This window comes from Gouania willdenowi, chromosome 6 (genome assembly GCF_900634775.1).
Source record: "Gouania willdenowi chromosome 6, fGouWil2.1, whole genome shotgun sequence".
NCBI classification, from domain to species: Eukaryota; Metazoa; Chordata; class Actinopteri; order Blenniiformes; family Gobiesocidae; genus Gouania; species Gouania willdenowi.
In genome coordinates this window covers 30,020,239-30,308,596 of record NC_041049.1, presented here as the reverse complement: position 1 = coordinate 30,308,596, position 288,358 = coordinate 30,020,239, and the positions used below count along the sequence as shown (strand labels likewise).

Genomic DNA, 288,358 nt, shown 5'->3' with positions numbered 1-288,358 from the left:
TGCTAAGTTAGTCACACTGATGGACAAAGTGATGATGAGTCTGAACAATGTCACACTTTAAGATAAAACTTGTTTAATAAGTTAATAATGTTATCATTAGAATATTTGTGCTTAGGAAAACGCATAATTATGCATCCTGTTCATTTTATTTTCTTTTAAAGATGAGCTTTACAGAGTATGTGGCTGTGTTCAAAATGTCATACTAACGTACTACTCATACTAAGTCTGACATCAAAATGAGTATGTAGTGCATTCACATTAGATAGTATGGACATTTTTTAAGTTTGCACGGTGGGCACACTAGTCATACTCAACCGTACTATCATGCGAACGGAACGTAAAACCGTTCTGGGACCGGCTTCAAACTAAAAATCAAAAGAAAAGCATCTCTTCTTGCCTTCCATTAATTTCTTAACACTTTTGTAAATAGAACTCTTGTTTTGAAGTTAACCTGGAGTTTTGTCAGTAGCACAATGGCAGGTCTCAGAAAATCTCCGAAATGTTGGCATGAAATGTGTTTTCGTGAGTTTTATGGATCAAATGACCACATGTTGATATTCTACTTTGTCAATTTCTCACTTAAAATGTTTTCAGAACTTTCAAAAGTTGGAGAATCAATGGAGATATTTAGCCTCAGTGTGCTTCAGGTTTTTGTCGTAGGTTTGAAATGCATCTTGGGAAACTTGGAAGTATACTTCAGTCAGGGCCACGGGAAGTGCCTAGTGGCGAGTGGGAGATTTAAAAAAACATTTTTTTTTTTTTTTTTTAACTGGAATGTTTTATTATACAACATGAACTACTCATGAATTATGAGTAGTACATGATTCATGATTATTCATTAATCAGCGCTGCTGATTAATGAATAATTCTTTTTTCTTCTTCTGTTTTCCTTTACAGAAAAAATTCCATAGACCATAGACAATATTTACAAATCTTATACATTATAATACAGTAAGTGTGTGTGTGTGTGTGTGTGTGTGTGTGTGTGTGTGTGTGTGTGTGTGTGTGTGTGTGTGTGTGTGTGTGTGTGTGTGTGTGTGTGCGTTTAAATAGCACATTTGTCCGAAATTAAATTCTCTTCACTCTGTAGGGGGCGCTAACACACCAATGTCCGTTTTTCCACATTGAGCTGGTTTAGGGCCAAGAGCTTAACAACTGGGTCACATTTGACGCAAATCGGAGTTTGTATGTGCAAAATTTTATATTTTGGCCAAAATTCATGGCTCCGCCCTGCAAACACCATAAAAAGTTATCAAAAATCCATGAATACCTTTCGGTGTCCTACTTCTCTAGATGATCTCTGGCGATTTTGATCCCCGTCAGTGAAACGTCCTAGGAGAAATGCGTTAAAATACGTGAGTGAAAATAGCAATTTTGCAATTTTCAATTCAAGATTTTGGACTTCCTGTGTGTTTTTTGGCGTGGTCTTATTAATGTGTTTTTCTTGTCTTGTCATTGTCTACTTCTGTGTCAATGTTCCTGATTCTACGATGAATAAACGCATTTTTGGCGTACTTGGTGCTGCTGGCGCGTCAGAAATTACAGAGGCCTGCAACTGAATTTTGTTTGAACTTTTGTGATCCTTCGTAATGGTTTAGTGGGTGAAAAGTGGATGAGTTGGTTCCGACACCGGGAAACAACAAAGAAAGAAAATAATAATCCAACCCAATAACAATGTTTCCCCCTTTTTGAGTATCATGAACTATACATTTTGGGAAAGCGCGGAGGCATGCCTGATATGACAAGAATCCCTGGTCACTGACGGGCACGTGGCGTTCGCATAGGCTCCGCCCCTTCCCTCGTAGTGTGGCCACTACGAGAGCAAGAGGCCCTTCACCAGCTCGTGGAAAAGTAAAAAAAATTTAGCCAATTAAAAATTTTTTTGCACAATTCATAAATTCCTCAAGATTTTTTTGGGAAATGATTTTGACACATAGGCTATTACGTGTATTTTGGACTTTTTAAACTGTACCTGGCAAATGAAATCCTTTCTGATTTCTGATTAATTTTAGGCCTACCCAACACAGGTTCACGTTCACGGAAGTTACTTATCAACGTTAGGCAGGCTAGTGGTCAAGGAGTAAAGAGGTTTCCCTCTCTCTCCATGCAGCAACATACAGCCATGGCAGCAGCAGACTAGTACATTTACAGTCTAATGACAGAAACGAGGAGGAAATATGGCATATGGATCTGCACCACCAATAAAGCGTAACTTTTCCAAATATGGTGCCCTTTCCTGCGTACCAAGTCCTTCCCTGTATGCCTTTGCATCTATAATGCATTTTGAGGAGCTTTTCTGTGGTTTATCCATCGCAGTGCTTACCTCAGAGTGCCTCCAACATGTATTGTTTACCTCTGTTGCCGCCAGCATGGCCGCACATCCGGGTCACTGCCCAGATCGTGACGTCATTGAAAATCCTCTATAGAGTCTCGTGACATAATGTAGATGGTGCAGTGACTGAGGTTCATGTCAGCTGACCAAAACATTGTTATAGCGTTATTGTGAAATTTAACTAATAGAACACACTGTATATTCATCTGAGAACTGATGATGTCTCTGAGTTACAGACCCTAACTGTGTATGTGACAATACAGTGGTGAATCTCAATTTATTTAATTTTAAAATGTATTTTAAATACATAAATTTTTTGTCCAAAAAAACAACCAATTTTTTCACAGCACCCCCTGTTCAAAATTACTTCCAGCAGCCCTGACTTCAGTGGGAACAGTCATCATACTAATCCTCCTAACCATACTTATAGTATATAGTAGACATTCTGGGTTGGCGATGTGTCATATGACAGCAGATTATATCTTTGCAGTGAAGCCCCATTGAGTTTGCTTTGTTTACAATGGTAATAAGGAGTACAACTTTCCTGTAGTTTGCTGCCATTTAACATTGGTTCCAGTGTTTCCAACAGAAGCTTATTGTGACACTGCAGTTGTGTAAGAATCATCCAGGCGGCTGTGTGTGTGATCATTAGACTACCTCTTGGGAGCCTGAGCTCAATGTAGCTGAATTAGAAAAAAGCTAGGTAATCTTTTTGGGTGGAAGCGCTGTGAGCAGAGAGAAAATAGAAACACTGCCTCAGATGAATAATGCAATCTCAGGGTTTGAGTGTAAAACAAGCTTCACATTTTTCTGCACACATATTCAGGGGAGTTCATAAAGTTGGATGTGTGAGTTCTGAATATTTCAGAATGAAGATTTTAAAGCAGAAAGTGTGCAGAAGCTTACACCTTTGAGGTGAATAGTGCAGACATCAGCTTGGATATCCCATTTTTCCTTAGTCAGAAAAGACCAAGGAAAGCATTTATCTTTGTTTATCTTTCACCTTCTTTGTGAGAGTTTAGTGCCGGGAGAGTTTATGTTTGTTTAAACTCCCTTCCTGAGCATTTCCGAAAACTATAATGCAACATAAAAGGGCAGAGCATGATATTTCACTTCAGGCTGCATTTTTAATGGGTCTGTGCTTGTTGAAGACAAGCTGACCACTGGACAGATATTTAGAACTGGTGTTCAGGTTCGGTCACATAGTGTCGTTTGCGCTGCAGCATTCTTCCTTTCCTGCTGCGGCAACCACAGCAGGAAACAGCAGGAAACAGTAGTTTAGTCCACTGTGCCCATCTCCAAGCCGTCTTTTTCTCATTCTTTTTTATTTCGGAATTATTGGGACGGCTCTACAAGCCGTCATGAACACGCACCAGTGTCATTTGACGTCACCATCAGCGTCATTTGACTCCACGTCTTCAGTGTTCAGATCATAACAAACTGTACAAAATGTATCACAAAACATTTTCAAGGCAATAGGTAGACATGTGTGGATTCATTCTATTTGGTTTAGAGCACTTCATCACTCATTAGCACTAAAAAAAACTTGCGCAGAAACTTCTTCCTTCTCTGTTTGTTCTTTCACAACATTCACCAATGGAGCAGGAACAAGTTGCTGAGCTTTTGGTGGTTATAAAGCCAAGTTTTGCACCGTCACCGGCCCTTCCTGACCACCCACGATGCCGCATGCTCTACGTGCATACTTCCTGTGCTTGATTTGTTCTGAGATGTTTTCACGGCGCTCCTAATCACTCTAGGTTTTAATTGGAAACGCTATATGTAATCTTTCTTAGAGTATTGGACCAGAACCAGACCTTTCAACTCTTTGCATTTGTTGGAGATACAGGAGGTCACGGGTAAAGTCTCTGCAGCAACTTTCCAGTCAGGAAAAAACATGATGGTAATGGGCAGGTTTTTCCAAAAGCTTTATCACCAACAACTACCACGTAAATGCTTGTTGACTGCAGTACATGTGCTCACTTCCCTTTGTGTTTAAACAACTAATAAACAAAATAAGCCTCATTAGGAGTCGCTGCTAACGGGACAATCTGTAACTACAGCTAAAGATTTGTTGATTTGTGACTGAGGGATTACAGTGGCCTTAATGTGATGACAAACCCCCATAACAAACTGTTGATGAAACTCTTTCCATGGCTACAGGATGAAGTCAGACATCTATGAGTGTGAGACTAAAAACAAGCTTTTTTTACCCGTTGAAGACAATAAAAAACAAATGTGATGGCTTTCAGAGCATATTTGGAAATGTGTATCAATCAAAGGACTTATTTCTACATAGGTTTTCAAAACTTGTACTGTTTGCTTTTTGGTGCAATGCTAGTTTATCATCAGAGCTGCATGATGACGCCACAATTTGTGTTGAAGCAGGCCAACATCTAAAACCCGCAGGTCTGATAACCTCCAGGACCATATTTGATTGAGCGCCGCGTTTGACATTGACTTCTAGTGGAGTTGGGGCGAAGCACTGAGTTCACAATACAATATACTAACAATGAAATATGTTTGTAAAGGAAAAAAGACAAAAGAAAATGGCCCTGCCTTTATTTGACTTTAACTCTGGACATACTTACATACTCACTCTGGGTATGACCTTTTCGACTCAATATGAATATAAAACCATAACAATCTGGCGTGTAGTAGATTACGTGGATATTTTTAACTTTTTGAACTCACCTCTTGTGTCTGCGAAAAGAAATTGTAAAACGAAATTAGGGGAGACTTTTTGACTGGCTGTAAATGGGCTTCTTGTGTGTTTTTGATATTGGAATCATTATGCTGAAAATCTATTAAAGACTAGACAGTTTTGGGGCTAGTAAAAGTAGCATCTGGAAGTTTGTTCTGGAAACAAAAGCTATTTTTAGTTTTGTCCCCTTGATTTTCTGTATCTTTTGTATCTCCTGATGTTTTTACGTTTTATCCTGGTTGCCATCACAGAATACTCCACTAAAAACACAGTTTTAAGAGGAGAGAAAAGAAGGAAGTAATCCATAAAGTGTGTGGTCCTTCAGAGGAAGCAGGCAGATTTAGACCTCCTTTTACGAACCCTCTCTTGGCACTCTCCATCCTTCTTCTGTCAATAACATTTTATGGGAAACACCAACGTAGCCGATACCATAAACAGAGACTTTTAAGGCATTGTTTTTTATTTCTAAATTGAAAACGTAATCCTATCATCACAAGTCACTTCTCTGCCTTCGTTAGAAGAAGAGGAGAGACATTAGAGAGAGTGTGAGGACAGCCGTGCAGGCTTTAAAAAGCCCTACTTAGCCTTCGCAGTGGCTCTTTGACGTCATTTAATGGAAGAAAGTCAGTCCAAAGTAAACTGACAAATGTCACTAGCAGCTTATGGTTGTCGTTCCGTTAAGCCTGGTGCTGAAAACATTAGGGAAGTATTGTACTTCATACTGGTCTTCAGAAAGTGCAGCACTGGGTCATAGGGTTTCAAATGGGGTGTACTCTGTAGAACAGGAATGGAATTGTACAATATCAAATAAATATTAAAGTGGATAATGGGTAATTTAGCTGTAACTGGTAAATGAACCCCAAAGTAACCAAGGAACAAAAACTAAGCATAGACTATTTAGAACAATAAGGAGTCATTTACACCAGCCTGTAGCCAGCTTTAACAGCACCAGGGTTTGTTTTCTTGGAATGTCTGGCTCATTTGGCCAGGTGCGATCACAGACATCCGGTGCGGAGCAAAATAGCCAACTCTAATTCAATGAACTGCGGTTAAAACGCAGTTTTTGCGATGAGAGAATGTGGCTTTTATTTGCATTTTATACATGATTATGACAGTAAAGTATGCCCCAAACAGAGCAGGACTGGACAGGACCAAAAATCCAGGGGAGTCAGCTGCAGCCCTTTTCACTCCCCAGGTCCTGGACCAGGTTGCCGCACACAGACAGGATAGGACTGTAGGATTTATTTCAGCTGGTATCCCACGTCTTTACCGCTCCTGTTTTCATGCAGTCTTGTTGATCAGCTCGTAATAAGCCTGCTCACTTTTAAGTTTTTCTTTCTGATGTAATGGTCCAAATAGTATCCAAATAAACTGGTGACTGACTAAAATTTGTGATTAGAGATTTTCACAAAAATAATTACACAGCTTTTGAGGGCAGTAAAAAAAAATTACATTGTCCATGTTTTAACACCTAGCACTACCAACGGTAGACGTCATACACGGAAGTTGATCACAAAAAAATGAGGGGCACCAGTTGACACACCATAACACACCAACTCTGTTTCCATTAATCAGTTATGTTGTGTTTGTCATAATCAAAAATACCCCCAGCCTGTGAGCCAGATAGCAAAATAATAGGTGACATGTAGGAAGTAGCAGCGCACCTTTGGATGTGAGATCGTCCATGCTCATCGGAGCTCAGAGGGAGAAAGAAAGGCGTTTACGAGACAGAAAATGGCGCTACGTGCCAGGAGCGCACACTCCGACCAGAGCATGTGTGGAATTCATAAATGTGGCTATTGTGAGATAAAACCATAAAAAACGGGGTAAGCAGTGACCCTCTGCATGTCAGGGAGGAGGAGGAAGTTGGGTGTGTGCAGACTGACGGGAGAGAAAGTTGGAGGAACGCCAAAATACAGTAAGAAATCCATTCAACTCTGACCCAGATAGATAAGTATTAATAATTTTGCCATCAAAAGCCCGGTCTGTGTTTTTTTTTTTAGTTTTATATAAGGAAACGATGTTCAGATGTTAGAGTTGTCACTAAAGCAAAAAAAAAAAGCTTTAAAGTCACTGACAGGGTTTTTTTTTTTACAAAAAGGCTTTTTTCTCAGCTTTTTGCTCTGAAACTGAAGATTTGTGTAAAACTTGCTCTATTCAATTTTTTTTGATGAAAGTAGAGGCTTCAATCTTTCAGAATCTGGTGTCAGATTTCAGATAGTCGAAGCAGAAAATATTCTCTGGGTCTTTAAAAATCAGTCAAAATGCTCAAAAATGGCTGGCACTGAGGGGGGTAGAAAAATAATCCAAAAATATCATCATCATCATCAATAAATGAAACTTAACATACATTGAAATTACTTCAAAAGACACAGATCACATCACCAAACAACTTTCAGCTGCATGTGTTTGGGGATAAAGAGAGGAAGTCCTGCCTATCCAGGTCTGTATTTATTTGTGGAGTGGAGGGGAATTTGAACCTGTAGTCTTTGAAAAACAAACTTGTAGTTTCTAACAGAATCCATGCAGACCGTTCTACAGCGACTGTCAGCCAACCACTCACAGGAAGCAATGATCCAGCTATACGTAACCTTTTATTTCATTGCAATGGGAATCATAGATGGCAGGTGGCAGAAATGTAAAGTGCTTTAGGCTTGGAGTTTTTATGAAATGTACTAAAGAAATAAATTATGGTTGATTGATTGATTATTAATAATGCATTAGATTTTATATAGCGCTTTTCATGGACCTGGATCAATGCGCTTTACATTGATGTGCATTATTCTTTCACCCAACACACAGTGGGGGTAAGGTACTATTCTAGTCACAGCTGCCCTGGGGCAGACTGACAGAAGAAAGGCTGCCATAGTGCACCATTGGTCCGTCCGACCACCACCAACACTCATACATACACCATAATCATACTAGGCAATGTATGTCTTGCCTAAGGACACAATGACAGATACCACTGGAGCTACTACCCTCCCACTGTGGCACCTGAATTATCAGTGGCCTCCCATCCATCTACTAACCAGGCCCAGCCCTGCTTAGCTTCTTAGATCTGATGAGATCAGGCAATGACAGGCAGGTATGGCCACTTTTTGACTAATACATTAAGTTTCCTAGAGACCAGGAACTAGTTTGCTAAAAACGCTGTTAACACCAGTTTTTGAATTATCCTTTGCAGTGACAATAAGAGCCGACAATGAAGGATCAAATGCAACATTGCTATAAATGCTTAGATGGAGATTTCTCTCACTAACTCTGAACAGACATTTAGAGCTACAATCACTGCCAGAATGAGTGCTGGATCACAGACAACACCACCACACTCATTGCATATTAGGGCACAAAAAAGATAAATCCTTGGTCCACATGCAACATTATGATCTACTGTACTGAAAGTTTGTCAGCCTCTCCTTGGGTTAGCACCTGGGAAGATTTGCTTCTTGTTTCTGAACTCTTGTACCCATGGATACACTGAACATCACCCCATGTCAGGAGTGTTTATACAAGCCTGCTGCATGCCCAGACACTCTGTACCAACAGATCTACTTTAGCCTTTAAAGGCAAAGGCGCCAGTTATAACTAAAACAATGGATCAAGGTCGAGCTGCTTCAACATCAGTTACAATAAAGCAACAACAGGCTGAGCAAAGAGGAGTGTAGAGACAAGAACACATCACTGTTCCTTTTACATCCCTTTTTCATTTTGATATGAGTAAAGCTCATTTTTATAAAAATATGTCTGGACTTACTCTTGTGAATTGATCTGTTATTGTGACCATTCACTCAAGTGCAGTAAACGTGATGAGTAAATAATTAAACTTTAGGGTTGTTTTCTCAGATTTAAAGGTGTTTATGTTTCATATAATTTTTCTTATTTATTTTGAACTTCCTTACTTTCTGATTGCTTAATATTTTGTGTAATTTCACATTCAAAAGGGATTGTATTGAGCCAAATGTATTGAAATATACCAGAACATTTCTGTGGTTGTGCATTATGCACAACATATTCGCGGCTCACGATGAGTATTCAATAATTAAAGTGCTAAAATGGCACATGCTTAAAAATTTAGAGATAACCCCTTTGCCAGAGCGCTCTGCACTGTTCTTTCTGTCCTACCAGTGAGATGTTCATTGAAGTCATGTTTTATAGTCCTAAAAACCATTTCAACATTTTGGATGCACAGGAGAGCTGAAAAAAATAAATAAATACAAAAGCATGTTTTTTTTTAAAAAACACCTCATGATATACGCAACTTAATATCATCCACTTCCACATTTGATGAAGTCTTTCATTTTTATTAGAATTTCAACCTTCATAAACTTACATACACAACAATTTTATGAACTGACATCCTTGTGATATGTTGGGTATTAAAATATTTAACAACGATACACATTTAGGCCTTTAATAATTTATTTAAGTCATCCTCATATGTGAAAAACCTGAAAAAGCTTAATAACATTTCCCCAGCAGAGGTGCTTGGCGCTATGGGAGTTTTTCCTACGTCTGCAGTATCAGATTAACAGTTTAATGACTTCCAAAAAGGTCCCGGTTCCTTTCCTGTCTGGACTTCCATGGGCTCAGACTTGTGTTTGTTGGACCTGAAGTTTTCCCTGAGGGGGCTGGGCCTCCAAAGACTTCGAGCTCTGACAGAACAAACCATCAAGCCTGGCTCTGATCTAATCTATGCCAGGCAAAAAAAAAAAAAAAACAGCAGCGTCTGTTATTAGTCCTGTGCTGGAGGAAAGTGCTGCTTCCTTTAAACAAGCACTCTGACTTTGGCCTTCATGGCCAGATAAGCCCTCAGACTACCTAATCACTCCGGAAGCCTCAAATAAAGTACGCCAAAGAAACCTTCATTCACAGATGGATGTATGTATGAGCGTGTAACCAGGGCCAAGTGTGCATGATAAACAGGGACTGTTGCTATACTTGCATGATTATGTGAACATCTTATACATGTTTGGATGCACAGCCCATGCACAGCACGCTAGGCTGCGACAGCAGGCAGAACATCTGTGAACTAAGATTTTCACTTTTCCATAGCTTGATCTTTTTTTTAACAGTAATGAGAGATGCTGCAATGCATAAAGTCTGAGCAACGCCAATGTCATGTGACCAAGTTGACCTGAATTATGAAGTGGGGAAATAGAATAATTCATGATAACATTTTACATACATATTCGGGGTCTAAAGACATTAGCACTCCCTGGGAAAGTCCCATAATGCAACCCATCTACCTCAGAAATGAATAATAAAAATAATGATGTGATGAGTCATTGTAGCTCAAACAGTGCTCAGGTTAACAAGATCTGCATCAGGTTTTGGGGAGCCAGGACAACTGATGACAAATGGACTACTTAAACAAAACGTATATGGACAAGAGCACAAAACATTGGAATTTTACTATACTTACTAGTATAGCTACTATACCTCTAAATGTCAAAACCCACAAATGGAGTGAACTAAGAAATATCTAGTAGCACAGTGTTCCAACATCTGTAGTCTCCACCTGCTATCACAACTAGAGATCAATGAAATACAACAATGCTAAGGCAAGGGTAAACCAGGAAGCAAGGTCAGTTGAGGGGATATAATTATCCCCCCCATGACAAGAAAGAGGATAACCCCAGATACAAACATCCTCAATGAAAGAGCTGCTGACATGAGAATGGGAACATGGGAACAATGGAATCCTGGCATCCCTGTAATCTACCGAAGCTGAATTTTCAAGTACAATCAGAAGATCTTCAAGAAGATGAGAATGCTGCCCCAAGTACCATCTTGACAGGTACCATTACTGTACCATCAAGCCTATCCACAGTACAGCATGGATGGTGGGATTTAGGATGGGAACAGTGCATCAAAACCAGTATCCTCCAAAGCAGAGAGTTAGAGGCCAAGATAAAGGGTTCAGAGAGGTCATCCGGTTAGCAGAGCTATATACTGTAGGGGCAATGTGGTGATTACAGAAGCACCAAGGAAATAAAACAATCTCTCCTTTTCTCAGGCACTTGAAACTGCCAAAGACTAACGGCTCAATCCTTTTCCTGAAGAGGTACACCAGAGAAGTGGAGGCCAGGAGAATAAAGTCAAGGCTAATTCTTTTGTTTAGCACATTTCATACACAAGGCAATTTGATGTGCTTTACATGATTAAAAAGTGCAACAGAATCCATAAGAACATTAAAACATTTAACTGGGTTTTGCTAGCAGTTTGTTCCACTTCTTTGCAGCATAACATCTAAAAGCAGCATCACCATGTTTGCTGTGAACTCTGGGCTCCACTCTCTGACCTGTGTCCATAGATCTGAGAGACCTGCTGGGTTCATACCTGACTAACATGTCACAGATGTATTCTGGACCAAACCCATTCACAGATTTATACACCAGCAGCAGAACTTTAAAGTCTATTCTGAGGCTGACTGGGAGCCAGTGTAAAGACTTTAAAACTGGAGTAATGTGTTCTGGCCTCTTTGTTCTGGTTAAAGGTGCAGTCTGCGACTTAGGGATCCCTCTCTCCCCCTCCCTCCCTGCTGCTTTCTTGCCCTGCCTCCAAACTTTCCAAAGTCCCTCCCTCAGAAGAGTTAACAAGCTAACGTTAGACAGACAGCAACATCACAGTAATATGCAAGGACGTGCCGTCAGGGTAGGCAAGGTAGGCAGTGCCTACCCAAGGGTGAATTGATATTTTGATTATTTGTTTTAATTATAATATAATTATAAATTATTTATTTTTCCATTTCCAATAGCCTACAGTACCTATAAGTTTGAAAGTGTCTGCATTTTGTGCGTTTCATAGCCCAAATGATGAAACAGTGCTATTTCCTGGAACAGCTGCACAGTCTCATTCCGCTGTAAGGCAGAGGGAGGCCACGCCCCCTCCCAAAGGCATGTTGCTCCTCTGCTTCCCATTGCGTGTTTTTCCGTGTTTGCGCATGCACAGTCAGGTCCCCAAGATGACAACCAAAGGCAGCGTAGAGACCTGCCTTTGGCGGGAACCGCGCTATGCTAAATACTATACGTAAGTTCACAGTACATTAGTGAATTGATGCCATGTGACCGCTGCTGCTACGTTCTCTAGCTAGTGAGCGGGATAACACTACAGGCAGGATGACAGTGCTAGAGATGATAGAGAAACTTTTTTTTTGAGGAAAAACGACAGCTTTTAAAAGATGGGAGACAAACACCTGAGTTACCAGACCTTCAGCAACGGTAAGGTCAGAAAATGTTTCATATTTTCCACAGTGAATGATACTAAAGGAAGGATTGGATTTGTGGATACTCCTCACTGAGGCTGTTCTGAGTTGTTGTGGTTGTCATTTTCTCCATGTTTCTGTGTTTCCAACACAAACAACGGATGCGCTGTCGTGTCATTAGATATATCTTGTTGGGAGAGTATGGAGGCTATATTAAAGAATTGTTTATGTTTCTTTAATGGTGTTTATGATGTTTATTTTTCTTAGATGGCTAAATGCTTGTTCATGTGGATCTTGTTGAGTTTTTCTTTCTTATTATGAATTTTATATTTTGATAAGCGCATTGAGATGACTTTGTTGGAAATTGCTTTATACAAATACAATTGATTTGAATTGAATTAACACTTGCCAGCAGAAACATATGAAATTGTCATTGGTGGTCTCGATTTGCAACGTGCCTACCCAACCCTAGTGGTCACGGCACATCACTGGTAATATAACATGCTCTGTTAAAAGCATTATACTGGAGCACTTCTTTCTCTCTATGTGCACACACCTCAGCAACAGCAGCAACAACACAGTGTCACTTACAGCACCTTTCAAGCAGAAAAGTCACTAATTCCATGTTCAACTCCTCCAGACCATACACTGTAAAAAAGACGGCGCTACAGCCCAGAGAAAGGGGCGGGGCCTGTGAGATAGCCCATCAAACACAATCCTGGCTCTGATTGGTTCTTTTTGCTCGGTCGCGATGCATTCTGGCAATCTGCCAAAGGCTGCAGGAGCAGCAAGGGGGGCTCATTGAGCCTCTTACATAGCGACAGCTTTAGCAAATCTGACAAAAAGTCACTTTTTTAAGAGTTGCAGACTGTACCTTTAAGACCCGAGCTGCAGCGTTCTGAACAAGATCTAGCAGTTTGATGCTCTTTTGGGAGATTCCTGTCAGAAGACCATTACAAACAGGACGTTCTCCACAGAACCAGTCAAGGTGTTCTAGTGACAGGGGAATAACAGCAGGTCAAACACCATGAGCTAAGATGGAAATATACTGGACCGGCATATGGGAGAAAAAAGAATCACAAATGACAGATGCCTGATGGCTAGTGGACCAAAGAGCTGACCATAGCAACCTTCCTAAACCAGTAACCACTTCAATGGCAGATATCCAGAAATGAATCCCATTAATAATCTAATCCATTACATCCTTGTCTATCCAAGTCAGTTTGGAGTGATTGAGCATGTTTTCGATGGCTCACCTGATGGTCTCTCATGTTTTACATAACCATATGGGCCACTGTTCATTTTGAGGCTATTTAAGGTCAAACAAGTATATATTTTGACTTTTTTATGTTTTGGATTTTGTTGCACCATCAAGTTGTGCAGTATCATATTCAGTTGCCAGCAGTAAGCTGCTTCATGCCATAGCTTGGTAGTGATAGCAGCTGTATATGTATATGCAAAGCAGGAGTTGCCAGAGAAAAACGTCATTATAACAGTCATCTAGAATTGACTTTGACCCATTATTGTTTTTCTTGTAAAACTATATTGGAAAAAAATAAATATATTGAGTTTCAGTTGCCTATTGCAACTTTGAGGAAAAATAATGAGATATGAAGATTGGTCCAAATCACCCATGCCTATTGTAACCAAAGTAGTCACGTTTTATCTGGTGAAGGATATGATTGTCCCAACTGTGGGAAATTAGGGGTCCAAAACACGGCTTAAAGTAGCATTAACATGAGTGTGTTACCTCAAAAACAAATCACTAGACTGACATGCTGCCTTGTTAGGTAGCAAATGTTGCTATGCCACTTTTGTTAAACAAAGTTAAAAAGACTGTGTGACTAAAAGAACTTGAAGTTTGGCATGTCAGCCTTTTTGTGTTCAAGCAGTCTGTGGATATTTCATAACAAGATGCTGACGTTCAGCCGTCAACACACACAGAAGTTGGTCACAAGAAACAAGGAGCACCAGTAGAGTCATTACACCACAGAAAACCGCTGCTTGTCTGGTTTTTCAGTTTTCTGTATTTCTTTTTTGGTTTTACATTAGTAAAACAAAATTATATTAATTGGTGTTGTATGTGTTTGTCTATTCCGTCCTCTTCCTCTTCTTTTGCATTTTTGGAGGTGGTTTAGTTGGCAAAAAACGTGTCTTATTAATAAGTTACAAGTTATATAATGCATATGAGTTACAGTTATAAAAATATAAATATTAAAAAGTGTATTATGACATTTAGTCAAATATGGGTTTTTAGTCATTTATACTAGACTGACAAGTATATATACCTGTATAGTATTGACGTGAATGTGCTGCCACACAGTCGCACCCACAGATAACAGCAGCATATTAAGAAAACTGTACTTTCATATCAGAGTGGAAGTCAGCTCAACAGAGCTTTGTCCAGATTACCAGGTCTAATTAAGATCAATGACTGCATTTACTTGTCTTGGCTCAGTGTATAAATCAAATGTGACAGTGCTGTATTAAGTCTGCCTGCAGGGCAAGTGGCTGCTACAGCAGCAGGCTGTCATTACAACACAAAGCCTCAGAGGGCAGGCGCTTTTGACAGGCTTTCTTAGCAAACGCTCCACTCTGACACCTAGTGAACGCACACCGGACCTCTCAGACCCCCCTGGTCCTGTTTACCTTTCAGACCACACCAGACGTTCTGACAAGGAAGAATGTCAGACGCACAGTCCTGCTAACACTGCAGGACACCCACTGTGTGATCCAATAAGTGGAAAACAATGGTGTTAAGTTCCATGAAACGAAACATTTTGTCTTGTATTTTTGTTCTTTTAAGACTTGAACCGACAACTTTCAACAACCTCATCTAGTTTAAAAGGATTTCAAAATAAATGTTTGGCCTTTCAGTCTAGAGCAGGTATTGTTACTTATGATTACACTTCTTTGTGAATAAACAGGAATCTTGATAAATGAACTTGAATTTTATAGGGCTTTATCCCTACACTGAAGTTGTCCCAAAGTGCTTTACATATCAGCTCATTCACCTATTCACACACCAATGGGACTGGGTGGCCATGCAAGAAGCTAGTCAACCACTGGGAGCAACTTAGGGTTCAGTATCTTGCCCAAGGACACTTTGACAGGTATAGACTGGGATTGAACCCCCAATCTCTTGATCAGAAGATGACCACTCTACCGCCTGAGCCACAATAGGTTTTTCTGAGTATATTTCTAAATCAGTAATTTTACTTGTACTTAAGTACATTTTAAAATAAGCAATTAATTACAATTAATAAAAATGTCTACACCCAACCCTTACTAAGTAAATTATTATTATTTGTTTTAAAATTATCAACGGACATTGAGAAACTACCAGATAATCAAATGCATCACAGCCGACCAATCACATTAAATGTAATGCAAGACACCAAAACAGCACTGAATAGAGCTTATTTTCTCAGTTCATAAATGTATCTAGAGCCTGAGAGTTTTTTTTATTTTGAATTGAATTTATGGGTGTTATTTTATTTAAAAAAAAACACAGCTCAAAAAAAGCTGGAGAAACAGCTTCAAACATTAAGGTCAGATTTGTGCTTTTCTGGTAACTTTCAATCTAGTATCAGAGCATTCAAAGTGTGCGGCATTTACATCTGTGTGGAAATCAAGGAGGAGATGTCAGTAGTAACTCATCGTTCCATCGTTATCTTTAATGTGTTACAGTCGTTGCATTCACTGTTGCATCAGAGACCCTGGAAGAGGTGCCATCTCCATCGGCTAATTAGTGGCACCAGCTGCTGATCTCAGCGCTGCCATCGTGGTCTTCAAAGCAGAGGCCAAGGGTTTATGATCCATGTCAGCCTGATAATCTACAACATTTTCAATTAGGACACTTTGAAAAACAAACAACTTCAGCTGGACTGGGAGTTTTTCCACTCCAGTGCAACAAAGTACCTAATGACATAACCAGGACTTTTTTCAGTTCCCAGAAACATGCATGATTAAAAAGATATGATGGTGGATCTTGGAATTTTTTCTTAAGAGAAATGAGTGCTTAATGTGACAAAACAACATGTAAATTCATCTATTACTTTGTGTGTGACATAATTATTATTTTTGTGCTGCTTGTAATGCATTTCAAACTGATGTATTTCAATTGAATGTTAGTAGTTGACTAAAAAATCAAGAGTTGACAATAATCACTATATAAATATATAAATAAACACTATATCCATATCCATTAGTTTTCAGGAGAGAAAAGTGACAAAATTCTGACAGATGAGTATTGAAAAAAAGAAAGAAGTAAAGACCAATGTAATTGCCAATCTTAAGTTTTCACATTTGTAATTTATAAAAATCCATCAAACCTGCATTGATGCTCACTGTATATTTTCTGTAGAAAATATAATTATTATTCTTATTTTTTTTGTTTTATTTGCGGTGTTCTCATGGTAAAAAGAATAGCATGTAGAACAATTAGTTTTTTATTTGGAGAAAGCAGCAATTGCTCAACGAAGTGAATTATTTTACTTTGCACTAGCTTAGTGACTGAGGACGGCTCTACGCAGGGGCAAGAGGGGGCAACGACCCCTCAAATCAAAATTTTAAAAGTAACAGAAAAATCCACCGAAAAGGGGACACGAAGACGATATGGTATCAGCTTCCTCTCATCTCTCTTTCCCTTAGCTGTGAGCGCACACAGACACACCTCCTCCCAGCCCTCAGTAAACATCCAATCACTGTTAGTATGCAAAGGAGCCAAGACATAGCGTGTGGTGTGGTGTTAGGTTTCAGCGCGACCACGGAGCAATAAGACTTTGAAGAAGCAGCTGAGTTCTCTCAGTCATCCATTTTTCAGAGCTTTTAAAAAGTGTAGTGCTCCTGTGGAGTGGAGAGAAAGAAGATTTTTGAACTGTTCAGTTTCATCCATGTCCACGTACCTGCGTATTTATGTGAAACTTTGACCCCTCACCAGCCAAGCAGAGCCCTACGTTCTGCCCAACACCACCTGCTCGAGGTGCCCAGGTCACGTTACAAACAGTGGGGTGATCGTGCTATTGCTGTGTCAGGTCCAAAACTCTGGAACTCGTTGCCGCTTGAGTTACATGCCATCAAAAACCTGCCCCCTTTCAAAGCAAAACTAAAGTCTCACCTGTTTAGGAAGGCATTTGATACATAGTTCTGTGGAACTTGTTTTAGATGTGTTAATGGTCTGTTTTTAATGATATATTGTGCTGTTTTGAAGTGTTTGATTGCTAACAAAAAAGAAAAAAGAAAGAAAACAGAAAACATTTTGTTCTATATTTGTTGTGTTTAATAAATTCGTTTTTTATTATTATTTTTTTTATAAGAATACCTTTCAGTTTTGTAAATAATAATCATAGTGTGTGAAGTCTTACTGAGAATTAGGCTATCCAGTTAAGATATGTTATGTTGTTGGTTGATAAAATCTGAATAAAGGATACTTTATTTCATTTCTTTATTTCATTTGTGTCTTATTTTATTTTATTTTTTCTCTCCCTCACACACTTTACACTGCATTTTCTTATTCAGTGGTTGTTAACATTGACTATTATTTTATTTAAATTATTTTCTTATGCAAGAAACGTTAACTGGAGCAATTTTTTTCCATTTCCGCTGTGTTTATTCAGTGCAGCCATGATCTCTGTGTGTGTGTTTGCACCTGCTTCTGAGTTGTGCTATTTTCGGTGCAAAAAACAGTCATCGCAAACATTTCCTGGTTTGATGAATTGCTTTGCATCCCCTGCATTATTTATTTGCATTTCCTCCTTCCATTTTTTTGCTTCCCTTGTGAGCTCCGCCTACTTTACATATTCATCAGAGGGAAGCGCGGTCAATGGATTGATGCACAGCAGCTGCACACTCCTGATTCCCTGAGGTTTGTACCCTTTTTTAGCACATGGAGTGACGTTTGCACATGTTTTAATACCCCTAAACCTTTAGTGAATCCGCCCCTGAGTGCAATTCACTTCTCTAGGTTGGGGTCGGACACATACTGTAGCTGACAGCCCAATTCAATGAAGAAAACACTGTTACTATAAGCACAAAGGAAACAAAATGCTGGAGCATTACGTGTACATATGATGCTCCCTAACATTTGTGACTGCCCCCTCATATATGCCTGCCTACAACCGGCCCTGTTAGTGACCCTTACTGTAACTGTGATGCCCTGAAGGTGAAAAGTTACATAAAAACATTCATTGTATAATTCATTATACAATTTGCTATCTTCTGTTTCTCCCATTATAAAATAATATGCTGTAGTACCAAATAGGATGATTATTTATGATCAGGTTACGGATTGTGTCAAATCTCATACAACGTAACATGGCAGTGAGCATGTCTGAGTAGTGGGCATGTTTAATGAATTCTGGGTGCTCTACAAGGACTTTCAAAAGAAAAAAGAGTATTTTATATTTATATGAGGTTTAGAAAGAGCTCTCAAGTGAAATTCACTATCGGTACCCTTTAAAGGAAGGGTTCTTAGGACTTCTAACATTCTTTTTTAAATTGAAAACTATTTTGTATATATTATTTTACTTTTTAACTTGTCAAAATTAATATATATGTTTTTGCACAACTTGGTTTTATGTTTCAGTTGTAATCACTGCCATTGGTCAAGGACTTCACAGAATGTACATGCATGTTCCTTGTTCATAAATACATTTTCAAGTAATTCTTACCTTTAGTTTTCATCCTTGCATTATGGCTTTTATTGTTATGATAGTATGATGCAATGTTCTGTCCTGAAAATGTTACTGTACACATTGTGAATAATGCACTGAAGCTTTATTTGAAGAAAATCAAATTCACAATATCTACTGGAAAGATTGCAATTAGATATTTTTCGTAAAATTGTTCAGCCCTACTTCAAAGCGTCCAAAGATAACCATCGGCCACAAGTTCTTACCATGCACTGGTGTCTGTCTGTCTGTCTGTCTGTCTGTCTGTCTGTCTGTCTGTGTGTGTGTGTGTGTGTGTGTGTGTGTGTGTGTGTGTGTGTGTGTGTGTGTGAGAGAAATTCAGTGCATTTTTTTTCTGTTTTTGGAGTCATGTACTTTGGGAGGAACACAAAATGAAACTGAGGGCCGCATATCTGGTTTTAATCAATATGTGCTAAGTTAGAGCTGTGCAGCATTAAACAAGCAGTAAAAATGACTGTGGATCTTTGGAACATGTACTTTATCTCTTCATGTATAAAGAACACACAGCACAGTTCAAACACCAGAACACTCCCTCTGTGGTTCAACAATCCATCCTGCTTTGCAATCCACTTTCTGCATTTACAGCTCAGGCTGAAGCTGGAAAGATGGCAGACGACGACAGCAGCAGACATTCTTGGAGTTTAAATGTCATCACGATAGCCTGACCACAAGTCCACAAATTGACACACCATCATCTGTGTCTGGCCTCTTGGCACGCTCGTGGTTACATGTCTCCCTCTCTCTTAAAAACCGGGAGGACAGAGAAATGTGCAGTTGTTAAAAGCTTGTGCAACACAGTTTTTAGAGGTGATCTGTTTTTTACAGGGACTGTGGTGGTGGTGGTCACATCAGTGGTGCTTGTGGTTAGGGTGGAAAATCCTAATTATACACCGACTCGCTAAATATTTAGAAGTGAAGGAGCAGGATGGAAACAAAATGGCGTGTAAGAATGGCGTCTTGATAAAAGGCACAAACAGAATCTTTGAATGATTCCTTTACAAAGTGTTTCCTTTGTGATCTCATGCAGGAAACAAATCACTCTGGAGAGTATAAGACATGCATGCATGAACACAGACCCCCATGCACGCATACATTTGTACATGAATGCTATATAACTTTGCCTGGCAACCAAGGCTTCAAGGCAGAGCTTTGCATTTATTTTATTCATCTCTTTATTCATCATCAAGCCAGCTGTTCATCAATAAAACCCTTTGTTTTGCTACTATTCTGATGCATCATCCAAAGAATGAGTTGGTCAGCTACCCACTTTAACTGACTTTTACTGACTATTTAAAACCAAACTAATCTATGACATTTAGATCAAACAACTTCACCTGGACCAAACGTTTTCCACACAGAAGGATTATGTGTCGGAATGCAACAAAATTTCGGGGGCACGAAATTTCACAGAATAAAAAAACAACTTTATTAAAATGAAAGGTTCACAAAATAAAACCAAATAAAAAAGTTTTAAAAGAATGCAGCGGCGCAAAGACATTTGACTCTCCTCAGAGGCATTCAGCGCTTGATTGGAAATGGGCCACACCTGAGTGTTAAACAGCAGGGAGCTAATCACTCACACAACCCAACACACTCAGTTTAAGGTGGAGACATGAGCAGGAATAACTGGGAACACAAAAACACAAGAGTTAACAAAGCATGACACAATCAAAAACTGAAATACTAAACTAGAAATACTAAAATTGATTAACTGAAAGAGGACTACAAGCGCTTAATACAAATCCTGACATAAACCTCCTTAAGGAGTGGGTCCCAAACGCTCCAAAACAGTGGCTGGGGTCCTGGAGGAGGGACCAGGCAGTGTTCTTCTGGCAGTCTGCCATGTGGCAAGCCTGACAGGACTGGAAAGAGTTGGTTGGGCGGTCTGCTGTGTGGTGAAGCTGGCAACTTGGAGAACTCAGGCTGGACAGATGAGGACGACAATGAGAGCTTGGGCAGAGCTGCTGAAGATGACAAAAGAGCCTTTTCCACCAGACAGGAGCTGGAGCTAACTTGGAGCTCTTTCCGTTTCCACTAACAGAGCTCCAGCTCTCGAAGCCAAAAACGAGAGCTACGCTGGCCTCAAATAGCTTCTGGGAGACAACCCAGCTCTAAAGTTGGCTGGTGCTAGGCGGGGGGGGGGGGGGGGGGGGGGTTATCGACGGTCCTCCAAAAACAAAAAGCAGCCATTTTTAAGCTTGCGAGCGGCTGTTAGCGTTAGCGTACATCTGATAAAAAAAATAAAAAATACATTTAAAAGTGAGTCCAACAAGAAGACACAGCAGTGGTCAGAGGAAGGGAACACTGTTTCCTGGTACTGTGGGTGTCTGAAGAGATTCAGGAGAAAGTGGACGGACTGAGCCCCACAGACCGAACAGAACTACAAACATGACGGAGCTTGTCCTGTAGAACTGTTACTATTAATGGTACGTTTTAGTTCACCCTGTCATGAGCGTACTACCAATACACTTGCTACGATATTCCCTCATCAATATTATTAACCTTATGTCTAACGTGGTGCAGGCCAGCCAGTTAGCCACTGGTGAGCTCGGAAACCATGACAATGAAACCACTAATGGGGAACGTGAGCTGGGTTTAGACTGTCGTGAGACAGGTTAGTTTACCCTACTGATGATGTGTTGTTGCAATAGAAGTTCTGAATACCTGTATTCAGAACTTCCCTTGTTGTTACACAATGGCCATGTAATAATATTGCGGAACTATATGGTAACAACGTTTCTTGCTCATTTCAGAGTTGATGACGTAGATTTTGAGGCAATGTTTCATCTGCAGGTCAGCTCGTCTTCATCTCAGAACTAATGCAGTAAGAGTTATTCAGACTATACAAACATCAACATGAACAATATTATCTGTTGGTCCATCCTGAAATATCATTATACAACATTTACTTGAATTTACAATTGTTTATGAATAAATGAAACTAATACTATTTTTTAATGCTTCTATGCTGGAAAAACCGTGGAAGATGTTAACACAGATTTTCTTCCATGTAACAGTCAGGGACAGGGTTTATGGACCAGAACAAGCAGGACCAGGAACACGTCCATGGTCCACAACCTCCAGCTTATAATGAACTCCACAGCACTGGTTGGACTGGTGTTGTTTCCAGAGCAGGCAAAGAGGCAGGTTTTGGCCCTTTGCAATAGAAAACCCAGAATCCTCTTTTACATAAATGTTTATACATACATACTGTATATATACTGTATAGATGATTTGTAAATCTATTTCCACATTGTGTAAATACATACAAGGACTTTGTTCATTGTTTAATGCCTACTTGTAAGCACACACATTTATTTTTTTTAACTTAATTGCTCTTTATATCCACTCTTTCTGAGTTTCAAACATCAGCATGTTATTTTTTACCCCAAGAAGATAGAAACATAACCTGCCCTGCTGCAGCACATACTATTAGATTAGTATTTTTTATTTTGATACATTTATAGGACTATAAAGTTCATGCAATACTTAAGGAGTAGGACATTTTAATGAGAGAATGCAATTGAGATTTCCTCAAATCAAACAATTTATTGAAACAAATCAAACAGCAGCTGTGGGTATAAAACACCCGTAGGGAAGGGGCACTGCCACGCCCCACATATTCAAACTCGAGGGGGAGCAGGGCATTCTGCTGATGACACTTCTGAGCACTTTTAAAAACCGAATGGAGCAGCTCAGCAGCAGAATCAAAGCAAGGGCACTTCCACGCAGGTCACCCATGGTGCACAAAAACACCAACTACCAGCGTCTCGAGCGGACAAAATTTGGACTCTACCAGTGGATAACGCACGTATCCAAGCACTTTTGTAAAACTTTGGGAGAAACAGTATCAATGTGAGAGATCTCCCCTGCTTCCACACTCCTTTTCCCAAGCTTTTAACTTATGATTATGTATTTTCTGTATTTACCTTTATTGTTGTTAGTTTCTTTTTTTTTACTTAAAAAGTGTCTGAGTTTTTGAAAAGCGCTTATAGATCAAATTTATTATTATTATTGAAGGAACAACCGAGATTTCCGAGTGTGAAAAGGACAGTATGAGTTCTCACTTTGAAAAGGTAAATTTACGAGGTACACATTCACTTAGCAGGTCCATGATTATTTTCTATTAAGCTATTATTTTAATTCAATTTACAAATTTGAAGGAAGTGCACAAGATGGAAAAATAAACAGGCCGATAAGTGAAGTCGCACTGATTATCTGATTGTGTGAAAAGAATTTTCAGCTTGTGTGCAGCATTAGCTTTAGCAGCTAACATTTCTACCTTGGAGACCGATACCACGTTTCCACAAAAATCTTTCAAGAAATCAATCCTCCAATGGGAAAAATAATTTAAATCTCTGTCAGACTCACTGTCAGCCAAGGCAAGTTTATACCTCTTGACCTTTGACCTCATGCACGAGAACTGAACAAGAGAGACATTTCCGAGAGTGTGAAAAGGCTTATTGGAGGGTCACCGGTTCAAATCCAACTTGGGCCATCACTGTGGGATGTTGAGCAAGTCCCTTAACCCTAACCGCATGTGTCGGATGTTGCTTTGGATAAAAGCATCTGCTAAATTATATTGTAATCTTGTAAGTACACAGTATAGTAACTAATTTGCAAACTCACATAGCTTTGTGTGTGATCATACAAAGATCAACCCCGTGGGTCTTCTGCAGAAATCCACAGTGACAGCTGGCTTGGCTGAGCTGCTGCTCTTCAAGCTAAGAAGAGTTTGTTGAGATGGAAAAAGCCAGCATGGTCAGAGATGGCTTGGGTAAACCAGACTTTAACCTGTTAAATCACTTTGATGAAATACCCCCCCAGAAGGAACTTCAACACACATCCTTGTGTTGTCCATACTAATGAATAAACTATTTTAAAGAAAATCTAAAAAAAAAAAAAAGCACAACAAACACCTAAATAAAGAGGAAAATCAAAGAAATCAGGTGTGGCCTAATGTAAACACTGGACCAGAATCATTGTCAAAACATGGCTGCTTCAAATAGGCTGTATTTTACGGTAAAAAATATATATTTGTACTGCTGACCTCTCTCTCACTCCATCACAATCACCAATCAGTGCCTAGAATTAAGGGATGCATAAACCTGCAATCAAGGTTTTTGGCCCATGTATTGAATTTCCATCTGCATCATTGAATATGTGTCATCTTCACCATTGATGCTTCCACCAATGCTCCTCACCGAATTAGGTTCTAGTGGATTGTGAATTGAGAACAGCTCAAATCCACCATAGCCCAGCGTATAGCCAGAACCCGATAAGCCCTCCTGGATCACCTGGCCAATTTCCATCATCAGACACTCTTTGCAGAAGTGACCGGGCTGCCCACATCTTCAACATTCAGATCCGGGCGTCTAAACGACTGTCTGTGGTCTGGGAATGTTTGCCTGAGCAGATGGGACCTGTGGAGAGGGAAAGAAAGGTGACCCTACCAATGATGCCGAAATCTGCAGTCCATAAACTGCACCACAACGACAAACTAAATAATTCTCCCTTCTCCTGCCGTCTCTCCACGCTGCAGCCAACATGCCGTTGGCAGCTTCAACAAAGACTCACTTTTATTATTTTTTTGTTTTGGATTTTTTTTTTTTTTAATTTCCATTACACATTTAGTTGAGGCTTTCATACTGGGGGTTTCCACTGGATACGTCTCCGCTGCGCCACGGCACCATTCCGGTTTTGCTCCGCTGTCCACCGTCTGGTAATTCCCACTGGTTGCGTTTTGAGTGCGCCACAGTGCACTCTGGTTGGACGACTGTGATGTCATCTCCTTCCCAGATGAGGACTACCGCGTCTGGGAAGGAGCAGACACGCACCGCAGTGGACCCGGTGGAAATGAACACATAGACTAAAAATGAACACATAGACTAAAAATCAGCTCCGGTGACGTGGCGGAGACGTAACGCAGCGGAGCCGCATCCAGTGGAAATTGGGCATTAAAGACTATTACCTATTGTATTGTCTTTTTTTTTCTTGGAGACTCCAATAGGTGGTTATATTTCGGGATTCCTCTACTAAAATACAATTTCATTTAACAGATGCTTTTATCCAAAGCGATATACAACACAAGCAGTTAGGGTTAGGGTGATGGCCCAGGTTGTATTTGAATTGGTGACACTCTGATCACAAACCTGCTTCCTCAACCGTTACGCCACCATCTCTCCAGTCTGTTTCTGTGTGTCATTTCCTTTTACTTCTGTTATCTCTAAATGCCACCCTTTAAACAACAGCCTCATTGTCCGTTTCAGACACTTGGGATGAGTTTCCCACTTACCACATCAAATCAAAACTATCCACAGCAGTAAAATCCTGTGTGAGGTTCTGTGTCACCGGCAGTGCCTTCAGTGCAACATCAGCGGGACACACAACGCAACGTTCAGAGCAGCTGTGTGTCTCACAGACATGAGAAAATGCATCAAAGCAGAAAAACAGAGCCATTAGATAGAGCTGTCAGTGGATGGGGAAACAGGTACAAACGTAATACTGCAGGTCAGTGAACACTGCACTGTGGCCCTGAGAGTCAGATATCTCTTCTGGAGGACAAGCTCGTAAATCAGCTGAGTGGCTGTTTTTATGTTGGCCCTGCACTGTATGCTTTTATCTGCAGTATTTAACTACAGTGAACCTGACAGGTGCAGCAGTATAAAGGAAGAGCTCTGATAAACTGTGTTGAGGGCAATACCATCATCCATCTCAGTCGAACCTGGGTTTGACCTTCCACTGACAGGACCAGCAGTTTAACAACAGCATCAGTGTATACGTACAAGCTCAAGTATCAATCCAGACCAACAATAAAGATATTTTTGACATTGAGTTAGCAATTACAATACAGCAAACTATCCCCAACAATGATAAAAATAATTGGAGAAAATATCAGTACATGTATGAAGAGGAAAAGCAACAGGTCAGATGAATAAGTGTGGAAGTATTTCGAGGACTGAATTTAGACTAAAAACACAATATTCTGTCATCATTCAGATTAATTTCATGCTTTGTTCATTACTCCATTCATTGCCTGTAGCTGTAGCTGAATATAATCTCTTTAGTCTCTAAATAATTCATAAAAGTTAAAGTTTTAATTCTCAATTATAAACCAGTGGTTCTCTACTGGTCTGGCGTCATGACAAAGCTGCAAGAAAAATGTTAAAATAAAATAACAAAAACAATATAAGATCATTTTAAAAAATCATGTCCGGCTCCAAACAAAGAAAAGCCAAGTCAAATGCCTGCAACCAACAAAAAACAGGCCCGTGACCCACAAGTTGACAACTGCTGTTCTAGACAATATATAATGAATATTCTATGATCTTGATGGCCCAGTGTGTGGATGCTTGGACACACACCGGACTGTGCATCGTGTCTATGTAAGTTTAATCAGCAGATTGGAATCTTTGTGAATGCCTTGGTCAGCCAGCCAATGGGTAAGCTCGTGAGCAGCAGTGGGTCACAACAAAACAGGAAGCTCCACTGCCACTGTCACAACCACAATAACCAAACAACTATGCTATAATATTGTGACCAGGAGCCTCATTTATAAAACTGTGCATAGGTAAGATCGTGTCAGATGGCGTACGCTAAAACAGGAAACATATATATTTATAAACGAGGGCACACACACGTCCTACACCTGCTTCCATTTATAAGTCACGATCAACTCTAAAGTTGTTGCACGTGAGGAAACGTAATTACTCAGCCCACATGGTGCCTAGAAAAGGTCAGGGGAACACCTTTAATGAATATTCACAAATACAAACGTTTCGATGGCCCAAGAGGGAAAACATGCCAAAAAAGGAATTTCAGTCAATGTGAGGTGGAGGAACTGGTCAGTGAGGTGGAATCCAGAAAGAGAGCAGCAGTTGGTGAAGAAATAAAACATTAGCCTCTACCTCTGTGTGTTTCATAAGCTTCGCATCACTTCCAGCCACTGTCGTACAGCAGAGGCATTGACTTCGAACATGAGGGGATGGGGCTTGACATCAGGAAGAACATTAAAATCAGGTGGTGGCACTTTCTCCTTTTGTGCCATGCTGTGCAGCACAGCGTACACCCTCACTTTCTTACACACCTTTGCAGGTGTGTAAGAAAGGCTCCCTCCTGTGGCATTCCTTTCCCCCCCCCCCCCCCCCAAGTGTTGCATCATAGTCTGCATCACATAAACTCTGGATGACAAAGGAGCCTAAAAAACTACAGAAACTGAGGTTTCTTTTCTTTTTTCTCCATGAAGTGAGATTAACATTGAGCACTTATTGACTTATTTTAGTAAGATTATTCTCAAAGATGGAATTAACGGACATGGAGTCTGGTGGCGATATTTACCAGCACTCACTGTTGACAAGTTGCTTCATCTCTATTGCATTGTTTAAATGTGAAGAATGATCTGAAAATAAATAGTTGTTGCTAGAATAGCAGAAGCTCAACAGAGCGTGTCATCTAATGACCAGAGGGTTGGTGAGTTTAATTCCTCTTCACCCTTGCTATTGTCATGGCAACACCCTTTGTTTCAATGCCCTGTGTAAATTTCATTGTTTGAATGAATTTAGTATTGATTTGTGGGATGTAGGCACAAATTGGTAGTTCTTCATTTTCAGAATGACTGAGCTACAAACTGCAGCAGGTGAAGTAATTTGAAAATGTATTCATGGAAAGCCCCTTGAGATGCAACATCTCATTTTCGAGGGCGACCAAGAACACGTAACATTTCACATACAACAGATTAAAAATTGCAAAACAGCCAATTTTGACAAAAAGTTGTTGCTCGCAACCCACAACCTTCCCCACCACTCCACATTTCAGGGTACATATAGTGTATACAGATAAACATACATCATACAACCAAATGCAGCAGACATGTATAAACACATGCACACATAATATCTACATACAGTATATACATAGCTATATTTAGTTATATGACACACATCTATAGTTTTCTTTGACTGTGTTGAGGGAACAACAAAAAAAAAAAGCAAATTGTCATTAAAAAACACTGACAATCTGTTTTGAAGTATGTGAATAGAGTTGTTCTAAAGGAGCCTAAGGTGTTTAGTGACCTCAGTGATGGAGGCAGACGGTTCCAGTCTGAGGTAGCCTTAAAACAGAAGGGCCTCCGACCAACCTTTATACGAATGGTAGGAACAGTAAAAGTTAAATACTGAGAGTGTCACAATGAATAAGTTGAGGTAAATTGGACAAAAAAAACATTTAAAATTTGACAGTAAGGTAAAATGAAATGAAAACATTTTTTAAATGGAAACCAGTGATAGTTGAGTTTAAACTGTTTAATGTTGTTATTGCTGATTTTTAAGCTCTGTATTTTAAAAGTTCCCACATTTAAACAATGGTGTCTAATGGTGGGAGAATATATCCTGCAACAATCCCAATATCAAAATGTCACAAGTGGTATTGTGAGGGGGGAAAACAATTCCACACAATCTACTACACAGTAGTTGTACTCATATTGATTTGAAAATATCATGCCCAGAGTAAGTATATAAGTAAGTCCAGAGATAAAGTCAAGTAAAAACTACATTTTTCTTCGTCCTTTTACCTTTTCAAAAATATTGTATTGTATTGTATTGTATTGTATCGCAAGCCTTGTGTTGTTTATTGTATTGAATTGTGAATTGTGAATTGTCCAACCCCTTGTGTAGTGGGGAAAGGCCAGAACACCCCATGATTCATAGTTATACTACTGAAATTGTCTGAGATACAGCTCCAATGCCACTCTCAACATCGAGTCAAACCTTGTGTGAGTATCGTCCTTTGGCACACATCCTGTGTTTCACAAATGTTTTTTCATTAAATACACTTTTTTTATACACTTAATCTGAACAATTGTGTTTACAGTTAGGGTTACAGATTAAATCTAGCTGTTGGTGAAAAAATACTTCAAATTTGAACCATATATATCTCATTTCATTGCAGGTAAGACTTAAAACCATTGCCAGTGGCATTTTGTGTACATGCAGTGCACTGTGTTCCGGAACCCTGCATTGATGATGTTGAAAGGAGTACATGTGTTTGTGCGACACTGTATTATAACCTTGACAGCCCTGCGTCAGTGCAGCCAACAGAGGAGTGTGTGTCTGTGCCCATGTCCCTGTGCTGCAGGTCTGCAAAGCTTGGAATAACCTGATGACGTCACCTCAGGAGTCCTTTCTGCTATCACTCCCCAACAGCAGCGCTTTGCGTCAGTGCTCACATGCTGAGCCAGCCGACGAGGAGAGGGAGACTGTGAGGGAGGAGGCACAACAGGGTGAGGAGTTACAGGACTAAAGAGGGCAGAGAGGAGTCAAAGCGCCTGGAGGACGCGTCCTTGGATCATTTGATGGCTGCAAATGGGACCTGGGCCAAGATCACTCTGAAGAGGGAGAGGTTTTAATCAGACCAGGGAAGGGAGTGTGGAAAGGACTGTTTACACTAAGAGAGACGGACATATTTTTAAACTCTTTATTTAGCAAATTAAAAGTAGTCAAGCCAGTGGATGTAGAAGTATCTGTTTAAATAAAGATAACCATTTTTATTCCCACAATTTACAGTGTTTCAGCAGGAAGGATCGCAATAAAATCCAAGTGGACAGTATCCTTGTATTCAAGTTATATCCAAAAGTTCCAGGACATTTATCTGGGATTTGTTCCACCATGCAAATTGTTTTATATGGAATTTCCAGTGCGAGCTGGTGAGGTAGTTACCAATTCTGCTTCACTACAAGAAGGACACATGTTCAACAAGCATGTGATGTTCAATGAAGTCTCTGAAGTGGCTGTGATAGAATGGTGCTGCGTTTTACAGCTCTACCCTCTGGAGCTAATGCACCACATATACTTATACACACAAAGGTTGGCTCCCCACCCATCCCGTTTCTTTTAGTTGCACCTCATACATTTACTAAACACACACATTCACACAGAGGTTAGGGAAGAGCCTCTCCATTGGGGATTGAAGAGGTACTATAACAGGGTGGTAGGTGGGTTCACACATTTAGGCCTGTCAGGTGGGGGCCCGGCCCCCTCTGTTGATGGCTGGGCCACGGCATTGAGCACAAATACATCAGGGTGATGCGGTTGGGCGTGGCAGGGCAGTGGGCCTTTGGGGGCATTAGGTGGTGTTTTTGGGTGATCGCTTCGCAGGTTCCCCCTTGGCAGAGTCGGCCTTGCGGGGTGTGGGGGTGCCTCTCCCCTTCGGGTGTGGCTGGGTATGGCCTTGTATCCTGGTGGTGGCCCGGTGCACCAGTATCGGGGGTGGGCACGCTGCAGAGGTGCTAGCGTCTGTACCGGGGTTGGAGCGGGGTTACGTGGCCCTCCGCTCGCTGTTCTGGTGGTTGGGGGCACTGTTGATCGCCTGGTGGATCTGTCTTGCTGTCTGCGCACCCTTGGCTGGGGGCTGCTGCACCACACCATGTGTGTGCCGTTGGTGTGCCTCCCACTCACGGTGGCGGCAGTCGGCCGGTTGCATCGCCCCGTAGCTTGTGCTGTCCGGTGGGCAGTCCGGGGCTGTGCGGTTCGTGGGCTTGGTGTGAATCTTCCGGGGAGGGCAACGCGGACCGTGCTCTTGAATTCCTGCAGGTGCAGCGTGGAGTGGGGTCCGGTAATAATAAAAAACACACAGTAGTGGTCAGAGACAGCCAAGTGCACAACAGAGGACACACACGTGGACAGGCAATGGGTGATGACCAGGTCCAGAGTGTGTCTTCTGTTGTGAGTGGGCTGCATGACGTGCTGGGTAAAATCCATAAAACTAAGAAGATGTAAAAAGTCCCTCGCAAAAGAATCTCAAAAATTATCTACGTGTAGATAAAAATCCCAGATTAAAAGGATTCTATTATATTTGTTATAAATAATTGATTAAAAACTCTGAAAACTCACCAATAAAAACAGTGCACAGTTTTGGGGGTTTATAAACAGTGATACATAAAATTGGAGGATTGTTAAAAATAAAAGTGTGAAATTCAAAAGAAGAGTTAGAATCAAATAAAACAGGTTTGGTGGCAAAGCCGAGGGTGGTTATGGATGCTGTGCCACCTCCCCTCTTACCATCACATACAGTATGCTAAAAGAGAAGTTAAAATTTGGTGGTGAGGCCTCAGCAAGAATAATTGGTGCGTCTGTACCCAGCCAGGTTTCAGGTAAAAACAAACAATCAAGTTTGTGGTCTGAAATGAAATCATTTATATAAAAAGACCCATTTAAAAGAGAATGTACATTAGGAAGTGCCATTGTCAGTGTAATGGGTGTGTCAAAAAAAGGAGAGTGGGGTGATTTTCTGATTAAAAGAAAAGGCAGAGTCCGAAAACTATAAAAATTAGCACTGTTTTCACTTTGTTGTTGCTTGTATTGACTTCTGCTGGTGATTAAAATAGGGATGTGTGCAGGGAAGGATGGAAACCGTCAGGCATATGGATGAAAGCAGGACTGGACAGCGTACGTCATGTTGGAAACCAATACTCGGCTGCCCAGCCTGGCTGGGGTGGATCCCATCCCGTGCATAAAAAAAGGATCTATTCCAAAAGAGGTTAAAATTGTCAATTAAATCAATGCCATGGAATCTGCAGGAAGATTGAAGCCAGGTGTTAAGACTGAGGACCCTATTCCCACACTGGGCTCCACGGCCCAGTGTGGGAATAGGGTCACTGATGAGTAGAGTCTTCTGTTTTTTAAATGACTGAACAGGCTGTTAAAATCCTTCCTCGTTTCCTCAGACTGATGCTGCAATGTTGTGGGTGATGGAATCTCCAGTGATCAACGCCACTGGTGAAAAGAGTGGATGGATTAGGGGCCGTAGGCTGTGAGCTCCTCTGTACAGTTTACAGCCACTAGAGCAGGTGAAGGAACGGGGCAGGCTGACAGCTATAGATTCAGACAAGATAGCCACTCTCGGAGCGTTGGAGCACTGCTTCCTTCAGGAGCCTTCGCCGATGTTGCAGCCCTTCCTCTCGGCAACACACCACGACAAACCTTGGTCGTGAATGCACTGGCATGCCTTGGGCTGTGGGATAAGCTCGTACTGGGTTTAACCTTAGATACGTTGATCCCAAATATCAGTTTTTGGTATAACCACTCATTCCTTCGCTTTGTTCAAGTTGGGTGGGTGCTGTGTCACCCGCTTCAAATTCTCCACACTTGTCACCAGAATGGCTGAACTGATTACCCAACACAGTATGCACACAATGCACAACTGTAACATTACATTTCACTCTCACCTTAAAACAGTCAACCCCCCCCCCTGATTTTACTACCCTAACTTCCTCTTCCCTATTCTCTTCCCCCTCACTTAGGTGTAACACTGCCCTCTCTTTTTATATCCTCCCTTTACTAAAGTGTTTCTTACCCTTCCTTAGGGAGGGCTGGTGATGGTCACAATTATGCAATAAAATAAATTAATTTATTTAATTGCAATAACAAAAACATGCATTGCTGTCCTAAAGAGATTGCACTCCTTGTAGTGTTGACCTCCAACAGCATGTGCAGACAAAGTAAAAACACAAACTAAAATAAAAAAACAGTGTTGAGATGGATACGTTCAAAACACTTCACAGTAATCATAACAGATACTCATATATTCATCTGTTTTGAATGTAATGTGTGAAGTCTACTAGTCTATTCAACATACCGTGTTACAACATCATGGCCTACATTATTTCATTCTAGGGATGATGTTAACTGACCGTTTTTCTTGCAGACTAAACTGATGTTTCCTCATCGACTAGTCTATTACACAAGGTTTTTTCAATTCCATTTAAGTGCAAAATAATCTACAAGGGCAAAACATTGTTTTGAAATATATTGTGTACATTTAATAACTGTCTGAAAACATCCTGTGCACACCAAGTTATTAGTAGAAAACACAACTGAGAAATGTGCCCAGCGTGAGACACACAAGCAGATACATTTTGTTGAACATCAAGGTATCTCCTCAGTGATGAATCCCACTAAGCAAATCACACTCAAAATAAACTAATGAGCTCTGGAATCAATGTTTTGCATCTTTAAGTCATTTGGTTAAAGACAACAGAGATTTGGATATTAAGGGCATATACGACAAAGCTGGATTTCCTCTAATAGTGCTAACTTCCAGGATTCACTGTGTCCTGTACTACGACGCTGGCAAACTTCCTACTGGGGTAAATCACTATGGTAACTTAGACTGAACAGCTGACCTGGTCGCGACTAAATTAAGTGCTGGATAAGGTTCAAATCAGCATAAAGCCCGCCTCTAGGAAAATGGCCGGCCCTAGAATAAGTGGGTTTTTCTGTGGATACGCTGCTGCTTGGATCTGATGTGACGCTGACATGAGAGAGAGAATATTTAGGCTTTGATGCAATCCTTTCATTTAGGATTTTATCTGATAGACCAGGGGTCTGCAACCTGTGGCTCTGGAGCCTCATGTGGCTCTTTGACTCTTAAAAAAAAAAAAAAATGAAATAATGAATTGTTTTCTCTTACAGAGGGTGTTGATGATTAGTAACATGAACGTCAAATACAATTACGATAAAACAAATGGTTAACCTAAAAATAAATCACATTGTGCAATAACTCTGCCACCTTCCTACTTCAACTCCTACAACCTCTACAGACCATCAACTGTCCTTGCACCTGTAGCTAACCTTACGTTTTAAATACCTTGTAAGATAACTGAACTAACAAAAATACTATTTTAGAAGGATATAGAGATTGTATTTGTGTGGGGAAAGATGTATTTAATTGCCAACATGCCGCCTAAATATGCATGCTTTATGTTTTGCCAGAAATGAGCAATTAACGTGCTGACCAAGATGATTGTGTTCTCAAATTCAAGTTATTTTTTGTAGCTCATGAAATTATTTGATATTATTTTAACTGTGTAGAATTTTATATACTGTATTGTCTTCATTGAGAAGGTTTTTTTTCGGCTCCGGAAGGACTTTAATCCAGGCGAGATGAGGCAAAACGGCTCCTTTGAGAGTAAAGGTTGCAGACCCCTGTGATAGACTGACCTACATTACACTGTAAAGAATATACTGGGGATTTTACAGTAAACATCACATTGAAATACTATAAAAACAATAACAATATATTACTGTTTAACTTTTACATGTTTTTGTTGTATATGAATTACAAGAATTTATTGTATTTTTGCAGAAAAATGGTATTTTGTTGTATTCATGTTTAAAATTACAGAATTTACCTGGCAACTAAAATTACCAGTAAATAGCTGAAACTTCATTTTTACAGTTAATTCTATTTTTTACGTATTTCTTTACATCAGCAGCTTTTAAAGAATATGCATATTGTGAAGCATTCTGTATGCATTAGATTCCTTTCACCTGTTAAATAAAACCAGAGTCAGAGCTGTAAAAAACACACAATATAATACATTCAGTTTTACTGTAAACCTTCAGAACCTGAGGTGCTTTGCCTGAACAACTCCTAAAGTCCGAGCCCGAACACACACAGCTCAGCCTGGTAGGCTGTGAGCATCATGGAGACGTCTTTATGGGACACCGCAGACAACCACGGGAGCAGGTGTGCCGTGACGAGTGGTTCCACCGAGCAGAGGGGCTGGTGTGCTCTCTCCCGAGAAGCCACTGAGGCGGCAGGCAGTGCAGCCCGGGCCGGAGTGATGAAGGCGTCATCCTCCACTTCCTCTCCCGATACGTGGAGGTCAGAGGAGGCGTCGTCATCATCCCCGCTGTCCAACATGCGGGGGGATAGAGGCCGGTCGAGCTGGTAGCCCCAGCTGGAGCCATGTGCCATGAGGGAGGAAATATGGGTCTTGCTCAGACAGGCTAGCTTGGTGTGCTAGTTTTCTGCGAAGGCTTTAGACTGTGAACACCACACAGTGCTGAATGAGTGGATGAAATCTGTTCCCTCTTCAAATCGCCATGTGTGCATGAGGGTGGTCCCACACACTCTACAGGGAGAACACAGATTTCCTGTAGTTTTACAGTATCTCTCTGTAGAAAATTGATGCTAAATACTGTAATTCGTTTTTTTTACCCATGATGCTCTGCAGTACACAGTTTAACTTTGTAAAAGACAAAAACAAGAAGTTATTGTATATTTTTACTGTAGAAACTACAGCAATCGGTTACATTGTAGTTAGCTAATGAAGCCTGCGTGCATTTGGCGCTCTCTGGCCTAAATTCATTCGTACCCTATGGTGGCGCAGAGGGCCTCACTCCTGCAAGATAATACAGGCTGTATAACATATATATATATTGTCCACAAGGTCTGTTCCTTAATGAAGTGAAACTGATCAGAGTGTCTGTTTATTCTCCGATGAATTAACATTGTATAATATCACATATTTTACTATTGACAGGCATTAATTATCTGCTTTCATTCCTTCCTTCCTGTTATTCTGTAGCCACAGTGTTGTTTTTTACGGTGGCTGGGAAGTGTCTGGTGGCTGGTTTGCGTTCGTGTTGTGACCTGTTTGCATTTGTGTTCATTTCTTTAAATGCATTCACCTGACACTTCCCAGCCACCGGGTTTCCGCAACGGAAGTGTTTCCGACGGACCAGTATTACAGACGGACACGTTTCTAGCGGATGTTTTTAACCCACCAGAACAGAGAAGAACAAGAAGAAGACATCGAAACTCGTATGAAAATAAGTGAAAGTTGATTAGGATACTCTTATATTTTTCATATCAGGCTATCATATCATAATACCCGTCCGACTGTCCGACTGTAATACCGGTTCATCGGAAACACTTCCGTTGTGGCCGGTTTGCATTTGTGTTGTGACCTGTTTGCATTTGTGTTGTGACCTGTTTGCATTCGTGTTCGTTTCTGTAAATGCATTCACCTGACACTTCCCAGCCACCGTAGTTTTTGGTTTAAATTATGGTTTTTAAATCCTCATATTTTAAAACAATTATTTCTCAGTTGTGATGTAAGTTGCACTGCACAGTTTCTCCATGGTTGTGATAGGTCAGACACTGCAATCTCCACCCATTTTATGAGAGCATGCATGTAGCCAGGCTGAAATCGCCTGGATTAAGTGAACGTGTTGACAGCTTCATAGTACTGCTGCTCTGTGACAGAGAATGTCTGGGTAGGTGAAGTCCACTAAAGGAGAGATATCCTGGATATACTAAAATGAATTGTGCATTTACTTTGTGGGCTGCACAAAAATACACCGGTATGGACTTGGGCTGGAGAAAAGCTGATATGGCTACGGTGCGAGACAGGGCCGTAGCCATATCGGTTACTTGCTCACCCACAATACCATGCACTCGTCTTAATTTCCCATACTTGCTGTGTTTAGTCCAATCCGAGAATGGTTGTGTTCGCAACCTGAATCACTCTTAACTTGGATTAGAAATGCTTCGAGTTTGGAAGAAACAATTGCTCTAGAATTCGCCTGTTTGACCTGCTCTAGACTTCCTTAGAACAAAACATTTTCCTTTTTGGTCACTGGACCAAATCATTCGCACCCGTGTGTGTTTCAGGTGCTGGTTTAACCCTGCGCTGAACCAATGACAGTTGTCTGTTAATAAAAGCCGGATTACCACTAAAACAAACGTAAATATGTCATTTGTATGAGGAAAAAATAGGTTTTAATTGTGGGTTTCAGGTTGGGTTCTGTCTGATATAAATGCCTAATGTCGGTCGGACCTGTAGGTTTCACTTTTACTTTGTCGGGTTCTGGTCAAAGTTTGAAGGTTCATATCATAAATGGTCTGTGTTTAAAAGCAAATCGGCACCACAAAAAGCCAAAACAAAATCATTCATTCTCTGGCTCCACTGCACAAAAACTTTGACACAAACGTGATAATGCTCACGCAGGTCAGATTGGAGCCACAACCATTCACACTGGAGTCTGATACAGGTCACATTTTTAATAGTAATGTGAACGAACAAACAAAACATCGCTGTCATATTTTTAATTAGTCACAGCATTACCGCATACCGCAATAAAATAGGGAGGCGATATAATGGTCTTAAAATTTGGATACCGCCCAAGCCTAGCGCACATCACAGGAATGTGTTGGCTGTGAGGTGCCCTCAGTTTCCTCTCCTTAGCAGTGAGCTTATACTGGGTTGTGCATCATCATAACAGATCATACTATTTACAGTCAACCTCAGAGTATGTCAGTGTACAACCTGCATCCACAGATGGAGAATGCACTGATACAGGAGTCTGATTACTCCTTACTTCTTCTACCAATTTTTATTTTTTTTCTTCTGCATTTTCACAAAGAAGAGTTTTCAACATCTCCACATTTAGACCAAAAGGAGCAAGTATTTTAGGGACCCTGAAAGCATTTTCTAAAGATAATTCCAGAGTGGGTAAAGCTATAAATGCTGCTGAAGTCATCTTTAATCAGTGCGCTGTGGCACATTAGTGTGTCCTGTTTTAGTCCAAGCCCTGTGGTGAGCCAATCACGGAGCTTTTGCACGCTACTGTCGTAAAATTAAAGCAGATCTTCAGTCTTCAAAAGGCCAATGCCTGCTTTGTCCTGCAGGTAGAAATAAACTTGGTTAAGGAAATGGTACATTTCTACATTCATTTATTAATTGTTACAGGGAAGCTGAGCTAACTGAACCACCTGAAATTTTGCAGAAGAGCATTTGTGGAATTCCTCAGTTTTCAGATTTGTTTTGGTACTTTATTTTAAACTTTTGTGTTCTTTGGTCAAACAGTGGTCCACTGATCAAGCTTCACACAAAGAAAAGGCCACAGGTACAAACCTAAAAGTTAACTTTAACAGGTTTGGATATAGACAAAAGCCAGCAGACGCTGTTAAATGACTGAGATGCCAATATTAAAATAAGTTTGGACACAATCCACTATGTTTTTAATTCTTAGGGGAAGGTTTAGGGTGACCGACAAGGAATCAAAGAACAAGTGTAACATATTGTAAGACAGATAACTTCATGAAAGGTGATCACGATCTGATAAGGTGAAGCGTACCGCTCAGTGCGAAGAGGTTTTTTTTCCCTGAAAAATGGATTTTGGAAGCATATTGAGAGGAATGAAAGGGAAACGTAGGACTACAAAACTCGAAGACGCAGAGTGAGCGTCTCCTTTAAAACACATCTGGGAACTATTAGGGAGTGGGGAGGAAAACGCTGGGCTCAGCTGAAACTCTCCTCACCCCTCGCTCCACCACTCTTCTGCTTCGTATCCAACAAACACCTTCTGTCAAAGTAGAGGAGAGAGAGTGCAGTCTGTCAGAGAGTCCTTGAATCGGGGAGCTCTCACTCCCTCAAGGACCTCTGTATAAATAAATCCAGCTTCGTTGAGGAAAGACTTTTGTCTGGCATTAACAAAATGTACGTTAGCTACTAATGATTTTGAAACATTCATATACGATAGGGAATGTACATGCAAACTGGTATTTGACCTTTGTCAACATGCTAACAGCTTCTAGTAACAACAGACTGGCAGACACCCTGCCTTCTTTGCTGACCATGTGATATCCTCCACTGCAGAATAACCACTTGATGTACACATAAATTGGCTCCACGGGTAACACAGGTGAATTGGTATAAAATGGGGGAGAAAAACTACCCTGGCTGCACAGTGAACTGCTAGATAACCTAATTTAGAGATTATCAAAAGGAGCCCACAAAATGAGATTGTCTGATCTCTTGTCAGCATTTGGAATAACTAGTACAGTGCCCATCAGAAGTATGCATTTATGTGGGAGCATAAGTAGAGTTGTCAATTATGGCCAAATGAGTATGTGTTTGAAGGTTGGATGTAAAAGAGGTGTACATACTCTGTGCTCTGTCGTGTTATAAAGGGGTATATTTGCCGGTGCAAAATGTGGGTGCAATTTTCCTTGTTTAATATATGGGACATGTGTATGTGTTTGTTGTTTGTTTTTTGCTCACTTTTATATTTTTTTTTGTTTTGTGTATTTTTCTGTAATGTATGTTTTTTGGAGTCATTATGTGTATTTTTTTTCTTTCAGTTGTCTTTTTTTGCATTTTTTGTACAACTGTTTTTAGTTGCCATTGTAGTGTGATTCTGGAGTCATTTTGTGTACTTTTTGTAAGAATATTGTTTCGTTTTTTGTTTTATTTTACTCATTTAGTATATTTTTATTATAAATAAATACCGTGTGTGTGTTCCCGTGAAATGTTTGAGACGCTGATAACAAAACTCCATAGTGATTGTAGCGCCAATCAGAAAAACAACAAAACTGTGCAAAACAAAATGTAAAACTCCAAACTACATGAGTGAGTTAGTAAATTAAAGTATTATTTACAATTTGGCTGTCTTTTTTTAAAAACAAAAATCATTGTTGACCTTCAAACCGAGTGGTCAGAGCTTAACTTCCATGCGTGGCACCACCAAGATTCTGCAGTTTTCCAGATGGTGTATAGATTTTAGATTGTTATAGTACAAAATATTCTGTGGGTCTTTAACTCATTCAGTGCCAGCCATTTTCAAAATTTCTACCCACTCTGTTCCAGCTGCTTTAGAGCATTTTAACTAATTTTTAAAGACCCACAGAATATTTTGTACTATGACAATATAAATTTAATACCAGATTGAACTGTTAGTCTGTTTCCATTTTCTACCTCATCAAACCCCTTCCCTCTCTCTGACCTCTGTCCATCATGGCTAATCTCTCATCCAAAGGTGCACTGCTGCCACATACATGGCACCAGTTGGTCACTACAGCATAGTACAAGGCTGATATTCATGAGAGAACTCCGTCACACTGACTGGCAGCGAGCATTTGGATGTGAAATGACGTATATTTATGTCAATGGCAGTGAGTGAATTACTGGAGATAGAAATTTCTCCCATGCTTGGTGAATGGTGATATGACCAGGATCACTGATCCAGATAACAGTCAATATAATTTGCGCTCTTTGATGTTCTAATGCAGTAAGTACCCAATCACTGCAATTTGCTCATGCCCTGCAAACCAAACACTGCATTAGGTTATTGTACCAGGAACCAAATATGAATGTTTTTAAGTTCCTGCAGGCCTGCAGTTCTATTGGGGACAAACAGACAACACAATATGAAACGTAGCACACTGATTACCGTGAGGCCCTTCAGCATTTGTGGTCATCTGAGCTCAGCATTAGGATTTGCTGGACCCTTTAGCCTTTTGGATTTGATTTGATTTGGTGACACTGCCTCGAACCTCCTGTGGAAAATTGGATTTTTTTTCTGTCTTCTGCTCTCTTCACCCCATCCTCTGTTTCCTGTTTATGTTGTGTTCAGGGGTCTTCACTGTGCTTGTGGCAAAAAAAAAAAAAAGATTTAACTGAGGGCCCCAGGACAATCCACTAGCGGAATTAAAACCTAATACAATAATAAACTGTACCTATATGTCATCCAAAAATTGTCCCCATTTACTATTGATGCCAGTGACCCCAAAAAACTCTGCAAAAGTGATGTTTGTGGTGGTTTTTTTTAACAGATTGAAAACCAAAACAATGGCGGATGTTGATATTGTGGCTTAACAGAAGTAACCCGAATACACCTCAAACAAACCAGAAAAAAATTATGTGAATTGCTGTCTTGTCTGGAGAAGAAACAATAAGAAATTAAAGTAAGAATGAATTAAAACACTTCTTAAAGCAGTGGCTCCTAACCTGGGTTTTATTGAACCTCAGGGGTTGGTTAAGTCAATGGTTTGGCAGGGGCAAAGACACACAGTAAAAATGTGTTACACAAAATACATTTCCATGATTACAATTAGTTATTTAAAGATAAATTACAATAATAATGTTAAATTGTAATTCTTTACAAATTTTAATCAAAAGCTTTCTGAGCAAAGCAAAAATGGGCCCATGCTTACTTGTGTGTTTCAATAAAATATATACCAATGTTTTAAATATATCTCTAATTGATAAAGAAAAAAAAAAAAAAATATATATATATACATTTGTAATTACTAAGGGTTCTGTGAATGCACTGACATCTTTGCATTCTTCTACAGGACTCCAAATCCCACAATGCAATGTGCGAAACTTTTTCAAAATTCATGTCACAATGAACATAGAAAATAGTTAGACCAACTTAATTGAATTGTTTCATTTGGTTACACTTAAATAGTATAATTTGAAATGACTGAAATTTAGTTAATAACAATTGATTTGACTAACATTAATTTTGTAATTTAATTGTTTTATGTTTTGCATCAGTTCAACTTACTGTAAAATGAAGGCAAGTCAACTTAGTCAACATTTGCGTCAACCCATTTGACACAAATGAGAATAGCAAGTTGTAGACAGGAGAATTCTAAACTTTGAATTACTTCAACAACTGCTGAAATACAATTTTGCACATGACAATTTGCCAACAAATACAGTGTGGATTGGTAGAGCCATAAACAAACTTTCGAGCTGCAATTTTTTTCCTTCAACATTTGTTTGTGAATGAATCCCTAAAAAAGATTTATGTACACAACTTTAGTATCACATAAAGATAGGGTTATAAAAATGTGAGTTATGTGGTTAAGCAGGTGTAGTTAATTTCAATCATAGTTTTATTATCGTTTACATTTTGATAGAATTTTTAATTTATTATACCATATGATGTGCCAACCAATTTTGTACCTTCGTCTCCTCTGTCTAGGCCACTTATTGACCATTTCAGTGATTCAATGTTTGACGTATTAAAAGATTGGCAGTAGGTATTCACCACCACATTTACTCAATGACACAGACGTGGATTTTCCTGTGTGGTCACAGTGGTGTGAGTGCAGTGTGGCATCCGTCCATGTCTTCAACCAAATGGCACGGCTCATGTGATGGCATTAGCACAAATGTCAGTCACTCAGTCCCAGAGGTTGTGTAAAGGGCAAACTTTCTTTTCTCCATCGTAGCAGAGCAGCTTTCCACTAACAGATCAAATTCCCAGAGCATGTCTCCATTTCCTTTTCAATGGATGGAGCAGATGGATGGAGGAGAAGAGAACATAAGTTAAACACAGAGGTTCTCTTGTGAGGTTGGCAGTGCAGAGAAATGGTGCTTTTTTGGTACTAAGTGTTTATATTCTCATCACAGCAGCAGTGTGGGAATTCATGGGAGGGATAAAGACCAATGTATAAAGCAGACACGTCTATCTTTAGTTCCCTGTCAATCTGACCGTTGTTCTGTACATGCAGGAAACAGTGATTGAAGCTAAGTCCACATTGTCCTATTGACAAGAAATGAAAAAATAGGACTTCCCATAGATATTTGAAACATAGGGGTGGGAATCTGTAGGCACCTTACGATTCGATTCGATTACGATTCAAGGGGATTCGATTCGATTCTAAATCGATTATTAAAGTATTTTGATGCATGTTTTATTCACAAAATATCTGTTCTATTCACTGTGTCCACGCACTGTATAAAAATATATATTATTTGTAGTTAGAAAAAAAGAGATACATTACCATTCATTATCCTTTATTACTAATGGAAGAAGTGTGTGAAGTGAAAATGTACAAGTTTTTTAAACAAAGGTAGTAGCAGCCTTCCTTGTGATGTAACTTCAATTAAAAAAAAAGTATGACATAAGCTTCCAGTCATTAGAGATAAAGTGCGTGGTTATAAGATGTCTACGCATCACGTCACTGCTATCCTACCCGCTTTCTGCAGCGATGCTGTGACTTCTGTTTTGGTTGGTTGTAAAGCTTCGGGATGGCCGTATCAGTAAAATACCGTCAAGAAGGGATGGTATATCTCGGCTCCGAGTGTGCAGCAGCGAACGAAAGCCCTGGTTTTCCACGACCGAGGAAGGACGTAAATCCTTAACAATAAATGTTGCAATCGACTTGTTAATCCACTTTACCTTTTCCGAAGAGGGTGGAAGCTTTGTTGTGACTTGTTCAATTGTTCTCTGGTTAGCAGAAATACTTTTAGCCATAGCAGCAGCCGACTTTGACTCCTCCTCCGGATGAAAGCGTGCTATAAGGCTTCTCATGTTCGTTGTGTTCCCAAAGTACTTTTAAATGTATTTACTGCTGATTTTAAATGTTTTTGCTGCTGATTTTAATGTTTTTTATTGATTTTTAAGCTGTTGAATATTTTCTGTTGCACTTTCTAATCATGTAAAGCACATTGAGTTGCTTTGTATATGAAACACGCTATACAAATAAATGTGCCTTGCCTTGCCTTAGATTTTAGTTTATTTATTTATTTTAAGTATTTTTTAATAACTTGTATCAATCCTTAGGGGCTTGCTTACATGTTCCTACTGAGTTTACATGTTACAATTCAGAGGAGAAAATTCCGATCTCCAACTTCAAAGCGTTCCACATTGAAATATATCTCAAAAACATGGCTGACACGCAGAGTATTTACAACAAAGGTAATAATGTCGCTGTGTGAGTAGAACTAAAATTATTCAGAAAGAAAGTTTTTTTTATTGACACAATTAAAGCTGCAGTGTGTACTTTTTTTGCCGTTATTTGGCAAAAACTCCATAATCATTTTTGAACATATTGTAATCCAAATTGTTCTGAGTGGACAGTGAATCTATTCTCCTTCTCTTGGTTCTGCAAAAGACATTTAGAAATTCTGAAAAGTGATGCTGGATTTCAGCCAATTAGAGATATTTCTACAAACACTTGTGCTCCATGAGCGGTTTTGGGCATTTCTATTGGCTGATTGACTTAAGTCGATAGTAAAAGTGAAATGGCGGACGTTCTAGCAGAAGTCTCCATCGTGGCGTTAGGCACAACAGTTACACGGCAAATCAAGCGGAAAAAAAGGCAGACTGAGGTGAAGAAGCAACAGTCTAAAGGCACAAACATACTCAGGAAGAACGGACCGCTTTGTGTCCTCACTGATCCCCGTGATTGCAGAGGTTCCTCCACACACACTGGTTTCAGAGGGAGAGTCATAACAGATGGGATACATCATGTGTAAACCTAAGAGAAGCTTAGGTGGAGAGCTGAAAACACAGCCGCCTCTGTGAGCTTTCTGGCAGGGACGAGCTGACGGGAGCAGCCACTGTTCAGGACAGTAACTACAGTGATACAAGCTTTCATGTTGGAGTCTCTAAAATACCAGAAAATATTGAGAAAAAAATGTCACTAAGAGCGTTCACAAAGACACCTGTAAGGGAGGTTAAGTTTCGGTTTTGAAATGGAGCAGAAAGAGGATTCTGCATACTGCAAAGCAAACATCCATCCATTTTTGGACTCGCTTGTTCCTTTTTATCATGGTTGCGGGGGTCTGCTGGTGCCCATCTCCAGCTCTCATTGGGTGTTAGGCGGCAGTACACCCTGGACAGGGCAGTATGTAGAAAAAAATAAATATTGCACTCAAAATATTTTATTATTGTTCCAAATTATACAAATGTACATTTTATGTTGTTTATATGAGTTTTAAAGAGGAAGAGTCACAATTTGTACCTTTTTAAATAAAGGTAGAAATGTTTTAACCCATTTCAGCAACAAGACATTTAAAGGTATCCACGTGAGGCTTTAAAACACAAAAAAAATGTGATAAATAATTAACTAAAATAAAATAGAAGTATTTTAAATGTATTCTGAAATCGTGAAAACAGCTAGTTGATAATCAAAAGAAAATACCATAAATACAGCCAGCATTACTGTGTTCCTAAATAGCAGTAAGTGATCTGTAAGCATATTGACTATTATTATTTATTAGAGTTTTTGACATTAAATGTGCTTTTATTCAATGCTTTACCACTGATGGTGTGGTTCTGCACGTGCCCCACTATTGTTGTGTGATGTCAGACAACTGATTCTCAAAAAAGTCAGGTTTCCCAACTTTACCAAGTGGGAGCTCAGACATCTGGGGATGTTCTAATGCACTTTTTTATTGGTGACGCAGGAATATTGCTAAACAATAAATTAAGAACACAGCTACCTATGTGTCTCTCATCTCAGGGTGTTACAATGACAGCTTAGCATTACATCGAGAAGGGAGAAAATGCATTGCTCCTTGCAATCAAATCTGTAACAAGTCCAATTTATGTTGGTTATCCCTCTGTGATAGAATGCCTTGATATGTAAATTGTTGTCTCAGAAAGGCAGAGTGGTTATTAAAACATGAGGCAGAGTGAAAATGATTCAGGAATGACCTCAGTAATTTATTCATATCGTTGCACTCTGCTGTCTAAACATTTCCAATGTAGCGTAAATCATCGCTTCGATTATTCTGCTCATTACATTTATTTTATTATTTCTATTTTTTATTATTAATGGAGGAGCTAAAGAACATGAACTAAATAAAAGAAAGACATTTTTTAAATGCATTGTTTTCCTTCTTGTATCAAAGATGAATGAATTGATGGATTACCAAAACTGCAATTGCCTGCTCCTTCGTGCTGCCATGCTTTCCCCACATATACACACCACTTGAATAAAAATGTGAAAATGGATTTCTGAATGTGAGAATAAATAACAGCTGGGGCTTCCTTGAGGGCATTTTAAATTGGAGGACTGGAAATAGAGGAAACAGCTCAGTGACGCAAAATGTCAGATTAAAACACTGCACAGACAATGTAGAAACAATGCTGTCTTCACTCCAGTGTAAACTGTCAATGGCTGATTTTTAAAAAAACCTAAAGAGAGTCGCTGTGAAGCAGAAATCAGAGCAGAAACAGCTCTTATTGTTTCTTAAACCAGAGGTTTGGAAGAAGTTTGAAGAAAAATGTACAAGTTATTGCCATCGACTGAGTTTGAGATTCTTGCCGGGGGGCAAAAAAAAAAAAAGAATTTAATATATAGAACGTCTCAAGATTTGCACCAACCACAATGTGTGTAACATAAACAATAATGCAAAAATGATTAGTAACATAGACTTAGAATCAATCAAAGGACTAGTTGTTTCAGTCCCAGATGGTTCAGCTGTTTTGATGCTTCAACTGTTTTGATTCCAGGACCTTGCTTCTGACCACCTCAGAGGTGTTATTACCTTTGTAGCCCACCATCAGTTGTCTAACTCAACATCATTAGCCCCTTGACGCCGATTGTCGCAAATTCGCAAATTTGCATCAAACCGCTTCCACTCTAAATGTAGCCATAATAGTATCTGTATTCCTCCACTGCTGGTTGATGCATTACCAATACTTGCCTAAGAACCTTTTGCAAGCATTAGTATCTCATAGGACAGTCGGACAGAACACTATATCCTGTTCCGTTCGAAGAAGCTGTACTTGCGCTACACCCGAACTTCCAGTTTGGCAAGATGCTCTTCCTGATGCTGACTCAATAGGACTGCCCATTCAGTATTTCAGAGACTTATTTGATGCTGAACTTTTGGACTAGATTGCGGCACAAAGCAATCTGTATGCAGACAACAGAATTAGAATTAGATCGCACTGAATTGGAGCAGTTTCTTGTAACAGTAGTGTATACGAGCATTTTTCATTTACCTCGGTCAAGGATCATTTCAGTGACAACATGGCACCCAACAACAACAACAGGCTTTTCAAAATCAGGTGAGTTATTGACTCATTTTTCACTAAATTTCAGGCTCTCTATTTTTTTTTTTTTACCATAAATGTCTGTTGTTGCTAATTTGCATCATACCTAAATGTATATCTATTTCATGTGCTATGCTCAAATTAACACGCTCAACTAACTTTAGCATCTACTTGAAAGCAAAAATACAAATAACTTTTTTTTTAATAATTGGAAATAAATTCAGGCGTCAAGGGGTTTGGTGTTTTGGCCATTTATCACAAGACACCCTCTGCTAAGGCAGGCCCACCACATGTTGATCAGACCTGGGCATGTGCTGCATAGGACTGAGTGGTCATTTTACCCCCCATGCTCTCTTTCCTTCAAAGCCACAGCCAATTTCTGCAGCTGCTGGCGAGCTCTTTGACTATCTTCCTCTGCGCCTGCCCTCTGATACCCATTTCTTTCAGGAATCTAGTAGTGGAGTTTGCAACAAAACCTCTGCAGCCCACTTCCACATGCCGCACCATCGTCAACCAACCCCTCTCTTCAGCCTCAGCTGCCAGTTGTGAAAAACGCAGCTTTTTGCACTTGTATGCTTCATCGATACCATCCTCCCAGAGGACCGTGAGTTCAACAATGAAAGCTCGACGGCAGGAGTTGGACCAAAGCATCAGGTCTGGTCCTAGGTAGCTCTGATGACAAAACTTTGCCTGTTGGTTTCCAAATTCCACAGCTTGCTCCATGTGATTTTCTTTTTGGTAATTCTCTCCTTCCATCTCATCAAATGACCTTGCTGTCCTTGGCTGACTGCTTTAGCACACCTGGCAGCTTCTTCTTGTTGTCGGACCTCTTCCATCACCATTTGATGACGCTCTGCTGGAGAGGCTTTTTGCCACGTAGGAGCTGAAACTCCCGTTCCAAAGTCTCCTCGACCACGTTGGACATGTCCCACTATGTCGATGTCTAAGGGAAGCCGTTGTGTCGGCTACTGCTCCCTTTGGTAGCCACTTCCTTCTCATTCTCAAGGCTGGTGCAGCACCGTGTACTGATGGATCCCTGGACTCTGTGAGGGTGATCTCCTGTCGTGCCTTGAAACACTTGGATTCCTCTATCAAACTTCCCATTGGCAAGGTCAAGGCACCATTAGCATACAATCCAACACTGCTCATGCATCTTGGCAGCCCAAGCCATTTCCTTATTTGTGCATTCACCATTCTCTTCAGTCGACTATACCAGCAGGAACTTAGTCTTCAGGTGGGACACCCAAGTTGGATAGGTCTGAAGGTAGAGGCCTGACTAAGTCCAATCCACTTCTTTAGGTTGGGGTTGGACACATAGCTAATAACCCAATTCAATGAAGAAAACACTGTTACTATAAGCACAGGGGAAATAAAGTGCTGAAGCATGATGTGTATATATTCACTTCAATTCAACTTTGTTTGCATAGCGCAATTTACAACAAAGTCATCTCAATGCACTTATCAAAATATAAAATTAATAATAAGAAAGAAAAAACCCTACAAGATCCACATGAACAAGCATTTAGTGACAGTGGGAAGAAACAACTCCCTTTTAACAGGAAGAAATGTCCAGCAGAACCAGGTTCAGAGGTGGCAGCCATCTGCTGTGACTGGTTGGGGTTAGTGGCCAGAAAGACCAACAAAACAGGATAGAGAGATAGAACATCAGAGTGTCCCGACTAGTTGAGCCATGAACCACAGATCAGGAACTGCCATCATCAGCTTCACGACACCTGAAACAGAGAAGAGAGAGAAGGGCGTGGAGAAGGCACTGACTGCAGAAAAACATGATACATTATTATCAAGTCAGCCTGCCTTGGCATCGGGCTCTCACTCCCACTCATTATAAAGGTGACAAATCTCTTCCCGTTTATTAGGTAAGCTAACAGTGACTCCAAGGTCTGTATATGTGACCGTTCACGGATAAGCCCATGTCTCGCTCTAGCGATGAGGTTATGTTATGATTCAGTTCTGTTTATGCGGACTGTAAATCATAACTAACTACATCAGAATTTTAATCTCTTCTCATTTATATGAAATCTAACAGCGATTCCACGGACTGTAAATGAGACTGTTTACGGACGAGCCCATGTCCGCTCTAGCGGTTAAGTTAATACTATTATATGGTATGCGCCTCAGCATTTAAGTAGGTTTTGAGTTTAGCCTTAAATGTGGAGAGGGTAGCAGCCACCCGTACTAAGTGAGAGCTGATTCCAAAGGCGAGGGGCCTGTTCTACTTCTAGACACATTAGGAACTTCCAGTAGCCCAGCAAACTGAGAGCGTAGTGTTCTGCCCAGAATTATAGGGCACTTTTAGGATATACAGGTGCTTGATCATGCAGAGGTTTGTATGCTAACAGGGGGATTTTAAACTCTATTCTAGATTTTATAGGAAGCCAATGAAGGGAAGCCAATACTGGAGAAATATGCTCTCTCCTGTTTGTATACTAGCTGCAGCATTCTGGAGACTTTTTAGTGAGATACTAGGACGTCCTGACAGTAGGGAGTTACAATAATCTAATCAAGATGTAACAAATGCATGAATTAGTTTTTCAGCATCAGATAAGTCAGTATCAAAGATAATGCCTAAATTTTTTTGCTATGGTGCTGGGTGACAAAATACAGTAATGCCATCAGGAGACACTATTTGCTCTGATAATTTCTCTCTGAGGTGTTTTGGACCAAATAAAATCACTTCGGTTTTATCCTGGTTAAGAATGAGAAAGTTACAGCTCATCCAGGATGTGATGTCTTTCAGACAAGCCTGGAGTTTTAATAACTGATGAGTTTCACCTGATTTCCTTGACAAATAAAGCTGTGTATCATCCGCATAGCAATGACAATTCATATTATATTCTCTGATGTTACCAAGTGCAAGCATATGTAATGTAAAGAGTATTGGTCCCAAAGCTGAACCTTGTGAAACTCCATGATTAACTCTGGCATGTGCTAAGGAAAGATTATTAAATGAACAAAGTGGGTCTGTCTGATAGGTGGAATTTAGACCAACCCAGCGCTGTTTCTTTAATCCCAACAATGCTTTCCAGTCTCTGCAGCAATAAATGATGATCCACTGTATCAAAGGCTGCACTGAGATCTAAAAGCACCAGAACTAAAGCATCAACCCTCATATGATGCCCCCTCACATTTCTGACTGCTCCCTCATATATCCTGCCTACAACTGGCCCTGGCTGCTACCCTCTCCATCAGACTTGCTTGACAGCACTAAACTCATCTCTAATTTATTGCACAGAGTTCTGAGAGCCTGAAAAGATCTTTGTCCAGCAGTTCGACAAACTTAAGTTAAAACGTCAGGGTTCTTCTTCACGTTCATACATTAACAACCTACACTAAGAGGAAGTCTGACTGAGGTGAAGTTACAGCATGTTAATACATTCATATATTCATTACAAGCGACACAGAATAAGGTCCCAAGGCTCTCAACAGCAAACACTTGGAGGAAGCAATAGTTCATCAGTCTTTTATAAAACAAAGGTATTACATCAGATTGGTTGCTTATTTCAGACTTATTTCCTGAGTCTGCTTTTCCTGAACAGGGTGAATGCAAGTTTGCACAGAGCTCAGGATGTTAGTCCATCAAAGGGAGGCATTAAGTAAAAATTGACTGGCAATTTAACCACATCTTACATTATTCCTTGAGTAGTGAATTAGGTCTGAAACCAAGGCAGCTTGCAAAATAATAAAAAGTAAAAGTGTATCATTTTAGGGTCTAGATAAAGCAAGGCTAAATTATTTGTATTGCTCATTTCATACATAAGGCAATTCAACTATTAATAAGTTCACCTAGATTAGGAGAATCTATACTGATGAACCTATAGCTGCTTTAAATTATCTCATGAAATGGAATTGGATCAGTGTACAACAAAAGTGTTGATAAAGCAACTTTTATCACAGCAGGACCACAAAAATTATGATTGTATCTAATCTAGGGTTCTCATGTTATATTGTGTATGGTTTTTTTTTTCCCCTTTTTTGTGTGTTTGTTATTGTCATTAAGTATGTTTTTGGACAAAAACAGTGAACCCTCAGAGCCTGCATCAGTGACAGGTCCAGTGAAACCCTTTTTTGTCATCAGAATCTATAAGAATATCTTAATGCTGATGCTTGTGATGTGGCAACCTGAAGGCTTGTGAGGAGGCCAGAAAAAGAAAAAAAAAACTGAGTTAGCGATTACCTGTGTGCTAACACTGCTAATTCTGTCAATGGCCTGCAGCTGTTCTTGGAACAATAAAGAATACTAAGCAAGAGACCTTTGCCTGTCCAATACACACTTCTACTAGTGCTGCCACAGCTCCACTGTTTTCTTTCTGCACATGAAGCTCGTTCATTGTTCTAAGAAAACACAACAGATTAGAAATAGCCTCCACACCCAAGTCAGTCTCACATGCCTAATTTTTCTCAAACTACGAGGAAGAAATGTTGGACACTTCAGCACTGAGCAATGTGACCTGATAATGGTGAATGAATGACTAAACCCATGCAGGAGGCTGGAAGATGGAGGTGTTATTTGAATACTGGGAGTGGCAAAACATAAATATTATTTCAGAATCAGAAAAACGTTATTGTCGCTGTGACAAACACACAAGCAGGTAATATTGAAACACTTTTCTTGGACAGAGACTTTATAGCAGTGACCTGATGGTAGAAGCTGGAAGGATTTGTGCAGGGGGTGAGTGGAATCAGTTGTGTTGAAGTTGGCTTTTCTTTACGGTTAAGGAAGTGGGCTTTTAACTAGAGGGTCACCAGTGTCAGTATGGAGTTTACCTCTATTCTGAGATTATAACCCAAACCCTAACCTAATCCAATAAACAAATAAAACACGTGTCCATTCACTTTGAAAACAAAAATAAACAAAAATGATTATTATTATTTTAGCAAAAATTCACTTTCCGATAGTACACATGTGCATGCTTGCGCATATAGCATATACAATCTGAGTACGATGCACACTCAGTACATGACACTGGTTCAAATCCAACCTGGGCCTAATCACTGTGAGATGTTTTAATTTAACTTTAACTTCGAGCATTCTTACATACTTACTCTGGGTATGACCTGTTACACTCAATAGGAATATAATAAATAAAATAAACAATTACATGAAAAAGACCAATTTGTCCTATTTAAAGCTGCAGTATGTAAGTTTTTTGGCCTCATTTGGTCAAAAATCCATAATCACCTTTGAGCATATTGTAATTCCAAGTGTTCTGAGTGGACAGTGAACGTCTTCTCCTTGTCTTGGATTTATATTTAGGCTTTAGAAATCCAGGAGCATGAAGCAATCAGAAAGTGTTCTATGAGCTGGTTTGGGCATTACTATTGGCTGCTCAGCTGAAGTCAATGCGCGTTCACGTATCATCAGTAGTAAAAGTCCAATGGCTGACGTTCCAGCAAAAGTCTTCATTGCAGCGTAAAACATAATGGTTACACGGCAAAACAAGCAGAAAAAGGAAGACTGACGTGGAGAAGCAACAGAAATAAGACACAAACATACTCAGGAGGAACCGACTCACTGAAGTCGCTCTGACTCAGTATGTAGGGTGACAATGCGCGGTTCGCTGTGAGTCCGTGCACATTCTGAGTCAGAGAGAGAGTGACAACAGATGGGATAAATCACTTGTAAACCTCAGAGAGTCATATCCAAGGTGGAGAGAACAGATGCAATTCATTATCCAGAAAGGTTGGATTTTAACCTGAACTATCACTCGGTAGCCTGAGGTTGAGTGGGAAGTATCACATTTTGTTAAGTCACATTCACAAATTAGAAATACTAGTACAGTGCCCGTTGGAAGTATGCATTCATGTGGGAGCATAAGGGGTATATTTGCGGGTGCAAAATGTGGGTGCAATTTTCCTGGTTTAATTCTATGTCTATGTACATGACTTCATCACTTTTATATTTTTTTGTTTGGTGTATTTTTCTGTAAAGTATGTTTTTTGGAGTCATGTGTATTTGTGTATCTTTCTGTTGTCTTTTTGTCCATAAATGTTTGCTTTTTTTTATTTAAATTTTTTTGTAATGTATGTTCTTTTGGAGTCATGTATTTTTGTATAATTATTGTTTTTGTTGCTATTGTAGTGTGATTCAGGAGTAATTTTGTGTATTTTTTGTATAAATATTTAGTTTTGTGTATTTTGAGCCATTTTCATATTTTTGTTTTATTTTTCTGTAAATGTATGTTTTTTTTAAAGTCGAGTACAGTGCCCGTCGGAAGTACGTATGTATTCATATAGTGGGAGCTTAAGAAGAGTGATGAATTATGGGCATAATAATTACATACTCTGTAGCATTATAAAGGGGTATATTTGCAGGTGCAAAGTAAAATAGCGTGTGCAATTTCCCTGAGACATGCGCATGATAAATGTGTTTTTTTTTAAAGTCATTTTTATATTTTTTTTCGTTTGGTGTTTTTTTTCTGTAATGTACAGTGCCCGTCAGAAGTATGCATTCATGTGGGATTATAAGTATTTAGTTTAGCGTATTTTGGTCACTTTCATGATTTTGTCGTTTGGTGTATTTTTCTGTGTTGTCTTTTGTAATTTTTGTATAAATATTTAGTTTTGTGTATTTTGAGTCATTTTCATATTTTTTGTTGTCGTTTAGTGTGTGTGTGCCTGTCTAACTTTCACTAAACGTATCTATTTTCAGTAGTTAGGTGTAGTGGCAAGTGTGTCGTGAGTGAAGCTGCAGTAATCATCAGGCGGGCTTCACTATGTAGCACCGTTTACTGATCTGACTCAACACTACAATCACTACCAACCAATGGACGGGTGTCGTGACACAGACTGTAACTGGACTAAATGGTGGTCCGTTATACACACGTAGACGGTGATCGTTAGTGAAGCGCACCTGATCGGTGTGTGTGCGTGTGTGTGTGTGAGAGACTTTCTACCTTGGACACAAATCTCCTCCGTTGGTTCTCTCTCACACACATGCGCTGCTGATAAATGTGCAGCTTTCAACACAGCAGCCATTGCCGTCAATAACTTCCGGGTGATGTCTGTCCGGTCAAAATAGCGAACTGTCAAACTAACATGAAAATAAACGTTTCGAAATGTCTTCACCAAATAAAGAACAGTACAAAAGTATTTTTCCTCAAAAGAGAAAAGAGAAGTCCACGGGAGCTCATGCACGCACCGGAAGTGAGCTGTGCAGTGAAATAGATATAGATGTTGCTCTAGCGCCCCCTCACACCCTGAGGTCAAAAGTTGAATAGGTTTCATTTCAGGGCCGTCCAGAAGTGAAATAAAATTAAAATAAACATTTTGAATTGACCAAATTACTCCAAAATAACAGATACACACACTTGGGGTATTTGAAACCCGTTGACCAAGTTTCAGGTCAAACTCGCACCGCGTCAAGGAGATATTTGCTCCACACGCACGCACACACGCAGACACACAGACCTCCCTTGCTTTTATAGGTAGATGACTGTAAAAAAAAAGTGTATAAATCTCCAATCTAGAATCTTAAACCCTTTCAGAGATGACAGATTATAAAAAAAGACACAACACTTCCCTGAAAGAGCTGTGACAGAGATTACTTTTATTAGATATGCATCAATGCTTTTCTGACTGTGCAGGTTACATGCTGATGTAGAAAAGAGGCCATCAAACTCATTGGCTCTTAGCAGGACTGACGCACTCTGACTTTCATCCTCTCTGAGATCGAGTGTGGGGAGGAAATGCTGAAATAGAGCTGTAGCTGTAGTTGAGGCTAATGTGCAATATCATAAGGAGATAATGAAGAAGAGAGGATGGAGAGGGGTGAGTGATAGGAAGAGAAAGAGGGAGGGAAAGAAGAACCAGGGGGTTGCGAAGAAAAAGGAAGCCAATCACATTTGAAGGGCAGATGTATTTACTCGGGGGGGTGGAGACAGCCGGTAGCGCTGGTGTGCTCCAGTGATAGCAACCGTGACAACGAAAGTGATTTCACTGACGTGGCTGATGAGTCTAACAACTCTGGCAATGATTCTTGTATAACCTGATCTCCTGTGAGTAATTTCTCTTGACATTATATTACGAGCTTCATCGGAGTCACAGAAAAAGTCTTCTTAAGTCCGTCTGTGGTGGAAGAAGATCTCAAGCGATCCGACAGGAAGGAATTGTTTAAAAGCAGAGAAGAAGCATGACATTATTCCCACAGGGAGACCTCACTTACTCACAACCCAGTGAGACAAGCAGGAAGAAGGAGCGTGCTGACAGAGGGAGACTTCCTACGTCTCATACGTGAGGTTTGGTTACTGTGCCATCACTAATTGGCTCTCTTCTGGGCCTCAGATCTGCTTGGCGAACACACTGCACCATTTCTCCAGAAACATCCCAGTGCACCAATCAGCCCATCAACTGGAAAACTGAGACGTTAACCGATGAATATTATCATGCATACTGATATCTACCTCATGGGCACAACTTCCTGTCTGATAGACAAAGTAGCAAGGGATAAAACAAGGTTGATTTTGTTTGTAAATAATAATAATAATACATTTTATTTTCAGGCATCTTTCAAAACACTGAAATGTTGAATGTTATATTTCTGGATTATGTGGCCCAGGGGTAGGAGATAAATGATGAAGAGGATTGGACTGAGAACAGAACCCTGGGGGACACCGGGCGACATAAGCTTTCTTTGTTGTTTCTTCATCACATTTGGCTTTCGAACCGCTCTTGCTCTGACACGTCACTTGGGACCTGTTTGCCTTGGGAGACAACATAGCTCCCAGGATCATTTGAGTACTCAAACACCTCCACCATGTTAAGGTGGTGGTTCATGGAGGAACCCTAGACATAGTGTAAACCAAGAAATCATTAAATGGAAGATACTCTGCTCAAAAGAAAGATGTAAAAGGTTGAAGTTGACACTTGAAAGTTTCTTTTGATCTCCACTGTAAACACTCTTTCATCAACATTATTGGAAAAGTTTCGTGCATTACATTGTGAGATGTGGAGTCTTATAGACAGATGCATAGAAGTGTTTTACTTCATTCTTACTGTGATTTCCTGTGTTTGCCCCAAAAAACACGGGGTGAAGTGAGGTGATGTCACAAGGAATACCAGGAACAAACTAGAACAAAAATTGTTGTCAAGTAAATCACTGTCCTCTTCTGGGTGACTTGGCATGATGGCGCCTGTGTTCGGCTTGGCCTATGCCTGCTTACCTTGCTCTGTTCTACCTGTCCTCTGTTTACTGTTGTTTGTCCTTCTACTCGTCAACAACGGTCTTCCTGTTGTGTCTATAATCGTCAGACTCTCCTATGGGTTAGATTGTCCATGGTGGATCATAGCTATCCATTCCCATTCCCATGGGCTGACAGCCCAAAATATGGGTTACCTCTGTTCATGCAGGCGGCCAATGATCATGGTGATGGCCTCCACCAACAAAGCTCTTGCCGGCGGCACCGGAGAAAGCAAGAAATAAGGGCCGGGATTCCGGTGTAGTTGAGGCGGCTGTGGAAGCAAGGAGTTGTCGGAAAAGGGTGCTGTTTGTTTTTGATGAGTTTTTGCGGAATTACCTCCATCTGCCCATGGCTGGAAATATAAGACCGCCGTGTCTCCGTTCCATCCTTTCCGACTCTCCTGGGGCGATAGCCCCCCTCCGGTCCCCAGAGTTCACCTGTGTGGCGCAATGTTTTTCCGCCAGCTGCCTTACCCCGTGCTTCCTCGTCCGGCAATGGGATTACACTCAGGATGATGCTTGTAAATGCTTGTTCCATAACAAATAAAGTTAGATAATATGTTCCTCAGCTTGCCGAGGATGACAGGCCACTGTGGTGGACTGGCTGCGGTGTTTAAAAGCAGCTTTTCGTGTCGGCTGGTGAGCAATCATTGTCCGTGCCATATGGGGGCATTTGCGGGCCATGCTCCCCCTGCAGACCTACTATATATATATATGGACAGAAGTGGAAAATAAGTGTTGACAGTGTACATTTCAATAAGAGACTGGTGAAAGTCTTCAAAATGAGAAGAAATGGATATTAGAAAATGGCTGCGGTGGGCCAAGTTCTCATTCGGCTACATTAACCGAAGAGGGAGAAAACTTGTTCGGTGAAGCTGCTGGAGAGCAAGCTCTAGTTCCTGCGGCTGGCCAAGAGACACCTGCTATTAAAAAAACCCATCCCCCACCAAATGACATCGGAAGAGACCGCCCTAACCAAGTTATACTTCAACAGTGCCCTGTCCTCATTTTTGGAAGTAAAAAACGTGCATTTGTTTCCTCTTGGTATCACAAACGTCACTGGCTGGAGAACAGTGTAAATGCTGACGCAGTATTTTGTTTTTGCTGCCGGGAGTACAACTTCGGCCGGAGGCCGTCCCGGGCTTTCGTAATGGGAAAAATACTGTGGAAAGAGACCTAAATACGGATCGTCAAGGGTGCATATGTCTTGTTGTGCTATGTCAATAAAACAGCTACAAAAGAACAGGTATTACATTTCCTCTCTCATTGATGTTGTCTGATTTCTGGTGGAAAACCAGCTGCTTTTAGGTGGGAAAATAGAGGTATTTGAAAATATGTCGGATGGCGGTAGTGGTCTTTTCCTCTCCTTATTGGATTAAAGAATCAAAAAGGACCCTGAATTGGCAGAGGCTGTTAAAACGATCCCCCGCAACACCACATACACCTGTCATGACATGCAAAATTATATAATAAGCACTTTCAGCAGTGTTGTGACAGAGGCTAATGTCGAGGAGGTAGGGGACTTCTATTTCACGCTGAAAGTGAGCGCCTGCTCACCATAGCAAAAGCCAGCAAGGAGATGCACAGACATTAACAGACACTGTTTTGGCTGAGCTAAATGCAGCTGGACTGGACATGTAAAAAATATTAAGTCAGGTTTATGATGGTGCTGTGCTGATGTCTGGGAAGCATGGTGGTGTCCAAAAAATGCTGCTGCAAAAAAAAAAACTGGACCGTGAGATCCCTCACATCCACTGTCTGACCCACCAGCTACACTCGGTTGTTGTGCATGCCATGTCAGCTGAGACAGCTGTTGTGGATTTTTTTCAAGTGTGCAATGCCTTGTACAGATTTTGCAAGAAACTCACTGTGGCTGTACACTACAAAGGTGAGTACCTCAAATGCATCCTGAACAGGTGGACAGGGCATCTTGCAACTGTTTCAGTAATTCTGAAGTCTTTCAGTGACATCGCTGCCGTTTTGACTGAAATTGACTCTGTCCATGGTGCTGAGCTGCGGGTGGAGGCAGCGGGCCTGCTGTGCGAAATGAGCAAATCCAGTTTCTTATTCATAGCCCAGTTATCACACACCCTTCTTTCCCTGCTTGACCCACCCAACATAGTTCTACAGAGAGAGAACACTGACCCGATGACAGGTTTAAGTATCGTGGAGAGTGCGATAATTAATTTTGTTTGGTCAGTGTTTGTTTGGTCAGTGTTTGATCTGTGATTGTTTGGTCTGTGTTTGTTTTGTCAGTGTCTGTTGGTCAGTGTTTGTTTGGCCTGTGTTTGGTCAGTGTTTGTTTGGCCTGTGTTTGGTCAGTGTTTGTTTGGTCTGTGTTTGTTGGTCAGTTAGCTGTTGTGATAGTTAGCTGTTGTGATAGTTAGCTGCTGTGATAGTTAGCTGCTTTTATAGTTAGCTGCTGTTATACTTAGCTGCTATGATAGTTAGTTGCTGTTATAGTTAGCTGCTGTGACAGTTAGCTGCTGTTAAAGTTAGCTTCTGTGATCATTAGCTGCTGTTGTAGTTAGCTGCTGTGATTGTTGGCTGCTGTTGTAGTTGGCTGTTGTTGTATTTGGCTGCTGTTATAGCTAGCTGCTGTTATAGTTAGCTGTTGTTATAGTTAGATGCTGTGATTGTTAGCTGCTGTTGTAGTTAGCTGCTGTTACTGTAAGCTGCTGGGGACAATGGAGCCGCTTTCGTTCCGTGAGTACCACAAGATGCCCGCATCTACAAACGCATCTACAGACTGGAGACGCTGCTCCTCACCTGCCATCAGAGAAAGACATTTTGCTACTAAACGCCAACAAAGAAATTACCAAACTACGAGAAAAGATTCATTGCCGTTCTAACGAGGTAAAAAAGAAAGATGAATTACTCACCAAATATACAGGCACGGTTGTACAGCAGTCAGTAGCGCTGTCATCCTTCCTCCATAATATTCCATGTGACAACGGCACAGTTCCCTGGGAGAATTCGGGTCCAGGACTGTCCTGTTCTACACCACGCCTGCCATCGATGGCTGAGGTAGTTGTCCACGGACATATATGACAGAATAACTGCTTACTCTCAACAATGGTTTTGAAGATCTTTCATATGAAAACAAGGACAAACTCAGTCCAATTAAGTCGACCAAAACAACCGCCAAAAAAACGCCTCTACCACCGCCTGGATTAAATTCCCACCGGCCAAAAACTTCCTCTGTAGCCCGTCAAAACCTCCTCAAACCTGCAGTCCAGAGGCATGCTACTGCAGCACCACTTCATTGCCATCTGATAACGGAGGGTCACCCACAGACATCAGTGACTTTCTCACAGTTAGAAGCAGAGCCGCTTCAACACCAACAGGAGCCGATAACAGAGACTTTCCCGCAGCTTTCTGCAACCCGAGCACCACCAGATGTTCCCACACAGATGGACGGAAAGCCCTACCATAGCCAGCAGTGATCCACCCGCCGAATGTTCCCGGCAAGTATAACAGGCGCACACTCACTCCTAACACTCTCTTCCCACAAACTACAATCATTATTGGTGATTCAATAACAAGGAATATTAGATTATTTAATGCCATGACACACTGTATTCCAGGTGCTACAGTTCACACTATCTTAAACAAACTTAATCAAATGTTACCCACGCTGCCAGCAACTGTCGCTAAAATAGTGTTACATGTAGGGACGGACGGTACCACCCGACGTGAATTGATACAGAACGTGAACGAGTTTAACCTTCTCTTTAATGTTTTAAAGGCAAGTGGGAAATCAATATTGCTTTCTGGCCCTCTTCCTACATTAAATAGGGGTATTGAACAATTTAGTCGCCTATTACAGCAGTACAACTTCTTACAATCCTGCTGCAAACTCCATAATTTCACATTTATTGATAACTTTGACCTCTTTTGGAAATGTGCTGATCTATTCAAAAAAGAGGATGTCCACCCTAATTTACATGGAGCACAAATGCTAAAATTAAATTTACAGTCTGTGATTCACAACTCCACGAGCACTTGACGAGCTGAGAATAAACCGGCAGTTACAACAAACACTTTCATAGATAAGTCCCTTACTCAAAACATAGAGCAATTATACCCCATAAACACTGTGCTGAGCAGTACAGAACAACATGCAATACAAATTAAAGCCCACAAAAGAGGAGTTAACCATAAAAATCTCATCAAAATTAAAACTACAAACAACACAAAACAATGAAAAAACAATTAAATGTAGACTATTAAATATCAGATCACTTTCGTCTAAATCCCTCTTAGTGAATGAACTGACATCAATTGGGTGTATTATGCCTCACAGAGACTTGGCTCAAAAATGAAGATTGTATTGCTCTTAATGAAGCCAAGACCTCCCAATTATGGTAATCACCATATTCTCCGTGAGAGTGGTCGGGGAGGAGAAGTGGCAACAGTTTTTCACTCAAACATCAGTTACCCAAAAACCAAAATTAACCAAAATTCATTCGAAAGCCTCTCACTTGAAATTTGTAATCCCCAAAAAAACCCACTTTACTGGTTATAGTTTAGCGTCCTCCTGGTCCATATTCAGAGTTTCTCTCTGACTTCTCTGACTTTCTCACGATCTGGTGCTGAGCACTGATAAAGCTATCACAGTAGGTGACTTTAACATTCATGTTGATGATGAAATGATGAGTGTCTCTGGATGGCATTACTCTGTCACCCAGCACCACAGTAAAAAACTTAGGTGTTATCTTTGATACTGACTTATTTTTTAACTCTCATATTAAACAAATCACAAGGACAGCCTTCTCCCACCTCTGTAATATCTCTAAAATCAGGAATATCTTGGCCCAGAGTGATGCTGAAAAACTAATCCATGCATTTGATACATCTAGATTAGATTATTGTAACTCCCTACTTTCAGGATGCCCTAGTAACTCACTAAAAAGTCTCCAGTTAATTCAGAATGCTGCAGCTAGACTACTAACAGGTACCAACAGGAGAGAGAATATTTCTCCAGTGTTGGCTTCCCTTCATTGGCTTCCTGTAAAATCTAGAATAGAGTTTAAAATCTTCCTGTTAGTCTACAAAGCTCTACATAATCAAGACCTGTGTATCTTAAAGACCTGTTAGTGCCCTATTGTCTGGGCAGATCACTCCGCTCTCAGTCTGCTGGTCTTCTGGAAGTTCCTAAAGTGTCTACATGTAGAACAGGAGGCAGAGCATTCAGCTACCAGGCTCCTCGCCTTTGGAACCAGCTCCCAGGTTAGTAAAGGAGGCTGCTACTCTCTCCCCCTTTAAAAGTAAACTCAAAACCTACTTATATGCTAAAGCATATACCGTATAATAGCGCTAACCTAAGCACTAGGAACAAAGCTGTAAACCTAAAAATAGGAACTAAGAACTGAGATGAAATAGTAGAACGCCAACATTATATTCAAACACAATCCACCATCTACACATAGCTCTAATGGGCTACAATGGGATGATGTCCAGTCAGACACAGTTGTGCCGGGTTGTAGACAACCCCCCACTTCTGTCCATCGTCGCATAACCCATCATACTGCTCACACTGCTTCACACCATATATATATATATATATATATATTTTTTTTTTTTCTTTTTTTTTTCTGCAGTCTGTGCCTTCTCCTCACCCTCTGCTCTCTTTTCTGTTTCAGGTGTCTTGATGCTGGAGCTGGCCTGTCCAAATCGATGGCTCACGGCTCAACTAATCTGGGACAATCGGATGGACTCTGATCAATGGTTCGCAGCTCAACTAGTCTGGGACACCCAGATGCACTGACCAACGGTTTGCGGCTAAACTAGTCTGGGACACTCGGATGGACTATCCTGCTATCCTTTTATCCAATCCTATTTGCCCCTCTGTTCACTAAGCGGATGGCTGCCACCTCTGAACCTGGTTCCACTGGAGATTTCTTCCTATACAAAAGAGGGAGTTTTTTCTTCCCACTGTCGCTAAATGCTTGTTCATGTGGATCTTGTTGGGTTCTTTCTTTTTTACTATGGACTTTATATTTTGTTCAGCGGTTTGAGATGACTTTGTTGTATTTTGCGCTATATGAATAAAGTTCAATTGAATTGAATTGAATATTTGAATGAGCGTTTTGGTCCTTTAATGTGCAGACATCAGTGCGCACAAGCACTGACATTTGAGGAAGTTAAATTTGAGACAGATTGACTTTTCTGTCTGCTGCACAAACATTTAATAATGTTTAAAACAAAAACTTTAAAACCTAATGATATTTTTCCCCCTCATGTTTTGATTGGTGCTCTGTCCGGTCCTGTAACTTTGCTCTAATCAGTGCATGCAAAATAGGCAGATTAGGACAGAAACCATCCTATTGATCTACCATTGATCTGAGTTAATGCAGCAACAAAGTCTGTCAATCAGTCTGCATTCTTTGAAGATGATCCACTGACCATCATCCAGCGCAGGTTTGAGCAGCGCTGTGTCACGCACACTCTCATATGTCACCGTTTTGCCATCAGTAATGATGTGTAAATTTGCATCTCTCTCACACACACACACACAAACACACACTCACACAACTGGAGCCTTTTGTTAATCTCCGCTGTATTTTCTGTCCACATTAACTGCAGCGATGATCTCAGCGTGTGTGTTTGCACCTCCTTTTCAGTTGTACTATTTTTCCATACTCGAACTATCACCGCAAACAGTTCCAGATTTCATGAATCGCATTGCTCTCTCTGCATAACTTTAATTGCATTTCCCCTCCCATATTTTTAGTTCTCCTGGGAGATCCGCCTACTATGCATATTCATGAGAGGTAAACGCACTAAATTATCTGAGGGCGCCTTGGGAAGCGCAGCTCACGCCCACTCCTCATTCCCTTCCCTTTGTACTCCTTATTAGCGCATGGAGTGACGTTTGCACACGTATTAATACCACTAAACCTTTTGTGAATCTGTCCCTGAGGAAAGTCTTTTCAGACCACAGACGTGCGATGTTCCAGAAAAGAAAGGCCCAGCTGGTTCAGCTTGCTTTTGAAAGAGACTTGACCCGCAAATGTACTACAGAGTGGAAGGACACTGTTCTCAGGAGGTTCAGCACCAACACTCGCCGCCTCCAGCTGTTTTAAAGGTACAACCATCTTTAGATTAATGGAGAGAAATACCCCACAAACAGAGGCTACTTTTACTAAATGACACCTCCCATTTGAAATGAGGTATTATTGAATGTCGCCAAATTGTATCTGGTCTCACAGCTGGTAAAAAGATTATAGAGGTTCTCACTTTTCAGTGAAATGTCAAATTGACATATCTGTTGAGCAAATTTAACTTTTGATACATATGTAGATGCATGATTTGCTAATAATTACTGACTATGAATAGTTATATGTATTCTTAATGTAACAGTTTATTTAGTGCTTACATACAGTAAATATATGTATTAATTGCTATTTCTGTGGATGTCATTGACTGGGAAAATTAGCACATTCTGTTTTTGCGGTGTCTGTGTTCTTTGTACATTGTACTGTGTTGTTTCCTGTTTTCTTACTTTGTATCTTCCATATGATTTTTTTTCTTCTTTTATTTTTGTAAATGTTCCTGGACAGCGGGGAAGGGATGTGGTGGGTATATGTATGTGTATGTATTTATGTTTTCTTTTGTTTTTGTATTTTGTATAAATGTCATTTGCAATCTACAAAAATTATAAATATACTTACAGTATGACCCACTGAGGGGGACAATGTAAAATGGGGGGAAATGTGTGCAGCTTGTATATTGGATTCAAATGTTACCAAAAGTTTTCAAAATGTCTTGCACACCTCAATAAATACTTGATCACAAAAAATATCTTTAGATTACTGTTATTGTTTGGGTTTCATAGTTGTTTAATTGTTGAATAGTGTTTGATGTTTATTTTAAATGGCAAACATGTTGACATAGAATGACTCCTGGAATGAACAAAAGTCTGTAATTAATCTGACGCAGCATGTGCGGGGTCCTACGTATGTCAGAGGACATTCTCTGGACTTGGTTTTTACTCTTGGTATAAACGCTGATGCTGTTTTTAATGAGCACACTTTTATTTCTGATCATAAATGTGTTTCATTTAACCTTTCTTTTTATGTGGATGTGTTAACGAGTCGGCATGAGACTCACTCAAGCATTTTTAATAGTAACTCTGCAACTAACTTTTCTGATGCTTTAACTTCTGGCTCGTTTATGTTACCAGATGGTGATGTTGACTGTCAAGTGCAGTTTTTCAATGAATACTGTCTGTCTATCTTGGATAAAATTGCACCTGTAAAAACTAGAGCGGCTCCTTTAAAATCTTCTTGTCCATGGATGAATGACAGTATTTGCTCTTTAAAACATACATGTTGGAAAATGGAGCAATGGTGGAAAGTCACCCACTTGAAGGTCTTTTATGATTACTTAAAGGAGCTCCTAACTGATTTTCATAATATGGTCAAGGATGCCAGAGCTACATATTTTGCAAATCTAATCTCAAACAGTCGTCACAATCCGAAAGTCCTATTTGACACAATAAGTAATATCTCCTCCTGCACCTTCTGTCCCAAATTCCTCTGTTTATGAGTACAATGTTTCCCTTTCATTTTTTATTAGGAAAGTAAATGACATTATAACATATGACAAATATTATTTCCTCATTTTGTCCTCCACTACATTGTCCTTCTCGGCCACCAATTTTGGAGAACTTTTCCACGGTCTCTTTAAATGAACTGAAAAAAATAAGAGGTGGCATGACAACATCTTCGTGTTCCCTTGACATCATACCCACTCCTCTGCTTAAAAAAAAGTTATAGACTCAAGTCGACTGGCTCATATCTACTCACTATAATCAATAACTCATTAATATCTGGCTTGGTTTCATCCTCTTTTAAACATGTTGCTGTTAAATTGCTTTAAAAAAAATAAAATAAATCCTGCCTTCATTATTGTAATTCACTTTTTACATGTCTTAGTATCACTTCTGTGAATCGCCTACAAGTGGTCCAGAATGCTGCTGTCAAACTGTTGACTGGATCACCCAGACAGTGGCTCCCAATCTGTTTTTGTATTCAGTACAAAGTTCTTATTGTGTTTAGAGCCTTGCATGGTCAAGCTCCAGCTTATGTCAATGAGCTGCTGAGGCCTGATAATATCAGCAGGTCCCTGAGGTCCTCTGACCAGGGTCTGCTGGTTGTTCCTCCCACAAGGTTAAAAACCAAAGGTGACTGTGCCTTTGAGGTTGTGGCCCCTAAAACTTGGAGCAGTATTCCCCCAGAACTGAGAGCCCTGACCTCTGTGGACATTTTTAAAAAGCAGCTGAAGACCTGTTTGTTCAGACCTGCCTTTGTCTAATTGGTCTGCATTTTGCATTGTGACTGTTTTTGTATTAACTCTGTTTTATTTATCTGATCGTGAAGCACTGTGATCTTTCTGCTCTTGAAACGTTTAGATATACTTATTTCATGTAGATATTAGTTCTTATTTATTAGTTCACAAGAGTATTTTCAATTATTTTTCACTTTTTGTTGACAAAAAGTAATGTGAAATACATTTTGTCTTAGTTTTTGTTTTGCTGCCTGCTGTGTTTGCATTTAGTCTTTTTAGTCAGGTGAAAAAGTATACAGTTAATGAAAGCTATGTCAATAATGTGTCAAATGATGAGTGTTATCAGATTAAAACTGCAGTGTATTGTAAATGTGCTCCTGCTTTGCTTTGTGCTCTGGCTTCTATCGACCTGAGTGTCCTGATCATCCATTAACTTTGAAGTTACCATTGTCTAATCTGTTTGTATTTTGCATTGTGACCGTTTTTGTATTAACTCTGTTTTATTTATCTGAATGTGAAGCACTTTCTGACATTTCTTCTTTTGAAAGGTGCTATTTGAATAAACACAAGGAATCACAGTAAGAATGAAGTAATACTTCTTTGCATCCATCTACAGGACTCCACATCCCACAATGCAAGTAGTAAAACTTGTGAGTGGAGTTCAAAACAAACTTTTGAGAGGCTATTTCAACCTTTCACATCTTTTATCAACCAAAATATGTTTGATTTATTGATCTATGAGACCAACACTATAGCCCTATTCAAACAAGATTAGTTTTACCTAGGGACCACATGCAATTTGTAATAATTGCGGAGAATGTCTGTGATGGTAATCCTGTGCGAATCGGCCATGTCAGTAATTTGTAAAGTAAAAATTCCCTCGCAAATTACCTACTATATTTTGCTAAACTCCGAGATGCTGTGATAATATTAATCCAATGCGAATAGGCATCTCTGTGACTTGGACAGAAATGGGCGGGATCTGATGCATAATTACGCGTTGATTTGTTTCCGGTGTCACAGGTTAACTAGTACTGAGATCGATTATGAGCATATATGCGCGCATGCAACCCTAACCCAACCTAATCCAATAAACTAATAAAACATGTCCATTCACTTTGAAAACAAAAATAAACAAAAACTGAATTGTTATTATTTAGCAAAAACTTATTTTCCGGTAGTGCGCATGCGCATATATGCTCATAATCAATCTCAGTACGAGGTAAACACAGACAGTGACAACGGTACGCATGTTTATTTACTTTTGGCGAAGAATGGAAGCTGCATTTGAGTATTTAGAAAAGCTTTTGGGTCCCGGGCCAGCAAAACCTTATCGGCCCGTAACGTACGGCAACAAAAAGAGAGGGTTGAAGAGAAGGAGCAATATCAGAAGCAAATGATAGGTCACACCCTTACGGTGCCCCTTAAGGGGCCTAGTAGTACTAAAAAATAAAATGTGGAGGTAAAAATAAAATTAAAATCCTCAGAAAGTATCTCGAGATTCCGTGAAAGTATCTTGAGATCACGTGCAGGTCATTTGACAGAAGCTGCAGCCATGGAGGCAGACCTGTTGGTATTCCTGCGTTCACGGCAGATCCCAAATGCAGATCTAATGAAGATGGAAGCTGACAAGGTGGGTAGATAATGCATTTATTTAATGTGGTAAATTGCATTTAAACAGCTTGTTTTTATTTGATTTGAAACTTCTTTTGCCCTGCCAGTCTGACACATTTTCAACGTTTACGGACGCTTTTCGGCACAACGTTCGCGGTTTATGGCAAGACTCTGCTCATGATGAATCTGGATATTCAAAAATGATAACCACTAGGTCCTAGCTCCTACCCTCTACCTCCTTTACCTCCATAGAGTTCAATGGAGCCAAAGGAGGTAGTCTATGAGCTAGAGGCTATATTTTTTGACTATCCAGATTTAGCCACATCTTTCGTTTCTAGCATTGACTGTAGTATTGACTCCTTCTCAATGGTGTCTAGGCTAAAACCATGGATCTAAAAGACGTAATTACTGTACATTTAGATCAGATATAACTTTTTTAAACCCGAAGGAAAACGCATACAGCCGTTAACCCATTAGATCTGCCACTGGCGATTAGCGTCACTATGCTACGATACCCATGCTTGATTCTCAGTGTAACATCTGAGTGAATTGCTAATGCTAGTTAGCATTACAATTCGTGGACAAATATATTTAAAAGTGTTTGGAGGTACGTTAAACGTAGCCATAGTCCCCGGGACTATGGCTTCGTTTATGGAGCTACTTAAGATAAGGCCAATATATCTATGTGCCAGGATAGTCGAGTGGCGCCACACTTATCGCTAACCAGGATTTCGCTAACGTTGGTTTGAATACTACATTTGACAAATATTTTTTCTTTCATTTTAACATATTTAACACGGCAAATTCCACCTATAAAAATACATATCCGACAAAAATAAACATTTTAGGGTTAGGGATAGAGTTACAGTTAGGATGCTTTAGGATGCTTTGAAAAGCAGTAAAAGTGTTCATTTTGACTGAAAAAGCTGCTAAATGAGCCTAAATGATCATGAATTGCTCACCTCCAATAGAAGTCAATGAGCCGATATGTTCGAATAACATCATTTCAACATGGCGGTGCACAGGGTGAAGTACTCCTCATTAATAAAATGAATATGGTGCCAAATAATGGATTTTGTTAGACATAGATCTTCTAATAAGGACATTTAGAAGGTTTTAGCAAACATTTGCAAAAACTGAAGGATCAGCAGTGACTGTAAAATGTATTTTGTGGTATTTCAGGTCATTCAAATGTATCCACTAATGTTGGTTCAGTTCTTGCTTATTGTGCACAAATGTTATGTGCTGGTTCACAAAAAATCCATTATATTATTTTACCTGACAAAAGATAACTCACTGAGGAACAAACCTCTTTTTCAACAATCATCTTAGATAGCTGTTTTAAACATAGTTAAACTACAAACACAAACAACACATAATAAAAGGAAGAAACTGTGAAATCACAAACTAGGACAATGACAATCTGCTGCGCTTTCTATCTGACTACAAACAAAGCAGAAAACTTTAATCTGAACCAAGATTAAGGCTCTGTTTAGTTTTGTTTGTGTTTAGCCCTTGTGGTTCTTTTAGTTATTCCGAGTCTTAGTTTATTCTGATTATCGAGTATGATCTCCTGTGTTTACTCTTGTCTTTGTGTTTCCAGAGGAGTATTCCATAAAGGAGGGTTAACAAACTCTGAGTCTATCCATAAACTCTGGGTCAACATACCCCGCGATGGGAAACTCTGGGTATCTGATTCCGTTACAGCTGGTATGAAGTGGGTCAATCAACCCTGAACATACTCAGAGTTTGAACATAACCCGCTTTATGGAATACCCCTCAGGTATTCCTGCTCGTGTCTCCACCTCTTGATGATGTCAGTGTGTTTGGGTTCTGACTGATTAGCGGCCTCATGTTTTCCACCCAGGTGTGGCCCGTTCCCAATCAAGCTTCCCTCACTATTTAGCTGAGTGCTTGGACACAGTGTGATTGCTGGATCATTGTCAAATGTGTATTGTCGACCCTCTTGAGGGGTATTCCATAAAGCGGATTATGTTCAAACTCTGTGTATGTTGGGGCTAAAATGAGGGAAACTCTGAGTATCCCATTCCTAAACGCAAGGTATGATCTTCTCTGAGTCTGTTACCATGGTAACATTGTCCGTGAACTAAACCTGGTCGCTGGCAGGTTTTATCAAAGAAACCCTGGGTTTATATCTGGCTCCGCCCACCTGAACACCGTTTCTGAACACTTTAATGTACCTTAACATTCTTCTCTGAAACACATTAGTAACATCACACACCACAGACGTGCTCACATCATTACTTTTTTTTTTGTTTTTTTTTTGTGCAAACGGTAGTTTTCTTTCTAACATTGTAGATGTAGATCATTAAGTGAAAGTCACTGAGCGGTTCATCTGCATTAAAACATCTACTGACGTCTGTAGTAAAGTTCTCTGAATAAAAACCTGTGGATAATATTGTGACACCGCTCTTGGAAGCAATGGGTCGCGGGTTCGCGTCCCGCTTCAGTGTTTGACATTTTTTAGGACGTTGAGATGACTCTGGTGACAATATTACATTAAAAAAACAATATAAATGATGCGATATCAAGCGGCAGTCACTGTCTTTATATCCAGTGTATATCCTCTCTATCCAGCCATCTTATGCTGCTGACACGTCTCCTCAGACACATTTTATTCATATTATTCACCGCTCGTCACGTCACTGAAGAGATAAAGTGATGAAGTGACCAAAAAGTCTAATTACGGGTGATTTCAGCCACTATAGTCACAGAAGACTGAACGCAACTTTAGAACAGGCTCATATTCCTCAAACACCGACTTATTTCACCATTAGGGTGAATAAATCACTCTCCCGTTTGGTTGTCATGGCAGTTTGAGTATTCTCTAATCCATTGATGATGGCTTTTTATCGTGCACGTGCACGTCAGTAACCCAAGGTTTACATACTCAGGGTTGATTGACCCACTTCATACCAGCTGTAATGGAATCAGATACCCAGAGTTTCCCATCGCGGGGTATGTTGACCCAGAGTTTATGGATAGACTCAGAGTTTGTTAACCCTCCTTTATGGAATACCCCTCTGGTGTGCTGCTGCGTTACGTCTCCTGCTCCCTGTACCTGTTTGTGTCTTTTTGGATTTTGGTTAGTTTTGGATTAAACATGGACTGGTTCCAAGAATGATACGCCTGCATTTTGCCTCCATCGCTCTGCATTTGGGTCCACACCATCCTCTATCCGTGACACCAAGGTCATGATAGTTTTTGATTTTTCCATTAGTTTTAGTTTGTATTTCATTTTGACATTTGCTTTTTGAATTTAGTTCATTTTTATTAATTTTTAGAGCAGTATTGCAAGTTTTATTAGTTTTTATTTTATAAAAATATGCAGTTTTCGTTTGTTTTTTTACACTAAAAACCTTCAGAACAAGTATTTATAATAAAAACTCAACAAATTACGCTTTACAATTTAAAAATTAAAAAAACTGATGAACAGTGCCTCACAAATCAAATAAAACAGTTCTCAATATAACAGCCTGAAGTCAAAATGTGTGCAATACTGCTTCTGAGGTTAGTGTAGTGTGCAGGGTAAAGAATGACCTGCTTCCACTGCAAGGCATGCACCTTTGACACCGTCATATTAAAAAAAAATATCCCAAATAGGACTCTGCTTCCTCCCAGTGTTTTTTATAGCAAACATTGGCAGATTGTCAACATGAAGTTCCATACAGCTGCCATGAAAACAAAGGATGTTTTGCATCAAAGCCACTAGAAAATGCAGCGGTTTTGGAGCAATTTTAACCATTTCATACTGAAGCTGTATCCCAAAACCACCTAAAAACATTTAGACTGTTTATCTCATCATATAAAACCTTTCTATTATTATATTGTTTCATTTCAGTAGCTTTGATGTAAAGAACTTTTACCTTTGTAACTATAATTTAAATTGGTTTAAAGGGGCAGTATTATGAAAAATAATAATTTTATAATGGTTTTGCTTTAGTGATATGCATTCCTTTAGCCTCATTCAAAGGGCCGAATTTCCTGTAGAACATGTCGGTCTCTCCCGGCCATCGCCGGACTGTGCCGTGGTAGCGGGGAGACTGGGGCATGGAGAGCCCCAATCGTCCCGTTCTGAACTGCGGGCCCTGAGGAGCAGTTTGCGGGAATGCCTTCTGTTGCACGGGTGGAGATGTGGCCAGGGATTCCCGAGGAAGACAGAGGCGGGGGGGCCTTGTCGTCCTTTTTAGCCTCACATCGTCATTGCATGGAGGCCAGCGTAGAATCAAACATCCCCTCCAGGACTATGGGCATGTCCAGGATGTTTCCCCATTTGAAAGATTAGCGAGGTTGAGCCACCGCGCCCGTTCCTGGAGCACCGGCATGATAGGAATATCTCGCGACAATCTGTTGTATAACAGGCGGTTCAACATTTTCTATTCCATTAAGATGGCGTGACGTAACACGAGACGTGCCTCTCAAACTACCTCACGAGTAAAACAAACATGGCGAAGGCAGGTTGATATTACAGTTAATGTCACAGTTGATATTGTTGAGTTGTTCACAAGCAAATATGTTCAGTTTAAAGATAATTTAAAGAGTTGCGTGAGTAATCACAATCAGTTTCATTTTTAGCACCTGTTATAGCTGGAGCCCACGTGACCGTTGAACGTGCCTTCGACCAATCCCGCTGCGCACAATGGACACTGTATCTGTGACGTCATCCACAATCCACATTTGCTTGTTGAACGCTCGTTCAATAGCAAATAACTCTTTTTCTTTGAATGACCTTTACCTTAAAGAAGAGCTGGATATTATGTGCCTTTCTGAGACTTGGCAGAGAGAGGAAGAGTTAATTCACTTAAATGAACTTTGCTCAACTGGCTGCTCTGCTGTCGAGAATCCTCTTCCCTGCCACCGTGGGGGTGGTTTGGCTATTGTGTACAGAAACAACTACTCATGCAAAAATCCAGTCCCAAGACTTTGCGTCTTTTGAATCACAGATGGTCAAGGTGGATTCTTCAACTCCTTTCTACTGCGTGTTGATCCTCCAGGCCCTGATGCTGTCTTCTTAAAGGATTTTAGTAACTGTTTATCTTCTATGATAAAGTTGGAGTTTGTTTTAATCTTTGGGGATTTTAACCTTCACGTTGACGACAGCTTTTAATTTTGAGCAACAAGTTTCTGAGCCCACTCACCAAAACACATATACATAGACATACTTTAGACTTAGTTTTTACACTTGGCCTAGACATTTTAAACTTGTTTGCAAATGATGTCCATTTGAGTAATCATAGTCTTGTTTTATGTGATCTTCACTTAAGTCCTGAGCCCAAGCCTTCAGAAGTCAGGTCTCAGAGCGTGTTTCTGCTGCTGGAGTGCTTTGATGTGGACAATTTCATTCATTGTTTTAACAATCATTGTGTAACTATTTTGGATCAGGTGGCTCCCATCTATATCTGTCAACTGGTAACACTGAACAAGAAAAATCCCAAAGTGTTGTTTGACACGATCAATTCTCTCAGTTCACAAGCCTCGTGTTGAACCTTTACTGTGTCCTCACTCACTTCAGTCTTTGCAAAACACCAGCAGCCTCTTCTTTCTGACAAAACCACCGTATATGTCATTTAAAATTCATAATAATCTTTTATGCTTCACTTGCTTTTCTTTTAATATATATATATATATATATATATATATATATATTATTTTTTTTATCCGGGTTACATTTGTTTTCTTGTCTGAACAAGAAGGTGCTGTCTCGACTGCAATTAGTTCAAAACTCTGCAGCAAGAATTCTGAACCTTACAAATAGGAGGACTCTCGTATTCCCTATTTTAAAAGGACTCCGTTAACTGCCAATGTCTTTTAGGATACATTTTAAATTTCTGGTTCAAGCCTACAGAATCTTGCAGGGTCAGGCTCCTTCTTACATCAGTGATCTGATCCAGCTTTACACCCCTGCTCGGGCTCTGAGGTCTGCTGATCAGAATATGCTGATGGTTCCTCGCACTTGTTTTCGGACCAGAGGAGACCGATCCTTCCAGGCTTGTGCTCCTAGGCTTTGGAACGAGCTTCTGCTCTCTCTGCGTTCTATTGAATCTGTCGACACCTTAAAAAGCCAACTTAAGACCTATTTATTTGTTCAAGCTTTTAATTAGCTACTCTTGGTCTGCTATGATTTTATGTTGCCATGGCCTTTTATACTGTGTAATGTTTTTGATTTTAAACTGTGTTGTGAAGCACTTAATGGCTTTTTGTCTGTGAAATTAAAAAAAATGTTACTTACTGCCTCGTATCGCTTTTATGGGATGATCTGATGTGTTTATGAATGCGACGCAGCGGTAGGACAAAACAAGGAACTTTCATCTTAAATGGACTATTTCTGTGGTCAGGAGAGGTGAGGAGGAGAAGAAAGTGACTGTTAATGATTTACTCTCCTGCTGTGTTTTCGCCTACTCATGCATATGCATGAAGATCCAAATAAAGCCTCTTCTTAGGAACGGTCTGAAAATTACTATTCTGAGGGCTAAAACTCCAGAAAACAGGCGAGTTTGGGAAAATAAACCTCAAATACTATGTTGTTCGAGTTCTTAGAACAATTGTAGATGGGTGAAAAATACTGGACCTTTCAGTTAGTTTTGTAAACACAATTCAGTTTCAGGTTTTTTACACTCATTTTTCTTTTTATTTCAGTAAACAAAAAAGTAATTTTTGTTTTGTCGTTCGTTTTAGTAAAATATAATAACACTGATCTGAATGTGCATCAGAATCATGGCTCAAACAGGAACACACAAGCACCAAATAGCCTTCAAGCTGCTGTGGCCGTGTCCCATTAGGAGCATGTGAGGCTGTTACACACCAAATCTGATGAAATATGATCACCTATAAATAAAAGCTGTGTGCATTGTTGAGCTACAGTCATGAAAAAGAAAGGGGGATGCTGGATAAATGGCCAGAAGGCCTTTCGACACTAAAGAGTTGAATACTAAGGCAGCGATGGATGAATCTTACAGAGTATGACATTAAGTCGGTATTAAAAGCCCATGTCCAGGTCAGCTATAATTACCGCTTACATAAGTCACACACTTTGACTTCACTGCTTCTGTGGGTCGCACTCTGATATTTGCACGTCAGGCAGTTGGAGGTTTAAAAAAATGGATGGAAACACATTAACTGAAGTTCAATAAGATGACTCGTATCAAGAATACAGAGTAAAAACATTATATTCTAAAATATGTCAGCATTTCAGATTTACAGGAGCATCAAAGAATAAGACTCCATAGTGACACAACGGTCGTTATGCTGCATGCACAGACTACATACAAAGTCAATGGATAGATGCGTCCCAGATGCAAAATCTTTCCTGTGCGGTCTGATCCGCACATCAAGAACGTGCCGTGCGAGCACGCTCCCGATTTTGTGTCATGTTCGCACATTTGCAAGAGTTAAAAATATTGAACTCCTGCGACTGTTTCGTATGACGAAACCCAATCAGAGTCTTTGTTGACAATGATGTCAGGCCGTCAACACGGACACCGGTCTGTTCACCCATTCAACCATGGAGTAGAAGCTGTGTGTGACTACCTGGAGCTGTATGACACGGCCTTTAGAACCGGGACTAGACGAGGAAGGATTTGGCGTGGAGGAGAATCAGCGAGGAGGTGGTAGTAGCAGGTAAAAGTTCTCTCTGTAGTTTTCATCTTTGAAAGTCAGCACTGAGCTAGGATAGCATTAGCTAATCACACCGGCTTTTTTCACTGGTGGTTTATGTTTATGAGAGGAGAAAAAGGAGCGCAGCTCCTCGCTTCGGCAGGCAGTGAAACTCACCGAGTTGGATGTGTCGCTGGTGGGCGGTGCTTCGCTTCAAACGCGCATATAAGGCGAATGGGGACATTTTTTTGATCCTGTGAAACCTTCGGAACGTTTCATACAGCAGATGCGTCCGGTGCTGCTGAAGACTCATGTAGTGTGAACGCAGCATTAGTGTAACTGCAATCATCAGCCAAGTCGGCTGTCTGTCTTTTTCTTTAGGCTTTGGTGTCTGAGTGACAGATGATCTGGTGTGGATGAGGGAGCCTGGTCACTGTAGTGTGTGTGTGTGTCATCTGTCAACACCACTGTCTGTGTGCGTCTCCCTGTTGTTTCTTGTCTCCCGGCCTGTTTTTGGTCTATGTGCGTCTTCCTGTCCATCACTGCGTGTCTCCATGTGTGCAGTTATGTCTCCTGTCTGCTCCCTGCGTGTTTGGCTCTAGTGTGTGCGCCTGTGCGAACTGTGGCAGATCAGTGATTAGAGCCTTTAATCAGTCCATGACTGACAGGCGGAATTATTGGTTTGTTTTCAGTGTTTCTGACAGTTCTCATCAGTTAGTCAGCCTTTATTCAGCCTTTATGTTTAACCTGTGCTGTCTGTCTGCATCCACGGTTTGAGAAAGTTAAAGGTGTGATGTCAGAGAGATGCTGCCGGCTTTGCCTGGTCTAGACACTGATACTGTGACACAGTTATTTATTTACTCATTGTTCATGTGACTGTTTACTGCAAGATCTCCATGCATGCCTCCATGGAACTAATCAGTAGTTTGGTCCACCGTGCTTGTCTTCTTCCAGCCTCCAAGCCAACTTCTTCTTCTACTTCTTTATTTACGGCAGAGTGGACACCTCTCCAAGCATCAAGAACACGCATTCAGCGTCATTTGGCGTCATGTCCGCAGAACTACACAGGAAATTCGGGCTCGTAATTGCAGTACAAAATGCAGCGCAAAGTTTGTTCAAGTCAATAGGGTGAAATGTGTGTGGGCTCATTCTCTTTGGTTTTGAGTGCTTCATCAACCATTAGCATTAAAAGACCTAAAGTTAATGTTTATTTTTTCACAAATCCTGCCCAATGCTCCTTTACTACTTTTCACTCCATCCTCCGCCATGGCTGTTTTCTTTCCGCGCCGTTCCTCCTGGGATGCAGACTTGTGGCATTTATTGCATTTCAATGATGTAAAGGCCAGATAAATGTGACCTAACCATTCAGACAGCAGTCGCATCACAAAATATCTGATACATATCAAAGGTTATGTTGACACAGCAGGTGGAATTTTTAAAAGCTTTTTGTGTGCTTGTTCATATTACTCATTAAATGTAGCTTCTACCAGCTACCTGAATGCGACCCTGAAGTGTCGCATTCACTAATGAATGGCATTAAAAAGCATTACATTTGACTTGCTTCTGCCTGTATCAACCCTTTAATTCTGTGATTTATTTGTTGAAACATGAAATAAAAAGTAAAGAAATATAGTTTGTTTATTCATTATGCACTGTTGTGACAGAAGTTTGACTGAGTTCAGTAAGATTATTGCACCAATGTTTTTATCAAGATTTTTTCCTTGTTCATGAGACTAGAATGCACAAAATTGCATGCATTTTTGGGGGAGGACCCCCAGACCCTGCGGAGGGGATTAATTCTCGACCCCCCCAATCTTCAAGCAAACGTTACGTCCTTGGCTCCCACTGTCCAAAAACAGGAAATTTGGATTCTCAAAGGCCCCCGTAAGTAAATTGGAGTGAGTTGTTGTTTTTCTGCGGATGCACTGCTGCCAGCACCCGATGACACCCAGGATATACACAAGATTTACCTTTTATAATAAAGGTTACATTTCTGACCCATTCTTTTGAAATTTAGTACTGATAAAAGAAAATGGATAGTAGGTGTTTTATTTGGCCTAAAGAAGGCTTTGATACTATCAACCATAGGGGGAATGAAGCGGTTTGGTGCCAGAGGGAGAGCACTCAACTGGTTGCAAGGTTATATCCGCAATAGGACCTGAACCAAACTTAGTTCATAATATTTGACCCTAACACTATTTGCTTGTTTGAGAAAAAGATTTCCATTTGTGCATCACATCTGCATTATTTTTGTTTCGACTGGAAGTTTTTTCATGCAATTACATCATTCACGGTCTGGTTTAGGGCTAGGGTTATTGTTGAGGTGATAAATTCCATTAACATACAATTTTTGTATGTTTTTGTTTTGTGTTTAGTATGTTTGCAATTCCTTTATAATTCCCCATGTAACCGTGCTCAGTTGCTCTTCTTTGGCAGCTCAATGGTTCAATAAACCCCTTGACTCTGCGTTGTGTATTTATTGACGGACGGAAGACTTGTTTGTCTGTTTATTCTTCATAAAACAGGATAAATGCTGATAACAAACACGTTCAGCTCGTAATCGCAATCACACACAGCACCCTTGGGTACATCTCTCAGTGACTAGCCCAGTATACATTGATTTAGGGAAAATAACAGTATAAAACATGAAGGTATAAAACATAAATATATACCTGCATGTAGATAAAACAGGATAAATGCTGGTCACAAACACATTCGGCTCGTAATGGCGGTCACACACAGCACACTAAAAGTTACATTAACAAATTATACATAATGGTCTACAAATGATTTACACATACACAACATCAATATTATAAGTACAATACATAACTAAGTTCATACAACCATAAATACAACTAATAGTATGTGGTGCTGCACATCACCACTTACCTCAGGCACGTCTCTCAGTGACTGGCAGCAATTGCGGTGCCCACTGCCTATATAACAGAGGAAGAAGGGGCACCCATGAGCCATTTAAACATGCTAGAGGAATATAACAATATATTAATACTGTTACACCAGCAAAACTAAAAAAATATGAGGAAGTCAAATTGCCACACACAAAAAATTATATGAAGTAATTTTCATTAACAGTTTCACAATCTTCGTGAGACTGGGCTGGATGTGGAGATACTTTACTTGAGTTGAATTTCAAGTGGTCCAAAAAAATAAGCACAGAAAACAGGTTGCAGTTAAAGAGGTGGAATAAAGGTTTTAATTTGAATATTTGTTTTACTTGTTTTTAAATATCTAGGGCCTCTTGTTTTACAGAATTACTTTGAATGTACCAACCCTTGCAGACCCTTATGTTCTCTGGCATGGCTATCAAGGCAGCTTTCCCTTTCTATGTGTGACAACTTGTGTGATGGCTATTAAAATTACTTATTACATTAATAAAATATGCTTTTCAGTATGCTTCGAATACATTTGTTGACTCAAGCAAATGCTCAAGAGTCACTTGAAACTAGTTCACAACCACAGATTGCTAATTTCAATTGTGAGTTCATGCTTTAGTCTTCTTATGGTCACCACAGGGATGTACAGGAAGTACAGATCTTTAAGTGAAACCTTGTAAATATGCTCATTGTAGATAATTAATGATAGAAAAACCCATCATAGTAGGAGGAGTAAGATGAGCGAAAACACAGTCCTTACACAGCATCTTACAGAAAGGTGAGACGGAGTGGACGCTCAATAAAAAGGCCATTACAGCTTTGTTTTTGCTGCATGAGAATTAAAATCAGGATTAAAAACACATAAATAGATCTTGGAAAGAGGGAAGTTTGCAAGTGGTGTAATATTGATACACATCGTCCCTAATAAATCGACCTTGCACTTTATGAGCTATAAAGTTATCCCAGTACGTCAAACCTCCATGCTAGGCTTCTTTTATAAAGCTGGACGTTGTAGCTCAGATCACCTTCTACATTGAGTTACTCTCAAACAGCCTGGGTCAGAGAAACTATATGGCGATGATTGAAGAAATGTTTAAGGAAGACACTTCATCAGAGTTTCTACAGAAATTGTATGTTTTTTGCCCACCCCAGTGCTCCTCACCTGCACCAAACCACTTATTTGTTACAGTTGGTCCCTCCTGGCCTCTCAGCCGACCCTTCCTCCTTCCACTCTCACCTAAAACACCTGAATCAAATCAGCAATCAAGAGTAAAAAAGGGCTGAGAGGACTAGAAGTCAGAAGGCACATCATCCAGCAGCAGACTTAGGGAGAGGTTTTTCTTTACATCACCCTACTTGACATTTTGTCATTTTGTTATGTTAGTTTGAACTAGAGATTACTGGTAGCCCGGTTTTCATGGTTAATTTGATGAAGGTCAGACGGTGGACACTGTACACCGGCCCTATGTGGGTTTGGCCTATACTGTCCTCACTACTTTTGTTCAGCTTGGAAAGTCCCTTTTGTTCTTTGAGGTTCAGTTTTGGGATCAATACTCTTTACATTGCATATGCTTCCACTAGGTAGCATTATTAGAGAACATAATGTAAATTTCCATTGCTATGCGGATGATACACAGCTCTATTTGTCAATGAAATCAGATGATACTCGACAGTTATTAAAACTCCAGGCTTGTCCTAAAGACATCACATCCTGGATGAGCCGTAACTCTCTCCTTCTTAACCAGGATGAAATCGAAGTGATTTTATTTGGTCCAAAACACCTCAGAGAGAAATTATCAGAGCAAATAGTGTCTCTGGATGGCAATACTCTGTCGTCCAGCACCACAGTAAAAAACATTGGCGTTAGAGATGTAACGATTAATCACAAGGCAGTTAATAATTGATTCATAGGTATCACGGTTCACATCGATACTGTGAAAATTGAATCGCAGCACCTTTTTTAAACAGCAGAGGGCGCTATCCACAAGTGTTGGTGGCGGGCGGAAATGTAAATACAGTGCAATGACCGTTTTTTTTTTGTTTTTTTTAAAGTCCAATTGTTAAGGCACAAAATACATTTTCAGTTGCACTTTTAAAAAGAAAAGGAGTTTTGCATTGTTTACTATAGAACCAGAATTTAAATTAATAGTCTTCTTCTTCATTTGTATTATTCCTTTATTTATTTCATTCAAGATTTATCTTTAGGTAAATTGCATTGTTTTGAATAGTTTATCAAGTGATTCTTTTGACAATGAAAAATAAAAGGAAAATATTTTTTTTCAGAAGGAATATTTTTCAGTCATTCGTCTACAGTCCCATTTTGTAAAATAAATCGTGAGAGAATCGTATTGTGAACCCAGTATTGTGAATCGAATCGTATCAGGAGTTCAGTGAATCGTTACATCCCTAGTAGGCGTTCTCTTTGATACTGACTTATCCTTTAACTCTCATATTAAACAAATCTCAAGGACAGCCTTCTTCCACCTCTGTAATATCTTTAAAATCAGGAATATCTTAGCCCAGAGTGATGCTGAAAAACTAATCCATGCATTTGTTACATCTAGATTAGGTTATTGTAACTCTTTACTCTCAGGATGTCTCAATAACTCATTCTCCAGTATTGGCTTCCCTTCATTGGCTTCCTGTAAAATCTAGAATAGAGTTTAAAATCCTCCTGTTAGCCTACAGGGCTCTACATGATCAAGCTCCTGCATATCTCAAAGACCTGTTAGTGCCCTATCATCCGGGCAGATCACATCTGTAATGATCGCTTGGATCATAATGTGCGCCCAGTACAAGACAAAGTCTTGTGTGTCCTGGTAGCATTTCAGACAATGGCAGGCGCCGCAAGACGTTTGACATTAATCTAAGCACTAAAAACGAAGCCAAAAACCATGTGTATCATGTTTTTCTGCAGTCTGTTCCTTCTCCTCGCCCTTCTCTCTCTTTTCTGTTTCAGGTGTCTTTATGCTGGAGATAGCAGTTCCTGATCAATGATTCACGCCTCAACTAGTCTGGGACACTCTGATGGTCTATCCTTCTATCTATTCTGTTCACCTTTCGGTCCACTAACACCCAACCAGTCGAGGCAGATGGCTGCCACCTCTGAACCTGGTTCTGCTGGAGATTTCTTCCTATAAAAAAAGTTTTTTCTTTCCACATAATGGTCTCATTTGTGTTTGTTTGGTTGTCTGTTAGCAGGGTTGCATCAAAAATATGGATTTTGACAAAATGTTAACCAAAGATAGACATGGAAGATTATATTAAACTTTGGAGGTGATGTGGATAAATATATACTGATTCTGGATCAGTTTGAAAAACTGAAAAATCCCTATTATCCTTAGACAAGTCTAAAAAATCCATACCTTGGTGCAACCAATGGTCATGAAATTTGACTGTTATTGGGTTGGTTCCTCAACTACCCCTCAGTTTCATCTAGATCCAATCTGGATTAACACATTTCATGGCAAAAATTGGGTGCCTAAACATTTGAACCAACTGTATGGTTATGATGTGAGCATGATGTGCTGTACCAACAACAAATTCTATCAACTCTGTTGTGTGGCCATTAATAAATTACTCTGATTCTAATGAATAGGGATAGAAATATCTTACAAATATCAGGATCACTGGTGCAGATTATTGCCAATATTTGGCAAAAAGGATATTTAGCAAGAGGTAGAGGTTTGTGCTCTCTGTGTATATCTGTATAAGAATCAAGCTAATATTTTCTCTTTTCTAGCAACAATAATAGAGAACTACTAAATACATAAACTTTCCTTTTAAAAATCATATTTCTATTAAAATAATATGCAAAAGTATGCATTTAGGCCACTGTCATTCTAATAAGTAAAATCTGGTTAGACTATGATATGAATTTATGGTGTGGACAGTATTCCAAAATGAAATAAAAAACCATGAAGTTACAAGCACAAGTGTTGTTTAAAGTGTGAGCTCATCAATTAAGATGGACTTCTTTGAAGTGGTTGAACACTGTTCCAAACTGCAGCACAAATGGCTGAAAGTAATGGAGTACTGTAATTGAGTTGCTTTTATGGGTACTTGTACTTTTTTGATTATATTTTTAAATCAGTAATTTTACTTGTTCAACCCATACTGAGTAAATTAATATGATCAACGGATATTGTGAAACTACAAAAAATGAAATGACCAGACAATCAATCAATCAATCAATCAATCTTTATTTGTATAGCGCCAAATCATAACCAATGGTATCTCAAGGCACTTTACAGTAGAGCAGTCTTAAGGACGGACTCTTCATTTTATGGATACACACATATGCATATATACGTATATACACATACATATGTATCCCACACCCAACATGAATTCATCATGGCGGCAAGGAAAACCTTCTGTTAAGCAGCAGGAACCTTGTGTGGATCCCATTCCTATGATGAACAGCCATCCACGTTATGCTGTGTTGGGTGTGTGCAGAGAAAAGGGTGGAGACAGAGCCGCTGAGTCTCTGTAACTCCACACTGAGGATCCCACGGACCTGCAAGACAAAAGCCAGAAGGAGTACAGGAGCAAACACACAAGGGAGTAAGCAGACATAGAGGGAGTGTTTGAAAGAGGAATGGGACCCTCTCCGGTCCCTCTCTAACCTAAATGACCTCTCTCTTAACGCCCTCTCCAACCTCTCTCCAACCGAGCATGCCAGACCCCCCCCCCGGCAGTCTATGCCTATTGCATCTTAATTATGAGCTATGAGCTGGTTCCTAACTAAAAGCTTTATCAAAGAGGAATGTTTTGAGCCTAACCTTAAAGGTAGAGAGGGTGTCTGCCCCCCGAACCGTGGTTGGTAGATGGTTCCAGAGAAGTGGGGCCTGATAACTGAAAGCTCTTCCTCCTATACTACTTTTAGAGATGAATGGAACAACGAGTAGTCCAGCATTTTGAGAGCGTAGTGTTCTGGGGGGATTGTATGGCACTACAAGCTCCTTGAGATAGACTGGTGCCTGTCCATTTAGGGCTTTATAAGTGAGAAGAAGAATCTTGAATTCTATTCTATATTTTATGGGAAGCCAATGCAGAGAGGCTAATACAGGAGTAATGTGATCTCTTCTCCTAGTTTTAGTCAGTACACGTGCTGCAGCATTTTGAACCAGCTGAAGTGTCTTAAGCGACTTGCTCGGGCAGCCTGCTAAAAGAGAATTACAATAATCCAGTCTAGAGGTAACAAAAGCATGGACTAGTTTTTCGGCGTCGCCCTGAGACAGGATAGATCTGATTTTAGCAATGTTACGGAGATGAAAGAAGGCAGTTCTTGAAGTTTGTTTTATGTGAGAGTTGAAGGATAAGTCCTGATCAAATAGAACCCCAAGGTTTCTAACAGTTGTGCTTTGTGCCAGAGTAATGCCATCTAGGGCAGTTAGGCTAGCATAGGTTTCTCTAAGGTGTCGCGGGCCCAGTACAATGAGCTCAGTCTTGTCTGAGTTGAGAAGAAGAAAATTTTGGTCCATCCAGGCCCTAATGTCCTTTAGACAGGCCTCAAGTTTAGATAGCTGATTTGTCTCACCTGGCTTCATTGATACATACAGTTGGGTATCATCAGCATAGCAGTGGAAGTTAACAGAGTATTTTCTCATAACATTACCAAGGGGGATCATATAGATACAGAAGAGGATTGGACCTAGCACAGAGCCCTGAGGAACCCCGTAGCTTACTTTAGTGTACACAGAAGACTTATTATTCACGTGTACAAACTGGTACCTATCAGATAGGTAGGACTTAAACCAGTTTAGGGCAGTCCCTGTGATTCCAAGTAATTTCTCTAATCTCTCTAGTAGAATATAGTGATCTATAGTGTCAAAAGCTGCACTAAGATCTAATAAAACCAGCACTGAGAGTCGTCCTTCATCTGAAGCCCAGAGTAGATCATTAGTTACTTTAACTAAAGCAGTCTCTGTGCTGTGTTGAGCTCTAAAGCCTGACTGGAAGTCCTCGAACAGGCTGTTGTTTTGAAGAAATTCACAGAGCTGAGCTGCCACAACTTTCTCAAGAATCTTTGAAATAAAAGGAAGATTAGATATAGGCCTGTAGTTTGCTAAAGTGCTGGAATCAAGAGTAGGTTTTTTGAGAAGGGGTTTTGATTACAGCTACTTTAAAGGACTGTGGCACGTAGCCTATTGATAGGGATATATTTATTGTCTCCAACAAAGATGGGCAGACTAGGGGAACAACTTCTTTAAACAGCTTAGTTGGGATCGGATCTGAAAGGCAGGTCGATGGTTTGGAGGATGAAATAATAGAGTTAAGTTCCTGAAGTCCTATATGTGTGAAACAGTTTAGGTTAGGCCTATTTACATTTAATGGTACAGCAGGCCCAGGTGAAGGCAGGGAGTGGCTAATTTTATCTCTAATCTTGTGAATTTTATCGTTAAAAAATGTCATAAAGTCCTCACAGCTGAGGGCTAGAGGAATCATGGGCTCAATAGAGCTCTGACTTTGTGTTAGCCTGGCTACAGTGCTGAAAAGGTACCTCGGATTATTTTTATTTTCTTCAATTAGTGAGCAGTAGTATGTAGATCGACTATGTCGTAAGGCTGTCATGTATTTACTATGGCTTTCTTGCCAAAGTATTCGTGACTCCTCTGTTTTATTGGAGCGCCACATTCTCTCTAATTTACGGGTTGTCTGTTTGAGTGTGTGAGTTTCAGAGCTAAACCACGGAGCTTTCCTCTGACGTTTAATAGTTTTTTCCCTCAATGGGGCAATTGAGTCCAAGGTGGATTTTAGTAGACTAGCAGAGCTATCGACAAGCAGATCCAGTTGAGAGGGGTTATAATTAATATCATAGTTATTTATTGGATGGTGCACTGAGTTTAAGGCAGCAGGAATGGCCTCTTTAAATTTAGCCACAGCACTGTTGGATAGATTTCTACTTGTAACTATTTTATTGCACAGTGCGAGATCCTCTAGGATAATGTTAAAAGATATTAAAAAGTGATCTGATAGCAGAGGATTTTTCAGGGTAGACTTTTAGTTCATTAATATCAAGGCCATATGTTAGAACAAGATCAAGAGTATGATTTAAACGATGAGTAGCTTCATTAATAGTTTGAAAAAAGCCAACTGAGTCTATTAGGGACATAAAGGCTGAGCTCAGGCTATCACTATCTTTGTCCACATGGATATTAAAATCTCCTACTATCAGTATTTTATCAGAACTGAGGACTAAGTTTGATATAAACTCAGAGAATTCTGATAGAAATTCAGAATAAGGGCCTGGAGGACGGTAAATGATCGCAAATAAGACTGGCTGGCAGGTTTTTGATTCGATATGAGATAAATTTAGAACCAGGCTTTCAAAGGAAGTGTAACTGGCCTTTGGTTTAGGATAGATTAGGAGAGAGGAATGATAAATAGCTGCTACACCACCTCCACGGCCTATGTCTCGTGGCATATGAGTATTTAAATGACTGGGAGGAGTGGCTTCATTTAAACTAACATATTCATCTTGATACAGCCATGTTTCAGTTAAACAGAATAAATCAAAGTTATTTTCTGAGATAAGGTCATTTACTAGTAGAGATTTGGATCTCAGTGATCTAATATTTAATAGAGCACATCTAATGGTTTTATGTTTTGGTGTTTCTAGATTTGAGATTTTAATTTTTTTCAGATTTTTATAATTGATAGCTCTTTTATTTGATTTTATGTTAAAATCATTGTGAAATATGGGTCGGGGGACTGACACCGTCTCCATAAAATAATATTCATCACCATCACAACAGTTGTCATGGCGATGAACACAGCTATCCTGATAGCAATGGGAGGGAAACTGTCCTAAGGCAAGCGCAGAGGGGCGTGGAGGACTCCCCCTCTGTAACATGGTCTCATTCATGAGATGTCATAAATGTGCCATGTTTTCTGATAGTAGAGATGCTCCCTCCAAAGTAGGATGGATTCCATCTCTTCCTATCAGGTTCGGTTTTCCCCAGAAGGATCTCCAATTATCAATGAAGCCCACCTCGTTTTCTGGACACCACCTCGATAGCCAGCGGTTAAATGATGACATGCGGCTATACATGTCATCACTGGTCAGATTTGGTAAGGGACCAGAGAAAATTACGGAGTCCGACATTGTTTTAGCATAAGCACAAACTGATTCAATGTTCACTTTGGTTGCTTCCGACTGGCGACGTCGGGAGTCATTAGTGCCGACATGGAGGACTATCCTATCAAACTTACGATTACTCTTTGCCAGCAACTTTAGATTTGATTCTATGTCGCCCGCTCTGGCCCCTGGGATGCACCTCACAATGCCCGCTGACTTCGCTAGCTTCACGTTTCTCACTATGGAGTCGCCAATTATCAGAGTTTGTTCCCCGGTGAGTGTGTTGTCCTCACGGAGGGGGGAGAACCTGTTTGAGACGTGAACATGGTGGTGTCCCGAGCGGCTTTTTGACCTTCGACTATGCTTACCACGGACAGTAACCCACTCATTGCTGGCCGGGGGGGAGGCTAAGCTAGAGCTAGCACGGTCCGCACCGGCTAGGTCCTGCTTGCTAGCTTCGGTTTTGGTATCAGGGGTGCGGAAACGCTTCTCCAGATTGTTGATCCTCGCCTCCATATCTAACAGTACGCTACACTTTATGCAACTACCATTGTCCCTAAAGGAGGACGAGGAGTAACTAAACATCTGACACACCGGGCAGGAGAGCGGAGGGGAGGAGAGAGAAGCCATAGGTGCTAAATTTAAGCTAAGCTAAGCTAAGGACAAAGGAAGTTTAAAGGAGATTGTACTGCCTATAAGAGGCGAGATTGCTTTTTACTTAACCTTCGTACGTTTAACTGTACGGTAAAAAATTAAAACAAGTGTTTTCAAGGCTAAAATATCAATGACAACAAGTTTGATTAGAGTTAGCAGAACACAGTAGTAGAGCGCTGCAAACAGCGGTAGAGTGTAAACAGGAAATGATCGATACGTCACCACGTCAGCACGTCGTCAGCAAATTACTTGACATTTGTGTAAAGCACAACTCAGACAACAATCAAACGCATCAGATTAGACGTAATGCATTGTGCCAAAAAAAAAAAAGCATTGAATGGAAATTATTTTCTCAGTTTTAGAGTTCATTAATGTAGCTATACTTTGAGTCTGAAAAAAAAAAAAAAAAATAATATATATATATATATATATATATATATATATATATATATATATATATATATTGAATTGAATTATTGTTACCTTATTTTTGTTTTATTTTTTTTAAAGAATTGTACATTTTGACAAAACTTTTATTTTATACGGATGCCTTTGTGGAAAATAGATTAAGTTTCAATCGTGCAAGTACTGGTCTCTTCCTTTTTAAGTTTATACATGAGATGTTTACTGTATGCAAGGGAAACGTGGCAAGATTTATTACCAAAAATAAATGTGGGGGGGGTGAAAGTAACCATTAACTTTTACTTTGAGTACTATTTAATTGAGCTACATTTTACTTGAGTATTTTATGAATGATTTACTTGTACTCAATATATCAGTACTCTTTACCAGTGACGTGCTGTGACCACTAGGGTTGGGTAGGCACGTTGCAAATCGAGAGCACCAATGACAATTTCATATGTTTCTGCTGGCAAGTGTTAATTCAATTCAACTTTATTTGTATAAAGCAATTTACAACAATGTCAACTCAATGTGCTTATCAAAATGTAAAATTCATAATAACAAAGAAAAACCCAACAAGATCCACATGAACAAGTATTTAGCCATCTAACAAAATCAACATCATAAACACCATTAAAGTAACATAAACAATTATTCAATATAGCCTCCATACTCTCCCAACAAGATATACAGTATCTCATGACACGGCAGGGTATCCGTTGTTTGTGTTGCAAACACAGAAACACAGAGAATATGACAACAACTCAGAACAGCCTCAGTGAGTAGCATCCACAAAGCCAATCCTTCCTTTAGTACCATTCACTGTAGAAAGTATGAAACATGTTCTGACCTTACCTTTGCTGAAGCTCTGGTAACTCAGGTGTTGGTCTCCATCTTTTAAAAGCTGTCGTTTTTCCTCAGAAAAAAAAGTTTCTCTATCATCTCTAGCGCTGTTATCCTGTCTGTAGTGTTATCCCACCCACTAGCTAGAGAACGTAGCAGCAGCGGTCACATGGCATCTATTCACTAATGTACTGTGAACTTACGTATAGCATTTAGCATAGCACTGTTACGTCCAAACGTAAATAGTTGTCATCTTGGGGACCTGACTGCGCATGCGCAAACACGCCTTTGGGAGGGGGCGTGGCTTCTGTTAGGTCTAAATACGTTAAGACCGTTGCTAAAATGTGAATGTTGGGTCTAAATACGTTAAGACCGTTGCAATCACAACTCAGGGAGAAAAACACTATCTGACTTAAAAGGCGACCAGAGGCAGAGAGGTGCGAGCTGCAGCTCGGAGAAAAACCCAACAAAAAGAGACACAAAAGTCCGATATAAGTTGGATTGCTCTGATGGTGATGCCTCAGAACCAGGTATTTATTATAGAAAACATAGACCACACCCAGAGGGCTGTGCAACAGCGCTCTGGGTGCAGGGTTAATACCATATATGGTAACACGAAAACTTTGGGGGAGAAAAAGGCTCATATGTCCCTGCAGTGGGTCACATACCCCCACACTGGCCCAAACTAGTTTAAACCAGCTATGGTGGACAATGGATATGTTTTGCAAACACACACACACACACACACACACACACACACACACACACACACACGCACACACACAGTTAATCATGGATAATTTCATATTCTAACTATCGTTTAATCATTTAACTATAACTAATAAAGTAATAAAAACCACACAGACTATAACATATCTTACATATCCGCCCTGTTGTGGGTTTGAAAAACATCAAGCAGACGGGCGTCTTCACAGGTTTACCCGGTGCCATCATAGGACCAAAACAACAGGGATGACCACCGTGAGGTGGGGCGAAAACCCGACAGCTAGTACGGGAAAAATTCCCCACCGTCCCCCCCTGCTGGGGCGAACATCGATTCTGATCCACGGTGATCTGGAGACAGTTCAGGGTGTATGTACAACTGATGACCCAAAACCATGGTGTTGACAATAGGGCTTTAGGTCTCAGTGTGTGTTTGGAGTTGGTAAGGGAGGGTCAGAGGTTACCAGCACATAACCCTCCAGTAGCAGTGAACCTTTACCGCTCACTGTGATGATGGGAAGGTGTGGCAGGGTCTTAGTCCATCAATGGGGCAGATGGGGAGAGACCCATAACATGGAGTTGGTACTCTGGGGAGGCCTGAACCTGCATAGCACCGATGATCATGTTGTCTATGCCTTTCTTCACACAGGGGACGATGCAGCAGCAGGCAAGACCAACGACCAGCAGCACAGCCAGAAGAGGGAGACCCAGACGTAGCAGGAATTGGAACCAGGAGCCTTGGAACAGCCAGTCCCACCCGGATGAATGGACATTGGACTCGTCAGCTGACATGGCACCTTCCAGGTTGCGGAGTGTTTGCAGGGCGTCTTCGATGGACTCCGAGGAGTTATTAGGTATGTATGTACAGCAGGTAGCACCCACCATAGCACACACACCACCTGTGGAAGCTAAAATCGTATCTAAAGCCATACGGTTCTGAATAGCCATTTGCGCGGTGGCCGCTGTTCTAGCATTCATTTTGTTACTAACAGCTAAAGATGCATTAAGAAGCATGTGAAGGCGGTATTGGAGGGTCTCTACCATAAGGGAATTCTTACCCACGCCTATATTAGGGAAAAGAGCATGAACGACTTTTTGACTAGTTGACCAATATCTATGTTCGGGAGGGACATCTGAGCCCCATATTGCATCATGAGGTGTGAAGGTTATAATCTCACGACGAGAACGACTAGGCATTGTCATATGAACTATGAAAGACCCATCTGTGACTGCTACTGGTACACAAACGGCTGACATATTAATTGGAGGGGAAGGATAAACTTTATCACCGCACTTCAACCAAACACCGTCTCTAGCAAACATTGGGACAACCGTACGAACGTTCTGAACGGTAGCACAATGGTTTATGTCTACTGATGGTAGACCTTTGGTGTTAGTTGGTGGACCAATAAATCGTACGCATAACGGATAGCAGCGAGTATAATTACCACAGGGGACAGCATTCGTGTTTAGGTGTTTAGCAGCCTGACCTAGGGGTTCGAGGGTCTTTAGCACTGGTAGAACAGGAGGGCACGGGGTCGCGGACTTATTTTGTAAACATTCTAGTACTTTCTTTGAGTCAGGGACTGGAAGGGACGCAGACAACAAAGTTGGGGATTTTACAGCATGCGGCAGATGTGAGCAAACATAGCAACTATCATTAGTTACTGTTCGTGCAGATAGTTCTACCATACGGTACCAAGAATTAGCGCGCAGACGATGATGGACGTGATTATTCTGTTCAGACAGTAATGCGAGTAACGAGTCAGGTTCTTCTGTTGGCATAGGTTTTGCATTTATAACTCGTATATTCTGTCTAACCTCAGGTGATAACACTATGTCCATGCGTGGTTTAACTACAATGGGAGTGGCCGGAGGTGTAATACAAATATCCACCCAAAAGATGGGATCTGTCCCTTGTACGTCAGGGCCGAATCCCATAAGCAAACAAGACGGAGGTACCGCGGTGGTGTTAACGGTTAGGAGTAGGATTTTTTGTTTCTGAACAATTGTTTTTCGCAATGACAGATATGCCGCTGTAACGGTACGTGTAGATGGTGTGAGGGGCCAGGTAATAGGGGTGTAGCTTGTATGGAGGAGTACCTCAGACCAACCATGAGTAGACCATGATTGGTCTGCTCCCCGGACTTGCATGTACCATTCATAATTTACATAGTCCTTACCATGTTTCCATGGTGTGTAGCCTTTATTAGCCAGAGCCTCTAGTGGAATTGTAACGTCACTTAAAATGTCCGGTATTTGTGGTATGCACATAACGAGGTTAAAGCCCCCGGGGCATCTACCTATGTAATCATACCAAGGTGAGCTTAGAGCCCCTGCTAGCACTTCCTGGGATCCCACGAGGAGGAGGAGGAACAACAGATCCATCTCTGTGTTACTAGGGTGTATCACCTGCTGTGGTGGGTTTCTGTACCTTTTTCCCGTGTGATTGGTGTATCCACGTCTGTCTTTCAGCTATCTTAAATGCAGTTGGTGTGGTTAGCAGAACTGTGTAAGGGCCGTCCCACCGTGGAGTACACCAGTGTTTTCTCTTAATCACCTTGATGAGGACCTAATCACCAGGACGAAGGGGATCTGAAACAGGTAAAGAGAGACTAGGCAGTGTATTAGCTTTAACAATTTCAGCATCTGTGAATAATTTAACCATCCATTTTGTTATTGGATCCAACTCTCCCTCCTGATCCTGCACCCACTTAGAACTGGTGAGGGGTAGGTGAAAAGGTCGTCCTGTGACAACCTCAAAGGGGGTCAAACCCTGTGTGTTTGGTGTTATGCGCATGTACATTTCTACCAGGTTAACACACTCTGGCCAGGGCCTGTTTGTTTGTTCTACAGCTTTTTTTAATCTGTTTTAATGGTACCATTGTTGCGTTCTACCAATCCAGCACTAGCCGGGTGGTAGGAGCAGTGATGTTTTAATTCAATGCCCATGGCCTCTGTCAGCAGGAGTATTACTCTGTTAACAAAATGGGGTCCATTGTCGCTCCAAATCTGTCGTGGGATGCCATGTTGAGGTATTATTCGTGTCAAAAGGGCCTTTGCCACTGTCATTGCATCATTTGTTTTAGCGGGCACTATGGTGACCCATTTTGAGAATGAGTCCACCAGAACCAAACAATACGTATACCTCTGAATAGTGTGCAGTGTTATGAAATCCATCATAATGACCTCAAAAGGATATGTACCAGCTGGCGTCTTACCCCGAGGGGGCCTAACATTACCCTGAGGGTTATGACGACAACAGATGATACACTGACGACAAAAGTTTTTAAAATGGGTTTGGAGTCCTAGTGGTATATGAAATGACTGTTTGACTATATCTACCATCCCTCCTGTTGAGACATGGGCCAACCCATGGCTCATTCTAGCAACGACGTCAAACATACATCTAGGCAAACACGGCTTGTCATTTAACATAAATACTCCAGAGTCATTTTTAACAGCACCTTCAGTCACCCATTTTGTTTTATGTGAATCCAAACCATCCCTGCGCTGTACTATGAAGAGGAATGGAGAAAAATGCATTACTTAAATCAATTACAGTGAACCATTTTTGATGAGGTTGTAATTCATTTAACAATGTGTGTGGGCCTGGTACATTTGGAGCTCGTGATTTAACAGCCTGATTTACTGCTCTTAAATCATGTACCATCCTCCAGCCCCCCTGTGGCTTTTTTACAGGGAAGATGGGGGTGCTGCATTCAGCTGAGTCATGTTCCTGTAACACGCCTGCAGTCAGTAAATCATTAATTACAGGCTTTATTCCTCATCAGGCGTTCTAGTACGATATGGCTTTTTTCCCTGTCTTTTAAACCCTGAGCGTTCGCTCATTAGAGCTGCAGCCATGGCCTCAGCCAATACATTAACATTAGCTGATTCAGTTTTTGCTTTCTTTTTCTCAGTGACTTCATAAGCATGTTCGGCCCATTCCATTAGCTCTGGAACAGTGAGGGTACGGTGTGTGACACAGTTTGCTTTTATGAAATCTGACACGTTTGGCAACAAACCACTAATTAACCACATTTTTAGCTGTATTTGGTATGGATTATCCACCAGCGGAGAATGAGGAAGCCCGCTATTAGTCCTAAAAACCGTTTCTAAACGGGCACGATATTCCATTGGCGTCTCGTCTGATTTCTGACGACACGCACTTATTTCTTCGTGGCTTGGGGGTTTTGTGTAAGTCGCCCTAGTCACAGGTCCCTTTGTTTCTTGTCCTGCAACTGCTCCCCCCTCTTGTAAACCCCCTGCGGCCCCATTCTGTTGCTGATTTGTCTCCTCAACTCTACGCGGTACACACACGGTCTCATCAAAAGGCTGTATTTTAGCTGCTGCTAACTTCCCTGCAAACCCACAATTTTTGTACCAATCTTCTAAATAGCAACAACTACCGGGATACTTTCTCTGCATGAATTTCACATCATTATTTTCCATCAATGCTTTACGCTGCGCGTTACCCATGTTCTCAGCACGGGATTTACAGACACCGTTACAACAAAGAAACACCACAAAGAAACAACACACAAAGAAACAACACACAACAACTCCCGTCTGCCCTCTGTCCCTTTACCACGCCGTGTGAGTTTTACGTCACCCACCACGGTCTCCACTCCCCGTTGTACGTCACGGGTACTATGGTGAAAAGAAACAAAGAAACAACACACAAAGAAACAACACACAAAGAAACAACACACAACAACTCCCGTCTGCCCTCTGTCCCTTTACCACGCCGTGTGAGTTTTACGTCACCCACCACGGTCTTCACTCCCCGTTGTACGTCACGGGTACTATGGTGAAAAGAAACAGCTTCTCACCTCGTCAGTGTTCTCCCTGGTTCGTGGGACCCGTCACTCCCCGTCCGGGTCGGTGCTGGAACAAGCTGTGACCACCCCTGCAAAGGAGGGGGGTGCCGGCAGTTTTACTAATGGTCCGGTTGCGCCCGCACCGATCCAGACGAAAAGATGTAAGGTCCCGGGTTGCGGCACCAGTGTATGTTAGGTCTAAATACGTTAAGACCGTTGCTAAAATGTGAATGTTGGGTCTAAATACGTTAAGACCGTTGCAATCACAACTCAGGGAGAAAAACACTATCTGACTTAAAAGGCGACCAGAGGCAGAGAGGTGCGAGCTGCAGCTCGGAGAAAAACCCAACAAAAAGAGACACAAAAGTCCGATATAAGTTGGATTGCTCTGATGGTGATGCCTCAGAACCAGGTATTTATTATAGAAAACATAGACCACACCCAGAGGGCTGTGCAACAGCGCTCTGGGTGCAGGGTTAATACCATATATGGTAACACGAAAACTTTGGGGGAGAAAAAGGCTCATATGTCCCTGCAGTGGGTCACATACCCCCACACTGGCCCAAACTAGTTTAAACCAGCTATGGTGGACAATGGATATGTTTTGCAAACACACACACACACACACACACACACACACACACACACACACACACGCACACACACAGTTAATCATGGATAATTTCATATTCTAACTATCGTTTAATCATTTAACTATAACTAATAAAGTAATAAAAACCACACAGACTATAACATATCTTACAGCTTCCCTCTGCCTTACAGCGGAGATACTGTGCAGCTGTTCCAGGAAATAGCACTGTTTAGTAATTTGGGCAATGAAACGCACAATTCGGACACTTTCACTACTGCACTATTATCTTATTATTATTATTATATTTTATTTTATTATTATTATCATATCTTGTTATTGTTATCTAGTTATTTTATTTAGTTTTGCACATATTAGTCTAACTACTGTTTATATTTGTTTATATTTTCATTTATTTATTTTTTTCTAGTTGATTGTTATTATTTAATGTTTACACTATTAGAGAGAGCACAGTTCACCAAGTCAAATTCCTCGTGTGTATAACATACATTACTTGGTCAATAAAGTTGATTCTGATTCTGATTCTTTAGGCTATTGGAAATGGAAAAATAAATAATTTATAACTATATTATAATTAAAACAAATAATCAAAATATCAATTCACCCTTGGGTATGCACTGCCTACTTTGCCTTACGACACATCACTGCTCTACACATCTGCCCAGTGGTCATCTAGCCGGCAAACGCACAAGGCAAACGCACAAAATTACAGAAAAATACATAAACAGCAAAAATAGGCAAAATGACTGCAAAAACACACAAAAAGACAACAAATCTGTACAAAAATAACAGAAAAAGACAGAATGGGACAAAAACACTTATTCTAAACACTGACATGTATGTTGATAATGTGGTCCTCAGATTAGATACAATGACAGTTTTTTGATCGATTGTCACATGCAGGTCACTATACGTCTATGATTCCATCTTAAGTTGACAGGACGTCACTAATAGTGACACACAAAACAGCGAGCCAACAACATGCACAAATGAAACCAACACCAGTGATCATATTCAAAGTCTATCATCCTCTATCAATGTTAACATCCAGTTTGAAACCACAACACTGCAAAGCAGGCTGGGAGAGCTTCAGGTGGGATAACACAATATGATGTAGATGATAACTAGCTTGCGATACTGATACAATATTTTAGTAAAGAAAAACGAGAGTTGGAAAAATGCCCATGCTTTTATTTGACTTTAACTCAGGCCATTCTTACATACTCACTATGAGTATGACCTTTTCAACTCAATAGGAATATAAAAAAAAGTAACAGTAACAATTTGGTGTGTAGTATATCTTTTGGATTCTTTCCCCACCTCCTTGCGACACCACTCGTACCCTCGACAAAACATCTTAAGACATTGTTATATCTTGTCACGCAATATATCATCTCACTTTAATTATTTCCCTCGATGCAAAGTAATATGCTTTTAATGTGTTTGACCCATGTTTTTGGTAAAAAATGTACTCAACTATTGTGTAGAGAAGGTAGATTTTGCTTGATAATCAAGACATGATTAAAAATCAATTATTATTTTTAATACAAAATCCTCTTCTACAGTGTACATGCAGTTCAGATAACACTAATAAATACTTTGGGAAACATGCAACACACAAATCAAACAAACATTTGGGTGATCAGTAATTACTGATTTGTTCAAACAAGCTTGGCTTTATTATTTTATTACAAATACAATGTTTCATGTCCAAAAGTAATAACAGAGAGTAGAAAAACCATATGAACAGTAGTTTTAGGTGGTTGAATATTATCAAATCTGATGTAAAAAGGTCATGTGACTTAAAGCAGGTGCTGGGATATGTCGGGTATACAGTACGTTTAAAGTGTTTTCTTCATTAAATACACACACTGGCACACTTCTTTGTGTCGGACACATTTAACAATACTGCATTGATTTGCGATAAATAGGATCACTTGGAAAGACTTGTATGACATACGACATAGATACAGCTAGTATGTCTCTAATAATGACATAACATCAACAAACATGAGCGCAATTACTGTAGAAAAATAAGTTACAAATCTGGATGAATATTTTACACACATCAGGTAGAAAAGATGAATCGTTACCTGCCAGGGATACATACGTAAATCAAATTTTTACACCACTGAGGGATCATTTCCATTTCAGTGTGATGAGCACCAGCCTGGTATTTATTTATTTTCTATAAATATTGAGTCCCAGTCCGGCTGCAACAGTCATGTTAGAAATGTACATTTGAAGAGAGTCAGTGCAGCAGGATAAGTTTAACTTCCTGTTTTTGGCACTTGCAGCAGAGGTGGATGAAGAGCGTCTCATTCCACAATAATTAACCTCCCAAGAACTTTGTTTTTCCCTTCCAGTCCATGGATGTGTCCTCACAGGCTGAACAGGAAGAGAGAGTCAGAAACTGGTTTGAATCTGCATGCTAACATACAGAGATGCCTTTTACCTAGATTGCGGAAAATGCATGAAACAAAAAGGTTTCAAACGGAGAAGGCAACATGAAATGTTTTAGGACCGTTTGGGCCACAACATGAATAGTTTGCATGTTTTGGGATGGATTTACATCATCCATATTTTTCCCTCATCCTGGTACTGAAAGTGAATGCAGAGCTTCATCTGAAGTGTGTTTTTAATGTATTGTGATGAACAAGGAGTTCTACAGTGGCACTGGTACAAAGAAACATTTAGCCAATGGTGTATTAGTTGAATTGGTGATCATTTTACTTGGTGACATGTCGCAGCAGAATCATGACCAGTCACATGCCTGCGCAGGATATCATTTAAAACGTGAGGACGTAAGGTTAAAGCCGACATAAAAAAAAGCAAATGTGCTAATTTCTTTATTAGGATCCAGGACATATCTACATCAACCAGCCGGGAACACTAATCCTAGCAAACCCACACCGGGGTCGGATCATCTCTAACTGCAGCCGTGCTGGGCTTTTCACTGATCACAGGTGGATAATGCACCTTTTACTGAGCCCAAAGACAATGAGGCCAAATGTTTACGTTACTGTTTACTCAGTCACATGCAAAGGATGTATTGAACTTTGAAGTGGAATGTACCACTTTGTGAAGAATTTGTCGGTGGGTTCAGAATCATTGAGAGAAAGATTACTTTAAGATTAAAAGGAAGGTATAATATTTTAAAACCAACCAGTGTGAAAAAGGTACATCCCACAGGTAGGTGGTAACTCACAGCATTACGCACAGAGATGCGGCTGTGTAAGTTATTTTTAGCGTCATTTGGTCAAAAATCCATAATCATCTTTGAGCATTTTGAAATTAGTGCTGTCAAGAGATTAAAAAAATTGTGCAATTAATTAATTATGCTTTGTGGCAGATCAAAACATTGATATATAACAAAGTGGCTTTATAAAGTAATTTATTGTTTGTTTTTAACAAACCAGAACAGATGCATACGTAGACATTTACATTCCTCTGTATTTGAGGCTAGTCTCGAGGGCTGCCTGTCATGTACTTTTGTCAATCTCCAAATAATAGAAAATACAAATGAAATAAAACGTCATATGTAGTGCTATAAGGTAGCACATCATTAACAGTAAGAACACTTTTCTGACACCGAACTTGTTGTTTTCTCTCTCCTTCAGATAACAATATTTATCCAGTGAGTTTGTTCATTTGTCAGTCATGGCATGCAGCATGTAGCGGTTAGCAGTGTCCGTGTATCCGCACTAGCTGTCCTTCACTACCGCTACATTCAGGTGGTAGCGGGGGCTGCAAAGCTCCGCTGATAAGGCAAACTCTTTCTTGCACAATTCAAACTTGTGTTTTTCAACCGGTGTTTTTATAAAACCAAAATTAACACAAACAAAGCCGAGCAGCTCAGCAGTCACCCGTCTTATACTGTAGTCTGTGCATCAGTATTATGGGTATACTAGGAACTCTTAAAATAAGAAAGGTTCCACGCTGTTTGGAGTGCTAAAAAAATGTGATTAACAACGTTATTTTCTTTTGCGTGTAACTTTTTCCTGTAATTAATTAATCGCAATTAATGCGTTAACATTACAGCCCTAACTGTAATCCAAAGTGTTCTGAGTGGACAGTGAATCTCTTCATGGCCTTGTAAATGACCTCTAGACATCCAGGAATGTGATGATTTCAGTCAATCGGAGCTCTTTCTACTAACACAGTGCTCCATGAGCTGTTTTGGGCGTTACTATTGGCTGCTCGAGCAGCTCGTTAAAAGTTAATCTGAAAGTACAATGGCGGATATTCTAGTAGAAGTCTTCATTGTGGTGTAAGGCACAGCAGTTACACGGCAAAGCAAGAGGAAAAAGGAACACCGACGTGGAGAAGCAATAGTGTAAAGGCAAAGGATATGATCCCGACACAACATCAAAAGACTGACTAAACTAGGATTTTATTACCATGAGTGTGCTACCTCAAAAACACATTGAAGTCATTAGACCGATATGCTGCCTTGTTATGTGGCAAGTGTGCATCTTACTTTAAAGGGATCCTAGAGCTGTTATTATAAATGTGGCCTAAAACCTTTGAAATATAACAAAATGTATTATTTTGCACAATGTTAGTTTTAATAACTTCTAAAAATGGGACTACTTTACTGTTTTGGGCCCTGTATTCCACCGTCTTGAAATTGCGTGATTGAAGATGTCACAAATTGTTTTCTATTTGAGTGAAGCAGTCAACCTGCTTTTTAGATCATTTAGCAGCTTTTTTGGTCAAAATGCAAATTTGTGCTACGTTTTAGATGTTGATGTAATTCTCTTTTGCACACAGAAAGAGGATAAAAACAGTTGTAATCTATGACCGCAGGAGGCGACATTTACCACCCTGTGGTTTGGTAGTAGACAATGAAGCAGAGCAGAATAGCTCTCCTCAGGGACCTTTACTCTCCCTTAAACACTACGCAGCTGAGTTAGCGAGTAAATGTAGGAATGTTGAAGACACACAAATGCAGAAGATGGAAGTCCTTTTGGATGGGAGTCTTCAACATTTAATATTCTGAATTGGCATATTTTGTTGTAAAATGTCAGAGTGACTGCCCTCTAAGGGTTGAACGCCAGCTATGACAATTGAATTTTGCTAACGACTGAGAATGAGATTCTGTGACATCATTGAAGCATCGTGCATCACAAACGTGCACTGTGGGCTCCCTCCATCCTATAAGAACTATCACCTGTGGACTCTGTAATCTGTGGGAGTAGGTTTGACTGAGATAATTGTGAATAGAGGTACCTTGAGTATTAAGTAGCTAGTTAGCATAGCATAGATTGTTCTCTTTAGATTTTATAGTATAAACTGGGCATGTCTTTACTACTCCAGGAGCCCCGCCCATAATCAAGGCATTTTTTGCATCAATTGCATTAATGGCAGGTCAGCAGAAACCTGGGGGTTTAGGTACTTTTTAAAGAATTACAGCTATACTCATCATGCATCATCATGCATAGTAAACAATCAAAGCTTACCTGCATTTCAGCCTTTTTTGAGGAAGTGCTCTGAAAAGACAGAAAACGATTGTGAACTTGGGATTGAGATAATTTCAAACAAATATGAAACAGATCTCGTCCTCAGGTGCTTTCTGTCAGCACATTTACACTTGGACAACCTTGCCATGAACTGGCCGAATGCCGACATTTGTAACTGAGGATGAAACTGGAGGCTGAGCCAGCCTTCCGTTCTGATTTAAATCCTTCAGCCCGTCTGTTGATTAGCGAGCTCAGGGGTCATTCATCTTCACTAGGACTACCACTGCTGTTGTATCCCACACCTTGTTCCTCTTTCAGGATTTGTTGCCAGCCCTTTATGATGCACCATAAAGTTTACTTTGTTTTCTCAGTGAAATGCTGGGCATCCAACTCCTGGCAGAGCTGCCCATGAATCAAAGACTATCAAAAATGAGTAGGAGGATAACATCAAAGGGTGGAGGAACTTCATGTACGACACAAGTTCTAATTGGATGGACACACATGCACATGGTTGGACAAAGTTACAAGGCAACTAATTCCTTCAAAATTGAAAAGTTTGATCTAAATTCAGCTCAAAGGAAATTCAGGCACCATGTAACTATATATACACCCTATATATGTTCATTTTATTTCCTGTTCTCCTCCTAAATGTTGTGTTTTTTCATTAAAACAACTTTATATTTTGTGATGAGTGCCATGAGATGATCTGTTGTATTTGGAGCGATACCAAAACATAATGTTGAAGTTTATAACAAATCCAGTCAAATTGGGTTTTAAAACTTATCTCCAGCTCTCATTGGGCAACAACATAGTATTTGAGGTTTATTTTCCCAATTTTCCTATAACTTTCCTATTTTCTGGAGTTTCAGCCCTACGAAAAGTGACTTTCTGACCATTTCTGACCGGACTGTGTGAGTGGGCGTGTCCATAGACGCAAACTCCACATGACTCCAAACAACACAACTTTCTTTTGCTATTCACACTCTTGATGTTGTTTTCAGCCCAAAAAAAAAAACTGCACATTACAGTAAAACACGTGGCTATTTAAGCGGATATTGTGATTGTGAGTCAGCAAAACACTGTTTGATGAAGTGTATGCACCGTGCAGCAACAGCAGCTTCAAACACTTACCAGAGCTGCTACGTTGCTTTAATGTTATCATCTCATGTAGACATTACAGGAATAGTCCATTCAAGGTGATAGTCCGCTGATTTGTCCGAACCGCTGCGTCACATTGCGTCATAAACAGTGTTGCCAGATTCGTGGTTTGTGTTTAGGCTGTTCTAAGATGTGATTGGGCTGGAAATTGTCCATCTGATCTGGCAACACTGACTCCTGATTTCACGTGCAACGTCACAAATGTAGAAAATTTGAAACAAAGCATTTTTCTCTGTGTTATAAGACTTACACAGACCACAAACAAACAACAAATTGGTTTTATTTCACATTTTGTGTGCTGGTAGACAAAAAAAAATAAAAACATTAGATTTAAAAAATAAATACATTTTTTTTTTTTTTTAAAAAATGCTCTCCCATATCAACCACGGGCCGGATGTGATATACAATCGTGCCGGGTCCAGCCCGCGGGCCGTAATCATGGCATCCCTGATTTAGAGAATATTCACTACAGTAAAGTTTATAATGACCTATTTTACTGTCATTAGGAGTGAATATTGTAGAACAGCTGCCTGTGAATGCTGTGAAACAGGCAGTTCTCACAGCAGCCCCCTCAGCTCATTAAAAACATTCAATCTATGTTTACTTTTCTAAAGTCTCCAATAACACCTGAAAAAGTATAGCCTAATCTATCCCTAGTCACTTCCCATGATAAAGAGTGGCTGGAGGAGTCTGAGAAATACAGAAACAAACTCGGTAAATTGGCAATACCACATATCTCTCCCTCACTTCTGGAAGATTTAGCATGATTTACAGGCATCAAGCAGACACTAATAATATGCAAGGAAACTCCCACAACTTGAGATGTTTGCATCAACACACTTCACACAAGTTGTGCTCTCACATAGTTGAAAAACACTCCCCACTCAAACAATGTCCCGAGTCACTGCGTTCCCTCGCTCTGCAACATAAAACACACTAGGGATGGGGCGATAGACTACTTCATGATACGATACCATAGGCAATTAGCTACAATACAATATTTTGAAAAGGGAAAACAAAACACTGTTAGAAAAATATTCATGCTTTTATTTGACTTTAACTCTGGACATACTGACAAACTGACTCTGGACATGACCTTTTCAACTCAAACAAATATGACAATATAAAATTTAATCAATAAGAACCCTTTTTCCTTTTTAATATGCAAAAAGTGCCACTCAGAAAATTAAACTCAAAAACAGAGACCGACAAATCATGCCAGTCTAAAATTAAAACCACATGTCATCATGACATCCTTAAAAACAGAATTGTTTTTTGTGCATCAACTTTGGGACAAACCCCGCCCCTCACGATACTAGCAGCACCTTCAATGAAACCAGCACCAAATCGTGGTAAGATTTGGTGCTTTCACAAATTTCAGGGGATTTTCCGATTTTTTTCATTATTTCATTTGTTTCTGAAAGTAATATAGTTTAGGAAAGTTTACAGCCAAGACCGTCCAGCTCTCCAGTCTTTTTCTGCTCCCCATCACATCTGATGCTGGAGTTTAGAGTTGGTGCCCCCTGTTGGATGGAAGTGAGTGAGTGAACACAATACCTCTTCTCATACACATTTAAGTGTGAATCGTTAAATGCTCTACATGGTTCCTCCTGGGATGCTGTATGTCTTTGGTGGCTGCACTTACCGATAGATGTTTGGGTCTAACAACATGGCTGTGTCCTGTGGTAACTGTGACAAATGCACCACTTTGGTCTTCAGCTGCAATTGATCGGTCTCGTTCACCCAAACATCAGGTAATCTGCAAGACAATGCAAGCAGAGAGAGGACACGTGGTCATTGCATCAGGTTTAGCTGAGGACATGACAGAGCAAGGTAGGTGTTGACAGAACCTGTGAGGACAGGTGACCAGATGTCAGTCACACAGAGGATAAAGCTGCAGTCCTTTGTTATACATGATTAGGCAGTTTGAACACTGCTTTCTGTACCCAGTGTGTCAAAGTGTGTGTCCATTAAAGAAAAAACTAAGACAATCATGTCAGAGCTTCATTATCTAATTCCGCTTAAAATGGCTTTCTGTGAAAGGTACAGATGATAGATGCCACCTTTAAATGAGGACAAAATGCTACTGGATGTGGAGGACAGTAAGGTGACGTCTCCAGCACGACATGTGATGCACGATGCGGCTCAGAGGCTTCTTACTGTGGAAGTTGGGACTGTACGAACACGGTGTGGAAAGTCGCCAAACAAAGAGCTTAGTAAGTCGCCCCCCCACCCCCCTCACCACCATTCTCCGTCACTGTGTGCGTCATCACAGGAGCCCCAAGAGAGAGAGAGACACACACGCACACACGCACACACGCACACACGCACACACGCACACACACACACACACACACACACACACACACACACACACACACACACACACACACACACACACACACACACACACACACACACACACACACACACAGAGCAGGCAGCAGCCAGCCAAATCACTTTCTCACACGCCTAGTCAGCCCATTCGGAGGGATAGTATGGAGGTAGTGCTGAAAGTATAGCGCAGTGAAGGTGAAGGTGAAAAGCAGCTGAACAAAGGACAAAAAAAGACAAACTGTGTTCATTTTCAACAACTTAAGCACACTGCACACAGAGTGGACCGGGGCAAATTTTTTGGCCCGGACATAAAACATCCATCCTGGTCTACTTTATTGGTCCAGAATCAAGTTTCGAAGCAATTCTAACCACATTAATATTTCATTTATATTTTAGGACTGATCTTAAATGGTCACCGAATGATGCTGCATGTTAGAGATTATAACTAACACTTGAACATATCTGATTTAAGAAACTAGAGTTAAAGTTATGTACTGTATCTACTGGTGATCCTCGTTTCTTGTGATCAACTTCTGTTTTCACACTGGCCGATGGTAGCACTAGGTAATTTTCAACCACACTCTCCCCTCCCCTTCCTGTTTTGAATTCACCGGTATCCTTGTGAATGCGCACAACTGTAGAGCACTTCACAATGTTTTCTCAATAGACTAGTGACAAATGTAGGGACTTTTTCTTGTCATTAGAGAGTTTTCATAACATCAATGCACGTATTACTGTCCTCAAAGGCAGCAGCTGGCGACTGCTGCTGTGAGCCCCTCAGCCACCTGCAGTGATCCCAGCTGCAGGTCAAAGCAGACCCACACCACTCTGCATCCAGACTGTAAATTAATTGTACATCTTAGGTTTACACACAATCACGCTCCCTCTGACACCAGTGCGTGGGACAGACAGCCCTCAGTCACGAAAGTCCGCGAGGACCTCTACAGTGCGTCTGCGTACGCACGGAGTACCTCAGGACCTCTTTTGTGCATGTGAGCCACTTCAGGGTCGCATTCAGTTCATACTGGTAACTAAATTGTGTATTATATTAAAACCTGCAGTGTGAATGTAGCCTAAGAGACTGTGGCTGTATTCAAAATGGTATACTCCGTACTATGCACTACAATCTCAATGAGTATTTACTGTCTACTAAATACTAAAAGTATGGTTCGGAGGATTATGATGCTGACCGTTTCCACTCAAGTATACTTCAAAGTTCCCCAAGATGCATTTCGAACCTACAACGACAAAAACCTGAAGCACACTGAGGCTAAATATCTATGCTGAATCTCTACCTTTGAAAGTTCAGAAATCATTTTAAGTGAGAAAGTGACAAAGTAGAACATCAACATGTGGTCGTTTGATCCATAAAACTCACGGAAAATTCATTTCATGACTTTTAGTTTGAAGCCGATCCCAAGACGATTTTACGTTCCGCTCGCAATCATGGGGCAGTTGAGTATGAGTGTGCCCACTGTGAAAATGTCCTGATACAGTATACATCCGGGTATTTCTTGCATACTCAATCTTTCCATACTATTTAATGTGGACCCACTACATACTGATTTTGACATCAGACTTAGTATGAGTACTACGTTAGTATGACATTTCGAACAGAGCCTGGGTGACTGACAAGAGTTTGGTTCGTTCATTCTGCTATGGAGGCGCTATCAAAATATAAAATTTGTAAGAAAAAATAATAAACCCAACAAATCCGCATGAACAAGCATCAGAGACAGTGAGAAGAAACAACTCCCTTTTAACAGGAAGAGATCTCCAGCAGAATCAGGTTCAGAGGTGACAGCCATCTGCTTCGACTGGTTGGGGTGATAGATAGATAGATAGATAGATAGATAGATAGATAGATAGATAGATAGATAGATAGATAGATAGATAGATAGATAGATAGATAGATAGATAGATAGATAGGGCTAGAGATACAGTACTGGAGACACTGATGTTTCTATTAGGAGTGACCATGATGGAAAAAGATTAAGGAGAACATGAGTGGAACAGCTTTGGTGGAGCATTTGGAGATAATATGAGAGAGGCTAAAATGTATGGAGGAGAGATAGTGGATATATTGGACATATGATGGTGCAGATGGAGCTGCCAGGCAGGAGGAAGATAAGATCACTACAAAGACGCTTTATGGATGTAGTGAAGGATGAAATAAAGATGGTTAGCGTTTGCAGTAATGATGCAAAAAAAAATTTTTTTTGTTAAAATAGAAAACAACGGAAATTATTTTCTTGTAATTCAAATTTAAAATACAAACAATCAAGTTTGCTGAAAAAGCCTAAATCAGATGAAGCAATGGCCATTTATCATGGAGTCTTGTCTAGATGCTATTGAGAAACCCTAAATCCCTTAATCCCCTTTGATGGTGGAGATGATGGAGGTAACCAAGAAAGAACAGGGAGCAGACAAGCAGCAGCATCCTTTTAAAGCAGCTTTAACATTTAGGATAGTATTGTGTTAGTGTTCTGTTTGTAGGAAGGCCAAAGAGGAAGACTGTGGGGAGTGTAATGAGTGTGTGTGTGTGTGTGTGTGTGTGTGTGTGCATGTTGCACTGTAAACAATTCATCATGAGCACTGTTGGGTCAGCGTGTCAAATCAAGTGTCCATATCACTGGTGTTACACGCCATGTTCTCACAGACTTACAACATATTTAAACACACAACAGCCATTCAATCACACAGACCAAATACAGACAAATGGCTTGTTTTACTTTCCACATCACACCAGCATTTGGCTGCTGACTTCTTTATGAGCCAGATGTGCATGTGGAGTGGACTTAGACGGTAGGCTGCACAACTTAAAGCTCCCTGTGACGACAGGAGCAGTAAGCGAATGTAAATATGACCTGACTTTCTAAGGCACGCCAAGAGTCCTGACAACCTGCAGGATGGAAGGCTCCAACACTGCTTTATGTCTAGAAACCAAACTATACAATAAAACACAGATGTATTCACTGCCTTAGATTGTTTTGGTATATGTTTGACCTGTGTTGGACTGATGACTGGACTTCCTAAAGCATGAGTAGAAGACTCAGTCTGGATGAAGCAGGAACAGATAGTCCACATCACTGGCATGCTGAATTTCTTGTCGCATTTCATCTTTGGTCACTGTCGGATACATCATTCAGCAGAGAGTGGACATCACTTGTTAGAAGCTGGACAAATACTTTTTTAAATATCTCTGCCAAGGACGTCCTATTTTCACCAGTGTTTATCTACTTGTATCTTTGTTTGTCTGTTAGCAGTTATGTCAAAAATATGGATTTAGATTCCATTATATCATGGAGGGAATCCAAATCAATATGATTCTGGATCAGTTCTTTAAAATACGTTGAAAAATCCCTTTCTCTCACCGTTGGCACAAAATCCCAAAATTCATATGTTGGTTTGTGATTGACCAATCTTTATGATCGATTTAACTCAGTTACTGTATGTCGAGAAATTGGTTTTTCAATTACCCCACAGAGTTTCATTTGGAGTGTCTGAACGTTTGGGGTTTTTCACATCAAATTTAAATATTTCAAATGTATTGTTCAACTCAAAAGATATTTCTGAAATTTTTTGAGTCAATTTTTGAACTTTTATTAAATTATATTCATATGACATTTGACTCAGATAGAATGTTTCAAAATAATTGAAATGGAGGATTGTTACATTAATTTGTTTAAACTCTATCTTTAGGTTGGGGTTGTGATGTGTATTGGATAAATCCCTTGTGACTATTCAGGTCAAACTACACTCCTTAATGTTGATCTGTGATTTCATGCATCAGTTGTTTTGTACACGGTTGCTCTAAGTGAAGTTGTGATTTACAGTATTTATTTTTTTACAAAAATGTGAGATGGATAAACTGTAAATAGTGTGTTATTGTAACTTGTTTTTTTTAGTTAATTTATTCTTTTGTATAAAAAAACAGTTCCATATTAAAACTGAATGAGAAAAAAGAAATCAGGACAGCAGATACTCAGCACAATATCATGGTGAAATGTTCAATTTCTTTGTACATACCACCACACGTGCTAGGGACGACTTTCCAGCGCATGTCATTCACTGATCATGATAATATTTTCTGTGATGCAGCATCACAGAAATATTTTTAATGAAAATAAAAAATACATACTGTAAACTGTATTCTTAATAAAGAGTAATCCTAATGCTTCAGCACCCCAAGACCAATTGGATAATGTTATACTTCCAACTTTGTGGGAACAGTTTGAGGAAGGCCTTTTCATTTTTCAGCTTTCCTTCCAGGAAGTGCAAACATTCCATATTAAAGTATATTGATATAAAACGTGGTCCGAATACTTTTGTAGTCTGTAGTCATAGTAGCTGTATAAATATAGACAAAACAGTCAAAGAAAATGTGTCTAGTTTAAAATAAGATTTGGCTCAGTGGTGCTCGTTATTGTGTAGCAATCAACATACATGGAAATTAATCCATTCAGTCATCCATCAAAGATAACACGGCAATCACAGTTCCCCTTCTCCCTCCCTGATGTCACACACATGACTCACGGCACTAGTTAATCAGTCACTCATTAAGCCAAATGGAGTTAATGTGTGTCGGTGAAAATGTGAATGGTTTGCAGAAGACTCCCCATTTTCACCTGCATAACCACAGACTCATGCACATAATACTTCAGGCTAGAAAGACCAGATATTTGATGGCTGAATAAATGCTGTGTATATAAACTGTTTGATAGGACATAGAGTTCAGCTCGATGTGAAAGAACAACTACCGGTACTCCAAACTGTCAGATTTCAGGCTAAACAGCAGGAAGCAGAAACAATCCCAAATGATCAGCCTCTTAAAACATCCTTTTTACCACAAAAACATGAAATGCATCACCAATAATTCAAGTATCGCAAAGTATAAAGATATTTATTCTAACTTGCATCGAAAAGTTGTTTGATTTAGATATTTTACATTTCCCATTTAAAAATAATAATCACAATAGTTACATCACTGTCTAATGGGACCGGCTTTGTCAGTGAACACATGAAATATTATAAAAATAGTGACGTTAGTTTACTGCTAACATTTATTTCACACGATGTGTGACATGTTAGCTTTTTTCCTTCCATGCAAGTTTTACATCTTTGTGTAAATCAGTGGCTATTTGTGGTTTGATGACAGTAAGCCATGTACTTTTTAGTTGGTCTTTAATCCTTTAATGAAGTTGTTAGCGCTTAGCCCAGTCTTATGTTTCTGTGGGTTAGCTTAGCAAGCTAACCCACAGCTTTCTCGGTCAAAGTGTTTCTGGAAAATTTTGGTGGATCTGATGAAGGAACTTAGACTGGTTCACTTTGTTGGGTGGGTGTCTGGTCTTAACCAAGTAGCGGTTCGTGATGTATCGCAACAGCACGGAGCTCCTGGTAACGTCACTACAGAGAGAAATAATGTAAGTTGTTGACAAAAGACTTGGAGGCATTTTTGGCCCGTGGAACAAGGTTCTTAGGGGCATTTTTGGCTAAATTGATGCCAAATGGCCAGTGGCCCTCTTTAATTTCCCACATGGGAATTTATCATTTCTATCGTGAGATGACATATTCATACCTGTGGGATGTTTCTGACGATATATCTCCCGCTAATCACGTTCGTAACATGCATACAGCTCTGAGCAAAGATACGTAAGAGGTGAGATGAGCCACTCCTCATGAAAACCAATGTTCAGCTCCGTCCACAGCTTGAAAAAGACGGTGATGACTGATGACGTAACAGACAATTGTCGACAATTACATTAGTCGTTGGCTAATTCTGTTATTGATTTTTGTCGACAATGTCTACTACGAATGTTGCACCCTTAGAAGAAAATAAGAAATTTTCCCCTGTGGGTGACCATGGTCTAAATCCGGAGGCTTGAAATGTAGCTCTCTCCATGTGTTCTTGGGCAACAGACTGAACCCTAAACTGCGTCCAATGCATGACTAGTGCCTTGGGTGACAGCTCTAGCGTTCGGTGTGTTAATGGATGGAATAATGGTGTGAATATGGTTTTGAAACTACTAGAGCAGTGATAAAAAAAAAAGCTCAAATGAATCAAGTCCATTTACCAAGCCTTTGGGCCAATTTCCTATAGAACGGGAATTGGATTTCTCCTAAATAGAGTCAGTATGGTCAAACTCCAAATCTTTCAACATTAAATCCATCCATCCATCTTTCCTACTTTTATCAAATCACATCATTTAACGTCCTCTTCACATTTATCTCTCCTAGAACCATTTTTAGATATTTCTCACTTTCCCATCACTTATAATCCATATCCCTTCTACCTCCTAAATGTCGTCAAGTCTTAGAATCAATTTTAATCTTTGTCAGCCTTTCTAAAATTATTCCATTCTGTCTTCCTGGATGACACTACTTATTTTTCTTCCTTTCCCCCTCTAACATAATTTTCCTCTGCAAATGACTCAATTCCTATGAGTAGGGTAAAGAGAAGATGAGAGAGATGGATTGGAAATGTGACCCATTTCAGTCTTTTTGTCCGACCACTTCTTGCTTTTCGCTGTTCTTCTTGCCCTTTCTTCTTCAATCTTTACTCAGCTGTGTCCCTTCTTTACTTCCTCCTCCTCACTTCTTAACCTCCATCTTTCTTGTCCCCATGTCTTTCACCTTTCCTCACAGTGTGCCCTAATCATTCTCAGAGGCTGTGAATCATTCTCAGATCCAAAGCCTTTGATGGGTGTGTGGGTGCGTTAGTGGAGCATCAAGAGAGCATCATCCCCTGAGCAGGAGTCCTGCTCAAAGCAATCCCAGAAGCTTTTTTTCTCTGAAACCTCTTTTAATAACACTCTCCGTGGAGGGAACACTTCAGAAGTTATTTAGATGGATTAAGAATGGAACAAAAATGTAAACAGATCCAGCTACTTTGGCAATTTTAAAGCACTTTGTGCTAATGATCATGATCAAATGTACACATTCAAATCCATTACTCGTCCTCATGAAAAGCTATTAAAGGATAGTGTTGCTGTTGTGAGCCACTTTACCACTTGCAGAAGTTAAAAACTTGGCCCACAAACATCTACGCACAGTTGTGTTGAAGCACAGGTTTGATGGAACATTATCAGTGGATAGACTGAGACTGATATCTTTACTGATAGTATACTCTAAGGTGCAGCAGTGCTCACTGGTGTCAATCACAGTAATGAGACATCAAATGGATCACAAGCTGGGGACCTGTGAATGCATAAGGTACATTTAAAGCTGCTAAGAACAATGATTATTCTATTTTTTTTAATTTATTTTATTTATTCAGTTTATTTCTGACATGGTTACATTCACTTTTCTTTTTTTTTTTTTGTACATGCCGAAAAAGCAGATAAGGAAGTAGTGTAGGCCTAATAGATCAAAAAGTAAAAGATAATTTGCTTGAAAAAAAGATATAAAGGTATGAATCTGCCGATAAAGTCTGTTTTGATTTCAACTGTAAACTTTGACATTGTCATAAAAATTTGCACTTTGCAATGTGAAATGTAGAGTCTCATAGACGGATGCATTGAAGTGTTTTCTTGTGTTTCTTTGCCAGACAAGGAGGACAGTGATTGGCTTGACCCCATTTTTGTTCTAGTTTATTTACAGTATTTCCCGTGATATCACCTCACTTTAAGTCACTCATTGAGAATGAAAAATGTGAGGAAACTGATTCCTATTGCTTATGTTGAATCTGGTTCCAAATCCCAACCCTACTTGTGAAAAGCCTCTTTTTTGTTGTGCTTTTTAAGAGGCTGAAGAGAAGTTGCATAAAGTGATGCATAGAGAGATACTAGTAGAGATTAGAAGCAAAATGTGCATGTTTTTTGTTAGATTTGCTGCTCATAAGGAATACAATAAATCCACTGCCCCTAGTACCATACTGAATTGCGGCTACTTATTTACTATTTAAATTTTTGGTATAATTTATTTGCATCATGTTGAATTAAATCATATCGCATTGTGTGGTACTGAATCGCCATCAAATCAATATCAAATCGTGAACAGGGGCGAATCGTATTGCCAGGGGATTCAATGTATCGCTTGTCAGTGATGGAGATTTACGTGCCTAGTGCTGACTGATTGACAGACTCTGTTGCTACATCAACTCAGATCAATGGCATCAACAGATCAATAGGACGGTTTCTGTCCAAACCTGCCTGTTTTTCATGGACTGATAAGAGCAAAGTTACAGGATGTGGCAGAGCACCCAAAATATATTACGGGGAAAAATATCATTAGGTTTTAAAGTTGTTTTTTTTTTTAAAAAAAAAAAAAAAAAAAACATTTTTATTTGTTTATTTTGTTTTATACATTATTAAATGTTTGTGCAGCAAACAGAGTCAGAAACAAAGTCCACCTGCCTCTAATTTAAATTCTTCAAATGTCATTTTGTGTTTCTGTGCACTCACCTCTCCACATTGAACAAGCAATATGTTCATTAAAATAGGGCGGTATCAACCATGTCTATACGCACATCTATTAGTGCCGCAATTTTAGTAAATTCCCTACAGCAGGTGAGCAACAGCGCCACCAAAGGATTTAGGGAAGCACCTGGTTTACCACCCTTCATTTCAGATCTTAGTGAATCCGCCCCTATGTTGCAAGCTACAGACGCAATACTGATTGCATGGGGTTGCACTATTTATCATGGCATGTAGGGACTTTTGTGCACGTTTTTACAGCTGCATACCTTTAACAAATCTGCCCTATCTCTCTATCTGGAAAAAATGATCGTCCCCAGCAGCTTTACCAAGTTATGAGATGATAATATTACAATAAAGTATAAAAGTTATAAATGAGGAGTGGGTTTCCTCTGAACCTAAATACTGCACATGTCCACTTGCAGTTATTCTTGGTAAACTCAATCTCCATTAGCTTGCCATTTGCTTGCAACACAGCAGCTGTGAGGACATGTTCAAAACAAAACCATTCCTTGTATACTGCATCATGGAGAAAAACTTTTCACATACATGTCTTCAGGGGTCCAGTGTAGAAGAACCTTCACCTTTCCAGAACCCTCCTTCCTTTTTGCAAGCACCTGAACAGCAAAAGAAAAGGCAAACCACAGATTAAATTAACTCCAACAGGGAAGAATGACCAGAGGTAACCACACAGGATTACGGTTTCGTTCCATTTTGAATTTCAAGCCAATTAGTGATTCTACATGTCTTCTTCCTACACAGGTGTCATTATGTGCTCTCGCTTCTCAGTAGAGAACCGGCTTCAAAGACCTGTCCTCCTCTTGGTACGGCCTCAATAATGAATAAGAAAGCCTCAAACCTCTTAACAAATTATACAGCAGCTGAATATTAGGCTATTGGTCAATGTGATGCTCTATATAAGAACTGTAGGGAAATTTCTGGACGCAACATTTAGAAATACAAGGAGTCAGGGAACACGTGTGAACACTGAGCTTATATTACAAACCAATCAATGTTCTTCGTACAAATCATAAAAGCCAGACGCTTCATCTTGTTAAACATGAACGTCCCTCAGCTGTACTAACCTGCCCCTGTTTACTCAAATACATAACCCCTGTATCTCTGCAGCCATTTATCCTGTAAAATTACAGCTGAGGCCACATGAAGAGTCCTGTACAGTTGGCCCTCATATTGCCAAACAGCTCATACATCATGCTGTGCCGGTTTACAATAAAACTGCTCAGGAATTCACACATACCGTCTGTAAGGGGAAGAAAAGGTAGAAAAATAACCAGTAGCTTCAAAAATAGCCACAGCTACAAGCACTTGCGTCAATCGTCTCCTTTTTTTAAGAGTCTGTTTTTAGCAGAATGAATGAGCTCACATGTGAAAAATTCTCTTACGCACATGAATATCTGAAATTATTTCTGGTGCTCAAGAGACTCACCATAGCACTGATTGGAAACAGTTTGAAGGGCAGGAGGAAGGAGAATCCAAAGAGACAGAGACCTAGAATCACTTTCCTTCATCTGCAATTTCACAATCATCCCCCATCTTTCAGTTTAAAACATTTTAATATGTTTGTTTAAAAGAGCCTTGATCCATTTGGTTCATCTAATAACTCATTGATCTGACGTGTGCTTTCTTTAGCTGGCTGCTTGAGCTTTTTCAGAAACGGAAACGGGACACAAACATGTCACGCTACAGACTAAATAGTGTTAATTAGACAACTTTGGCATTTGATGATAGTTTACATGAATGTTGTAACATTTGTCTGCTAAAAGATTTACAAAAAACAAGTTGGATAAGTTTGAGTCGGGAACCTTTCGGGAAATAATAAACACAATGTTGTTTATCATCCAGACCAATTGGTAGCAGTAAGAATTCTTTGAATTTTTCTTTAACGACATACCAGCAAGGGGAGATTTTATAATCCGTGCCAGACACAATGTCCAAATTTAGAGTAACGATATGTAGCTATGGCAGCTTTTGATGTTTACTTAACACACTCAAAGCCTGTGTGAGTTCACTGCCACACAAAGAAAGAAAAGAGAGAAAAATACTGAACTGTACATAACAATTGAATTATAGCAGCTTCTCCAATGACTACACCTGTTTTTGAATAGCAAGTCATCTGCTTTCAGTGATTTGGGTAGGAATTCATTCATCCCTGTGAGGATGGTCACAGCTATTATAGCAGCTTCAAAGAATATAACATTGTAAATGCAATCCGAGTGCAAACATGGGGAAAAAAGCTATAAAAGAAAAAATAACCATCGGTAACAAATTACTTACTTAAAAAATGACTATTTGACTGGCACATCAACTATAAAATTATCATAATTTTAATGTTCAAAGTGGAAAAAGAAGACTGATTAAATGCCTACATTATTAGAACATGTAAAAAGCTCAGTTGTGTTGGAGCAGGAATGTCTAAACCAGGGGTCACCAACACAGTGTCTAAGGGCACCAGGGAGCCCACATGGACCATGTGAGATGCCCTCAGGAACTCTAGTCGCCAATGAGCTCCATTTCAAATCTGATTCACTTTCCAGAATAAATTTATATGAGAGATGTAGTTAGTAAAGTTTAATAGTGCTGATAAAAATTTAGTATTAAATTAACCATCTTTAAATGTTTATTTTCACAAAAAAATGTTGCAGATCTGGTATATGATCAGTTATAGATAATGACATTTATATGAGATGTAGTTCCAAAAACGCAAGGTGGATTATCTATGAAATTTTATGAAAATGAAATAATTGGAGAAATTGGGAGAAATAAAGAATTTAATGTTGAAACCTAAACATGTCCAACCTTTTTAAGTTACTGCTTGCCTTCCTTATTATTCCTTATATGATTCAGGACTGAATCATAACATAATCTAATCGCTAGAGCGGACATGGCCTCGTCTGGAGTCGCTGCTACCCCCAATTTCCACTGGCTCCGGCTCCGCTGCTTTATGTCACTGCCGCGTCACCAGAGCTGATAGGTTTCCACTTTAGTCTATGTGTTAATTTCCACCGGGTCCGCTGTGGTGCATGTCTGCTCCTTCTCAGATGCGGTAGTCCGGTGCCTTCCACCAGATTTACGCAGGGCTTCTATTTCTGGCAGACACTGGAGCACGACGCATCAATCAGCATAGAGCAAATGAAGCTAAACAGGAAATTAAGCACGTATTCCGCAATAAAATATCGGGTTACTTTTCAAAATAAAACACTTCAGATTATATTTCAAGTACCAACATCACCAAAACATCATAATGTGTAAAAACAAAATCACATTCACTATATTGATTCCTCTCATACTGTAACTACACTGTAAACTGCAGCTACTTTGATTTAGTTCATGTTTTACTGGTGCAGTTTTATGTCTTCTCTGTTGGCTGTTGATAAAAAATGTGTCTATGACAAATCCAGAGTCCACCCTTCTTGAACTCCTTTGCTAGGAACAGTGACCTGTTTATTGTTGCATTTATAACACATACATTTAACTGCGTTCTCATGCGATTATGTAAATATCGTGAAAACTGCTCTGTCTCATGACGTCACTGTCGTCCAACCGGGGTGTACCGAGGCGCACTCAAAACGCAACCGGTGGGGATTACCAGACGGCGGACAGCGGGGAAAAACCAGATCGGTGCGATGGCGCAGCGGAGACGTATCCAGTGGAAACCCCCAGTAAGCTTATCAATAAACGGGAAGAGATTCGTCACCTTTATAATAAGTGTTGACTAAGAGTGAGGCCAAGGCAGGCTGACTTCATAATAGTGTATCATGTTTTTCTGCAGTCAGTGTCTTCTCCTCACCCTTCTCTCTCTGATCTGTTTCAGGTGTTGTGAAGCTGATGATGGCAGTTCCTGATCAGTGGTTCACGGCTCAACTAGTCTGGGACACTCCCAACCAGTCGAGGCAGATGGCTGCCACCTCTGAACCTGGTTCTGTTAAAAGGGAGTTGTTTCTTCCCACTCTCACTAAATGCTTGTTCATGACAGAGAACGCATCTTACCTCCTAAATGATCAGTGTTTGATGTAATCTTAGATAGGCTTTCTAGCTCTGTAAATCCTCAAAAGGTAGAATTGCACATTTCTAACCAGCAGCAGGCCAAAGCAACACCGTATCCAGCTCTTTACGCACAAATGTTCAGAAGCAGTTTCAACAATGCCACCACCTTGCTGCATTGTGGTCATTTTTAGTAAAAAATGCACGCACGCACACACACACCAGGTAAAGAGCCACAAGAACAAGGCTACTGTGGAAGAACCATGACCAAACAAAGACTTGTGCTTGGGCAGCATGTGATTTGTCAGCTGAGTGGTTTGATGGTGGCAGTGTGTGCTTACAAAGAGAGATCTTAATCCTCCATAAACCCCATCAGAAGGAGGTGGAACTGAGAAAAAAAAAGGAGGAATTTATAGACGCTTCATAACAAGATTGTGGAGGATGAACCTGGGTGTCTGTCTGGGTGGGGGGTGGAGGGGCAGATGAGCTCTGGATGACGCAGATTGTAGCAATAACAAAAATATCTCATTGTAAACATGGCTGAGCCGCTCCAGCCGGTTGGACTCCACAGGACCCCCACAGCTCTGCTGAGTCCTCAGGCCTGCTGGGGGGTCCAGGTCCACCCTACATTCTAGTTCTCTGCCACAATCCTCCAGAGGTCTGCAAGAAAAGGGACGTCTGCCAGATGTCCCTGTGACTTCATGACCCTGACCTTCTCCTCATCCTTTCTGTGTCCCATTACCTCTCCTAACCTCTTCCCAGGCTCGTCTGCAGTCTGCACGCCTCTTTAGGCATTAGACTTCTGGCTGCACCGCTGAGGTTTGGAGAAGCAAAGCGGAGCAGAAAAGAGCCGAATAGGTTCATTTCTAAAAGTACTGACGTCAAGGCTCTAATCTTTACCATTAAGCAAAGCAGCAGCGAGCCAGTTTTTAACCGCATCTACTCCATGAGCTATAAACAAAAAACAGGTACAATTCTCATCGATCTAGAAATTGATTAAAAGAACATTAAATAAAAGGTGAATTTGAAATATAATAGCATACTCTTGACTTCTAAAAGCACCATGCATACACTATAGGGAAAAAGATATTTAGCCACACCAGTCTCTGTTGGTTTGGGCTGGGCCCCTTACTGTCAGTGAGGGATTATTTTAATGATTCAGCATACAAAGGCGTTTTGGACAATGCTATGCTTTCAAATTTGTGGAAACAGTTTGGGGAAGGCCCTCTTTATTCTAATCCAAATGGACTAAATCATCTCAGTCAAACTCAAGACCCAGGGGTCAGTGCTTTTATCGGTAAAAACCACATTTCTTAGGTACTACCGGGTACTGATTCACAAAAAAAATGAAAGGGTACCATGTTTCGGTACCTAAACACATCCTAGAGTAGCTGATTTTCCGTGCTTAACATGAACACAGCATTGCACGCACAAGATTACTATTACAATTTCATTTATCAGACACATTTATCCAAAGCAATGTGCAACACAAGCAGTTAGGGTTAAGAGACTTGCTCAACATCCCAGTGATGGCTCAGTTTGGATTCAAACTGTAATTGTAATACTTGAATTTGTAAAATATTATACCATTTTTTAAATGTATTTCACTCCATCCTCTTTTTACTCATTTGTTTTAAATTATTTGGCATCCATGGACCCACGTTACACAATTTTCCAGAAGGGGAAAGGAATAGGAGTGCATAGAGCTGGGTTAAAAATCAAGAAAAGTAAAGATGCAGCATTGAATGACATCTGTCATTTCTTGCTTAGATAGTGTGGAAGCCTTAAATACTGTATATATAATTTATAAGTGGAAGTACAAATTAGGGCTTAATAATGTTAAAATAGTTCCCCCCACCCTTCCCCAACAAAAATCTGTGGAACACTTTTGATCTAACGTATTTGGCCCCTGAATGAAAAGGAATTCGACACCCCAGGAATAAATGAATCGGAATAATCGAAATGAATGTGAATAATACTGCATTCAAATTAAATCAAACACAAAGACAGCTTCTTTTTTTTTTTTTTTTTACTAACTAAGGCTATCTCCAGAGTGAAAGGTTAATGACTTAGAGAGATCTGGAGAAGCTGGACTATCATTATGTTCTTCTTAGAGGAGCTACAGCTGTTTGTTTTTTGTTTTCTTCTAAATGCTGCACTTTTAGTCATTTAAAGTGTATAAAATGAACTATACAAATAAATGTGTTTTGCCAGCACTGTTGCAAAACACCAACACCCTTTGATGTACAGCGTAGTCTATGTTAGCTGTGGCCTCCTTCACAATAATACAATAATGGGAATTGGGAACATTATTTTTACCTTGTGTAAAAAAACTATAGATTTGTTAGAAACGTGTTTGAAAAACAGAAACTATTTAATTTATACACCTTAATAGGCAGGTTTACATTTAGTTTGCTCATTGTTCCATTTGCTCCACAGCACTGTTAGTATTATTTTGTAAACTAGAAGTGCCCATGATGGCCTCCCAGGATTCCCTGCATGCCTTTTCATGACCAACATCATTGTTGTTGCATTTGGTATCAGTTGAGTTACTCTGTGAGGTCTATTCAGTCATTTGTTCACTCATTCATCGTCCCTACTCCATTTTGTTTTATTTACTATATGTTGATTTTACATATTTTGTTTACATTTACTTAAATTCACTCTTTATCTCTTTCCATATACAATGGACAGGGATTACTTGTGGATGGGGTATTAATGACATTTTATCCAAAAACAAACAGTAAATAAATATTTTTATTAGAAATATGAATGCAATTGGTTCTAGAAGACCAACTGCTCCTACATGTATCTTAATTTAATTACTAATAAACATGTTATTGTTCAAAACAATGTTGACATTATTATGTAATTTCCAAGTCATATCCCTCACATTCCTGTTTGAAGGCTATAGAACCCTAAACATTATTTTCTAAAAATCCTCTGAAATCAGAAGAAATACTTATCAGTTAGATATGAAATATGGCTGCAATACAAATTTTAAACTATGTTCTTATTAGTCCAGGCTTTAAAAGTCTGATATGAAACATTGAGCACCAAATAGGATCTCTTTGGTTTTACCTGGAGGATGAAAGTGCTCATGGTTATTTTCCTCTGTTTCTGCATGGTTGACCAGAAGTGGGATACCACAGTTGCATGATACAAATAATCTATAATTTATAAAACTGTTTTCTCACGGGGGGGAAATGCATTAAATGAACAATTTTCTCAACATGGAGTGTGAGCAGACAACGCAAGTTACATTTGCACACAGTAAGCAGGAGCTATGACGCTGTCAGAAGAAAAGTAAAGCGAGCTGACAGATATGTGGCCACGTTTGGATTTGCTTTGGAATAAACACTGAGATGAAGCATGAGATGAGAGTTGTTCAGTGTTTTCATCTTTCATGGGTCTGAGAGCTCTGAGCAGGGCACGCAGCGCTCCCTAGTGGAATTATACAAGACAGGCAGCCATTCAAAAAATGCTCCCATTCACACGCAAAACACCTTTACGGTCAACCTGTGGATGAATAATTTAGTCCTGGACTCGTCAGGTAACATCAAAAAAAAAAAAAAAAAACATTTCAGTGAGAGGCTTTGTTTCTTCTGAGTGCTCAGACATGTCTTCTGTGTGAAGGTGAAAAGACACTTTACAGCTCATCCATAATGTATCCAGCTCACACATATGCAGAAATTCAATTGTCTTTGATGTGAACTCCAATTCCGAGAAACACAACATCAGGCCTCAAGGCCTTTCCAGGTTCAATGCAAGTGCAAAGAAGGAAAAAAATCACATTGCTCAGAGATCTGTTTTTCACCCCCTTTGTTGTTCAAAAGGAAAATAAGAATTAATTAAAAAGAAAAACAACAACAGTGAACTCAAGCGTATCAAAAAATACTTATTAATGGTGTACAATGTGGAAGTATTAAAATGAAAAGACAATATGGGGTATTGTTACTTTTTTTATTACAAAATGTCCCAATATTTCTGGTTCAGAGTTAAACTAAAATAGAAGATAAATCAGGGATGGCCAAACTTGGTCCTTGAGGGCCGTAAACCTGCAGGTTTCAACTGTGTCCCTGAATGTGATAAAGATGTTATCATTGAATCATAACAAGAAGTGCAGCTATCGAAGTGTTTCAAAGAAAGCAGCCAATCCTGTGAGTGTCCAGAGCATCAGAAGGCCAATGTGCTATTGTAGCTCAGATTGTAGAAGCTGGTAAATGTAGTTATGATGTCAGAGCACACAGCGGCTCAGTTTACTGCATAGCTACACACTCCTGTTCACACAGTTGTTGGAAGGTTCTACAGTCCCATCTACAGGGTTCCCACACTTTTTTCAAAATTATTTTTCAAAACTTTTCCAAAATATTTTACCAAATTTCCATTACTTAGTTTTGAAATGCAAAGATATTTTCAAGACCATTAGCGTGCAAAAATGAGCGGGCCTTTCCAGTGCACCAGTGTAACAGAGGTCTGACAGTGTGCCATGTAGGGGTGGGAACCTCTGGGTACCTCACGATACGATATGCGATACAAAGCTCACGATAACGATTGTCTCACGATGCGACGATACTGCGATTATGGATATATTGGTCAGAAATCATTCTACGATAATCTGACATAACAAGAAAAAAAAATTAAGTGAAAAAATACAATTTTTATTTTATATCTCTGAAAGACAATAAATAGAAAAAGTGTCTATGAACAGTGACACTATTTTAGTGCAACATTTCTGTAAATAAGTGTCAACATATCAATGTAAATAAGTATCTCCAATAGTGCTTTCTGTAAACAAAAAATAGGGTCTTTCTTACCAGTGACACCATTATAATGCAATATTCTAGTAAACAATATATTGGTTCCTTCAACAGTGACAAAATGTCTGTGAAGACCTACCTGCACATTTGAGTGAAAAATCAGAAAAGGAAAAAATCGATACTTAGCGGGAGCATATCGATGATCGATCATGCGGAGGAATATCGCTGTATCGAGATATTGTCACACTCCTAGTGCCATGGTTAGTAGCAAAAATGTGGCCCAGGGAATACAAGTTATGTCAAAGCATCGTACAAAGGAGCAAATGCCCGGCATAGACATCCAGTTTGGAAATATATATTTTTTAAATACTGTAAAGTTACATTAAATAGCTGATACATTATTAAACATAGTTTCATTATAAGATTATAATTTCAATTTGCAGACATTTATTAAAAGCGATGTACTACACAAATAACCTAATTGTGATTTTTCTGACAGATATTGTGATTGCGATTCAATTTACGATTTTTAAAAATATTTTATACATTTAAATGCATATGCATATACTAATAAAAAAGACAATTGTAATTAAACAGAAATGTATGTCAAAATTTAATTTAAAATAAGTAAAATACAATTAAAAGGTATATATATAAATTATACTGACATGGATTATTCTGACTGCTCCTTTTTAATTATTTATGTCATATAAAGATGTATGAGAAAAGCATTGATGTGACACAATTTCCCCTCAGGGAACAATGGTTTACTGAATCTGATCAGCTTTATTGATTACGTTTTGATCAACTTCATTTAAATTAACCTTCATTCATATTAGGTTAATTCATTTAAATAAACCTAATTTAAATTATCCTAATGACATCATTCCAGACCGTAATGATTAAATAAAAAGAAAAGGACGCAAGGATCATGCATCAGTTATTTCGCCACTAGAAGCTAGACTATTTTACAGTATTATCAATAATCTACGATGTTTCAGACTCTACAATCCCTGGCATCGATGGTCTCGCCCACAACAACAGAACAACTTTATCCACGGATCTTCTGTAGCTCTGATGAGATGTTTAAACACTGCGCAGGTGAAGCTGATTAAAGCTGATTAAAGTCCAGGGAGCACAGCAGCGCTACACGAGAAACGGACAGAGTTTCACAGACACGTTAAAGTTAAGCGGGCACTGGTTGGCTCTGATTTAGGAGTCAGTGATGATTTGCATAGTTTTTTGGCAGTTTAGACGGTGTTTAGTGCCGTTTATACTGTGTTTGAAGAGGCCAGGAAGGGAGGGTGGTGGGTGGTGCACAAAAGAAGCGGTCCCCGAAACATTAAAAAAAACGTCCTTTTCCTCACGGTGATGGCGTTTCAACCCGATTCTATCCATTTCTGCGTTCAACGGTAAATTCCATTATCATTAGTCAATTCCGTGATTCCGTTTGATTTTATAGGGCTCTAGTGTAGTTGTTTTTAGCGCACTCAACTGAGGGGTAACTGAGACTCGCTGTAGCGCATACAAGCTTGCGTCCTGTAACCATCTCTGATTGGCCAGCAGCCCAGGAAGGCGGTTCTCACTCAAATGATGGAGACGAGAAAAAAAAACCTCTAGCATCTGAGGTTACGTTATCGCAGTAGTGAAAACCTTAATATCGATGTGATTAAGGTTAATCGTTCAGCATTACTACACAAGGTGTTAGGGTTATGGGACTTGCCTAGCATCTCATAGTAACAGCAAAGGTAGGATTTTAAACATTAAAATAAAATAGGCTATATTTCCAAACAGTTAAATTATTCCATGACTTTTCAACAATGGAAAATTGTTCCTAAACTTTTCCAGGAATTTCATGAGCATGGGGACCCTGTATCTAATAGATGGCTGCTAACCAGCATTTCAAACTATCAGTAGAAGATGCAGCTTATCCTCAAGTTGCAGTACTGGTAAAATATTAACCCTGAACATTTTAGGTTTTTTTTGCAATTATTGCAGCTAATTACAGGGTTTGACATGAACGCTTGCCTACTTGCCACAGACAAGATAAAGTAAAAGTTCAACCAAACCGGTGTCTGTTTACTGTTTACCAAAGCAGTGATCCTCAGCCTTGTGTGTTTATAATGCTCAACGTTTCCACGGACCAAAGGGAGGGTCTGAGTGAAGAGCAGAATGAGGTGTGCTCTGATATACTTTCTCTTTTATAATGGATATTTCTGCTCATAGAAGCCTGGGGTTATTTCCAATTACTGGACTGAAGCTTGCTATTATATCTGGCATTTTATTTTGGTGTGCACCGAGAGTTTGGGCGTTTGCCTGGTACTGATCCATCAAATGCACGGAGCCGTTTAGGCAGCAAAAACCCAAAGAGATGAGGATTAAAGAAGCTGTTTCAGGTTTAAAACATTAGAATGAGGTTGAATATAAAGTAAAATACTAAATTATAAGTTTACCCTAATAATTAGTCTGTATTGGATTTTTACTGCATTTAAAGGACACATGACCGTCTTATTCTATATGAACAATATCTTGCTGATATCTGATAATAATGGTGTATTAATTATTGTCATTTTCACTGCTGAAATCCCAGCAGTGTGACAGTGAGCAGCTCTCTGTGTATGCTCAAGCTGTAGAAGGCAGTAGACTGAAAGACATTCATCTGTTAAAATGTAATTGTAGTTTATATCAAAGTTATTTAAGACTCCGGCTTCAGCTCGAGCTGACTTTGGTGGTGCTCGAAACTGTCGGGACCATCAATTGATGAGGCCACAGAATTCTTCACATCCTTCCTATGGTTTTGGATGTAGGTGTTGAGACAAATTCTGTGCCTACGTACTTATGGCTCAGAGACAAATTTACAAATGTACGTAAATTAGGAAAGTCTGTTTGCAGAAGTCTTCTTACAATGAGCCTCTACATAGTGTCGAGGCTTCTGTAGTTTGTGTAATAATAATAATTATGATGCTACCTAACTTCTTAGGTGTGGTCAGTGTGAGCTTTCGGCACTGCGTTGTATCTGAGAAAACCTGACAAGATCTGCCACAACCCAAATACGGTCATTCTCTGAAAAAGCAGCCCAGAAATGCGTGAAAAGAAACATTCAAATACTAAATTTTACCTTAAGATAAACATAATAATGTGGACACACTGTTTAAGGTGTGTTCTTGCATTTAGCATCAACATGAAAAAATGGCGTTATTATAAGCACAAAAAAGAAAAACCTTGCACAAAAGCAAAGCACTTCAAGTTCTGATTTCTGTTGAAATGCTATGCAGAACTTACCGTACTGTGAAAGACAACGCTGTGACCATTGCCGACACTTTCAATGTGCGTGGTGAGGTTAAGGCAGATGGCCCGGTGGCGGATAGCGTCCATAGTCTGGGCGTCAAAGAAGTCATGGGGCCTTGCTGCTGAGGTAAAGAAGGAGATACCAAGAATAAAGCGTCACTGAACACAAAGCAGGAGGAGTGCCAGGACTCAACTAGCAAACTGACATTTGTAACGATTTAAGAAAAAGTGAGAATCTAAGACAGGTGACAATTTTTTTTAATTTATTTACCAAACGACGACAAAATCTCTAACTGCAGCTATCATCTCTGGCAGGTACGCTAAGAATCAGGTTATGTTATACATATGTAGGGTGACGGAGAGTGAAAGAAAACAGTAACGTCTGGATACATTTGAATGTTACAGTTCCATCGCTGAGTGTAGAAGACTGAGCGTTCCGAACATTTCATTACACACAGGCTCCACAAACACATGAGAGCAGTCTGTCCATCACTGACACTAACTGGACCTTCGGCCTGATTTTAATGAAAGTGAAAAGCTAAATAATAATTAATCGGACCTCTTGAATTTTCCTATAAATAAATTAAAACAGCTGATCACAGGCTAAATCAGATCAATATGATGGTTGTCGTGGTTAAATCCAATGTGTTATTTCCTTATCTCAATACAATCGATTGATTGTCTTTTAAAACAATGTTAGATCGATATGTGTTATCCATAAGGCCAACTTGCCGATGTAGTTGGATCATAGGACAATAAATTGATCCATTGATGTAATAGATGAATAGTTACATCCTTAATGTGGAGGGATTGGATCAAGTGTGAATGATCCAATCCCTACTGGAGCTGTGGTTCTACTGGTGGTCATTGCAATGACTGTTGGTTGCATCTAGAAGAACATTTAGATCTGCTTTTAAACAGCATTGCTCCACAGGTTTAAACATCATGAGGTCCTACCAACAGCCTGGAATACATACATCAGATCACCAGGTAACCTGATCACCAGTTAAACTGTAACAAATACAATATTTTAAATTGAAATACTGTGCTAATAAAAATATTCTTGTTTTTTTTGGAGCTATGAGTGTTCAAGGGAAAGATGGAAACTAAGACTATATATGTTTAGGGAGGGTCTCCTACCCTCATCAGGATAAACAATACATGTACCTGTCAAAAAATTGTGAATATCATTAAAAAAATTCAAATTTTGGTCACTCATTTAAATAAGTGAAACCCATATTATATGATATAGACTCATGTCACAGAGTGAAATATTTTAAGCCTTTGTTTCTTTGATTAAGGCTTACAGATAATGAAAACCCAAAATTCAGTGTCTCAGAAAATTAGAATATTACATACGATCAATAATATATTATTATTGTTATTATTATTATGTATTATTTGATATTATTATCAAATTTCCATTTTCCAGCAGGACTTGGAAGCTGCCAAAAGCTACCAAAAGCTGGTTCAATGACCGTGGTGTTACTGTGCTGAATTGACCAGCAAACTCACCTGACCTGAACCTCATAGAGAATCAATGGCTATTATTAGTAGGAAGATGGAAGACACCAGACCCAACAACGCTATCAAATCAACCTGGGCTTTCATTATATCTGAGCAGTGCCACAGGTTGATCACCTACATTTCACGCAAATCATTGCAAAAAGAGGCCCAACTAAGTACTGAGTGCATTCAATTGAACACACTTCTCAGAAGTTAAAACATATATTTGTTTTTATTGATATTAAAAAATTCTGAGACACTGAATTTTGGGCTTTCACTAACTGTAAGCCTTTATCATTACAATTTCAAGAAATATTCGCTTGAAATATTTGACTATTGTTGTCGTGAGTTGTCATTTTTTAGCTGTACCTGTTCAGGGCAAGCAGACAATGAAGTAACGGAGAGAAAGATGAAACCACAGTTAAAACGGTTTAAATGAGGACTTGTCTGCGTGTCTTGCAGGTACGTACGTAGGGAGCACCTGCGTTTGTTCTTGAGCTTCTTCCTCTTGTTGAGTCCAGCCTTGGATGGCGACTCCTCCTTGAGTTTGGCCTGGCTGGCCATTTTAGAGGAGCTCTGCTGGCTGAAGTGACTGGGCACGTGGCGGGCCAGTCCTCCCTGAGAGGCAAAGCTGGCAGTGCAGCCGCCGACCACACACTGCAGCAGAGGAGTAAAAAACATGCATGCTCAGGCTGGACGTGAAATGCCATGTATTGGTCCAGCTATTCACTGGACTATTCACTGGACTTGCATGACTTGAACAGCAATAAATAACAAAAAAAAATGAGGGTGTTCTAAAACTTTTGACCGGTTGTGTATATGTAGCCCTCGGCCTCGATGCCTGTCTGCGCCTCTAACAAATCCTAACTACGGATCGGAAGAATAAATTAGGTGAGTGGTTCTCAAACTTGTTTCACCAAGTATCACCTCAGAAAATACTTGGCTCTCCAAGTACCACCATGATGACCAACATTAAAATACAGTAGTGTAGTAGGTCTAAGTATCTATTCAAAACAAGGCGGAGGTTTTATTTAACAAGTATATTTAATATCGTTGTTGACCGTAACATTACACACAGTTTGAACAGTAACACTGTGTTTAAATATAGGAAAATAAAACACTGTACTTAAATAATGAATCAAATAAGCATACCACGAGATGGAGCCCGCGTACCACTGTTTGAGAATCAGTGAATTAGACTTTAGGGCAGAGGTAGGCAAATTTTATCACAGCGGGGCCACAAAAATGTGTTTGTTTGATCGGAGGGCCACATGATCAACATTGATGTCAGCATTTAGAATAATGAGCGATCTGAACATTAATACAGGAAAGAACTATGAGTTTTTATAGTAATTTTGTGTGTTTTTCTCTCGTTCTGCGTGCGTGTGTGTTGTTGTTGTTGTTGTTGTCTTGCTCGTTGTGAGGCACTTTGTGCATTTCTGTTGTCCTTTTGTTTATTTTTTCCTGTATAATAAATGTTTTTTGGAGTCATATTGTGTATTTGTGCTGTCATTTTGTGTTTTTGGGAGGAATGTTAGTGTGTTTTTGTTGTCGTTTTGCTTGTTTGCAAGTACTGTAGGTTTGTAGAGTCATTTTTCTGTAATTTTGTATTTTCTGTGTTTTCCTCTTGGCTTTTACTGTATTTTTTGCAATGTTGTCATTTTTAATATTTACTTATGTATTCTTGCTCTTGTTTTGTGTATTTTTCTGTCATTTTGTACATTTACTTAGGGACCCCCGTGCCACCAGTTGCCTATGTCTGCTTTAGAGTCTGTCAGCACACGTTCCACAGAGATCTACTGGGATCCTCAGCACTTCATCGCGACTGTACTTGATCTGTGTCAGGCCCGGTTGAGTTCAGTCTTAATTCAGGATGTTCTAAAACTCATAGTGTGTTTAATTCTTACACGATATACCCAATATTTACCATGGGAGAGGTGAATAATGTTAGTGAATAGTATCCTAAAAAATGTCTAATCATACTAGTAGTTCAGATTTCCTAGATTTAATGTATAGCAGAGGCCTTTATCCAACCATTACCAGGCCTAGCCGAATAACCTCCAGTTGTGCCACAATAATTGATAACATTTTTGTTAATATTTTTGAAAAAAGGGTCAAAAGTGGTCTTCTGATAAATGATACAACTGATCATTTACCTATATTTGTAACTAATTTTTGTAAAGTAAAAACAGACAAAGAAAAGTGCAGTAAAGTTCTTTGGTCAAGAACTGAAGAAAGACTAAATACATTTAGGGATGATCTTATGAAAGAACACTGGGAAAATGTTTATAGTACAAATAATGTAAATAAGGCCTATGAATCATTTTTTTAAAAGTATCTATGGTTATATAATAAAAATTGCCCAACAAAAATATTGAATGATATAGCAAAAAAAAAACAACAAGCCTTGGGTAACAAAGGGTATATTGAAATCTTGCAAAAAGAAGAATAAGCTTTATTGTGACTTTGTAAAATATCGGACAGTAAATGCAGAAAAAAAATATAAAGCCTATAAAAATAAGTTGACTACCGTAATGAGACGTGCAAAGAAAGATTATTATACAAATTTGTTGATGGAAAACAAAAGTAATATCAAAGGAATGTGGAAAGTTTTAAGGGAGGTTATGGGCAGTAAAATGAATTGTAGTCTGCCATTATAAAAATGAACCAACAGAATACAGAGGTAAGTGGTGTACAAATGGCTGTTGAATTTTATTCATTTTTCGTCAATGTTGGTCCAAATCTTGCTAAATCTATACCACTGCATAACAAAAATAAAAGCTGGATAGGTGAAAGTAGAGTTATGCAATCCCTATTTCTTGGTGAAGTTAGTGAGAGTGAAATTATTTCTACTGTCTCAAATTGAAATGTAAATATTCATGTGATAGTGATGGTTTAGATATGTATATTGTCAAAGAAACTATACATTGTATTATTAGACCATTAAAATATATAATCAATTTGTCTTTTAATACAGGTTTCTTTCCAGATAAAATGAAGGTGGCTAAGATTGTTCCACTTTTTAAATCGGGTGATAGGCATAGTCTCACAAATTATAGGCCTATATCTTTGCTTTCTCAATTTTCCAAAATTCTGGAGAAACTCTTTGTTGAAAAATTTGATTATTTTCTTGAAAAACATTCCTTGATACATGATAATCAGTTTGGGTTTCGAAACACCCGCTCAACAGCTATGGCTTTGATGAAAATCACAGAGGACATTACTACAGAACTGGAAAATAAAAATCACACAGTTGGAGTTTTTATTGACCTTAAAAAGGCCTTTGACACTCTCGATCATGGTACTGTATATTGATATCTAAATTACAGACATATGGCATTAGAGGTGTAGTTTTAAACTGGATTAGTAGTTACTTGGAAAATAGACAACAATATGTAGAGTATATAGGTCATGAATCTAAGTTAGAAACAATACAGTGTGGAGTCCCTCAAGGCTCTGTGCTGGGGCCGAAACTTTTTACTTTATATATTAATGACCTCTGTGAGGAATCAAAGATTTTACGATTTGTTCTTTTTGCGGATGATACTAATTTTTTTGTATCGGGGAAGAACTTAGGAACATTCATGGAAACTGCTGAACAAGAAATGGTCCAACTTCAGAAATGGTTTAATAAAAATAAATTGTCGTATTTAATGTATTCTTTGGAGATATGGGGTGATTCTTATATTACTAATTTAACGCCCTTATTTCTTTTGCAAAAAAGGGCTATAAGAATAATTAATGGAGTCGCTCCAAGAGAGAGCATACCACAGGACTGTTTCTGAGGTCAGGACTACTCAAACTGATGGACTTGGTTTCTTTACAAACTTTATTAGTTGTTCATAAAGCAAAACACTGTCTGTTACCGCATGGACTTCAAACCCTTTTTACTGTAAACAGTGAGACAAGCAGAATTAATAATGACTTAAAACAACCTTTTGCAGGAAATACCCTCAAAAAAATGTGTCTCTCAGTATCTGGTGTGATACAATGGAACTCTCTAGAAAATGATCTAAAATGTTGTTCAAATATTCTTCAATTCAAATATAAGTATAAACAGCACATACTTAACTTGTATAAAGATGAATGTGAAAATTGTTAAATTTACAACAACTGTTGTTTTAGCAAAATCATTTATAATAATTGAGAAATAAAATTAAAAAAAATAATAAAAAAAGTGAAAATTGTTAAAATCAAAAGTTGATTACATCTGTTCTGGGCTATTGTTATCTTCTGGCATCGTTGAGTCCATTTAATTTGTAACGTTTTTGTTAAGAATGCGGTAGGAGTTTATAAGATTTTTTCTTCATTCTACTCCTGTTCTTCTTTTCATGGAATGTTTTATTGTTGTGTTTGCTGGATTGTTGTACCAATTTATGTTGCATTAAAATGAAAAAAGAATAAATAAAATGAAATGAAATGAAAAAATGAGGTAAGGACACCCCATATGATTCTCCATATAGGCTGCATACAAGCAGCTATATTTGGAACTGTTCACAGAGAAGATGAGGACAAAGGAAGGCCTCAGTGTGGTTTACCTTAAAGGGTTTGTCTCCGCTGTGGGTCAGCATGTGTCTCTGTAACCAACTGTGACTGGTGGACGGAGTGTTGTACACCTTACAGCCCTTCCACAGACACACAAACACCTGAGGGACACAAAGCCAGGGAGTTACAAGCACAGTTTAAAAGATGCATTTGTTAGGGGCTGACAGTAAGAGATGCTACTGTTACTCAATTTAAACTGTACTCAAGTACAAGTAAGTCATACATAAAATACAAATAAAAAGTAGCTATATTAACTAGTATTCAAAGTAAAAGTTACTAGTTATTTTCACTCTTCAAGTTCCTTTCTGGTAATAAATCTTGCCATGGTTCCCCTGCATACAGTAAACATCTTATATATAAACTTAAAAAGGAAGAGACCAAATCTTCCACAAGCGGAACTTAAATTATTTTCCACAAAGGCATCTGTATAAAACAAAAGGTTTGTCAAAATGTGCAATTCTTTTTTTCAAATAAAATAACACCAAAGAATTCAATTCAAAATAATTAAAAAAAAATGCTCAGGCTCTAAGTATAGCTACATTTATGAACTCTATAACAGTGCCATGTCAAATTTGCCATGTGGGTAACAACAAAATATGTAGAAACTCCAACCGGGGCTTTGATCAGAAATTGCATGACTAAAAACATATGGATTATGTTCAATGTGCCTTGAAATGGCCATGAAATGGAAATTTAAAAAAATAATCACAAAAATATATAATTTTCAACATACTTAAATACAAAATGACTGATTCAGAAATACACTCAAAAAAGTACAAGTACCCATAAAAAGCTACTAAATTACAGTAACGTGAGTACTTGTAATCTGTTACTTTCACCTCTGAGTACTACCAGCAAAAAGTGATTGTTTGATATTAATTAAAAACCTCCCTGGTTTCAACACAAAGTCAACTCTGTGAATCACAGCTCTATATAAACTCTGTGAGGACAAAGTCTTCCGCTGCAACTGCAAACTAACGGAGGCTCATTTTTAAAATCAAAACCAATTCACACAGTAGTTCACATTATCAATAAACATCAATCAAGTGAAATCAACTTTTTTCGTGAAGTTTACCTTTCAGTTTAAAAATTAAAGAAGCAAATGTTTGTGCAAGGTGGTTTAAATGTGCTGACCAACATGTGTGAAACTTGTACCTTTTAATTTTCATTACGTTTCTTAGAAAAAACTACTTTTAACTAATCTTATAACTTGTAACAATTGTCAAATGTAACAATTACGGTATGTCATATTTTACGGAAAATTAATCACGCTTTTTTAAAAATGTTTCATCATATTATACATATAACAAACCACCATACACCAGATCTGCAACACCTAAAACATTTGTCACAATGTTTTAGTGAAAATAAACATTGAAAGATGGTAATTTAATGCTAAAACATTATCACATGCAGCAGTATCTAACTCTACTAAATACATCTCATACTGTATTTGTGAGTTTTAGATGGAGCTCATTGGTGACGAGAGCTCCTGAGGGCCCCTCACATGGTCCATGCGGGCTACCTGGTACCCGCGGGCACCGTGTTGGTGACCCCGTCTCAACCACATCCACTATTACTCAGTGTAAAAGTTCAAGGTTTCACTTTAATATAAGGGTTGCATTAAAGCTGATATCCAGAGTTTCTGAAAAGACACCTCAACAGCTCCACTTCCTCCCCCTGCCTCTATAATCTACCAGAAGCCACGCCTCTACGTTTGTGCACGCGCTTCGCGGAACACACGGTCGCATCGGGACGCATTGATATAGGTCTATGAGTCATCGTGGTGATGGACATTTCTGAGGTAAGAGCTTCAGAGCTGCTGACTCAGAAAATTGTTTCCTGTGTGGAGTGATTGCCTGTATGTATGTATGTATGTATGTATGTATGTATATAAGTTGTAAATATTGTTTGTACACTGTAAATATTTCTGTAAATAAAAAAAATAAAATAAAAATAAAAGAGCTTCGGCGCGCTCCTCCATGACTCTATGCTGCTCAGTGATACCCGTTTGCTGTTGTGATGCGCGTCGTCGTTTCCGTGCACAGTTTACGCACGCGCATTCCCTTTGATTGGCAGAGTCCGCTCCAGGAAGTCAAAGCCTATTGGCTGGGGGAACTCGGCGCTCGTTTCCATTTATCGGGGTTTTATATGGGTCTATAGGACGAAGGAGGGACTTATATACATTGGTGTAAATGAATGACCACCTACAGTAGACCATAGTAAACGACTAGTTAGGTATTTTTTTCAAATTTCAAAAAAATGATACATAAACATAGATTTCTCTGAAACTTCGGATATCAGCTTTAAACCTTCTATTGAGCATGCAGAACTCTTATTAAAAACAATATCTGTGTTCTAGGCGCTCTGTTCTTTAACAACATGCTGCATTCATTGTGTGTGTTCTGAGAGATTATTATACAGAGTTGTGTCTAATGTCAGCTGTGTGGACACTGGTGATTTAGGCTTCCTCTACTAACCCCTCCTCTCTGTCTGTCCACATGGATCCCCCTGATGTGCTCTGCCAGGTCAGGGCTGGAGTTGAAGCACTGTGGACACAGGTCCCAGCAGCAGGGATAGGCCAGTATCTTAGACACTGATGAGCCGGCGCTGCTCTGTCCGTTCATCATGGCTGGAGTGGAGCGGCCACTGGACACCGTGCTCTCCATCTCCATCAGAGTGCTGCTGATGCTGAGAGACAGAGGACACACGATCACAAGAAGATTAACATATGATTATTATTTCACATATATATATATTCACTGCTAATAGAGAAAGGTGATGGTATTTCCGTCTGTGGGAGAGCACACATTTGAGTTTATGGCAACGATTAACACTAAAAGGTTGTAGCTACAGTTACAGGTGTAACTGTAGTGAATGTAGGTATAATAAAATAAAAGTAATTAAAAAAAATGTAATGATCCATTTTCAAATCACATTATTTGTTTTGTGTTAGAAGAGAGACATTATTTACATATTGATTTAGACTTGCATGATTACAATAAATCAGATAGTCATCTACACATCCCATTAGTAAGAATATTCAGACATTTTTCCTCCAGGAGTCTGTATATTTTCTCCACCCACTGTATTACAGTGATTACTGTATTACTCCCACCTGTCCTCTGAGTCCATGCGACTCGGCGGTTCTCCATCCGAGGAGGAAATCTCCACACTCGGTCGCCTCTTGTCACCCAGCTCGCCGGCTTTCTCCCCGGCCTCACAGACACCCTTGGCCGGCTCGCAGCCCATCCCCGCACACTGGGTCTCCTCTCCGGGACTGTCGGTTCTTTCTTCCCGGCTCTGCTGGGACTCCGGACGGTCTTCCTGTCCTTCTAGAACGCCTGTTACCTCCCGGTCAACCGACGACTCGGCAGCGTCTGTCACTGACTGATTCGCGGCCTTTTCTGCAGCAGGCTTCTCCTCGCTCACCTCCGTCTCCACCTCTTCCGTTTTCGGCTCTACGTTGCAGCCCTGCACGGTGAGCTCCGGTCCTTCCTCTGCCCTCCTCTCCACGGTGTCCACCGGTGGTGGGTCGCTCTCTACCTTTGGAGCAAGAGATTCGTCCGGATCCGCGGGAGCCATTTCTACACTGTGACCAATATTAACGGTGGAACTGGGCGGAGTCCGACAACAGCATCAGCCTCACTGGGCACACTGTGTGTGAGCTTCCATGAGTGCAGTGGAAGGGATGGGGTTCGATTCCCCGTCAGACGCATTCCAGATAAATGATGACCAACGATTCAGAAACAAGCATTTATGCTCAAATCCTCGTCACATCGTTTTTTAATTTTTATTTATTTTGTGTGTGTTTTTCATCCTATTTTAGTGATGATGTGCTTTTAATAACAGGAATTTGTACACGGAAATAAAGATGCACTTAAAAAAAAACCTTTAATGTAAGCAAAAGTTAGCATTGCTCACAGATTTATGACACTTCCTGTCTTTTACAGATCCTTAGACATGTAGAAGATTGGCCACCAGATGTCGCTACACATTAGCAGTGTGTGTGTGTGTGTGTGTGTGTGTGTGTGTGTGTGTGTGTGTGTGTGTGTGTGTGTGTGTGTGTGTGTGTGTGTGTGCGTGTGCGTGTGCGTGTGTGTGTGAACAAAATAAATATATTGTACAACCGTGATATGTTACAAAAATGATCTTGTATTATTGTATAGTAAACTGTACTTATTTTGTTCGTACAATATAATGATATTGTTAGTACAATATAATATACTTTTGTATAATATAATATGGGGTACTGATTGTAAAGTTGCACACTTTTTGCAACATTTAGTAACAAACCAAATTTAAAAAACTTATCTGAACTTTTAAATGTTGTTTTTAATAATAATAATGGATTGGATTTTATATAGCGCTTTATCATTGACACTCAAAGCTCTTTACTGAATTAAAGCATTATTCTTTCACTCCACACTTAGTGGTGGTAAGCTACTATTGTAGCCACAGCTGCCCTGGGGCAGACTGATGGAGGCGAGGCTGCCATAGTACGCCACCACCAACACTCACTCACACACTACATTCATCAGCAATATTTGTGAAATTTGTGTTAAATCTAAATGTAAATGTTAAATACTAAATCTAAATGTTAAATGTTTGTTGACATAAAGGATTTTTCAAACTTTATAGAGGATAACATCTTACTTATCTACAATCTTGTATTATGTTACAAGGCATATTTAAAGTAAATATTGAGAACTTTTTGAGTATGCCAAGTTCGAAATAAGTGTCCTATTTTTTGTTGTATAATATGGGTGCCCTAGTGGGGTTTTTCAACCTTCGGGTCGTGGCCCCATGTGGTGTCACCTGGAACTAAAATGGGGGTCGTTGAAATTTCTAACAATAGCACAATTAAAAAAAAAATACTGATTAAAATGACATACTTTTATTTTTATAATTTTATTTATTTATTTATTCATTTATCTATTTTTCACAATAATAATTAAAAAAAAACCCTATACATATATCAACCTAACCTAAATAACCATTCATCATTTTCAATTAAAAACACCACACACACAATCTCAAACAACTGTAATCTATAATTTCACTTCCTCAAATGTAAATTGATATTTTATCATTATTTGTAACGTTTTATAACAAATATGATCAAAAAACAAATTTTAGAGGGAAAAAAAGCCTCTGTGGTCGCCAGTAATTTGTATTATAAAAATGGCAAAGAGGTGCCATGACCTCAGGCCATTTTAAACTGAAAGCGTGAACCGGAAACAGTGAGGTCAGAGCGGCGCTTGACGCTGGTGGTCACGGTGAGCGGCACAGCCACAGCGGGGCAGGGCGAGCAGGGGCCGGTCAGCGGGCACAGGTGGCGGCGGATTGACAGACGGACGGACGACGGCCTTCAACATGCTCGTTGGTTAGTCCAGGACAGTCCAGAGCGTTTGGACCTCCAAGCAGAGATTTGCTCCTGCCGGACCAGGACGCTGGCCGACCACTGCAGCAAACATGTAGGTCCACCCAACATTTGTCTCCTCTCCTCTCCTGTCCTGTCCTCACTCACTTTGTGTGACTGCGGCCGTGCAGACCCGGCCCAGCCCCAGCCCCAGCTGCTCCCTCAGCTGACCCGGGCTTTCCTCAGCTCCTGTCCGTGTCTACTTGGTTTAAAGCTCGTTTATGTTCGGGCTCCATCACTCTGTGAACCTGTAGGCTTTACTGTTCTCCTCTGTCTAGCACTGCATCTCTGATATTCTCTCTGTCTCAGCGGTTCTCAAAAGGTGTCTCTGAATGTAGTTAAACCACATTTATCTTTTTTATCTGAATAATATCCACTGTTATCCAGGGAGTTTATCATTATCTGCTCCAAAGTGTATAGTCGTCTTAAAGATGTATCCTTGTTTTAATCAGGAACAAAATCGGTTGAAAGTGACCAGAAATTGTGAAAAAGGTGGTGAAATGAGATTTTTAAAACCTCAGAAATTAGTTAAAATTTGCAAAGTAGAGTGGGCAAAAATGGACAAAAAAGTGGTAAGGAGTTCAATGTGTCAATATTAGTTTAAAAGTGGCAGAAAAAAGTAGGAATAATTACTTTCAACTGATTTTTTATGGGCATAAAAAATCATGAATGTGGTTAAATTGGGGGAAAAAGTAATAAGCCTGAAATATGGTGTAAATATGGGGTCAACATATGCAACATAAGGTGGGAAAAGTGGTGGTAAAGGTTTATAAGTGCCCAACATGTCTTGAAAGTGGAAAAAAATGTGCAGAAATGGCATTTAAATTTGATGGAGGAGTTGCAGAAATGGGAGTAGCAAAAATTATTTAAAAGGAGCAAAAATATGACTAGAAAAAGTGATAAAAATAGGTTAAAATATGACAAGTTTGGTGTAGTTGAAGAAAAATTATGTAAAAAAAAAAAAGAAGCAAAATTGGGCTCAAATAAATAAATAAATAAATAATATATATTTATTGAAGGCATCTAGCGACCCCCTCCCAGTGTCTCGTGACCCAGAGGTTGAGAACATCTGCTCCAAGTGTCCATAAAGTTGTATAAACTAGGTTTTGGTGTTAAAGAGTGTGTTGTCTGTTAGGGAAGATGTGCTGTGGATATAAATATTATAAAATCATTAATGGGGAAGTGAAATAAACTGACAGGATAACGAGTTACTCTTTACAACCAGCTGTGGTGGAACCAAGGGGGCAACATATGGCCTCTCCATGACTGAAATATGTGTATGATAACACAACTTCATGGACAAACTTTGTTTGCATATACAGTTTAGTATTCACTATTTGCACAAGGGTAGGTCAGGTCTTCACTTTATTATCCCCTGCCACAAAGTGTGAAGGGGATATAGGTTTGAGCTCTGTCTGTCCGTCCGTTCGAGTTAAATTTATTTATTTAATTTATTTATTTATTTGATAGGGACAATGCACCTTAATAAACATCTGCATTGAAACAAACAGACGTAAACATGCCAGATTATAGCCACAGGGCTAATTTACATCTGTAGTCAGATGACAGAAATACAGAAAATACAACAAACAATGTAACAGAAATGAATAAGTACAAGTAAAGTAAAAGAAGAGTCACTTAATGCTCACAAGACTGGTTTGCTTTAAGCCACACATTTGAGTTTGGTTTTAAATATAGGAAAATGTGGGACATTTCCTATTAGCTTTTCTCTGAAACTGAAGTCGGTGTGTGGCCTCAGGGTATCAATACCTTGATGGAGTTCGCAAATGAGAAGCGCACAATTATTTATTTATTTTTTTTTTTTTTTTAACTCTGTTCGAGGTATCTTCAAAGGGGACAGCTTTTCTTAGAAACCATTTAAGATAGTTAGTAATTTTATATTCTGATGTATCATTTTCTTATGTATACCTCTAAGTTCTTAGATCTAGGACATTTAGAAAAAGGTTGTGAGCTATAATGACAACCAGTCTGGTGGGGGATGTCGATGACTGTCTTCTTGTTACTACATGATTCTAACTTTAGAAACGACTAATGCAGTGGCTCGTGACCCCATTTTGATATTAACAATTTCTGGTGACCCTAAATAAATCATTTTCTAAAATTACAGTAGCCAGGGCCCAGGATTAGTGACAGTTGTGGCAGCTCAGATGTTTTTTAACTACATTTTATTTGAAGTAGATTTATATTTGTGAAAGTATAGAATACAGTTTTTTAAGATTGAGTGTTTTAGTTTTAAAATTAATTATTAATTAAAAAGATGATCAGTATTTTTTATTTTAATTTTATTTTTTTTATCAATTACTAGACATTTCAGGTGACCCAGTTTGATATTTGGGCACCCCACATGGGGTCACGACCCCAAGGTTGAAAAAACCTGGCCTAATGGGTAGAAAGTAACACCTAACAAATACTGCTGAAAAACTTTGTTTTAAAAAATAGATTAATATGATGTAATAATGTAACGGGGAGATGTATAAAATGCTCTAAGATTTTGATAGAGAGACTGTTGGGACTGTGTGCGGTACTTTTTTCAAGTTTGGCATTTCTTCAAACCTAGACTTCCTCACTTTTTTGCACAAAGCCAGATCTTACCTGTGCAGAATGACTTAAACATTGACCATTTGGGAGACTCCAGTAAACTTAACATGCACGATGCTTGACCATCTGACAAAGCACACGCCTTCTCAGGGGTTACTAAGCAAAATAAGTTGGATAAAAGCCAGCATGGTCTTGTTTCATTTTCCCAACCATTTAAGCCAAAGTTGGTTTTCCTCATTGTTATTCTAGTCATTTGATGAATAATCGATGATGGAAAGTAGACTTCTTCACCAAACATCTCTGTACTGCCTGTCTGTAAACCATTCCTGGAATATTTCTGAAGTCTAGTACACAACATTCCAAAGGTCTGCCTGCCTTAGCACATGCAAAGTATTTAAAGAGAAAGCTTTCACTTTTCAACGCAATCACCATCAATGACTCATTATACTTATAGCTGGCTATGGAAATACTCTATACTCCAAATATACAGTATCGCTCTTTTTCTTTGTTGCATTGTTGCTGTGTCATGACTCATGAGATGTATGACATCATACAGTTTATTTCATTTAAAATAGTTTATTTTTCCATAGTCATGTTTTATGTATAAATATGAATAATGAGCTTAAGAAATGTACTGTGGTCTGTCAATAAGATCAGTCGGTAGTGAATGTTTATATGCAGCTTAAGAAAACAATAGAAATGGCTTAGTCCAAAAATAACAGATTTTTTAAATGTAAATTTAAAGAGCTTAGCTCGGCTAATGTTTTCAAATTTTAATAAAGGCCATGACATACTGTAAATTTGTACTTGCCAATTATATTGGTGCTGGTTATATAATTAGAATATCATGAAAAAGTTCATTTATTTCAGTAATTCCATTCAAAAAATTAAACTTGAATAATGTAGCCTAGGTGGCCTAGTGGTTAAGGACGCTGTAATCGGCTTGTAATCGGAGGGTTGCCGGTTCAAACCTCACCTGGGCCATCACTGATGATGAATTCATGTTGGGTGTGGGATACATATGTATGTGTATATACGTATATATGCATATGTGTGTATCCATAAAATGAAGAGTCCGTCCTTAAGACTGCTCTACTGTAAAGTGCCTTGAGATACCATTGGTTATGATTTGGCGCTATACAAATAAAGATTGATTGATTGATTGATTGATTGATTGATTGATCACTGTGGGATGTTGAGCAAGCAGAGGACAAATTCCATGTATGTAATAACATTACATGGCCAATTAAAGGCGAAAGCCCTGATTTAATTAATTTTTTTTTTTTTTTTTTGTTTCGTGCACCATCTACCAAGACAAATTCCTTGTACTGTCCTTAAAACTGTACTTGGCCATTAAACATTTCTGATTTTGATTCTGATATGCTCCCGCTATCGTTTTTTTTTTTTCCTCAAAATCATTTTCTGCTTTTTCACTAAAATGTGCAGGTACGACTGCACAGAAATTTTGTCACTGTTTTTTGAAGGAACCAATATTTTGTTTACTAGAATATTGCACTATAATGGTGTCACTGGTAAGAAAGACCCTATTTTTTGTTTACAGAAAGCACTATTGGAGATACTTATTCCTTTACATTGGTATGTTGACACTTTGTTACAGAAATGTTGCACTAGAATAGTGTCACTGTTTATAGGACACTTTTTCTATTTATTGTCTTTTAGAGATGTAAAATAAAAATTGTATTTTTTCACTTAATCTTTTTTTTCTTATTATGTCATAGATTATCGTAGATTGATTTCTGACCAATATATTGATAATCGTAGTATCGTGAGATAATCGTTATCGTGAGCTTTGTATCGCGTATCGTGAGGTACCCTGAGGTTCCCACCCCTACTGTACATGCTCATACTTTTCATCTTAATTTTTTTTATATCATCCTAAGTAATATTCTAATTTTCTGAGATACTGAAATTTGGATTTTCATTAGTTGTCAGTTATAATCATCAAAATTAAAAGAAATAAACATTTGAACTATATAAGTCTGTGTGTAATGAATGTATACATTTGAACGGAATTACTGAAATAAATCAACTTTTTCATGATGTTCTGATTATATAACCACTCCAGCACCTGTTAATGCAACTAAATTGAATTCAATGAAAATACTTTAATGAAAAAGTCTTCATTGCAATAATACAAATAACTCCAACAATAATTTATTTATCCTTTGGCGTGTTTGTGTGACTTCTCCCACCGCTGTGACATTGTGACAGTGTCAGTTTGGGCACATTCTCTCTGGGAGTCTCTTCTGCAATATTATGAGTCTGTATGGCTTCAATTGTAACTGAATCCATACCTCTAGTGTAATATAATGTTTCACCTTATCGGGGTGCTGCACTTATTCCAGGTTCAGAAGAACGTAAGAGGAAAAGAACTTAAGCAGACGGGAGAATTTGCGCATGGCCAGATTTGAATGGAAACACCCACATTTCAGGGCCGCTCCACCCAGGGTGCGTAACTGGGATGAGAATAGTGGGAGAATAGCACACAGCCAAAAACAGCGCTGCCGCATGGTTTTTCTGACTTACGCCAATGGTAGAATAGAGCCCATAAGAACAATGTTGAATTTGTTTCCTTTTGTTTAGTGAGCTGCCATGGTTTAATGTAATAATGTGGTAAATACATTGATCATTAAAACTGCCTGTTCTGTCTGTGGACATGTAGAACTGTTTATTGTACAGATGTTTGTGATTGGTATCTTTTCAATGTGATAAGCTTACTTTAATTCACCACTGAGGAGATACTCTAATTGATTTCCAATAATCAGAACAGCCTCCTGTTTAGCATTTCAAAATTTCCCCATTTTAATTTCAGAGTTTACACACGTCTGTGTCACTTTACACTTTTAAGCTTTGTTTCTGTTTTTATCAGCTTTTCCTAATCAATTGTCATTACAGGCTATCAAACTTAACAAAATCATGGCAAACACGCTTATTACGGTTATTGTGTCTAACTTTTTTACTTAATGTCAGATTTATACACAGAATAATTTCAACAAAACATGCTGAATTTTGAGTTTTAAACCAACTCATGTTAACAAGGGGGTGTTTGGGAACCAGGACAACCTGATGGCAAGTGGGCTATTGAAACAAGACCTATATGGATGAGGACGGAAAACACTCAATTGATGGAATGCTACTTATACCAGCCATCTTGGAGAAAGATGATATATGCAGAAAATGTGGGACCTTTTAAAAACTCAAAAAAGCCATGTAGAGAGCCAAACATGTAGATAAAGGAACAGTTTATATAGATCAATATATCTACTTTTCGGTATTTGGCAATAGAGGAAATTACACTATCTTCTAAATCAGTATAATTTCATTCTGAAGATTATATTGCGTTTTGTATGGTTGTCTGCTGGTCACACACTGCTGTGGAAGGTCAACATGGTTGTGTTTGTCACTGACACAAACCACATTGAAAGCTAATCCCACAAGTATAGTTTGTGCAATGACACAATAACAAGCTCCTGAGGCCTAAAGGGAGAAGAAAAATGTTGACTTATCTGAACTTTTTATGGACCTGCAGTACCGGTTCCAAATTTTCATGAGCTCACAGTTTCCTCATCCTCATTGATTATCATTGCTTGAGTATGTGTCTGTTTTTAGAGAGATATAAAGGGCGTAACGTGTGAAACAGCCGAGATAATTGTTATACCACAAATTGTGGGGTTGACCTGGGTTACAGGGTTGTGATGAAGTGGATCAGGTCCAGCTGAAAGCTACAAATTTGTATGTAAACAGGAACTCTGTCTAAGTATCAAGTTTTCCATCTGTCCAGTGTCTGCCACACATTTTAGTATATCGTCTGTGGGTAAAGTGTGATCTGTGGCTGTGGGAGAATAGTTATTTTCTTTGTTTTTCAATGTGATTTTCAAAGGCTGCACTTTTTTTTTTTTTGTCCTGTTTTGTACTTTCCTGTTCAGTTCAAGTGTTTAAGAAGTGCAGTCCACATGTTTACATGTTTCATGAAACATGAAGTTAGTTAGATGTGTTGAAGAGGTAAAGCCACAGATTTGTTTGCTTTATTGTTGTAATCTGTGCTTTAAAATGTACATTATATTTATTTAAAGTTTAAAAAAAAATCTGAAATTGTTCATTATGATACAGATTTTTTGCTTGTGTTCATTGAAAAATACATGACAAGAGGCCCTTGAAAAAAGAATTGCATATGAAATCGCAATATTGAGGAAAAAAATCGCAATTAGATTATTTTCCAAAATCATTCAACACTAATTGAAACATTACTTTTCTGTCTTGAGCAATTTTATCGCTCAATGATGATTTTAGTATGAACAATGTCAAAAATGATCAGAGGAAAGGAGGCGTTTGTGGTTAGCGAAGCTAAACCAGGATCTACGAGGCAAAAATCTGGACAACATCCGAATGTGTTAGTAGGGGTGTCCCGATCAGATATCGATATCGGATATTGGTCAGATGTCAGCCTGAAAACGAATATCGGATATCGGATTCAAATTTCTGAATATCTGGTATTTTTTTCCCCAATTATTTTTTTATGTATTTTATTCAGTTATAGAATACTGTAGATATTATGTTGAAGGTTAAAATGTAACCAATAGGTTAATAATAAATGGGTCAGTTTTTCTCATACCTACTGTTGCTGATTATTGTTCTCTGTTTGAGTGACATCACATGATCAAGTCTTTTCTAACATTCCACAGTAAAAAAATAAGTAATTATTATTTTTTATTAAAAAAAAAAAAAAAAAGTATGTATGATTCATGCTGATATCGGTATCATATCGGAAATGAAGAAGTTGTATCGGGACATCTCTAGTTTTTAGGTAATTGTGTGATTGACAATCAATTACAATTGATTTAATATTGTAATTGAGTTCAAACAATTGACTTTGTAATTGTAATTGCCATGAGAATTGTATACAAATAGTAAATTATAATTTAACGCAAAACTGGGGAACCATGCCACAGTTCTAGTATAGTTCTACACATGTATTGCACAATTATGACACAATTATGACACAAAACTAATAGACTAGCAAGAAAATAGATAATAAATATTTGTTTTTTGTGTATTTTACAGCTGATTTAGGACCCGTTATTATAAGAGATGCTAACACAAGAGGAAGGACAATTGTGTCAGTAATTGTGATTAATTCTAATTTACTTTCTGAGGATAAAAAATGATTGTAATTGGGGAAAAATAAATAAATTGTAATTGTAAATTTAATTGCAATTGAACATAAGTAATTGAAAATTGAATTGTAACTGAAAAGTGTGATTGTATCCAACCCTGGTTTTAACACAGAATCTTTGGTTACCATAGGACAGATGATAATGTTGAGTGTATGTGTACGACTGGTCGTGTAATAGACCGTCTACAACCTAATTAGCTGGTTGCACTCAGTGACAGTTAAGCTGCTTAATGGCCAGCTGGAGATTAACCAGAAAAAGTCCTCACTTTACAGGGACACACACACACACACTCACGTGATCATTTAGTGCTCAGTAATGTTTGTAGAGTCGGTCAGCAAACGTCTTAGTTTTTCTTTCTTTACTCCTTGGCTGTACCTGACTCAGACATAAGTATCTGCTGTTTTCTGAATGCATTCCAAAATGTTGTGTGATAGCACTACATAAACACACACAACTCAGCTGATAGAGGACAGTATACAGGAGAAATGTAGCAGACTGTTAAACAGCTGCTTACCAAAATTGAAATCAGGAATGTTCAAGATTAGCTTTTGGATGATATCCGATATGCTGATATCATTCTACATTTATTTTTACAATAACAATATATACACAGACCCCAACCCCCAACTTAATTCTGGATCACATTTCAGGTCCACGTTTTACCCTTTTCCGTTTTGTTTCCGTTTCATCGTCTTCCCCTATTTAGATGACTTTACTAGCTATTACATAATCATGGTTCTCACCAGCACTGTTGAGCATAGGGCCCCCCTACAGTGTGATGTTGCCCCCTGTGGTGTGTTTCAACCAGCGTAGGGGGGCTTTTCTGTTGTTGTTTTTTTTTTTTCCTTTTTTAATCGGTATGTCGTAATAATCGTTACTCACATGCACACAAAAGGGATCTACAGGTGTGCTCGTAATGTTGAAACTCTCTTTTTAATCTGCATAACTGAGGCACACATACATCAGCCATTTAATACTGGCGATTTGCTCGGATGCTCCCATCTTTACCCGAGGATCACTGATGTTGCCTGTGTGCATTCGCCGCTTTGTAACCGTAATCACGTCCAATATAAACAGTGTAGCTTCAACCAGAGACGTAGTGTTTATCAGCACATGAAGCTGCTCGTCATGTTTGTAACTTGCACCGGATCATTCTACATGCGCACGCACGGATGTGAAAACTGTGGTTGATACAGGTTCAGGCTTAAAGAGACATTGCTTCATTTGGGTCAGACCAGTTCAGGCTTTGTTCTGTTGGGCTCAGGCTGGGTAAGGTCTTCATTTTAGGCCTGATTAAAGCTCTACTGTCTATATCCTCTGCCTCATAACTATAGTTGCACGATACCCACAATATCCACGGTACCCCGCGGTGCCAAATTGTAACGGTTCTACTATACTAGAAATTCTACACGACGGTACTACCGTGGATTACGATACTACCGGTGCCAGTTTCCGCTACATAGCGGCTGCCTCTACTCTCCTTCCGGCTTCTCACTGCACAGTCTAAGCTCACTGCACGCTACTCACTTGAAAACAAACCAACATGGCAATCGAACTCCACAGCTGCTGAATAATTGGCTTTTTGCCTGTTACTGGTGACGTCCGGAGATATAATAGGCTGTTTCTGCACGCTGGGTCTGTTAGCTGATTGGCTGTTCGTGTGTTTCTGCCGGCAGAACAAACTCCATGAAGACAGCTCCGCTTCAACAGAAACTCGCTTCAAAACAAATGACTCATGCCAGGATGCTTCTTGGGACTGATGTTACTTCTGTGATGTCCTCACCTCCTCCCCCACCCCCTGCTTGGAAAGTGGCTTGTGACATAGACTTTGACCCAGGGGGCGCCACTTCACAGACTGATTCTGATGCTCGGATGCTGGCTGTGAAGAGCATATGGGAGAGAAATTGTGATGAACTGTCTGACATTGAGCAGGACCTGCTTTTTAGACTTCTCACGGACTTTTAAAAATGTTTCTCGTTGTCAGAGGATGATGTTGGTCACACAGATTTAATCCAACATGACATCGATACAGGAGATGCCCCACCAATTTGGATGAGACCTCGTCGGCTCCCTTTGGCAAAGCAGGCTGCTGCTGATAAAGCACTGGGGGAAATGCAGAGGGCGGGAATAATTGAACCTTCGAACAGCCCCTGGGCTTCTCCTGTTGTGATGGTCCCAAAGAAACAAAAAGGGGCATGGCGTTTCTGTGTGGATTCAGGCCGCTCAACAATGTGACCAGAAAAGATCCCTATCCTCTGCCCCGCATTGACGAGGCCCTGGATACTGTATCTGGCTCTTCTTGGTTCTGCTCATTGGATCTCCGCAGTGGATACTGGCAGGTCCCGCTTGCCCCCCAAAGCAGACCAAAGACTACGTTCATCACAAACGGGGGCCTCTGGCAATTTAAGGTCCTGCCATTTGGGCTGTGTAATGCGCCTGCTATAATTGAGAGACTGATGGACAGAGTGCTGGCGGATTTTCCAAAGAGTGAGTGTGTGGTGTATCTAGACAACATCTTGGTGCATGGAACATCATTTAAGGCTACGCTGGATGTACTTAGAAGGGTGCTTGGGAGAATAGGTCAGGCAGGTTTGAAGTTACACCCCCTCAAATGTTGCTTTATGAGACATGAATTCTCATTTCTGGGTCACTTAGCTTGGTGAGGGGGGCGTGGGCACCTTGGATGAAAAAGTAAATACAGTGAAAGACTGGCCCACTCCGGTTTCTGTGTCAGAATTAAAGAGTTTCTTGGGACTGGCATCTTACTACAGGAGATTTGCAAATGGATTTTCCTGCATAGCAGCCTCACTGTTTTGCCTACTACAGAAAGGAGAGGTTTTTGAGTGGACAGAGGAGTGTGAGACAGCGTTCACTAAACTTCAGAATTCTTTAGTAGAGGCCCCTATCCTTGTTACCCCTGATGCCAACTTACCATTTATTGTAGACACAGATGCCAGCGGGGTGGGGTCGGGCACAGTGTTAACCCAGGTGACCCAGAGTGGAGAGAAGGTAGTAGCTTACTACAGTAGAACATTTAACAAAGCAGAGCGCCACTACTGTGTCACAAGACGGGAGTTACTGGCTGTTGTTTCTGCCATTAGACACTTCAAGTATTACCTTGGGGGTCTCCATTTCACAGTCAGGACTGATCACTCAGCATTACAGTGGCGGACGAGTCACGAGGTGGTGGTAGATGTTTGGCTACTAACCTGAGAGATCAGCCAGACCCCTGTGATTTAGTCTAAGTGAGCACCACAGAGTGGATAGATGAACAAAGACAGGATGCAGAAATCTCACCAGTGGTCACGTGGGTTAGCACACAACAGAAACCACAGTGGGATGACATAGCCATGCATTCACGTGCAACAAAGGGACTCTGGTCCATGTTTGAAACTCTGCGTCTCTGTGATGGGATTCTCAAAGGGGTTGGAAAGAACCAGCGACAGGCGAGATCTAGTGGCAGGTTGTGGTACCACATTCTCTACATGATGCTGTCCTGAGGTCGATGCACGGAGCGCCAGGATCAGGACACTTTGGTGTCACAAAAACACCTTGCCGCTTGCGTCAGGGGTTCTACTGGGGGCAGCAGAGGAGAGATGTGGAGGATTTCTGTCGCCTATGTGACAGCTGCACTGCCCGGAAAGGCCCCACTGGGAGGTCACATGCTCTGCTCCAACAGTTTCACACCAATGGAAAGAGTAGGGATTGATGTTTTGGGACCATTTCCATGTACAGAGAAAAGAAACCGCTACATCCTTGTTGCAGTCTCCCTGATCAAGAGTCAGAGACTGTGGTGGACGCTCTGATTGGCAGAATGTTTAGCAGGTTCGGGGTTCCAGAGACGATCCACACAGACCAAGGCAGGAACTTTGAATCTCGTGTATTTGCCATCATGTGTAAGAGATTTGTGCCCGGAAAACCCGCACTACTCCACTCCATCCACAGAGTGATGGATTAGTCGAAAGGTTTAATCGCACATTGGCTCAGCAGTTGGGAATCGTGACAGCCAGTCATCAACAGGATTGGGACAACCACGTCCCACTGGTGCTGATGGCCTACCGTTCCGCTGCCCAGGATTCCACTTCATGTTCCCTGGCTCTCCTGATGCTGGACAGGGACATCCAAACCCCAGCTGAGATGTTGGTGGGGACCCCCCGGGGCCGAACTATGCTCGGAAACTGCAGGACAGTCTGGAATCTGCCCACAGTTTTGCCAGACATCAGATGGAGACTGCAGGCGTGAGGCAGAAGAGGATCTAAACGTCAGTTTGCAGCCGGGGAATTGGTTTGGGTATATAACCCGCGGAGAAGAAAGGGAAGGTGCCCTAAGTTGGATAGTAACTGGGTGGGGCCGTGCAGAACCCTTGAAAGGCTTGGAGAGGTAGTTTACCGGGTCCAACTGCCACCAAGAGGGAGGAGAGTTGCATTACATCAGGACCGGCTGGCACCATACTGGGGTTCAGCCGTCCCACAATGGTTGAGTCCTGAGACTGGTGCTTGCTTACCTGCTCTGTGTTCCTCGCCCCAACTGGCACCATCTCCACCAGAAACGCCTGGATGTGCCTGGCTTGTTCCTGAACCCCCTCAAGGGTCTTACACTGACTTTAATCAAGAGCTAGCACGCTTTTCCTGGGCTCCATCTGATCCGGGTTTCAACGTGCTTCATTAAAGACTACAAAACTTGGATTACGGCTAGAGGCTCGTCATTACAATACTAATAAATTTAAAAAATAATAATTATACAAAAATGTATGTCAAATAAAGTAAAATACAATTAAAAGGTAGATATAAGTTGTTTTGACATGGATTATTCTGACTGCTCCTTTTTAATTATTTATATGTCATATAAAGATGTATGAGAACAGCATTAATGTCACCTGATTTACCCTCAGGGATCAATGTTTTACTTATTCTGAGCAGGTTTATTGATTACATTTTGATCAACTTAATTTAAATCAACCTAATGTAAATGATCCTAATGACAACTTTCCAGACCGTAATGATAAATGGACACAAGGAAACATCAGTTATTTCACCACTATGGGTCAGAATATTTGACAGTATCAGTTATCATTACCTACGATGTTTCAGACTCTATCCCTGGCATCGATGGTCTCGTCCACAACAACAGAACAACTTTATTCACGGATCTTCTGTAGCTCTGATGAGATGTTTAAACACAGCTGAAGCTGATTAAAGCTGATCATGTTTTCACAGAGTGCCGCTGCACTACACGAGAAACGGACGGAGCTTCACAGAAACAGCAAAGTTAAACGGGCACTGGTGGCTCTGTCGTTAGGAGTGAGTGATGATTTACATAATTTTTGGCTGTTTAGACGGTGTTCTGGGTGGTTTAAGTGGTGTTTAATGCGGCCAGGGTGGTGCACCTAATAAGCAGTCCTCGCTCCAACTGAGAAAAAATGTTGCCATTTGCTCATAGGTTTTCACCTTTGTGCACAAATGTGAGTGAAATAAAGCTGTGTCACGTAAAGCAAACAACTCTTCAGTGTAAATGAGATGATAAAACAATGCAATGGGAGCATCTACAGAAATCACATTAATTGTAGAAAATGCTAAATATTGGTGTACAGCCTACTAAATATAAAGCAGAGAAAAACAAATAAAACACGTATACATATACAGTATATATGTATACACTACTCAATTAAAATGTCAACATATACAGTATATATGTATACACTACTCAATTAAAATGTTTACATTCGTTATTGATATAAAACATATACCGGTAATGTTTTTTTTTTATTTTTTTTTTTGTATTTATTGGGCAGTACTTTGGTGTAGTTTTTAGCCCAGCTGCCTCACAGCAAAAAGGTCCTAGACTTGTCATTTGGGGTGGTAAAAAAATTGATAATCGATTAACTGCCATTTTATTATTGATGATTATTAATCGATTCTCAAATTTTCAAAGACTGATTATTTACATTTTTCAAATTGTAATAGAAACTAGGCAAGTTCCTCTAATTTGAATATTTCCCTTACACTATACAATAATAAAGTTGCTGTGAGGTGTTAGATAATTTAGCAGTTGACTGATGTTAAATGGAAGATCAATAATAGGCAAAGATCTAATTGATAATTGAAAAACTGTTTGCAATCCTATTGAGACTTCAATAATCAGAATCAAATGGGGAAATTGGGCGAATTAACCATCCTTGGTTTTCATTTTTGGGCGACCGTGGATCAGGTGATTGTCGTTTTCTGAGAGGTTGGGGGTTGGATCTCAAGACTACGCCTGTCCAGTTGTTGAAGTGTCTTTGGGCAAGACGGTCAACACTAGGAAGCTTCCAATGGTAAAATAGCGTCTTGCATGGCAGATCTGTCACCATTGGTGTGTGAATAAGGGAACGTGTTGATATTGTAAAGTGCTTAGGGAATACTTAGGTGATAAATTAAGTGTATTTTACCAGCAGGTTGTTGTTGCAGATTAAACCATTAGTTTAGCAGCTGCTTTGTTTATGTATTTTACCTCTTTGCGACAGCTTAACCTCAGGGTTCACCATGAAGGGTTGCTCTGATGGCACTAATTCTGTGGGCTCTGTGTTAGTGTGCCTAGCCTTATTCTCCAATACATGAGGAACCTTCCATTTAACATTATTGTCAGTCAGATTGGCAATGGGTAGGGATCCAAATTTACCTCAGATATTTAAGAATGATAGAGAGGCTTGAAATACTGAAACATGTCAAGTTGGATTGATTGCCAATACAACTTACCAATTGAACATTCTACACATCAATGACAGATATGAGTGCTAGCATATGCCCCAACTGTGAATTAAGGATAGAATCTGGCAAAAAAGAAAAAAAATGGTGTGTTTATAGCTGTAGGCTTGGCAATGTAATTCCATTTCCATGTAAAACCGTATTACACAGGTACCCTCATTACCCGTGTAGTACGGGCAAAATTATACCACATGTAGAACCTACAGTAGCAGTCTATGTTATAAGATGGTGTTGCAGAATATCTTGAAATGTCAGATGTCAACACTGACCTTCGTAGAGTCACCAGGTGATGAGGTGATGCAGTCACCCTGCATCAGTTCACGTCTAAGACAGTGAGACGGTATATCTTTATGTATCAATATAAGCAGAGGTGGAAAGAGTTTTAAAATATTCTACTGAAGCAAAAATACCTCTTCTTGCATTTGTTTAAGTAAAAGTATTGGTCTACAAATGTACTCAAGGAAAAGTAAAAAGTAGCTAGTTTAAAATGTACACATTTTTGAACAGTTTTGGGGTTCTATCTTCTGTCGTCTAAAACGTGCAACGGAGTATTTACTTAGTAACTGATACAAATTACAAATTAAAACATAGCAGGGTACTATACAAATACTGCTTTTAAAAAGGACACAAAATCTCTACTCAATTACAGTAATGAGAGTAAATGTTATTTGTCACTTTCCACCTCTGGAATGGATATAAATACTCCAATTTGTTCAGCATGATGCTATTAACAGCAAATGTTTCTCTTTAGGTGGAATCTATTTTTATTCACTTGTTTTTGTTGAATTGTCATTCCTAAATTAATAATGCTACACTGTTATCAACCCTTTTAACACTAGTTAATAAAGAAGCCAAGATGGGAAATAACCAGTGAGGTCAGCAGGAAAGAAGCAAAGGGAGCACCGCCTTGCTTTTTCCTGTTTCCTCTTCGCCTCCCCCTCCTCTTAGTACTGTGGCCAAGAAGAAGAGGATCAGTAAGAGAGCAGTCCAAGGATTAACAACAGACTGTGGAAATGGGGTGTAATGAAAAGTGAACAACATTGGGATTAAGGAAATCACCGGAATACAATTTCCCTAAAATTAAGCTCTTTGTGAAGGGGAGAAGACTGTTGGACTGGAAAAGAAAGAAAAGCAAGCAATAACCCACTCATCTCATCAACTTCTGCTTAAAGTGCTTTTTGGTTTTTTTTATCTGAAAGTGGGATCATTGTGAGGAAGTCTTATCATCATCAACAAGCTACCATGTACAGTGGATACAATGGAGGTATGGGTGTATCACCTATCAGCATTAATCATTAACTCTGTGTTTGTCTGAAATATCTACTAGTTGTTGGTTAACCTGTTTGCAACTTATTAGGATGTGAGTGCTCACTCTATACCCTGAAAATATGTTCTCTATCTAAAATGAGTTCAAATACTTGTAAACATACCTCAGGTCCTTTTAAGCATTAATTTTTGAGGTACATCAGAAACCGCAGCACTACAACGTATAAAATATCTCACAATTTCTGCTTAACCTAGTCAACCATTAGAGTATTTAGAATAGAATATGATCCTCGGAGGTGAAATTCAGTTGTTGCAGCAACTTGAAAAAGAGCAGACTGTAAGAAAAAGAACTAAAAAAACACACACATAATAGTACAACAAATATAAAAACTGTAAGACAGACAATTCAAAAATAATAAAAAATGAAATCAGCAAATGATAACTGAAGGAACAGAGATCAAACAATATAGTCACAATTTTGTATATGCACATTAGTCAGTGACGTTAAGACTGGCAGGATTATGTCCTTTTAATGCAATTCATATTGATGAAACACACTGCATGCCTCAAGTTATTGACAAGTGTTAAAACGCACAAACGCAAGTATTTATACTGCTTAAACTTTATCACATGGTTTCCACAATTATACCAGACATGACTGTGTCCACATAAGCCACATGTGTCAAACCCGGGGGCCAAAGCCAGACTGTTAAAGCATCTGATTCAGTCCATCAGAGAAAACGTGAATCATTAGATAAATTACCGACTGTTTCAGTTCTAGACATCTCACTCCTTCCAAATAAACTAATTCAATGAGACTCCACAATATTTGCATGGGCTTGCAATTTTCCCATGCTTATATCACATGACTGCAGTCATCTTCAACAGCGAATGGTTGAAAGCATTGAATCTTTTTCAAAATCCTGTATTTTCTCACACTCAATTTCAAATTCCTCTACATTACACAACAATTAATCACAAAATCAAGCATGTTCAAGAAAATGTGCTGCAAGGACTAGTACCTGTCATTTAGTCCTTGGATATTGTTGGTGCATTACATACTGTATATTTGGAAGTGGCCATTACGGCACAATAAGGTTGAATATGTTTTGTTTTCTCGCCTAAAATTTGGGGACCACTCGAGTTCAAACTGCTCAGTTATTACCCCTGAACTAAAATGATTTTGACAGGCCTGATCTAAAATAACAGTTGGGGCAAATTGATCAGTCTCCTCCCCATGAGTGATGTCTTAAGATGTCTTGGTGGATGGTGTTAAAATGGCTTTTTAGATGTTTGAAGTCTGCTGACGCCTCCCTGAGATCTCAGTCTTTACTGCACTTTCAGTACAACTGATCCATTGGCAAATCCCTCATCTGATTTTTTTAGCCTACTGCTGTTCAGCTCTACCTCAGCAGACATGTTTCCTCCTCCACTTTACCTCCTGGCATTTTGTTGGCATGTATTTCTAAAGACGTCAATCAAACCTTGAACTATGCTACCATGATTCTCTGTGCTTCAAAGTCTGGGAAATGACTTGGGCTGGCTGTACCGGGAAGTAGTTTGGTCATACTTGTGACTCATTTAGCTTCAAACTGCTATATGTTCCTGTCCCGGCCCCGTGTTTCAGGAAGTCACTCCTTGCCTTTTCTTTGCCTAAAAAGGTTTTTAAAACCTATTTTATTAAACTAACTTTATTATTAACTGCATTTGGAGAATTTAACAACTCAGTAATCTGGAATTGTGGTGCATCAAACAGGTGTTGTGATGGAAGGCCAAAAACACATTTTTTTTGTTGACTGTCTTTGCACGTGTCTTTGTATTCATCTGTTTATTAATCCAGTGATAAACTGTTGACCTGTCTAGGGTTACCCTGCTTGTCCCCTCGGTAATCTGGGATAGGCTGCAGATCAGTTGAATGGTATAAGATGGTAGTTAGTTACTATATGTCCTTGTAGGTTTTGTAAAGCATAGAAAGGTTACACACCTGATTTAAGCTTGAAACTTCTGTTTTCACATCAGCCTTTAGCAAAGGTTGCGTAACAGCAAATATTACGCTAAAGTGATTCATAGAAAAGTGTTACTAGAACCTGCAATGTAAAAAACACAAACAAATAATCTCTATAAGTGCAGATCAGTTGTGTATCTCACATTCTTTGGATGTCAGCTTTCAACAGCCATGTGAGCTCGTTCCACTTCACTCCTAATGGAATTTAGTTTGTTCTCTTTGTGTTAAATTTCCTGCTGGATTATAGCTAGAACTTGTAACAACTGTTGTGTACCCTGATAAATATGTTATAAGTCAAACACTTCTGGCCCTGGGCCAGCAAAGAGGCTCCACATCCTTTAGTTATTTTGGTTTTCATCTCGAGGATGTTGATGATGATGAATGCGGCTTGTCTGTGCTGGAGAATTCAGCTGATGCTTCCTCGGGCAACAGAAACTAATACTCACTAAGTTTTTGTGTCAATGTGCTCCTTTGCAAACCCACAGGAAAACAGTATTGGGCTAATCATAGTTAATGCTGCTCGGAATTATAATTTTTAATCAGATAAAGACGGAGTGTAGGCCTCGAAAATCAATTAATCTAAAATAATTTGCATGAAAAAATATGTAAAAGGTTTACATTGCCATTCAAGTCAATAATATTCCTTTAATCTTTCATGCATAAAGGATCATAGTCTAAAGGGGCTTTTTTTTTTTTAACTAACACTAAAAAAGTCAGAAGCAGTGATGAAAAATGCAGCAATGGATACATTTTAGTCACCAATGAACAAAATGCTGTAAAGAAGAGAGAATAACTGGTGGGACAACTGTCTGCTGTTCATCAGATCCTCTGAGTACACTTTGATGGTTTTAGAAGAAACTAAGTTGCAGTTTTATCCGCTCATCTTGGGGAGCTAACACTTTCTCTGTGGCTGTTTGTTTATGTAATCTTTAAGGGCCTCACTTCACTTCATGGACTGCTTATAGTCCCAGACATCCCATCCCTGACTAGCTGTACGTTTAGGCTCAGTGACATGCATGTCTGCTGTCAGATGTACACATTTATGAACCCAATAGATGCTTTTTTAAATACCATTAGTACATCTGTAGGGATTAGTTATTTTCTTGTACTTTTGAAGTACTTTTTTATTCTATTTTTGTTCTACTGTTGCAGTAAGATATTATACTGTATATGTGACATGCCATGAGAAGACCAGGAACATGTGTGCCAGGGGGCATTATTTATAGATTCTGAAAGTGTGGATTCTAACCTTTGGTAAACCAGGTGCGTCCCTAAATCCTTTGCGGCGCTGTTTATTCACCTGCTGTGAGGAATTCACTAAGATTGCGGCACTAATGGGTGGGCGTATAGACATGGTTGAGACCACCCTATTTAAATGAACATTTTGCTTGTTTAACGTGGAGAGGTGAGTGCACAGAAACACAAAATTACATTTGAAGAAGTTAAATTGGAGGCAGATGGACTTCTCTGTCTGCTGCACAAACATTTAATAATGTAGAAAACAAAGTAAACAAATAAAAATACTGTTTACTAAACTTTCAAAACGTAATGTTTTTTCCCCCATAATCTAATGTGTGTGCTCCATCTGTTCCTTCTGAGCTCCTGCAGCGCTATGTCACACACACTCTCAGATGTGAACATTGTTCCATCGCTGCGTAAATGATGTTCTGCCATTAACGTGACACAAGAGTTTGACGGTTAAAACATGTAGAGGAAGACACTGGAGCGATGTATCGGGAGCGTCATTCACGGAGCCACACGCATTTCTGTCCCTCACACACTGCATTTTCTTTCAGTGGCTGTTAATATTTACAATTGTATTATTTAAAGGGGGTATATGAAAAATCAACTTTTGCAGTTTTTGATCACATATGAAGTAATTTGTGTCCACCAGCACACAAAATGTGAAATAAAACCATCCAGTCGTTTGTTTCTGGTTTAAGTCTTATAATCCAGAGAAAATTGCTCCGTTTCAAATTTTCTACATTTGTGACGTCACAAGTAAAATTGGGAATCAGTGTTGCCAGATCAGATTGAGAATTTCCAGCCCAATCACATTTTAGGACCCATCCATTCCAATAAAAACAGCCCAAACACGAACCACGAATCTGGCAACACTGTGTTTGTGACGCAATGCGACGCAGCGGTTCAGACAAAACAGCAGGTTATCACCTTGAATGGACTGTTCCTATAATCTCTACATGAGATAAGAAAGCAGCGTAGCAGCTTCGGTAAGTGTTTGCTGTTGAAGCTGCTATTGCTGCACGGCGTATACACTTCATCAAACAGTGTTTTTCTGACTCACAATTACAATGACCCCTTAAATCGTCACGTATTTTACTGTAATGTCCAGTTTTTTGGCTGACAACAATGACAAGTGTGTGAATAGCAAAAGAAAGTCGCTAGTGATCAATTGTTGTGTGGAGTCATATGTGGAGTCTGCGTCTATAGGCACTCCGTCGCCCACTCAAACAGCCCGGTTTTAGAATTGGTCAGAAAGTGACTTTTCAGAGGGTTAAAACTCCAGGAAACAGGCGAGTTTGTGAAAATAAACCTCAAATACTATGTTGTTGGGGTTCTTAGAACAAATAGAGATGGGTGAAAAATAGCATAAATTATTTTCTTATACTGGAAAGGTTAACTGGAGTTTTTTTTCCTGTCTCCGCTGTGTTTTGTGTCAACATTCAGTGAGGTGATGACCTCTGCGTGTGTGTTTGCACCTGCTTGTCAGTCGTACTATTTTCCTGTGCTACAACAATCACCGCAAACAGTTCCAGATTTGATGAATTGCATTTCGTCCACTGCATTTATTTGCGCCCCTTATGAGATCCGCCTACTTTACATATTCATCAGAGGGAAATGTGCTGAATGGATTGTGGGCGCATTGTGGATTATAAAAATCAATCCAAAGGTGCTGTAATCAATATTTATTTGATTTCATTTTTTTACTTAAACCCTAGTATTCTCACAATAGCAGTGCAACACGGAGTGCTTTCAGTCCAAACATGGCGGACGCAAATGGTGCTCCACTGGGTAAAGGCTCAAACATACTCGGGCTGACACGAGGACTCCGCCAGGGCAATTAAATGCAAAGTTCAGATTTTATGACCGCGCTGACTTCTTTGTGTAGTTGGTGTCACACAAAACACTGCTCAGCATTGTATCGACCCGCATTAAATGTAAGACTGACCTGTATTTCACCGCCTGGTGAAACGAAGCAAGAGAGATGAACATAAGCTTAGAGGAGAGACTGACAGACGAGCTACAACAGTACAGACACCTTTAAAACATGTCCCAGGAGTACAATGAATAAAGAGAAGCACTAAGTATTCTGGGAAATGTAGGATTTAAATGAAAACTACTACGTGGCGGTGCATTCGGGAATGTAAGCTCTGAGGAGAGCGGACAGTCTGCACGGTGTCCGCCTGAGTGTGTTTGAGCCTTTACCTGCTACACCTGGACGTTCATGGTAACGAAGTCGTACATGACGGGAACCTAAGTCGACGGCGAGTGGAATATTATCCCCAAACTGTCAAAAGTTGCACTTTATTACCTCACTGTTCCCTTAGATGTTTGTTTTACATAAATTGAAGTAATAGTTGTTACTTCAATAACTTGTTATAACCAGTGCTGTTTGTGGAACACTGGATAAATATTTTTCTTTTTTATTGTTTATGGGCAGAAAATAAAGATTTTTCTTATTTCTACAAAGTAGAGGATTCATACTAACAGCTTTTTCGCTGACTATATGCATAATATCCAATGAAAATTTAAAAAATAAATCAATCCTGATTCCGATTATTCAATTCGAAACCCTATTAATCGAAATCGAATCAATTCAAGAAACTGGCCGTAATACAAAATATTGGCTGTGCATGGTAATTTAGCTATAGTGCACTAAGAAGAATTCAAACTGTAGCTTTAAGGGTGATTACTGTCATTTCTGAACAATAAACTACACTTTTTGGTTTGTTTTTTAAGAAATGCAATAGTTTCCTGGAAAAATGCACAGATGAGTCGCACCGGTCAATAGGTCACATCACACCTCAAGGCTGCTTTGAGTTGGATCAGTGCAATGCTGATTGAAACCTCTGTTAGCCAACAGTGTGCCTCATTCTCTGCATCACATCCCATGTGATAAACAGCATTTCACTATGTTCTGGTTTCCACAAGTTCCTCCTATCCTAACTACGGTACTCACTGTCTGTATGACTTGAATATTAAAAAATGTAATGTGGGTTCTGGATATTGTGTGACACTTAACATAATTTCTCGACAAATCTGATATAAACAGACTTTAACTGGGTTCCAAGTTGAGTGACTAGTCAACATGGCTTCACTGTCACACAAAGTAATTCACATTTAAATGTGAATATCAATTCAAATTTGTACTCCATGGTTATGTGGACTGGCTAAAAAAAAATTGGAAATATGCCGCTCAACTATATAAAAGTCCTTAATTTCAAATTTAAAAAAGTAGTGACTTCGGAAAATACAGTCGTTCTGTTTTTGGGACTAACGGACAGAGATGTTTCAACATCGTTCCCTACTTAGATGACTTTACTGGCTATAAAACTTCCTAAAATCAAACCAAACATGTTAAATAGGGTTGATTGAGTTAGCTACAGTTCAGAATTTTATATTGATGTGCTTCAGAGGAGCTTCAAAAGCAGGTAAGGTAGAACTGCTGAAATTACGCAAAAGTATGTCACAAGATCTTAAACATATTTGCATTACTCAACCAAAAATACCAGGAAAATGCGGGATATGGTCCCAAAACATTTACGATAAGTGATGGTTTAGTCTGTGTCATATAGGTATTCTCATTACATTTTTAGTAAACTATCGCCAACCAATGAATCACCCTAAAGTTTTGCATGAAATTCCATGAAGCTATGTGTTTACTTAGCATGAGATTTTAGAACAAGACCATGAGCGTTATTTGACATATTTGTCCGTTTGCTACACTCGCTAGACATTGAATCACCTGTGTTATTGTAAAAAATAGTGTGTAAATATGTCAGATTGTCGAGGCCTGGGTCGATAACATTTTCTGGATGACATATTGTCTCACAATTTATAAAAGATAAACAATATTTTCAAAAACAATTTTTAATTATTTTTTCTGTATCATATTTTGCAAGTACACCCGTGCAAATGCATTAAACTTGTATTTCTCATAATTTATTTTTATTTCTCATGTATATTGCCATTTTTAATTGGAATGTCAAGAACTTTTAATTAAAACAAAAACAAACAAAAATATATATAAAAAAAAAATATATATATATATATATACTCTCTTTGCACTTGAATAAAATAGACCCTGTCACTGTTGAGAAAGAAACACAGCAATATAAAACCAAACCCAACCAAAATAATAAATGTCTTATCAAGTCTCGACAAACCAAATCACACTTTAATAAATGTTGAACATCAGAATCAGAAATACATTTAGTTACAGACATTATAGTTGTACATTCCGTAATGGGTAACTCTGCCAATCCAGTTAGGACTTTTAACCCCGTCCACACCATGTGTTTGAACACTCTTCATGTAAACAGAGCAACAAACAGGATAAAAACATGCAGGTTTTCTCATCTCTGAAGAAATAATTCAGGTTGGTTATAGCGGGCCTGTGTCAGTAATCATTGTCCTTTTAACAATTGTCATTTTTTTCATACTGTCCTCTGACTACTACTACTTTGAACAATGCTGTGACACTGCATTTTAATGAAACACACAGGCTGCTCTACATGCCCCTCCAGAGTGCAGTAGAGGTGACAGTGCCACTCATTGTCAACTACACTAATTCGATAATCCGTTTCATTAATAATTGCCTTGCCCTGTTCTTGGCCTAACTGTCTGGAATGGACATTCTTTACTTAATGGTAATTGTAGCCATTGATTAATGCTGTTGTCTTTCCCAGAAGCCCTGGGAGTTTCTTTCACATGTTCTGTTGCAAAGCTAAGTGTCATCTTCTGTGCATTCTTTTAGTCCTTAGCGTTTCTACAGCTTCTAGTATTTGGTCTCTGTGAAGTCGCTGTTGATTGGCTATCCATCTATCTCTTTTGCTCTATTTCTCTCTCTCTCTATCTGTGTGTGTTTTTTTTTCCAGAACGGTCGAGGAAACAGAGGCCAAAAGCCCTCTAACAAAAGCAGTGGTTTCACACACACTGGTAGCACAGCAGCGTAGGGCACTGAGGCACAGTTCCCATGTTTGTAAGCGAACATCAATAGTAATAGAGATGGTGTGACTGGACTTAGTTGGTAACTTTGGGACAATTGCATCAGTGAATAAATAAGGTAGGGAGAATTTTTGTTGTTGGTCATATAATATTATTTTTGTTTGTACAGAGTGAGGAATTTTTTAGAAGTCAAATTTGTTGTTTACTACTACATGCTTAGCATAATATGTGACTGATTCAAATGAAAGGATCAGTGTTTTTTTTTTTTTTTTTGAAGGCTCAAGGGTTTTACTGGGAAGATTTTGAGGAGTTGAAGTGATTAGCTTAAAGCTCTTGGTGATGATCCATAACTTTCTGATATAAACCAGATCAAGACATAATGTAAAGTAGGCCTCATAGATCAATAAGCATCAAAAGCCTCTTCCAAAAAACAACATAATTTACTCACAGGATATTTATTCACTCCACCAATAACAATGGGTTTGTTAACAAATGGTCATTGAACTTCGGAAAAGTTCCGTGCATTGCATTGTGGAATTGGGAAGTTTTGATTTTTAAAATAACCTTGTTTTTATTTGACTTCAACTGTGGACTTACTTGCATACTTGACAAACTTAATAAATAAACAAACCATGACAATCTAGTGAGTAGTAGATTATGAGGATTTTTTAATCATATATTTTAATCTAATTACTGAAAGATTTCATTAGCATATGTGTTTCTGATAATAACCCAAATGGCACATTTCGATCAGTCTCACTGCAGATATAGGGTCGAACAATTCACTTCCTGAAACGGAAATTGCAATGTTTTTATTATTTATTTTTTTATTTATTTTTAAACAATTTCAAGTGAAATTTGCAATATTACAATATAGTCTCACAGGCAGGTTTATGGAAAACATGCATTTACACACAATTTTTCAGAGATGTAGTGATATGAGTTGACCTCATGAAATGGAAATAGTTACTGTGCATGACATGAACTAGAACCTCACCTACATATTTTTGGACAATATTAAGCATTCACATGCAATATTATACTGTTCAAGGAGTTGTCTAATGTGTAACAACTTTAGAAAACGGACAAATGTAAATTTTAATCTTGTGTGATTTCACACAGTTTTTAATTTGACATTTTGCAGATAATAATGAAATTAATAACATTTAAGTCAATCTTATTAATCATGTTTTTGCATGATTTTGTGTAGTTTAAAAGTCTGTTGTAACAGAAACAAAATGGTAAAAGGCTAAACTGACACAGAAAAGGATAAATTCTGAAACAAAATTGGGGAAAATTTGAATTGAAAAACAGAGCCTCCACAGATATTCCCAATCTTATCTTTAAATCCAAATGTGCTGCATCTTTCTTTTGATTACATAATCTGTATAAAGGCCCCAGAGTGATTACCTAAGCCCTTTCACACAAAGAGACTGAAGTGCTGTCACAACAAAGCATGATGATTTACCAGGAAGTGAATGAGTGAGGGAATGAGGTTGGGCATGATATGACCCAGCTTTTCCATTTGTTTTTCATGTTCCTGCTTACTCAACACCCTCGCGTCCATTTGAAATAGCCTTTCCTTCTCCACTATCTTTTTTCCTCACTTCATCCCTAAACTGGTCTAAGTCAACAAACGGATACCAAGTTCCTTCATCTCCCACATTTTATATGGAAGTTTCATAGACAGATGTAGATGATATGAAAATCTGGATCCTAACCCTTCCTTCTTTTAACAATAAAAGGACAGTTTTTCTATGAGCAGACATAAGTAGGTCATGAAGTAAAAAGTCAAATGATTTAGTTGATTTCAGATGTCTAGTAAATAGTAAAGTAGGGCTGGGAGGTATGACCAAAAATGTAAATCAGGGTATTTTTCAAAAATTCTAACAGTTTCACGTTATATGACAGTATTTTATTTTTTTTATGCATAATCAGGTGTTCACAGCATTTTCTACTGGTTGAGAGATGAATGTGCAGTAGATTGACAAAGGATGGTCTATTTTACTGTCATGATGAGTGAATATTGTAGAATAATTCCACACTAGGAGTAATACAAGTTTGCTGCTGCAGCCCAAGGGCTGTTTGACGCGCTAGCTTAGCTTTAGCATTAGCTTGAGTTCTAACTTTAAATGCTGCATACTCAGTGGTGTGGTGGTTTCTAATCTTATGGTGAATAAGGTAGTGTATTGTTTGCAGCTCCACCAGGACTTATGTCCGCGTTCTAGGAATTACAAATTGCGATCCTTTGTCTCTTTTTTTGTGTATTACTGCCGACATGCTAAGCTAACCGTGCCTCTGTGTCTGAGTGTTGTTTTCCTGTAGCAGAGGCCATGCGTACGCAGGCACATGCTCACATTCAGCTTCAGAGCTTTCAATTGTGTCTTTCTGATCCATTTACACGTATTATTTACACCGCAACTAACACCAGAGCGCAACTGTTTACCTTTCTATTTAGAAGCGCAACATTGAAAAGGGTCCGGTCTGAAACGCGGCACAGCGTAGCGTTTCGAAAGTTGTGTAATCAAATACACCGGTATGGCGATATATTAAAATTAATATCATAACAAAAATATATACCGGTATTCGGTATGAACCGATATAACGCCCAGCCCTACAGTAAGGGTTTAAAAGTGAGATGTAGAACTTTTACAAACATAAATGTGACATCCATCTATCTATAAAGCAAGGAATCTCTGTGTGTCTGTTTGGACTGCAATGATACCGTTAATGAATTATTTCATAAAATTGTCCACCAGGAGTGGACAATTTCATCAAATCAGCACTGAGGATTGAGTGAAACAGTTGGCCGGGTTAGAGGCAGCCTGTGGGTGCACCAGAGCCAATCACTCTGTGGGCAGTGGGGCAGAGAATGGACAGTGTACGACCGTGGGCAACCTGTCCCGGACGGCAGAGACCCGGGGCTGGGGCGCCGTCCGCATGCGGGTGTGTTCAATTCAGAATTAAATTTGCATTAGGAATTAAGTGTTTACAAGGTCAGTTTAAAGAGGATTCAACTTTTATTCTGAATTAAAAAAGAATTAAAGCTCCCATGTAAACCATAAAAAAGCCACTTAACCTCCCACTTTTCTATAGCATGACATGCTTCCTACGGGCACTGCACTAGTAAGTCATAACTCAAGGAGGATTTTCTTCTTCTTCTAATTACATCCACTTTTATAACACCAGTGCAGAATTACTACTTATTATTTGAATAATCTTGAAGTTTTTTTGCATGTGGTGAGTGTATGTGGTTGATATTGTAGCGAAGCCTCGTCAGAGCCTTGATCTGACCGGATTTTATGAAATGATGCAAAGCATTGAATACTGTAACGCTGTAATCTGGAATACTGAGTCTCCTTTCAAACGGATGTAGACGTTTATGATACGCTGTGCGTTTTCCATTCCTGTGGTTCAGTTGAAACCAACTAGAAATGTCTTTTTTTCCTGATCCCCTGCCTGCAGCTTACGGTCTATCTCCCTTTGTTCAATTTCCTGTGCAGAGAGGAGGTGCATCTGACTTCCTGTTGGGTTGTGACATTTCCTGTGCTGAGAGGGTTGTAGCTATAGGAGAAACGGGATACAACACACTGCCACAGAACATTGACATTCAGATTATTATACTGTAAATCTGAATTCCCTTTCAGTTGAGCAGCAGATACTGTAGGTGGATTCTACTAATGTGCATGAATTGGTTTATCAATTGTCAGTTTATCTATTTACAAAATAACAGATCAGCACCAACTGAGCACTTGTACTGTAGCACACAACAATCCACAGCGTTTATTTTTTAAATTGTTTTTAAGGACTGTTTTAAGTTTGTTTCTAGAGTATAAAAAAACTGTCTTTTGTCCTTTTCTTTTGCATCTTTGAGTCATTTTAGGAAATTGCTGCAACTTTTCAAAATCACACATTTGTACACTATTTTTTCCTGGAAAACATGACTAAATGTCTAGCAAGTGTAGCAAACAGACAAATATGTCAAATTTTGCTCGCGCTATGCTCGATCTCCTGAACCACCAGTTGGTGATATTTGCTGATTCACCTAAAGTATGTGAAAGAGCATATATGGTAATTCCTTTGCTGTCAGTCTTTACAACAAACAGGATCCCCATTTTGACCACACACACGCACCGTGATTATCACTGCTGAACTATTCTTATTGTATATCCCAGTATTGTGTTTGTATACATATATATATATCTACCCTTGTTCATCCTTCATTTATTTTCTATCCTTTATTCTTCTGTTGCTATGTGAACCATATTTCCCCACGGTGAGATGAATAAAGCTCTATATTATGTTATGTGTCTGAAAATAAAAAATGGAAATACAGTTGCTATTTGACACATACTAAACCCTGACATGTTTTTGGACCATATCACACATTTCTACCATGTTTTTTTTTTTTTTTTTTCTAGTACAATGGGTGGTAATGAACAAAAGTTTCACACTGATCAATCATATCTTTTGTTTTTTGTCCCGTGCTGTACAGGGACTCCATCCCGAGCTCTGTCCACCATGTCTCTGTCTGTGCGCCCAGTCAGACGCCTCACCACCAGATCCATCACTAGGAGCCAGAGCTTTACTGGAGTAAACACCAACGACAAGCCTTACAGGTAAACCTTCACTCACAGTACGTCACCAATATAGATTTTGTTTTCACAATCATTTTATTTTTTTTCTAATCTTGATCAATCATGGCCTTTGAGTCTTTAGGCACAACTTGCCATGTACAAGTATAATTACATCAATTAATTAGGTGACTTTAATTAGAGGGGCCATGATGTGCAGATGTGCTGCCACACTGTCAGACTGCCTTAAGGCAGCTGTGGCTACAGACATGGTTTACCTCCATCAGTAGGACTGCTGTGTGGATCTTATATATTTATAATCCATTCGTTATTATTATTATTAATAATAATGATGATGATATTTTTTTTGTATTTCAATGCATACAGAGAAAGTCTTTCACAAAGTATTTTCTCACAATTGTAAAAAAAAAAAAAAAAAAAAAAAAACTAAACAAAACAAAACATAACATACTGAGGGCATTTGTGTTTTACATCGTTTGATGGCTTTTAGATTTTCTTGCATGAAAGGGAGAATTCAGATTAGTCATGGTATTATCCTAACATGCAAAATACTTAAAATGAAGAGCCCAGCAAGTTCTAAAAATTTTCTCATGTTGGGATTATCTATTTTCAGTCTTGGGCCTAGCATTTCCTTTGTTTCAAAATGTAATGCGAGTTCCCAGGGAAACCATTGAGAATAGATAAAAAAACATGTACATTGTTGACTGAATAAAGTGTTTATTCATCAGAATTAGCACAAATGTATGGCATATTTCATACACAAGGCAATTCAAAGTGCTTTACATGATGTAAAATGTGCAACAGAAAACATTAAACAGTTTAAAAATCAATAAGTACATTAAAACATTAAACTAGGTTTAAAATAACAGTAAAACGATTAAATCAACAATAAAATAATATCATTAAAATCTCGCAGTAGAGAAAAAGAGTGCCTTTAACTTTGTTTTAAAAATGTTCGCATGTGATGCTGACTTCAGCTCTTCTGCAGTTTGTTCCATTTCTTTGCAACATAACAACTAGAAGCAGAGTCATCATGTTTGATGTGAACTCTAGGCTCCACTATTTGACCTGCTGATGTTTGACCTCATTGACTGTTTTTTTTTTTTCATGGAAATACACAGCAAATTCATTGCATTTACTAGTTGACAGTAATTTAAGAGATAACTGATCTGAGGCGGTTTGTGAGCCTTTCAATTACATATATTTCCCTTCATGAGTAGTGAGACACGTGGACCCAAATACACATGGGCAGGTATAGCAGGGGTTTGAACCGCCAACCTTCTAATCAGAAGACTACAGTTATGGAAGTGTAAAAGACAGCATATATCAGTGCAGCCATTGAGCTCTGCCCTGTCAGGATCCCAGCACAATCATTGTTTTGGTTGTTCTGATGGCTTTAGAGAAGAAGCCATGGTCAATCCACAGGGAGCTGATATTTGTTCATAATAATAAGCCTTATTAAAATTATGACTGCATCAGGAATCGTCGATTCTCCTGGACACTCACACTTAAAGTTAATATTGTGTTTGTGGTGCATCCCCCTCTTGACACGCTATTTTGAAAGTGTCAATAAACGTTACTTGAGGTGATGTCATGTCAGAACGCTTGTGGTGTTTGTGATTTTGCAGAAACCTGTCAGTGTTCAGCACTCCACGTCTCAGCAGGAAGTCAAGCAGAACCAGCAGGATGTTTACAATATCCTCTAAGTCCAACCCACCACCCAAAGTTCCACAACCAGAACGACTGGATCAGGTCTACCAGGCACTAAAGACGGGTCTGCAGTAAGTATGGGCTATATGCACGCTTCACTTCCGTGTTTGAGCGAAGACCGTGAAGAACTTCTGGTTTCTAACCCTACTGTATTATGACAAATGACTATAGTTTTCATATTAATCTCATACAACTCAACAACAGCATTACATAGCAGCGGACATCTTATACATTTGCACAAGCTACTGGCCTTTTACTGACAAACTGTTTTTCCCGTTTATTTAGAGTTGCTCCTCTTGTTTTATGTTTAGCTAGGCCCTAATGCTACTTTAATAGCTACAGCTATGTTTTGATAGCATTTCAGAGGGAGAGTCTGGTCACTTTCTTTGCTCCCAAACATCAGGAAGAGGTGCAGGATGGGAGTAATTATTCCATTCAAAAAGAACGAGGACAGTTCCGCGGACGCTCTTGTGCATTTGATCGCTCCTTCATGTCAGGGTTAGGGGTTAGGGTTTATCTCTTTGAATGTTGATGGTCCATATTTTTTTGCAGCTCATCCTATTGTGGGAATGTAAAAAAACTCAAAGCTGAAGCTGTACACTTAGGGATGCAACAGTGGTGTCTTGATGTGCTATCTCCTCTTGTTTGGAAGGTAAACTTCCTCTTTTTGGATGTCATTGTGTAGACACACAACCAGAGAACCAGGCACAATAAAACGAAACTGTGAAAAACACATTTCAAAAGTGTGAAGGCTCACTTCTCCACTGTTTTGACTGTCTGAAAGTGGTAACAGGAAATACTTCATTGGTCTTCTTTTCAACCAGAAATATGTCACGCCTCACTGTGCATATAGCTCATAGGCATTGCAACTGCTTTTCATTAGGAATGGTGTTTAGAAGCTCAGCTTTTATTTTGAAAGGTTGCAGCTCACTAGGATTTAGTGCAGCGATGGCCAAATATGTGACTGTCTGCCGTCAACATTCATGTGAGCATTTAGAATAATAATGACCAATCTGATCATTAACAGAGGGTTTGTTTGTTTTTATGGTTGTTTTGTTGGTTTTCCTGTCAATTATGTAGTGTTGTGGTAGTCGAGACCAGTCTTGGTCTCGAGACCAAATTTGAAAGGTCTCGGTCTCGTCTCGGACTCTGAAGCATTTTGACTCGGTCTTGTCCCGGACTCTGGATTTTCCGTCAAGACCGTTCGAGACCAGCACTAATTCCTGCTATTTTTAAACTTTTTTATAATGTGATAATAACACGGAGAAGAACGGGATAAAATAATATTTTATTCATTCTTTAATCCACCCCGTATAATGACCGCAACCTTCTTTAATGTGACGCGTGTGCGTGTGCGTGTGTGCGTGTGCGTGTGCGTGTGTGCGTGTGCGTGTGTGTGTGCGTGTGTGCGTGTGCGTGTGCGTGTGCGTGTGCGCGTGCGCGTGTGTGTGTGTGTGTGTGTGTGTGTGTGTGTGCGTGCGCCTACGATGTCAGTTTGGACCGCGGAGCGCAAGGGAGATATGAACTAATCACTGGTAAAAATCTCAGTAAAACTCCAGAAAACAATAACCAGTAATAAATATTTTCTCCCTGGTAAAGACAGTAGCTCTAACAACTGGTAAAATGATAAACTGGTGATATTACAGTCTGTACATGCAGTACTGGGGACGCACTTACTCCGCCTCTGGGTCCTAGTGCCTGCCGGTCTGTGAAGCCCGTTCTGTTTACCGAGGTCCGTGTGTGTTTAATAAGTCTGTGTGTGTCCGTGTGAATGTTTATGCCTCTGTCCATCCACTCTTTTCATTATATCCATGTCTTTTAAGGCTTTTATTACATAGTGTCGGCTGTAGTCCGGGCCGCCGCCATCTTGGATTATGTTGTCACCAGCGCGTCATCACCCCAAGTTGCACTAGCGCAGAATGAGTCAAATAACTGTAAAGAGGTCTTATATTAGTCTATTTTCTTTTTAAAGTGGTGTTTTTTTGTGGCTTTAGACTCTAATTACATGTATGTATATAATATGTTCCCCACAATATAAACAGGTTCAAAATATAATTATTTTTTATAGTTTCTGTTTCCACTGTATCCAGAATAATAATAATAATTCTCAACAAGAACTATTGATTAATTTGTCACATGACTGTTCCAGGGTTTGAGTTTGTTTTATTTAGTTTCACATCTACCTGTAGATCTATGTTTTTTACACTGCTGACAACTTGTTTGTAGTTTTATTTCAGAAAGTTTCACTTTTACAGTTACAGCTGGAAACCTTTGTTAATTGAATATCCTAGTTACATTACAGCAACCAAATTATATCAAACTATATCAACTAAGTGAATTAATAAAAATAACCTGTGTAAAGGCTTTTTCAAACTAAAAAAATATCTTGTGAAATCTGTGACCTGTTGACCTGCACAACTCAAAGAATCAGAATCAAGAATCATTATTTCTTGGCAGAAATACATTTAAACACTTGCTGTACATTCAGCTGACATAAAAATCTTGTTTTCAAATATGTAGAATGACTGTGAATTTATCAGTAGCAGTAGTAGTTTTAATATTTTAGTTAATTTTTTGCAGGCACCTTTTTTCTCCGTCAAATGTATTTAAAATAAACTAAAATTAAAGAGAGAATGTTATTTAACTGTCGAACCTTGTCATAATTTTATTTATTTATATATTTTTTCAAATTGAAAAAAAAAAGGTTATGGTGTTGGTCTCGGCTTGTCTCGGTCTTGGTCTTGACTCAGTCTCGGCTCCCGAAAGTCTTGGTCTTGTCTTGGTCTCGATGCATTCTGGTCTCGGGCAAGTCTTGGTCTCGGATAGTGTGGTCTTGAACACAACACTACAATTATGTATACTGTATTTTTGTTCAGTGTATTTTTAAGTCTGTGTGTGGTGCAGCTCAGCAAAATCCAATTGAGTATGAAAATATTTATTAAACAAAACTCTGCTGCAATTTAAGCAGAAACATCAACAAAAACAGATTAAAATGGATGATTAAAACTAATAAAATAAAACTTGTGCGCACAGACCCACACGGGTCACAGTGCAGCGCTGCTTCGGGTTGTTCAAGGACAGGTGGCTCTGTTTTGGACCAGCAGGGAGACGTTTTCTGTATACCCAAACAAAGTGTGCAACATTATTTTGCAACATTGCATTGGTAAATGGAGTACCATCTGACGTGCCGGTACAGTGTGAGAAGTTAACGCCCAAGGAACCATCGGCAGCACAGCCTCAACTGGGGGCAGGGCTTCATTAATCACTTTTAAAATGTGAAGTATCTACTAATAAAAGCAAGAAAGGTCGCTCGCACTGATATACTAGTAAAGCTCTCAAGTCTCACTTATTGGGCCTGATGTGAGTCACTGATGTGCGTGCATGTGTGTTAGCCACGGAGTAGCGAGTCTCTCACACACACACACACAAAAAATGACATCAAAAATATGAAAATGACTCAAAATGCACAAAACTAAATATTTATACAAAAAATACACAAAATGACAACAGAAATGCACAAAACTACACCAAAAATATACAAAAATACACAAAATGACTCCAGAATCACACTACAATGGTAACAAAAAACTATCATTATACAAAAAATGCAGGAAGTTACAGAAAGCTACAAAAATACACATAATGACTCCAAAAAACATACATTACAGAAAAATACACCAAACGAAAAAAATATACACATTTATCATGCACATGTCCCATAGAATTAAACCAGGGAAATTGCACACACTATTTTATGGACCCGCAAATATACCTTTTTATAACACTACAGAGTATGTACACCTCTTTGTACATCCAACCTTTAAACACATACTCATTTGGCCATAATAGACAACTTTACTGAAGTTCCCACTATGTGAATACATACTTCCGACAGGCACTTTATTAGGACCTTAAATTTTTGCAAATGTGCCGAAGTATTGAATCATTTGTGTCCACGTATCGTAGGTAAAATTTGTAAACTCAGTTTTTGAGAATTTTATTTAAAAGTCTGCCTCTTTTATTCTCTTCCACAGAGCGTTATTATGAGCTAATTTAATTCCAGTTTTTCACATGTTCAAAAAGCACATCTTTGTCCAGCTCCCCCTCAGATGTAAGGATACAGATTTCCATCTCGGAAAAGTTTCTTTTCTTGCCAGTGTTTCTTTTCTTTTCTCCATGTGGTCGACCTCTGTGGTCAAGGCCTCTGAACAAGGACTATTTAAAGGTGTAACATGTTGATGACGATCCAATTCAGCTGCCGGATTTATCAACACACGATCATTTGTACGCTGGGAATGGTCAAATACGAATGTTTCATAAAGCACTCGTGTGTTCTGTCACCTATTCTGCACTCAAACCTGCATCTGTTTTCACGCAAGATTGATAAATTAGGGTCATTGTGTGTTTCTGGAATCATTTTGAGTACGTTGCTTGTTGTTTTTTGTATTTCTGGATTAATTTTATGTATATTTGTTGCAGTTTTGCGTGTTTCTGGATTAGTTTTGTGCATTTATGTTAGGGGCAGCATAAAACTAGCCTGAGGGCTGCATGTGGCCCCCGAGCTGCCACTTGCCAAGTTGCCAAGTCTGATTTAGTGGAAAATCTCCCATATAGTGTAACTAAACCCCAAAACATTTTTTCTATTGAAAACAAATGTATTTGGGTTAGAAGCGCTTGAATGATTCTAGTCCAGCTCTTGAAATTTTAGTCAAAGTATTTCAATTTGGCATTTTTGTTGTAAAAATACATGAGTATCTGTTGGTTGAAACCCTGCTATTCCAATCAGATTTAGTTATTGGCTGAAAATGGTAGTTTATGACATTTTGGTGGCTTCTTAGTCACTGTTGGCCCTGCCCCTCCTATAAAAACTAGCACCTATGAGTGCTTGAGTGGCCTTGCCTGCTGCTCATTATACATAGTGTCTTGTGGAACAAGATTAATTAATTTTGAAAACTCAAATAAAAGCAAAGAAATAAAAATAACTAGGGGTGTCCCAATCCGATATTGATATCGGTCCGATATCAGCCAGAAAACGAATATCGAATTTCATCGGACTGCATCTAAAATATGATATTATATTTATACAATTGTAGAGCACTGTAGATATTATGTTGAAGGTTAGAATGTATGTAAGAATTTGGTTAATAATAAATGCGTCACTTTTTCTCATACCTGCTGTTGCTGACTATTGTTCTCTGCTTGAGTAACATCACTTGATCAAGCCTTTTCTAACTTTCCACACTACAAAATAAGTCATTAAAAGTATGTATGATTTGTGCTGATTTTGCATCGGATCGGTATTGGCCAGTACTCAAGGCTGTAGTATCGGCATCGTATCAGAAGTGAAAAGGTTGTATCAGGACATCTCTAAAGATTACATACAACAGATGTCATTCTGGTCAGATTTCAGTTTGTCCCAAACAGGCTGTTGTACCTGTGCAACATAATCCAGCCTGTTTGGTCAGTTTAAGTAAATTGAGTATTTTTGATTAAACTGACATATAAGCACCCGCATTCTGTCTTTAAAACATGTCAGTGAAGCTTTAAACAGTAAAACATTCAGTTATTGTGTAAACTTACTGCAGAGCCTGTTTCTAAAGGAGACAATCTGTCTGTGATTGTGTGATTAGGTCCTACCTACAGGTGCATCAGATGGACTTTGATAACCTGAGCCGGCAGATGAAAGAGTCAAAGAGAAACTCTCGACTAGTGAGTCATGAGTTACCTTCCTGAATGTTTCCCTCCGTCATACCATGTTTCTGATACTGACATGTTTTTTCACTCTCTAGGGCTTTCTTTATGAAGTGGATAAGGTGAGCTATGAGGCCACAACCACAGGCCTTTTTCATTCGTATTCATTATCTTTTTTCTTGGTTTGTTTCTCAAACCTTCCTGTCTTGTGATCAATTCACCATCATTTTGTCACTGTGCTTTCTTCTGTCAGCAAGTCAAGATAACAGAGCGGTACATCAGACGGCTGGAGTTTCATCTCAGCAAGGTGAGGGCACGATCTGTAACCAAGGACTTGTTTATCACGATTCATTGCTACGTTTCTTTGTGACAACAAGTGTGTACGCCTTATCTTTCCTCCCCAGGTGGATGAGTTGTATGAAGGCTACTGCCTGCAGAAAAGACTCCGGGACGGAGCTGACAAGATGGTGAAAGCATACTCTGCCTCTTCAGTGAGCAAAGAGGCCAGGGAGAGTCTGGCAGAAGCTAATAAAGGATACAAAGAGTACACTGAGGTAAGGTGAAGGTTATGTAAAGCATTTCTCATCATTCAGTTCTGAAGTCTAAATTAAAAACTGCTCATTTATGTTCTGTAGAACATGTGTGTGCTGGAGAGCGAGTTTGAGAACCAGATGGGAGAATTTCACATTAGGATGAAAGGTAAGAATAAAACTTAAATGTGTAACTATTATTCTTAAAACCAAACATGCGTCTCTAATCCTTCAGGATATAGAAAAGGAAATGCCACTCCAGTGCATAAATCTGCTCTGCTTCATTACTCAGTCTGCACAAATACTGTCAAGTAAAGTTTTGAGTGCAAAAGGGGAAGTGACAACCTTTCAAAATAAATCACCTGAGCAAACAGAAAAGCTAAATTATTATTATTATTATTATTATTATTATTATTTTTAATATTTGGTGATTGTGGCCTGGTGATGGGGGGCAGCTGCTTTAAACCAGACATGGGCAACTGATGGCTTAGGGGCCACATGTGACCACAAAAGTAAAGGCACAAAATAACTCCAGAAAAATAAACCCAATCGACAATAGAAAATGCACATTATGCAATACAAAATAAAATAATCAGAATCACTCTAAAAACACACACAAGACGACTACAAAATTACACAAAAATAACAGGAAAACATACAAAACAATAAAAAAACATAAAATAAGAACGGAAATACAAGAAATGACAATTACACAAAACTGCAACAAAAATACATGTAATTACTCCAAAAATGCACAAAACAACAAACACACAAAATGAGAAAAGTATACATACAATGATTTAAAAAACTACACAAAACAACAAAAACATTCCAAATCATTTTATTTGTTTGTCATTTTTATACACTTGTATCCATGTATGTGATTGGGACATTTGTGCTGGACGATTGGATGGCTCAGTGTCCAAGAAGTCTGTACAGGCTCTGAAAGAAAACAAAGAGTGGAGTATAGGTAGTTTAAAACATTTCAAAGTATTTCTCCAATTGTAATCATCTCTGTAAACATGAATATAAATAAACATTAATCAGTTATACATTGGAAAGAACAGCGGTCACATGTATTAAGAGTGCGAACACACAAAAATGTGGTGTATATACTTTTCACTGGCAAGGCCTTGATATATCAAAAGTGAAATGAGTGTGAAAGTTTGTGTGTTTCACAGAAATTTCAGAGCTGGTTTATATACACGTCTGCAGCTATTGATGCTTTGGCGACACTTAGAGGAAATACTGGAAACTGCTCATAACTTGAACTTAATCATCAGTAATGTCCACATCAGTGAAACACGTGACTCAAACAGATTTCCATATAAAAACAGCTTCATACATTCGTAGGTGCAAGGTTTCCTTGAAATAAGCTTACACTGTCTATGTCCACGGGACCGCTGATGTTGTTTCTTCTTGTGCAGACATAGGCAACTGGCGGCCCAAAACAAATCCCCAAAAATTATATTTCAAGAAGTTTGAAGTAATATGAAGCCCAAGATTATACACAAAAAACTCCCAAAACACACAAATGCACAGCAAATTTGCACAAAGTACTCAAAATGATTTGTAAAGCACAAAATGACAGCAGAGACACATACAGACACAACAACCATTTAAACATACAAAATGAGTACATAGACATAAAAACAACACATTACAGAATAGCTCCACAGACACACACTGTCAACAAAATTACACAAAATGACCAACATAAATGCACGTATTAATGTTCAGATTAATCAATATTTTAATGCTGAAAAATGGTGATAATGTGGCCCTCGGATCCGATACAATCATATTTTTGTGGCCCCCGCAGTGATAGAGTTGCCTATCCCTACTTTACAGCATTAAAGCCCCAGGTCTGAATAGGTTTTTTTAAAACCTGTAGTGGTTTCACCCTCCTAGTCCTAAAACATCTGAGCCTTCCTTCGTTCCTAAATAGTGAACAGAGCATGATTAGAGGATGCAGTCTGTAAACATGCATGAGAAGCTGACTGCTGTGTCTTTTTCTACTCGTCTGTCAGGTCTGGCTGGATTTGCTCGGCTATGTGCTGGTGACCAGTACGAGGTCTGTCTGCCAATCACGTTCTTTTCTCTTATCCTCTCTGTCGCTCTCCTTCCATGACCATTGAGCTGATTAGGGTTAGTGTTAGTACATATGACGTTCACCAGGATGAGGGCTACCTTTACATTTTCTCCACTGTGTGTTGAATTATGTTTCCTTGTTAGTGTTCCAGTGTACCAGTGTTTACTAGTAGCTGTTGTTAATTGGCTAGAGAGCATTATGGTTTCACGGGCCTCACTGTGGGCCTTATACAGCCCACATCCTCTAAGTCAGTGGTTCCTAAACTTTTTCTGTTGCGTTCCCCTTTGAAGAATGAAAATATTTCAGGGCCCCCAATCACATCAAAATGTCTATAAACTGGGTAAAAAAATGTAACCTTAACTGAAAATGACTGAAAACTTTGACTATTCGTCAAATGTGCAATCAAACATTGTAGAACAGAAATAATTCAGTTCTGCCCCCTGACATGATGTCACGCTCCTCTAGGGGGCGTGTCCCCCAGTTTGGGTGCCACTGCGAGTAACTAATACGCAGTTAAGGAAGGCAAAAAAATTGAAAGCTCTCTAACCAATGATAATATAATTTCAATGCTAATATAACTAATTATGATTCATAAATCTTAAAATAACTGTTTTAATGATTTACTGAAACTAAAAACAGTCTTTCTTTATTTATTGTACAGATCTTTTTTCTTAGCTCTAAAGATTTTGGTCTGTAACAAAAAGCTAATTAGCCAATATTTTATATACGTGTACATGTTATGTATAATCAGCTGTGTTTATATTGTGGTGACAAACAGAATATTGTATATTGATGGATTATTTAAGAAATGTAGTCCATCATGTATTATTGATTATGCATGTGCTTGTGTATGGTTTTTATATACTTTTCCTTTGTTCAGATTTTTATGAAGTTTGGCCGTCAGAGGTGGAAGCTTCGAGGTAGAATAGAGATCAATGGCAAGCAAGTGTGGGACAGTGAAGAGATGTTGTTCCTGCCTCTCATCAATGAGTTTCTATCTATAAAGGTTGGTCCCTTCATAACTTTCATCATTCTGTTAAAGTTGCCTGCGACTATCACTTCTTTTAACACAGATAAAGACATAGCGTACGCCTCATAGATCAATTGGTCGATGATATTTATTCCTCAAAATGCGAGTTTAATCACTAAAAACTGTTAAAGGTTGAAATTGTCACTTGCAAGATAGTTTTTTTACGACATAAATAACTGCCTTAAAAGAACTCCAAGATTATTTGATGTAATTGATAGTATAATAAAATAATTTTTTACTTCCGTTTTCAACCAACAAGCATCGTAACAATCACAAATCTCTTGAAATATCACAAAATACTGACTAGATAATACAACAACAACAAAATTATGAAATGATGCAGAGGTCAGGAATTCTAAAATAAAATAGAGGCAACATATTTACCAATGTGAAGATGATTTTATATTGTTACTGTCACTATGTAGCAGGAAACATTTGAATAGTTCTTCCTCATATTCAGCCACAAAGTTGCTCTTTTTGCTTAATGTTTCTTATTTGACTCTTCCTTTCCTGTTTTTATTCTTGTTCTTTCTTGGATTCAGTTTGATTAGCAGTAGATTTAGCAGTAAATCCCTAATCAAACAGTGAGTTAACTTTCACTTCCATCTATAAGGAGAACCCTGAGAACTGACAAAAACCTGGAACTAAAAAACAAAGGCAATTCAAACAGCTGTCCCGTATGAACAAAGGAACTCTCCAGCATCTGCCAACGTGTCATAGCCAAAGTGACTTTCTGATTCCGCACTGATCTATAGCTGAAATATAATGTAGCAAATCAGTGGAAGTGTAGCTGTACCATGTTAGAAACGTGTTGTGGCTCTTTTAATACACATATCGAACTGACACAGACTGTTCAACAAAAGGTAAGGAATCTGTTGTGGGCTGGCGTAATTGGCAGCAACAATAATAATGAAAATAAACACAGACTTACACATGAACTTCACAAGTTTTATTTCTCAACATTTTCGCTAGGCTGTGGGGCAGCAACATGTTAGGCAAGTCAGTTATAATGATAACTTGCCTGACTACAGCGTTCATGTCAAGCCCTGAAAAATGGTGCAGAAGTGAAAAAGTTTCATGACAGATTCAGCAAGGTTAGGCTAGATGTATGCTGACACAGAGGAAGTAGAAGGGGAAGGTCGGGGTTGTTGGTTTAAGGTGGAGAAAGGAATGGATTGCCAGCCACTCTGGGGTGCGTACAGCCTCTTGTAGGCGCTTCACCTGCCTCTCCTGTAGCTAGATGAAACAACCTTGATTGCTGGCTTTGGGAACCAAAGATGATAAGCGATTTGTTTTCGATTCAGGCTAGCTCAATTTTGATAGCCTTGAGTCCTGGTCTCCCAGCAGTGAATCCAATAAGGTTTTAACTAGCGAGCCGAGTATTCAACATCTCCAAGATCAATTAATTAACGTGTAAACGTTCCAAAGCAGCCCCCTGCTTTCTTTTGAGATCATTCATCATGAGTTTGAGTGTTGAAAACCCTGTTTCATCCTTCAGAAATGACTGGCAGCTTTCCCAAAGTAGCTGCCGACGTAATACGGACTTTGCAATAGGTCAGAATGCTGCCAGCTCCAATCAGCAGCATCCCTGCTACCATAATTCCAATCACGTATATGTCTTTCGCGTAAAGAATCGACAGACCCACAACTCACCACTTGTTCCAAGGGTCAAGTGCATATCCAGCCACAAACGTACCACTAGGACAGGCGGGCTCACCACTTCCTTTTTTTTTTTTGTCGAAAAAATTTGGTTGATTGCATTGAGAGACCATTATTCCAGATTTGGATAGAGGTGTAAAGAGAGGCTCCTATTGGATTCACAAGACCAGACAAAACAAAGCAGCACCAAGGACAGATACGGGTGGGAGAGAGGGAGCAGAGAAAATGTGATTTCCCTTGTTGAGAAGCAGAAGAGAAACCTTTATTGCCTAAAGCATGTGGACTGAGGTCGATATAAACGTCATATCCATGTGTGTCTCCAGGATCTCTGTTGTGAAGTTGCTTGCAGAGCTCACAGGGGGGAAGACCTCTCCTGCTCAGTAGCTGATCCTCTTCTACAGGGCGTTTAAATGTGCTTCTTTAGCTCCAGTTTTCACACGTTCAAAAAGCACATCTTTGTTTTGCTCCACCTCAGATCTGAGGATGCTGATTTTCATCTTGGAAAAGTTTTATTTCTTGTTTGAACTTAGTGGGTGGGGCCTTCAAAACAGGAGGGTGCAACATGTCAATGATGATTAAATTCAGCCGCCAGATTTATTAACACCCCATCATTTGTAAGTTGGGATTGTCAGATATGAATGTTTCATGAATCACACGTTGGTCCTGTCTTACGACTAAATGTGCACTCAAATTTGCACCAATTTTCATGCAAGGTTGATAAATGAGGGTCATTGTTTGTGTTTTTGGGGTTACACTGACATCAGTAGTGAATAAGAACAACTTTGGGATGAAATGCAGGTCCAGTTTATAAAACGTGAGTTATCGTCAGCTGTAGCTTTAACCTGCATCAGTACTGGGCTATTCCATACCTCATGTTTGATAAAGTCTAATGTTGGTGTCAGATTTTAACTCTACTAATTGTGTAAAAACAACCAAGCGAAAAAGTGAAACTTTTCTGTTGTTTTCTAGGTAATAGAGGTAAAGAGCTTAGCCAATCACGTGGTTGTTGGGAATGTTTCCTGTGAAACCAAGGATCTCTTTGCAGCACTACCGCAGACAGTTGCAGTAGACATTAATGACCTGGGGACCATTAAACTAAGCCTTGAAGTCACTTGGAAGTAAGTTTTGCTGCCAGGTCTGTCACCATGTTTTAGGAAAGCTGCAGATAATGAGAAGCACTGCACTGTGAGTTACTTTTATCTGTTTGCCTTCTCCTCCTTCCCTTCGTCTCTTCAGTCCCTTTGACAAAGACGACCAGGTCTCAATTGCAAGTACCGTCAACAAGGCTCCATCTGTCAGTAAGAGATTATCAACCATCTTCAACCAGACGCCACCAGACACGCCATCATTACGAGAACAAGCTTTCTATGTGAGTCCATTGATATTATGTACACTCCTTTTAGTGCATTTGGCTTAGGGCAAGTGTTTTTAAAGTGTTAGGTGGGGTGCCAGAGTTCTCCAGGAGGCCACGATATGCGGAAAAGAAAAGAACCATAGAAAATTGCAGTAAATGTAAATACACAGATGGAGAAGAAAGGGGAAAAAGTGTCTGCCTTCCACCAGGTGTTATTTGGTCTCTGAGTAGGGGGGGCTCACTCTCCAACACTTTGAAAACCCCTGGCTTAGGGGTTTTTATCTAAACAACTAAAAAATGCCTAATTCAGCTGGATTAGTAATTACTAAAAGCAGCTAACACAACAGTCATTTGGAATCTTTATCAAGATTCTTTATACAATTTTCATGAGACAAAACCATGAGCAGAAAGCACATTGTTTAATGAACAACACTTATTGTTCTGTTAGCTCTGGCTTCTGGAAAGTTAACTCATTCTCCACCTAAATCACCAATTATTACAGAGGAATATAGGAATATCATGTACTGAGTTATGGTTTCAAACACAAACATATGTTACCTATGAGATGTACAAAACCCAGTGTGATTCCCCAGTTCTAGCTGAATGGCATTTATTCAGATGACAGTGATGCCCAGGAATGTGTAACAGCTCTAATGTCCAATGTTCTACCTGCTGACACTTTGACATGCAGTCTCTGCCTCGAAGTCTGATGAGGCGCCAACACTGGCCTCTGCTTCACATCTTTAGAGGCACCTCTAGTCAGAGCTGTTCCTGTAGTGAAAACTCACCAGCCAGACAACCCACTCCAGTAAGTCATGGTTAGAGTAGTTTCTTGATGACTGCGTAGAATAGATGTAGAAGTGTTATACTCACTCCTTTGTCCCTGTAGTAAATCTAGATGTAGCCTAACCTATGGGCTCTTTGAAACTCTCTGACTACCAGATGGTTGCCAACCCTTTTTTATTAATCACAATCTACTTTTAATGATTGAGTGATCTTTACCTGATATAACCAATAAAAAGTACTTGTAATCAAAATATGATAATATATTTCAAATTAGAATTGTTTTCTCTTATTTTGAGCAATGCCATGCCTAACAAAATGAAAAAAAAACTATCATGGGTGGGCTCTAAAAATATTAACCAAAAATACTAAAAAATTAGGAATGTAAGAACAAAAAATTCCAAGAATTTTATGCTTTCCTGGTGAAGGCATCATCTCTTCAACACACAAACAGCTGCAGGACATTGAAACAAAAAAAAGGCATTTTTATAATGAGTAAAAATGATCACCTGACTAAAATATTTTTATTACCATATGAATTTTTTGGGAAATCACCACTTAATGATATTTATTTACAACTACTGGACTAAATAAAGATGGCATGGGCATTTCCGGACCACTTTTACTGACTTTACTCCTTGGATGTAGTCAGTATATACAGGGTAGTAATTAGTGGCGTGTCGTGACCTCTAGGGTTGGGTAGGCACGTTGCAAATCGAGACCACCAATGACGATTTCATATGTTTCTGCTGGCAAGTGTTAATCAAACAAAATCAACATCTTAAAACACCATTAAAGAAACATAAGCAATTATTCAATAGCAGCCTCCATACTCTCCCAACAAGATATATCTCATGACACGCAGCACATCCGTTGTTTGTGTTGGAAACACAGAAACATGGAGAAAATGACAAACAACAACAACTTAGAACAGCCTCAGTGAGGCGCATCCACAAAGTCAATCCTTCCTTTTGTACCATTCACTGTGAAAAGTATGAAACATTTTCTGACCTTACCTTTGCTGAAGGTCTGGTAGCTCAAGTGTTGGTCTCCCATCTTTTAAAAGCTGTTGTTTTTCCTCAAAAGAAAGTTTCTTTATCGTCTCTAGCGCTGTCATCCTGTCTGTAGTATTATCCCGCCCACTAGCTAGAGAACTTAGCAGCCACGCTGTATCAATTCACTAATGCACTTTGAACTTACGTATAGCATTTAGCATAGCGCGGTTACATCCAAAGGCAGCGTAGAGAGCTGCCTTTTTACGTAAATGGTTTTTATCTTGGGGAACTGACTGCGCATGCGCAAACTACGGTGGCTGGGAAGTGTCAGGTGAATGCATTTACAGAAACGAACACAAATGCAAACAGGTCACAACACGAATGCAAACCGGCCACAACGGAAGTGTTTCCGACGGACCGGTATTACAGTCGGACAGTCGGACGGGTATTATGATATGATAGCCTGATATGAAAAATATAAGAGTATCCTAATCAACTTTCATTTACTTTCATACGCGTTTCGATGTCTTCTTCTTGTTCTTAACTGTTCTGGTGGGTTAAAAACATCCGCCAGAAACGTGTCAGTCTGTAATACCGGTCCGTCGGAAACACTTCCGTTGCGGAAACCCCGTGGCCGGGAAGTGTCAGGTGAATGCATTTAAAGAAATGAACACAAATGCAAAAAGGTCACAACACGAATGCAAAATGGCTACAACGGAAGTGTTTCCGACGGACCGGTGTTACAGACGGACACGTTTCTGGCGGATGTTTTTAACCCACCAGAACAGAGAAGAACAAGAAGAAGACATTGAAACGCGTATGAAAGTAAGTGAAAGTTGATTAGGATACTCTTATATTTTTCATATCAGGCTATCATATCATAATACCCGTCCGACTGTGATACCGGTCCGTCGGAAACACTTCCGTTGTGGCCGGTTTGGATTCGTGTTGTGACCTGTTTGCATTCGTGTTGTGACCTGTTTGCTTTTGTGTTCATTTCTGTAAATGCATTCACCTGACACTTCCCAGCTACCGTAGCAAACACATAAAAATGCGCTATGGGAACAGAGGCAGAGCAGTAATGTGCTTTTGGAAGAGGGTGTGGCAGCGTCTCTGTTGTACCAGGAAATAGCGAGGTTTATTCATTTGGTCTATGAAACGCACAAAATGTTGACACTTTCAAACTTATAGGTACTGTAGACTATCAGAAATTGAATAATAAATCATGTTCATAAATCATGTAAATATTTTAATTATATTATAATCAAACATCAATTCACCCTTGGGTAGACACAGCCTACCTTCCCTACCCTGACTGCACATCACTGGTAGTAATAATGGAACACTAACACTATTGCCGGGTGAAAATTACCCGAACATGTGCCAGTAGAAAAAGTGCGCTTTGGAGTAGGAGAACATCCTCATCTTCTAAAACATCAGAGAAGATGCTGAAGACACTCTGACAAATACAACTTCATGATCATAATATATATACACGTTTGCTCGGGTAAAAATCACCTGCCAATAGTGTTCGAGGGTTATAGTCTTTTTACCAGGGGTGCCATGGTTATGGCCCACTGGCCAGACCCAGCCCAATTGTACATCACATCCGGCCCGTGGTTGATATGGTTGATTTTTAATCTTTTTTTTTTTTATCTTTCAATTTATTTTTTTGTGTCCACCAGCACACAAAATGTGAAACAAAACCATCCAGTCGTTTGTGTGTGGTCTGTGTAAGTCTAACACAGAGAAAATTGCCCCGTTTCACACGTGAAATTGGGAGTCAGTGTTGCCAGATCAGATGGACAATTTCCAGTCCAATCACACCTTAGGACAGCCTAAACTCGAACCACAAATTTTGTAACACTGTGTTTGTGACACAATGTGACACAGTGGTTCGGACAAATCAGCAGACTATCACCTTGAATGGACTTTTCCTGTAATCTCTACATGAGATGATGACAATAAAGCAATGTAGCAGCTCTGGTAAGTGTTTGAAGCAGCCGAAACAGCTGCACGGCGCATTCACTTCATAAAACAGTGGTTTTCTGACTCACAGTCAGAATATCCACTTAAATAGCCATGTATTTTACTGTATTGTGTAGTTTTCTGGCTGAAATCAACAAGAAGTGTGTGAATAGCAAAAAAAAGTCGCTAGTGATCAACTGTTGTGTTCAGTCATAGGTGGAGTCCGTGTCTATGGACACGCCCACTCACACAGCCCGGTTTTAGAATTGGTCAGAGAATCACTTTTTATAGGGCTGAAACTCCAGAAAACAGGCAGGTTTGTGAAAATAAATGGGTGGGAGGGAATAAAAGGGGGTGGGGTTGACTGATGTAGGCTGTACAGTAGGCTAGTGCCATAGGCATGGGTGTGTGAAAATGTGGGTTGCCGTTCACTGGTGATGACTGGCAAAGTTAATGTGCCATCTGTTATTGAGCCAATGTAATGTCTTAAGATGGATCATTTTTGGCTATTTTTTCAAGAACCTTTTTGTTTTTTTAATTCCTACTGGATATTCATTCACTTGGTCTATTGTTGGATTACTTTATTCTGGCACTTACTTGCCTTCTTTTAATTGACCTAATTATGTATTGGCATGTTTTCATGTGCAAGCCTTTAATCAATATGATCAGAGTAATTTACAGTTTACACTTGTTATTTATTACCCTGACCACCCTATGCCTCCATAGGGTATTTAAATGGCTCATCGCTATCACATGGCTTATTGAGGAACATGTTCTCCAGTTTATTTTTATGCTTTGTCTCTCAATTTGTTTTGTGGGAGGCAATCTTGGTTTTCTTTTTCCTTTTTTTCTGAGCACCATTTGAAGTCCTGAATGGTTTATAAGGGGTGCTTTACTATTTTTACTGTGATTAAATCAGTACACTGTCTGTAAAAATATCCTTTCTACCTATGCTGTTGTCTGTTAGAACATGCTTCGGCGCCGTGAAGACTTGGATAATAGAACGGCATGGTCTAATTCCTCGGAATCCTCGGATGACTCCTCCAGCCCTCAGCTTTCTGTGCAAGGGCTCCGCAACTCCACACTTCCAAAGGTAACCCTCTACAGCAGACATGAGCAAATTTTGTCTTATTTTGTGAGGCCCCTAACATAGATATAAGAAGTGACAAAAAATCAGCCAAAAATGCACAAAATTACTACCAAAAACGCAAAACGACTACACAATCTATTGAGAAAATCTGTTTATCTATAAGTGAGGTTTTCTTTCAGATGCAAATGAAACTCGATGAGGTGATAGAGAAGCCAACCCTAAATGTCTGAGTCAACTATCATCAACAATTACCTCACTGCCATTGACGTACATATACGTCATTTCAAATCCAACTGCTCACTGCCATTTACGTATATGTACGTCATTTGTATTTTTCAACTGTCAGCCAAGTGTAGCCCCAATACTGAAGAAACTTTTGCACTTAAACCCTATTGCAAATTATAAGGTCGATCATACTTTTTTCACAAACTCCTCTCACAATTATTGCTCAGTTAACACCAAACATCTTTCAACTGGCTTGCACAAATCCTCCACACAGATTTGCATACAATACATCCAAATGTTTGAGTGTAAATATTGATATAAACATGTAAATTGTCAATGTTCATGAAAAAATGACATTTGGGAGTCATGTAAGATGATGTGTGAAAAATATCAGAATTTTATCTTAAAAACTAAATTATTTACATAATTACATACTTGTGAACATTTGGAGTCATAATTAAACATCCGTTTTTTGCTTATGGAGCCAATAAATATATCAGTATTCCATACTGTCTAGATACAATTATTTAAAATTTGTTTTTGTCTGTAGTGCCTTCGTATTACAGGCTAATACTACATATTTGGCAAATAACTCTTAAAATCAGTTTGGACGTCTACAATGTGGTCTTCAGTTTCTAATCAGTAAATATAACTTGATGGGTTGGCGCTTGCTGTTCCGGTGGTGGAGGTCTGCTATCTGCGGGCCAATGAGTGGTTCCAGGCGCCTTTGGTTGGGGGCTGCTATACCACACCAGGTGTGGGCCATTGCTGCCTCCTTCTCGCGGTGGCGACTGTCCGTCAGTCGTGCGCCTGTTGGGGGGCGTTGCCCCATGGCCTGCGCCGTCCGGTGGGCGGCGGGGGCCTGGGCTGCTGTCCTTGCACCGTCTGGGGCTGTGCAGTCCTGCTGGATGGTGACTAGTTAGTGGGCTGGGGGGCTTTTCCCGGGGGGCTTCGTCCGGAGGCTTGCCCTTAGGGGTTCCCGGTCCCGGGGGGGGGTGCCCTTGGGGTCCAACGGGCTTGACCAGCTTGCTGGGCCAGTCTTGGCGGGGGTCTTCCGGGGCGGGCAGTCTGGGCCGCGCCCTTGCATGCCTGCGGGTGTGGCGTAGAGTGGCGCCTACTTGGACGGTGCCCTGCGGCTCTGCCGCCTCGGGCTATACGTGCCGCATACCGGTATGACAGTCTGGCTGGAGCCCTTGGAGGTAGTCCTGACTTTAACAATAACTAAAGCTTATTGCGCTGGCAGCAACGATGAGGGGTGATGTGGGGGGTTGGCCGGTAGTTGGTGAGGGCCTTGGGGTTGGTGGTCGGGTGCGCTGGGTCCTTGGCTCTTTGGGGCTTTCTCGGATGTGGAGCAGTGGCTGCCTCTCGGCTTGGGATAGGGATCTTGGCGGCGTCCGAGGGGCTGGGGCTCTTTGGCCCCCATTCTTTCTGCTGACCTGGGTACATCTCGGGCCCGGGGCGGGGCTTGGGTTAGCAGAAGAAGTTCACAAACATTGGTCATGGATGCACTGGCATGTTTTGGGCTGTGGGATAAACTCGTACTGGGCTTAACCGTAGACACGTTGATCCCAAATACCAGTTTTAGGTATTACCTCTCACAACTTCCCTCTGTTCACGGCCACCACCATTATACCTAAGCTTCACACTTATCACCAGACTGGCTGAACTGATTACACAACACAATAAGCACAATATGCACAACTGTAACACATCTTACTGTCACTATAAAGCAGTTAACTCTTCCCCACCCTTTCCATTTCCTTCTCTGACTCCCTGTTCCCTTCCCCCTCACCTAGGTGTAACACAGTATTTCTTACACTTCCTTAGGGAGGGCTGGTAATGGTCACAATTATGCAATAAAATTAATTCATTTATTTAATTGCAAGAAGGAAACATGCATTGCTGTCTTTAAACGATTGCACTTTTTGTAGTGTTGACATTTGACAGCATGAGCAGACAAAGTGAAAATAAATAAATAAATTGATGGGCTGCATACCCTGTGAATATTGATGTACTCCTGATAATCAACATGGTGCGCTGAAAACATTCAACATCATTCCTTTGAGTTCCCTAATAAGCCATTAGCTTTTAAAGGTTAAGGTGCTTTTATTGAGCTGAACTCTAAACTGCTAAGTGCCTGGATTAATGCTTGCTTTGAGGTGGGGAAATGTTATTGTAACAATGGTATTGTAACTTCATCTCTCTCAGACGTTTACGGTGACACAAGACATTGAGTCTGCCGGAAGAGAAAGTTCCTGCTCACCACACGATGTTTCCAATGGCTGCAGAGACTCCTCTTTCTCACCTCGACACTCCACACCAGTCAGCACAGTCTGTGGGCTCACCACCAGGTAGCTGCCAACATGCTTTACAGTCATTTATAGTTTGTTCTAAATTATGATTCATTTGTGACTAATCAGTTCACATATCACATTCATGCCACAGTGTTTTGTTTTTTCTGTGCCTGCAAACCTACAAATCTGAATTTGTTTTCAGAGAAGTGGAGCATCCTGAGTGTGTGGAGGAGGAGGAGGCGTCAGAGACGCAGCCTCCTGGTGCAGCAGTGGACACAGGGTCAGGACGCTACTCACGCGCTCTCAGTCATATCAGTGAAAGCAGTGCTGATGGGTTGCTAGTGACTGACAGGTTAGCAGGTGAAACAGGGGAAGAGATGTCTCTTCTTTCAGTGATATCCATCAGTGACATTGAGATGGAGCTGCATAACAGAACTCTAGAGTCGCCCAGCTTTCCTGCCACAGACGTGTCATCAGCCAAGCTCTGTGTCTCTGAGGAAACATCAGCTGCTGAAATAGTAGAGCATCGCACTATGGATCCTGACCATCAGTTCATTCTGAACACTGTCATAGATAGTAGCACACCCCCTGATAGCAGTAAGGGCACATATGTAGCCCAGCGGGTGACAGTGGAGGAGGACAGGCCCAGTGCTGGAGCAGACTGTGCATACAGAGGATGTGATAACACAGTGGACAGCGGGCTGGAGGATGCCCTGGGAGCAGTGGTTTCCTCTTTAGATGATTACCGAGGACAGTTCCCTGAGCTACTACTGCTGGAGCAGGAGCTGAAACTACTGCAAGTCACTCTCAAGGTGAGGATGTGCAGTGGGAGAGGGATGGGGGACATAGAGACTGTACTCTGTCTTTGCCTCTGGCTGTTTCTGTTTATACTGAGCAGACACTCTCCTGGAATAATACATTTTGGGTGCATTCACTATAGATTTAGGGGTATTAAAACGTGTGCAAAAATCACTCCACTCACTAATAAGGGGTGTTGAGCGCGTCACAATGTGCTCACAATCCATTTAGCGCGTTTCCCTCTGATGAATTTGTAAAGTAGGCGTATCTCAAAAGGGGTGCAGAAAGATGGGAGGAGGAAATGCAAATCAATTTATGCAGTGGACGCATTGCAATTCATCAAAGCTGGAAAATAGTACAACCAACAGGCAGGTGCAAACTCACACACCGATCATCGCTGCACTGAATGTTGACACAAAACACAGCAGAGAAGAAAAAAGGCTCCAGTTAACCTTTCTAGTATAGGAAAATAATTTAAATAAAACAATAAAATAAAATATTAACAGCCACTGAATGAGAAAATGCACAGTTAAGTGTGTGTGTTGGACAGAAACAGCTGGGTGCCTGAAGCCCTTGTGGAGTCCGGTTATGTATGTGTTTTCTGCGGTGCAGAGGGTTGCTGTACATGGATGTTGCTCCGGACGCACCACTTCAGTGAGCTCCTGTGTTTAAACTCTAGTGTCACGTTGATGTCAGGCCAAAATCAGCTGAGCAGCTGCACAATTTACGCAGCAATGAAACCATGTTCACATCTGAGTGTGTCTGACACAGCGCTAGTCAGGAGCTCAGACCTGCTGGATGATGTTTTCCACAGACTGATGAGAGCAAAATTACATTCCTGACGGAGCAGACACATTAAATTAGGGGGGGAAAAAATAACATTAGGTTTTAAAGTTTATTAAACAGAACTTTTGTTTATTTTGTTTTCTACATTATTAAATGTTTGTACAGCAGACAGAGAGGTCCACTTGTCATTTTGTGCTTCTGTGCAAACTGAACGAGCAAAATGTTAATTTAAATAGGACTGTCTCAACCACGCCTACACGCACACCTATTAGTGTCACATTTTTAGTGAATTCCCCACAGCAGGTGAGGAAACGGTGCCACCAAAGGATTTAGGGACGCACCTGGTTTACCACCCTTTAGTTCAGATCTTAGCGCCCCTGTATGTAGAAGAACTTAAAGGTCACTTTGTCCTCATATCATAAGACTGCCAATTGTTTATTGAAGCATTTTACCATCATAAATAGTCCTTCAACACTTAAAATGTTAAAAGTGCTATTTACATTTACTTGACAATGCAATGTCAATACAGTTATAGATCAATTAATATTGTTGTTCCTTTTTTAAAGTTCTTGTTTTGCTCATTCATTCTGTTTCTGACTGAATGCAGTCTGTTTGTGAAGTAAAGGTCATAGAAGCTATTTTAACGAAAATGTGATATCAGTGATGTCAACCAGCTACATGTACTCAATTTTGGTTTACCAGTGCATGAGTACACTTGACTAGTCACTAGTAGCACTAGAAGCAAAATGTGTCACCAGTACAACTAGTAACTTAAGTAACCATTATATACTAATAAGAGGTAGGAAAAAGCAAAGTCAGGCTTCCCATTGGCATTTGCACTAGTGCGCAAGGAGACCTTATTTAATAGTACAGTAAATTGTCTACTAATTTTGTGTCACTATTAGAACTAGTAAAGCTTTGAGTTTTTACTAGTTACATATTTTAAGTCTACTAGTAGAACTAGTGACAGTAAGAAGTACAGTAACATGTCTCAATTTTGATCCACTCATAAGGTCTGCTCACATACTAGTGCGCTAAAAACCTTTACTAGTGAAATAAGAAATAGTTTACTAGTGCACTCAAAATCTCACTAGTAGTACTAGACTGTTTTTAGTCTTTTAGTAGTACTAAAGCCAAAAGATTCACGAGTAGTACTAGTGAACTTAATGCAAATCCAGGACCCTGATGGGTTGTAATAATTGAAAGCCAATGTCAAGGCTGAATTAGCTTTTTCTAGCCCCCTTTAAAGTTAGTAGTACATATTTTGCTTCACCAGTGAAGTGTACATGCACACTCCATATTTCTTTAAGTGAACCTTAACTATAGTTTGTATCACTGATATTATTTTTTATTCAAATAGTTTTACATGAAAGGTACTTTAAGATCATTGAATGAAAACCAAGATCACCTTAGATCCTTTCCCATCAATTTCATCTCTCTCCACCCTTGAGTTCACATTTACAGTACTTGTCAGCCATAGAGAGCTGCTGTTCCAGGTTGGGATTCTTGATACAGGAAGTGAACATGTTGATCTATTAGAAGCAGGAAATATGTACATGAATGTGTATATGAACAAGTTTACCATGGACCACATTGTAATGGCCACCAACAGGGTCATTGAAGGCTAAGACAGACTCATTGATGCACATGGATTGTGAAGTCTGATTCTATAAAAATAAAAAAGCTGCTGAAACTGAAAGAAAGAACGATGGGGTCTGCCACAGAGCAGGAGTAGTTCAGGAATAGTTTATGAACAGAAAAGAAACATATTCAGCTGTTGAAAGTCCTTCTAATCTCTTTATGTCCATCTGATCTCATCCATGGCTTCACCTGCTGTCAAGTTTACACTTTTCTATAAATTTGGTGTCAGTTATTCTGTTCATTCTTCAACTTGTGTGATTATGTGTTCTCCTGCTTGATTGTGTGTGTGTGTGTGTTTGTGCGTGTGTGTGTGTAGGGTGGCCGACACAGCCGCTCACCCAGTGTGGCTAGCCTCACAGTGGAAACAGCCCTGGGCAGCTTCAACTTCCTCAACACATCCGACTGTGATGATGAGGAGGATGAAGGAACGCTGAGAAGGAGAGGTAGAAATGGAAGGTGAATGGACTTAAAAACATACCTTAAAGCTGATATCCGGAATTTCTGAGAAACGTCTCGATGTCCCGCCCTAAACTGCTCCACTTCCTCCCACTGCCTCTGCCAATCTACCAGAAGCCACGCCTCTACTTCTCTGCACGCGCATCGCGGAACATAATAGGGTCGCATTGATATAGGTCTATGTTTGCTGTTGTGACGCGCGGCCTTGTTTCCGTGCACATTCCACATTCACTTTGATTGACAGTCTCAAAAACAGGAAGTCGAAGCCTATTTGCTGGGTGATTACGATGCTTGTTTCCATTTGTACAGTATAGGGTCTATAGGACAAAGGCGGGACTTATATACATTGATGTATATGAATGACCACTGGCAGTAGACCATAGTAAAAGACTAGTTAGGTATTTTTTTGCATTTCAAAAGAATCATACATAAACATAGATTTCTCAGAAACTCCGGATATCAGCTTTAATCCACACTACATGACTTTGTGTTCGGAGTTACTGCTAGATCATGGGATTGTCAATCCCTGCTCCTCGAGGGCTGGTGCCCTGCAAACATGAGATGTCTACCTGAATTTAGGTCTTATCTGAGCATCTGTGGAGCTGTGGGGATGACATCCATGTTTACTGAAACAGGGAGCATCTAACACCTGCCAGCGGCATTGTGCTGCCCCCTAGTGCAGCTATCATTTTACTGCGTTTTGGAGTATGAAGGGGAGCCACATTTTACAACTAGGCCTGAATAATTAATGGCACATTAGCCTCTTTATAACAGTTTGACAATGATTACTTATCACACATGTTAGGCCTAACATCAATATATGTATATATATATATATATACAGTATGTATATATAATATAACTAAAAGTGCTTTACATCATTAAAACCTTACATACAATAAGAAATATCCCACACAGACAATCCACAGGAAACCCCACAATCAAATGCAGGTCAAAGTGCTCTCACAAAGACAACAAAACAGAACATCCACCCCGTACAAACCCCGTCCACCGCACACAGACACACAGGTTAAAATAAGGACAGTGGCACATGTGCTGATTTATTCTAAACAACTGCGGTGGAGAAAGCTGCTCTGGGACAGTTTAAGGGCAGTAGCAGACGTCCTCTGCACGGCATCCTGGTCGGTCAGAAGATCAGAAGCAGTGGTCACCTGCACCACTGAGTGCTTCAGGAGTTCAGCTCGAGCCACAACTATTGGACTCCGTTATTGGTCAGTTGTTGTGTTAAACAGTTTTACTCTGTATGTCTGAATGACATGTGGTGGCAAAAGGAGCTCCCCAAAGCTCCCAGTGTCAGGGATTGGGTGACTTAAGTTTCATCTCTCAAACACCGCCTCTGCTAGCCAGCAGAGTGCTAGACTGCCCATTTATTGTTCCACAGAATGCTTTCTACTGTATTTCCTTCTTTCACTTTAAGCTGTCTACACTCTTCATTTGTCCTGTTGTCCTGCTGCTGTAACAGACCTTTAGTTCAGAAAGGATGGAGTAATCTTAATCTTTGTGATTTGTGTATGCGTAGGGCTCTGCAGGACAGAGGCTTGGAAAGCCCCCCCTCTCCCCTCACCACAGGTTGTAGCAGTCTAGATGGTGCTCTGGTTGTTCACATAAAGAACTGCAGTGATCAGCTATTGGTAGGTGATCTACACACTGTTGGGTAACAAAGAATGAATGAAAGTTGGTTTTGTCCCTGGGAAAAAAGGCCCATAGTCATGCATTGTTAAGATGTGTCTGCACTAAATCTATGTACCTATGGAATACACTAGACCAGTCATGGGCAACCGGCAGCCTGCTGGCCACATGTGGCCTCGCTCTAACGTTGTGCGGCCCCCAAAAACAAATCTCCCCCAAAAAATGTAATTCAAGAAGTTGGAAAGGAATGTAAAACCAAATACACAAACTAACTCCAAAAACAAAAAAATTGGCAGAAAAATGCTCAAATTGTAAACAAATAAACAAAGTAACAAGAAAAACACACAAAAATAATCCAAATATTCACAAAAATACAACAAAGCTAAAAAGAAGGGAAAAAAATGCTACACAAAATAACTAATTAATTCAAAAAACACAAAAACAAAGAATTAAACATGCGATTAGGATTTGCTGTGGCGACGAAAACAACACCTTCTCAAACCCTTCCTATTGGTCATTTTTCTAAATGCTGACATGAATATTGATAATGTGACCTTCGGATCAGATGCAATCACATTATTGTGGCCCCCACTGTGAAAGTGGGGAAAGCAAATTCAACCAATTAGGGAGCTGGATTTGGATTCTAGTACTACTAGTGAGATTTTGAGTGTACTACGACCAGTAAATAATAAGTAATAATGTTTTACCAGTAAAGGTTTTTGGCGCACTAGTTCAGGAAATCGCCTTGCTCGTAAAGCAAAAATAGTCCACTAGTAGACAATTTTAAGTCTACTAGTAGACTTGCAATGTGTTGCTAGTAAAAACTCAAATAGTTTTCCTAGTACTACTAGCAACACAAAATTGTCTACAGTAAACTTTTTAGCTTTATAAGGAAGGTCTACTCGCACCCTACTGTAACAAGTAAAGTAAAACAAAGTTTTTGTTTACTAGTACTACTTGTACACTAAGAAAATCTCACTAGTAGTACTAGTAGAACTAATGCAAATGATGTACAAGGGATTATAACCAAATCCAGCTCCCTGGTTGGTTGTAATAGTTCAAAAGCCAGTGGCAAGCTTGAATTTGCTTTCCCTTGCCACCCTTGTTAGCCCGTTACTTACTAGTAGCACTAGTTACACTTTTTGCTTGACTAGTAAAGTGTATTTGCATACTGGTAGAGCTTAACCATGGTTAATATCACTGATATCAAATGTATGGTCAAACAGCTTTCTGTAGTTGCACAGCGTGCCTCTGTGTGTACGGTGGTAGAGAAGGAACACACAGGTGCTGAGAGGATTTCACTTTTATCTTTTGGCTTCAGCATCTGGGGATGTTTGGTCCTCTTCGATGTCGAGAGATGTACGCCCTGGACAAGTTACTGAGGGAGGCACAAGTGGTGGGAATGATTCGACAAATCACCAAAGACAACCCCCGCCGCCCCCGACAGCCTGCTGAAGGTGAGCCCTCAGCATAGCACTGCCTCCATTTACCATCACATCCATAAGCTCAACACATTGCCTGTCTGTCCTTGTTCCTGTACTGGACAGCAGGATTTTTATTCTTTTAAACCAATTTGTGGTAAGACTTAATGCCAGACAGCTGCTAACCTGCAGGCTCTGATTTATGTTCACACAGGCATTTTATTTTCATATAATCTGTTCAGATCAGTGTTTAAACTGACACAATAGGAGAAATTTTTTTTTCTTATTTTTGTGAATTATCAGTAACTCAGGGTGATTTTTCCTTAAAGTTCTCACTTACAGTTGTTACAATGACATCATTATGTTGTCATGGTTACTTTGGGACTTCTAAACAGTAGTTTCAGTGAAAAGAAACTTGTTGCACTTAATTTTATGATGGCAGTGTGTAACACTGCGTTTTCTTTTTTTCAGTGAAAATGTGCAAAAACACTAATAATAAATAGTTTTGAAGCAAATAGTTTGACTCAATTTTTCATCTCTACATTTAATTTTGATATTAACTGAATAGAATATTGTGATATATTGCAATAATATCGTATCGTGACCCAAGTATCGTGATACTTGGTCACGATCACAATATCGTATTGCAACATCCTTGCCAATACTCACCCCTAAACAGGACTACACACTGAAACCCCTAAAAGGTACCTGTAGTGAATTTCAATTGCAAGCTCCAACAATCCAATATCATATATAATACTGAAGGCTATTTGTTGAGATGTTTTCTTTCAAACTCCCTTTAGAGTCTCTTTAAAGAGTAACTTAACCCCTGCTTTCTGCTGACCTGCCACTAGGAGCTAAAATAAAAAATGCTTTGATTATGAGCATTACTGCTGTAGCAGTAAGACACACCCACTCTGTCAGCCCATACCGCTGTTCGCAGAGACAGACCGTAATACACAAAATGATGTCTGTACACACACAGCGAGTTCATAAGCTGAAATATGTCACTGCTCCCACAAGCACACACAGTCACAATGTGAACCTCACACAGCCTTGCAGACACCACTCAGGGGCAAATAACCTTGCTCTCGTGCACATAGTGATAAGACGGACACACACGTCCACGCACACGCAAGACAGACCGGAATACACTCATAGCACGATGTGTCTGTAAATACACACAGCTTGGGGAACCTTTTGATTAGCGCAGAATCTGCTCTTTATAGAAGCACAGAGTCAAAAAACATCACCACACACGGAACACAGTGGACTGCCTGTCAATCAATGCTCACTGAGGGCTGTGATTGGAGGAAACCCTCTCCTTCCTCTCAGGTTTTATAGGAGAGGCGGGGCCAACTGTAAAATTGATGATGCAGGGGAATCCGGAAGAATCCCTTTCAGCTAATTGCAAAATTTAGTTGTAATAGCTGGCGTTCAACCCTTAGAGGCCAGTATACCGGACATTTTACAACTAAGTATGCAAAATTAAAATACTTTTACTAAGATTTGAAGAGTGGAACTAGGATCAATCAATAGCACTACTTACCCAAATACATATCCTGTATGTATTCAGCAGAAAAAAGTGGGTTTAGGGTTTAGTTACTCTTTAAGGACACCTTCTGAAGGCGAAAGTGCTGAACAACACTTAGCTGACTTATTGATAACAGGAGGCAATGACAGACAATTTCATTCAGAAACAAGTAGAACAACTGCACAAACCACACAGAATTCATCCTCCAAAAAGTTAAATATGTTGAAAATAAAACAAACTTTTATTAAATCTCAAAAGGTGTTTGCAATTAAATACACTTTGAACTCAAAAGTGATGTTTCAATGTTGCACTTTGCCACTGACTGAAAGTATTTCATGTTCTTACTGCATTTTTCCCAGTTCCACTCTTGGCACTCTGTCACATTTCCCATTTCTCTGTCCCAGTGATACCCCAGCTCGGTCTGTGTCTGGGTGCAGTATCTCTATGGACACAGTGTGTGGGGCTGGAAAGCGTGTACACAGTTTCTGCTCAGAAGTTCCTGGCAATGCTGTCTTCACTCTACTCCAACTTGCTGCCTGAAAAGTCGGACACGGGTACAGTTACATGAGAGTGCACCGTGTATCTCAGTTAGTGTACAATGCTAATGCTTTTGTTTCTAGTTTTTCAGTGTCTAGTTGAGCGAGTGTTGGATCAAAAATTACCAAGGCGACGAGAGAATAGAGAACAAGTCACTGTGTTCCAGCTATGGAGTTACATAGACTCCAATGGCATTAATGACATGGAAACACATATTATTGAGCTTGCACAAGAAGGTATGTCCACAAAAATGCATCAACATAATACCAGATTACAAAAAGCAGAAGGATCCTCTGACATGTGGCTGTAAATGTTTTCCAACAGTGTGGCTGGTGGAGAGGCTGACATCCTGTGATCAGGATGTGATAGTCCAAGCTCTGCGTCGGCCTGTAGAATGCAGCCTCAGAAGAGAAGGACTTCATGCTGTCACTAAGCTGTTGAAAGACCCTCGGGGCAAAGTATCTGCATCAGCAAGATCTGTGCTGAGAAGCCTAGAGGCTCAGCCTAGGCAGAGAGAGCAGGTGAGAAGAAGCACTGAATCACTGCCTTTGTTTAAACCCGCTATAAATGCATTATGACACACTTGGGATGAAACAGTTACCAGTATCGCGGTAAACTACGTTAAAATTTCCGACGATGAAGGTTACTGTTTATGTATTAATTACCATGGTAACTGCCGCGGTCGATAACCACGGTGTGGAAAACTTGTGAGATACTTTATCAGTCTTCCTACGCATGCACAACGTGCACTTCTTACGTTGTGAAGAAGACATGGCAGAGGGCGGACGTGATACTAGCGGCCCTCAAGGCATTTTTCCACTTTTAAAGAGGATTGAATGAAATTCCTCACAGCGTCTTTCCCCTACACGCACACACACACGCTCTGCTCACTCACACACACAACAGCTCTCTCTGTCTCTCAGGTGTGCAGGTCTTTTCCGTTAACGTTTAGGGTTTCGTCAGCTTCAGGTTTGTTTTGAATTTGGATTGTACTTATTTATTAACCAGAGTTCTGGTATACGTGGGTTTGTTCAGACGTGGTGCTTGGTCGAGAGCGTCAGGTCTCTGCCTTGTCGAAGATGTTTTTTCTTTTTCTTTTTTTTAACTGTCAGCGACTTCACTGAATGTCTGACACTTTATTGCTGTATTTCGTTAAAAAATAAAGGTGGTAGTGGTATAAACGTATTCAAGTTTACTTAATCTGAAAATACACCAGCACCTTAGTGATCTGTTTTTTTGTTTTTGTTATTTTTGTTTTTTTAACTGTCGTCATTATTATATTGTTGCAGTTTTGAATTTTATTTTAATTTTTTTATTTAACTATCTCTAATGTTTATTTTGAACAGTTTTTATATTTTTTTTTTGCTGTGGTTATTGTTAATGTTGAATTTTTGATACATTTTACTGTGACTATTGTAAATGTTGCACAGTTTTAATAAGTCTTTTTTATTTACTGTCTTTAATGTTTATTTTGCACAGTTTTTTTATACTTAGTTAATGTTCACTTTGCAGTGTTTTGTTCAGGTTGTTATTGTTAAGACCTAAGTATATAACAAATCTATTTCAATTTAAATCTTGGTGAAATTATTTCAATTTATCAGTGTTTTTTCAACATTTTGAAGACATTTTAAAAAATAACTGTGATAATTTTGGTCACTGTAACCACGGTGTGAAATGTTCATACCGTTACATCCCTAAGATAAGATAAGATAATCCTTTATTGATCTCACAATGGAGAAATTCACTTGTTACATTTGGCATTCAGTAAGATCACTCAGGGTATGCAGAATAGACAAGCAGTGAGCCTGTACTTGTGGTGTAACCCTCTAAACTCCTCATCGACAGGCACTGGTCAGCTGCCTGGAGCTACTGGAAGATGACAGTGTGGACATCAGAGTCTGTGGATGCAAGGCCTTGGCGTGTCTAAAGGTACACAGCCAACAGGGCCGTGCAGAGAACTTTGAAGGAGCAGGGGCCCAAAGATAAATAGAAACAGAAGGAGCACAAACAAATGTTTTTTTTGTTTCTCCTTACGCCACGTCTCTGGAGAATGAATTATGATAAACCACAATCTGATTCTCATAAAACACACACACAGCAACATTTCATTCCTTTTCAACATGTACTGTATAGCCAGGAATGTCCTTTATTATTCATAGTGCTAATCATTACGCAAACAAATAATAATTAAATTATATAGAAATGATATAGAAACCATGTACCTAAATGTCTTTGTGCTTTTATTCAGTTTGACTATTCAAGCTTTTATCACAATAAGGTGATAAAAGTTGTATATTATGTTAATGCTTGTTCTTTTTCATTTGTGTGTATGTTTCAAACTGATCTGTTTAGATGAGAGGTTGAGAAAAATCATAATTCAAACTATTATAATTATTATTATTGTATTTATACTGCAATAGTCCAAAAATGATGTGTACATTGTATAGTTTCAGTGAAATAACAGCTTGTGCCTCATTGGCTCTAGAAACAGAAAAAAAAAAAAAACAAGGCAACTCACTGACAGTAAAGACAGTCTTGCTAATGCACTTTTCCAAGGACAAAACAAATGGATACAATAATAAGCCTGACACTTTCAGAACTTCAATTTTAGAACAAGAGATGATGGTCCATCATTTCATTTTCTTTTTTTCTTTTTTTTTCATTTCAACCCATTCTACTTTTTCTAATTTATAAATTGCCACTAAAATAGAAACATTGCTATGTTAGTGACACACATGACTTAGTTTTTAAGTCGAGTGTTCACCAAATTACCTTTTAGATCTGTAGCTGTAAAGTTTTGAGAACAATAGCTTAAAAAGAAAAAAAAAAACAAGATCCTCTTACTATGATCACGTATTGTATTTGTTGCTTCCCCAGGCTAAGGAAAGCATCGATCAGTTGGTGTACCTATGTCGAATGGACAAGGAGGAGGTCCGAGAAGCTGCCAAACAAACACTGTTACTGCTGGGTAGGTCTTTCCTTTAGCTCACTTAGAGCACACACATTTCTCCCACACATCACCTGCTATATGCTGAGAAAAAAACTGACAGTAGCCCAGGAATCGGCAAACATTTTCATTTCCGGGCCCCGTTTGATTCTAAAATATGATAGAGGGGCCGGGCTACGAGCATGTGGATGGTGTTTGTGAGAACTTATATAAATTACATGTAGTTGATGTTCATAATGACGCTGAATGTCTGCTGACACATGTTGGTCATTTCCTTTCACTGGTTTCATTCATCAAAGCTTAAAACGGGGTTTAAAATGTGTACAAGTAAATTAATGCACAGACAGTTTTCTATTTCATCCCTGCTGACCGCCAGAGGCGGTGCTTTAAGCACTGAATTTTCCCCTTTGCGCATGCGCAGTGCGAGTATGTATACCAACAATGTCACCCGTGACCCCTGGATGAGCCGGGGGAAGTTTATATCTTCAGGTGTCACTCCAGGGCACTTTCATTTTTTCTTCACGCGCGCTGTTTGCTGGAATACTGTGCATACAGCTGCCGTCCCTAGTAGTTCCGTGACCGTGGTAGGTCGGAGCAGTGTGCAATCACCCTCCAGGAGCTGCGACGGTGAGTGTTTGGATAGCGGTAGCTTCACCCATTAGCAACCTCTGTTGGCACAGGCCGCGTTAGCGCCACCTCCCCCCAGCATATGGTTTGTGCTTGGTCCCACACAATTTCGAGCTCCGGAGCCTGTCCGCCCTCCCACTAGGGCCCCTAGGGGCCAGCGGTTGGGTATTTTTTGCATCAGCAGCTCCAACAGTGGGCTACTCATGCTTCAGACACGTGGGTGGTTGCCACCCTAACCCACGGGTACAAACTTCAATTCCGATGAATGACATCTATCAGCGACCCGGCAAAGGCTCTCGCATTAGACCAGGAGCTGTCCGCCCTCTTGGCCAAAGGCGCCACAGAGCCTGTAGACCCTCGATCAGGTCACGGGGGGTTCTACTAAACATATTTTCTAGTGGCGAAAAAGACAGGCGGATTCCGCCCAATCCTAGACCTCAGAGGGTTGAACGAATTTATGAAGGTCATACCTTTTCACATGCTGACCACAGCAGATGTCCTCAAAACGGTGGCTCATGGGGACTGGTTCACATCGATAGACCACAAGGACGCGTACTTTCACGTCCCAATTGCTCGGCAACACAGTCAGTTTCTGCGCTTCGCATACTGCGGCCGCCGCTGGCAGTTGAGGATGCTGCCCTTCGGCCTTTCTCTCTCTCATCAAGGGTCTTCACGAGGTGTGTGTCTGCAGCCCTAGCAGCTCTACAGTCTCAGGGCTTGAAGGTTCTCCCATACTAGGATGACTGGCTGATCTGTGCTCCATCCCGGGCCCAGGCATCACAAGACACAGAGCGTCTCCTGTCCCATGTGGCTCGACTTGGACTCAAGGTGACTGTGGAGAAGAGTTGCCTGGTGCCATCCCAGGTCACAACTTTCATTGGGGTTTTACTGATCAGTGTAACAATGACAGCAAAACCCTCTCTCTACCGTGTGGACGATATTTTTCGCCAGCTCGCCTTATTCAGGGAGGGCCGCTGGCTGACCTGTGTCTCTTTCCTCCGTCTTTTAGGCAAGCTAACGTCAGTCTCGGGGGTAGTTCCTCTGGGCTAGCTTTCACTTGATGCCAAGCAGCACAGGAGCAGGACGCTCAAGGTCTCACAACAGTGTCTTTGTGCCCTGGCTCGGTGGAGGGACAGTGCTTCCTTGCTCAGAGGCGTCCCTATAGGCTCTGTTCCATCTCGCAGGGAGACCGTTACAACAGACTCATGCCCCTCAGGATGGGTTGCAGTGTGACAGAGCAGGACAGCCCATGGGCGTTGGCCTGTGGAAGACAGAGGTGCACACATCAATGTGTTGGAGCTGCGTGCAGTTCACCTAGCTCTCAAGCACTTCTTGCCACATCTGAGGGACAAGCATGTCCTTGTGCGGTTGGACAACACGTCAAAAGTGTATCACATAAACCATCAGGGCGGTACCAAGTCTGCACAGCTGCTGGAAGTGGCAAGGGAGCTCCTCACATGGGCAGCCCACGCTTGATCAGCATACGAGCAATGCATATACCGGGAGAGCATAACCACTTGGCAGACTTCCTCTCCCAGTTGACCCTCTGCCCTCTGTGGTTCTCCTTGGCCGAGACAACTAGTCCTCTAGGCCAGGACGCATTGGCTTATCCCTGGCCGGATCGCCTCTTGTATGCCTTCCCTCCGTTTTCTCTGATTCAGCTGGTACTCTACAGGGTCCTTCAGGAGGGCCACTGGATCCTGCTTGTAGCTCCCTTCTGGCCAGGAAGGAGCTGGCACAGCCTCTGTCATGGCGCACCGTGGCGCCTTCCCGACAGGAGGGATCTCCTGTCCCAACTGGCCGGGCGGATTTGGCAGCCCAATCAACAACGCCTTCAACTGTGCGTTTGGCCACTGGTGGGCCCGAGATGCTCCTAAGCCTCTGTGCCGACCCAGTTAGATATACTATAATGAATGCAAGAGCGCCATCTATCGCCTCCAGTATGAGAACAGATAGAAACTGTTTTCCGACTGGAGTACAAGGCAGAATGTGGACCCTGTGCACTGCCCTGTGCCAACTATTCTGGACTTCCTCCAGTCCCTTCTGGACAAAGGGGTTTCGCATTCAATGCTGAGAGTTCATTTTGCAGCAATATCTCGCCGACATATGATGGTCGACAATGGCACAATTGGTAGCCACAAGCTGGTATCCCTTTTCTTGAGAGGAGCTTGGAGGTTGCATCCTCAGAGAGCCACGAGGTCTCCAGCATGGGATCTTCCCCTGGTGCTGGAGGCATTGCGCCTTCCACCATTTGAGCCCTTGGCACAAGCAGCGCTGAAGTGGGTTACCCTTAAGACTGCGTTCCTTCTGGCCATTTCCTCCGCATAGCGTGTCAGTGAGCTTCATGCCCTGTCAATCAGCCAATCAGGTGTGTTTGCTTTCAGCCAATCATATGATTTCTTACATTTTCTCCACACTCTTGTTTGAACACTGCATATGCGCACATACCAGTAGCTCTGAAATTGGTTTAAAAGTGTGGAGAAAATGTAAGAAGCCATATGATTGGCTGAAAGCAGACACACCTGATTGGCTGATGAATCCGTCAATCAGTTTTATCAACCAGTGGTGACGTTCATTGACCCGCGACGTCAGGGCAGTCTCAAAATTCACCGCAGAGATTTCTATCACAAATACACAGAGGTTTCACAGCACAGAAGCAGTTTGTAAATGCACATTCAGCAATTTGCATCATCTGTGGATTTATATTACAAGTGTGCCTCAAAATAATATTTGTGAAGTACAGCATGTGCATTTCAGAATTTATATTACAAGTTTGCATAAAATATATATTTGCGAAACAGATCGTGTGCATTTGCGAATCTGAAATACAACTGTGAAACAAAGCATGTGCATTCGTGAAAAACCCTGCAAGAGTTCATTCATTATAAATTACTCTTTCCTATGAGCGAATCTATTAATAAAATCAAGGTACACTGGGAGTCAGAACTACAACTTAATTTCTCTGAGGATTTCTGGGAGGGGGCCTTAAGGGCTGTTAACTCGCCGTCCAGTTGTGCTAGACTCTCTCTCATACAATTTAAGGTCCTGCATAGATTACATTATAGCAAGGAGAAACTTTCAACCCTCTATCCAGACACCGTTGACCAAAATTGCAATACATGTTCTCAAACCCCATGCAATCTCACTCATATGTTTTGGTCATGTCCTAAACTGTCCACATTTTGACAACTATTCTTTAAAACAATTTCAGATGTTTTGGACATTAATATACTTCCTACCCCACATATTGCCATTTTCGGCAAACCTCCAGACGACCTTCGTACTACGAATATTCAAAACAATGTCATAGCCTTTGCGTCCCTTATTGCTCGTAGAAGAATCCTCTTGTTATGGATGTCTTCCCAACCACCTTCAGTCAAAGTTTGGTTACGCGACATCCTCTCTCTTCTTAAACTTGAAAAGATCAAGTTCTCACTTAGAGGCTCATCTAATAGATTCTACTCCCACTGGAGACCATTGCTCTCCTATTTGGATGGGCTCCCAGCTACGGAAGTATGTTTGTAAGCACCCACTGTGGGCTCATGTGAGCACCACTTCTCTCTGTGTCGGTCCACTGGCGGCAGATGACCCCCCCACAACATATTCATTATAAAATATGCCAGCATGGCGGTTCCGCATCAACAACCAGGGAGTGGGCAGCCATCGATATTCATTCTGTACTGTTGTTGACAGCTATTCAGGCAGGTATGAGGATGCGCACATGCATGGTTCATGTGTAGATGTGTAGCTGCACATGTGCACTTAAATATGTGTGGACATGTGTATATGTGGGGGTGTATGTGCTGTGCAGAGGTAAGTGTATATATGTGTATGTACTTTTTCATATATATTTTGTCGTCATATTTGCACGGTAATTATTTAAGAGGCTCAGGGGTTTGGGGTGAGGGGAGGGCGGGGCTTTCTTTGTTTTGTTTGATCAAGTTTTTGTCTTTTTTGTCCAAATTGTTCAATTGTATAAAAAGAAAAGAAATTGTACGCTTTTGTATACAGTTATATCAGTGACTTGCATTTCATAAATAAAAATTAAAAAAAAAAGAGTTCATTCATTATGATACTGTTCTGATTCCATACTACTGTGACCACCAAACTTTTCTGGCCCAACTTCTCACCCTGTTGTTTTATGTGATTTAATCTTTTTATCATCACTTTATTTTATATAATTGTTTGTGTTTTTCTTCTCTTTTTGTTGCTTTGAGCAGGTGAGGAGGGAAAAATGGCTCACAGACACGTGGAGACATCTCAGGACAGTTTACCAAGACTCTTTGCTCCTGGAAGCATGGCCAGCACTGCCTTTTAGCCCAATAAACACACACACACACACACACACTGGATGTCACCCATTCCAGATATGTTGTTTTTTCACCTTCTGCTGAAAGTCAAACGTTTATAATAAACACCAGAATGTGTGACATCCAGGATACCTAGACTACAATGTCAGCTGCTTTACCTAACACTGCTTTTTTTGTGATCTATACACTTGGACTAATAAGAATTTTCATCCTGTACTGAGTGTGTAAATAGTGATTTTGGGATGTATGACCTTCTGATGCTCAGAGTGTAGGAGTCCTCAGGGCACAGTGGAGGATATACAGTGGCTGTATGACACTTGAAACCCTATATAGATTTAAAAGTTATTTTTACCTACTATGTTCACATTTTTGTAATATAGATGTCAGTCTGTTTTTTTTTTTTTTAACCCTCTGTGAGGTTAATCATGTTAAAATATCTCGAAACTTAACTGTACATAGTAAACTCCTTTTTAAGGGAAGGCTGCTCTTTCTTACTTTAGAGGCTGTTCGATCACTTTAGTTCCAGGTAATATGCTCCTACTCCTGATTAATTGCTGTAACTTTACTCACTTTATTCCGCTTTCTCAGATGACTGAAATTGTACCATTCCAATTTTTTATTTGACACAAAAGGAGTATCTGAATGTGTTATTTACTACTGGTGGTCCCCAACCACCATTTAGTATCTGGCCACAAATTAAGAATTAAGGTTTTAAAATGAAATGTATTAAATTTTAATTACATTTTTTTTAATTTTAAAACATGTTAAAGTCATTTTATTTTATTTTTTAAATTGCCTTTTCTGCTTTTGCACTGAACTCCTTCGCCTGACTGCTTGGTTAGACTGAGTGTGAAAGCGAGGCTCACAGATGCCCAGGGGGCAGAATCACTGAATGGGATGTGCAAACTCCCCATTAACCAAAGGTTGGGGGCCAGTGAGTTACACAAGGGCTTTAGCCTTGCATAAACTGAGTTTTTATTTAGAACCAATTAAGTCCAAACCCAACCCTAATTATTTTTTCTCTAAATCAGTGCAAGTGTCCTCTACAAAACGTGCCAAATCATCTCCGCATTTTTAATAGTCATGCATGTGTGCTGTTGCTTTACTTGTGCACTGCTCTGTGCAGAGGCTCCTTCAGGTGCAAAACGTTACATGAAAACACTAGCATACTGTGTGTGCAGTTCTGAGAAGCAGAGCTATTCAGCACCCTTACTGCAGATGATGTTAACTTTGATAAGATGAGACATGGAGCCTTACATAAAGATCAGTGAGGCCTCAAAGCAAAAACCTTCATCATCATGTAGCATCCTAATGTTACCCTATGTTTAATAATGTTTCTTTACTGTAATGAAGTGCCAATTGCCCTTTTCTGTCTTAAGGAAATGCAATATAGATATAACCATATCCATATTAACCTCCATCCTAATGATGACAGTTTGGATGTCAGTAGAGTCACTCCAAGTAAACAGAGCTGCAGCAGGATATGTGATTTTAAGAATGACTACTCTGGATATTTTTATTATTATTCCCTTAATGTAAGTCAAAAGAAACATATTTGAGATATATTTATTTCCAAATCAAATATATTGTACTTCTAATAGCTGTATTTGTATTTGTATTTTTTTTTTTTTTTTTGTCTTCAATGTCAAAACTCTGTTGTTTTTAATTCATGCGATTCTGCACATGATTAAATTTGAGATTATTAAAGCAATGTTAGGTGGATTTTAGGATGTAGAAGGAGTTGTAAAATTATTTGATTTCTGAAGAATAAAACAACAAAACTGTATTCTGATCCAAGTTGTAAAAAAGCTGGTTTTACTAAGTTTCAAGTAACAATGTGTTGATCTCCACTGACTGTAAAATCCTGTGTATTGTTCTGGTGCATTACAGGCCTGCTGCTGACAATGCTGAATTTGTTATTAATTTAGAAAGACTACTGGAATCTCTGCTTCTTGTTTTTCAAACATAAGGTTCACTGTGATGCTGTGTTCTGACATTACATTGTTAATGTAACGTCAAATGAGAAGCAGGCAATGGATGCAACACATCCACTTACAGAAGCCTATACACACACAAATAAATATACTCAAGTGTAATGTAATAACAGCCAAACCTGCCAAAGGGATGTAGGACAAAGAAGAAGACGAGCAGGAGTCATGATCTTGCTGAAATAGTTATGTTGATGTTTTGAAAGTTGGGCACTTTATTTTTAGTGTGATGAGAAAACTTCCTGTATTTAAATGTTTGCTACTGGGATAAATTGGTGAAGAGACTGTAGTCAATTGTTGTTGGTGACATCACACTACTGTCATTGTATGTAGTAGGAGTTTGATCAGGCATATCACAACTTAAGTGCCTCAAAGTTGAATAATGCCAGTGATGCAATACAATATGAATGAGATGCTTTACTTAACAATAGAACTATGAAGCAGTGGAAATTACTGCAGATTGGTCCATTTCTATTTTGGACCAGCATGATAACTTGCAGATTGCAATAAAGCATTTTTTTCTCTAATGCATTTTTTTTAGTTATTGTGTCAAACATACTTCAATCATTAAACTGTATTTAAAAAGAACCTTGTGTGTTCTGGTTTTTGTTTTATCTACATAATGCTCTTACCTATACGTTTATCTAGGAGATCACAGTATTTACGAGGACGCTGGTGGAAACCATCCATTTGGTGACTTGGTGCTTCTGGTATCAGGTAAATTAAATAATTCAAAATCAGAAAGATGGCGCAACTGATATCTTTCCCAACTATTCACAGCTTGGATGTGCAAATTATTTGATCTTGTTCCTTAAAGGCCAGTTTAAAAAGAAAATCACCAATGAGATTGTTTTTGAAGGATTTTAAAGCCTTTTTATGTAGAAACATAAACATCTACAGTAGCTCTTTAGATTTTCTAATATTACCATTGGAAAGTATAAAGAACTATAGCTTGGGTATTTATTCTTTCTTGGGGGTTGGAGGTCTCAACTCCCATTTTTAGTAAAAAAGAGGACATTTTTTTCTTGTTTTGTACAGACACAAATTCAGTCAGAATAACAAAAAAGGGATTGACTTCAGTCAGAAAGAAAATATTTCCTTTGATTTTTAGAAAGTAATTCAGTAAAATTGTTTCAAAAAACTGCCTTTGTCTTTATATCAACACTGTAGGGTGATTATTGTTGTGGCTGTATCTTTTAACCAAAATAAGATAAACAGTGTCCTACATTCATAATTCTTTCCTATTTTATCAATCTATTATATATGGAAATATGTCAAATAGGGAATCCAGAAAATCATCCATTTTTTATTTTTTTTAGGAATTTAAATGTGGTTACCCACTCTTGTCTTTATAAAACACACATATTGCTTTAAGTGTGGTTTTAGATCTTTTTTAGTTTTTCCTGAGGAGCATAACTTGTATTTTATTGATTGAACATATGCACACTATCTGTTGATTCTAGACACCGAATGTACACATTGTGTGGCTAATCAAGTCTTCTATTTAAAAACTTAAATAATTAGCAAAAGATGTGAGACAGAGAAGAGAATGAGCTGATCAGGATCAACAGTAGAGGAGAATATACCGTAGTGTGTGGAACAAAGGACTAATGATGGAAATGAATGAGAGTAATGAAACTCCAATGATGCTCATAATTACATTTACTTTAAACACTTTTTAATTCTTTGATAAAAACATGTCAGAGTAAATTCATTGGACGGGCATTGATAAACAAATATTCTGGTAAAACTATTTGGCGCGGACCAGATATTTGTGTTTGCCACTAGCTCCAAAAGCTAAAGAAATTAATTTCCAAGTGTTTTTGTACTTATGCAATGATTTTTATATCTACATTGTATGAATGATGAGTAAATGTGTTTTTGTGATATCCATAGTCATATAAGTTTTATTTATAATATATAATATATTTTACATTTGACACACTTAGATGGAAAAAAAAAACATACAGTCAGGCACAAAGTATACATAAAAATACAGTACTTAGTCCAGAGTTCATAAACACAAGTAGACCTGGATAAACAAACACAAAACAACAAAATACACAATACTAATAATGAGACTATTATCATCGTAACATATCCTCAATTTAGCCACAAACAAATTGAGTGTAATGGAGGTCATCTAAAGTTTCCACGTGCTGTAAAATATATGTAGGTTCCCTTACATTTCATGTCTCAGTTTTTCAATAGAGTACTCCAATAAATTATTTCAGCCAAGCTTCAAAAACAGGTGGAGCATCCAATTTACACATTTTCAAAATACATGTCTGTTCATGTGGATCTTGTTGGGTTCTTTCTTCCTTATTATAGACTTAATATTTTGTTCAGCGCTTTAAGATGACTTTGTTGTATTTTATGCTATATAAATAAAGTTGAATTGAATTGAATAACTATACCATAACATTGTAAAGCTAAAGAAATTGATGTGTTTATCTACCCTTGCAATGATTTTGATATCTACATTTATTTATTGATTTGAATAAATGTGTTTTTGTGATATCCATAGATAACACATTTTATTTATATTAAGATTGTTGTGCATTTATATTTTACATGTAAGCACACAAAAGCATTTTTGATTTAACTACAGGATGGATTTTCTGGTCAGAATTCTGGTTTTCCATCTCTTGACTTTGGTCAGAGTAAGTGTGGTTTAAAAATAAAGGGTAAGAGTAAAGTTTTTTTGTACAACTCAACTTTAATTTTGTCGATAATTTCAGTCATAAAAGTATAAATTGATAAGCTAAGCAATGTTTTTCTAATGGGGTAAAAAAAAAAAAAAAAAGTATAATGTAAACCTGCTGCTGAAATTTCCCAAAAATGAAAGTTGATCATCTGAATACCCTGATTTATTTTGGTTTTTAATAATAATATATATTATCTTCAGTTTAATTCTTGATTGTCACGTTTGTGTGTATTAATCAGACAATAAACAGGGAACAGATGAAGAACACAGCGCTCCCTCTGGTCAGTAGTGGGAGGTGCAGCCGCTTCGACACCACCCCCCAGCGGCCGCACAGGCGCACTGAGCTGCAAACTGCCATTTTGTGACAGCAGCTACTCTGCTAACGCGGGAGAGAGATTAAAACTAAGTGCGAAGACGCCCGCTGCTTACATCTGCTCCAACTTTTAGGACATCTGTGCTGTCATTCGACTCTGACGTGGGGAGAACACGTAAAAGAGGTAAAGTGTACAATACTTTGACAATAAGGGAGGAGTTTGCAGGGTCTTTAATCGGCCTCTAGGTGTCACGATGGGGCTCTGGGTCCAGCAGCTCGGCGGAGAGTTTGTCTCCCTCTATCGTTGTTGAAACTCTCCAAATGCATTAAAAACTATGTTGGGGTGAAACGACCCTATGTATACGCCACACTCAATTAACAGGTTAAAACAAATAGCGGGGCTTTGGTGATGTTACTACATTAATTATTTCAGGCCAAGGCATCCATGTTCTAGCGTCATTGTTTCTCTGTGACGTTTTTAAACTGTTACTATGCTAAAGCTAAGCTAGCTTGTTTGTAGCCCGGCAGTCACACACTTACACGTTGATATGGACGTCAGAACAATATTTTTTGGTGCAGGTAGACGCACTTTAGTTTTTAAAGCATTCCATCGTAATGAGTCTTAACATGTCTACACTTAGCTCTCGAACTGCGCTTGTTAGCAGCTAATGCTAACTGCTTGCTAGCAGCTAACTATGCTAACTAAGGCGGCCTTGCTTTAGGTCTTGGGCCAAGCTGGACAAAAACATTGCCATATGGAACAGTATTAAACGAGTTGTCGTCCTTCGATGTGGCCAAACCAGACAGGTCGTAGAACTACGATCCCCGTCACCGCCGTACACGGAGCGGCTCAGTGCGGAACAACGTTAGCCAAACGCATGGGGACAGTGCGGGAAAGACGAGCGGAAAACCCTCCTCAGTTATTCGGTAGATAGCCGATAAACACACAGCTCTCCCCCGGCAGATCCCGTCCACCTTAACGCTGTCTCAGAGCTGTTTCCGCAGTGCGAGCTGAAAGGTCGGTAGTTCCATCCGTCCACCGCCACCATGACTCTTATTCTAAGCATTACAGCCACAGATATGTTCAGCAGAGAGCTCCCTCTACGACTCGGCTTGGAGAGCTACAAGAAAAGCCATATGTGAATGCAAACAAGGAGCCGTGAGCTGTCCGTGCCCTAGCACTGCACTACTGTATTATACATGATCCCATTCTGCAACACAAGGCCTGAACCTGGAGCTCATTCATTAACCCTATGTGTATACGGAGTCACAAATGACCCCAAGGCAGATGTGACAAGTAATGAAGTACAAATACTTTGTTACTGTATTTTTTTGGCATTTGTACTGTACTTGAGTATTCACTTTTACTCCTTACTTTTTAAAACAAATATTTACACATTTTAACTATTTTGAGTGCTCAATTATCCAGGTGTTCATAAAGGGTAAAAGATTTATTTAAATGTATTTCCATGAACCAGTTTTCTGTAGTTCCTAAAAAAGTTAAATCAAAGCTACTCTGGGTTTTATTGAGCATTTGCACCTTTTATTGACACATTTTATTTACAAATTGTATTTATTACGAGTGCTAAGTTCTCCAGATGTTCAAAGGTAACAGATTGAACTTGTTTCCATGTACCAATATTCTACAAATACTTTTTTTTTAAAAAGGGACATTTGTTTTACTTTTTTACTTAAGTACATTTAGTAGCATGTACTTTTTCCACTTTTACTCAAGTAAGGGAGCAACTTCATTACTTTTACAATTGTGTTTTTTTATTCAAGTCTATACTTTTACTTGAGTACTGGAGACTAGTACTTTTGCCACCTCTGCCCCAAGGGTTGTTATTCTTCAAAGTCCTTGTAATTAAAAGTGTTCATACTTTTTAATCCCAGACATTTCTCATAAATGTTTGTAAAATGAGGACATTTGCTCTTTTTATATGTTTCATACAATTTAAATTTTAGTCACTATGTAACTTTTCCATAAACAGGTTCAAAAATGAGCCCAAGCATTTCCGATAGAACCTTTGATTCTTATATCAACGGTGACTGTCAGCATACATTCACTGTCCCACTAACACATTGGATGACAGCAGTGTCAGTCACCAACCAGGAGGTCCTTTTACACATTTATGTAAGTATTATTTTCATTTATTAACTTATTTTCCACATCCATGACTTTTCTATGGTAGAGTGTAGTATTATTGTCATCAAACTAGCCTACTTTGTTGTTAGCTACAAAGTACCGGTAATGTTGGTACTGTAAAGTTAGCTATCTTAGTAAGTTCGCTAAAATTACTGTACTTACATTACTTTTCAGTATAATAGTTAGTAAGCTACAGACTGACTACATTCATAACAATAAGATCGTTGATTATACAATGGTGTGTTTTGATTTATAGTTTTTGTGCCATTCAAACATTGTCCTGGTTATTTTTTCCCATCTAGAGTATCATGGCTGCAAGGAGGCCAGCAGAAACTTCTGAGGAACTTGTCCAACCAATAACCCTGGACCGATGGGATTTTATATCTTTGACATTTCAAATGTAAAGGACTCAGACAGTCCAAGATCAAAGATTGCAAAGTCACCAATTGCTGCTAGAAATGCAGTACCCCTGTCCTGTGTGCAATGGTTTACTGCCAGAAGCAAGTAGTTTGTAACAGCTGCACACACAGTGGGAAGAGAGGAGATGTGTATGTGTGATGACGGTTTGATGTCCCCCAGACTGACTGTCCATTCTCTGTTTGGACTCCATATTTAAAATAACAAATTAATTTGATATAAAATGTGACTAAAAATGAGATAAATGAAATCAGTCTTGTTGACTAAATTACAGAAAAGGTTATCATTCTTACCAAGAATTACAGACATTTATGAATCTTTTTATTTATGCACAAATGCGTTTATAATCAACCCGACTCATGGAAGAGTGCATGTATTGTTGGTCATGCATCTGAAGGGTTAAGCCGGGTTCACTAAGTCTTCATTGTCGTCAATGTCTAGATTCACTTACAGTAATATACACTGCTAATCAGAAACCACAAGTCATGTCTTCAGGTAGAGGACAGCCATGACATAAAATTCTGCTGATGGAATAAAAGATGCTGTCAGATTGCAGATTGAAAGACAATAGAAACAATAGTAGTCTTCTATTTGGTCTCAGGCTCCCTCCCTGTCTCACTTCAATGGAGATTGAAAAAGAACATGTGAACCTTTGATGTTAGATGTAAAAACTTTTTTAAAGTTTTAAATGTATTTTTGTTGACATCTACTTAACATTTAAAAATGTCCAAATAAATACACCTGTGAGTACCTTATTACAAAATGTCTTAACTTTTTAACGATTGTTTATCTGTAGTTGATTGACACAATGAAAATACAATAAAGTGTCCCATTAGGAATCAATAACAGTTCAGTTGAAACTGAATCCAACGTTTTCTTTTCCTTAACATATCCTCAACCCAAAGAGCAAAGATGATTCAGCTGAAAGATTATTCTATGTAAGCTTTACAAGTAGGAATGAGATGCAATTTGGGAGCTGCATATGCAATAGGGGTGTGTATTGCCTGGCATCTGGCGTTACATTTGTATTCCGATACAGAGGTCACAATACGTCCTGATATTAAAGTATAAGGCGATTATTGCAATTTTATATATACATATATCTTAAGAAACAACTAATCTGTAAATGTGTACACCTTTGCGAGAACATCATTTAATATGAAATCTATTTTATTGGCATATTTTACACTCAAAACATTGGCTTTAACATGCCAAGTGCCAACAACTTAAAATTAAAAAAACATACAATCTGCCTGTGGCTTTTAAACAAACATGACTTTAGTGCAACTTAACTGAGGTATATGCCTAGAACAACAAATAAATGCATAAAGTTAGTACTTTTTAGATGTTATTGAAAAAACACAAGCTGGTCATTATGCCCAAGTTTCATTGCACTTCTTTGTGCAGTTACAATGTCTCCTGCTGTGGAAAAGACTTTCTTGGTTAAATAAATGTTACATTATATATTTTTTTAAATTTAAAAAAAAAAAAAAAAAATCGATACGGATGCCTTTTTGGATCGATCCGAAAATTGCACAACGTAATATCGCGATATCGCCGAATCGAAACCTAATATGCAATAAAATGCTCTTTAAAGACACGCCTATGGAGGTCAACTAATGTAGTGATCACTCAAGGAAGTGGATCATTTACGTAGCTCCAACTGTTTTGATGTGGTTAAAAGCCTCCAATGGTTGAAATGGTAGCTTAGATTTCCCCAAACCTCATTGGCTAAAATCTCCAAATTGGCGACACTCAAAATTATATTAAGCTCTGTTTGAGATGAAAAGTTGATATAAATAACTAAAAAGGCATTTCTGACACACATTAGTAATGGTTTTATTATTCATCTGAAGTGCATTTATGTGATTGGTTCAGGGTTGGTATCAGTTTAAAATAAAATTTGACCCATCTCTGACATGGAACTGACAATACAGTTTAAGGATGATCAGAGGTTGGTTAATTTCAGAGATTTACACACACACAAACATTGTATTTTGAGGACTGCATTTTCTCTCCTTCTTTTAGTTCTCACCCAGAATGGAGAGCAAGTCAGCAGATGATGTAGGGGTGGTGGAAGTTCCCTCCAAAGACTTCCCTTCCATCCAGGCTATTCACAGTCAGGATGCCATGGTAGCAGACCTTCTTCAGCAGGCTGCAGAAGTGGGTGGTGTGGTGGAGGGGCAAACTGGAGTCATGCTGGAACAAGGTTTGTACTGACTGAAAAACCTTAGCGGGTTGATTTAGCATTTTATTTTACACTACCGTATTGGACAACATTTTGGATTTGTTTCAATGGTGGTCTTTTTTTCTTTAACATCAAAGTGAAACTTTGATGTTTTCCTTATGACAGAACTCGTAGGAAAACATCAAAATATATCACCTCAGTTGATGGACAAAACATCTCAGGAGATGTAATTTCCTGAAAAACGTCTGAATAAACAAAACCTTAACATATCTATAATGCAAGCAATCTCTCTCTCTGTGTGTGTTGTTCCTCAAATAGCTCTGTGAATCAGGCTGCTGCTTGGTTCAAAGGTGTGCAACGTAGGATTTTTTTGGACTGCAACGATACAGTTCATAAATTATTTAATAAAATTGTCCACCAGGAGTTTTGCAAAACAGCTCAATGTTGCCAGGTAGTTATGGTAACTCAGGATAAGTTGCAAGCAGGAGTGACGGCAAAAAGAGCTTTAAAAAAACTCCCTGTAAATATTGACCAGCAGGTGTCCTCAGTGAGCAACATTTGTAACTAAGGAGTAATAAACATGTGTGAGCGAGAGATTCAGAATGAAATTTGCATTAGAAATTGAGCGTTTACAAGGTCAGTTTAAAGATTTAACTTTTATTCTGAATGAAAAAGCTACTTTACCTCCCACTTTTCTATAGCAAGACATACTTCCTACAGGCATTGCACTAGTTTCTTAAATGCAGTCATTGTACCTCAGGATAAGAGTGACTGCTCAAAGGGCTTTTAAAAATGACTAAAGTGGGTCTAATGTGCTTTACAAATTGTGTGCATCTAAACTGACTGTGGATTGATGACACTAAATGAGTCCGGACCGAATCTGTTCGGTCTGAGGAGATCCGGATCCACGAGAACAAACTGGAATGGGAATAGATGGGGTTCAACTTCCTACAGTTGAACCCCAATAGTTATCACTCTACACATTTCACAACAAACCTAGAGGTCCCTGACATCCCACCTTCAAACACAACCTCATTTGGCCATCCATAAAAAAAGTTACTTAACCTCCCACTTTTCTATAGCAATACATACTTCCTACGGGCACTGCACTAGTATTTCTAAAGTAAATACACTTGTATTTCAGGCCACAGTGAAGAAATGGTGGTAGCTGCCCAGTCCCAGCAGCAGCAGCTAATGCAAGTTGGGGAAGGTGTTGAAGTAATGGTGATGGACTCATTGGATCCCACCTTGTTGCAAATGAAAACTGAGGTAAAGGTTGTAATGACTCCAGATGTAAAACTCACTGCAATTTTGTGTATTTTCCCTGTGCTTCTTTTTCACAGTTAGGCAAGTCAACTCTTATAGAACACAGTTAAACAGTTTTTTATCAAAGTTCTTTACAACAAAAATACTAAAGGAAAATGGTGATGCATATGATACATTAAGTAATAAACAAATAAATATAGTACAGTTAACATTTCCCTAATCTTGTAATAGATTATCTAATCTCTTGATCACAGTGGGAACCAAACCATAATCAACTGAGGCTCGCACAGACAAGCATTTTATTACCTTGTTCATCGATAGCAAACACTTGGGTAATTTATTAACATGAATGTGTAAAAACATCAATTCTGTGCCCCTACACTCAAGTCACTAAGATAAAGGCTTTTGGTGTGATCTTTTTTGGCACATTAAAAAAAACAAACTTTATTGTTGATGTACCTACTCTAAAGCAGGGGTTCCCAAACTTTTCATAGTCCACTTCAGACCTTTAACCTGAAATCATGTACTCCCTACTTCTGCACACTTAAAAAACAATGTTGTCACGTGCGGGTGTAGGTGCAGACTAAAATGCAGGGAACGGAGGCGGAGCTCAGGTGCATTATTCCAATATTTACTGTTTCTTGAGGCATGGTCAGACAACAGGGATTCGGCACACAGGTGGTCAGTCCAGGGAGGCAGACGTAATCAAAAATACAAAAAGGCAAACCAAGAACACGGAGCAAGGGTAAACAAGAAGAATGTCCAAATGCAGGGGAAAAAAGCACTTGTCTGTCCAGGAATTACTGGCATGAACCCAAGCCCAGATCACAGGTGTGAACTTAGTCCCAGCACTAAACTCAACCAAAGCCTCCCCATTTATACACAGCCGTTAATTGCAGCTGGTGTCCAATCACCAGCAGCTGGTGCCCAGCAGTAGAAAGCTGCTGGGAGGGAGGTCAAGAGTTCCTGCCTGCCCTCCAAAATAAAACCCCATCCTGACAAATGTTATGTCAGGTAATGTAGCCCGATAGTCAAATTTGTCCCTGAATTTTATCCATCCTGTTGAGGAATATATGATGATAATTATCTGTAAGCACATAAGAAAACATCTTATTCACTTGTTTGATATATTTAATTCATTAGCCTATTAGCATTTTCAGTGAAAAACCAATCTCTTTTTATTTGGACAAAGAAACCTACCAAACATTTGTTGATTGAACATATGGCCATAATACATCATATTCATCAGCATCAAACTGTTAAATACAGCTTGCTACAAATTTAATGAGAAGGGTGAGGTTGAGAGGATTCACTGACTTCTGCAATGTTTGGCTGAATTTGAGAAAGTCTGCGTCTTCAATCGTTCTCAACGCAAAGTCTTCTAAATTTTGTTTTCATGATTGTCAAAGCTGAAAATCCACTTTCACACAAGTACGTAGTGGCAGAGGGCATCAAGCACGTTTGGTTAGCGCAAAGCAATGTAGCTGATACCTTTAATTTGCACTTTTTTGATTAGGTTATTTTTGTGTCTCCACTAGAGTGTAGTCTTACAGAGGATTACTTAGGCTCTAAAGCATTGGCTCCAGAGGATAGACTTTGACAGGAAATTCTTGTATTAATCTCGAGTAAATATGTTTTCCTTGATGTCTTGGACACAGACTTAACCATATCAGTTTTGTATGTAATTGCTGTTGCCTATGCCTTTTTTTTTTTTTTTTTTACATCAGTTAGTTACCAAACATGCCTGTTAAAATGAAGTTTGTCCTCAGGTACTTGATGCTACCGGATCAGCAGCAGCAGAGGGCGTAGTTGGAGGGTCTCACCAGGCAACAGTGACAACAGTTGATCAGACTCAAATCATCACTCTCCAAGTAGGTGATTGTCATTCTAACTGCAGTGTTGCCATCTATCTCAATCTTTGTTTGATTTCACTTATGTATGTCTGCCTCTGAAGGCAAAACGATAAACAGACAGATATATGGCAGCAACCCAATGTATAGCACATAGAAATGTGTAGCAATAGATCTGTCAGGAACCAAAGCTATGCAGTGCATTGAGTGTTCTGGTAAAGGTTTTGTAAAGTCTTGCGAGCCTGCTATACAATGTGAGCAATTCTAAGAAGGTTTATCATGTACAAGGGACATCCATCTCCACTCTCGTGCTGTAGATCGCTGTCATTCAAGGTTATTTTTGTATGGAATGAAACCAGCAAAAAGAGATAATCACTATCTGGGAATATTTTAATCTGCTTTCTCCTAAAAGGGAAATATCTTTAAGCAGAATTGTTTGAAGTTGATCTAAAGACCTTCAATAGTGTTCTTCATTTTTTTTAATCTTTTGTTATTAAGATATATATATATAAAAAAAAAGAAGAAGTGTCAGCTGTGTACCAAATAACTATTGGACCCAACATTTGTAGAACGGAAAACCCTCTCACTTAATGGGAAGAAAAGAGTAAAGTGAACCTCAACCTGGACTAGCGCCACTCTGAGGTGCAATCACACTGAGGCCCACGTCCAGATGGAGAGGAGTTGTAGTCTAAATGGTGAAGTTTTTTATCGTTTACGCCTTGCGTCCACACGCCAATGACTTGGTGTGTGGACGTCAACTTCTTAAAATTTACAGTTGCCCTCGTTTTTAACCAGTTGTGAGTGCTCTGTGTTGAAATGATGAGATCCAGATGAAAGGGTGATGAAGTAAAAAAAAAAAAAAAAAATTTATTCTAAACAAAATGAAAAGGTGCAAAGGAGGACAAAAGGCATTCCATCCCACAGGAGGGAGGTAAGCAACTAACTGGAAAGTTTTCAGAGCACAAACTTTTACAGATCTGAAGAACCCCACCCTAAGATGGAAATAAAGGAGGGGGTCAGATGGCCTAAAAAGAGCTCGGGACCTTGGAGGATAGGCGCCACTGATATTTGTCTTATTGATAGTGTGCGTGCGTATGAGTCTGCCTCTGGCTTTGTGGCTGAGGCAGCTGGTGCTTATCTCGTGTGTGGAAGATGTTGAAGAAATGTGAGTGCCATCTGACTCTCTCCAAAGAAAGACAAAGATATTACATATAAATTCAGATTGATACACCTCTCAGTCATTGGAAAAGGTTATAATTACGAGATAAAGCCTTGATTATGCTTTGAATAACAAGTTAAAACTGAAAGACTCATATTTAGGTCATTGGCTCATCTTCCTTTGTTTCTGTCCACAGCATAATCTTATATTTAGTTCCTAAAAATGTGTTTATGGCTTATTTAACTGTCTAAAATACACATTTTGCCTGAAGTAATTAAAATGTAGGCTATGTTTTACTGATTACAAAAAATAAAAACAATGATATAGCCTGTTAACTCTGCCTAAAAGCTTTTATTTAGCTAGCCTGTGTATATGTTTTCAATAACACATCCATGAAACAAAATTGCTGGTTTACCTATTCAAGATAAGATAAGGTGATGCAGAAATGGTGATGAAAATAGTCAGGAATGTTCTCAAATTTGCTTCTCTCACAGTTTTTATACGAGGCCTATTGTGAATTGGGTCGCGATGGTTTGTCATTTTTTAAAAAATGGGTCACCAGAAAAAATATGCTGGATATGTGCTGGACTGGATTTCTGCACCACTGCAATAGAGCATCATTGGGTTGTGGGGGTATGTGATTCTTATCATGGGGATGTGCATTCTACAAACCTGCAACAACTGTGTGACACTATCATAATGTACGAACAACTGAGGAATGTTTCAGTTGCTTGATAGACTAGTTGCACTAAGAAGCTCTGAGAGCAAGAGGATATTTGTCGCATTCTGGCCATCTCCAGCTTCTTTCCCACAGTTATGTGATGGCATTTGTTTTTTGACAGGTAGTAAACATGGAGGAGCAGGCGGCTTTGGGCCTGGGAGAGCTCCAGCTGGTTCAGGTGCCGGTCTCTGCCACCACGCTGCAACAGGGCACTTATGTAGACACCACTTCAATGACCAAGGATGGAGACCCAGTCATTTGTCACACTTTGCCACTACCTGAAGGCTTTCAGGTACGCCACCTATCCACCACATTTATAGAATTTAAGGTTGCATTGTTTTTTTGTTGTAGTATTGATCAATACTGGCAATTAATCACATTTATTAATTTAAATAATTTTTAAACAACTATTTTTAAAATGTTGTAGTTGAACTTCTAAAAATATGATTTAGGGGTATGAATCCAGATAGACTTTCTAGTTTGTTTGTTTGTTTGCATGTTGGCATTGTGTTTTATGCATTTTCACATGGTTTTTAAATTATCTTGATGGATGGTTAGGTAGTGAAGGTTGGTGCTAATGGAGAGGTGGAGACGGTGGATCAGGTGGAAGAAGAAGCAGTAGCCCACACTGAAATGGAGGAAGATGAGGATGTGGGAAGTCAGCTTCTGGAGGAAGGAGAAGAGCCTCTTGAGGCTGCTAACCAAGACTCAAGATGGTCCAAAGACCCTGACTATCAGCCTCCAACTGGAGTTGTCAAGAAGACCAAAAAGGTAAGGTAGCTGCAGGCTATTTTTTAAATCCCTAACATGAGGCTTGTGTTTGTAATTTATCTGGATTTGCTTTGCATCCAGGGTAAAAAAAGCAGTTTGCGTTATGCTGAAGGAGATAAAGACATGGATGTCAGTGTTTATGACTTTGAAGAAGAACAGCAGGAAGGGCTTCTGTCTGAGGTCAATGCTGAGAAAGTGGTCGGGAACATGAAACCACCCAAACCTACCAAGATCAAGAAGAAGGGTAAGACACATTAGAAGTTAGAATTTTGTACAAAGGAGCTACATGGAGGATCAAGGATGTAAGTTTAAGAGCAACACTGCCAAATGATTTGGAATCTACCACTTACCTACACTTTGGACATCACTGAACTATTTTTGCATTTGATTCATTTGGTTACATTACGATAAAAAAGTTAAAATGTCTTTTAATGATATAAACTGCCACAGACCAGGTATGCTGAGGTCAATATTGCAAACTGTACAAATGTGTTATTATATTACTGATACTAATTCATAATTATGAGGCCTACAGTTTCTACATAAATAGACCAAATTGTGATTGTGCTTTGATAAATAAAAATGTGTACAGTAGATCAGAAAGTTTCTCTGGGCATTTTGGTTCTGTAGTGATCAGAACTTCAGCAACATGACCAAGAAGGCCTCAGTCATCATAGTCCAGTCGAGACATCTGCTGGGATAAGAAAAAAAAGCCCTTGATTGATATTGGATCTTTCTGTGTGAAGTAGAGCCTGATAATCAGGCTGATTATAGTCATCTCTGATTACATCGACATGGTCGATAGCCTGGCCTATTAATCTATCAGGCTCTAATATGTAACTCATGTAGTGACTTTTTTGCTGTGTGGAGATTCTGTGGCTCTATGCTGTGCTTTCTGCATCATAAGGTGTCGCTTTCTAATCAGAAGTAATGATTACACAATGACAACACTGGAAGAAGTGCATTAGTTAATTGTTTACAGTTACTGCTACATTTTGCATTTTTAATTTATCCATCGGATGAATACATACAGACACATCGGATATTGGCTTTTGAAAACCTCCAATATTGGTATCTGCATCATCCCTAAAAATCCCATCTCAGCCAGGCTCTATTGAGGAGTTTGTTTGTTCTATTCCTGTTTGGGGTGGTGCATGAATGTTTTTAGTCGGAATCCTCTTTCATCATTGGTGTGAATCCAAATATTGTCACTAAAGACTGTACATGTTTTCATGCCAGGAGTGAAGAAGACCTTCCAGTGTGAGCTATGCAGCTACACCTGCCCTCGACGCTCCAATCTGGACAGGCACATGAAGAGTCACACTGATGAAAGGCCCCACAAGTGTCATCTTTGTGGAAGAGCTTTCAGGACGGTCACCTTGCTCAGAAATCATCTCAACACACACACAGGTACATAGAACTTTACATATTCAGTCAATTGTATTGACTCTGATGTTTAGTCGGATTACTAGATTTATATATAGACTATGAAGGAATGCATGGGGCAGAAAAATCCTGGTAATTTTCCGATATATTTCTGATAAATTTACACTAGAACCTAAGCTCTGTAATTTTGGGAATATTCAAAAATATACATTATTTATTGGAATTAACTGGAAATTTAGAGTAATTATAAATAACCGTCTTAAATCAATATAAATGTTAGCATCCATTCATAATATTACAATTGAAAAACATTTCAACAGATTTATGTGTAATTCAAACTTTACAATTATTTAAAGGTTGTAACCATCTTGTTTTTAGGTCCTGTAGAAAGTAATACGATCTTAAACATCAGAATATTGATTTCCACCCACTACCTTTTCATAACTAAAAATCTAAGCTTGAAGGGCAGTTATAACCTGAAAAAAAAGTCCTGATCAAAACCCTTTCAGGCCATGGTCAGTCCTGGGCCTCTTCCTAATCTAATGTATACTTACATGAAATCTGCTTCTTGAATTCAAGATGATGCTAAAATATATCCTCCCAACTATATTAAAGATGCCTGTTAATGATCTACCTTCAATTTTGTAAATTTCCCATTTATTCCCATTTATTCATATGGAAAGTTTCCAACTTTGAAACTTTGCAACCCTAATTATATATCACTAATTGTTGCTGCAGGAACCCGTCCACACAAGTGCACAGACTGTGACATGGCTTTTGTGACTAGTGGAGAGCTGGTTCGTCATCGTCGCTACAAACACACGCATGAGAAACCCTTCAAATGCTCAATGTGTGACTACGCCAGTGTGGAGGTGCCATTACTTATTGTTTTTGAAATGCCGTTTCTACCTCAAAAGTGAACAATGTGCAAAACTTATTATGGGACTCTTGTGTAGGTGAGCAAATTAAAGCGCCACATTCGATCTCACACTGGAGAGCGTCCATTCCAGTGCAGTCTGTGCAGCTATGCCAGCAGAGATACATACAAGCTCAAGAGACACATGAGGACTCACTCAGGTAAGGCCATTACTTACAAAACTATGTCTGTTAGTTTGGTCTTCTAAAGCTTCAAAGATTATTGTTATGAAGAGTCAGAACAGAAGTGTTGGATGGCACATATTCAATGTAAAAATGAAAACAGTCTATAATTATGTTAAAATGTGAAGGCCTGCATGTACTATTTTTGGTTATTATTGCTATTAATAATAATAATAAATTTTTATACAAATTTAAGCAAAAAACTAAAACCTAATGTTGTGAATATTGCAGTTTTAGTCACTGATCTTTTGTCCATATTTTTTGGATGTCAAAGTCAAGGCTCGCAGGCCAAATCCGGTGTCATGTACTGAGTCCACATCGTACTGGGATTGCATATGCGCGTAGATGCACATGAGCGCACATGCGCACTACTGAAAACTTATTTTTTGCTAAAAAAAAATTAATTAATTTTTGTTTGTTTTTGTTTTCTAAGTGAACGGACACATGTTTTATTTGTTTATTGGATCATGTTAGGGTTAGGGTTATAATCTCAGTATGGAGGTAAACTCAGACCATGACACCGGCAAGAGCTTTCTTTTCTATCCCGCGGTAGGATTTTGTTCAAATTAAATATTACAGAGAAAACATGGGAAAAATTATTATCTCTATATAGTTAAGTCTGGAAATTTCAGTTCCTCTAAATTCCCAAATTCAATGAATTTACCTGATATACCGTATGTGGAAGCCTGCAATCTTTATATGCCCACTACACTTGAAGAATTTCAGTATTTTTACATGACAGATATTTTGCTATAACTCTACAATTTCTCACAAATTATTTCATAGAAATTCCTGCACATTGCAATTTTTAAGAAAAATTATGCAAATTCTACATAAATGCTTGACATGAATGTTATTGCTTTATGTTATAAGTGAAATACTAACAGTGTTACACAGTAAAGAGAGTGAGTTAGGGAACAATATTAATTTTACAGTATTTGCACTTTTTTACTCAGACATCAATATTTTTTAGTTCAACCTGAGATCAAACCTTGAATTGAAAGGAGTTTGACAATCTTGGTCTAAGACTTTGCACATCAGCAAAAGAATTGTTTCTTTCTTTGAAGCATGGTAACATGCTAATATATTTTTGAATGCCTGTTTGCTTTGTTGTGGTAGTTTATAATCTGAACACAAGCTGTATCTGCTCTGCCTTAAAGGAGAGAAACCCTACGAGTGCTACATCTGCCATGCACGATTCACTCAGAGTGGGACAATGAAGATGCACATTCTACAGAAACACACAGAGAATGTGGCCAAATTCCACTGCCCACATTGTGACACCGTCATTGCACGCAAGAGTGACTTGGGTAACAGCGCTACACAGTAAAACCTACAACGCAAACAGGAGCTTTGCTCTTATTTTCCTAACCTCACCTCATGTGTTGGTTGTGTGTCTCCAGGTGTTCACCTTCGTAAACAACATTCCTTCATTGAAACTGGAAAAAAGTGTCGTTACTGTGATGCTGTGTTCCATGAACGTTATGCTTTGATCCAGCATCAAAAGTCTCATAAGCATGAAAAGAGGTTCAAATGTGACATGTGTGATTACTGCTGCCGACAGGTTAGTGTCGCCATAGTTTTTATACAAAGCTAATTTATATTATTTCTAAAATTAGGGCTGCATGTTACTTGGAAATCTTTCTCTCTTTTTAAAAAAAATAATTTCGTTTTAATAATATTTCTATGTTAGAAAATGGAAAATATGAAAAGATAAATCCAAGTCAGGGTCAATCATTCTACAAGCTGAAGAACAAAGATTGAATGTAATGCTTTGTGTTGCTCCAGGAGCGCCACATGGTGATGCATCGCCGTACCCACACTGGAGAGAAACCATTCAATTGCTCTCAGTGTGGAAAGACCTTCAGACAAAAGCAGCTGCTGGACATGCACTTCAAACGCTACCATGACCCCAACTTTATCCCTACGGCCTTTGTTTGTCCAAACTGTAATAAGACCTTTACCCGCAGGGTAAGCACAAATCTTAACTATTTCTACACACTGATTATTACTTATATTTATTATATTTCTTTTATTTCTTGCAGAACACAATGGCTCGACATGCTGAAAACTGCAACGGGGAAATGGATGCCACAGAGAATGGAGATGAAACGCCCAAAAAACGAGGGAGAGGAAGAAAGAGGAAGATGAAGAGCAAAAAAGATGATGACAGTGGTGAGAGTTTGGCCTGATTTAGTAGCTTTGAGTAGTTGGAATAAACTTCCAGAGCAATGTTCACATAGTAAGATACTGATGTGTGGACCCTCTTAAAGGTAAAACGTAGGGCTCAGTCAGAGTTGAGACACCTGAGGTCCTTTGTGTTCATGCATTGTTACAAGGTAGTCAATGACTTGTCCTGTCGTTTAATGATGTCAGAAATGAAAAAAAAAAATGTTTTATATTTTAGTCCTCAATATCTGTAACAGATTTATTCAACTAAATTATTAATGTATTTTAGTCGGCTAAAACTTGACTATAATTGAAATAGTCCTGATGGCTGAATTTGGACTAAAATCAAGTTGCATTTTAGTCAAAACACTATGACTAAACTAAGAAGATGAACACTGGTACAACACATTTTAATGACATTTGGTTCCCACTGTCTTGCTACGTGTCAATTATCTGTAGAATATTTTTTCCACTTTCCGTTGTAATGCTTGATTTTCTGTTTATGATGTTTGTCTTTCAGATGAGGATCTGACCGAACAGGAAGAGGAAGAAGACGAGGGTGAGGATGAGCTACAGCTGCTACCCGAAGAGGAAGAACCAGGGAGCCTAGAACTTGATCAGGCCCCTGCCTCCATCCCAGTCCCAGCTCCTGATGAGCCTCCCATTAAGAGGAAACGAGGTCGACCACCAAAGAATGCACCCAAGCCTCCAACAGCCATCAAAGCTGTCAGTGCTGCTGCCATAGCAACTGATTCTGGTGAGAACACTCAACCTCTTCCTCTTACATTAGGATCCTTAACAACAACAAAGCACAAAGAAAAGCCCAAAGCATTAAATAACCACAGTCATTAGATGATAAGGTGTGCTGACTGACTAAAATGTCCTAGGACGCTGACCTCTACCAGTATGACTGTGGTTTTAATGAATACTGGTTTCTGAGAGGGAAACTAAACCAAAGGGTTTTGGCTGACCTTCGACAACTTATTGATTATGGGTGGAGCTCCTGAAGCAGAGACATGCCCAGTCTATACTATAAAATCTCCACAGGTGATGGCTCTTATATGAGGGGTGGTGCTAACAGTGATGTTACAAACCACCATTCTCGGCCAATAGCAAAATGTGATTGTAATGGCCTTGTTTCAACCCATAGAGGGCAGTCACTCTTACATTTTTATTACAAAATATGCCAAATTGAAATACTTTGACAAAAATGTGAGGAGTTGGACAAGAATCAATCAATAATATTACTTCATACCCAAATACTTTTGTTTTCAACAAAAAAATGTTTTGAAGTTTACTGTTTAAATCTATGACTTTAATTTTGATGTTATTAGGGAACTTACTTTTAAGCAGCATTTTTTGCAGCTTTATTTTTTTTAAAATAGCTAATGGCCCAACATCCTACTCATCTGAGCACACAGCTGTTCTAGCACACAGCTGTTCTCATTCAGAGGGTGATTAAAACCTGTCAATGTTTTATTTGTCTCTTTTTTGCTCTGAAATTTCTCAGACTGCAGACAATTACTGGAAGGATTGAATATTTATGTTTTCAGTTGTACCAAATCTAAAACTTGGTAACAAATGTTTTGTTTTTTGTTGTTTTTTTGTTTTTTGAAAAAAAAACAACACTTTTGGCAAATGAAAAAGAAGATAATTTGTTCATATCTCAAACACAGTGTTGGGCAAGTTACTTTCAAAATGTAATACATTACATATTAATAGTTACTGTCATTTCAAAGTAATTAGTTAGAAATCAGAAATGTTTTAATGGCCAAGTACAGTTTTTAGGACAGTACAGGGAATTTGACTTCGTAGTCGGTGTGCGAAACAAAGAACAAAGAAACAAGCCAGCAACAATAATAATAATAATAATGATAAATATAAAGGAGAGATAGAGAATAAAGGATAAATATATATATATACAGTGCAGCAGGTAATGTCTTCATGGAGGTGGTGATCGGGTGGGGGGGTTCAGTGGATGACTAGGGGTGTGTTCATGTGGATGGTGGCAGAGGGAAAGAAGCTGTTACATTACAATATTACTGTCTGAGTTGTAATGCGTTACACTATTTTTAAGTTACTTTCACCAAAGTTTATTGCAGCTGATTATATATCCAGTGGAAGGTGATGTGGTATAGCATAATGACTAACAACTACAGTATATATAATAGGCACAGTGAAGGCTCATGGTATAATACATTAAGTAACAATGACCTTCAGAATCACAAAAGCAGACAAAGTTAATGTCTGGTAAGTTATGATAAATATATTGTAAATATTTAAAGTCTCAGCCTATTCATATGAAACACATAGAGCTAGAAACAACTATAATGTAACCCATAGCCTTATGACATGACGATGCACAATCTCTTTATTTTTGTTTCTATTCTTTTATTCTCTTTTAATTAAAGCTCACAGCACAAAGCTGGCACAGACTGAGATTGGTAACCTTTTAAATGTTGCATGTCAATTTACAATATCTGTCGGCTTTTTCAGTGCGCTGTTTTTTACTGCTGCTAACATGGTGACCAGTAAAATTGTAACACTATTTTCTATGAGCGCTCAATACAAACCAGTCACGAGATGACCACCAGTCAAATTGATGGCAGCGGCGGCTCCGGCTAATGTTTTTAGCTGCCAGTTAGCGGCATTTCTACTGTGAATGTCTCTACAAAAATCATTCTAAACCAAAAACTTCTGCACCACACATTTAAGAGCAGGAATTTGATGTGTATGAGTCTCAGTCTCTGCCATATGGCGGTGTCACGTACTGAGTTTGTGCCGCTGTTTGTAATAATAACATAGATAGCCACATGACCCAGTGACCATAAGGTATGGTATGGTACCACTCTCTATGACAACGTTAGATTACCTTGTCATTGCTGGCGTTGGTGGAGATTTTGCCAAAAAGCTTTTTAAAAGCCAGCGATTCCACTGTTGACAGGCTGCATATCCACCAACACATACTCTACCACCAGTCTCCACTTCTCTTGGTTCTAGTAGCACGGCCGACCGAGAGAAACTTCATTTCTGCTGCTTTGTCTGACTTTTATGCACTTTTGTCATCTGCTTTCTTTCTCTTCACTGTGCCTGAATCTCTCTCTGTCAACTTGGTGTTAGCGTGGCACCGGTCCAAGTTACTGGTGCTGTTTTTCACATCTCAGGTTGAAATGCATTGTAACGCGCGTTACTGAGATTTGTAACGGGTATAATATTACCAAAATGTTATTAGCAATGCATTACATTACTGCGTTACAGCAAAAAGTAATACATTACTGTAATTGCGTTACTTTTGTAATGTGTTTCTCCCAACACTGCTCACACAGGTGTTTAAAAAGAAAGAACATTGGTAAGATTCTTACTCTTTTTGAGTTGAATTCAGAGCGGTTTATAAAAAATAACTAACAGTTCACAGTTGAAAGATTTGAACTTTTCGAGTGACACTGTAACGCGACATCCAATCGGCAATGAGTTTCTAGCTATGTCACCCCCAAAATAAAAGTGGCATACTCCTTGAATAAGCCTTTTAAATTCTAAGTATATTTTGAGTGAACTCATGCTTTAGTAACTCTGTAAGTTGGTAATTTAAACCTTAAGTACAAGTGGAACTGTCTATGATGAGTGCTGTAGACGTACGCCTGGAGAAGAAGTGATCAGCCCTCTCAGTGCTGCCTCCTGCTCTGCAGACACACTCAATTCATATTATTCCCTGGTCGTCACATCACTGGAGCAATGAAGTGATGAAGTGAGAAAAATGCACCTTAATAATGCAGTGCTAATGTGTGAGTGTGTGTGTGTGTGTGTGTGTGTGTGTGTGTGCTGGTGTTGCAGTTGCTGCCATCATCCAGGTGAAGGATGAGAGCACTGGAGCTGTGGAGAACATTATTGTGAAGAAGGAGGTTGGAGACACTTCAGCAGCAACTCCTCTGGAGCAGGAAGAGGAGGGGGAGGGGGCGGGGCTTCCTGATGAGCTGGTGGTGAATGAGGAAACAACAGCTGCTGCTGCTGCTGCTGCTAACGGAGACCTCACACCAGAGATGATCCTCAGCATGATGGACCGATGAACACATCACACAGTGTCTAACTAATGACAAAAATGTCTGATCCACATGAACACTGGCGTTCATTCAGTGTTTGTTCGAAACAACATAGCAGGAAGGGGGGCGGAGCTTGTGTAGAGACCTTCCACATGGATCCTGTTACCTGAGGGTATCCATTAAGTTCCCCTGTCCACACCTGTGTCATTTACTTTCTCCACTGCTTTTAGAGGCTTTTTCCATAGAATGATCAGGCCTCTTAAAGCTACACGTTAAGCTTTACCTTTGAGGACCATATTCTGCTGAACATGCACGTATGGCTGTTGCTTTGCCAGTGGAGCTCATTGTTGTCATTTAGCATTTCACTTTCATTTGCTGCCCTGTCTGTTTTTACATCTTTATTTGGTTTATCTTTTAAAAACACCACTGACAGGTTTAGGGCAGCCTCTGCAAAGCATTCTGTGAGTTTTCTCTCTTGAATTTAAACACAATCATAGTCCACACAATAATCCCTGATTCTGGCTATCGTGGTCTGACACTGTTGTAGTTTTTTTGGACTTTGAGCTGTGTATCTGTGACAAACGTACGGGAGATAATACAATGGGGCAAAAAAGTATTTAGTCAGCCACCAATTGTGCAAGTACTCCCACTTAAAAAGATGAAAGGCCTGTAATTTTCATCAAAGGTATACTTCAACTATGAGAGACAAAATGAGAAAAGAAAATCACATTGTAGGATTTTTAATGAATTAATTGGTAAATCCCACGCTAAATTAAGTATTTGGTCACCTACAAACAAGCAAGATTTCTGGCTCTCACAGACCTGTAACTTCTTTTTTAAGAGGCTCCTCTGTCCTCCACTCGTTACCTGTATTAATGGCACCTGTTTGAACTCGTTATCAGTATAAAAGACACCTGTCCACAACCTCAGACAGTCACACTCCAAACTCCACTATGGCCAAGACGAAGTGAATGACCTGCAGAGAGCTGGGACCAAAGTAACAAAGGCAACCATCAGTAATACACTATGCCGCCAGGGACTCAAATCCTGCAGTGCCAGACATGTCCGGGCCCGTCTGAAGTTTGCTAAAGAGCACATTGGATGATCCAGAAGAGGATTGGGTGAATGCCATATGGTCAGATGAAACCAAAATAGAACTTTTTGGTAAAAACTCAACTCGTCGTGTTTGAAGGAGAAAGAACACCATACCTACTGTAAAGCATGGGGGTGGTAACATCATGCTTTGGGGAAGTTTCTCTGCAAAGGGACCAGGACGACTGATCCGTGTAAAGGAAAGAATGAATGGGGCCATGCATCGTGATATTTTGATTGAAAACCTCCTTCCATCAGCAAGGGCATTGAAGATGAAACGTGGCTGGGTCTTTCAGCACGACAATGATCCCAAACACACTGCCTGGGCAACGAAGGAGTGGCTTCGTAAGAAGCATTTCAAGGCCCTGGAGTGGCCTCGCTGTCTCAAGATCTCAACCCCATAGAAAATCTTTGGAGGGGGTTGAAAGTCTGTGTCGCCCAGGGACAGCCCCAGAACACCACTGCTCTAGAGGTGAGATGCATGGAGGAATGAGCCAAAATACCAGTAACATTGTGTGAAAACCTTGTGAGGACTTACAGAAAACATTTGACCTCTGTCATTGCCAACAAAGGTTACATTACAAAGTATTGAGATGAACTTTTGTTATTGACCAAATACTTATTTTCCACCATAATTTGCAAATACATTCATTAAAAATCCTACAATGTGATTTTCTGGATTTTTTTTAAGTGGGAGAACTTGCACAATTGGTGGCTGACCAAATATGTTTTAGCCCCACTGTACGTATAGGTCCAAAATTGATAGATCATGTAAAGCTTTCTGATTATGAATAGAGTGGAACCATGTTAACAGAGGAAGATTCCTGTCTGCACGCTCACACAAACCCTTTCCTGTTGTTTAGTCACCCTGGTTGGTTGGAATCAGTACACCAGAGGGAAGCATGTAAATACTATGGTTTCTTTTCCATATTTCTTTGCTGTAAAATGTTTGAAAGGTGCATCACAGTCAACATCATGCATTTAAATTCTAAACTCTCAAATTAGATCATTGGGATGAGAAGCTGATCCTGCAGTTTTTCTCCACTCCAACACACACACACAAAATAGAGAGATACTGTAGCTGTATCTATGTGTCTCTATGAGTCAGTTTGAACATCACTGCTCTCAGTGACTTTGTAAAGTTCTGTAGTTTAACGCTGTGCTCCTCCTGTCAATAAGCTGTCTCTGACTTTTCCTCCTCACTTCTGTTTGTCCTCAGCCTATTGACACTGTCACTTTGGACTATCCTGTTATGTTTCAGAACAGCTGGAGCGCTGATTTCAACTGAAGCAAAATGTTTTGTTGACATGCTAAAAGATTGTTTAGTATAAACCTGTAAAATCAACTGCTAGTAAAATATATACATACTTGCAACTTCTGACTCTTTGTTGCTTTTGAATCATTTTATGCTGAGGTCGGTATGAGGAAAGTGATGCTGATGATATTCTGATATTGTCTCTTTCAGGTGTCCTTGTTTAAGGCTTGCCAACACTTTAAAGCTTGCGATAAAACCATTCACAAAGATTAAGTCTTCTCTTTATTGTTGACAATGATACAAGTGTTAATGTGTTACTTATGGACATAAACACAATCATATCTTTTTTTATATTAAACAGTGGTTTGGGGGCCCACATGCCGAAACTCGGTCTGATTCTGTGCTCTGTACTACAAACAAGATTACTCTAAAAAAGCACAAAACAGAAAAAATGCACGACTCCAGAAATGCACAAAATGGCAACCAAAACACACAAACTGACTTTAAAAATGCACAAAGTAACAAGAAAATCACTAAAAATGCACAAAACAGCTACAGAAAAGAGCACATGCTTCTGTCAAATAATACAAAAATCCACTTATATCCTGATTCACTCTGGCTTGTAAGAAATTTCTATCCCCAATAATTACCGTACAGTACGTTCAAGCAATATGTCAGATTTCAGAAAGATCTGTTAATTACAAACTGATATAATTTTTTTTTTTTTTAGTTTTCACCATATGAGAAACTGGGAATTTTTTTTGTTTTTGATTTTTCAAACTGACCCACAATCCAGTAAATTTATCCAGATTCCTTTCAAAATGTAATGGAATTTTTCATGGCTTTTAAGTCCATCTTTTATTTAAAATTTTGTAAACATATGTAAAGTACTTTTGATTTAATCCTGTTGACAAACACAAAACAACAGAAATGTACAAAAATAACAGGAAATAGACCGATATCTGATACATCAGCCTATCAAATAAGAACATTGATATACTGAACATGAACACATTTTAATACCTAAAATATGATTCAAGGCAAACATAAGAACTGTAAAGCCACTGATATGTAAATAAATAGGAAAAGGCTCATTTTATTTCTAGAATACAATGTAAAAAATATATATATTCAAAAGTAAATCAAATCACAAACATTAAACATGGCATAATTAGAAAAAAAGACAAAATATAACTGTACGCAATAAACTAGTGGCTTCTCCCAGTGTTGTAATTTTGTAATCATTAATGCTAATTTAAAATAGTCAACTTAGAACTCAGAATGAACAACACAGAGAGACAGAACGTTAATACATCAGTTACATATCAGAGCCCTAACAGTTGTAGATTCATTGATTATAGATAAATCTGCCCGATTAATTGGTTGAGATGACACTTCAGAAGCAGAATGTTGGCTGTTTCTGTGTATTAATTATGAACATAGTTGTTTTATAATTATGATTTTACCATGAAAAGCTTCTCTCTTATTAAAAAACAAGACTTTTTTTTATTTTAAAAGGTCAAACTAAGGTCTTGACCAACCAACTCAAGCAACATTGTAGATTTTGAAGGAGTCTAACTGTAATAGAATGGCATGTGCAGCTCCTAATGTTCTTTATTATTTGTGATACACAAAGGAGAGGCTTTCAGCACCACATGCACTGTGAGGCTCACTGACACAGAGGCTGCTTCCTTTCGCTCCAGTAATGTTGGTGGAATAAATGGAGTGAGGATGAGGATGGGTGATGAAGGGTAAGCACAAGCCAATGTAGGATGCAACCCCCGCCCCTTTGTTTGATTGATTCATGTTTCACACCAGTTTGTGACCAACAGTAGACAGAAACATAACAAGTTTATTTATTTGTTTGTTTGACAGTTTGCAAGATTACTGTAAAAGTATTTAATGGATTTTGACCAAATTTTAACCAAAGATGGACAGATTGAGCTATTTTTGAAAACCGGTTTATAAAACCGACGTATGATTATTATTATCTCTTATAATTGGTCAAAAGAAAAATACAAAAATGCACATCTCAGTTTGTAGTTGACCAATCTTTATGAAATTTGATGCTGTTATGTCAGATTTGTTCCTCTACCCAAGATCAGATCTGGGTTGCACATTTCATCACAATCTTTCAAAATAAATAACATGGGGTAATGAGGATAGCCTTTTTCTTCCAAACCTTTAAAGTATGTGAATGATCATGAATTAATGATCAGAATCAATGATCCAGATAACTGCCAATATCTGACAAAGAGCAGATTTGGATGTTGGGGGAGGTTTGTGCTCTTGTTCTACATATATGACATAAACATTTATATCTGAGCCCTGCTCAGATGACTCAGGGGTTGCCATGTGTGCAGTGACGCTTGTTACTGAACGCTTTTATAGACAAAATGTCCTAAACATGGAGCAGCTTTGTATGCACTACCCTTTACCAAAGTGTTAATGAGTAACTTTTATGGGTACTTGTACTTTTTTGAGTATATTTCTAAACCAGCAATTTTACTTGTGCTTTAGTACATTTTAAAATAAGCAAAGTAATTTGTTACATTTCTACACACAAACGTTACTGAGTAAATTATAATTTTTTTGTGATTATGTTTTTCAGTTTCATGGTCTCTTCATCAACTAGTTTATTTATTTAGAGACCATTGAACATAATCCATTGGTTGTTCGTTGTGTAATTTCTAATCAAAGCCCAGCCACTTTCTTCTGTCCAGGTTGTAGTTTCTACCTATTATGTTGTTCCCCATGTGGCACAGTTTCAGAGTGGCTGAATGTAGCTATACTTACGGCGTGTTTCCACTGGTAAAAAGTACCTCCTCTGTGGTACCTGGTGCTGTTTTTTATTACCTCCTTTGTTGAGCTTCCAAAAAAAGAAGCAGCTGTAAAACTGCAACCCGTGAAGTCTGGCACTTTTGCGTGTCAGGTTGGTGTTCAATGGAAACGTTCCGGAAAAACAGCAGTGAGTCACAGAAACGAGGAGTGCGTAGCCGCGTAGAGCCGATACCGCCAATGGAAATGCGCCATAAGAGCCTGAGAATTTTATTTCAAATGTAACTAATTGGTTAGTTGGTTTTTAAAGAATTGTACATATTGACAAACAGCAACATTTGGTCTCTTTCTTTTTAAGTTTATACATGAGTTGTTTACTGTATGCAAGGAAACCGTGGCAAAATGTATTACTAAAAATAAACGTGGGGGATGAAAGTAACTAGTGACATTTACTTTGAGTACTATTTAATTCAGCTACGTTTTACTTGTACTTGAGTACAGTTTCAATAATGTAACAGTACTTCTTGTTGAGTATTATAAATTATATATCAGTACTCTTTACCCACTCCATAATGTTTCCCATTCACTCAGTCCTCAGCCTGTCAGGCTTTATCTGCAGCTCTTCAGGAATATCAGGAGTGAAAGAGGAAGAAGAGAGGTGAGGAAGGTGGAGCTTCCTCTGGTTGCCACAACAACCTCCAGGCCCCTCCCTCTCCTCTTCCATGTCCCCCTCCCCCTCCGGAGGATGCTGCAGAAGCAGAGCATCATCCGTTTCTCCTCCCAGTCTCACTCTGCTCTGCTCCATCCTGAGGAAAAGCAGCTAATCGTGGTGAGCTGAGCGGACTGGAGGCTCCAGCCCAGGCCTGCTCCACACACTGGATACCCCCTTATCCTCATGGAGCCCCTACCCACCCAGGGTCAGACTCTGAGGCACTACACCGCTTCCAGACCTCGGCCTCGGCGCACACGTACACAACCACCCTCCTCCAGGCCCCAGGTGAGACACACACACACACATACACCAAGATCATTATTATGTGATGACACAACACACTATCTCTCTATCTATCTATCTATCTATCTATTTATCTATCTATCTATCTTTCTACCTATCTATCTATCTCTCTATCTCTCTATCTATCTATCTACTGACCTATCTATCTATCTATCTATCTATTTATCTATCTTTCTATCTATCTATCTATCTATTTATCTATCTATCTATCTATTTATCTATCTATCTATCTATCTATCTCATTTATGTCTGTCGTGCATTTCTGTGTGAGCTTGTGTAAAAAAACACAAGAAAAAAACAAGCTCATAGGTTTTGGCCAGTGGTGTTCCCTCACTTCATACAAATCTCTCTCTCTCTTCTCTCTCTCTCTCTCTCTCTCTCTCTCTCTCTCTCTCTCTCTCTCTCTCTCTCTCTCTCTCTCTCTCTTCCGATGAAAGGGGCTTCCTCTTCTCTCTGAGTGCTGTCCCAGTATATTCTGCTGATGTGTAACACTTTCCTCTACATGCTGAACTCTACATTGTACACTATCACTGATGGGAAACATAAACATACTGTATTTGTTGCTGTGGTTTGTCCACTAATCAGTAGTTGATGAAACACAACACAACACATTGACCAATAACACCCTGGTTCATCACATCATGCATGTTCTGTAGATCTCTGAAGGTGTGCTGTGGTATCTGAACCGAGCCATTAGCTTGAGGACACAGAGATAATCAGATGAAATGATTACATATGGCAGTGCTCATAGTCATATAGTGTCATGATGCAATGAACAGTGACATTCAAATATTTGTTGTTACTTTTTACATCATCTCAAATGAATTGTGGCGTTTGATGCTTTGATGTTGGAACACTTTGGTTTTCTCTACGTTCTTCACGGATCTTTTGATTGAACAGCTCTAAGGACAGATGACAAGAGTAATGCTATTTCAGTACAGTTTTGTTTATACTAATTAGTCATAAGGAAAGTTTTAGCAGGCCTGCTGCTCCTGCACACATGCAGGTGAGAACCACAAGCATACTGTACGTGTGTGTGTACAGAGTCTTCTTTATGCTCTGAGAAGTGGCACGTACAATGGGGGAGGCTGATGCAAACATTTTTGGCTGATTTATCACCATGATCCAGTCCATCCGACTGCAACATGACCCTGGGGGTATGTAAACAGTGCACAAAGAGTGTGTGTTGGAAACTAGCATGTAGCTAAAGCAACAGAATTCAGAGTGTCAGAGCCTACCAGAGGCTAACATTGAAAAATACAGGAATAAAACAAATATCTCTCACACTAAAGGCTCAAACATACTGGGGCTGAATGTATGCAGAGTGAACTACTGGAGGTCCACAAGGCCCGTGAGCACAAAGCTCAAGTTTTATGACCGCTCGGACTCCGCTCTGGTGTCACACAAAACACTGCTCGGCATGTATTTATTTCAATTTACATCGACCCACATTAAATGTAACAACGACCTGTATTTCACCACCTGGTGAAACAGAGCAGGACAGATGGACACGAGCTTAGAGGAAAGACTGGCAGTACAGTGCAGACACCTTTGAAACACATCCCAGAAAGAGTACAAGGATTACAGAGAAAAGCACTAAGGATTGTGGGAAATGTAGGAATTTACTGGAACGTACTTGGCGGCAGCTGTGCTCGACTATGAATCCGTTCCACCTACGTATGTTTGACCCTTAACAGATACTGAATTTTTACCAAATTAAAAGCGATCACTTGGAAATGTTTGAGGATACCAAGGTTCAAGCTTTTATTGCCTTTCCTGTCCGTGTACAGTAAATCCTGCTGTAATCTGGACCTCTGACCCACTGAGGTGAAGGCCTGTTGTGTTTTGAGGCACAGAGAGAATGACAAACACATGGCTGTCAGTGTGCTAATAGCTCACGCAGTAGTCCCAGGATAACAATCCAAAGTGATGCCAAAGGAAGCAGTGAATCTCAAGGTCATGACTTTGCTAACGTCGCTGAACCCGTCGCTGTTGGTTTTACCATTGTAGATCTACCCATACACCGTCACAGACTCACAGGAGGCAGTAGTTGTGTATCTTTGATGCTATCAGGAAGTTGTATACTCACACTTCAGTGAAATATTTCAGTTTAGGTTTGTACTTCATGTTTTGATATCTTTGTTCATTCTTGTGTCTCCACTCTCAGTGTGTTTGTGCTGTTGAGTGATTAGGCTCCTCAGGTGTGCTTCATTACTAATCAGCCTCCCTCATTATTCAGCAGAGTGTTTAGAAACCCAATGTGTTCTGTGTTCTCCCTCCTCCAGCATCTTTCCTCCACAATGTGAAGTCAGGTTTTATTTCCTTAGTTTATTCTTTTCTTTTGTTCTTTGTCTTTTTGGATTTAAATGGATTAGTTTTACAAACACTACTGCTACCTCTCTCTGCAGGTGTTAATCTTTTAACCAGTTGGAACAATTCTCTCTGTAGGTTACACCTCAAACCATTCCCTATGTGAGAAATGTCATGTCCAGTTAGTTAAGGATGTCCCCATCAGGTTTATTTTGCCTCTGAGTCCTTGAATTTTGAGATTTGGCTGATACTGAGTCCCGAACCGATACTTCTCTAATACATTAAAAAGATAAAGAAGAGTAAAAAACAGATCCAGGATGTCCCTTATTTATTTAATTCACCTCATTTTAATATTCAACCCTAAACAGAGCACTTCTGTGATCAATCCAGCAATAAATACATTAAAAAAAATCACTTTAGACTTTAATGCAAGATTAAATAATATTAAATAAAAATGTCCAATATAAAAATGAATAATGCCTCATCTTAAAATAGCTAATAGGCATGTCAACAAATAAGAAAATAAAAGTGCCACAGTGCTGTAAAGTAAGGCAGTAATGTGCTTTTAGGAACTACACTCTTAATGTTTACTTTCCTCATTTAGTTTCTCAGATTGAAATGTATGTTTTTCTTGATGAAAAATATGACAACTTAATTTTGTTGGCATTATTAAATGCTTATTAAATAAAGTGTGTGAGGTCTGCAGATAGAGGTTGATTTAGAACACACCTGCACGTCTTGCTGTAGGCGCTTGATATAGTAAATACTACAGTAGATTAATTTAGGATGAGCACGCGCACACAAACACTTGTGCGGAGAAGACAAACACGCCCTCACACATCTGTGCACAGTGCGCACACACACTAGCATCAGGCTAGTTAGCAGAGAGGCTAACGACACGTTTTGTTTCTTCTAAACAGAACAAATGTTGTAGGGATTTACCTGCTGTTGAACTCCTCTATTCACAAACGTCTGAGAACTAACTCTAACTCTCCACCTCTGCTCTGCATCCAACTTGTTCTGCTGACCAAACAACAGACAGGGCTCCTCTTTTTGACACAAGTTATTCTGTGTCATCAAGTTCTGCAGCTTCAGAGCTTTCTTAATCATTTACACCGTAACCATGGTAACCAGAGCGCTACTGTTTACCTTCACAGTGCAACATTGAAAAGGCTCCGGTCTGACGCGGTGCAGCGTAGCATTCTGAAGGCTGTGTAATCAATATACCGGTACGGCGGTATATTAAAAATGTATATCATAACTAAAATATATAGCGGTATTTGGTATGAACCGGTATACCACACACCCCTATAATGATAATAAATATACATACATATCCGAGTCCTGATCAGGAGATAACGTCCGAGTCTGAAACCACGTGATCTGGCCTGATTTCCGATCATGTGATTGGATCGGGACATCGTTAGTTTTAGTTGTCACTTTTTGACACCAAAAAGAAAAACACTGGATAATTTGACTACTGTGCATGATAGACGTAAATAAATGACATTTAATCCTGGATGGTTAAGAGACTAAAACAAATAACTGAATCCAACCTGAGAGCAGCTGAAAAATGTGTTAATTGTTAATGGTGAGAGTTAAGCTTGGTGTGGCCCCAGCACACAGGACAATCCTACAAAGCCAATACAATACAGCTATACAGCTAGCACATGTGCTAATAGATTTAGTTTTTTCAGCTTTTCAGGGTTTTTGTTGTGAAAGAAAAACTGACTTTTTCTTTGTAACTTACCTATTATTCTCATTATTACCTCCAACAAGAATGTTATATAATCACTGGCATTTATTTGTTTGTCTGTCTGTCATTTTAACCAAAGATTGACCTCATACCATGGAAGATTGGTTGTGTCAGAATCATCTACTGAGTAGCCCAGGTATGAACCTGGAGCTCTAGTGTTGGAACACTTTCTTCAGCATCTTCTCTGTGACTGTCACATCATTGTGTCTGTGGGTTCACCAATGGGAGGGTTTGTCCCTGTTGGTTACACCAAATGCTTGGGACATGCTGAATGTAGCTAAGGTGCTGCTAACACATGTTGCTCATGTGTTGTGTTCATGGCCTGCTCTTCTAATTCACTGAGATCCAACTAAAAGGATACTCTTAAGGATGCCTTGACACTACACGTATATAGACCAAGCTTATGGTCTAGATGCAGGCAGATGACTGCCAAATATGCAGAAGAATGCTGAGGCAAAGAGCCAGTCTGACCTTTAGAAAATGCCTCTCATAGGAGTGGTGGATAAACCAGAAGGAGAAACATGAGAAGATTAAAGGAGTCATACCGCAGCATTTTTAACACTGATCAAACAAACCTCTGCAGATATCACTCCATCAGTTCTTATGTAAAAAAAAGAAGTAGGAGAGAAGACACTCTTTTACAAAAGGTAAAGGTGAAATGATATATCATGCAACAAGATATTGCGATATTAGAACATCACAAGATATATGTCGATGGCACAAATGATATTGCTATATTTGTGAAGAGATTGTGGGGAGTTAATAAGCATACCTTTCCATCCCATATCTTAAATCTGAGCTGTGTAGACTGTTCTAGTTTGATGGTTTAAAAAAAAACTTGTAGTGCAAAGTTAATGCATGGATAGGAATATTTGTTTGAAGAATGTCATGGTGACGACATGTTTTAATTTTAGACGGGCATTAATGCTCAATTTCTGTTTTTGCGTGAGTTACACTTTTTTCACTTCAAATAGGAAACATTGGTGTTATTTATGTTATTGTTTATTCAACATTCATTTGAGTTGAAAAGCTCATACCTAGAGTAAGTATGTAAGTATCGCCAGTGTAAAGTCAAATAAAAACATGGTTATTTTTCTAACTGCATTTTTTTGACCTTTTTTTTCCCATGTCCATAATTATCCATTAATGTATGTTGTCCGGTCTCATGAACTTTGTATAGCGTCCCACCGCTAGTAAAAAGTGAATGATGCAATGCTGTTGTGCTCCCCACAGGAGACGGTGTCAGAGGTAGACTATGACACCAATGAGGCGATGGGCAGAGTTGATGAAGGAGTAGAGGAGTTCTTCACCAAGAAGATCCTCCCTGACTATGCACTGTGAGTTCAAACAAAACATCCACACTGTACACTGCACTGTGTTGGAAAGATTAGTTTAATCCATAATCAGTCGCTTTATATCAATCAATGTCTTTATTTTTAAAACAATTTCTATAAGTGGCTCTTTGAAAAGTCCCCATGGATTTAGATCATAAGGGTTCAGTGCACTGTTGTGGAACCACAAACTTCAAGCAATTCTCATTACTAAATTAAAACGGAATTGCATTTTTGACAAAATACTAAAACCCAAACTAAATCAACATTTGTTTTCAAAATCAACACTGCTAACTGCTTCCAGTCCATCAGCTGACTATAGCCTGTTGGAACAAGCAGGTCATTTAATACTTGGTCAAACTGAACTTGTTAACATGGGCTCTAAAAGAGCAAAGTTGGAGGCATTTGGACTTATTTTGAGAAGATCTGATGATACGAACGTAACTACACTCTTTAACTGCTACGCTTTAACTAACAGCACTATACAATGCTTCTGTTTAACAGCAGCACCTCCTGTGCATGTAAATATGTAATTTAGGTTATTGTCGATTACATGTCTTTCTAACAACACATCTTTTAATTAGTAATAGAAGTGCAACATGTTTTTACGCGTTTATGCTAAGATTGATCGTTGCTTTCTACAAAGATGATGGAATCATGTGTTGAATATATTTACTTTGTGCATTTGACAGCATATTTCATCAAAAGCAAATTTTATTTAGAATTAGTTGGAGAATCCTGCTGTAGGGTACCTTAATATTTGGGGTGTCATTATGTTAGACATGAAGGGCCTCCGATATTCAGTGATCGTGGAAAACGTACAGAAAAAATGAAAATCTTGTTCTAAAACAGAAAATTCAATCTGACACAAAAAAAAGGTAAGCAAACCCGTCTCTTTCTTCCTTTATTCAACATGGAAATGCCTCACATTCTTGTTTTTGAACAATATCCCACATTTACACGTTATTTTCCACCTGAAAACAGGTGAATGAAGGGCCAGAAAGAGACAAATGGACAAATAAATCCAATTCCAGCAATAATCCCATTCAAAACTGTAAAGTTTGACTAGTGATCATGTTATCCTGTGATTGAAAATGAATGCAGAGCTTCCTCTGAAGTGTGTTTTTAATGTGTTGGGATGAACAAGTGTTTCACATGATTCCATTCAAATCTGAAAAGGCACTGGTGCAAAGACAGGTGTAGCTGATGGTGTATTAGCTGAATTAGTGATCATTTTACAGGGTGACACATCAGGACAGAAGTGTCTCCAACCACACTGCTACGCAGGATTTCATGCAAAGAAAAGGATGGTGTTGATTTGTTGGTTTGCAGTAAACAAAGGTTTCACAAATAATGTCTTGGGAGTATCACACATTTCCATGGTTTTTTTCTTGTTAAAAGAGAGGAAGAGGGTCTAGCAGTAATGATAACGCCTCTACACTGTAATCTCACATGATTTTAGCGTAACTATCTCAACTTTGTAAATCATCTGAAGCATATAACATTGAAAAAGAATGTCAGTAGTTGACTCTATTAACCCTATTTAACATGTTTGGCACAGTTTCAGCATTTTTACTAGCCAGTAAAGTCATCTAAACAGGGAAAGATGATGAAACAAAACAGAAAAAGGTAAAGCCTGTAATCGGAGGCCCTACCCATGGGTGCATCCAGAGAAATTAGTTTTCTTTGTTTTTGAATTCTGTGAAGGTTCAAATCTGGTTTGGTTGATAGAACTTCAGCTGTGTTTTTTAAATGCATCAGAAAACGGGATGTACTCCTTTTTTAGCAGCGAAGTGAATATTAGATCACAGTTTGTTTTATTAACCCAAAAGCATGACATTTTGAGCTTACAGCATGTTGAATGTTAGACTTGTTATCTCTTTCCTTAACACCACCTGCATGTCTAATCCGTGTTCCCAACCCATCCCAATCTGCTCTTCATTTTCTAAGCAATATGCACTGAAAATAATTCTATTTAGCAATTATCAGTACGATTATACAATGCTAACTATCTACTCAGTACTCACTATACCTCTTAATTTACAATTCTCTCATTCCAATCTATAGAAGTTTTCAAGGAGCATCATCAACCCGAAAGTCGCCATTGTGGAGATAAGCAGCAAGTTTACAAACAGCACACAAATGAGCAAATCCTGAATTTTGAGAGGAAATGGGGAACTATTGCCATGTTTTTGGCTGAACTAATAGGTCAAACTGTGAAAAAGGTGGAGTTTTATAGACTGCCAAAAGTTATAACAGATCAGGGAGAACAATGTCTGAATTTTATAGTCAGTAGTTCTCCATCAGGAGAGCAGTGACATGAGACTAGCTCACCATTGTTGCAGCAGTTGTTATTCGTGTATAAACAAACACCGCCGCCCTCATCTCCCGTCTTGCATTTAAATCCAGCTTCAGGTTGTCCGGTTTGTTCTCCAGGGAGCGGACATTAGAACGTAATAATACTCAATTAGAGTAAGGTAGATGGCAGTTTTGGCAGGTTAAGGCAGCTCTGTTTTGGCCACACTTAGTTTTATATAAAAGTGAGATGTCATCGCCTGGTATTTACTTTTAATGGCCCCTAAAGATCCAAATACACACCATTTTTTAATCTGGATTGAAAATTTGAAATTGTCCTTCTCAGCTTGTATTTCCAAAAGAACAGCATTCACAAAATAGATTATAACAAGAATAAACAGTCCCTTTACATTGTTTCTAAAGGAAGAAACCTATTCTAAGCTTTATGCTAGGCTTTGCAACGCAGTAACTGCAGTGCTCCCTAAATGATATTCTTCTCTGTGTGCATGGATAGTGTTTGTACCTGAGCTCAGCATGTGACTTGGGTCCAGTAGTTGTAGAACTGAGTGTCTCTTCTTGTCTGTTGCTCTTTCTGCTGTCTCCCTACTGCAGAAAAGGCCGGTGGGCCCAAGCCACTCCCACAGAGTCAAGCCCCACCCCTTCAACCTCTACCCCTTTTTTCTCTCCATCTGACATCATCCCTTCTCCTATCAGCACTAATATCACTCCCCCCTCTGTTGCATCTCCTGACACATCCCTGTCATCTACCAATGTTCCATTGATCGATTCCCCCTCCCCCGCACCTTCTGTAGACCCCACCAGCACAACCAATGCACTCCCAAGCAAAAATATCAAGAAAAGGTTTGGTGATTTCTTCGCCTTCAAGAGAACTCGAGCTGGCCGAGCAGCCAAGGGAGGCGATGGAGAGGGAGGCGGTGGAGAGGGGCTCAAGGTCAAAAGGACCTCCATTGTTGATCTCATTCGACCTCTCCGTGAGGCTAAAGAAAGGGATAGAGAGAGGGAGAGAGACAAGGAGAGAGAGAAGGAGGGAGAGGAAAGGTCAGAGGAGGATGCTAATATTTCTAATGATGACACCATCACAGAAGGAACCAACGCAACCGACCTCCATCGTGCAGGCTGTTTGAAGGAAGAGAGGACCCCTGCCAAGACATTACCCTCAACAGTGACTCCCAGTAAAGCTGCCCCCTCCTCCTCCACCATCACCTCAAGCCCAGACCTCACAGAAGGAACAGTTGCTGCCTCGCCAGGTCACACCCCCAATGCTATGGTCACACCCTTTTCAAGTGAACAGCAGGTGCAAATGGTAAAGAGTCCATATGGTGAGAGGAGGCTCAGAGTGACCAAGAGAGCCCTGAGAGAGGGCAAGAGTCAAAGCCTGATTCTCCTGACAGGGTTAGAGACTGAAGACAAGGAGTCAGCATCCAATAAGGTCAGTGTGACAACAACAGTTCATCTGTAATATTCACATATGTTGATTTATCAAAGGAATGATAATAAAAATAAATATGTACATGTGCAAGATTATTGCAAGTGCATGTTTTCCTTTCCATGGCAGCCACACTAAGGGTCTGTACTACCAAGCTGGATAAATACATCAGGGATAACTCTCCATTAGCAGGCTTCACCAAACACTTGGGAAGTTTGGCATCCGAGTAAGTTAGTTAACACAATACATTGTTAACTAACTACGTTAACAACGTATTGACTCCCGTTGTAACAGAAAAGGTTTCACCATGCCGAAGAGTTATTGTGTGTTTGGCTGTATGTCCAATGTAAAAATCAATACAGATATAATTTTTTATATCATCCCAAAAGAAAAAAAACTAAGAAAACACTGGCTTTACTTCATAGGGCGGATGAAAATGCTTGAGTCTGGTAGGGTGGAAATGGGTAAAAACCGGTCTCCAAAAACAGATTTTAGGAGGATCTCGGTGGCTTTAGTTTTCATTCTAAATGGCAATATGTTATAGTTATGTCCATTGTAGCACCATTATAAAGTACCTTGTTATTAATGACGTGTGAGGGTTTTACCGCAGGGTTTTTACCGTGCGGGTTATTGTAAAAATTTGGGTCGGTGAAATTGGGCCAATGTTTTGGATTGTTCATCCAAGCGTTGGCTGGGACTTTGTACTGGTAGTGTTTCTTGATAGTTGTATGCCATACCAGGATATAAATCACTCATGTATTGAAATAAAGACCATTTTCTCATCTGACAAACAGGAGGCGGACGTGTTGTTTTCCCCCCTTTTCAAGATTGCGACCGTTTATTTACTACCCTTAACGTTACAATCATGAGATTATGCAATATCAATTCACTGGATAAAAAACAGACAGCGCTCTGATCATTTTATTACAGCACAGACGTGTTCTGTTCATGTAGTCTGCTCAATATTCTACATAGCTTACTCCCACAGATTAGGATAACAATGCAATGTTTCACTTTGATGCCTCTACTGAACTCTGTGAGAGGGACATGCTGCATTCATAGAGCTTAGTCAGGCTACATCATTAGGTGGACATTATTTATATTTCATACACCTGTACCTGCTGAGGCTCTTAGTGTCGCCAAGCAGACATGAATGAATGCATGAACAATTTAATGAATGTATTCACTGGTTTGCGGAAAAGGAGAATGTCAGACACAGAGTTTCCTATAGAATGTCATCAGTAAATTAAAGGATAAACATTTTTTATTTCCTAAACACAGCTGTCAGATCTGCACCAACCAGGATCTTCTAAAACTGGGCAGGTGCAGGTTAGGAGGCAGGACTTTTAAGCTCAGTCAGATTTTATCCAGGCTGCAGCATAAATTACTAAAGTGATTTACCTCGGTAAGAAGTTAACCAGCGTATAGTGAGAGAAAATCCAGCTTGGTAGTACAGGCCTCTGGTCTGAGAAACACATTGATTGTGTTTGATTGTATGTGCTTTTCTCTTGTAAAGGATCTCATTTCATGTATTACAGAAACATTCATCTGAGAGCTCCTCTAGTTTGGAACGGAGGCTCCAGGTGATGCTCCACAGAATTGGCGTGGCCAAATCTCTGCCCCCCGAGGCCGAGATGAGCCAGGTACAACATGTGTGTGTGAGCATGAGTGTGCATGTCCAAAGACACATGAAAAACTATAGGTCATTTGCATAACCTCAGTTCTCTGACTAATATGAGTGAGATGTCTCACTATGTGATACACGCCTCCTGCATCACATCTCAGAAGCCCAATCTCATTATGCCAATCCTAATTGGCTGGTGAAATGTATTCATCTGCTGCAGCTAGTCCCTTCTACTATAAGTACAGTGGGCGGAAAATACGCCATTCAAATAAGCAAACCTCTTCTCACTCACCTAGGAAGAAAGGCTGTCTGGTGAGACATCTCACTCATATTATTCAGAGAGCCAAGGTTATGTAAAAAACCTATAGTTCTCTTTCATAACATTTGTTTTGATGTCTCACCATGGGATATGGAAGCTCCCGTATTGCAGACAAGCTTATCACGCGTTACACCAGCCCGTAGGGCAAGCACTGTTTTGATCAGAACGGGAGAACCACCCATGCCACGCACGGAGCTGAGATACTTGACAAAAGTGAGGGGCGAGGATCAACTCGCAGCACAAAAATCCTGAACAGACACTCCCCTGAACAAGGCCTAGGATGTGGCTAAACCCTGAGCCAAATGTGCATGCAAGCCAACAGGCGGCTGCAGACCCTGACTTGTTTAGGCCAAAGCAATCGCTTCCATCTTCCAGTGTGACAGACATTGCTTAGTAACAGGCTTCCCTTTATGGGGCGGAGCCCACAAGACGAAGAGCTGATCACTCCTCCTGAAACTCCCTGTCATATCCATTGCACGCACGCAAGCTGTCTCAGCAGGGCCACCGCCGCTTCCGTGTACCGTACAAACCCCCTTGGGCTCAGTGATAGGCCGAAGGGGAGTACCCGGTACTTGTAACATATCCTCCGTAAAGTGAACTGTACGTACTTTCTGTGGGGAGGTTATATTGGGTAATAAGAATCTACATCTTTCAGGTTGACAGACTTTAATCAATTGTTCTGACTCACCATGCGCAACAGGGACGCATACGTTAGCATTCTGAACCTGTATTTCCTGAGATATCTGTTGAGAGCACGTAAATCCAGGATAGGGCAAATCCCAGACCCCTAGTCCAGCCGAAGGAAGCGTGACCTGGGGGTTGGGAGAGCCGGGGAGTAGACAGTTTAGGGGTCTTAAACTGTGCACCTTGAGGAACCGGGAACACCTTACGGCGAGCTGGTGGAGACAGGATCGGGGACTTCCTGGGTAAGCAGAGGCAGAGAACTTTGTCATCCATCTTCTTGGCCTCGCAGCGCCTCTGTATAGTGGCCAGCGTGGAGCCAAAGATCCCCTCTGCAACGACGGCCATGTCCAGGATGACGCCGCTCTCGTTCTCTGAAAGGTTCCCAGGTCAAGCCAGCCGGCCCGCTCTCCCAGTGACCTGGACCGCACAGCGCTGGAGATGGAGGCATAGGCAGGTGACCACTGCAGCAGCCTTGAAGAAATGCTCCGTCAGGGCGGACTGTAAGCAGTCGGACTTGGCTGGCAGGCTCGGCTTTCAGGGGGACGCGACAGACTATTGTGAGAGCAGGTGTGCTGCACCGGGAGCATGCGGAGCAGGCCCAGGCTCTCCATAGCCTCACAGTCGAGGAACAAAGCGCACGGCATCGAGCTCCTGCTGCTGAACAACCGGTTCTTCCAGGAACGCGCCACCTCGTCCAGCAGCTCCGGGAAGACAGGGAGCAGTTGCTTTGCTGGACCCCTGTTCGCAGGGAACCACATGGTCATCTCGGTCACGATGGCGGGCCAGGGGATGGCCAGTTGGGCAGCGGCGCATCTGCACACATCCAACATGTCCGAGCCTGGGAGAGGAGAAGCTGGTGTGCTTCCCTCAGCTCCCTCCATGGAGGCAACAGAGGCGACGGGCTTTGCTGCCCTAGCCAGAGTGACAAAAATCGTCCTCCTCATCGTCCACTGAAATGAGAAGTTCAGAGGTAACGTCATTGTCTCCCCACACTCCAAGTCCAGAATGTCTTCCCAGGGTGGAGGAACAAAGGCGAGGTCGGACTGGGAACCCCAGCTGGAACCGTGTCCCACCGCAGTCTGCACACAGGTCCCCATCTCCTTCGCAACGGTTTTAATGTCGTCAGGGGGAAGATAGGATCCCTGCTCCGACAAGCTGACTTGGCGCGCCTGCCGCCTGCGGAAGCTCTTCACCGTAAAGACGGCGCAGTGGTGGCAGGAACCGGGGCCGTCCAGGGCCTGCTGGGCGTGTTCCAGCCAGAGACACCCTGAGCAGACCTGGTGTGCGTCTCGGCATGAAATCTTGTTCCCGTACCTGCAGATGAGAGCCTCCAACCTCCAGACCCCTTAGTGTGTGGGACCTTGTTCTCCATTTCCTTCTCTGTGCTGGTGTGCAGGCAGAAAGAAAAAGTGGTTAGCTAGCGCTGGCACGTGGCTGCTAGCTGCTAAGCTAACCGAGAACCAACACCCTGCGCCTGGCAACTGTAGTGGAGTGGTGAGGGCGGTGTTGTAACCGAGCCGCCAACTGGTGTGTTGCGTCTGGTGTTTGACAGCTGTGGTGTGGCGTCAAGTGAAGAGGTGAGCCGAGCCGAAAACAGGTGTCAGCGGTCTGCCCTTGACGGCCGTGCAGGGCGTTGAAGCAGTGTTACACCAAGCGTGGGCAAGAGCAGAAAAGCATCAAACAGCAGCGTCCGGCGATGGAATCCAGAAAAGGATCCACCTATGGAAGGTTAAGCTGCTGCAACGCGAGATAGCTCTGAGTGAGAAGAGGTTTTTGAATGGCGCTGTGTTCTCCGCCCCCTCTACTTATAGTAGGAGGGACTACCTGTGGAGGAAGAATACATTTCACCAGCCGATCAGGATTGACGTAATTAGATTGGGCTTCTGAGATATGACGCAGAGGCGTATATCCCATAGTGAGACATCGAAACAAATATTATGAAATAAAACATATGCAGAAAATAGAAGTGACACTTGTATTTCTCTCTTTTGTAGAATAAAGGTGATGAGGAGTTGAGAAAGGCCAACTCAGAAGGTGAGCAGCACACAGTACTAAACTTTCACATTGGTTTACAGGCAACTTGTTTACTGTAAAACACCTGCAACATGTTACAAATAAAGAAACATGGTGGTGTAAACTGTACTTTTGTTCAGGTTTAAAATGTAGAGCTTGTTCAGTATGTACTGTATAACATCTTCTGTTTTATTATCTTAATTAAAACATTAAAATGATATTTAAATATCTGCCAAATATCCCCTTTTATTTACTAGCATGTCCAAATATAGCCATATAGTACCATGCATCCCTATTTGCTCATTAGCTAATTTTATGTTATGATGGTATATTTTGTTCTGAGCCTCGAGGCCAATATACATTTTGCCAATTCATAGATAGAAATTTCACATTTAGATTTAAACTGAACATTTATGGGCAGACTCACTAAAGGTTTAGCGGTATTAAAACCTGTGCAAATGTAATTCTATGCACTAATAAGGGTATAAACCCCAGGGAATTAGGACTGCAGGCATTCAGTATGTCACAATGTGCCCACAATTCATTTAGCACATTTCCCTCTGATGAATATGTAAAGTAGGCGTATCTCACAAGGGGAGCAAAAATGGGAGGGGGAAATGCAAATAAATGAACGCAGTGGACACATTCAATTAATCAAATCTGGAACTGTTTGCGGTGACTATTTCTGCACCAAAAATAGTACGACCCACAGGTAGGTGCAAGCTCACTCACAGAGATCATAGCTGCAGTAAATGTTGACACAATACCTAGCAGAAATGGAAAAAATGCTCCAGTTAACCTTTCTATTATAAGAAAATAATTTAAATAAAACATAAAGTCAAATTAACAGCCACTGAAAGAAAATGCAGAGTATGTAAAGTATGTGTGAGGGAGAGAAACAGCTAAACATGAGGCTGCCCATGTGGTAAAATGGACTTGATTTTATATAGCGCTTATCACCACACTGAAGCAGTCTCAAAGACTTTACATATCAGCTCCATCACCCAATAACTCTCACATTCACACACCAGTGGGACAGGACTGCCATGCAAGGCACTAGTCGACCACTAGGAGCAACTTAGGGTTCAGTGTCTTGCCCAAGGACACTTCGACACATAGTCAGGTACTGGGATCGAACCCCCAACCTCTCGATCAGAAGACGACCCACTACCACCTGAGCCACGGTCGCCCTGGAGTCTGGTGTGTGTCCACTGTGGTTCAGAAGAAGCTTTGCGTGGAGCTCCATGGATGTCGCTCCGGACACACCACTCCAGTGAGCTCCTGTGTCTTTCTCTTATGTTTTGACCCTCAAACTCTCGTGTTATGTTGATGGCAGGAGTGTCAGGCCAGAATTAGCTGATCAGTGCATGACACAGTGCTACTCAGACCTGCTGGATGATGCTCAGTAGATCATCTTCAAATGGTGCAGACTGAATGACAGACTCTGTTGCTGCAGTATCTCAGATCAATGGTATCAATAGATCAATAGGACGGTTTCTGTCCAAATCTACCTAAGAGCAAAGTTATAGGAACTGACAGAGTAGCCACAATATATTAGGGGGAAAAAATTACATTAGGTTTTAAAGTTTGTTCAACAACATTTTCTGTTTATTTTGTTTTCTACATTATTAAATATTTGTGCAGCAGGCAGAGAAGTCCATCTGCCTCCAAATGTTTGTGCTTCTGTGCACTCATCTCTCTGCTTTGAACGAGCAAAATGTTAATTTAAATAGAATGGTCTCAACCACATCTACACGTGCACCAATTTGCACTGCAATCTTAGTGGATTCTCCACAGTAGGTGAGCAAACAGCGCCACCAAAGGATTTAGGGACACACCTGGTTTACCAGGTGTGTCCCTTATTTCAGATCTTAGTGAATGAGTTAAATTCAACATTTATATTTACATTTAAAATGTATTTGAAATTTAGAATTTAAAATATTTAACCTTTTTTATATTTACATGTGAACATATTGTATACAATTACACATAACAATGTTTTGCATGAATTTCTGTCTTAAATGTGAGGAAAATGAGGTAAACAGGAGGGAAGTGAGTTACATATTAAAAATATATCAGCTAGAAATTCCCACATTCAGCACTCCATTAAATGGGCAGTGGCCTGGGTATTAACCTGTAAAATATACATTTTGGTTATTAAGAATATATCCGAGTCATCTACACAGAAAGCATCGTCCGCCTGTTTGTATCACCACATATTTGTATACAGAAAATGTCTCTAAGTCACCCTCGGTCAGAAAAAAATTACACTTCACTTCATTCTTATTTTAATGTTCTGAGGGCTCTTGTGATGTGTAACATTAGAAAATCCCTCCAGTTTATAAATGACCTTTAGTATGAAAGCTAAAGAAACTAGAGTTTCCCTGTGGTACTCATGTTCTGTTCTGTTCTTCAGGTGCTATTCTGGAAAAACCTGCACCTCCTCCCACACACAAGAAGCCAAGAACCATGTCCACCTCATCAGGTATTAATAAGCAAACATAATGCTGATGACTGGGTAAATCTACCAACACTGAACACAGAAAAAGGCTTGCTGTATACTGTATTTTCAAAGAAAATGTCCTCCAGTCAGGTTTTAGCTCTTTCTGTTGCTTGGGTCACACTTTATATACCTTGTCACGGCAAATTTGCGGTTGACCTCATTTGGAGCCATGATTTATTGCTCTGGTTGAGTGATGGAGTCCAGGCGAGGCATTGATGATTTTATAAAAAAGGTTTATTATAAAACTAAGTAAAAAAGAGTACAAATATGGACAAAATTAGTGACCGCCCGGCCAGGCGATCCGAGGACAGAGTGGCACACAGTTCTAACTCATCACGTATATACCCCCTCAGTCCCCCTCAGTCCCCCTCCCTCCTCCCCCCAGGAGATAAAGAGGACAGGGTGGAGGTGATTGAAGATGGTGAAAAGAGACAGTTTCTTCTTTAGGTCAAAACAACCAGTTCTCTGGTATCTCCTGATTGTCGTGAGTGTTGGAGGTGTGTGCGTATATGGTGTTTGTGTGTATGAATGGATGTGTATTGGGTGTGTATGTGTGACTATGTGAGTGTGTGTAGGTATGTGACTGTGTGATGCCTCCGTGTCTGAGGGATAAGATGTGTTTTGGGAAGCTGACCTCGAGAAGAGAGCAGAAAACATGAGACAGCAGAAATGAAAAGTCTCAACTTAAAGCCTTAAAAAGAATAAGGTCTATGAGTAAATATGTTAATAAACATAACTAACAATTTTGGCCCTGACAACCTAAAGCCAGCAGAAGAAGCACTTCTGTCATTTGATGGCTAAAATCAACCACAATGAGGCTTTGACATATCAGATTCTGAGACATTTCAAACAGGAACAGGCTGAAGGAGGTGAAGATGATGATTTTCTTGCTTAAAAGCTTTTTTAAGAATGACTTTTCCAGAATGCATGGGTATCATTATGAGCTACAGTATATGAAGACTAGAGGAAATGGTTGACCACCACTTTAAGTCAGCAGCTATGTGTAATAAAATAGAATAGGTTACTCTACTGCTGAGAATATGTTATGTTAGAAAACATTTAGACACAGAGTGGGAGCCACAGAGTGTGTACTATATTACCTGAGCCTTATCTAGAAATCATACACAAATACGCAAATACACAAAATCACCTCAAGACATCCAAAAGTTAACAAAGACACTATACATATAGAAAATATCAAGAAAAAAAAGATAAAATGACTCCAAAAACACACAAAATGACAACAAAAATGCACAAAATAACCAAAACACATACAAAATGACAAAAAAATACATTAAACAACTTCAAAAATGTAAAAATTACTCAAAGCATATACAATCACAACCAAAATACACAAAATGATAGAAAAATGCAAAAAACTGTAAAATGTCAACAGAAATACACATAATTACTACAAAAACTCACTAAATAAAGGAAAACACAATGAACGACAACAAAAACACAAATTAACAAAATACTCCTATTTTAAATGCTGACATGAATTGTTGGATGATCTAATTTTTGTGTATAAACCTGCAGGCCCCGTCTAGTGCAGTGCTGAACCTTGTTTGACTATTTAACTGACTGATCCATCCAAATGAACCTATCAAGCCTGTTTATAGGTGATTCTTTGATTCTGATGCTGTTTCCAGCAGATCCAAGGTTCCCTGTGAGAGCTCTAGACCCTTTAGGACCAGATCCAGCTCTTTATGCAAAGCCTAAGGTCACAGAGTGCCCTGGAGGTGTCGGGCCAACCAAACCTGCAATAGCAGCAAAACCTTCCCTTCCCACTCCAGCTGCTTGGGCAGCTAGAGGATCTCATCTGCCTTCTGCTGCCTCTCCAAGCTGCTCTGAGAAGAGACCCTCTCCTCGTGAGCCACCAGCAGAGAGCACAGCACAGGTGAGATAGCATAACATGGTTGTTTCCAAACATATTCACCAGTACAATACACTGTGCATATCTTGGATCTTTGTATTAAGGATGATCAAAATAAAACCCACACACAGTCCAATGAGAGAAAGATGCTTCCTTCAGCCCCGCCTTCATGGAGTGTGATCAGCAGCCAGGAACGCACAGAAAGAGTCCAGTCAGTGACTGAAGGTACGTCTGAGTGATCTGCAGACAAGCTTTCATTGAATTGATATGCCTATGTGTGTGTGTGTGTGTGTGTGTGTGTGTGTGTGTGTGTGTGTGTGTGTGTGTGTGTGTGTGTGGGTGTGTGTGTGTGTGTGTGTGTGTGTGTGCGTGTGGGTGTGCGGGTGTGTGTGTGCGCGTGTGTGTGTGTGTGTGTGTGTGACAGACAGTCTACCAAAACCACATCAGATGAAGCCCCCTCCTCAGCGCAGAGCAGTTTCAGTCCATGAGGACACTCTCGCTATGACACAAGGTGAACCGTTCCTTCATTATTCTGCTGGAGCGTGGACTCTTCAGTAATAAACAGGCAGAGATGTAAAGAATTACTGTTACTTGATTGAAACTGTACTCAAGTACAAGTACAAGTAATTCATACACGTAAAAAGTAGCTGAATTAAATAGTAAACAAAGTAAAAGTTACTTTCACATTTATTTTTGGTAATAAATCTTGCCATGGTTCCCTTGCGTACAGTAAACATCTCATGTATAAAGAGACCAAATCTTACACAAGTGGAACTTCATTTATTTTCAACAAAGGCATCTGTATAAAATAAAAGGTGTGTCAAAATGTAGAATATTTTTTAAAGTAAATATATATATATATATATAATAACACCAATGAATTAAATTGAAAATAAAACAAATGTTCAGGCTCTAAGTATAGCTAAATGTATGCCAAATATGCCATGTTGGTAACAACATAATAGGTAGAAACCCCAACCTGAACCAAAGATAGTGGCTTTGATCAGAAATGATTGGACTAAGAACACATGGATTATGTTCAGTGTACCTTCATACACTTCTAACGGAAATAAAGAAGTAATCACAAAAAAATTATAATGAAAGCAATGGATTACAAGGTTATTGTAGCAACTGGGATTACATTGGCAACCGGTGGCCCGGGGCCCACATGCGGCCCTCAGTCCAATATTATGTCACCCCTGAAAGTAAACGCATAAAATGACGGAATAATACACAAAATAACAGCAATAGTTCACAAATGTTTTCTAAAAACACACAGGACAACTACATTTACAAAAACTTAAAAAAACACACAAAAATTACTTCACGTACATAAAAACAACAACACAGAAAGGCCCTTAAATCACCGACACAATGAATTATAGAACAAATAACAAAATGACCAAAAAAAACACAAAACTACATTAAAACTACTCCAAAAAACATACAATTACTCTAAAAACACACAAAACAACAATAAAACTTGAGAAAAGAATACAAAACGACTACACAAACCCTTTGTTCCTTCCTGTATTAATGCAGAAATTACAAACTGCTTTAAATGCTGACATGAATGTTGATAATGTGGCTCTCAGATCACATAATCAGTTTTGTGGCCCTGTTGTGATAGAAGTTGGTCGTTGGTTCCTGTGAAAACGCTGAAAAGTTTCTGCTGTTCTATATAAAGTGACAGATTGAGCATGGCATGTATTTTGTGGATGGATACACTAGTTATGAATCAGTACTACTCTGCTTTTGGTAAACATATTAAGGCTTTGGATCTCTGCTGTGTTCTGGTATCGTAGGGAGTAAATGTGGATTTATTTGTTTCTACGTGATGAGGATTACAGCTGATTTAATTTTTGCTTCTCTTTGTGTCAGAGCTGAAGGCAGTTCTGCAGAGATCACCAGTTCGTTTCAGGGGCCACAGAGGGGACCTGCCTTCCTGTATTGAACAACTGCAAAGTAATAAGGAAGAACAAAGAAGCCATGGTAAAATGAGTTTTTATCAGGAGGCTCAGTTCTTCTGTTTAGGTTTATTTGATTGTCTCGCTTTGGTAACGTTTTACAATCAGGGTCCTTTAATTAGCATTAGTTATTGCATATTAAGCATTAATTAACAGTTTAACATTATGTTATGAATCATTATAATGTCTTACCTAACCTTAATGAGCATATCAGTTAATGCATTTATAAGCAGTTAATTCATGTCTACTGCACAGAGTTAATTAAAACATTATTAAGCATTAATAAAAGTTACATAATGTGATTATTTATCCTTGTGTATGAATTACTTGTTAATTAATATTGTAGTAAAACGTAATAATGCCTCTAGTAATCATTTACTTATGGTTTTTATTAAGTAAGGTGTTACGTAACATTAGCAACCTGACAAAACAAAATATTAGAGTGCACTTCATAAGCATTACTTAACCTGACCTGTAAGGTCCCTTTTCTTTCGCCTTCTCTTTTTGCATTGCTTTTCCTCTTTTTCCTTGTCGTATTCCTCTATGCAAAAAGTAAAGCTCTGGCGAATGCATGAAATTCTGGGGGCGTCTACCACCATCATGGCTGACGGGCTCAGACCCCCCCCCAAAACAACCCAACTCACCACGTGACTCCTCACTCTCAATAGCAGCTGCTTAGAGCCTCTGGCCACTACAGGGCCCCCAACCTGGCAACCCCACTTGCATGTTACTGCTGTGCATTGTGCACATCAAAACTGGAATTGCCTACTACTCTTAAACATGTTCATAAATGATTCCTTATCCCTTTAGCACCAAAAGCATATCTGTAATATCACATGAATATCTGTAAAAGTCACGTTTTTTCTATTAGCTCTGTTAGCTAGCATAGCATCTCTTCTTCACTGCTAGAATAGCTGCATGCCAACCAACCTCTGGGTTACCAGCGCCCTCTGCTGGTCAAAACAAATATCTGATGTAAATACAGTACACTATTCTATTGTGAAAATAAGTAATAGATTTCACGTTTTTCATGTTGTAGGCTTGTCAATCACTAAAGATTCTGAGTTTCCTGGTTTTACCCCTTGGCCATGTTTGCACTTTTTTATTCATGTTAATTTATTTTACTTTTAAATGTGACCAGCAATGGCTTGTTTTAAGATTCACTAGGATTTACCTTAAGTGAAAACAATTTATATTATTTATTTTAATTGTATTTTTTGTTTTTGCTAAAACCATATTTCAAGATTGTGCCTTTTTGTAAGACTCTACGCTTAAGTAAAGTTAATGAATGGCTTATAATAACACATAATAGTCATAATTTCAAAATTCCTGTCAACTTTAAACATTTTTTTCTCTCAGAAAAACATGGTGGGCCGCTGGTGGGCTTCTCTACCACCACTGGTGTTTGACTTTGTATGCACAAAACAGACATTGTGTTTGTTAATTGACTTGGGTGTGTTTGGTCTACAGTGAGATTGAAATTATTCAGTTAACTTTTTTTCAATACTTCCATTTTGAGTGTTTACTTGTGTTCTATGTTTGCTTTAAATGAATTTAAAAGCACTTTACTATTTCAATTGACTTTTGACACGTAATGATTACATGTTTCAAAATGTAAAAGCAGAAATTGCTTCAATCAACAGGAATCAACAGGAATGACAAATAAAATATAGGTGTATACGCACCAAAATGTTTTTGTTTTACCAAAAAAAATCACTATGGGCCCCTTATACTGATTTTGCTTAGGGCCCCCAAATGACCTGGGCCGGCCTTGGTTAACCATGAGTGAATGCTTTTTGAACCCTTATTGTAAACCCTGCATCCTTTTAACTGATGTTGTATGTCTAATCCAGAAAGTGAACCAAACGAGCAGTTGGATAAAGTAAAGAACATTTCCGGTGGTCTGAAGTTGGAGTTGCAGGATGATGGTAGCAGCCTCATCTGTGAAGGTGGAGTAGCAGGAACAGCAGGTCAAATCCCCCTATCCTTTAGCCCACCTGCAGCTCAGTGTGTCCAGGAGGAGCCTCTGAGACCACATCAAGCACAGGAAAAGTCCTCTCCAATTCCTAAATCCAAGAAAAAGAGTCCATGTACAGCCACAGCCTTGCCACAAAGTCCTGACAAGTCCAGCATATCACCAAACCCATCAATGTCCTCACAAGCTTCTCCACATAGTCCTTTGTGCCATGAACAGAGTTACAGAACAGCTTCAGCCTCCGTGGATGTAAGACACTGCACACAGAACACTGTGAAGGTGGAGGCAGCAGACCAAAGGACTCAAGCCCCTCAATAACACACACTGTGCAAACCTGGGTCTGTGCATCATCCCCATCAGGAGATCCAGATGTGCAAAGGTTCTCTGGAGCAGAAGATGATCAGTGACCATCCTGACAGTTTAAATCCACAGCACACACACTTGTTTTCTCATGTCACGTGTTCCTTTCAGTGAAGCAGGAGTTTGCTCTGTGTCGAGAAAATCAATTACTTAGTGTCATTCCTTTGTAGCATTTATGAAACCAGTTTGTCTTTGTCAATGTTTCTTCTCCGTTGTGCTGTTAGCTATGTTTGGTTGGTAGTTTAAGCCATATGTTAAAGTGTCAGTGAATGACATTACACATAATCACAGGAGAATTAGTGAGGGCTCAAGCTTCCTTATATAACAATTCAACACTTCAAACAACTTCATAATGTCATAATGTAAAGCACGTGTCAAATTTCGGCCCTTTGGAGCCTCCAATTTAATCTAATTTAATCAAATATATCAATTGTACGTCTCTCAGTCACTTCAAATGCTCAAATTCAATGAAACTCCACAATATTTGCAGGGCTCACAGTTTCCCCATTTTATATCAAATGATGGCAAACAGTTGTAATCTCAAATTGTTGAAAGAACTCTCAAATCCTGCCAATTTCCTCAAATTATTCCGGAAATTTTGTTAAATTAAATTTGTGTTTCTTTATGTTTCTTGGATATTGTCAGCTGCTTACATACTTTTTATCCACTGGCACAGAGCCTATGCACAAGGAGAGAGACAACCTGGTGGTATTTCCACACAAAAACCAGCAAAGGTGGTGTCATAGACTGTCAGAGTATGATGTGATATTCAACAATGTATGTCATGTATCTTGCTATGCACATTGTGTTTTAACATGTGACTTCAATGCAGATTAGTATTAGATCACAAACATCAGGGCTTTAAGATGGTTTAGAGATTCTTCTTGTACTGGTGAAATTGCAGATGCACACATGGAACTCGTACTTCACATGTACATTTATAGTATATTAATCTTCTCAATTTTTCTACAATTTCATTTATCAGACATTTTATCCAAAGCGACGTACAACATGAGCAGGACTTGCTCAACATTTGAACCGATGACCCTCAGATTACAAGCATCTTTTTAACTAATACAGTTGTGAAGTTACTCAAATCACAATCAGAATGTTAGCGTTAACCTAATTATTTAATGATGATTCATTTTTCCTGAGAATCCTCAGGATGATCATGGTTGATTTTCATACATCCATCCATCCATTTTCAGACCCGCTTGTTCCTGTATTTCAGTGTCGCATGGGTGCCAGGCGGGGGTACACCCTGGACAGGGTCAGTCCATCACACTCACATTCACTCCTTCCAATCAACCTTACAGTCGTGTTTTTGGATTGTGGGAGGAAGCCGGAGTACCCGGAGGAAACCCACGCAGCACAGGGAGAACATACAAACTCCACACAGAAAAGACCCAAGTGTCCACCCCAGGGCTTGAACCCAGGACCTTCTTGCTGTGAGGCAGACGTGCTAACCACTAACCACTGTGCACCCCATATCAACAATCAGACTATCATTAGATTACTAGAACAGCAGACTATAAACGACATCAGTAAATAAGTGTGATGACTCTGAGACACTGTGAGATGATGAGAACCGCAGTGACTTAGTGTGGCACTGAGTGCCGTCAGGGACATGAACCTCTATCTTCTCCTTGGCAGAGTTTATTTTCTACTGGTTGAGTTTGCTTTGCACGCACAAAATATGTACAAACTTAAGAGATGAAATGAAATAAAGTTATGAAGAGACTGTAAATCCACACATATACTTGGAATAATGAAATAAAATGGATTTGGGTTGTGACAATTTTCTAGTGTTTTCCTCTTTATTGTTGGGAACATGACTCATGTGGTGGAGGGGTTTGAACCCAAATCCCAAACCTGGGCTGGGGTCTGGAGTCCTGGTCTCGGCTGCTGGGCTGGGTCACATGGAGGGTTTCCGGCGCTGGTTACCCCTTCTTGCGTCTTGGGTTGGTGGGGGTGCCTTTGGCCCTCCCCTGGGGGGTTGGGCGTTACGTTGGCGGCATGGGGGGGTTGGGGGGGAGCTCACCCCTTCTGTTCACTTCATAATATCTGAGCAGTGGGATGTTCTTTCTCTGATACTCCCTCACTACACACCCACAGCAGCATCATAACCAACGGTACCACCTATGCTCCTATTCCTTCTTCTGTTGCTCTCCCAAAGTCCCTTTCCCTTGTATTTCCCCCTTCACCCCAGAGTAATACTGCCCTCCCTTTTTATATGTGTTTCCTCCTAATAAAGTTTAATTACACTTCCCTATAGGGCCGGTGATGGTCACAATTAAGCAAAAGAATAAAAATATTACTAAATTATTTTTGGACAAGCTAAACATGCATAGATGTCGCAAAAAGATTGCACTTTTCATAGTGTTAACCTTTGACGACATATCTTTATACTGTAACATAAAAAGCTTTAAAATATGTAGACGATTTTATACCAAATATATACTTCTAATATGACTGCAGCATGTTTCCTGCATGATATAAATGCTGTCTTGCATGAAAACACTTACCAACACTTTTACTGAATTTAATAGTTTGTGTTTGACTCTCATATAGAGGAACAATTTCCAGAAGTAAGCATATCATTTCTATATTATTAGTTCTTATTTTCTGCTGATTTTTTTGTTAAAAAGAGAAAACTTCCTCTAAAATATACATTTACATTTTTTATTATCATCATCATCATCATCATCATCATCATCCTCTGAATAGCAACTCTTTATGTCTCCTACAATCCTCTCAGTTCTAGTCAAATATGTAAGAACCAGGACAGTTTACATCATTCTGTAACAATAACAATGCTCTGTGGTTACTTTGAGCTCCAACTATATGAGATATATGAGAATGATGCATTATGAGGGGAAAAACGTTCTGTTAGTGTCCAATCTACTTTAAAGTAGCAACATAAATCAGCCACTTAGCAACAATGTCAAATTATCACTGATAAACATGTTAATGGTGCAGAGCACGACATACGGTCTTTAACTTCTTGTCACAATTACATGTTAGTAGTACATATTTAGCTGTAATGAGGTAATAATAAGTTTGCTCATGCTTCCTCCTCACTGTCTGAATGACCTTGATCTTCTGACTGGAACAAAGGATTGTGAGCCTGATTCTGTAGATCCTCCGGAGTCATTTCCCGCATCTTCCCATCCATACCGAGCTGCATGGGCTGGATAATATTGTTCCTGTTGGAAAATATTTATGTTAATAAAAATAATCATGTTTGGATGTACACATGTACCTGCCAAAATAACTTCAGTTGTTACCAGGTCAAAAAGTAACTATAATTATCCAACAAATGAGCTTGGATCATGTCACAGACTGTAATCCCTCTAAAGGTTCAAACTCGGCATCAGAAAGTCATTGAGAGAGGTGAATTTCTGAATATGCTTAAAACTGCCAGACAATAATATTTTTTTAATCAGATATAGACATAGGGCATCATTTATCAACCGTTTGTATGTTCAAACCTGAGCCTACGACGTGCGTTCCACCATATTCACGCAAGCTTCGGTAATTATCAAATAATAATAATAATAATTTTGACGTGAGCGTACGCTACGATCAGATCTCATGTCAGGTCTGAGCTCGTGTACGACAATGTGTGTGTAAATTTGTGGTGCAGCAGCAAAATCTGATAATAAAATGTTAAACAAACCTCAGCAATCAGCTGTCAATTAAGCAATATCGCACTCAAGGTCGTGCTGTCGTGTGAAATATCTGCACCAGTGCTGATATTTCACACAACAGTACGACCTTGAGTGCGATATTGCTTTTATACAACAGTTCTACAAGAACATTTTATTAGTTAACAGTAATAAGTGACAAGAGATTATGATTTGTTTGTATATTTAATCATCTGGCTCCGCCAACAATAATAGTTCCACAAGTGGAGAACACATAGGCTACTTTTACACTGTAGGCAATTGTGACCCAAATCTGATCTTTTAGACCATATGCGACCTGTATGCCATCTATTAAAGTTAGTCTGAACTGCACAATTGAGATTTTAATGAACTCTGCGTCATTGAAGCCGCTGACATCCCTACTCCGCATCCAAACACTCTGCTGTACAGATGTAGCAGCCATCACTGCAAACGGCTAGAGCTGTAAACCTGATTCTTTACTTTTTCCTTAAAGTCATGAAGTGCTGACTTCTGTTGGAAAGAACCTTTCTCAGTGCGACACACAGTTCTACACTGGACACCTCTATATTTACTTCCGTAAACGCCGTGGGGTCATGGGTCACCATAGGACCTTTTCTGCGCATCACTTCAGGGTCGCATTCTGTTCATACTCCAAACTGATTGAAGAGGCATTTAATATGTAACATGAATGGGTTTTTAAATTGAATTGTGCATTAAGACCTGTAGTGTGAACGCAGTGACAGTGTGTAGTACTGTGGTGTGTAGCCCAAGATGTACCAGTAATTAACGGTATTCAGATCAGCTGAACAGCCGAGTAATATGATCTATAAGAAATCCCAGTGCGTTGTTATCATATCAGCACTCTTGGAATGTCTGTCGGCGGATCAAATCACTTGGTCGGAACTAACCGTTGTAAGATTATTCATAAGCAGACACCATTCAGAATAGATCAAAACAGATTATTAAAATTAATGGAACAAAATTAATTGATTTCCCAAAAAATTCCATGTTATTACTGATACCACTTTTTTGGTTTTCCTTCTACAGAATACCGTATAACGCCGCTGGTAAATGTCAGGTCTGTATGTGTCTCACTGCTTCCTCAGTATTGCCCTTTTCCCTCAGTCCCTACCTGTGATCACTTTACCACACCCTCTGGTATTTAAAGAGTAACCTCCCACCTAGAGGGAAATTTATGGGCGGGGCTCCTGAAGCAGTTAAGACACGCCCAGTCTATACTATAAAATCTCCAATGAACAGTCTATGCTATGTTAGCTAGCTACTCATTCCTCAGTATAGCTCTCTATTCGCTCTTCTCTCAACACAACCCTACTCACCACAGATTGTAGAGCCCGCAGGTGCTAGTTTTTATAAAAGGGGCGGGGCTAACAGTGCTTATTTTGTCACAAGTTGGTCCCAAAACATCACATGATCTTGTTCTCAGTCAATAGCAAAAATCAATGGTAATATGCGGGTTTCAACCCACAGAGGGCAGTCACTCTGACATTTACAACTAAATATGCCAAATTGAAATACTTTGACGAAAATGTTGAGAGGTGGACCAGGATCAATCAACAGCTCTACTTCATAACCAAATACAATTGTATTCAGTAGAAAAAAGTGGTTTTGGGGTTTAGTTACTCTTTAACTCATTGAGTGCCATTCATGTCTATAGACAAGAATTGGTTTAGTAACGTAGAGTTCCGTTCCCCTCTATAGACGTGAATTGTGTTTTTCGGCTGGGGTTGCTAGGAGACAGTGTGACGAAGCTCTCCGGTGAATATCTAACTTGTACCATGATGGAGTGGCCAACTGGTGACATGTAGGTGGCAGTAGCGCACCTTTGGATGAGAGATCACTCGTGATGGGCAGAGCTCAGAGGGAGAGGAAAAGAGTTTACGAGACAGAAAATGATGCTACGTGAGTTGATGCTGAAGTTCCCAGCAGCTCACAGCAGCGCACACTCGACCAGAGCATGTGTAGAACTTAAGTGGACTATTAAGAGTGTTGCGATGGTGAGATAAAACCATCAAAAAAAGTTGTGTGTGGGAACTAGCAGGGGGAGAGACTTATTGGATGGCCAAAATACAGTAAGAAATTCATTCAACTCTGACACAGATAGCAAAATAATAATAATAATAATAATAATGTTGCCACCAAAAGCCTGGTCTCAGTATTGTTTTTGTAGTTTTATAGAAGGAAACCAATGTTGAGATGTCACTAAATCAAAAAAATAAATAAATTGCTTCAAAGTCCCGAATTGATTTTTTTCAGAAAAACCCATTTTTCTCAGCTTTTTGTCACAAACTGATGAACTTTTCTGATGAAAGCAGAGAGTCTAATCTTTCAGAATCTGATGTCAGATTGTCATAGTACAAAATATTCTGTAGGTCTTAAAAAATTAGTCAAAAAGCTCTAGAACGGCTGGCACTGAGGGGGTAGAATTTTTGAAAATGGCTGGTACTGAAAGAGTTAAGTGTGGTGTGAGAGTGTTTGTTGGTCTGTCGTATCACGTAGTATCTCAAGCAAAGTCAAGTAAAGTCAATTCATCAATGATCTTTCTCTGCACTAAGGACTGCTTCCTCCACAGGTTGGCACTGACACGGGCTGTGTTCAAAATGTCATACTAACGTACTACTCATAAGTCTGATGTCAAGATGAGTATGTAGTGTGTTCACATTAGATAGTATGGAAAGATTGAATACGCGACAAATACCCGGATGTATACTATATCGGGACAGTTTTGAAGTATGCATGGTGGGGGACACTAGTCATACTCAACCGCCCCATGATGCATTGCGAGTTGAACGTAAAAATGTCCTGAGACTGGCTTCAAGCTAATAATTCAAAATAAAAGCATCTCTTCTTGCCTTTCATTAGTTTTTAACCTTTTGTAAATAGGGCTTTTGTTTTTAAGTTAGGTGGAAGTTTTGTCAGTTGCACAATGGAGGGTCTCTTAAAATTTCTGAAATGTCGGCATGAAATGTGTTTCTGCCAGTTCTATGGATCAAATGAGCACATGTTGATATTCTACTTGGTCACTTTCTCACTTAAAATGCTTTCTGAACTTTCAAAGGTGGAGAATAACAGATATTTAACCTCAATGTGCTTCTGTTTTTTTTTTTTTCGTTGGTTCAAAATGCATCTTGGGAAACTTGGAAGTATACTTCAGTGGCGACAGTCATCATCCTAACCCTTCTAACCATACTTAAAGTATATAGTAGACAGTATATACTCATTGAGTGTCAGTAAGCGATTTCAAACACAGCCTTTGAGTATTGCCTGTGAAATAAAGCCCACTTGAACTCTGGGTCCTGGCTGTCATTATCTGGCTGCTCCATAGCAGGAGCCAATTATAGGTTAACCCAGAGAAAGTATGTGACATTATTTTTAGCCTGACCAGTGTTTCCACAACATTGCATTGGTAAATGGAACACCTTTTAATGTATATTTGAGTGGAAATTTCAACCTTCTACATTTAATTGTGAATAAATGATGATTGATGTTTTTTTTTATATGAGGCCTAAACTATGTCTATCTGATAAAAAAAAAAGAAATAAATGTCTCCATCAGCTTCATTTCAAACCTTTTTGTTGCCACAGATAAACCTACTAGAATACCTCACATACGTAACACAAAGTTTCCCTGCTGTCACTGACCTTGAGAGTTTATTAAACATTCTGACCAGCCTCATGGCTTCATACTCTTTTTGCTCCTCTGTCATTCCATCCATTGGGTTTGACTGCTCCTCTTCCACAACTCCTGTTATAGGATTTATACTAGCAAGAGAATACAAAGAAATGCACACAAAACACTGTTAACATGACAAAACTAACGATGCAATGCAGGAATATTAAGAACCTTGGATAGTTTTCATCTTATTGGGTTAAGCTGGTCATCTCACTGTGTAAATGTAGCATAGATCTGCAGTTGGGTAAATAAAGCCTCAGCTTTTGCATATGAGCTGCATTAACATGATTTACAGTATGTATGATTTAACTTGGGTAAGAGTTTGATACAATCCCTAAGTGCACGTGTGAAACTCAAGCCACGGGGGCCAAATCCAACCCTTTAGACAATGGCATCTAAATAGGCCCACGGGAGAAAGTCAAAATATCTAGAAAACATCCATCCACCCTTTTTCTGACCAGCTTGCTCCTCCATCGCAGGGCAGCACATCAGAGTAAACATGAATCATAAATTACCAAATAATATAATTGTAGATATCTCAATTTCTCCAATTACACAAATTAATTAAATTCCACAATATCTGCAGGGCTTCTCATGCTCATATCACATGATGACAGTCAGTTTTCATCTGAAACTGTTTAAAGAACCAAATTAAATAAGAATTTATCATAAAAGCACAGAAATGTACGTGTAGATCCTGCAGACTGAGATCTGTCACTTATTGCGTGGATGTTGTTGGTGCCTTACATATTTACATTTCATTTGTTTGTGGAAGTGCAAATTACGGAACATAAATGTTAAAATTACTTGTTTTTAACACATAAAATCTGTGGCCTTCTTGAGATCAAACTGGTACTATGTCCCCTGGGTGACAATGAGTTTGACAGCCTGGCATTAGTGTGCATTCATTCAAAAATGCTTTCATAATTTATTTTAAGTGTGCACATCTATGCTTTGTTGGGTATGTGACACTGCTGTTAGTGTAAGATAGGTTGAGCAGTGGTGGAGGTACTGACCGAGCCTTAGCTTCTCTGTATTCTTCCGTCTCTGAGTCCTCGTCCTCAGAGTAGATTCCAGGGTCTCGTCCACCTTGGAGCAGCCCTCTGGCAGCAAGCAGACCAGCCGCGTTACCATAGCCAGTGTATTTAATGAACCTGGAAACTAAGAAGAGAACATGTACTTCTAATGTGAGCAGATGCAAAAAGTAGTTATGACTAAACCAAACTAAAACTGGTTTGACAGACCGTGATTTTTGTCTAAATACATTAATGGAAGATAATTGAATGCTGAATCCGTGTACCCTTCATTCTTTGGTTATTCCATTTTAAAACCAAATAAAAATAACAAATAAAAAGTGTGGTTATTTTGTTTTACTGACTTAAAATCTGAACAGAAATACAGAAAAACCAAAAACCAGTCCATCAGCGTTTTTCTGTTTTAAAATTAAATCTTGCTGTTTGTGAGATATTTGGATTTTTAAGGGAAACTAGGACGAGGGCTTCATGTTTTAAGCTCACCACACAGAGTGGTCCCACAGACGGGGTGGTGTACTCAATCTGCTGGTGCTCCTTGTTTCTTGTGATCAACTCCCATCTGTGTTGATGGCTGCTGTTCGTGGCTAGCAGTAGTATAACGGGCAAAATAAATATTTTTACTGCCCTCAAAAAAGCTGTGTAATTGTTTTTGCAAAAGTGTCAAATCATAGACATTCTAATATCTATTGTTCCTCACAGCAGCCTCACAGTCGATAGTCAGTCACCTGTTTATTTGGATACTATTTGGACCGTCCTGTTTGCTCTGACAGAATGTGATGTGCTTAAGCTCTCACTCTAATTTCCTCATAGATATCCAAATATCTCACAAACAGAACAAGATTTCGCCATTAACATTTAAATTGTAAAACAGAAAAAGGCTGCTTTTCTGGTTCTTGTGGTATCTGTATTTCTGTTTTGGTTGGCTATCCATATAATTGCCGTATCAATATACTGACATTCTATCCGTACGCAGCGCCCCTCATTGGCCAGTTTAGGTCATGTGACTAAGGCTAAACCTAACCGTAAACCTAACCCTAACCCTAAAAATTGTTGCGATATAGGGCTATAACCTAACCCTAACACTAAACCTAATCCTAACCCTAAGACTCTACGTACGTGTACTTCGGTAAACTTACCAATAGCACCGGGGGTTTGTCCGTACGGCAACCGTACAAATAGACATTTTCAACAAAATTAACCACACTGTTGATTTGTTATTTTGATTTGGTTTTAAAACTGATAACCAAAGAACAAACAGTACACAGATTATGTTGCTTTACATTGATGAATATTCAACTTCTAACAAATTTATCACAATTTATCAAATTTTTGTGTGTGTGGGGGGGGGGGGGGGGTCACCAAGAGTCAGATGGATTATCTAAAAAAGGTGAACAGTACATGCAGGAGGTCATTGTTCTCACCGCTCTCTTTGCAGAGCACAAAGAGGAACTCTGCAGCACAGGCCTTCACGTCTGTGTCAATGTGTGTCATGAGGCGAACGATTTTGTTCCTCAGTTCATTCCCCACCTCGGGCCGGTTTTGAACATCTCGCAACGGGGGCAGAACCTGCGCACACGCACGCACACATACACAGCAACCAGAGCCATCTGAGGAGAGAGTCATTACTGTACATATCCAGTGGTTAGAGGCTGACCTTTGACCTGAGGAACTTTCTTGTCTCCCTGTGAATGCGAGCACTCTCAGTCAACAGGTTCATCGATGGTAGGATTGTCTCTTTCAGCTTATTTCCCTAGAGGTGAGACAAAAGTGTACCGACATGAAGGTTTGTTCTTATTGTTCAGACGAATGACTAACATTAAAGAAGAAGAGGAGTTTAGTTTTTTTGTTGCTCTGCCCTGGGACACCATTATACTCCCCTCTCTCTTTTAGGCTACTATTGTCATGGAGCAGGGTTCAGGTCAATTACATTTTAAAATTACAATTACATCTTCAATTATCCATGTTCAATTACAACTCAATTACAGTTACGTTGACCAGCATTTTTTTTTCCCAATTACAATTAAAATTTCAATTCTTATTTTCCCCTGAAATTAATTACAATTACGCTCTCAATTTCTAAAATGCAATTATAATTAATCACAATTACTGAGCTTTTTATAAATAAGCCCATAAAACTTAACCTTGTGCTAGCTTTCTGTTAGCATCTCTTATGACAACAGGTCAGTTTTGACTAATGTCTTAAATCAGCTTTAAACACACACACACACAAATGTATCGTCCAATTCTTGTTAATGGCTTGTTTACCAGTTAGACTTCCTGATTTTTTTGGTGTGGTTGACTGAGCATTTTTTGTGTCAGTATACTCCCTAATTCATTTTTATGTTTCGTAATGGTAAAACAATCCTGGAGAGAAATAACAGGTAAACATGATCTCAAACTAATTTGAATAATTTTTAACTATGTATGTGTAAGCCATAGAGCTGTGACATGGTTCCCCAGGTTTGCATTTAATTAATTTGTGAATAACAATTTGTATTGAATTTTCATGACAATTATTATTACAATGTCAATTATCTGAATTACAACAGCAACATCTTTTTTCAATTTTGATTACAATTATAATTACATCATAATTTTAATTGATTACTAATTACGCGATCACAATTATAATTGACCCCAACCCTGTCATGGAGGCTAAAGTCTATACGTGTGTGCATTCTCAGTAGTTTCTCTATGTTCCTTTCTTCTCTTAAAGCTGCTTAACCACATAACTCACATTATTTTAAAGTGTACCTGTATTTCATCTATTGCATTGTGGGATATGGAGTCCCGTAGAAGAATTCAAAGACTGCGCCAAAGCAGAAAAGTAATTTTTCACTGTGATTTCTTGTGTTTCGTTGCCAGACAAGGAGAACTGTGATTCACTTGACGCCATTTTTGTTCTGGTTTGTTCTTCGTGTTCACCATGATATGACTTCAATCTGATTCATTTGTTTCCAATAAAAACCAAAATATCAATAGTTGCCATTGTTTTGGCACAACTTTCAAACCGTTAAAACAGCAGAAATGTCACTTTGATGGTGCTTTGTGTAGCATGTAGCAACACAAACTGAGCTATGTTTAGAGTTTCTTCGTGGAAGTTCAACTTGATCTGGAATATGATGCTCATGGTAAGCTATAAAGTCATCATGGAGATAACATACATTTTAAACTGTATTTTCAATCATCAAAATGTAATATGTATTTTTTTCATTTCATACGAGTTTTGAAAAGTTTTTACTTGCTTGTATTATTTAGATTTTTGTCCTAATGTCAGGGTTAAAGCTGGTTTAGAGATGGAGGTGTAGGAAGGAGGTAGCCAGGAGTAATGAATAAACATAAGTCTATGTTTATGTCTGTGTGTAGCCCCCAAAGTAAATGCATAAAATATCAGAAAAATAACACAAAACAACATAAAAAAACATACTAAAATACTAAAATATTCCTCCAAATATTTGGAGGAATACACACAAAATGACAGAAAAATTATTAAAAAAATACACCAAACTAAAAATATATGTGATGAAAGTGACAACAAAAATAAGGTAAAATGATGCCAAAAACAAACAAAATTACTACAAAAATACACAAAATGAAAATATACAAAATTAGAAAAAAATGTCAACAAGTTATACAAAAAAGGACACCAGACAAAACCTTTGTTCTTTCACATGTAAAAAGAAAAGAAACATGCAATATACTTATCTGTATAGAAATTTTACACACAGCTTCTACTTTTGATATCTATTTATATCTGCACCTTTTTTTTTAAAAAAATACTACTTATCTTTTGTAAATACATGCTGCTGTTTTTTTTATCCTGTTTTTTATCCTGCAATACGAGCCAATGCAACAAAATTTTGTTCTTATCTGTACTGTAAAGTTCACATTTGAATGACAATAAAGAAAGTCTAAGTATTAATGCTTAGATTGACCATTATTCTAAATGCTGACATGAATGTTGACAATGTGGTTCTCAGATCAGACAATCACATTTTTCTGGCCCCTGCCATTGTCCATCCCTTGTCTATGTAACAAAGAAAAAAAAACCAAACCAAACCTATCCAAAAACAAAAAAGGTGAAACCAGACGAAGAGGACAAAACACTTCATGAGCCACATGCAGATATGAGACGTGTTTAAAACACAACATATTACCATAAAATGACCAACAAAATACGAAGAGAAAAGTCAAAGCCCAACTGACTAAAACCCAAAATGACCTTTAGTTTTCTAAACAAATAAATAGAATCGAAATCAAAAGTAATCAACTACATCCTGGTCTCAGGTTAAAGGTTAAATGTTTTCTTTGCAGTAACTCTCTCATGTGATGTATTGTATAGTAGTTTTTTAATTGAAGAGAATGAAGGTAGAAACAATTAGGTCTTACATGGTCAAGTTTTTTCTCCATGAATCCAAGTAACATGTTGACAGCATCCATGTTGACACCCATGTACTCAACGGAGCCTTGCAGCACCTTTGGTTTCAGCAGCACATCCAGGCAAGGCAGAGGAAGGATTCCCAGTAAATTTACAGTATGGCTGAGAAAACAGAAGAGATCAAATGATGGCTTTGCAAGCATCTAACACAGCGGTGTCAAGCTATAGTTCAAGGACCACAAGGGGCCATGTTTAATATTAAATGGGCCAGACTGGAAAAGTTCCAGCAATCTGCATGTACACCATTGGTTTATAATTATTGAACTATATGGTATTTTTTACTTTCCACTTGTCATTAGGTCTTTCCTTCTGACACATTGAATGCCATGTATGAAGGACAGTGTTTTCCCACCTGTGAAACTCCTCGGTTCGTTCTTCTCCATCTGCATGGCTCATTAGGCAAAGTCTGAGGATGGCTCCCAGGTGCCTGTACGCTGCTGCCTCTTCCTTTACACACCCAAACACATATAGGTGCCAGGTAAACACAATGGAAATGATCACATCTATATTCAACTATGAACAAGTCATACATTTTCATATTTTAGGTCAGTGGATGGCCTCATAAACAATCATTAAAAAAGCAAATGTTACAAATAAAAACCCCAAAAAACATTCTCGAGACTGTTTGAAACAGATCCTCATTCAATACTACTCTATCATCTGTATAACACACATCCAGGCCTCTAAATGAAATGAAGTCTGGATAACGACAATTCAACAAAGATTAAGTAAGAATTCTTTCACACATCCTTAACCAGCACCAACTGCAATTGTAGGAATTAGATAAAAAACAATCTAATTTTAAATCAGGGGTTTTGCCTTTATTTAATGTCAGATATGTTTTTACACACATATGAAATTTGTTCTCTGCATTTGACTCTTCCCTGAGGAGCAGTGGGCACAGGGAGCAGTTGGGGATTGAGGGACTTGCTCAACATCCCACAGTGATGACCCAGGTGAGATTCAAACCGGTGACCCTCCGATTATAAGCCCGTTTCCTTAACCACTTGGCCACCACTTGCCATAAATACATATCTATATACAGTATTTTGTTGCTGTCTTTAGATTACCTCATCAACTTTCCGTCTGCTTATATCGAATGTGATATTGAAGAGTGTTTTAAGAATCTCCATTGCCAGTTCTGTCTGCTGCCGACTCAGTGGGGGCAGTTCTTCAGGTGGGACGCCTTCAAAGCCTGCTCTTCCTGTTTCCAGTGAGTCCGGCCAACACAGGCCCAAAGTGGCATCCAACTGGTTTGCTTTGAAACAAGACAGAAAGTGACAGTGCAAGTGTCTTTGTTGTCCTTGTTAAGTAGATATATGAAGGATTTCTGGAATATTTATGGAGTTAAAAGAAAAAAACTGCATGTGAAGTTTATTAAGAAGCTTTGGAGGTATGATAAAACTAAGATCTGACTTGTCAGTGTAATCCAAACTACTGTGAACCTGGAATAGTTTCTCAAAATAAGACAAAAAACTCTCAGAGACAACAAACCCTAATACATGGAAATGTTTGTGTTATATTATTAATCAAATGGAAGCTTCTTCAAACTTCTCCCACATTGACACAGACATGAGACAGCGGATGAGTTACCTAGGAGACTGATGCCATGAAGCTCTCGGGCCAGCTGTGCCCTAACGTCCACTCTGGTAGCCGTTAGCAGAAAGGTCAGGCGTAAGTCAAAGAAACGAACCTGGACAGACAAAAGCTCAACATTGAGGGGACAACTAAGCTCAAACATTTATTTCCTTCTCTCAACAGGACTGGACATCTAAGCATGTGGATGCATTGATTCCTTGCTGCAAGTACAACTTTGAAACTGACTCCGGTTTCTTTGTTGTTTAATTCAAGAATCTATTGGACACTTCTCTTTATCCTTTTTAAATAAGTTTTTTTTTATTTATAAAATAACATAGTACAAAAAGAATACCAAGTTTCAAATTCAAGAAACAAATATTGCTCAATGACCTGAAGCAAATGAAACCATTGAACATTATTTACAGTTTCATGGTCATCCTGGGTTTTTCATTTAAACAATTATTTGGCTTTCTTTTAATTCTAGAGTATGATTTAAATGTATTCTGTTAAGAAACAAAGCTCCTAATTGAGGTCCAGTCAATCTAAAAGTAAAATGGGAGGCAAAGCTCCCAGGTTCAGTACGGGAGGCTGCTACTTTTTCCACGTTTTGAGTCAAGCACGCTGCACACAGTGGATTCGGTAGGGCCTGACAGGACCAAAAATCCTGGGAAGTCCTTTGCAACCCTTTTCACTCCCCAGGTCTTGGACCAGGTTGCCACACATTGAGGATCGGACTGCTTAGGATTCATTTCAGCTACTATCCCACGTCATTTCTACCAGCAGTCTTCTGGTACCGATCCAGTTTTCATACAGTTTGTAGTTGATTAGCTCATAAAAAGCCTGCTCACTTTTAAGTTTCGTTTTGCGGTGTTATGGTCGAAGTAGTATCAAAATAAACTGTGTTATTGGTGCGAGGCAAACAATAGATGTTGGAAATTTTGGGATTAGAGTTTTTTTTTAATAAATACACAGCTTTTGTGAGGGCAGTAAAACAGGTTTTTAATGTTTTAAAACATAGCGCTACCAGTTGATCACATGAAACGAGGGGTACACGTGTTTCACATTTTGTGAATTTTTCTTGGAGATGATTATCTATCTATCTATCTATCTATCTATCTATCTATCTATCTATCTATCTATCTACTGACCTATCTATCTACTGACCTATCTATCTATCTATCTATCTATCTATCTATCTATCTATCTATCTATCTATCTATCTATCTACTGACCTATCTATCTATCTATCTATCTATCTATCTATCTATCTATCTATCTATCTATCTATCTATCTATCTATCTATCTATCTACTGACCTATCTACCTATCTATCTATTAACCTATCTATCTATCTATCTATCTATCTATCTATCTTTAGATACCACTCTGGTTCCTTTAATTATACATGTTCAAGTGTTTGTCATGATGTACAAATATTATTTTGATATATGTATGTATTGATAGTGTTTCAATTCAACCGTCATGTGACTTTATGCATTCCTCCTATTGGTCAGGTTGTTTTGCTCCTGTCCATTAACCCCTGAGGCAGAACTGAGGTATTCTTGTTTTTCAAGTTCCATTAATTTGGTGAGTTAAAAAGAGAAAACAGGAAATGTCACAGTATATTACAATGCAATTGCTTTTAAAAGTTACACATCAACATAAACATAAAATTCAACTACAATATGTATTTCTGGACAATACAAAAACTATCAGATGAATTAAGGAAGAATAACTTGTAGCAGGGCATGCAGGTGGATGGGATATAATATTGATATTAGATAAACCCACCTACTTATTATTATTATAAATAATCATATGTTAAGCTTTTATAGCCTTAAACCAAAACATTGAAACGAGACATGTGAAACAGGCACCTGCGTTGTTATTTTCTGTAAACACAAACCGAAAAATATATAAAAAGATAGAGAAATTCACAAAACATCAACAAATATAAACAAAAATGACTACAAAAAAGACTCATTACACAACTACACAATACTACTTAACAAACACACCATGACAACAAATGTACACAAGACAAAAACACACAAAGTAAGGGAAAACTACACAGAATGACTTCAAAATTAACACAAAATCAGCATTAATTCTAAGATTGGTCATTATTGTAAATGCTGACATGTTGATAATACTGCCCTCAGATTAGATACAATCAGCTTTTTGGCGCACCCACTGTCATAAAAGTTTCCCATCTCTTATCTAATCAATACATTTTTTTTATTTTCCAAAAGTCGTCAGTTTTGTTGAGAGCAACCTTTGATGTGTCCCATTGTTGCATCTGTTCACTGTCCATACCTTATGGTTCCAGGTGGGGTCATAACACTGCTTCAGCCTTTGTGCAACACCTATGATCAGCTGCAGATCTGCTGCTACCACCTGCCATTCATAGATAGATTAGTCACAGTGTACAGCTTAGCACTCAGAAGACAGCATTCTGCATGCAATCAGAGAAAAGATTGATAAAATGAACAAACCTGTGCCATCTCACTGTGAAGCAGCAAATTACAGATGGACATCAGGGCCTCAATAATCACCTCCTGGTCAGAGTTCTCTAAGGGAGGACAGGATGTCCTCAGCACCTCGTTGGATCCTCCAGGTGTTTGCTCTCCCTCTCTGTCCCCTTGCATTAGAAAGACAAAATACATCACTTTTAGTGTAGGTTTAATATTCAGGAGCTTGTAAAAATGCTACTGTACAGAGCCCTTAAAGACCTTTCCATTTTCTCATCAGAACACATTGCTTTCAAACTGCTGGTTCACTGAACTGTGATAAACTACCCTTAGAATAACATATGTTATGGTAACAATTTGCACTTCATTTCTAAGTTGCAATCAGCCAACTTCCACATTTGTGAGTTACAAATAAAAAGGAAAAAAAAGCACCTGACCTAATATAAGAAAATGCACTTCTTATTTTCTTGTCTCACTGAAATGAACCTTTTTTTCTCATGTTTTCTCCCTTTCAACTTTTTCTTCATGAGCTGCTAAGTTAGATGCCATTAGGACACTGTCGTTCTTAGCACCAAAAAGACAAGAAAAATGACAATATATCACATAATATATATACAATTCCTGAAAAGAAAAAAAAAAGCGTTGAAAATAAGCAGGCCATTATCATGCTGCAGTGCTCATAGAACTTACCTTGGTCTTCCATTGATTGGCTGTTGGTGTGTGTTGCAGTACCAGACACAGCAATGCCAGCATAGCGTGCCAGAATTGACATTGCCGAGCGGCTGGTGAATGGATCCAAGCAGCATTTGTCTCTTGACAGGATCCGAACAGTTTCTAAACAGGCTAGTAGACAGGAGGGCTGCAACTCCATGCTGAGGTAATCAAGAACCAACTCTCCCAGATGCTGCACCACACAAATGTACACAACAAAATCAACAAAGGCCTGTGCAGGTACCGCATCTGGAAAGTAGAAATTAACTGGTCATCCTACATACTTAAAACGCTTTCAGCATTTATTTTTGCACGAGTTTGTTATCGTTAAATAAAACCTACACAGACTTCAATCATCCATAAATGTACTGTATTTCTATTAAATACATGTTCTTCCATCAGTATCTGTATTATGTTTGTTTTTAGCCTTTTGTGGTCATCTTTTAGTTATTTTCAGTAAGTCCTTATTTATTCCTTTGTTGGAGTTTAGTGCCCGACACTAAGAAGATGGATATTTTCTTACTATTTCCTTGCATCTGGTTCTTCCAACACACATCTCAGCCAGTGCCCATGTTAAAAAACGTTGAACGCAAAGTCAAGATAGGGTGTCAGTCTGTGCCTTCTTGCCGTAAGGCATAAGTGTTCACCACTGATGATTAGTGTTTGGTATGTTGAAGTCTTTATTTTGTTGTAATAAATAAACACAAGCTTATTTCTGCCTTATATCTATTTCCTTCTCTTTTATCCTGGTTTTTGTTATTGTTCCTTTCCCATACTCCAAGACACCATCGTAAGGAACATTGCAAAATGACACAAGATGACAACAGGAAAAATACAAAATGACTGCAAAAACAAAATGATAAAAATGCTCAAAATTCATTGCAAAACACACAAGACAAAAAAAGGGGGTATGTTACCAATCTAAATTACCTCTTATCACGCTAACTTCCGGGATTAAATCAGTGTGTGCTGGACTACGAAGCTCGCTAACGTCTTAAGGAGCTAAATCACCATGGAAACTTATGCTGAATGGCTAGCCTGCTCGTGAGCAGGTTTTTCTCTGGCTAGGATCTGAGCGAGTGCTAAAGCCGCCTGACCAATCACATCTCTTAGAAAACCAGCTGACCAATAAAAGGTGATGTGTGAACATGTAACTGTGTGGATCTGATCTGACAGCTGACGAGAGAGAGAGAGAGAATATTTAGACATCGATGCAATCCTTTCATTTACCGATGATGACATCCTTTAGGAAACATAGATTTGTATTTGATGGATTGATAAAGTCATAAAATAAGTAAGCTACGTGCATTAGGCGCTTTCACACTGACAAATTAATTAATTCATGTATTCTGTGGTAATGCAAATAGCCTCAGTCCTGTAGATATTATAACATATAAATATATTCCACCTTATGGTGTAGGCTGATTTGTACGAACGCAGCATTAGAGTCATGGACAAGTTAAAAAGAGAAGAGAAAGTGAAACTGATTCTCCATTTATAATCTCACTAATTTAAATATTATGAACACACATTATTCCACTAACGGAGATTAATCCAGGATATAATTATTTAGATTCATAGCATAGGCCCTAAATGAACACTTGCTGATTGCTTTACACATTGACACATAATTGGAATACATTTGTAGAAAATGTAGCAAATAAATGTAATATAATACTTTATAGCAGTTCTTGGTCAGTCTAGCCCTGACACAGTTGTTAACTGGTTGTTACTTTAATACACAGTACACAAGTAAAAATAGAAGAACTAAATTTTCTAGTGTTACTGAGGCAGCTCTCAGTTTAAATTAAAGTAACATACTGTAAATATAAAAACCCTAGACTGTTAGCACTGTACACTGGCGGTTTAATGGGATAATATCACAGACCTCTAACTAGGCCCCAATTAATAGTGGTAAATTGTAACGATTTGTTGTATGTGTTCAGTAAGAATACATTGAGTACCTGTCTTTCATGCTCATCTTCTTTCTTGAATGTAAAACACTGGTTCATCTGACGAGACAAAAATGCACAGGGAAAAAAGCCAGATGAGACATCTGAGGAGCTTCATTTTAAAAATAGATTTTCATTGCAAATCTGTGGAGAAACATCAAAGTACAACAACACAAACACAAAGCAGCTCCCTGGAAGGAATAGGCCCATGTGTATTGTTTCTAGAATTCCTTTCCTGCTGCAGTGGAACCACAAAAGGAAAATTGACTTAATATTAATTAGTCATATTCATGCTCACATTAACACACCAAAGAAACAGCTGGCACAACATAAGATAGACCTTTATTTGTCCCACAGTGGGGAACTTTGGTTTTTACAGCAGCAGAAGAATAAAGGAAAGTAGCATTTTACACAATGAAAAAAGTAAATAAAAAAAATAAAACAAGAGTAGATATACAGTGAAGAAAATAAGTATTTGAACACCCTGCTATTTTGCAAGTTCTCCCACTTAGAAATCATGGAGGGGTCTGGAATTTTCATGGAAGGTGCATGTCCACTGTATGAGAGATAACCTAAAAAGAAAAATCCAGAAATCACAATCTATGATTTTTTAACAATGTATTCATGTGATACAGCTGAAAATAAGTATTTGAACACCTGTCTATCAGCTAGAATTCTGACCCTCAAAGACCTGTTAGTCCGCCTTTAAAAGTCCTCCTCCACTCCACTGTATTATCCTGAATCAGATGCACCTGTGTGAGGTCGTTAGCTGCATAAAGACACCTGTCCACCCCATACAATCAGTAAGACCCAAACAGTCAGCATGGCTAAGAGCAAAGAGCTGTCCAAAGACACCAGAGACAAAATTGTACAACTCCACAAGGCTGGAAAGGGCTACGGAGAAATTGCAAAGCAGCTTGGTGAAAAAGGTCCACTGTTGGAGCAATCATTAGAAAATGGAAAAAGCTAAACATGACGGACAATCTCAATCGGAGTGGAGCCCCATGCAAGATATCACCTCGTGGGGTCTCAATGATGCTAAGAAAGGTGAGGAATCAGCCCAGGACTACACGGCAGGACATGGTCAATGACCTGAAAAGAGCTGGGACCACTGTTTCCATGGTCACTGTTGGTAATACACTAAGACGTCATGGTTTGAAATCATGCATGGCACGGAAGGTTCCCCTGCTTAAACCAGCACATGTTAAGGCCTGTCTTAAGTTTGCCAATGACCATTTGGATGATCCAGAGGAGTCATGGGAGAAAGTTTTGTGGTCAGATGAGACCAAGATTGACCTTTTTGGTCATAATTCCACTATGCGTGTTTGGAGGAAGAAGAATGATGCGTACCATCACAAGAACACCATCCCTACTGTGAAGCATGGGGGTGGTAGCATCATGCTTTGGGGGTGTTTTTCTGCTCATGGGACATGACGACTGTACTGTATTAAGGAGAGGATGACTGCAGCCATGTATTGTGAGATTTTGGCCAAAAACCTCCTTCCCTCAGTCAGATCATTGAAGATGAGTCGTGGCTGGATCTTCCAACATGACAATGACCCAAAGCACACAGCCAGGAAAACCAAGGAGTGGCTTCGTAAGAAGCATATCAAGGTTCTGGAGTGGCCTAGCCAGTCTCCAGACCTAAATCCAATTGAAAATCTTTGGAGGGAGCTGAAAGTCCGTGTTACTCAGCGACAGCCCAGAAAGCTGACTGATCTAGAGAAGATCTGTGTGGAGGAGTGGGCCAAAATCCCTCCTGCAGTCTGTGCAAACCTGGTGAAGAACTACAGGAAACGTTTGACCTCTGTAATTGCCAACAAAGGCTACTCTACCAAATATTAACGTTGGTGTTCAAATACTTATTTTCAGCTGTATCACACGAATAAATTGTTAAAAAAAATCATAGATTGTGATTTCTGGATTTTTCTTTTTAGGTTATCTCTCATACAGTGGACATGCACCTTCCATGAAAATTCCAGACCCCTCCATGATTTATAAGTGGGAGAACTTGCAAAATAGCAGGGTGTTCAAATACTTATTTTCTTCACTGTATATACTGTATACAATAAAAGGGGTAAAGTTATAAATATTTAAAGTGTCAGTAGGAGTCGGTCCTCTCCACCATCGTTGATGTTTGCTCATGTGGAAATGTGTTTTTTTATCATAAATCTATATTATGTGATGAGTGCTATGATATTACTTATTGTTGTATTTGGTGCTATACAAATAAAGTTAAATTGAATTGATTCAGTGACGTGCAGTCAGGGTAGGCAGGAGAGGCAGAGCATGGCATGTAAAATACTAACAATTCAATGATTTAGTTACACATTATTTGGTATACGAGACAAATACTGTGCCTGAGTTTTAAAAGGGCTCAATAAAAAGCCTTACTAGTTTGATTTATATGGCAGGTCCTTTGAAGCCTTAAGCCTTTAATCTCTGAGAGCTCTTTACTACAGATCTAAAAAGACTGTACATGACTATTTGTGTATCAGAGCATCTAATCCTATTGCTGTGAGGATTCACTCCCACATGGTCCCATCATTACCTGAGAAGTGGCTACATGATGAAGCCTATACCAAGGCTGCAACGTTTTTAACAGGATGTGACACACTTTCTTCTCCCGTTCAGTTCATAAGATCCAAAACATAACCAGATGCCTGCTTTGAAGATACTGGGCATGTTATTAATCACTTAGTCTTGATTTTTGCCGTCCACCATCATACTGTGCTCGAGTTTTTTTCCACAATTCAAAGGCACATTGCTCATATGAATGTTTTTTCTTTATTGTCCTGCCATGAACTGCAAATATGGACGCAACACTACAATGGTGTCATCGATTATGTTACGTCCCTGCATCAATGCAGTCGTCCACCTTCTGCACCAGCTGCAGCTGGTTCAGAACGCTGCAGCTCTGGTCTTACCCAGAACAAAGAGGTCAGAGCACATCACTCCAGTTTTAAAGTCTTTACACTGGCTCCCAGTCAGCCTCAGAATAGACTTTAAAGTTCTGCTGCTGGTGTATAAATCTGTGAATGGGTTTGGTTCAGAATACATCAGTGAGATGTTAGTCAGGTATGAACAATTAATTTTAACATAACTGGCTGTTGCCAGGTATGTTGTCAGTCAGAATCCATTCTTTCATTCATAAATTTCATTGAGTTTTTTAGGCTCAGTACAGACTATAAAAGTTTCTTTTTACTCACGTGGGTGAAATCTATGGCACTGATTATTACCCTTGGGCAACTCATCGACGGCACGAAGCCGCGCGACCGAATCACACCCGTGCTGATAATTCAGGACAACAGCACTCTCCCTCTTGTGTGATGTATCTTAATAAGCATGATGCTCTGCACTTCTCTGCTGTGTTGTGAAATAGAAAAATCATGGTAAAGTTTCATCCTTAGCCTTTACTTCAAATTATTTGGTGGTTGATCAAACTCCTACAGCTTTTCATGGACTTGGTCAAGCGTGATCAACCATTCACAGAGTTCACTTTAAACTGCCTCTCGCTCCTTATCAATTTTCCTCCGTCCTCTCTGTTTTTTCATCCTCTTCAGTCTTGGAGTAATGCTCACCTCTCTCAAAAAGAAATGTGGCAAGCAAATTGTACAGTGTTTCTTCTGCTACCAAGTCATTCATTCCTTCCAGGCATCCAGAGACGTTAGTGTTTCAGTCCAGACAGGCCCGTGCCTTTAGTTTATCTGCAGTCAAATTATTTATTTCTAGCTTCTGCTGGATTATTTTGTAGAGCTGAACGAGTTGGTTGCAAAGATTTCATACATCCCTATAGAGGCAAGGCAAGGCCAATTATTTGTATAATGCATTTCATACACAAGGCAATACAATGTGCATTACATGATTAAAAGGTGCAACAGAAAACATTAAACAGTTTGAAAAATGAACAAGAACAATGAAATCAGCAGTAAAAACATTAAATCAGGAGATCAAAGAACATTTCCTGAAAAATGTTATCTGAATAAATGAAACCTTAAAGCTGATATCTGGAGTTTCTGAGAAACATCTCGATGTCCCGCCCTCAACAGCTCCACTTCCTCCCCCTGCCTCTGCCAATCTACCAGAAGCCACGCCTCTACTTTTCTGCATGCGCATCGCAGAACATAACAAAGTCGCATAGGGTCACATTGATATACAGTAGGTCTATGGGTCAGGTAAGAGCCAAAATCATATTTACATGTTCGCTGTTGTGACACGCGGCCTTGTTTCCGTGCACAGTTCCACATTCACTTTGATTGACAGTCTCAAAAACAGGAAGTCAAAGCCTATTGGCTGGGCACACTCAATTGTTTCCATTTGTATAGGAGTCAATAGGACGAATGAGGAACCACCGGCAGTAGAACATAGTAAAAGTGTAGTTAGATATTTTTTGCATTTCAACAGAATCATACATAAACATAGATTTCTCAGAAACTCCGAATATCAGCTTTAACATATTATTCAAAAAAGAAGACAAAATGAACTTGCTTGAATTAGCAGTAAGTGATGTGTCAAAATAATATAATTAATTAACAGCGATTTGTTAACATGAGATCTAACATTAAGAAGAGCTAACTTTAAAGAATTTACTGGATGAAACTCTTTGGAAGACATGTATTAACTAAATTATTACCTTTACTTAGCTTTCTGTTTCTCTTAATTTGACAATGTTACCAACGTTACCAGTCGTCACTGGAATTAAAGAAGCTGCATTAACTCCATAAGGCCCTGACTTTTTCTGGTTTCTCTACAAATAGAGCTATTGCAGTCCTGACCCAGCAAACATCTGACAAAGCTCACTGTATGTTGAACACAGCTGGTTGTTTTGATCATGCTCTTATCAGCTTGAGGAAAAGAGGGATCCTGGGCCTGGTATCGTTGAGCAGGGACAGGTGGTGCTGATTGCTTCTTTGGGGACTTTGATTTTGGGGGAGAGAAGATGGGAGCATGGTGGAGAAAATGGTGGGGTGTCAATCTTGTGGCAGCAAGAACCAGCTCAGTCAAGCTGGATGAGGTGGAGGTAGGTGGATTTATGAGGGATGCAGGTGGGTCCTGACTGAGATATTCCTGTTGATGATTCTCTTTAGGTTGTGACTTATTCTCATTTCTTGATGGTAGCTCATCGACGCCATGTTCTGTCCTTGGTGTTTTGTTCTCTGAGGTACATGTTGTCCTGTGTCTTTATCAGGACTAATAGCAGAGTGACTAGTCAAGTAAAAGAGGTTGGATGAAAAGTTTCACAAAGGCCTGTAAAGTTAAGTGTCGAAGACAGGCATGATTGCTGCTGTAAATATTCAATTTTCTCAAAATATAATAACGGTGTTAGCATAGTCAAAGAGAAACATTAACCTGATTCCATAACTTTATATCTTATATAATTAGGACTGTCAGAGTTTGTTGAAGTGTCAAATGTTACATACAAGACTGTTATTCATTCCTTGGTACACATTTATCTGGTGTTCCTTAAGAGAGAAACGTATTGCATGATAAAGATTGATGTGAAAATCATTATTCAAGCATCATATAGTTTATTCTGCATCTCCTGTGTATTTTATATTGTAGTGCTATGACTTTGCAGTGATTGTTAACCACGACATACTAGAGTTGTATGAGAGAATACAGAGGTGAAAGTAACAAGTACTCACAATACTGTAATTGAGTCGCTTTTATGGCTACTTGTACTTTTTTATTATATTTCTGAATCAGTAATTTTACTCGTACTAAGGTACATTTTAAAAGAAGTAAAGTAATTTGTTACATTTCTACACTTAAACGTAATGCACGGCGCCAAAACACCATTGAATGCAGGTTATTTTCTCAGAGCTTTGCCAGAAGAAGAACTAGCCTACTGCTGCCTATGTGGACCAAAGTCACATGCCACATTTAGCATTTAGCATGGCACTGTTATTATATACTGTATAGCTATATTAAGAGCCTTAAAGCTTTCTTTGTTTGTTTTTTTCTTTTGAATTGCATTCATTGGTGTAATTTTGCTTTAAATATCACAATTATTTTTGACAAACCTTTTATGTTATACAGATGCCTTTGTGGAAAATAAATTAAGTTCCAATTGTGCAAGATTTATTCTCTTCCTTTTTAAGTTTATACATGAGATGTTTACTGTACGCAAGAGAACCATAGCAAGATTTATTACTAAAAATAAACATGGGGGGTGAAAGTAACTAGTAACTTTTACTTTGAGTACTATTAAAATAAACTACGTATTACTTGTACTTGAGTACTTTATGTATAACTTACTTGTACTTGAATACAATTTCAATCAAGTAACAGTAGTTATATAATTACTCTTTACACCTGTGAAAGAATATTTGGTGTGCTGTGTATAAACAGAGCCCAGTTTTACTTGGTTTGGTCCAAATATAATGTATTTTGGACTTGTTACTGCAAATATTTAGATAAACTCCATCATAGAAAAAAAGAAAGACAAAAAAACTCCTCAAGTAACCTCCTAATGTGCAGATATAACATTAGTCAGGGTTGGGGTCAATTATATTTTCAGTTACGATTACAGTGACCAGCATATTTTCCAATTTCAATTAAATTACAATTATTCTGTATCCCCAGAAAGTCAATTATAATTATGTTCTCAATTTCTAAAGTTCAATTACAATTAACCACAATTACTGAGCCTGAAATAACAAACCTTATAAAAGTTAACCTTCCTATTGTGTTAGCTTTCAGTTAGCATCTCTTATGATAACGTGTTCTAAATCAGCTGTAAAATACACTAAGAACAAATATCTATCATCTAATATTTTCATATCTCAGTTACCTAGTTAGACTTCCTAATTAATGAAGATATAGGTTTTAATATTATTGGTGCGCTTGTCTGAGCCTTTTTTGTGTCAGTATACCCCTTGATTTCTTTTTTTTTTTTTTTTTTCCTTGTCTGCACATGCTGTCAAAGGTCAACACCACAGGAAGTGCAATCATTATGAGACAGCAGTGCATATTTTGTTATTGCAATAAAATACATTGATTTATTTTATTGCTTAATTGTGACCATCACCAGCCCTCCCTAAGGAAGGGTAAGAAATCTTTTATTATAGGGAGGATATAAAAAGGGAGAGCAGTGTTACACCTAAGTGGAGGGGGAGGGGGAAGGGGAGGGGAAAGGGAGCAGGGAGGAGAGAAACAAGACAGGAAATAGAAAAGGTGGGGAAGAATAGAAGAATAGCATATGTGCAAAAAAAAAAAAAAAAAAAAAACCGCTCCTGCAAGCCCAGGAACTGCCCTGGGCCCGCAGATGCAGCCAGTCCAGCAGAAAGAGCGGAGGCCAGGGAGCCCCAGGCAACCCCCCCGCGGCCGAGCAACCCCCCAGATGCCCCCAAGATCCCAGGCCGAGAGGCAGCCACTGCCCCCCACACACACATCCGAGGAAGCCCCAAGCAGGCGAGCACCCAGCGCATCCCCCCACCGACCCCAACCCCCAACCCCAAGGCCCCCCGCCAGCATCCAGCCCCCCCCACCCACCCACACCCAAGCACCCAACCCCCCGAGGGAAGGGCCCAGAGAGCCCCCCGCCCGAGACCCCAGCAGAGGAGCCAAGGCCCCCGCCCAGCAGACGGCCAGAGCTGCGCGGAATGGGCAGCCGGCGGGCGCCCGCCAGTGGGCCCAGAGCCAGCAGGGTCCGGACCCCAGGCCAGAAGGACCCGGAACGGAAGCAGCACCGAGAGCAGCGCCCCCAGGGACGACAACTACGCCCATAGTCGCCGAGGGCACCAAGGGGATGCTGCAAGCCGCCCCGCCGGCCCCCAGGCGCACCGACCAAGCACCCCAGAGCGCGCCAGATCGCCTTTCCTTGAAGCCGCCCACGCGATGCGCCCCAGACGCCCCCCCCTCCCCCCACCAAAGGGCCCAGCCACACCGCAGAGCCCGGCTCACAGGGCGCCGCCCAAGCCGGGGCCACCCGGGGCCGCACCCGCAGGTATGGCAGGGCGCGGCCCGTACCACCTTCCCCGGCAGACCCACGCCAGGACCGGCCCAGCCAGCCGGCCAGACCTGCCGGACCCAAAGGGCACCACCGCAGGACAGGGAATCTCCAAGGGCGAGCCCCCGGGCCAGAACTCCGTGGGGGGCACCCCCCCACCCCCCAGCCCACGAACAGGCCACAACCCAGCAAGACCGCGCAGCCCCAGACGGCACAAAGACAGCTGCCCAGGTCCCGCCCCCCACCGGACAGCGCAGGCCACGGGGCAATGCCCCCCCCGGCGCAGGAGGGACCGGCGGCCACCACCACAGGAGAGAGGGACCCCAACGGCACACAACCGATGCGGAGCAGCAGCACCCAGCCAAAGGCGCAGAACCCACCCACCCGCCAGCCCGCAAATAGCAGGACAGACCTACCAAGTGGCCGATACGACCTCAACCCCCAGAACAGCTAGAGCCGCCCCCCAGCAAAGAGCACCACCCCGGAGCGCCAAGCAACCCCGGCGCAGACGCCGCGCCACCTCACACACCCACCTAGCACGGCCCAGGGGAGGCCCCAGCATGGGCGAGGCCCCACAACTCACCCTACCCTCCCCCCGAAGCTACACAAGCCGGTCCCTGCGGTCCCCCAAGTGAGCCCCCGAGGAGGAGGGGGAGGGGGCGGCCCTGCCCACCGCGCCAGCGGCACGCTCAGCGAAGGCGCGCCCCAGGGAACCAGGCCAAGGCGCCCAGACCGGCCGGCGGAGCAACCCACCGCACCACCCCGCCACCCAACAACCCAGGACGCAAGTGCCGCCCCCAAGAGCAGCCGCCCCCAGCGCCACCCCCATCCCGGACCCCCCCATCCCGAAGCCACGAACCCCACCACCCCAGGCCCCCAGACGAGCCAATCCCCGAGCCACCCACCCAGCGCAGCAATGCCCGCCCCCCAAGCGAAGGCCACAGCCCCCCCACCAGCACCCCGGGCCGACAGGAGCCCCCCACGCCAAACCCAACGGGAGAGCCGGCGCCGAGCGAAGGCGGAGGAGGGGGGGAGGACGAGACAGGGGGACAGAGAGCAAGAGGAAAGAGTGGCAGAGAGACACGCAGGCCCCCGGCACCAAGGGCAACCCAGATGTGCACGAAGGGGGCAGGAGAGCAACACCAAACCGCCCAGGGACCACAAGAGCACCCGAAAGGGACGCACGCCCCCACAGAGGCACCCAAAACACCCCAGCAACCCACTCAAGCCACCCAGGTCAAGGCCACCCCACAAGCCCATGGAGGTCCAGGACTACAGTTAGATCAGTGTGTTAGTAAAGAGTGGTGCTGGCAGTTGCTTGTAGGCTAGATCATCAGGCTAAGAAAGAAAAATCAAGATTCAATGCAATTAGAAAAGGAGTCCAACGCTCCTCAAAGTAGGTTATTTTATTTTTTCTGAGAGCAGACATCTTTTCCATGGAAATAAATTCTATGAGGAGATTTCGCCATTGGTTTATGTTTAAGGATTTTTTATCTTTCCAATTCACTAATGTTGTTTTTTTTGCTATGGCAAGTGCTGCAAGGATGGATTGTGATTGGTTTGCTGGAATATCAAGCATAGTCAGGTCTCCTAACAGACATACATTTGGAGATAGAGGAATCCTGGAGTCCAAAATGGAGGACAGTTTTTCAGTGATTAGAAACCAAAACTGTTGAACTGGCGAACAAAGCCATACAGCATGTAAATATGAATCAGCTGTTCCCTGGGTGCACTGAGAGCAGATGTCTGTTGGGGAGAAGCCCATTTTATACATTTTCTGTTGGGTAATGTGGGATCTGTGGAGGACCTTGTATTGAATTAGCTGAAGATTTGTGTTTTTAGTCATCTTAAAGGTATTGCAACAAATTTCTGTCCAGAAATCGGTGTTCGTGGTGATTGAGAGTTCAGCTTCCCATTTAGCGATTGGTAAGGGATTAGAGTTAGTGTTCAAGAGTGCTCTGTATATTTTTGAGAGTTTTTTTGTTTTTGTTGAGATATTTTTCATATATATGGCCAGTTCTGGAGGTTGCAAGGTGATTAAATCTATTGCCGTATTTTTCTTAATTGTCTCTGTTACTTGTAGGTATTGAAGAAAATTACTTTTATTTATATTAAATGTTTGGGTTAGATTGTTATATGTCCTGAGCTTATCATTTTCGAAGAGGTCTTGGAGATGAATAATTCCGCTATCTTCCCATGTTTTTAGATAGAGCGGTGTTTTTCTGTTTCTAAAGTCAGGGTTGTGCCAGATTGGAGACAGCATACTAGTTTTTAATTGAACATTTTGATTTCTTTCTTTCTTTTTTAAATGGTAAAATGTGGGAATGCACAATATGAAACACATTTTAATAATTGTTAACTATGTATATATGTGTAGAACTGCACATAGAACTGTAATGTGGTTTACCAGTTTTGTGTTCAATTATAAATGACAATTTTTATAGAATTTTCGAGGCAATTACAATTACAAAGTCAATTATCTAAACTCAATTACAATCTCATTTCGATTAAGACAGCAACATAAAATTACAATTATAATAACACCGTAATTGTAATTATTATCAATTACGCGATTACAATTATAAATGACCCCCAACCATGACATTAGTTGTGACACAAATAACATTTCATTGTCGCAGTCACGTGTTTGTGACGCACACATCAAGTCATTATCAACATGCAGTTTCCCATCATCACCTGTTGGTGTCGCCAAAGCATCGATAGCTGCAGAACAGTACATCATACCTTTCTACTGGCCTTTTGCTGTTGATACTATGGTGGATACGTCTGAACTTTACTGTCTCAGGAAAAGGAAGGACGTCGAATATGTGACCGTACCCACCATTTAGACACGACTATGTCTGATCTAGCCTTGTCTCTTCCACATCAGATGTGGATGTCTGGTGTTTACCTGATGGTTATAGTCCAGCAAAGCCCTCAGAGCGGTGTCCTGCTCCCCTGTCTCCATCAGCTCTATAACGGCCTTTAGATCCATGTTCACTGGCGGTGAGCTGCTGCTGCCTTCCCCGGAGTGTGGTGTCCTAGCAGGGCGCTGTGACTGTGACTGTGTGTCTGAGCACCGGTAACTGCATAATGCTGGGATCAAGAAGAGGAGAGCACAGATTATCTCAGGGATTACGGTACACCAGGTGCTGCGTTTATGGTCAAATGGAAAAATGGGAGCAATTTGTTTATTGTTTTCAAAACCTGTAGAATATTTTTCATCGCTACCGTTGATATGACGTTTAATCTAAAGAACAAACAAAACAAAAACAAAAAAAGCAAAACATATACATTACAATTTGAGAAAACAGTATTTAATGCATCAGTCATGGGCTGCGTCCGAATAGTCCCTCCTATCTCCTTTCCTATCCACTTTTCCATAACCCAGTGAATGACGTCACGGGGGTAAGGAAATGTGTTAGGAGAGGAATAGCAAACGGCCATTACGTTATTTATTTATTTATTTATTTATTTTATTGAACATTTTCAAAATTACACTCGATGAGGATAATATCTCAACTTGTTACAGCTTCAGAAGCAAGAACAGAATAAAAACAAACATTTAAAGCAAAAGGGGTACAATAAAGGAAAGCAAAAGAGCATTAAAATATATATTAACTTGTGAATAACGATTGGAGCATAGGCACAGTTTGTTTTGACAATAAAACGCATTTCCACAGGTGACGTCAGTGACGTCTGCCGTGGTGAAAAAACTACAAATTTCCGAAAATGGACTAAAAGCACATTTATAACACTTTCCCCTGATATAATCTGAAACATCACAGGGTTTAACTAAAAGAACGTCATATTGAGAATGGTTGTTCACACTTACCTTCTACTCATTAATATGAATTATGTTGAATAAAACATAATGTGATTAAAAATGTCTCTGATCCCTTTTTCTTGAACCACAGAGTGTCTGTTATATGTCAGTTATAATCTGATAATATGTCTTACATATAATAATATATGGGTTTTAGATTATTTATTTAAAGTTGTTCAAGGCATATTATTGCATTGGTAATTTACATGATCTCAGTTACTTATTGTGAGTTTCTGTGAGAGCTCAGGTGTGCGTTTCCCTTTAAATGATGTCGCCGCAAGGAATTGTGGGTCAGCATTATCTCGTCTCTTTTGGTAAAGGATGCATCAGTGTTTCCTAGGCTAAAGGAGGTTTAAAAGGAAGCATTGAGCCTCTTTTCCTGAGCTTAAAGAGAACTTGGACGCTCTTTATCATGGCCACCCTGAGACACTTCCGGGGGTGAAGGAACAGTGGATAGGAAAGGAGATAGGAGGTACTATTAGGACGCAGCCATAGCCTCAATGGAGCATGCGCGTGACAGACAGTTTGCTCGATGATGTTGATCATAATGTATTATATGCGTCTTTATTGAATAGTCTATCCATCCACAACATTTAGGCACATTTAAGTCTTTACATGCACATTTTTAAAAAACATTTCATAATATTTCAATCACATTTATGTACATTTCCATTAGACTGTTTTTTTTTCTAAATCTGTCCTGAACTGGTAATTTGCTCCCAGGTGAATCTTGACTTCTTCTAATGTAGGGAAATATGTGAAGCAATTGTGTCAAACTCAAGGCCCGGGGGCCAAATCCGGCCCTTTAGAGCAGTGTCTCTCAAATGGGGCACTACAGGAGGTACCTGAGAAAGAGACAGTGAAAAACTAACAAATTAAAGCTTTAAAAAATATGGGGTTTTGTAATATTGTGGATTTTTAGTTAAAAATTATAATCACAATAACGATGATGGAAAAATATCTTGATTAGAACATGAACTGAACAGTCTTGGGCCCACACCTGGTGGGAGATGACGGGAAGTAATAAAAAAAAAAAGAAAGAAAGAAGAAATGAATCTATTGAGGAGACACTAAATACTGTTTTTTTCCACTTATTTACAAAATGAGATTCTTTAAAATGTGTGTTAGCACTCATGCATCCATCATTATGTGCTATAGTTGTTTTGTCATAATATTCATGAATCATTTTTGAGCAAAATATTGCAGTCGGAAAAAGGGGTGCTTGAATTCAGAAATAAGAAAAAGGGGGTACTTGAGTCTAAAATGTTTGAGAGCATCCAATGTGGTCCGCAGGGGAAAGTAAAAGTGAAAGATAAAACATGAACCATGGTGTAAAATCAGTTGTAGATCCAAATACACAAATTGAATAAAACTCCAAAATATTTACAAGTCTTGCAGTTTTCCCAGGCTTATATCACACAATCATTTTTAATCACAAACTATTAAAAAAAAATACAAATTTTTCCTTAAAAATCCTTAAATTTTCCTCAAATTAATCCACAAAATTTCTCCAAATATCAATCAATCAATCTTTTATTTGTATAGCGCCAAATCATAACCAATGGTATCTTCAAGACACTTTACAGTAGAGCAGTCTTAAGGACGGACTCTTCATTTTATGGATACACACATATGCATATATACGTATATACACATACATATGTATCCCACACCCAACATGAATTCATCATGGCGGCAAGGAAAACCTTCTGTTAAGCAGCAGGAACCTTGTGTGGATCCCATTCCTATGATGAACAGCCATCCACGTTATGCTGTGTTGGGTGTGTGCAGAGGAGAGGGTGGAGACAGAGTTGTTGAGACTCTGTAACTCCACACTGAGGATCCCACGGACCTGCAAGACAAAAGCCAGAAGGAGTACAGGAGCAAACACACAAGGGAAGAAGCAGACATAGAGGGAGTGTTTGAGAGAGGAATGGGACCCTCTCCGGTCCCTTTCTAACCTAAATGACCTCTCTCTTAACGCCCTCTCCAACCTCTCTCCAACCGAGCATGCCAGACCCCCCCACTGGCAGTCTATGCCTATTGCATCTTAACTATGAGCTATGAGCTGGTTCCTAACTAAAAGCTTTACCAAAGAGGAATGTTTTGAGCCTAACCTTAAAGGTAGAGAGGGTGTCTGCCCCCCGAACCATGGTTGGTAGATGGTTCCAGAGAAGTGGGGCCTGATAACTGAAAGCTCTTCCTCCTATACTACTTTTAGAGACAAATGGAACAACGAGTAGGCCAGCATTTTGAGAGCGTAGAATTACAATTTGTCACAAAATCCAGGAAATTTAAAGAGAAGGTCCTACAAGGACTGATATGTGTCACTTATTGCTGGAGTGTCTTATACTGGAGTCTATACTGTGTATCATTTATATGTGGAAGTACAAATTAGGGCTCAATAATGATGATATTTCTTGTTTCCCTCCTTAAATCTGCCCCCTGGCCTGAACTATAACTAGTTTGACATCACTGCATTAGATCAACCAATGAGCCACCAGTTTTCTTGCAACTAACAAGTGCATATAAGCATGTTACACAATGTTACAATCTCTGACAAAATTAAAGGACAAGGAATCAGATGAGGTCATCAACCAGAGAGAAGAAGAGGAAGAAGAAGAGGAAGAGGAGAGAGGCTGAGTGGTGGAGTTTGGAGGTAAAACCGGAGGAGGAAGAAGAGGCCGAGGACATATGGACGTTCCTGATGAGATAGGAGTCACATTTGTAGACCACGTTGTCAATCATGGTCTCACAATGGCTGAGGCTGATCCAAGGATGCAGCTAAATGTTAGAGAACATGTGACCTCAATCATTCTGACTATTCAACAGCAAACTACAGCACGGCATGTACAGTTTACCTTATGAGGAGATTGTCCTGTGTTTACAATTCTATTTAGTTTTTTGTTTTCTTCGTCTTTTCCTTTCTGTACCACAATGACATGGTCCGTCATCAAATTACAGTAAAAACAGTTATGGTAATCTTGTCCAGCCTCTTGCATTCAAACTCCCACATACACATAAGGTGTAAATAGAGGTGTAAAGAGTCCTGATACATCCTACTCAAGTAGAAATACTGTTAGAAATTGTACTCGAGTACAATTACAAGTAAGACATACATAAAGTAATACTCAAGTAGTAGTAAAAATAGTAGCTCAGTTATATAGTACTCAAAGTAAAAGTTACTAGTTACTTTCAAAATAAAAATAAAAATGATAAGGTTCTAATTATAGCTACATTTTTATGAACTTTAAAACAGTGCCATGACAAAATTTGCCATGTGGAAAACAACATAATCTGAACCGAAGCAAGTGGCAGGGCGCTGATCAGAAATGGCACAAATAAGAACATATGAATTATGTTCAATGTGCCTTCATAAACTTATGAAGACACCATGAAACAGAAATGAAAAAATACTCAAACAATAACAATTTACTCAGTAACGGCTGACTGTAGAAATGTAATCAATTACTTTACGTTTTCAGAAATATATTCAAAAAGTACTTGTAAAAGCAATTCAATTACAGTAACTTGAGTACTTGTAATCCATTACTTTCACCTCTGGGTGTAACAAACAATCTACATCCAAACTTTAG

At 39.6% G+C, this 288,358-nt stretch overlaps 5 protein-coding genes across 12 annotated transcripts; 3 read left to right on the top strand and 2 right to left on the bottom strand.

Annotated features, from left to right (window-relative positions):
* Nucleotides 1-94,745: 94,745 nt before the first annotated feature.
* On the bottom strand, nucleotides 94,746-132,218 carry LOC114465715 (zinc finger protein aebp2-like). Of its 3 annotated transcripts, none has more exons than XM_028450908.1 (9): nucleotides 131,644-132,218; nucleotides 131,006-131,216; nucleotides 128,519-128,626; nucleotides 124,451-124,637; nucleotides 122,469-122,596; nucleotides 110,974-111,041; nucleotides 101,319-101,432; nucleotides 98,516-98,545; nucleotides 94,746-95,441 (listed from the first exon to the last, which is right to left on the bottom strand). In XM_028450908.1, the coding sequence occupies exons 1-9, from the start codon at nucleotides 132,108-132,110 to the stop codon at nucleotides 95,435-95,437; spliced, it is 1,320 nt and encodes a 439-aa protein (XP_028306709.1). In that variant the 5' UTR covers nucleotides 132,111-132,218; the 3' UTR covers nucleotides 94,746-95,434. The 3 variants fall into 3 exon arrangements, with proteins under 3 accessions (XP_028306709.1, XP_028306710.1, XP_028306712.1); XM_028450909.1 differs by having other exon boundaries at nucleotides 122,469-122,593; nucleotides 131,644-132,217; XM_028450911.1 differs by lacking the exons at nucleotides 94,746-95,441; nucleotides 98,516-98,545 and adding an exon at nucleotides 100,703-101,196 and having other exon boundaries at nucleotides 131,644-132,217.
* Nucleotides 132,219-133,804: 1,586 nt separating this feature from the next.
* Nucleotides 133,805-203,090, top strand: ripor1 (RHO family interacting cell polarization regulator 1). Of its 4 annotated transcripts, none has more exons than XM_028451178.1 (24): nucleotides 133,805-134,002; nucleotides 162,400-162,523; nucleotides 164,128-164,280; nucleotides 169,840-169,918; nucleotides 169,999-170,022; nucleotides 170,154-170,207; nucleotides 170,305-170,454; nucleotides 170,536-170,599; nucleotides 172,461-172,504; nucleotides 173,403-173,528; nucleotides 176,181-176,329; nucleotides 176,448-176,580; nucleotides 181,279-181,404; nucleotides 183,835-183,977; nucleotides 184,123-184,732; nucleotides 187,462-187,601; nucleotides 189,142-189,253; nucleotides 190,573-190,708; nucleotides 192,611-192,760; nucleotides 192,827-192,979; nucleotides 193,068-193,264; nucleotides 194,589-194,672; nucleotides 195,621-195,711; nucleotides 200,538-203,090. In XM_028451178.1, exons 2-24 carry the CDS (start codon nucleotides 162,426-162,428, stop codon nucleotides 200,633-200,635), a joined length of 3,114 nt encoding a protein of 1,037 aa, XP_028306979.1. In that variant the 5' UTR covers nucleotides 133,805-134,002; nucleotides 162,400-162,425; the 3' UTR covers nucleotides 200,636-203,090. The 4 variants fall into 4 exon arrangements, with proteins under 4 accessions (XP_028306979.1, XP_028306977.1, XP_028306980.1 ...); XM_028451176.1 differs by lacking the exon at nucleotides 133,805-134,002 and adding an exon at nucleotides 149,381-149,708; XM_028451179.1 differs by lacking the exon at nucleotides 133,805-134,002 and adding an exon at nucleotides 157,696-158,022.
* A 2,569-nt stretch (nucleotides 203,091-205,659) lies between these two features.
* Nucleotides 205,660-225,569, top strand: LOC114465578 (transcriptional repressor CTCF-like). The gene is made up of 16 exons (XM_028450679.1): nucleotides 205,660-205,819; nucleotides 210,227-210,407; nucleotides 211,531-211,655; nucleotides 213,422-213,523; nucleotides 215,504-215,674; nucleotides 215,941-216,153; nucleotides 216,235-216,397; nucleotides 217,393-217,563; nucleotides 218,278-218,411; nucleotides 218,496-218,616; nucleotides 219,798-219,947; nucleotides 220,041-220,201; nucleotides 220,426-220,608; nucleotides 220,683-220,812; nucleotides 221,327-221,563; nucleotides 224,638-225,569. The coding sequence occupies exons 2-16, from the start codon at nucleotides 210,239-210,241 to the stop codon at nucleotides 224,868-224,870; spliced, it is 2,463 nt and encodes an 820-aa protein (XP_028306480.1). The 5' UTR covers nucleotides 205,660-205,819; nucleotides 210,227-210,238; the 3' UTR covers nucleotides 224,871-225,569.
* Nucleotides 225,570-230,739: 5,170 nt separating this feature from the next.
* carmil2 (capping protein regulator and myosin 1 linker 2) lies at nucleotides 230,740-255,241 on the top strand. 2 transcript variants are annotated; one of them, XM_028449846.1, is made up of 11 exons: nucleotides 230,740-230,965; nucleotides 236,283-236,386; nucleotides 239,288-240,125; nucleotides 241,661-241,765; nucleotides 244,744-244,783; nucleotides 247,179-247,247; nucleotides 248,921-249,165; nucleotides 249,246-249,366; nucleotides 249,566-249,652; nucleotides 251,023-251,133; nucleotides 252,962-255,241. In XM_028449846.1, the coding sequence occupies exons 1-11, from the start codon at nucleotides 230,864-230,866 to the stop codon at nucleotides 253,399-253,401; spliced, it is 2,262 nt and encodes a 753-aa protein (XP_028305647.1). In that variant the 5' UTR covers nucleotides 230,740-230,863; the 3' UTR covers nucleotides 253,402-255,241. The 2 variants fall into 2 exon arrangements, with proteins under 2 accessions (XP_028305647.1, XP_028305646.1); XM_028449845.1 differs by having other exon boundaries at nucleotides 248,918-249,165.
* Nucleotides 255,242-256,111: 870 nt separating this feature from the next.
* ric8a (RIC8 guanine nucleotide exchange factor A) lies at nucleotides 256,112-284,278 on the bottom strand. Of its 2 annotated transcripts, none has more exons than XM_028449848.1 (15): nucleotides 284,236-284,278; nucleotides 283,848-284,032; nucleotides 272,998-273,045; nucleotides 271,013-271,226; nucleotides 270,347-270,492; nucleotides 270,168-270,248; nucleotides 267,867-267,966; nucleotides 267,344-267,531; nucleotides 266,626-266,720; nucleotides 266,225-266,375; nucleotides 263,490-263,585; nucleotides 263,257-263,401; nucleotides 261,818-261,962; nucleotides 260,771-260,890; nucleotides 256,112-256,649 (listed from the first exon to the last, which is right to left on the bottom strand). In XM_028449848.1, exons 1-15 carry the CDS (start codon nucleotides 284,267-284,269, stop codon nucleotides 256,508-256,510), a joined length of 1,890 nt encoding a protein of 629 aa, XP_028305649.1. In that variant the 5' UTR covers nucleotides 284,270-284,278; the 3' UTR covers nucleotides 256,112-256,507. The 2 variants fall into 2 exon arrangements, with proteins under 2 accessions (XP_028305649.1, XP_028305650.1); XM_028449849.1 differs by having other exon boundaries at nucleotides 284,144-284,250.
* Between the last annotated feature and the right edge of the window lie 4,080 nt (nucleotides 284,279-288,358).

Excerpts from the sequence above, each read along its gene's own strand:
- ripor1 (XM_028451176.1), top strand. The coding sequence starts at position 149,687 with ATGTACAGTGGATACAATGGAG. Across the intron at positions 173,529-176,180 it reads ATGAGTTTCTATCTATAAAG|GTAATAGAGGTAAAGAGCTT; the intron begins GTTGGTCCCTTC and ends GTTGTTTTCTAG. Across the intron at positions 190,709-192,610 it reads CCCCCGACAGCCTGCTGAAG|TGATACCCCAGCTCGGTCTG; the intron begins GTGAGCCCTCAG and ends TCTCTGTCCCAG.
- ric8a (XM_028449848.1), bottom strand. The coding sequence starts at position 284,269 with ATGACTGATGCATTAAATACTGTTTTCTCAAATT. Across the intron at positions 270,493-271,012 it reads CCAATCAATGGAAGACCAAG|GGGACAGAGAGGGAGAGCAA; the intron begins GTAAGTTCTATG and ends TTCTAATGCAAG. Across the intron at positions 266,376-266,625 it reads CGAACCGAGGAGTTTCACAG|CCATACTGTAAATTTACTGG; the intron begins GTGGGAAAACAC and ends CTGTTTTCTCAG.
- LOC114465578 (XM_028450679.1), top strand. The coding sequence starts at position 210,239 with ATGGAGAGCAAGTCAGCAGATGATGTAGGGGTGGTGGAAGTTCCCTCC. Across the intron at positions 213,524-215,503 it reads CTCAAATCATCACTCTCCAA|GTAGTAAACATGGAGGAGCA; the intron begins GTAGGTGATTGT and ends GTTTTTTGACAG. Across the intron at positions 218,617-219,797 it reads ACACATGAGGACTCACTCAG|GAGAGAAACCCTACGAGTGC; the intron begins GTAAGGCCATTA and ends TCTGCCTTAAAG.
- LOC114465715 (XM_028450908.1), bottom strand. The coding sequence starts at position 132,110 with ATGGCTCCCGCGGATCCGGACGAATCTCTTGCTCCAAAGGTAGAGAGC. Across the intron at positions 101,433-110,973 it reads CACTGGACCCCTGAAGACAT|ATTACCTGATGTTTGGGTGA; the intron begins GTATGTGAAAAG and ends ATTGTCTTGCAG. Across the intron at positions 98,546-101,318 it reads TTAGACCCAAACATCTATCG|AGCACTTCCTCAAAAAAGGC; the intron begins GTAAGTGCAGCC and ends CTGTCTTTTCAG.
- carmil2 (XM_028449845.1), top strand. The coding sequence starts at position 230,864 with ATGGAGCCCCTACCCACCCAGGGTCAGACTCTGAGGCACTACACCGCT. Across the intron at positions 230,966-236,282 it reads CACCCTCCTCCAGGCCCCAG|GAGACGGTGTCAGAGGTAGA; the intron begins GTGAGACACACA and ends TGCTCCCCACAG. Across the intron at positions 251,134-252,961 it reads GGAAGAACAAAGAAGCCATG|AAAGTGAACCAAACGAGCAG; the intron begins GTAAAATGAGTT and ends TGTCTAATCCAG.